This window comes from Nelumbo lutea, chromosome 1 (genome assembly GCF_056320005.1).
Source record: "Nelumbo lutea isolate HS-2025 chromosome 1, American lotus-T2T, whole genome shotgun sequence".
Lineage (NCBI taxonomy): Eukaryota > Viridiplantae > Streptophyta > Magnoliopsida > Proteales > Nelumbonaceae > Nelumbo > Nelumbo lutea.
In genome coordinates, this window is record NC_142684.1 from 195,794,082 (window position 1) to 196,082,439 (window position 288,358).

At 39.4% G+C, this 288,358-nt stretch overlaps 2 protein-coding genes, 1 long non-coding RNA gene and 2 other non-coding genes across 10 annotated transcripts in view; 2 read left to right on the forward strand and 3 right to left on the reverse strand.

Moving 5' to 3' along the window:
* The first annotated feature begins 3,331 nt into the window (after positions 1-3,331).
* LOC148880168 (small nucleolar RNA R71) lies at positions 3,332-3,438 on the forward strand. The gene has a single exon (XR_016106155.1). It is a non-coding gene; the product is annotated as a small nucleolar RNA R71 (small nucleolar RNA).
* A 22,889-nt stretch (positions 3,439-26,327) lies between these two features.
* LOC148880169 (small nucleolar RNA R71) lies at positions 26,328-26,434 on the reverse strand. Its single transcript, XR_016106156.1, has one exon. It is a non-coding gene; the product is annotated as a small nucleolar RNA R71 (small nucleolar RNA).
* Positions 26,435-67,277: 40,843 nt separating this feature from the next.
* Positions 67,278-70,172, reverse strand: LOC148880170 (cytochrome P450 76T24-like). The gene is made up of 2 exons (XM_088961985.1): positions 69,111-70,172; positions 67,278-68,028 (listed from the first exon to the last, which is right to left on the reverse strand). The coding sequence occupies exons 1-2, from the start codon at positions 70,017-70,019 to the stop codon at positions 67,423-67,425; spliced, it is 1,515 nt and encodes a 504-aa protein (XP_088818111.1). The 5' UTR covers positions 70,020-70,172; the 3' UTR covers positions 67,278-67,422.
* A 13,859-nt stretch (positions 70,173-84,031) lies between these two features.
* LOC148880171 (BEACH domain-containing protein C2-like) lies at positions 84,032-233,587 on the reverse strand. 5 transcript variants are annotated; one of them, XR_016104484.1, is made up of 33 exons: positions 229,196-233,587; positions 224,535-225,322; positions 222,086-222,796; positions 217,840-217,974; positions 216,079-216,183; positions 203,092-203,205; positions 202,202-202,278; positions 173,104-173,185; positions 168,184-168,516; positions 143,969-144,507; positions 142,852-142,936; positions 131,132-131,326; positions 130,195-130,740; positions 129,970-130,113; positions 129,341-129,820; positions 127,805-127,953; positions 101,178-101,247; positions 100,953-101,036; positions 100,810-100,866; positions 100,614-100,682; positions 100,440-100,526; positions 100,224-100,340; positions 95,406-95,555; positions 95,173-95,257; positions 94,951-95,071; positions 94,769-94,865; positions 94,575-94,688; positions 90,142-90,511; positions 88,461-89,248; positions 88,244-88,366; positions 87,875-88,148; positions 84,364-84,448; positions 84,032-84,263 (listed from the first exon to the last, which is right to left on the reverse strand). XR_016104484.1 is itself a non-coding variant. In XM_088961987.1 (32 exons), the coding sequence occupies exons 2-32, from the start codon at positions 231,267-231,269 to the stop codon at positions 88,074-88,076; spliced, it is 8,964 nt and encodes a 2,987-aa protein (XP_088818113.1). In that variant the 5' UTR covers positions 231,270-231,325; positions 232,777-233,587; the 3' UTR covers positions 87,787-88,073. The 5 variants fall into 5 exon arrangements, 3 of the variants coding, with proteins under 3 accessions (XP_088818113.1, XP_088818112.1, XP_088818114.1); XR_016104483.1 differs by having other exon boundaries at positions 84,032-84,448; XM_088961987.1 differs by lacking the exons at positions 84,032-84,263; positions 84,364-84,448 and having other exon boundaries at positions 87,787-88,148; positions 229,196-231,325; positions 232,777-233,587.
* Positions 233,588-286,954: 53,367 nt separating this feature from the next.
* LOC148880172 (uncharacterized) overlaps positions 286,955-288,358 on the forward strand; it is a 3,367-nt gene continuing 1,963 nt past the window's right edge. Inside the window, exons 1-3 of one of the 2 annotated variants that reach the window (XR_016105916.1) lie at positions 286,955-287,046; positions 287,129-287,190; positions 287,431-287,535. This is a non-coding gene — a long non-coding RNA (uncharacterized LOC148880172). The other variant, XR_016105915.1, reaches the window with a different exon arrangement.

Consider the following 288,358-nt stretch of genomic DNA (forward strand, 5'->3'; position numbering starts at 1 on the left):
AAATTCTTCTCGAATGTTGCTGGTTATCTCCTCTTTTGAGCTTACCGTGTCCAACCGGGAGAGATGGTCAGCAGCCAGGTTTGCAGCACCCTTCAGGTCTCTAATCTCAATGTCAAACTCTTGCAATAAAAGGATCCACCTGATCAGTCTTGGTTTTGAGTTTTGCTTGGTAAGCAAGTGCCTTAATGCTGAGTGATCTGTGTGGACAACAACCTTGGATAATATCAGATATGAACGAAACTTATCAAGTGCAAATATTACTGCTAACAGCTCCTTTTCTGTGGTGGTGTAATTGAGTTGGGGTCCAGTCAAGGTTCTGCTAGCATAGTAAATTGGCTGAAAATGTTTGTTCATTCTTTGTCCTAAAACAACTCCTATAGCAAAATCACTCGCATCACACATCAATTCAAATGGGAGGGTCCAATTTGGTGCTACCATGATAGGTGCATGGATCAATTTGTCTTTCAAGATGTTGAAAGCATGAAGACATTCAGTTGAAAATTCAAAAGGTACTTCTTTCTGAAGCAAGGTAGATAATGGCTTGGAAATTTTTGAGAAATCTTTAATAAACCTTCTATAGAATCCGACATGTCCTAAGAAACTTCTCAAAGAACGAACAAATGTTGGGGTTGGCAATTTTTCAATTGCCTCCACCTTGGCCTTGTCGACTTCTATACCTCTTTGAGAGATCTTGTGTCCAAGCACTATGCCTTCTTGCACCATAAAATGACATTTCTCCCAATTCAACACAAGATGTGTTTCTTTACATCTAGTAAGCACCTGTTCCAGATTATTCAAACATGCATCAAACGAAGAGCCAAAAACTGAAAAATCATCCATGAAGATCTCAATAAATTTTTCAACCATATCAGAAAATATAGACATCATACATCGCTGAAAGGTTGCTGGGGCATTGCATAACCCAAAGGGCATCCTTCGGTATGCAAAGCTTCCATATGGGCAAGTAAAAGTGGTCTTTTCTTGATCTTCTGGTGCAATTGGTATCTGGTTATACCCTGAATATCCATCCAAGAAACAATAATACTCATGCCCGGCTAGCCTCTCCAACATTTGATCCATAAATGGGAGAGGGAAATGGTCCTTCCGGGTGGCTTCATTTAATTTTCTATAGTCAATACACACACGCCATCCGGTAATGGTTCTAGTAGGGATGAGTTCATTTTTCTCATTTGGAACAACAGTCGTACCCCCTTTTTTGGGCACAACTTGCACAGGGCTTACCCAAGAACTATCAGAAATAGGATAAATGATCCCAGCATCTAACAACTTAATTATTTCAACCTTTACCACTTCTTTCATGTTGGGATTCAGGCGCCTTTGGGGCTGAACGGAAGGCTTGCTGTCCTCTTCCATCAAAATTCTGTGAGTGCAGATTGATGGATTAATGCCTTTGATATCTTCTACCTTCCAAGCTATAGCATTCTTGTGTTCCCGCAGCACTCTTAATAATTTTTCTCTTTGTAAGGGATTCAGTGCTGCGGAAATTATCACGGGGAGATCTGATGGTTCCTCAAGGAAAGCATACTCTAAATGGGATGGTAATTGCTTCAGTTCAAGGGTGGGGGGTTCTTGGGGTGATGGCTTACCTGATGGTCCGGGCAATTTGCCTAAGTTCTCTAATTTAAGAAACCCCTTTCCCTTGAATTGAGGCTTATCGTTCAGGTATGCTATCATGAGGTTTATTTTTTCATTTTCTGCTTCTTCAAGTTCTCCCTGCTGGAGGCAGAGTTCAAGAGGATCAGTTATTCTACTTACCTGGAAGCATTCATCAATTGTCAATTCAATGGCATCAATCATAAAACAAGAATCATCACTAGAGGGTGCATGTTTCATAGCATCAGACATTTTAAAAATTATCTCCTCATCTTGTATCCTAAGGCTGAGTTGTCTTTGTTGGACATCAATCATTGCTTTCCCGGTAGCCAGGAAAGGTCTCCCTAGGATAAGCGGGACCTCCACATCTTCTTGCATGTCTAACACAATGAAATCAACTGGAAAAATGAACTTGTCAACTTTAACTAACACATCTTCTATGATCCCCCTAGGATGTCTAATGGATCTATCAGCCAATTGTAATGCCACTCTAGTGGGTTGGGGTTCATTCAACCTCAATTTCTTGAAGATAGAATATGGCATTAAATTGATGCTAGCTCCCAGGTCACATAAAGCTTTTTCAATTTTTAAACTGCCAATGGTACAAGGAATAGTGAAACTCCCTGGATCTTTGAGTTTCTGAGGCAGCTTGTTCAGAAGGATAGCAGAACATTCCTCATTTAATGCAACTGTAGCCACATCTCCCAGTTTCCTTTTGTTTGCCAATAATTCCTTCAAAAACCTTGCATAGTGTGGCATCTGGGCTAAAGCATCAGCAAAAGGAATATTAATATGTAAACTTTTAAATATTTCAAGAAACTTACCAAATTCCTTCTCCAATTTTTGTTGCTTCAGCCTGTTAGGGAATGGAACTTGTGGTTGTTGGTGCATCCCTTGTTGTGCTTCTGGTTGTTCCGTCTTCTGTTGTCTGGTTCCAAGGCTTGTTTCTGCCTTGGGTTCAGCCCAATTCTTCTTTTCTACCTCAGGCAACTCTTTTCCACTTCTTAAGGTAATAGTTTGCACCTGCTCTCGTGGATTCACTTCAGTGTTGCTTGGAAGAGTTCCCGGCAGTCTGGAAGAGATTAATTGTGCCAATTGCCCCACTTGGTTTTCCAAGTTTTTGATTGAGGCTTCCTGGTTCTGGAACCTAGTTTCTGCACCTGCTATAAATTTTGTCATCAGTTCCTCCAAATTGGATTTCGGTTCAGGCTGATGATAAGTCTGGTGGAACGGCTTGGAAATATGTTGATTTGGCCAGGACTGGTTTGAATGTCCCCTCCATCCTGGATGAAAAGTATGGTGACTCTGGTAACCCTGCTGTCTTGACGAATTGCTGACATAGTCAACTTGTTCAGTAGATGGTCTGAACTGATTGCCAACTTGGCAGTCTGTACTGATGTGGCCTCCCCCACACAATTCACAATTAAGAGGCTGCATATGCATGGCAGCTATTTGCATTTCATCTACTTTTTTACTGAGTGCTCCTATTTGTGCAGCTAGTGCTGTATAAGTGTCAACATTATGCAAGCCTTGCTGCTTCCTAGTTTGAGTCCTTTCCGAATGCCATTGATAATTGTTGGCTGCCATTTCCTCAATAAGTGCATGGGCAACCTCAGGAGTTTTATTATTTATGGATCCTCTGGCTGCAGCATCTAATATGGTCTTATTTGAGTCAATAAGACCATTATAGAAAGTCTGCACTTGCAGCCAAATGGGGAGGCCATGGTGAGGAACTCTCCTTAACAGCTCCTTGTATCGTTCCCATGACTCATATAAAGATTCCCCCTCTTGCTGGAAAAAAGTAGTGATGTCATTCCTCATTTTAGCAGTTTTAGAAGGGGGAAAATATTTAGAGAGAAAACGGCTGGCCATTTCGTCCCATGTGGCTATAGATCCTGCCGGTAATGAGTTCAACCAAGCTTTGGCTTTATCCTTCAAAGAAAATGGGAATAACCTCAGCCGGATGGCATCATCACTTACCCCATTGTGTTTGAAGGTGTCACAGATTTCCAAGAAGTTAGCAATATGGGCATTCGGATCCTCATGGGCCATACCACAAAACTGAACCGTATTTTGTATCATTTGGATTATGGCCGGTTTAATTTCGAAGTTATTGGCAGCAATAGTTGGCTTGATAATGCTGGAGACAGTCCCGGTGAGGGTGGGCTTGGCATAATCCATCATAGTTCTTTGTTCAGCCATTTCTTGTGCTTCTTGTCTGACTTGCTTAGCAGCTCTCAAACGGACACGGAGAGTCCGTTCAATTTCCGGGTCGTAAAGTATCTCTTCCAGTTCAGGTCTGCTTGTCATAAACTGTTAAAGTCAAAGCAATAAAAATGCCAATATTCACAAAAGAAAATAAATAACTAATCCTATCACACTGAAAATGTAAAGTGAATTATTGGAATACAAAACCTACATCCTATCATGAATAAATGAAGCCGATTATACTAAAAGCAGATTTAAACCAATCATCTTATTCAAGGTTCCTTTATCTACATCCATCGATTGCAACATCTGAATTCAGACCCAATTTAGATCTGAGTTCAGATCTACAAGTCTTTGGTATTGTTAGTCTAGAGAAATTAATAAATAATAATTCAGATCTGAGCTGGATATCTCATACACACTCATTGGTATACACTACAATATACATCCATTAAGGTTGGAATCAATTCTGTGATGCTTTAGGGCTGAAATCAGATCTGATCTGAAAAAAAAAAAAATTTAAAAGGATCTGAAATAAACTAAAACCAGTCCTGAGTTAGGCTTGGGTTAAAGATTTTAAACTCTACAATTGAAGCTCAAACCTGTATAGCTGATGCATATCAAACACTTGCTAAGACCTGAAAATTGGGTCTGCAATGTTTGGTATTGCAAGCTATTCGGCCCATACAACTTTTGTAGAAATCTGAAATCAGGTCTGCTAACTGTTGCACTATAGCAGCCCTGCTACAGATCTGAATGCTAAAAGAAATACTTGGAAAGTGCTAATTTTTCTTAAATATCTGAGGCATAACAATTATTCAATCCAAACATACACCTCCTTAGCTAATGTAGCTCGGTTACAAGTGGGTAAAGCCAAGAATTCAGTCCACCTAGAATTCATAGTATGCTCTGTATCAGTTCAGTCCTCACATCATATCAACTGCATTTCAGATTTGAATTTCTCTCATTCCTTGCTATCCATTCACCCTTGAGGCAGGTTGGATGTATCATAGGGTGGATTGGGGTAGTGATGGCACCCAATTCACCTCAAACTTGCATCGGTTCAGATCTGAGTTCAGAGGAATTCAGATCTGAACTGAGCAGATCTGTAACAGCAGAATTCAGATCTGAACTCAAGTCTGAGTTTGGATCTGAATTCTCAATTGCCTTACCTCCAGTTATTGCTACCAAATTGTTTTTGGGGAATAGCAGAAGTGCCCTAGGGTGAATTGGGGTGGTGATGACACCCAATTCCCCTCAAAATTTCATCAGTTCAGGTCTGAGTTCAGAGGAACTCAGATCTGAACTGTTGCAGATCTGCAATAGCAGAATTCAGATCTGAACTCAGATCTGAGTTCTGATCCGAATTCTCAATTGCTCCTCTTGTTGTTCAAAAGATCTCCCCTTTTTTTTTTTTTAATTTGTTTTTTTCTTTTTGTAATGAAAGAAAGAAAAAAAAAATAAATAAAGTCGGAAACACAAGCAACTCTTTTCGGCTGAGTGCTGCAGATCTGAAATCTGCTGATCTGAGTGCCGAATGCAACTCAGATCTGCAACACTCATGTTTATGTGAATTTTTTCTTTTTTTTTTTTTCTTTTTTTGAAGGGAACAACACCAAGATTGAATAGAAATCAATTATGCCTTTATTAAAATGAAACTGAAACCAAAAAAAAGAAAGTAATCTACTTAAGAAGGAAGAAACATAACTACAGTAGTACAGCAGTTGCAGTCCAAGCTGAAATGAAAAAGTTAGCAAATTAACCCAACTATGAATGCAATGCTGAATGAGATCAGATTAAGAATGCTCAATGTTTCCTAATATTGCTTCTCTAAATCCCCGGCAACGGCGCCAAAAACTTGATGTGTGGCTCATTGTGACACTAGCAAGTGCACTAGCCGTTCAAGTAATAAAGTAATGAGTGAAGTATCGTTCCCACGAGGATTTAGGAAACAATTACCAATACTAAATTGAACACTTCTTATCTGATCAACAAATAAATCAAAACTCTAATGAAAGCTAAGAAATCCTAAATTAAAATCTATCTAAATCATTGGTCCAATTGCCTTCAATTCAGGTTAGAAGAGTAAGCAGTAAATGTCAATCTCAGAATTCAGCAATCTATCAATTTGGATCATTCGAATAAATCATGATTGAGCCTTGGTTTGGTGAAACCCCAAGGTCATGAACAGCCTCTCTCAAGCGCATGTTCATCCTATGCATGAGTGACGGTTCTTCTATCTCTAGCAAGAATCTAATCCCCATGCATGCATTTCTTCAAACACTTCTAAGGCATCAATTCAAATCTGAATTGATCACCAACTGAATTGTGCAAGTTATCTCTAACCTTGCACTCAATTCAGTTCTTGAATAGTAGATCTGAATTCCTAGAGTCTCTCTCAAGCACTCTAGGAATTCCAAGCTATAGATTAATTCGCCCAATCTGAAAATTGCAGATCTGAATTCTCTTTCAAGCAATTCAGATCTTGCAATCTCAGATCTGAGAATTCAGATCTGAGTTTTGAAGGTTAGTTGGCCGAATTAATCTACAATCACACCCTTATTCAAGAAACTTCAAATACAATGCATGACCATTTGAATGAATAAAAAAGAATTAGATTGCTGAACTGAAATTTTACAAGCTGAAATACATCAAGGAAGAAGGAAACAAGGAGAAAGAACAAAGAACATATAACTAAGAAACTGAATTCAAATCAAAAGAGAATAAAACTACAAATGATTTATTACAGAAGATCTTTGAATCACAAACTCTCAATTCGAACTCACCTTCTTCTTCTAGCTTGCTTGTCTTGAACTTCCTTCAGCCCTTCTTCTTCTTCTTCCTTGCGCCTAGCCTTCTTCTCTTCTCTTCTCTCAAGGTGGCCGAACCTCTAAGAGTGGGAGAGCCTTCCTCTCAAGCAATTGAACACCTTCTCCCCTCCTACAGGCCTCCTTATATAGTTTTTCAAGGGGGCTCTTGCCCCTTCTTGAAGCCTCTAGAATGGGGTGTATTACACCCCTCATGAACCTTCTAGAGTGCTCCCTCCTTCTCTTCAAGAAACTCCTAGAAGTTGCCGCCCCTAGCTCCCTTTGGGCTGCTATTTGGGCTACAACTTAGCTTGCTTTTGAACTCATGTGGGCTACACTCTAGGCTGTTATTTGGGCTAAAAATGGGCCTTCCTTGCTGGGCCGAATTCTCCTCATAGCTAGGCTTTATTTTCTTGGGTTTTCTCAAGGAATTCACTTGCTCTTTTTGGGCCGAAGTTTTCTCTCTTGCTTCCACGACCGAGCTGGACTGAAATTGGTCTTTTTGAACCTTCTTTTCTTGCCTTTTTCCTTCCTTTTCTTGGATTGATTATCCTTGAACCTATTCTTAGCATTAAGCTAAATTAAGGCAAAAATTAATAAAACCGGCATAAAAATCCATGCTAAAGTCCTCAAAAATTATAGATAAATTGTAAGTTCATCATCTTGTCTTCAGAGCTGAAATCACAAAAGAGAGAATTCTGCTCCCTACAAATACTCTCTAGCCGTCTCCTTCCTGTAGCTGCCGCCTACAGCAGTTCGATCTTCATTCCTTGGGAGAAATCAAGATTGGATCTTGATTCCAATCTTTTGGAGAAAAGATTGGTGGGAGTTGTATTCACAAGCCGTCTAGGTGATTCTTGAGAAGGATCAATTTCTTTTGGAAGAACACTGCTGATTCTGCTCCACCCTGCACTGCGCCATCTTCAGTGGGAGCAGATTTTAGACTACCTTGGGCGTGAACACCTCCATTGAAAGATTTTATTTCTCTGTATCAGGTATTATCTCTCCCTACTCCTTTTGGTTCAGATCTGGTTCAGTTTATGGTTCTAGAATGATCATTGAAAATATGATTTTCTAAATAGGGAATTCGATTCCCAGTTGAAGGGAGAGAAAAATTTTTGAAATTTGCCCCCTTTCTTCCGCAATCTTTGGGCATCCATATGATGGATTTCCTATCCCTTCAGTGGTATTAGAGCTATGGTTCAAATCTTGAACCATTTTGTTTCAGATTTGAACCTGCGCAAATAGGGAGAAGGCATTCTAACCAATTTGCACAGATATGGGTTTTGGAAAATTTGTTCCCAAAACTGATGGGGCAAATAATGTAAAATTAATTTTATATAAATTTGATTATTATTTAGAATAGTTCTTTATAATTTTCTTGATTTATGGGCTGTTCGTACAAGAGGAGATCGAATTCTTGGTTAGCATAGGGAGAACTGCAAGATTTGAGGTTTATTGAATTTATTTATTACATTTGGTCTGTAAATAATTTTTTTATTTTTAGACTCAATGTATAGGCATTCGATCTGATGTAATAATTAATAGAAATAGGATTTCTATTTATTTTTATTTCTGGATCGAAGATGGCGGCACAGAGAAGGAGATTTTGCAGATGGAACATTCGCTATCCGCAATTTGCAGTTTGTGAAACTGCAATATGTGATCTAACCTCTGTTTTGCAGGATGGAGTGGGCAAACAACCCTGATTAACTGATTCTTGATTTTCTTTTATCAGTTATTTAATTTCAGATTATTTTCTTGAATTAAGGATTTAATTAAAGATCAAACCCTAGACCCATACAAACCAAGATTGGTTCAAATTGTTTGGACCAAATCTAGGGTTTAATCAAGAATGAAAGTCAGCCCTAATTTTCCCACTAATGGGCCTGGGGATTGATATTTAATTAAATGGTTAATTCGGCCCAACCTGTAAAGGCCCAGTTTTAAATAGTTAAAACTGCTAAAAGCCCACTTCAAAGGATAAAGCGATATGGGCCGAACTGGGTAACCCTAATTCAGTGCATATACCTAGATAATATTAATGGTTAATATTATGGATTTTTTAACGGGCTTCCAATGGGCCTTACAGATAATTAATTGTTTGGATCAATTTATCCCTGCATGAGATGTATGGATGTGTGATGTGTTGCGTACATGGGCCATAAGTGCTTGGCCCATGCTCATTTGACAGTGGCTCTTACGTACACCATGGCTGAATGCACATCATTGCCATGGTGTCCCTTTTGGTCATTGGATGACCTCCCTCAGTGGTGAGCCCCACACCTCATCAAGAGCTAACGTGTGGAACCCTAGCCGATTTAAGGCCCACCAAAATCTGACTTTATGAAAGTCAGTGGGAGCCACTTTGGTTTGACCTAAATCAAACTAGGGCATAATTAACTGTTCCCTCCAACTAATATGAGTGCAAGTGATAGGGAGATTCATATGATAAAATCTCTAAAGGCCTTCCATCATTAGCATGAGGATGGGTCCTTCAGTAATGAGGAAACACACCAGAAAATGGGCTATCCATTTGCTGTTGGGCTTGTCTAAGTGTTTCATAAGATGATAGGGGCGTCATAGACCGATGTGGGAGGGGCTTCACTAGAAAATATGAACTCTCATGGTACCTTGACGTTCACGAATGTGATGGGTAAGCACTCACTGGACAGAAAGGTTTACCTAAAAATGGCTTTGAACCTTGTCTAACAGAGGCCAAAGGGAAAACTCGTATGATGAGTGGATATGATTCTTCACAGAAAGGTGGTGGGGTTATGCAGCTGAAACAGTTGGCTCCATGCACCCTATGTGATTTCCCACATTTCTAGAGACAACCTGTAGTCTCCATCACTGAGAAATGAGGGAAATCTCAGAGATGAATAAATGGAAATGGATCATAGATTAAAATCCATATCTATGAAATGAACATGAATCAAATTAGGTTGTGGACTGATGTTTGCTCTTTTATCAGAAAATGGAAAATGGATCTTTTGCAAAGCTTCTTGATGACAACAAGCTTAAGGGACCAAACTACGCCGACTAGTACAGGAACCTTATGCTGGTCCTAGCTTCTGAAAAGCTGGACAAAGTGGCAAAGAATCTTGTTCTGGAGCTTCTGGGTGACAGGGCTTCTGAGGTCCGAAGGAAAGACTATCAGGAATGGGAGAAGAAAAACTCCCTAGCCTGGTGTTACATCATTGCCTCCTTGGACAACCCAATAAAGAGGTAGTTCGATCAGATCAAACTTGCCAAGGACATATTGGATAGCCTAAGGATGATGTATGAAGAGCAGAATCGTTCTACTCGACAAAAGGTCTTGAAACAGTTGATGACCACTCAAATGTCTAAGGGCCAACAAGTTCACGACCATTGTCTTCGGATGATGGGTTACATCAATGAATTGGAGGCTCTTGGATCTGGGCTGGACCTTGCAACCCAGATAGATGCTATCCTTAATTCTTTGCCTCCTTCCTTTAATCCGTTCATCATGAACTATAACAAGAACAAGCTGAATGTCAGCTTGCAAGAGCTCAGCAATATGTTGCAAAGAGCTGAAGAACTGATTAGAAAGGATGAGCCTGTAGCTATGCTTATTGAAGCTAGCAAAATGGGTAAGAGAAGAGGAAGGCAAAGAAGCCTAAGAAAAAAGCCATTAAGGGTAAGAAGTAGAAGAAAGACAAAGCATCGAATGCCTGCCACTTCTGTGAGAAGACCGGCCATTGGAAAAGGAATTGTCCTGCCTACTTGGAATCCAAGAAAGGTAATTTCAAAACTTGTGTTATAGAAACCAATTTATTGGTAGCTTCTGCATCCTGGTGTATTGACTCCGGGACTTCAACTCATGCATGTAACTCACTATAGGGGTTCAAGGTAAGCAGAAGGCTGAGTGAAGGAGAAGTCACTCTCTACTTGGGGACTACTGCAACTGTTGCAGCAGCGGCAATAGGAACCGTGGAGTTAATTTTTAGAGAAGGAAAAATTGTACTGAATGATTGTCTTTATGTACAAAATTTAAGAAGAAATTTGATTTCTGTTTCAAAACTATGTGTAGATGGTTATTCTGTCTTCTTTAGCAATATGATTACTATTAAAAGAAATAACAGATTCATCGCATATGGGGAACTGGAGAATGGTCTCTATGTTCTACATCCATCTCTAGAAACTAACATAACCGAAACTATGTCGGATGAAATCCCCAAGAAGAGAGCCCGTTATACAGTTAATCCCACGTGTCTATGGCATTACCGACTTGGCCACATCGGTGTTGAATGAAGCACAAGGTTGGTAAAGGATGGTCCTTTGGATTTTCTAACTGTAGAAGATCTTCCCACCTATGAGCCTTGCCTACAAGGCAAGATGACAAAATGGCCATTTAACGGTAAGCCTGAAAGATGTACAGGCACACTTGACCTAATACATACTGATGTATGTGGTCCCCTGAGTGTTAGGACACAGAATCAACATGTGTATTTCATCACCTTCACAGATGATTTCTCACGATATGGTTACGTGTACCTAATGAGACACAAGTCTAAATCCTTTGAAAAGTTCAAAGAGTTTAGACAAGAGGTTGAGAAATAGTTGGGGAGAGAAATTAAATCCCTTCGATCTGATCGAAGAGGCGAGTATCTCTCTGACGAATTCAGGGACTACTTAAAGGACAATGGGACAGTATCACAATTATCTCCTCCTGCTATACCACAACTTAACGGTGTTTCAGAGAGGAGGAATAGGACCTTATTGGATATGGTCCGGTCACTTCTCATACACTCAGAGTTACCCACATCCTTTTGGGGTTACGCATTAGAGACTGCGATTTACATGCTGAATCGGGTTCCAACCAAATCGGTTCCGAACACTCCATATGAACTTTGGACCGTAAAGAAACCAAGTGTCAGACACTTGAAGATTTGGGGTTGTCCAGCACACATTAAAAAAATGAGTGTAGACAAGTTGGAATACTAGACCATCCATTGCCTATTTGTAGGCTACCCAAAAGGCTTTGTAGGTTATATTTTCTATGACCCAAGTGAGCAGAATGTGTTCTGCTGTCAAAATGCCCAATTTTTGGAGACCGATTACATCCTGAACACCCATCGTCAGGAAATTATTCTTGATGAGGAGAGCTCAGGAGTAGTGGGAGATGTCCCACAAGTTCCAGGTAATGACCAACCTAGAAGATCCACATGGGTATCTAGGCCACCAGTCCGTTATGGTTATGACCAGGATAGTTAACTGGTGGAAACCTTGACTAGTAAGGAGGATCCCGTGACTTATGCAGAAGCTATATAGGACATAGATTCCCAGAAGTGGGTGGAGGCCATGAGAGTAGAGATGGATTCAATGGAGACCAATGGAGTTTGGACTCTAGTAGATCCACCCTCCGGGGTAAAAGAAATCGGTTGCAAATGGATTTACAAGAGGAAGAAGGGCCCCGATGGTAGGGTTAAGACCCTCAAAGCTTGTCTAGTGGCGAAAGGGTACACTCAGAAAAAGGGCATCGATTATGAGGAAACCTTTTCGCCTGTGGCCATGCTTAAATCCAGTAGGATCCTGCTAGCTGTAGCAGCATACCATGATTATGAGATTTGGCAAATGGATGTCAAAATTGCATTCCTGAATGGAGATCTTACTGAAGATATCTATATGTAGTAGCCACAAGGCTTCATAGCTGCGGATCAGGAAAACATGGTATGTAAACTCAGTAGATCCATTTATGGACTTAAGCAAGCTTTTAGAAGTTGGAACATCCATTTTGACTCTGCCATCAAATCGTTTGACTTTGAGCAGAATCCGGATGAGCCCTGTGTTTATAGGAAGTATAGTGGAGATAAGGTTACCTTCTTGGTTCTGTATGTAGATGACATTCTACTCATTGGGAGTTATGTAGGAATGTTGACTACGGTGAAAGTATGGCTTTCACAGCAATTCTCCATGAAAGATCTTGGAGAAGCCTCCTATATACTGGGACTTCGATTCTATAGAGATAGATCGAAGCGGATAATAGGATTATCCCAATCTGCCTACATTGACAAAATAATCAAAAGACACAACATGGAAAACTGCAAGAAAGGAAATGTTCCTTTTAGGCACAGAGTCACTCTCTCCAAGAAGATGTCTCCCAAGACTTCTGAGGAGATTGATGGCATGAAAGACGTTCCCTATGCCTCTTCCATGGGGAGCATCATGTATGCCATGCTGTGCACTCGTCTTGACATTGCTCCGGCATTGAGTGTAGTAAGCAAATTCTGATTAGTCACTTAAGGGGCGAATTCTGAGATAAGATCAGCTGATAGGAATTGGGCCCACACCCTATCCACTCAGAGAGTCCAAGATCTAAATGAGATTTAGATCTAGAACTTCCTAATTAGATTAGGAGATGGCTGATCTAATTTGTAGATAAGATAAGGATTATCCCTTATCTTAAAGGGAGTTCTAATACAGATATGATTTGGGTTAGCAACTCCTAATGGGATTAGGTGCTGATCCCTTTAAGTCTACAAAAGGAAGAGGGGGTGGCAGCCTTTAGACACAACAGAAGCACAAGCAACAGATAGTCTTGTCTTCAGAGCTGAAATCACAGAAGAGAGAATTCTGCTCCCTGCAAATACTCTCTAGACACCTCCTTCCTACAGCCGCCGCCTACAGCAGTTCGATCTCCATTCCTTGGGAGAAATCAAGATTGGATCTTGATTCCAATCTTTTGGAGAAAAGATTGGTGGGAATTGTATTCACAAGCCGTCCAGGTGATTTTTTGACAAGGATCAAGTTCTTTTGGAAGAACACTGCTGATTCTGCTCCACCCTACACTGCGCCATCTTCAGTTGGAGCAGATTTTGGATCCTACCTTGGGTGTGAACACCTCCATTGAGATATATTATTTCTCTGTATCATGTATTATCTCTTCCTACTCCTTTTGGTTCAGATCTGGTTCAGTTTATGGTTCAAGAATGATCCTTGAAAATATGATTTTCTAAATAGGGAATTCGATTCCCAGTTGAAGGGAGAGAAAAATTTTTGAAATTCGCCCCCTTTATTCTGCAATCTTTGGGCCTCCATTTAATGGATTTCTTATCCCTTCAAGCACCTAGAGATACAACTGAATAAGAGAAAGAAAAGGAGACACTATCACCCCAAAAAGATCCAAGTAGAAAGCAACCCCAGGCCATAGTCATCGCTCCACCTTTTCCTAGCCAATTTGCAAAATCCAAGGGGCAGCAAGACAAGGATATTCTTGAGACTTTCTGCAAGGTTAATGTAAACATTCCCCTCCTCGATGCAATCAAGGATCCACTACTAAGAAAAAGCTAAAAGGTAATGAGAAAGTCCATATAGGGGAGAATGTTTCAGCAATCCTCCAAAAGAAATTACCTCCTAAATGCAAGGATCTAGGTATGTTTTCTAACCCTTGTAAGATAGGAAACGTTAAAATCGAAAGAGCAATGCTAGATCTAGGAGCTTCGATAAATGTCATGCCCCATTCTATTTAAACTACTTTGAACCTTGGACCATTGAAAGAATTAGGTGTGATTCTACAGCTTGTTGATCGATCCACTACATACCCGAAGGGGGTTTTGGAGGACGTGTTGGTTCAAGTCAATGATTTGGTCTTTCCTGCTGATTTTTATGTAATTGATATGGAAGAAGATAATTCTTCCAATTCAACTCCAATTTTGTTGGGAAGATCATTTATTAAGACATCTAAGACTAAAACCGATGTGCATGAGGGGACACTTACCACGGAATTTGATGGTAAGATTGTTAAGTTTAAAATTTATGATGCCATTAAATATCCTGCTAATGATAATCCTGCTTATTCTGTTGATATGATTGATTCTTTAGCACATAAAGTTTTTGAACTTGGTGGGAAGGAGGGACTCGGAATTTCCATTACTAAGCATCCTGAGAAAGAGGAGTCAACCTTGAGTTCTAAATTGCAAGAAATTGTTGCAGCATTGAGTGATTCTCCGGAGTTACAACAGTCTAGTAACATTCCTTATATTACGTTACCAATTTGTAATGAGAGACCTTTACCCTTTATTTTGCAGGCCCCTATTCCAGATTTGAACCCACCCATGATGGATGAAAGGGGAGAACACTGGAAGTTGCAACTACAAAAGGTATAGGATCCAGTTTATGATGATTAGAAACAAGGAAGCTTGTTTTTCTTTTTTTCTTGCTTTTACATTTATAGTTTAGTTATTTGCACCTTTTCTTTGCATTTCACCTTACATTAAGGACAATGTATGTTTTAATTGTGTGTGTGTGGGTGGGGGGGGGGGAGAAGTATAGGATTTGATTCAGGATTTTAGATAAGTTGTATTTATTTCAGTTCAAAAAAAAAAACTCAACTCTTTTGGAATCAATTGAAATAGTGTTATGGGAAGATTCTTATGAACTGAGTAAAGAAATATGATTAGGGAGTACACCATTCATCTGAAGCCATCCCTTTTAAGCTATTCCTAAATTCATGTTTAAGTAAGTGGGGTAAATATTTTACCATTACTACAATTGGTAGGACGGAGCATAAGATGCACCTACCAGCCATGGAAATCAATAGTAGGTGACGAGTTGTCGAAGCCCTCAAAATTAGTACTAGTCCAACAATAAAGTAATTATAGTAAAAGTGGTACTAGGTCGAATCCCAAATGGTGCTAACAGTAATCTCTCAGCCGAATGAATATTATCACTGAGTCGGAAAATTAAATAACTAAAATTAAAAGAGAGTAATAGTAACCTAAACAAAAAAGAGAAATCAGTCTTACCGAATTTTGGTTCAAGGGTTCGAGTTAGTCAAGTAGTCTTGCAATTCAAGCATTTAACCTTAGATTTATTAGGATAGCCATAATAAACCCTTATGTTTTCCTAATTCAGATGACCAAACCCAGCATTCAATCAACACTTATCACTACTTAACTGGGTACAATAGCGTTCCATATTAACCAGTGATAGCATTAAGCTTTGTGAAAATAGTTAAACCAAAACAACAAGAATTGAGATAGCTGCAATTATCAAATCTTGTTCCGTCGATTCCCTGATGAGAGTAGAATTTATCATATTTTTATCCCCAATTATTCTGTCTTTTATAATCAATTAGTACCTAATTGGACTCATATTTCTTGTATTTCGGTTCAGGGCTGAAAGAATGGTAGGATTCATCTAATGGATGCCATAAAGATTGTGGAATGGGTGTTAGACAGTTTTGTATGCCCTTAGCTTCAATCCGATTTGATGTACTTTGGACATTTAGTGTAAATAAATAAAGTGCATGTTTGATTCATGTTGATTGGTATAATTCTATGTAAGACCCTAAAACTGGACACAATAGAGACTCGTGTTAGTTTTAAATGTTCACAGCCATTGGATAAGTCTGGGGAGATTTTTCCTGCCAAGGCTGATACTGGTGTGCCACCAAGTGTTGGGATGGCCTATCTCCGTCACTAGGGTAAGACCCAAGGCACATGCAGTATGGGATTACTTGAATCATTGAACCGGACTAGTTTTCCAGTATTGCCCTGGACCTTGGAGATAGATGGGCAAAACTGGAAAGATACACCTGACCCCTAGACTCGATTATGACACTTCACTAGGTGTCGGATCGGGCTACCTTTGATATGCCAATCAGTAAGATCCTTAGATGGGGATCAAAACTTGGGTATGTTGGGACAGTTTGAGAATTCATCTGAGTGGGTGATCGTAGTGACAGGATCAGCCCCTTTATCGAACAAAGGGTAATGGTCGGGAATGCACTCTCTTTGATGGAAACCAAACTACCGGCAGTTGATTTCAATTGTTGGAATTTTTGTTTTTGCAAAATTAATATATACATATATATATTTGTACGGTTTCAAAATGTTTGCAAATGGTTTTAATTCCCGGGATCCATGTGAGTGGAGAGTGCAGCACTGTTCCTTGCAGCTGAGGGAGAGGTCCTCTCTTATTGGGTAATGCTCGATCATTAAGGGCTGAGAGGTTAAGTGTTAGGCCATTTAGGATATTACCTGATGGGCTATTCTAAATAATAATCAGATTTATTAAAAATTAATTTCAAATATTTGCCCATCTGTTTTGGGAACAAATTTCCCAAAACCCATATCTACGCAAATTGGGTAGAACACCTTCTCCCTATTTGCGCAGGTTCAGATCTGAAGCAGAATGGTTCAAGATTTGAACGATGGCTTTGATACCACTGAAGGGATAGGAAATCCATAATATGGATGCCCAAAGATTACGGAATAGTGGGGGCGAATTTCAAAAATTTTTCTCTCCCTTCAATTGGGAATCGAATTCCCTATTTAGAAAATCATATTTTCAAGGATCATTCTTGAACCATAAACTAAACCAGATCTGAACCAAAAGGAGTAGGGAGAGATAATACCTGATACAGAGAAACAATATCTCTCAATGGAGGTGTTCACGCCCAAGGTACGATCCAAAATCTGCTGCCACTAAAGATGGCGCAGTGTAGGGTGGAGTGGAATCAGTAGTGTTCTTCCTAAGAACTTGATCCTTCCCAAGAATCACCTGGACGACTTGTGAATACAACTCCTACAAATCTTTTCTCCAAAAGATTGGAATCATGATCCAATCTTGATTTCTCTCAAGCAATGGAGATCGAAATGCTATAGGCGGCGGCTACAGGAAGGAGGCGGCTAGAGAGTATTTGTAGGGTGCATAATTCTCTCTTCTGTGATCTCAGCTCTGAAGACAAGACTGTTGCTGGTGATTGTGTGTCTAAAGGCTGCCGCCCCCTCTTCCTTTTATAGACTTAAAGGGATCAGCTCGTAATCCCATTAGGAGTTGCTAACCCAAATCATATCTGAATTAGAAGTCCCTTTAAGATAAGGGGTAATCCTTATATTATCTGCAGATTAGATCAGCCAGCTCCTAATCTAATTAGGAAGTTTCCAAATCTAAATCTCATTTAGATCTTGGACTCTCTGAGTGGGTAGGGTGTGGGCCCAATCCTGTCAGCTGATCTTATCTCAGAATTCGCTCCTTAAAGACTAATCAAATTAGCCCAGTTTGAAATGGGCTTAAGGCCCATTTAGGGTTATGTATTTATTTAGCCTTCCAAATTGCTGCCCAGTTGGGCTTCCGTGTATGGCGTGGGATGCAAACATTGATCTACACATCAGCCACATGGGTTCAGCCGAGCCTTTGTTACAAGGCCTGGCCGAATACACTGTTATGGACAGTGCACCCCCTGAAACCCATCAGATGGGCTCTATGGGCCCAATACTTATCCTAAGTGGTCCCTTGGCCAAGCCACCTTGTAACACTCAGGGACTGTGGGCAGATGCAAGATTAGCCCATCAGGTATTATCCTCAATGGTCTTACACTTAACCTCTCAGCCCATAATGATCATACACTGCCCGACCAGAGAGGACCTCTCCCTCGGCTGTAAGGAATAGTGTTGCACTCTCTCAACTATGTATCTTGGGAATTAAAACCTATTTGCTAACATTTTGAAACCATAATATATATACTTTTATATCTCATATAAAATATATTTTGCAAAACAAATCTCAACGATTGAAATCGGCTGCCAGCAGTCTTGGTTTCCATCAGTGAGAGTGCATCCCCGATCACTACCTTTGTCTGACAAAGGGGCTGATCCTGTCACTATGATCACCCACTCAAATGAATTCTTAGGCTGTCCCAACATACCCAGGTTTTGACCCCCGCTAAGGATCTCACTGATTGGTACATTAAAGATAACCCAATTTGACACCTAGTGCAGTATCATAATCGAGTCTAGGGGTCGGGTGTAACTTTCCAGTTTTGCCCATCAATCTCCAAGGTCCAGGGCAAGACTAAAAATCTGGTCTAGTTCAAAGATTTAATTAATCCCACACTGTATGTGCCTAGGGTTTCACCCTGGTAGCTGAGACAAGCCACCCCAACCGACTTGGTGGCATCATAGTGTCAGCCTTGTCAGGATAGGTGTCCCCAGACCGACCCACTGGCTGTGAACATTCTAAACTAACATGAGTCTCATTAAGTGTCCAGTTTAAGGGTATTACACACAAACATACCAAGGGAACATGAATCAAATATGCACTTTTATTCATTTACAATAAACTCATAAAGTACATCATTTTGATTGAAGCTAAGGGCATACAAAACTATCTAACAAAATTGGAATTCACGAATATGATGGGTAAGCACTCACTGGACAGAAAGGTTTACCTGAAAACGGCTTTGAACCTTGTCTGACAGAGGTCAAAGGGAAAACTCATATGATGAGTGGATGTTATCCTTCACAGAAAGGTGGTGGGGTTATGCAGCTGAAACAGTTGGCTTCATACACCCTATGTGATTTTCCACATTTCCAGAGACAATCTGTAGTCTCCGTCACTAAGAAAGGAGGGAAATCTTAGAGATGAATAAAAGAAAATGGAACGGAGATTAAAATCCATATCTATGTAATGAACATGAATCAAATTAGGTTGTGGACTGATGTTTGCTCTTTTATCAGAAAATGACAAACGGATCTTTTGCAAAGCTTCTTGACGACAACAAGCTTAAGGGCCCAAACTATGTCGACTAGTACAGGAATCTTATGTTGGTCTTAACCTCTGAAAAATTGGATAAGGTAGCCAAGAATCCTGCCCCGGATCATCTGGGAGGTAGGGCTTCTGAGGCCCAAAGAAGAGAATACCAAGAATGGGAGGAGAAAAACTCCCTTGCCCGCTGCTATATCATTGCCTCTTTGGACAATCCAATTCAGAGGCAGTTCGATCAGATCGACCTTGCCAAGGATGTATTGGATAGTCTCAAGACAATGTATGAAGAGAAAAATCGTTCTACTCGGCAGAAGGTCTTGAAGCAATTCATGACCGCGCAGATATCCAAGAACCAACAAGTTCACGACCATTGTCTCTAGATGATGGGTTATATCAACGAACTAGAGGCTCTTGGATCTGGGCTGGATCTGGTAACACAGATCGAAGCTATTCTCAACTCTGCCTCCATCCTTTAAGGCATTCATCATGAACTACAACATGAACAAGCTGAATGTCAGCTTGTAGGAACTCAACAATATGTTGCAGAGGGCCGAAGAATTGATTAAAAAGGATGAGCCCATTGCCATGCTTGTTGAAACTGGCAAATCGGGCAAGAAAAATGAAGGCAAAGAGAAAGCCTGAGAAGAAGGCTGCCAAACCCAAGAGGTAGAAGAAAGACAACGCATCGGATGCCTATCACTTTTGCAAGAAGACCAGCCACTGGAAAAGGAACTGTCCTACCTACCTAGAATCCAAGAAAGTTAATTTCAAAACTTGTGTTATAGAAACCAATTTATTGGTAGCTTCTGCGTTGTAGTGTATTGACTCCGGGGCTTCAACTCATGCATGTAACTCACTACAGGGGTTTAAGGTAACCAGAAGGCTAAGTGAAGGAGAAGTCACTCTCTACTTGGGGACTACTGCAACTGTTGCAGCCGCGGCCATAGGAACTGTGAAGTTATTTTTTAGAGAAGGAACTATTGTAGTGAAAGGTTGTCTTTATGTACAAAATTTTAGGAGAAATTTGATTTTTGTCTCAAAACTGTGTGCAGATGGTTATTCTGTCTTCTTTAGTAATACAATTACTATTAAAAGAAATAACAGATTCATCGAATATGGGGAACTGGAGAAAGGTCTCTATGTTCTACATCCTTACCTAGAAACTAACATAACCAAAACTAGATCGACTAAAATCCCCAAGAAGAGAGCCCGTGATACAGTTAATCCCACGTGTCTGTGGCATTACCGACTTGGCCACATCGGTGTTGACCGAATCACAAGGTTGGTAAATGATGGTCCTTTGGATTTTCTAACTGTAGAAGTTCTTCCCACCTATGAACCTTGCCTACAAGGCAAGATGACGAAACAGCCATTTAATGGTAAGCCTGAAAGATGTATAGGCACACTTGACCTAATACATACTGATGTATGTGGTCCCCTTAGTGTTAGACACGAAATCAACACGTGTATTTCATCACCTTCACAGATGATTTCTCACGATATGGTTACGTGTACCTAATGAGACACAAGTTTGAATCCTTTGAAAAGTTCAAAGAGTTTAGACAAGAGGTCGAGAAATAGTTAGGGAGAGAAATTAAGGCCCTTCGATCAGATCAAAGTGGCGAGTATCTCTCTGACGAATTCAGGGACTACTTAAAGGACAATGGGATAGTATCACTATTAGCTCCTCTTGCTACACCACAACTTAACGGTGTTTCAGAGAGGAGGAATAGGACCTTATTGGATATGGTCCGGTTGCTTCTCATACACTCAGATTTACCCACATCCTTTTGGGGTTACACATTAGAGACTGTGATTTATGTGCTGAATCGGGTTCCAACCAAATCGGTTCTGAACACTCCATATGAACTTTGGACCGGAAAAAAACCAAGTGTCAGACACTTGAAGATTTGGGGTTGTCCAGCACACATTAAAAGAATGAGTGTGGACAAGTTGGAATCCAAGACCAGCTGTTGCCTATTTGTAGGCTACCCAAAAGGCTCTGTAGGTTACCTATTCTATGACCCAAGTGAGCAGAAAGTGTTCTGCCGTCAAAATGCACAATTCTTGGAAACTGATTTCATCCTGGACACCCATCGTTAGGAAGTTGTTCTTGATGAGGAGAGCTCAGGAGCTGTGGGAGAGGTCCCACAAGTTCCAGGTAGTGACCAACCTAGAAGATCCACTTGTGTATCCAGGCCACCAGTCCGTTATGGTTATGACCAGGATAGTTACCTGGTGGAAACCTTGACTAGTGAGGAGGATCCCGTGACTTACGCAGAAGCTATGTTGGACATAGATTCCCAGAATTGGTGGAGGCCATGAGAGCAAAGATGGACTCAATGGAGACCAATGGAGTCTGGACTCTAGTAGATCAACCCTCTACGGTAAAATCAATCGGTTGCAAATGGATTTACAAGAGGAAGAAGGGCCCTGATGGTAGGGTTGAGACCTTCAAAGCTCGTCTGGTGGTGAAAGGGTACACTCAGAAAGAGGGCATTGATTATGAGGAAACCTTTTCGCTTGTGGCCATGCTTAAATCCATTAGGATCCTGCTAGCTATAGTAGCATACCATGATTATGAGATTTAGCAGATGGATGTCAAAATTGCATTCCTGAATGGAGATCTTACTAAAGATATCTATATGCAGCAACCGCATGGCTTCATTGTTGTAGGTCAGGAAAATATGGTATGTAAACTTAATAGATCCATTTATGGACTTAAGCAAGCTTCTAGAAGTTGGACCATCCGTTTTGACTCTGCTGTCAAATCGTTTGACATCGAGCAGAATCCGGATGAACCCTGTGTCTACAGGAAGTTCAGTGGAGATATGGTTTCATTCTTGGTTCTGTATGTATCTGACATTCTACTCATTGGGAATGATGTAGGAATGTTGACTACGGTGAAATTATGGCTATCACAGCAATTCTCCATGAAAGATCTTGAAGAAACCTCCTATATACTGGGTCTTCGACTCTATAGAGATAGATCAAAGCAGATAATTGGATTATCCCAATCTGCTTATATTGACAAAATAGTCAAAAGATACAGTATGGAAAACTCCAAGAAAGGAAATGTTCATTTCAGGCATGGAGTCACTCTCTCCAAGAAGATGTCTCCCAAGACTTCTGAGGAGATTGATGGCATGAAAGATGTTCCCTATGCCTCTACCGTAGGGAGCATCATGTATGCCATATTGTCCACGTGCATTGACATTGCTCAGGCAGTGAGTGTAGTAAGCAGATTTCAGGCCAACCCAGGAAAGGAGCACTGGACTGTTGTGAAAAACATACTTAAGTACCTTTAAAGGACAAAAGAGTTTTGTCTAGTATTCGATGGTAGCTTGATGAACCTACAATTTATCTATATTTTATGAGGTTTTTGCATGAAATTTTATGCTAGTTTAATTAGATTTTGCCCTATTTTAGCTTGATTGCAAGAAAGATTTCAGGGGGAGCCAAATCAACAAAAAGAAGGCAAAAACAAGGAAAGAAAGCCCAAAATTTATCAAGTTCAGTCCGGCCCAGCCATGAGAGCAAGGGAGTTTCATTCGGCCCAAGTAGTGCAAGCTAACTCTTTGGAAAACCCAAGGGAAGAAGCCTAGCAAGAAGGAAATTTCGGCCCAGCCCATTTTTATCCCAAATAACAGCCTAGAGTGTAGCCCACATGAGCTCAAAAGCAAGCTAAGTTGTAGCCCAAATAGCAGCCCAAAGGGAGCTAGGGGCGGCAACTCCTAGATGTTTCTTGAAGAGAAGGAGGGAGCACTCTAGAAGGTTCATGAGGGGTGTAATACACCAAATTCTAGAGACTTCAAGAAGGGGCAAGAGCCCCCTTGAAAAACTATATAAGGAGGCCTCTAGGAGGGGAGAGAGTTGTTCAATTGCTGGAGAGGAAGGCTCTCCCACTCTTAGAGGTTCGGCCACCTTGAGAGAAGAGAAGAGAAGAAGGCTAGGCGCAAGGAAGAAGAAGAAGAAGGGCTGAAGGAAGTTCAAGACAAGCAAGCTAGAAGAAGAAGGTGAGTTCGAATTGAGGGTTTGTGATTCAAAGATCTTTTGTAATAAATCATTTGTAGTTTCATTCTCTTTTGATTTGAATTCAGTTTCTTTGTTATATTTTCTTTGTTCTTTCTCCTTGTTTCCATTCTTCCTTGATGTATTTCAGCTTGTAAAATTTTAGTTCAGCAATCTAATTCTTTTTGATTCATTCAAATGGTCATGAATTGTACTTGAAGTTTCTTGAATAAGGGTGTTATTGTAGAGTAATTCGGCCAACTAACCTTCAAAACTCAGATCTGAACTCTCAGATCTGAGATTGCAAGATCTGAATTGCTTGAAAGAGAATTCAGATCTGCAATTTTCAGATTGGCCGAATTAATCTACAGTTTGGAATTCTTAGAGTGCTTGAGAGAGACTTTAGGAATTCAGATCTACTATTCAAGAACTGAATTGAGTGCAAGGTTAGAGATAACTTGCACAATTCAGTTGGTGATCAATTCAGATTTGAATTGATGCCTTAGAAGTGTTTGAAGAAATGCATGCATGGGGATTAGATTCTTGCTAGAGATAGAAGAACCGTCACTCATGCATAGGATGAACATGCGCTTGAGAGAGGCTGTTCATGACCTTGGGGTTTCACCAAACCAAGGCTCAATCATGATTTATTCGAATGATCGAAATTGATAGATTGCTGAATTCTGAGATTGATATTTACTGCTTACTCTTCTAACCTGATTTGAAGGCAATTGGGCCAATGATTTAGATAGATTTTAATTTAGGATTTCTTAGATTTCATTAGAGTTTTGATTTATTTGTTGATCAGATAAGAAGTGCTCAATTTAGTATTGGTAATTGTTTCCTAAATCCTCGAGGGAATGATACTTCACTCACTACTTTATTACTTGAACGGCTAGTGCACTTGCTAGTGTCACAATGAGCCACACATCAAGTTTTTGGCGCCGTTGCCGGGGATTTATAGAAGCAATATTAGGAAACATTGAGCATTCTTAATTTGATCTCATTCAGCATTGCATTCATAGTTGGGTTAATTTGCTAACTTTTTCATTTCAGCTTGGACTGCAACTGCTGTACTACTGTAGTTATGTTTCTTCTTTCTTAAGTAGATTACTTTCTTTTTCTGGTTTCAGTTTCATTTTAATAAAGACATATTTGATTACTATTCAATCTTGGTGTTGTTCCCTTCAAAAAGAAAAAAAAAAGAAAAAAAAAATTCACATAAACATGAGTGTTCCAGATCTGAGTTGCATTCGGCACTCAGATCAGCAGATTTCAGATCTGCAGCACTCAGCCGAAAAGAATTGCTTGTGTTTCAGAATTTTATTTTCTTTTTCCATTACAAATATATATATATATATATATATATAAAATGAAAAAAAAAGGAGATCTTTTGAACAACCAGAGGAGCAATTGAGAATTCGGATCAAAATTCAGATCTGAGTTCAGATCTGAATTCTGCTACAGCAGATTTGCAACAGTTCAGATCTGAGTTCCTCTGAACTCAGACCTGAACTGATGCAATTTTGAGGGGAATTGGGTGTCATAACCACCCCAATTCACCCTAGGGCACTTCTGCTATTCTCCAAAAACAATTTGGTAGAAATAACTGAAGGTAAGGCAATTGAGATTTCAGATCCGAACTCAGACTTGAGTTCAGACCTGAATTCTGCTATTGCAGAACTGCTCAGTTCAGATCTGAGTTCCTCTGAACTCAGACCTGAACTGATACAAGTTTAAGGTGAATTGGGTGCCATCATCACCCCAATTCACCCTATGATAAATCCGACATACCCCAAAGGTAATTGGATAGCAAAGAATGAAAAAGAAAATTCAGATCTGAACTGATATAGATCTGAACTATAGTTGAGGACTGAACTGATACAGAGCACATTTTGGATTTTGGGTGACTTGAACATTTGCTTTATCCACTTGTAACCGAGCTACATTAGCTAAGGAGGTGTATGTTTGGATTGAATAATTGTTATGCTTCAGATATTTAAGAAAAAATTAGCACTTTCCAAGTATTTCTATTAGCATTCAGATCTGTAGCAGGGCTGCTATAGTGCAACAGTTAGCAGACCTGATTTCAGATTTCTACAAAAGTTGTATGGACCGAATAGCTTGCAATACCAAACATTGCAGACCCAATTTTCAGGTCTTAGCAAGTGTTTGATATGCATCAGCAATACAGGTTTGAGCTTCAATTGTAGAGCTTAAAATCCTTAACCCAAGCCTAACTCAGGACTGGTTTTAGTTTATTTCAGATCCTTTTAAATTATTTTTCAGATCAGATCTGATTTCAGCCCTAAAGCATCACAGACTTGATTCCAACCTCAATGGATGTATATTGTAATGTATACAAATGAGTGTGTATGAGATATACAGCTCAGATCTGAATTATTATTTGTTAATTTCTCTGGACTAACAATACCAAAGACTTGTAGATCTGAAATCAACTAAATTGGGTCTGAATTCAGATGTTGCAATCGATGGATGTAGATAAAGGAACCTTGAATAAGATGATTGGTTTAAATCTGCTTTTAGTATAATCGGCTTCATTTATTCATGATAGGATGTAGGTTTTTGTATTCCAATAATTCACTTTACATTTTCAATGTGATAGGATTAGTTATTTATTTTCTTTTGTGAATATTGGCATTTTTATTGCTTTGACTTTAACAGTTTATGACAAGCAGACCTGAACTGGAAGAGATCCTTTACGACCCGGAGATTGAACGGACTCTCCGTGTCCGTTTGAGAGCTGCTAGGCAAGTCAGACAAGAAGCACAAGAAATGGCTGAACAAAGAACTATGATGGATTATGCCAAGCCCACCCTCACCGGGACTGTCTCCAGCATTATCAGGCCAACTATTGCTGCCAATAACTTCGAAATTAAACCGGCCATAATCCAAATGATACAAAATACGGTGCAGTTTTGTGGTATGGCCCATGAGGATCCGAATGCCCATATTGCTAACTTCTTGGAAATCTGTGACACCTTCAAACACAATGGGGTAAGTGATGATGCCATCCGGCTGAGGTTATTCCCATTTTCTTTGAAGGATAAAGCCAAAGCTTGGTTGAACTCATTACCGGCAGGATCTATAGCCACATGGGACGAAATGGCCAGCCGTTTTCTCTCTAAATATTTTCCCCCTTCTAAAACTGCTAAAATGAGGAATGACATCACTACTTTTTTCCAGCAAGAGGGGGAATCTTTATATGAGTCATGGGAACGATACAAGGAGCTGTTAAGGAGAGTTCCTCACCATGGCCTCCCCATTTGGCTGCAAGTGCAAACTTTCTATAATGGTCTTACTGACTCAAATAAGACCATATTAGATGCTGCAGCCGGAGGATCCATAAATAATAAAACTCCTGAGGTTGCCCATGCACTTATTGAGGAAATGGCAGCCAACAACTATCAATGGCATTCGGAAAGAACTCAAACTAGGAAGCAGCAAGGCTTGCATAATGTTGACACTTATACAACACTATCTGCATAAATAGGAGCACTCAGTAAGAAAATAGATGAAATGTAGATAGCTGCCATGCATGTGCAGCCTCTTAATTGTGAATTGTGTGGGGGAGGCCACATCAGTACAAACTGCCAAGTTGGCAATCAGTTCAGACCATCTACTGAACAAGTTGACTATGTCAGCAATTCATCAAGACAGCAGGGTTACCAGAGTCACCATACTTTTCATCCAGGATGGAGGGGACATTCAAACCAGTCCTGGCCAAATCAGCATATTTCCAAGCCGTTCCACCAGACTTATCATCAGCCTGAACCAAAATCCAATTTGGAGGAACTGATGACAAAATTTATAGCAGGTGCAGAAACTAGGTTCTAGAACCAGGAAGCCTCAATCAAAAACCTGGAAAACCAAGTGGGGAAATTGGCACAATTAATCTCTTCCAGACTGCCGAGAACTCTTCCACGCAACACTGAAGTGAATCCATGAGAGCAGGTGCAAGCTATTACCTTAAGAAGTGGAAAAGAGTTGCCTGAGGTAGAAAAGAAGAATTGGGCTGAACCCAAGGCAGAAACAAGCCTTGGGACCAGACAACAGAAGACGGAACAACCAGAAGCACAACAAGGGATGCACCAACAACCACAAGTTCCATTCCCTAACAGGCTGAAGCAACAAAAATTGGAGAAGGAATTTTGTAAGTTTCTTGAAATATTTAAAAGTTTACATATTAATATTCCTTTTGCTGATGCTTTAGCCCAGATGCCACACTATGCAAGGTTTTTGAAGGAATTATTGGCAAACAAAAGGAAACTGGGAGATGTGGCTACAGTTGCATTAAATGAGGAATGTTCTGCTATCCTTCTGAACAAGCTGCCTCAGAAACTCAAAGATCCAGGGAGTTTCACTATTCCTTGTACCATTGGCAGTTTAAAAATTGAAAAGGCTTTATGTGACCTGGGAGCTAGCATCAATTTAATGCCATATTCTATCTTCAAGAAATTGGGGATGAATGAACCCCAACCCACTAGAGTGGCATTACAATTGGCTGATAGATCCATTAGACATCCTAGGGGGATCATAGAAGATGTGTTAGTTAAAGTTGACAAATTCATTTTTCCAGTTGATTTCATTGTGTTAGACATGCAAGAAGATGTGGAGGTCCCGCTTATCCTAGGGAGACCTTTCCTGGCTACCGGGAAATCAATGATTGATGTCCAACAAGGACAACACAGCCTTAGGATACAAGATGAGGAGATAATTTTTAAAATGTCTGATGCTATGAAACATGCACCCTCTAGTGATGATTCTTGTTTTATGATTGATGCCATTGAATTGACAATTGATGAATGCTTCCAGGTAAGTAGAATAACTGATCCTCTTGAACTCTGCCTCCAGCAGGGAGAACTTGAAGAGGGAGAAAATGAAAAAATAAACCTCATGATAGCATACCTGAACGATAAGCCTCAATTCAAGGGAAAGGGGTTTCTTAAATTAGAGAACTTAGGAAAATTGCCTGGACCATCAGGTAAGCCATCACCCCAAGAACCCCCCACCCTTGAACTGAAGCAATTACCATCCCATTTAGAGTATGCTTTCCTTGAGGAACCATCAGATCTCCCCGTGATAATTTCCGCAGCGCTGAATCCCATACAAAGAGAAAAATTATTAAGAGTGCTGCGGGAACACAAAAATGCTATAGCTTGGAAGGTAGAAGATATCAAAGGCATTAATCCATCAATCTGCACTCACAGAATTTTGATGGAAGAGGACAGCAAGCCTTTCCGTTCAACCCCAAAGGCGCCTGAACCCCAACATGAAAGAAGTAGTAAAGGCTGAAATAATTAAGTTGTTAGATGCTGGGATCATTTATCCTATTTCTGATAGTTCTTGGGTAAGCCCTGTGCAAGTTGTGCCCAAAAAAGGGGGTACGACTGTTGTTCCAAATGAGAAAAATGAACTCATCCCTACTAGAACCGTTACCGGATGGCGTGTGTGTATTGACTATAGAAAATTAAATGAAGCCACCCGGAAGGACCATTTCCCTCTCCCATTTATGGATCAAATGTTGGAGAGGCTAGCCGGGCATGAGTATTATTGTTTCTTGGATGGATATTCAGGGTATAACCAGATACCAATTGCACCAGAAGATCAAGAAAAGACCACTTTTACTTGCCCATATGGAACCTTTGCATACCGAAGGATGCCCTTTGGGTTATGCAATGCCCCAGCAACCTTTCAGCGATGTATGATGTCTATATTTTCTGATATGGTTGAAAAATTTATTGAGATCTTCATGGATGATTTTTCAGTTTTTGGCTCTTCGTTTGATGCATGTTTGAATAATCTGGAATAGGTGCTTACTAGATGTAAAGAAACACATCTTGTGTTGAATTGGGAGAAATGTCATTTTATGGTGCAAGAAGGCATAGTGCTTGGACACAAGATCTCTCAAAGAGGTATAGAAGTCGACAAGGCCAAGGTGGAGGCAATTGAAAAATTGCCAACCCCAACATTTGTTCATTCTTTGAGAAGTTTCTTAGGACATGTCGGATTCTATAGAAGGTTTATTAAAGATTTCTCAAAAATTTCCAAGCCATTATCTACCTTGCTTCAGAAAGAAGTACCTTTTGAATTTTCAACTGAATGCCTTCATGCTTTCAACATCTTGAAAGACAAATTTATCCATCCACCTATCATGGTAGCACCAGATTGGACCCTCCCATTTGAATTAATGTGTGATGCGAGTGATTTTGCTATAGGAGCTATTTTAGGACAAAGAATGAACAAACATTTTCAGCCAATTTACTATGCTAGCAGAACCTTGACTGGACCCCAACTCAATTACACCACCACAGAAAAGGAGCTGTTAGCAGTAATATTTGCACTTGATAAGTTTCGTTCATATCTGATATTATCCAAGGTTATTGTTCACACAGATCACTCGGCATTAAGGCACTTGCTTACCAAGCAAAACTCAAAACCAAGACTGATCAGGTGGATCCTTTTATTGCAAGAGTTTGACATTGAGATTAGAGACCTGAAGGGTGCTGCAAACCTGGCTGCTGACCATCTCTCCCGGTTGGACACGGTAAGCTCAAAAGAGGAGATAACCAGCAACATTCGAGAAGAATTTCCGGATGAGCAATTGTACTCAATACAGAAATACTCATATCCTTGGTATGCTGATTTTGCTAATTATCTAGCTACACAAGTCCTTCCTCCTAACCTTTCATATCAACAGAAAAAGAAATTCCTTTCTGATGTAAAATACTATCTGTGGGAGGAACCCTTTTTGTATAAATTGTGTGTAGATCAGATCATAAGGAGATGTGTCCCCGAGGAGGAGATGGAGTCGGTACTCCAATTTTGCCATGATAAAGAAGCAGGAGGTCATTTTGGAGCTAGTCGCACTGCAGCCAAGGTTTTGCAATCAGGTTTTTATTGGCCCACACTTTTCAAAGATGCCCATCGATATGTGTCCACATGTGACAAATGCCAAAGATCGGGAAACATTTCCCGACGGAATGAAATGCCCCTTTCTAATATTTTAATCTGTGAAATCTTTGATGTTTGGGGTATAGATTTCATGGGACCTTTCCCGAATTCTTTTGGGAATAAGTACATCCTCGTTGCAGTTGACTATGTATCCAAATGGGTAGAAGCCATGGCTTTACCCACAAATGACTCAAGAAGGGTGGTACACTTCCTAAAGAAGCTATTCTCCCGATTTGGCACTCCGCGAGCTATAATTAGTGATAGGGGAACTCACTTCTGCAATAGCCAATTTGAGAGGTTAATGCAGAAATATGAAATTACACATAAATTAGCTACCCCTTATCATCGTCAAACCAGTGGCCAAGTGGAGTTGGCTAACAGGGAACTCAAAAGAATTCTGGAAAAGACCGTAGCATCCGCCAGAAAAGATTGGTCCATCAAATTAGATGATGCATTATGGGCATACAAAACTGCATTTAAGACACCCATTGGCATGTCCCCCTACAGATTGGTCTTTGGTAAAGCATGCCATTTACCAGTTGAATTGGAACACAAGGCCTATTGGGCTCTTAAATTCTTAAATTTTGACATTCAGGCCACAGGGGCTAAAAGGCGGTTGCAATTGAATGAATTGGATGAATTCAGACTTACCACCTATGAGAATGCCAAAGTTTATAAAGAAAGAATAAAAAACTGGCATGATAAGAACTTGCTGAGACGGGATTTTTATGTAGGCCAACAGGTATTGTTATATAATTCCCGTCTCCGCTTGTTTCCAGGTAAGCTGAGATCCAGGTGGTCTGGACCCTTTACCATTTCACAGGTTTTTCCCCATGGGGTTATAGAACTCACCCACCCGGTTCAGGGCACGTTTAAAGTAAATGGTCAGCGCCTGAAACCATATTTAATGGGCGGTACTGTACCCCCTCCATCCACTGTTTATCTTGATAACCAATAATCTCTTATGCTTGCTCATGAACAAGTTAAGGAATCTTTTTGTCATTTATCTTTTTAGAATATAAGTTAGTAAAATAAAGATCTTTTTCTCAAAATTCCAATTCTTTAAGGACTCAGTTCATCATTTTCTTTTCTTCAGTTTGCTCTAGCAAGTGTGATCCCCTAACACTACGAACATTGAGGACAATGTTCATCTTAAGTGTGGGGGAGTGAGCCCGAGGCTAGGGTATGGGGGCTGAAACCATGCACCTCATTCACCCCAACACACATATGCAGGCAATGACATAACCAAAAAAGACTGGAACCCCTCAAGTTCATTACTATTTATTTGATGATTTTTTTTTAAGAAGGAATTCAATGAGTTGAGGGAGACTGATGTACTTATTAAGTTTTTATTCTTGTGAATGACCCAATTTGATATATGCATGAGAAAATGGGAGCTGAATATGCTTTTCAGCATGACTAGCCCTAACTATCTTCATGTGTATGGAAGCCCTTGATTTTATGGTTAATGGTCAAGAGAGCTAGTGCACATCTGAAGTGCTGATTCTTGAGGTTCAAAAGCCCAAATTGACTCCGCTATTTTGAGCTGAATAGTAAAACTAGCAGCTCAGAACATGAGTCCTACCTCAAGTAAGTGACCAGTGTGAGATGGAGCATAAGATGCACTCACACCAAAAAAAAAAAAAAAAAAGAAAAAGAAAAGGGTGAGATGGAGCATAAGATGCACTCACCCTTAGAAATAAGTAATTGTGGTGACAACCGAGGTTCAAAGGGGCACTCTAAAGTTGAACTCTCATTGAGATTTAGTTACAGATGTGAAACTTAGTGAAATTTGATTATTAACCTTGACAATTAAGGAGCTGATTTATATATGAATTAGGAGTGAAGGCTAGACTATGATGAAATTCATATTCTCCTTTCCTTGGATCTGATACATATCTTAAATGGTAATTTACAAGAATAAGAGTTGAGCACTTACAAAAGTTCCCCGACTACTCAATGCATTTCTATCTTAAAAAGTTCACCAAGTAAATGGTGAGAACAGAACGGGGGAATGTTAAGTTTATGGCTGATGTCTTTGCTTGAGGACAAGCAAAAGCTTAAGTGTGGGGGTATTTGATGAACCTACAATTTATCTATATTTTATGAGGTTTTTGCATGAAATTTTATGCTAGTTTAATTAGATTTTGCCCTATTTTAGCTTGATTGCAAGAAAGATTTCAGGGGGAGCCAAATCAACAAAAATAAGGCAAAAGCAAGAAAAGAAAGCCCAAAATTTATCAAGTTCAGTCCGGCCCAGCCATGAGAGCAAGGGAGTTTCATTCGGCCCAAGTAGTGCAAGCTAACTCTTTGGAAAACCCAAGGGAAGAAGCCTAGAAAGAAGGAAATTTCGGCCCAACCCATTTTTAGCCAAAATAACAGCCTAGAGTGTAAGCCCACATGAGCTCAAAAGCAAGCTAAGTTGTAGCCCAAATAGCAGCCCAAAGGGAGCTAGGGGCGGCAACTCCTAGATGTTTCTTGAAGAGAAGGAGGGAGCACTCTAGAAGGTTCGGCCACCTTGAGAGAAGAGAAGAGAAGAAGGCTAGGCGCAAGGAAGAAGAAGAAGAAGGGCTGAAGGAAGTTCAAGACAAGCAAGCTAGAAGAAGAAGGTGAGTTCGAATTGAGGGTTTGTGATTCAAAGATCTTTTGTAATAAATCATTTGTAGTTTCATTCTCTTTTGATTTGAATTCAGTTTCTTTGTTATATTTTCTTTGTTCTTTCTCCTTGTTTCCATTCTTCATTGATGTATTTCAGCTTGTAAAATTTTAGTTCAGCAATCTAATTCTTTTTGATTCATTCAAATGGTCATGAATTGTACTTGAAGTTTCTTGAATAAGGGTGTTATTGTAGAGTAATTTGGCCAACTAACCTTCAAAACTCAGATCTGAACTCTCAGATCTGAGATTGCAAGATCTGAATTGCTTGAAAGAGAATTCAGATCTGCAATTTTCAGATTGGCCGAATTAATCTACAGTTTGGAATTCTTAGAGTGCTTGAGAGAGACTTTAGGAATTCAGATCTACTATTCAAGAACTGAATTGAGTGCAAGGTTAGAGATAACTTGCACAATTCAGTTGGTGATCAATTCATATTTGAATTGATGCCTTAGAAGTGTTTGAAGAAATGCATGCATGGGGATTAGATTCTTGCTAGAGATAGAAGAACCGTCACTCATGCATAGGATGAACATGCGCTTGAGAGAGGCTGTTCATGACCTTGGGGTTTCACCAAACCAAGGCTTAATCATGATTTATTCGAATGATCCAAATTGATAGATTGCTGAATTCTGAGATTGACATTTACTGCTTACTCTTCTAACCTGATTTGTAGGCAATTGGGCCAATGATTTAGATAGATTTTAATTTAGGATTTCTTAGCTTTCATTAGAATTTTGATTTATTTGTTGATCAGATAAGAAGTGCTCAATTTAGTATTGGTAATTGTTTCCTAAATCCTCGTGGGAACGATACTTCACTCACTACTTTATTACTTGAACGGCTAGTGCACTTGCTAGTGTCACAATGAGCCACACATCATAGCTCACTACAGATCCAAGGGTATACAGATGTCGATTTTCAGTCGGATCCAGATGATAGAAAGTCTACATCTGCATATGTTTTCAGAATAGGATCATGTGCTGTTTGCTGGACAAATAGCAAACAGGGGTCCACTGCTGACTCCACGACTGAGGCCGAGTACATTGCCCCTAGTGTGGCTACCAAAGAAACTTTGTGGATAAAGAAATTCGTTCACGAGTTGGGAGTAGTTCTGTCCAGCACATCATGCATCCCATTGTTGTGTGACAACAATTGAGCTATTGCTCAGCCTAAGGAGCCACGAGCCCACTCGAAGTCGAAGCACATCGAGAGGAAGTACCATGTACTAAGGGATTTTGTTGGTAGAGGGGACATCCTGATTCAGAAGGTAGCGTCAGTGAAAAATGTAGTAGACCCATTGACGAAGCCACTATCACAGAAAGTGTTTGAAAAACACGTGGAAAGTATGGGACTCCGGCTAGTACCTGATTGGACCTAAGTCCAAGTGGGAGCTGTTAGACAGTTTTGTATGCCCTTAGCTTCAATCAAGATGATGTACTTTTTTAGTTTATTGTAAATGAATAAAAGTTCATATTTGATTCATGTTCCCTTGGTATGTTTCTGTGTAATACCCTTAAACTAGACACTTAATGAGACTTGTGTTAGTTTAGAATGTTCACAGCCAGTGGGTCGGTCTGGGGAGACCTATCCTGACAAGGCTGACACTGTGGTGCCACCAAGTCGGTTGGGGTGGCCTGTCTCAGCTGCCAGGGTCAGAACCTAGGCACATATAGTGTAGGATTAATTAAATCTTTGAACTGGACCAGATTTCCAATATTGCCCTGGACCTTGGAGATTGATGGGCAAAACTGGAAAGTTACACCTGACCCCTTGACTCGATTACTGCACTAGGTGTCGGATTGGGCTGTCTTTGATGTACCAATAAGTGAGATCCTTAGCGGGGATCAAACCCTGGGTATGTTGGGACAGTTTGAGAATTCATCTGAGTGGATGATCATAATGATAGGATCAGCCTCTTTGTCAGACAAAGGTAATGATCGCGGATGCACTCTCACTAATGGAAACCAAGACTACCGATAGCCGATTTCAATCATTGAGATTTTTTTTGCAAAATATATTTTATATGAAATATAAAAGTATATATATTATGGTTTCAAAATGATTTGCAAAAAGGTTTTAATTCCCGGGATCCATACATGTAGAGAGTGCAACACTGTTCCTTGCAGTCGAGGGAGAGGTCCTCTATTGTCGGGTAATGTATGATCATTATGGGCTGTGAGGTTAAGTGGAAGACTATTGAGGATAATACCTAATGGGCTAATCTTGCATCTGCCCACAGTCCCTGGGTGTTACAAGGTGGCTTGGCCCAGGGACCACTTAGGGTAAGTTTTGGGCCCATAGGGCCCATAAGATGGGTTTCAGGGGGTGCACTATTCATAACAGTGTATTCGGCCAGGCCTTGTAACAAAGGATGGGCCGAACCCATGTGGCTGATGTGTAGATCAATGTTTGGGTCCCACGCCATACAAGGAAGCCCAACTAGGTAGCAGTTTGGAAGGCTAAGTGAATAGATACCCTTAAATGGGCCTTAAGCCCATTCGAACTAGGCTAATTTGATTAGTCACTTAAAGGGGCGAATTCTGAGTTGGATCAGCTTATAGGATTGGGCCCATACCCTATCCACTTAGAGAGTCCAAGATCTAAATAAGATTTAGATCTGGAAGTCTCTTAATTAGATTAGGAGATGGCTGATCTGATCTACAGATAAGATAAGGGTTATCCCTTATCACTTAAAGGGACTTTTTATCCAAATATGATTTGGATTAGCAACTCCTAATGGGATTAGGAGCTGATCCCTTTAAGATTATAAAAGGAGGAGGGGGTGGCAGCCTTTAGACATGCAACCAACACACTCTTGTCTTCAGAGCTGAGATCACAAGAAGAGAGAATTCTACACCCTGCGAATATTCTCTTGTCGCTTCCTTCCTGTAGCCACCGCCTCCAGCAGTTCAATCTCCAGTTCTTGGGAGAAATAAAGATTTGATCTTGATACTAATCTTTTGGGGAAAATATTGGTTGGAGTTGTATTCACAGGCCATCCAGTTGATTCTTGCGCCGGGTCAAGTTCTTTTGGAAGAACACTGTTGATTCTGCTCCACCCTTCACTGCACCATCTTCAGTGGGAGCAGATTTTGATCCTTCCTTCGGCATGAACACCTCCATTAGGAGACACTGCTTCTCTGTATTAGGTATAATCCCTCCCTACTTTTTTTGGTTCAGATCTGGTTCAGTTTATGGTTCAAGAATGATCCTTAAAATATGATTTTCTAAATAGGGAATTCGATTCCCAGTTGAAGGGAGAGAAAAATTTTTGAAATTCGCCCCCTTATTCCGCAATCTTTGGGCGTCCATGTGATGGATATCCTATCCCTTCAAGGCGGGATGGTTCGGTACCACTTGCTCTATCCGATTTGGGTTGTTCAGTCCAACCAGCATTCACACAACTCTACTTAACCCGGTACAAGCCGATCTAGGGCGACCCGAATCCAAAACAATTTCATGCAGGATGGTTTGGTATCCGTATTCTTTGCCCAGTCTGGACCATTTGGTCAACCAATATCCACACAATCTGACCCAAATCTAGACTGACCTAGTTTACTTACGTCCATTTGCTTCAGGTCAATCGGTTCGGTCTCAAACCTGTGCACAAACCTGATATGGTCCGGCCCAAGTCAAACCACCATTGACTAAGCCAGTCCAGCCCAACCGGACTGATCTAGATCTAAATGGTTCAACCACCCTTAATATGATTAGCTCAAAGATAATCCAATTATATAGTTCTACTTGGTCTGTTTGGTTTGAACTTAAGTGGTCCGGTCAAACCCGAAATCCGAACATAGTCAAATGGCTTTGCCGCTAATGTCAAAATAACATGCATGAAATGTGATTAGAACCTTCACCACTTATATAAATAGTAACTACAATTACCACCAAGCTATGACCAACTTATTTGTTAAGAGAGAGTTTATTTTTTAAGTCCATAAATATAAGATTAATGGGTTTGGGCGGATTGAATTTGGTTAAAGCAGGTTTGGGTTAAAACCAAGATATTTATGAAAGAATGGTAGGATCCATCTAATGGACACCAAGAAGGGTGCGGAATGGGGAGCGAATTTCAAAAAAAATTTCCAACCTTCTTCCAACTGGGAATCATATACCCTTAATTTAGAATACATTATTCAAGGATCCTACTTGAACCATAAACAAATCAGATCTGAACCAAAAGGAAACAGGAAGGATTATACCTGATCCGGAGAAATAATATCTCCCAAAGTTGGTGTTCATGCCCAAAGAAGTAACCAAGATCCACTCCTGCTGAAGATGACATAGCTGTGGATGGAACGGAACCAGCAGGGTGCGTCCTACACACTGGATTCTTCACAAGAACCCTCTGGAAACCATGAACACTAAATCCTTTTGTCTTTCTTGCAAGACTATTGTCAAGAACTACTTTCTTGACTTCCTGTTGCTGCAAAGATCCAATCTTCCAACAGGTAGTGGCGGCGGCTGAAGGAGGAGAAGTCCAAGGACGAAGAGGGCAGAACTGTCTCTTCTCTCTGGAGTGTGTGAGAGATCAAATCTCAGATTGCAAGATGTGTTTCTTGCTTGCACAAACCCCTTAGGTCAAAATCTGATATTTCTGCTAGGGTTTTTCTCCTCTTTCTTCTTGATTAAGAAACCTCCCAATATTTTGGGAGTTATCCCAATCCAAATCAGTATTTGGATAGAGGTTAATCTTAATCCTATCTGCAGATTAAGTTAGTTAACTCCTGATCTTATTAGGAGGTTACCAGATTCAAATCTAATTTGAATTTGGTCTCTTAGAGTGGATAAGGTTAAAGGCCCAATCCTTTTATTAACACTAATTTCAGATTCGCCCCATGAACTGGTGATCATATCAGCCCAGTTCAAAATGGGCTTTTGGCCCATTAAGTGTTCAGTGTTTAACCAGTTTCCAACCTGCTGCCCAGTTGCGCTTCTTTGTATGGCGTGGGACCCAAGCATTGATCTACACACCAGCCACACGGGTTCGGCCCAGCCTTTATTACAAGGCTCATCCGAATTCACTGAAAGACTTAGTGACCCCCTTGAGCCCACCACATGGACCCTATGGGCCCAACACTTACATTAAGTGGTCCCTGGGCCAAGCCATCTTATAAAAACCCAGGGACTGTGGGCAGGTGCAAGATTAGCCCACCAGGTATTATCCTAAATGGTCTTACACTTAACCTCTCAGCCCTTAATGATCAAGCACTGCCCGACAAGAGAAGACCTCTCCCTCGGCTGCAAGGAACAGTGTCGCACTCTCTACTCACATGGATCCCGGGAATTAAAACCTTTTGCAAATCTTTTGAAACCGTACATATACATATATATATCTTCTTTTTGCAAAACAAAATTCCAACAATTGAAATCAACTGCTGGTAGTTTGGTTTCCATCAGAGAGAGTGCATTCCCGATCATTACCATTGTCCGACAAAGGGGCTGATCCTGTCACTATGACCACTCACTCAGATGAATTCTCAGACTGCCCCAACATGTCCAGGTTTTGACCCCCACTAAGGATCTCATTGATTGACACATCAAAAACAGCCCGATCCGACACCTAGTGATGTGTCATAATCGAGTCTAGGGGTCAGGTGTAACTTTCCAGTTTTGCCCATCTATCTCCAAGGTCTAGGGCAATATTGGAAATTTGGTTCGGTTCAAGGTTTCAAGCAATTCCATACTGCATGTGCCTTGGGTCTTACCTTGATGGCCTAAACAAGCCATCCCAACACTTGGTGGCACATCAGTATCAGCCTTGGCAGGATAAATCTCCCCAGACTTATCCAATGGCTGTGAACATTTAAAACTAACACAAGTTTCTATAAGTATCCAGTTTTAGGGTATTACACAGAATTACACCAAACAAAATGAATCAAACATGCACTTTAATTTATTTTCACTAAATAACAAAAGTACATCAAATTCGATTGAAGCTAAGGGCATACAAGACTATCTAACAGCTCCCACTTGCACTTAGGTCCAATCTGGTACAAGCCGGAGTCCCATACTTTCCATGTATTTCTCAAACACCTTCTGTGTCAGTGGCTTAGTTAATGGGTCTGCCACATTATCCGTTGATGCTACCTTCTGAATTAGGACGTCCCCTCTACCAATGATCTCCTGCAGTACATGGTACTTTCTCTCGATGTGCTTTGACTTCGAGTGGGCCCGAGGCTCTTTAGCTTGGGTGATCGCTCCATTGTTGTCACACAACAACGGGATGGGTGATGTGCTAGACGGAATCACTCCCAATTCATGTATGAATTTATTCATCCACACGGCTTCCTTGGCAGCTTCACTTGCGGCAATGTACTCAACCTCGGTTGTGGAGTCTATAGTGGACCCCTGTTTGCTATTTTTCCAGCAAAAAGTACATGATCCTATCGTGAAAACATACCCAGATGTAGACTTTCTATCATCTGGATCTGACTGGAAATCGGCATCGGTATACCCCAGAACTTGTAGTGAATTACCATCGAATACCAGAAAAAACTCTTTTGTCCTTCGAAGGTATTTAAGTATGTTCTTCACAGCAGTCCAATGCTCCTGCCCTAGGTTAGCTTGGAATCTTCTTACCACACTCACCGCCTGAGCTATGTTCGGGCGAGTGCACAGCATGGCATACATGATGCTCCCTACAGCTGAGGCATAAGGAACGTATCTCATGCCCTCAATCTCCTTAGAAGTCTTGGGAGACATCTTCTTGGAGAGAGTTACTCCATGTTTGAAAGGAACATTTCCTTTCTTGGAGTTTTCCATGCTGTACCTTTTGACAATTTTGTCAATGTAATCAGCCTAGGATAATCCAATTATTTGCTTCGATCTATCTCTATAGAGTCAAAGACCCAATATGTATGAAGCTTCTCCAAGATCTTTCATTGATAACTACTATGATAGCCATACCTTGACTGAAGTCGACATTCCTACATCATTCCCTATGAGTAGGATATCATCCACATACAATACTAAAAAAGTAATCTTAAACCCACTGGACTACCTGTAAACACAGGGCTCATCCAGATTCTGCTCAAAGTCAAATGTTTTGATGGCAGAATCAAAACGGATGTTCCAACTCCTAGAAGCCTACTTAAGTCCATATATGGATCTGTTAAGTTTACATACCATATGTTCCTGACCAGCAGCAATGAAGCCTTGCGGCTGCTGCATGTAGATATCTTCACTAAGATCTCCATTCAGGAACGCGTTTTTGACATCCATTTGCTAAATCTCATAGTTATGGTATGCTGCTACAACTAGCAGGATCCTAATGGATTTAAGCATGGCCACGGGCGAAAAGGTTTCCTCATAATTGATGCCTTCTTTTTGAGTATACCCTTTTGCCACCAAGCGAGCTTTGTAGGTCTCAATCCTGCCATCGGGGCCCTTCTTCCTCTTGTAGATCCATTTGCAACCAATTGCTTTTACCCCGGAGGGCGGATCTACTAGAGTCCAGACTCCATTGGTCTCCATCGAGTCCATCTCAGCTCTCATGGCCTCCACCAACTTCTGGGAATCTATGTCTAACATAGCTTCTGCGTAAGTCACGAGATCCTCTTCACTAGTCAAGGCTTCCACCAGGTAGGTATCCTAGTCATAACCATATCGAACTTGTGGTCTGGATACCCGGGTGGACCTTCTAGGTTGGTCACTACCTGGAACGTGTGGGGCATCTCCCACTGCTCCTGAGCTCTCCTCATCAAGAACTATTTCCTGACGGTGAGTGTCCATGATATATTCGGATTCTAAGAATTGGGCGTTTCGACTATAGAACACTTTCTGCTCACTTAGGTCATAGAATAGATAACCCACTGAATCCTTTGGGTAGCCTATAAATAGGCAACGACTGGTTTCGGATTCCAACTTGTCTGCACTTGTTCTTTTAACGTGTGTAGGACAACCCCAAATCTTCAAGTGTCTTACACTTGGCTTCCTTCTGGTCCATAGTTCATATGGAGTTTTCAGAACTGATTTGGTTGGAACCCGATTCAGCACGTAGATAGCAGTCTCTAATGCATATCCCCAAAAGGATGTGGGTAATTCTGAGCATACGAGAAGTGACCGGACCATGTCCAACAAGGTCCTATTCCTCCTCTCTAAAACGCCGTTGAGTTGTGGTGTAGCAGGAGGAGCTAGTTGTGACACTATCCAATTGTCCTTTAAGTAGTCCCTAAATTCGTCAGAGAGACACTCGCCACCTCGATCCGATCGAAGGGCCTTAACTTCTCTCCCTAACTGTTTATCGACTTCCTGTCTGATGTCTCATTACCAGTCTTGTGATTCGGTCAATACCGATATGGCCAAGTCGGTAATGCCAGAGGCACGTGGGATTAACTATATCATGATTCCTTTTCTTGGGATTTTCGACCAACGTAGTTTCGGTTAGGTTAGTATTTAGAGAAGGATGTAGAACATAGAAACCATTCTCCAATTCCCTGCATGTGATGAATTTATTATTCCGTTTAACAGTAATCATTTTACTAAAATAAACAGTATATCCATTAGCACACAGTTTAGAAACAGAAATTAAATTTCTTCTCAAGTTCTGTACATAAAGACAATCTTTAAGTACAAGGACTCCTTCTCTAAAAACTAATTCTACAGTTCCTATCGTTGCAGCTGCAACACTTGCAGTCGTTCCCAAGAATAGTGTCACCTCGCCATCACTCAATCTTCTGCTAACTTTGAACCCCTGTAGTAAGTTACACGCATGAGTTGAAGCCCCGGAGTCAACACACCAGGACACAAAAGTAACTAACATATTAGTTTCTATGACACAAGTTTCAATGTTACCTTTCTTAGATTCCAGGTAGGCAGGACAATTCCTCTTCCTGTGGCTGGTCTGTTTGCAGAAGTGATTTTCAATGTTACCTTTCGAATCTCAGATTCAGTCCAAACAGTTTTGGTCCAATCTAGTCCAAAATTGTCCAAAACTGATTTTCAATTCAAGAATTAATTCATGAGAGATCTGAAATTAATAATTTTTTGATTTTAGAAAATCACAAATAAAAAATATGGACTGTTTGTACCACCTGCAAAACAGAGGTTAATCACAAAAGTTACAGTTTCATAAACTGTAAATCACAGTTTGCGATTTCTCCATCTGCAAATCTCCAGCACCGCCATCTTCTTCCTTCTTCTTTAATCAAGAAAAAAAATAAAAAATAGAAATCCTATTCCTATTAATTAATTACATTCTTGATCAAATCCTATACATTCAGTCTAGAAAAATAAAAAAATTATTTACAGACCGGATAATAATAAAAGGAAGAAAAAGGGTGTGCAGACTATCTGCGCCAAATCTGCACTGCAATCTCCAGGTTTGAACAGTCCATTAAATCAAAAATAAATAAAGAACAATTCTAAATAAATTTTTGGATTTAACAAAATTAATTTCAAATCAAACCCCTTAACAAGAAACCATTTTATGAAAAAAAAAAGAAAGCAATCTGCGCAGATCTTGGCAGAACATTTTCTATTCATCGGCGCAGGGTCAGATCTGATTTTCCTTTGGTTCAAGATTCGAACCTGTGGCTCTGATACCACTGAAAGAATGGTAGGATCAATCTAATGGACGCCAAGAAGGGTGCGGAATGGGGGGCGAATTTTAAAAAAAAATTCCTACATTCTTCCAACTGGTAATCATATTCCCTAAATTTAGAATACATTATTCAAGGATCCTACTTGAACCATAAACAAATCAGATCTGAACCAAAAGGAAACAGGAAGGATTATACCTGATTCGGAGAAATAATATCTCCCAAAGTTGGTGTTTACGCCCAAAAAAGTAACCAAGATCCGCTCCTGCTGAAGATGACACAGCTGTGGATGGAATGGAACCAGCAGGGTGCATCCTACACACTGGATTCTTCACAAGAACCCTCTAGAAACCTTGAACACTGAATCCTTTTGTCTTTCTTGCAAGACTATTGTCAAGAACTGCTTTCTTGACTTCCTGTTGCTGCAAAGATCCAATCTTCCAACAGTTAGTGGCGGCAGCTGAAGGAGGAGAAGTCGAGGGACGAAGAGGGCAGAACTGTCTCATCTCTCTGGAGTGTGTGAGAGATCAAATCTCAGATTGCAGGATGTGTTTCTTGCTTGCTCAAACCCCTTAGGTCAAAATCTGATATTTCTGCTAGGGTTTTTCTCCTCTTTCTTCTTGATTAAGAAACCTCCCAATATTTTGGGAGTTATCCCAATCCAAATCAGTATTTGGATAGAGGTTAATCTTAATCCTATCTACAGATTAAGTTAGTTAACTCCTGATCTTATCAGGAGGTTACCAGATTCAAATCTAATTTGAATTTGGTCTCTTAGAGTGGATAAGGTTAAAGGCCCAATCCTTTTATTAACACTAATTTCAGATTCGCCCCATGAACTGGTGATCATATCAGCCCAGTTCAAAATGGGCTTTTGGCCCATTAAGTGTTCAGTGTTTAACCAGTTTCCAACCTGCTGCCCAGTTGCGCTTCTTTGTATGGCATGGGACCCAAGCATTGATCTACACACCAGCCACATGGGTTCGGCCCAGCCTTTATTACAAGGCCCATCCGAATTCACTGAAAGACTCAATGACCCCCTTGAACCCATCACATGGACCCTATGGGCCCCACACTTACATTAAGTGGTCCCTGGACCAAGCCATCTTATAAAAACCCAGGGACTGTGGGCAGGTGCAAGATTATCCCATCAGGTATTATCCTAAATGGTCTTACACTTAACCTCTCAGCCCATAATGATCAAGCACTGCCCGACAAGAGAAGACCTCTCCCTCGGTTGCAAGGAACATTGCCGTACTCTCTACTCACATGGATCCCGGAAATTAAAACCTTTTGCAAATCTTTTGAAACCGTACATATACATATATATATATATATATATATATATATATATATATATATCTTATTTTTGCAAAACAAAATTCCAATGGTTGAAATCAACTGCCGGCAGTTTGGTTTCCATCAGAGAGAGTGCATTCCCGATCATTACCACTGTCTGACAAAGGGGCTGATCCTGTCACTATGACCACTCACTCAGATGAATTCTCAGACTGTCCCAACATGTCCAGGTTTTGACCCCCACTAAGGATCTCACTGATTGACACATCAAAGACAGCCCGATCCGACACCTAGTGATGTGTCATAATCGAGTCTAGGGGTCAGGTGTAACTTTCCAGTTTTGCCCATCTGTCTCCAAGGTCTAGGGCAATATTGGAAATCTGGTCCGGTTCAAGGGTTCAAGCAATCCCATACTGCATGTGCCTTGGGTCTTACCCTAATGGCCGAAACAAGCCATCCCAACACTTGGTGGCACATCAGTATCAGCCTTGGCAGGATAAATCTCCCCAGACTTATCCAATGGCTGTGAACATTTGAAACTTACACAAGTTTCTATAAGTGTCCAGTTTTAGGGTCTTACATAGAATTACACCAAACAACATGAATCAAACATGCACTTTAATTTATTTCCACTAAATAACAGAAGTACATCAAATCCGATTGAAGCTAAGGGCATACAAGACTGTCTAGCAATTTAATTTTATATAACTTGGTCATTAATGGGTTTGCAGGTTAGATGGCTCAACCCAACGTGCCCAATTGCCACCACTACCTATTGACAACCAGAAACGAGAACCAAATTTTTTTCTAAGAGATAACGTTTATGTGGTGGTGGTTTAGGCAACTTTTTCAAGCCCATTGTGGGTCTTGTTATTGGTGGTAGTATTGTAGTAATATGATGCATGTGAGACCCACCTATATAATGCAAAGAACCAGCCCTTACGGGTAATGCCAAGAAATCAAGTCAACTATTAGATCATTGTGTATAATGAACTTACTATCTTGTTTGCATGTTTGTCTATAACTAAAGAGAGATGGGTTCTTTTTGGGCTGTATGATTTCATGAATCTACTAGGGCCTTTTTAGGGTTGTATGATTTCATGAATCTACCTAACTCCATCTAATGACCCTTTAATGGGTCAAGTCGATCCATAGCGATATATTCAGTTTGGATCAGGTAGGCATAAGGTTTTAAGCACGTTTAATCAGTACTTAAAAATTTTTTGTCACCTCTCTCTTAATATACCCCCAACCTACCCTTGAAAAAAAGATTAAAATCCATTTTTGACACTTGCTAGAATATTTATCACATGCTCACATGGAACGTACTTAATAAAATGTCGGTAGCATAAAATCTAATTAACTGAACCAAATATGTAAGTTGTGATTTTGTCATGATTAATAATTGGGTTGGGATTGATTCTTGATGCTTCCAACATTTTCAAACTGATAGAGACCCGAGTGTTAGACAGTGTTTGCCCTTATCTCCAATCAGAATGATGTACATTATGACATTTAATGTAAATGAATAAAGTACATATTTGATTCATGTTATTATGGTGTGTTTCTGTGTAATACCCTTAAACTGGACACATATGAGACTCGTGTTAGTTTAAAATCTTCATAGCCAATGGATAGATCTGGGGAGATTTATCCTGCCAAGGCTGACACTGATGTGCTGCCAAGTTGGTTGGGGTGACTTGTCTCAGCTGCTAGAGTGAGACCTAAGGTACATGTAGTGTGGGTTTTCTTGAAACCCTGAACCGGACTAGAATTCTAGTATTGCCCTGGACCTTTGAGATTGATGGGAAAAACTGGAATGTTACACCTGACCCCTAGACTCAATTATGATACTGCACTAAGTGTCGGATTGAGATGTCTTTGATATGCCAATCAGTGAGATCCTTAGAGGGGGTCAAAACCTGGGTATGTTAAGACAGTCCAAGAATTCATTTGAGTGGGTGATCATAGTGATAGGATCAGCTCCTTTGTCGGATAAAGTGAACGATCGGGGATGCACTCTCTCTGATGGAAACCAAAACTACCGACAGTTGATTTCAATCGCTGAAATTTGTTATGCAAAATATATTTATATAGAGATATACATATATATACATATATATATATATATATATATATATATATATATATATATATATATTATGGTTTCAAAATGTTTGCAAAAGGTTTTAATTCTCGGGATCCATGTGAGTAGAGAGTGCAACACTGTTCCTTGCAGCCGAGGGAGAGGTCCTCTCTTGTCGGGCAGTGTTTGATCATTATGGGCTGAGAGGTTATGTGTAAGCCCATTGAGGGTAATACCTGATGGGCTAATCTTGCAACTGCCCATAGTCCTTGGGTTTTTATAAGGTGGCTTGACCCAAGGACCACTTAGTGTAAGTGTTGGGCCCATTAAGAGCCCTTGGTGATGGGCTCAGGGGTTCACTGTCTTTTACAATGAATTCGGCCAAGCCTTGTAACAGAGGCTGGGCTGAACCCATGTGGCTGATGTGTAGATCAATGTTTAGGTTCCACACCATACAAGGATACCCAACTAGGTAGCACTTTGGAGAATGAATGAGCACATGGACTTAATGGGCCTAAAGCTCAATTCAAACTGGTTTAATATGATTAATTAAAGAGGGGCAGTTCTGGGATTTAGATCAGAAGATAGGATAAGGGATTATCCCTATCCACTAATGAGATTATGAGGGCTGATCTTTATCTACAGATAAGATAAGGGATTATCCTTATCTCTTAAAGAGAGTCCAGATCCAAATACAAGATTTGGATTAGGAAACTCCTAATAAGATTAGGAAAAGCTCTCTTTAAGGCTATAAATAGAGGAGGAGGGTGAACCCCAGTTCATCCTCAGTCTTACAAATACAAGAGAGAAGATAGTTGTAGTTGGACTGACGCCATCTTCTACTCTTGCCTCCTTCTATTGCAGCCACCATTGCCAGTTCGATCTCCACCTGTAGGAGCGATCAAGAAAGGGTGCATGGAACCAACTATTTCAGTTGCAAAACCCCACCACCTTTTGTGAAGGATCTCATCCACTCATCTTATAAGTTTTCCCTTTGGCCTCTGTAGTGGGTGTTGAATCCAACCAAAGATAAATAGTCTTGCTCCAATTAAATAATTTGTAGATAGTGATAAGCAAGGTCGTCTCCACTGGGATTGGGTGGATTTATTTCCAAGTAAATGAAATAATGAAAGAATGGTAGGATCCATCGTATGGATGCCAAAAAGGTTGTGGAATGGGTGGGCGAATTTCAAAAATTTTCCTACCTTCTTCCAACTGGGAATTATATTCTCTAAATTTAGAAGGCAATATTCAAGGATCCTACTTGAACCATAATCGAACCAGATCTGAACCAAAAGACGAGGGAGGAATTATACATGATCTAGAGATGCAGTATCTCCCAAAGTTGGTGTTCATGCCCAAAGAGGACACCAAGATCCACTCCTGCTGAAGATGACACAGCAATGTGTGGAACGGAACCAGCAGAGTGCATCCTACACACTGAATCCTTCACAAGAATCCTTTGGAAACACTGAGCACCGAATCTTTTCAGTTCCTTCTGCAAAACTGATATCAAGAACTGATTTCTTGATTTATTTTCTTCAAAGATGGTGGCGGTTGGAGGAGAGCTCCTAAGATGAAGATCGTGAACATTGCTTCTCTTCTCTCTGGAGTGTATGAGATCCTATTTCAATTCGCAGTAAGTTTTCTTGCTCAAAATCCTAGGTTCAAATTCTGTTAATCTTCTTAGGATTTCTCCTCTTTCTTCTTGATTAAGAAATCTCCTAATACTATTAGGAGTTATCCCAATCCAAATTAGCATTGGGATAGGGAATGATCTTAATCCTATCTGTACATTAGGTTAGCTTACTCCTGATCTCATCAGGAGATTACCATATTCAAATATGATTCAAATTTGGTCTCCTATAGTGGATTAGGTTAAAGGCCCAATCTTTTGCTAACCTTAATCTCAGATCCGCCCCATAAGTGGGTGATCATATCAGCCCAGTCCGAAATGGGCTTTTGGCCCATTAAGCAATCAATGCTCAATTGGTTTCCAATCTGTTGCCTAGTTGGGCTTCTTTGTATGGCGTGGAACCCAAGCATTGATCTACACACTAGCCACATGGGTTCGGCCCAGCCTTTATTATAAGGCCTAGCCGAATTCACTGAGAAGCCCAGTGAACCCCTGAGCCCATCACATGGACCCTATGGGCCCAACACTTACACTAAGTGGTCCCTAGGCCAAGCCATATTATAAAAGCCCAGGGACTGTGGGCAGGTGCAAGATTAGCTCATCAGGTATTATCCTAAATGGCCTTACACTTAACCTCTCAGCCCATAATGATCAAGCACTGCCCGACAAAAGAGGACCTCTCCCTCGGCTGCAAGGAACAATGCTGCACTCTCTACTCACATGGATCCCAGGATTTAAAATCATTTGCAAACATTTTGAAACCATACTTAAATATAAATCATATATATAAATTTTGCAAAAACAAAATTCCAACGATTGAAATCAACTGCCGGTAGTTTGGTTTCCATCAGAGAGAGTGCATTCCCGATCATTACCTAAGGGGCTGATCCTGTCACTATGATCACCCACTCAAATGAATTCTCAGACTGCCCCAACATGCCCAGGTATTGAACCCCGCTAAGGATCTCATTTATTGGCATATCAAAGACATCCCAATCCGACACCTAGTGAAGTATCATAACCGAGTCTAGGGGTCAGGTGTAACTTTCTAGTTTTTCCCATCTATCTCTAAGGTCCAGGGCAATACTAGAAATCCGGTTCGGTTCAAGGATTCAGGTAATCCCAAACTACATGAGCCATGGGTCTTACCCTGGGCCGAGACCGGCCATCCCAACTCTTGGCGGCACACTAGTATCAGCCTTGGTAGGATAAATCTCCCTAGACTTATCCAATGGTTGTGAACATTTAAAACTAATACAAGTCTCATTAAGTGTCCAGATTTAGGGTCTTACATAGAATCATACCATATAACATGAATCAAGCATGCACTTTATTTATTTACACTAAATGTCAAAAGTACATCAAATCAGATTGAAGCTAAGGGCATACAAAACTATCTAACAGCTCCCACTTGCATTTAGGTCCAATCTGGTACAAATCGGAGCCCCATACTTTCCACGTGTTTCTCAAACACCTTCTGTGTCATTGGCTTAGTCAATGGGTCTGCCACATTATCCGCTAATGCTACCTTCTGAATTAGGACATCCCCTCTACCAACGATCTCCTGCAGTACGTGGTACTTCCTCTCGATGTGCTTTGATTTCGAGTGGGCCGGAGGCTCTTTAGCCTGGGCAATCACTCCATTGTTGTCACACAACAACGGGATGGGTGATGTGCTCGACGGAATCACTCCCAATTTGTGAACGAATTTCTTCATCCACACGGCTTCCTTGGCAGCTTCACTTGCGGCAATGTACTCAGCCTCGGTTGTGGAATCTGTAATGGACCCCTGTTTGCTACTTTTCCAGCAAACAACACACGATCCTATCGTGAAAACATACCCAGATGTAGACTTTCTATCATTTGGATCTGACTGGAAATCGGCATCAATTTACCCTAGAACTTGTAGTGAACTACCATCGAATACTAGACAAAACTATTTTGTCCTTCGAAGGTATTTGAGTATGTTCTTCACAACAGTCCAATGTTCATTCCCTGGGTTGGCCTGGAATCTACTTACCACACTCACCGCCTGAGCAATGTCAGGGTGAGTGCACAGCATGGAATACATGATGCTCCCCACGGCTGAGGCATAGGGAACATCTTTTATGCCCTCAATCTCCTTAGAAGTCTTGGGAGACATTTTCTTGGAGTGACTCCATGCCTAAAAGGAACATTTCCTTTCTTGGAGTTCTCCATGCTATATCTTTTGACAATTTTGTCAATGTAAGCAGCCTGGGATAATCCAATTATCCGCTTCGATCTATCTCTATAGAGTCAAAAACCAGTATATAGGAAGCTTCTCTAAGATCTTTCATGGAGAACTACTACGAAAGCCATACCTTAACCAAAGTCAACATTCCTACATGATTCCCAATGAGTAAGATATCGTCCATGTACAACACCAAAAAGGTGATCTTATCCCCACTGGACTTTCTGTAAACACAAGGATCATCCGGATTCTGCTCAAAGTCAAACGTTTTGACGGAAGAATCAAAACAGATGTTCCAACTCCTAGAAGCCTGCTTAAGTGTTGCACTCTCTACTCACATGGATCCCGAGAATTAAAACCATTTGCAAACATTCTGAAACCATACTTAAATATATATCATATATACAAATTTTGCAAAAACAAATTTCCAATGATTGAAATCAACTACTGACAGTTTGGTTTCCATCAGAGAGAGTGCATTCCTAATCATTACCTTTGTCCGACAAAGGGGCTGATCCTGTCACTATGATCACCCACTCAAATGAATTCTCAGACTGCCCCAACATGCCCAGGTTTTGACCTCCGCTAAGGATCTCACTGATTGGCATATCAAAGATAGCCCAATCCGACACCTAGTGAAGTATCATAATCGAGTCTAGGGGTCATGTGTAACTTTTCAGTTTTGCCCATCTATATCTAAGGTCTAGGGCAATACTAGAAATCTAGTCCGGTTCAAAGATTCGAGTAATCTCATACTACACGTGCCTTGGGTCTTACCCTGGTGGCCAAGACAGGCCATCCCAAATCTTGGCGGCACACTAGTATCAGCCTTGGCAGGATAAATCTTCCCAGACTTATCCAATGGTTGTGAACATTTAAAACTAACATGAGTCTCATTAAGTGTTCAGTTTTAGGGTCTTACATAGAATCATACCATATAACATGAATCAAACTTGCACTTTATTTATTTACACTAAATGTCAGAAGTACATAAAATCACATTGAAGCTAAGGGCATACAAAACTGTCTAACAAGTAAGGGGGTTGTAAAGCTTAGGAAAACAAGAAAATAATAGAAAATAACAGAAAGCAAAAGATTAAATCGATGGGAGATAGCTTATGGCTGAAGGGACAAGTTCAGCTTTGATTCTTACCATTGATCCTCGATGCAAAGATAGATTCGTATGTTTATGAATAAATTGATTATAGCCATTAACAAGCTCTAACGGCCAGCCTCTACTCGTATTATTCGATAACCAAAACAAGCTCTTTGATTGCTTCTCTTATTAATAGACAGTCTGAAACAAACTCTTAGGATTTAATATATTAATAGCATTAAGAGGGGAGATACCCAATTTTGGACAGCGATCTCACAAGCTCGGACCGTTTAAACCAAATCATACATTTTTCGAACATAGATCGAAAACTTTTTTGCAATCAATTTCTGTTAGCTTCCACCATGATTGAACCTACTAATCATATACGAAACTAGAGGTTCAATCGGCCATAGATTATTTTCATTGAATGAGCAAGGGTTCCTTCTTGCTTAATCAATAAAAATAATCCTCACAGCTAATCACAGAAAACATATGAATACCCATAAACAATGAACTGAAATAAAAATCAATTAGATCTTACAATGTTTATAGAATCAAAGCTTTCCTAACCCTTCAACCAAAAAATAAAATCTTACAGACACTTCATGATGAAATCGCAGCTTCCATATGAGAGGGGGCGAACTATACTTCTTCCTCCTTGGTTGTCGATTGCTCTCTTTCAAGGCTGAAGCTCTCTTGGAGGATTTTATGATGGCCCTAGGTGCTAGTCCACCCCCCTTTATATAGAATTAGGAGGGAGTTGTCTCCTTCTCCTCCAAGGAGTTCTTTCTCCATTGGGAGATCAGTTCTCTAATAGATAATGCTTAGATTAGATCTAATCTACTCCTATCTTTTAACCGGTAATCCTAATCTCTTTTATCTTTCTAAAAATACAACAAAAAATTGAATTTGATAGGACTCTTTGATGTTTCTTATTCTTGCATTCGTATTGGGCTTTCTTAACGAATTGGGCTGCTGCAAGGCTTCTCTGCGAACTGGGCTTCAGCTGTGAACTAGGCTTCTCTATGAATTTTCTTAGATTTCGAGCCAGATTTTGACCTCGATTCAGTCCGAATTATCTTTCCAATGAATCTTAAATCTTCTCAATCAGAGTCCGGATGGGAGAGTTATGCCCAAATTATCTTTCGGTGCCGAAACTATGTAAAATTACCCGATTAGCCTTGTTTTTCCCATAACGCCTTCTTTCGTGCCCTAAATTGAAATACAAAAATAGTGAGTCAAATTAGGTGCTAATTTAATTATAAAAGTCTAAATATTGAGGGATAAAAATATGATAATTTTAATTTTCATCAGTCAGACAAGGTTCATAGCCATTTTAGGTTAAACATTTCTATCCAGTAAGTGCTCAGCCATCATGTTTGTGGATGCCAAGGTACCATGAGAGAGTCTTCCATTTTAGAATAGGCCCCTCCCACATCGGTCTATGATGCCCCTATCATCTCATGAAGTAATCTAGTTAATTGCATTAGCAGATGGATAGCCCAATTTTATAGTGCATCCCCACCCACCAATACAATTAACCTTCATACTAATGATGAAAGGCCTTCAGAGAATTTATCATATGAAATTCCCTATCACATGCACTTATGTTTAATGGAGGAATCGAAAAACTCCCTAGATCTGATTTAGGTCAAACCAAAGTGGCTCCCACTGGGGAGGAAGCTGGTGTAGGGCCCACCACGTAGGGAGATCATGCAATGATCTTAAGAACACCATGACAATGATATGCATTCAGCCATGGTGTGCGTAAGAGCCACTATCAAATCAACATGGGCCAAGTGTTGATGACCCATGAACGTAGCACATCGCACATCCATGGATCAATTATGAAATCCATAATTGATCCAATCAATTAAATAACTTTAAAATCCATATATAAAGCCTATAATATTACCAATTAATATTATCTAGGTATATGGGCTGAACTGCAAAGAGCAGTTCGGCCCATATAGCATTTATGCTGAATTAGGCTAAAGCAGCTTTAACAAATTAAAACTAGGTTTTATAGATGTGGGCCGAATTGCATCTTGCAATTAGCCATCAATCCTAAAGGAATGAGAGATCCATCATATGGATGGCCGAACCCTGTAGGTAGGTTGGGCGAAATTTTAAAAATTTTTCTCTCCCATATGGGAATCACATTCCCTGTTTTAGAAAACTACACTTTCAATGATCAATCTTGAATCCTAAACCAGACCAGAGCTGAAACCAAAAGGTAGGAGAGCGATATACCTGATACGGAGTAGCAGTAACTCCCAACGAATGTGTTCACGCCCAAGGAAAATGCCAAAGACTGTTCCCACTGAAGATGACACAGCTTAGGGTGGAGTAGAATTGGGCTTATCTGCAGTTTAAGATCTGGACTCTTTAAGTGATAAGGATAACCCCTTATCTTATCTATAGTTTAAGATCAACTTAATCCAAATTAAATTAGGAACTTCCTGATTCAAATCATTGGATCTAGACTCTTTAAGTGGATAAGACTTATCCTCCTATCCTTATAAGCTGATCCAAACCCAGATTTGCCCCTATTTATTTAATCTAATTAACCTAGTTCGAAATTGGGCTTTAGGCCCATTAAATTTATGTGCTCACTTAACCCCTTAACCTACTGCCCAGTTGGCTTTCCTTATATGGCATGGGACCCAAACATTGATCTATACATCAGCCAAATGGGTTCAGCCTAGCCTTTGTTACAACTATTAGACAGTTTTGTATGCCCTTAGCTTCAATTAGTTTTGATGTACTTTTGATATTTAATATAAATAAATAAAGTACACGTTTGATTCATGTAGTGTGGTGTGCTTCTCTGTAAGACCCTAAAACTAGACACTTAATGAGACTTGTGTTAGTTTTAAATCAGTCGTTGGATAAGTCTGGGGAGATGTATCCTACCAAGGCTGACACTGGTGTGTTGCTAACTGTTGGGGTGGCTTGTCTCAGCCGCTAGGGTGAGACCCAAGGTACACGCAGTGTAGGATTACTTGAACCCTTGAACCAGACCAGATTTCCAGTATTGCCCTAGACCTTGGAGATTGATGGGCAAAACTTGAAAGTTACACCTGACCCCTAGACCTGATTATGGTATTGCACTAGGTGTTGGATTGGGATGTCTTTGATGTGCCAATCAGTGAGATCCTTAGCGGGGGTCAAAACTTGGGTATGTTGGGACAGTCTGAGAATTCATCTGAGTGGGTGATCAAAGTGATGGGATCAGCCCCTTTCTCGAACAAAGGTAATGATCAGGGATGCACTCTCTCTGATGGAAAGCCAAACTGCCAACAGTTGATTTCAACCGTTGGAATTTTGTTTTGCAAAATTCATATATATATGTATATATATATATATATATGTTATATACTTATATATGGTTTCAAAATATTTGCAAATGGTTTTAATTCCTGGGATCCATGTGAGCAGAGAGTACAATACTGTTCCTTGCAACCAAGAGAGAGGTCCTCTCTTGTCGGGCAATGCTTGATCATTATGGGTTGAGAGGTTAAGTGTAAGGCCATGTAGGATAATACTTGATGGGCTAATCTTGCATCTGCCCATAGTCCTTGGGTTTTTATAAGATGGCTTGGCCCAGGGACCACTTAGTGTAAGTGTTGGGCCCATAGGCTCCATGTGATGGGCTCAGGGTGTTCACTGGGCTTTCTAGTGAATTCGGCTAGGCCTTATAACAGAGGCTGGGCCGAACCCATGTGATTGATGTGTAGATCAATGCTTGGGTCCCACGCCATACAAAGAAGCCCAACTGGGCAGCAGTTTGGAAGATTATTGAGCACTTAACACATATTGGGCCTAAAGCTCATTTCGATCTAGGCTGATTTGATCAGTCACTTAAGGGGGCGGATCTGAGATTAGGTTAAGCCCAAAAGCTTATCTAATCTGCAAATAAGATTAAGAGGAGTCCTAATCCAAATACAGGTTTGGATAAGGGCAACTCCTAATATGATTAGGAGGTTTTCTTAATCATTAAAAAGGAGGAGGAAAACCCTAATTTGAATTACTTGAATTCGAGCCCTAAGGGTTTTTAGCAGAACACTCTACATTCTTGAGATAAGATCTCAGATAACCCTAGAGAAGAAAAGAGCAGTTTGCCAAGTTCTTCTCTAGCATTCTCCTCCAGCAGCCGCCGCCACCTTTTCTACCAATTCGAGTTCTCAATTAGAGAAAATCAAGAAAGGTTCTTGATTGTTCGTGTGGTACTCACACTCTTCCATCAAGTTCTTCAGAAGAACCTGCTTCGTGGGACGAACACTACTAGTTCGGCTCCATCATCACTGTGTCATCTTCAGTGGGAGCTGATATTGGGATCTTCTTTGGGAGTGAACACCAACGTTGGGAGATACTACTTCTCTAGATCAGGTATAATCCCTCCCTTCTCTTTTGGTTCAAATGTGGTTTGGTTTGGTTCAAGAAGGATCCTTGAATTTTGATTCTAAAATCAGGAAATGTGATTCCCAGTTGGAAGAAAGGTAAGAAATTTTTGAAATTCGCCCACCCATTCCGCAATAGTTTTGGTGTCCATATGATGGATCCTACCATTCCTTTCAGTGGTATCAGAGCCACAGGTTCGAATCTTGAACCAAAAGATCAGATCTGAACCTGCGCAATTCTGTAGAAGCTGTTCTATCCGGATATTGCGCAAATTGTAGTTTTGCTTCAAGAAATTGTTTCCTCTTTTGGGAGATTGATCTGAAATTAATTTTGTTAAATCAAAAATTAATTTAGAACTGTTCTTAATTTATTTCTTGATTTAATGGACTATTCATACCTGGAGATCGAAGTGCAGAATTGGCACAGATTGTCTACGCAATCTTTATTTGCAGTTTCTATTCTATTCGATCTGTAAAATAATTTTATTTTTATTTTTCTAGACTGAATGTATAGGATTCAATCAAGAATGTAATTATTTAATAGAAATTGGATTTTTGTTTTTATTTTCTAGATTAGAGAAGGCGGCGGCGCTAGAGATTCACAAATGAAGAGTTTGCTATATGCGTTTTGCAGTTTGGGAAACTGCAACCCTGATTTCTAACCTCTGTTTTGCAGGTTGTACGAACAGTCCAGATCTGTTTGTGTTTGTCAAAATTTAGTTTTTTAATTTCAGATCTTTCATTGAATTGTTTCTTGAATTGAGTATTGGTTTTGGACCAGATTGGGCCAAAGCTATTTGGACCAAATCTAGGGTTTGAAAGGGGCTGTATTCAGTCCTGTTATTTCCCACTTTTATGGTTGAAATCAATTTTTAATTGGAAGAACCAATTCGGCCCAACCTGTAAAGCCCAATTTTAAGGGGTTAAAATTGCAAAAGCCTAGTTTTACATAAAAGCTACATGGGTCGAACTGCTAACTGCAATTCAGCCCATATACCTAGATAATATTAATGGTTAATGTTATAGACTTTAAACAGGCTGATTAATGGGCTTTACAGTAGTTAATTGATTGGATCAATTCTTCATTTCATGTGATGTGTGGATGTTTGATGTATTGCATTCATGGGCCATAAGCACTTGGCCATGATGATTCGTTACTAGCTCTTGCGCACACCATGGCTGAATGCACATCATTGCCATGGTGTCCCTTATGGTCATTGGATGACCCCTTCCTGTCATGGTGGGCCCCACAACCCTGAAAAGGGACGCGTGCAAAAACCCTAGCTGATTTGGGCCACTTTAAATCTGACTTTATGAAAGTCAGTGGGAGCCACTCTGGTTTGACCTAAATTAACTAGGGTGTAGTAGAAAAGAGGCTGAAGAGGAAAAGTATAAAAAGAAAAGAAAATGAGAGAATTAGGGTTCGGACCCTTGAAGACAAAATAGAAGAAGAAGGAAAACTGCTAGAGAGGAAGAAGGCTGTTGAATGCAAACTAAAGAGAAGATTGAAGACTGATGCAGAATTGTTAGGTCGTCTTCTTCTTTGATTCTGCAATTTGGTAACCTAGATTCAATTAGGGTTTCTTGATGTTTCTTTATTGAATCTTTCTTCTTTCTTTCTTTTATGCGAACCATGATGAATTTTAATTCTAATTTGTAATTAATTTTAAGCAGATCCGACTGATGGTGAATTATTCTTGAGATTCTTGATTAGGATTTTTTATTTATAGAATAATCTTGGCCGAATTGTTCTTGCATTTTGGATTCGACCTCCACCTGTGGAAGCGAGTTCTTGATATCCTTTTGGCAGAAAAGGTAATATGAAATCATGCTAACTATCCCTCCATCAAATTCTTGCTGAAGAATTCAGTTCTTGCCGAAAAACAATCCTGTTGATTCTGCTTCATCTTGCACCGTGTCATCTTCGGTGGAAGCAGTCTTTGGATCTTTCCTTGGGCGTGAACACCTCCATTGGAGGTTATTACTACTTCGTATCAGGTATAACCCTCCACTCCCTTTTGATTTCAGATCTAGTTTGGTTTGGGTTCAAGATTGATCATTGAAAATACAGTTTTCTAAAATAGGGAATGTGATTCCCACATGGGGGAAAGAAAAATTTTTGAAACTTTGCCCAACCTTCCTGTTGGGTTCGGCCATTCATATGATGGATCTCTCATCCCTTCATCTCTCTCTCAATGGTAAGACATAGAGGTGGTAAAAAGTAAAAGAGATAATATCATCGATCCCAACATTAAAATTACAAATTCCTCCTATAGGTTATATAGCCAAACATGCAAACAAGATAGTAGTTCATTATAGGCAATGCCCAAATAGTTGAGTTTGTTTCTTGGCATTGCTCGCAAGGGCTGTTTCTTTGCATTAAACAAGTGGGTCTCACATGCATCATCTTACTACAGTACTGTTAGACAGTTTTGTATGCCCTTAGCTTCAATCAAAAATTGATGTACTTTATGAGTTTATTGTAAATGATCAAAAGTACATATTCGATTCATGTTCCCTTGGTATGTTTCTATGTATTACCCTTAAACTGGACACTTATTGAGACTCGTGTTAGTTTTGAATGTTCATAGCTAGTGGGTCGGTCTGGGGAGACCTATCCTGACAAAGCTGACACTGTGGTGCCACCAAGTCAGTTGGGGTGGCTTGTCTCAGCTACCGGGGTGAGACCCTAGGCACATATAGTGTGGGATTAATTGAATCTTTGAACTGGACCAGATTTCCAGTATTGCCCTGGACCTTGGAGATTGATGGGCAAAACTGGAAAGTTACACCCGACCCCTAGACTCAATTATGATACTGCACTAGGTGTCGGATCGGGCTGTCTTTGATTTACCAATCAGTGAGATCCTTAGCGGGGGTCAAAACCTGAGTATGTTGGGACAATCCGAGAATTCATCTGAGTGGGTGATCATAGTGACAGGATCAGCCCCTTTGTCGGACAAAGGTAATGATCGGGGATGCACTCTCACTGTTGGAAACCAAGACTGCCGGCAGCCGATTTCAACCGTTGAAATTTGTTTTGCAAAATATATTTTATATGAGATATAAAAGTATATACATTATGGTTTCTAAAATATTTGCAAAAGGGTTTTAATTCCCGGGATCCATATAAGTGGAGAGTGCAACACTGTTCCTTGCAGCCGAGGGAGAGGTCCTCTCTTGTCGGGCAGTGTAAGATCATTATGGGCTGAGAGGTTAAGTGTAAGACCATTGAGGATAATACCTGATGGGCTAATCTTGCATCTTCCCATAGTCCCTGGGTGTTACAAGGTGGCTTGGCCCAGGGACCACTTAGGGTAAGTGTTGGGCCCATAGAGCCCATTTGATGGGTTTCAGGGGGTGCACTGTCTTTAACAGTGTACTCGACCAGGCCTTGTAACAAAGGCTGGGCCGAACCCATGTGGCTGATGTGTAGATCAATGCTTGGGTCCCACGCCATACAAGGAAGCCCAACTGGGCAGCAGTTAGGAAGGTTAAGTGAGCACATAAGCTTAATGGGCCTAAAGCCCATTTCGAACTGGGCTATTAATTTAGTTAATTAAAGGGGCGAATTCTGAGATAGATTAGCAGTTAGGATAGGGTCTTAATCCTATCCACTCAGAGAGTCCAGATTTGAATGTGATTCAGATCTAGAAACCTCCTAATAAGATTAGGATAAAGCTAATCTAATCTGCAGATAAGATAAGGGTTTATCCTTATCATTAGAAGAGAAGGTTGATCCAAATATGATTTGGTTAAGCACCTCCTAATGGGATTAGGAGCTGATCTTTTCAAGTTAACAAAAGAAGGAATGGGGCGGCAGCCTTGAGAGAGACCAAGAAACACATCAAATCCTCTTTAGTGCTGAAATCAAGAAGAGAGAATTCTGCACCCCGCAAATACTCTCTTGTCGCCTCCCTACTCTTGCCGCCCTGTTTTCCAGTTCGATCTCTAGTTGTGGGAGAAGTCAAGATTGGATCTTGACATCAATTCTTTGAGAAAGGATTGAAAAGGAAGCTGTGCTCACGTTCCATCCTGCTGTTTCTTGCGAAGGACAAGGTTCTTGGGGAAGAACACTACTGATTCTGCTCCATCCTGCACTGCGCCATCTTCAGTGGGAGCAGTCTTTGGATCCTTCCTTGGGCATGAACACCTTCGTTGGGAGATATTGCTTCTCCGTATCAGGTATCATTCTCTCCCATTCCTTTTGGTTCAAATCTAGTTCAGTTTAAGGTTCAAGATTTATCCTTGAAAATATGATTTTCTAAATAGGGAATGTGATTCACAGTTGAAGGGAGAGAAAAATTTTTGAAATTCGCCCCTTATTCCACAATCTTTGGGCGTCCATATGATGGATCTCTCATCCCCTTCAGTGGTATCAGAGCCATGGTTCAAATCTTGAACCATTCTGTTTCAGATCTGAACCTGCGCAATTAGGGAGAACGCGTTCTACCCAATTTGCGCAGATTTGGTTTTGGGAAATTTGCTCCCAAATCAGATGGGAAAATAATCTGAAATTAATTTTAAATAAATCTGATTATTATTTAGAATTATTCTTTATATTTTTCTTGGTTTATGGGTTGTTCGTACAAGAGGAGATCGAATTCTTGGTTTGCGCAGGGAATCTGCGATTTTGCAGTTCTTGACTTATTTTGGGTCTGTAAATAATTTTTTTTTATTTTCTAGACTCAATGTATAGGTATTCGATCTGATGTAATTATTAATAGAAATAGGATTTCTATTTATTTTATTTTGGATCGAAGATGGCGGCGCAAAGAAGGAGATTTCGCAGATAAGAGAAATGCTATCTGCGATTTGCAGTTTGTGAAACTGCATTCTGTGATCTAACCTCTGTTTTGTAGGAAGGATTGTGCGAACAGCCCTGTTTGACTGATTCTTGTTTTTCCTTTTATCAGTATTTTATTTCAGATTATTTTCTTGAATTAAGGATTTAATTAAAAATCAAACACTAGACCCATTCGAACCAAGATTGGTTCAAAACTGTTTGGACCAATTCTAGGGTTTAATCAAGGCTGAATGTCAGTCCTAATTTCCCACTAATGGGCCTAAGGATTGATATTTAATTAAATGGTTAATTCGGCCCAGCCTGTAAAGGCCCAGTTTTAAATAGTTAAAACTGCAAAAGCCCATTTCAAAGGATAAAGCTATATGGGCCGAACTGGGTAACCCTAATTCAGCCCATATACCTAGATAATATTAATGGTTAATATTATGGAATTTTAACGGGCTTCCAACGGGCCTTACAGATAATTAATTGATTGGATCAATTTATCCCTGCATGTGATGTATGGATGTGTGATGTGTTGCGTACATGGGCCATAAGTACTTGGCCCATGCTCATTCGACAGTGGCTCTTGCGCACACCATGGCTGAATGCACATCATTGCCATGGTGTCCCTTTTGGTCATTGGATGACTTCCCACAGTGGTGGGCCCCACACCTCATCAACAGGTTGCATGCGGAACCCTAGCCGATTTAAGGCCCACCGAAATCTGGCTTTATGAAAGTCAGAGGGAGCCACTTTGGTTTGACCTAAATCAAACTAGGGCGTAATTTTGTTCCCTCTAGCTAATATGAGTGTGTGTGATAGGGAGATTCATATGATGAACTCTCTAAAGGCCTTCCATCATTAGCATGAGGATGGGTCCTTCAGTAATGAGGAAACACACCAGAAAATGGGCTATCCATTTGCTGTTGGGCTTGTCTGAGTGTTTCATAAGATGATAGGGGCGTCATAGACCGATGTGGGAGGGGCTTCACCAGAAAATGGGAACTCTCTCACGGTACCTTGGCGTTCACGAATATGATGGGTAAGCACTCACTGGACAGAAAGGTTTACCTAAAAACGGCTCTAAACCTTGTCTGACAGAGGCCAAAGGGAAAACTCATATGATGAGTGGATATGATCATTCACAGAAAGGTGGTGGGGTTATGCAACTGAAACAGTTGGCTCCATGCACCCTATGTGATTTCCCACATTTCCAGAGACAACCCGTAGTCTCCGTCACTGAGAGAGGAGGGAAATCTCAGAGACGAATAAATGGAAATGGATCATAGATTAAAATCCATATCTATGAAATGAACATGAATCAAATTAGGTTGTGGACTGATGTTTGCTCTTTTATCAGAAAATGGCAAACGGATCTTTTGCAAAACTACTTGATGACAACAAGTTGAAGGGCCCAAACTATGCTGATTGGTACAGGAACCTTATGCTGGTCCTAGCTTCTGAAAAGCTGGACAAAGTGGCAAAGAATCCTGCCCCGGAGCGTCCGGGTGATAGGGCTTCTGAGGCCCGAAGGAGAGACTATCAAGAATGGGAGGAGAAAAAATCCCTAGCCCGGTGTTACATCATTGCCTCCTTAGACAACCCGATACAGAGGCAGTTCAATCAGATCGAACTTGCCAAAGACATATTGGACAGTCTCAGGACAATGTATGAAAAGCAGAATCGTTCTACTCGACAAAAGGTCTTGAAATAGTTCATGACCGCACAAATGTCCAAGGGTCAACAAGTTCATGACCATTGTCTTCGGATGATGGGATACATCAACGAACTGGAGGCTCTTGGATCCGGGCTGGACCTTGCTACCCAGATAGATGCTATCCTTAACTCTTTGCCTCCTTCCTTTAATCCGTTCATCATGAACTATAACATGAACAAGTTGAATGTCAGCTTACAAGATCTCAGCAATATGTTGCAAAGAGCTGAAGATCTGATTAGAAAGGATGAGCCTGTAGCCATGCTTGTTGAAGCTGGCAAAACAGGCAAGAGAAAGAGGAAGGCAAAGAAGCCTCAGAAGAAAGCCGCTAAGAGCAAGAAGCAGAAGAAAGACAAAGCATCGGATGCCTGTCACTTCTGCAAAAAGACCAGCCACTGGAAAAGGAATTGTCCTGCCTACCTGGAATCCAAGAAAGGTAACTTCGAAACTTATGTTATAGAAACCAATTTGTTGGTAGCTTCTGCTTCCTGGTGTATTGACTCTGGGGCTTCGACTCATGCTTGTAACTCACTGCAGGGGTTCAAGGTAAGCAGAAAGTTGAGTGAAGGAGAAGTCACAATCTTCTTGGGGACTACTGCAACTGTTGCAGCCGCAGCCATAGGAACCGTGGAATTAATTTTTAGAGAAGGAATAATTGTACTGAAAGACTGTCTTTATGTACAAAATTTAAGGAGAAATTTGATTTCTGTCTCAAACTGTGTGCAGATGGTTATACTGTCTTCTTTATTAATACGATTACTGTTAAAAGAAACAACAGATTCATCGCATACGGGGAACTGGAGAACGGTCTCTATGTTCTATATCCTTCTCTAGAAACTAACATAACCGAAACTACGTCGGCTGAAATCCATAAGAAGAGAGCTCGTGATACAGTTAATCCCACGTGTCTGTGGCATTATCGACTTGGCCACATCGGTGTTGACCGAATCACAAGGTTGGTAAAAGATGGTCCTTTGGATTTTCTAACTGTAGAAGATCTTCCCACTTGTGAGCCTTGCCTACAAGGCAAGATGACGAAATGGCCATTTAACGGTAAGCCTGAAAGATGTAAGGGCACACTTGACCTAATACATACTGATGTATGTGGTCCCCTGAGTGTTAGGACGCGAAATCAACACGTGTATTTCATCACCTTCACAGATGATTTTTCACGATACGGTTACGTGTACCTAATGAGACACAAGTTTGAATCCTTTGAAAAGTTCAAAGTGTTTAGACAAGAGGTCGAGAAACAGTTAGGGAGAGAAATTAAGGCCCTTCGATCAGATCGAGGTGGCGAGTATCTCTCTGAAAAATTCAGGGACTACTTAAAGGACAATGGGATAGTATCACAATTAGCTCCTCATACTACACCACAACTTAATGGTGTTTCGGAGAGGAGGAATAGGACCTTATTGGATATGGTCCGATCGCTTCTCATACACCCAGAGTTACCCACATCCTTTTGGGGTTATGCATTAGAGACTGCGATTTATGTGCTGAATCGGGTTCCAACCAAATCGATTCCGAATACTCCATATGAACTTTGGACCGGAAAGAAACCAAGTGTCGGACACTTGAAGATTTGGGGTTGTCCAGCACATGTTAAGAGAACGAGTGCAGACAAGTTGGAATCCAAGACCAGTCGTTGCCTATTTGTAGGCTACCCAAAAGGCTCTGTAGGTTACCTATTCTATGACCCAAGTGAGCAGAAAGTGTTCCGCAGTCGTAATGCGCAATTCTTGGAAACCGACTATATCCTGGACACCCATCGTCAGGAAGTTGTTCTTGATGAGGAGAGCTCAGGAGCAGTGGGAGATGTCCCACAAGTTCCAGGTAGTGACCAACCTAGAAGATCCACTCGGGTATCCAGGCCACCAGTCCGTTATGGTTATGACCAGGATAGTTACCTGGTGGAAACCTCGACTAGTGAGGAGGATCTCGTGACTTACACAACAGCTATGTTGGACATAGATTCCCAGAAGTGGGTGGAGGCCATGAGAGCAGAGATGGACTCAATGGAGACCAATGGAGTCTGGACTCTAATAGATCCGCCCTCCGGGGTAAAAGCAATCGGTTGCAAATGGATTTACAAGAGGAAAAAGGGCCCCGATGGTAAGGTTGAGACCTTCAAGGCTCGTCTGGTGGCGAAAGGGTACACTCAGAAAGAGGGCATCGATTATGAGGAAACCTTTTCGCCTGTGGCCATGCTTAAATCCATTAGGATCCTGCTAGCTGTAGCAGCATACCATGATTATGAGATTTGGCAAATGGATGTCAAAACTGCATTCCTGAATGGAGATCTTACTGAAGATATCTATATGCAGCAGCCGCAAGGCTTCATTGCTGCAGGTCAGGAAAACATGGTATGTAAACTTAATAGATCCATTTATGGACTTAAGCAAGCTTCTAGATGTTGGAACATCCGTTTTGACTCTGCCGTCAAATCGTTTGACTTCGAGCAGAATCCGGATGAAACCTGTGTCTACAGGAAGTACAGTGGAGATAAGGTTACATTCTTGGTTCTGTATGTAGATGACATTCTACTCATTGGGAATGACGTAGGTATGTTAACTACAGTGAAATTATGGTTATCACAACAATTCTCCATGAAAGATCTTGGAGAAGCCTCCTATATACTGGGTCTTCGACTCTATAGAGATAGATCGAAGCGGATAATAGGATTATCCCAATCTGCCTACATTGACAAAATAGTCGAAAGATACAGCATGGAAAACTCCAAGAAAGGAAATGTTCCTTTCAGGCACGGAGTCACCCTCTCCAAGAAGATGTCTCCCCAGACTTCTGAGGAGATTGATGGCATGAAAGACGTTCCCTATGCCTCTGCCGTAGGGAGCATCATGTATGCCATGCTGTGCACTCGTCCTGACATAGCTCAGGCAGTGAGTGTAGTAAGCAGATTTCAGGCCAACCCAGGGCAGGAGTATTGGACTGCTGTGAAAAACATACTTAAGTACCTTCGAAGGACAAAAGAGTTTTGTCTACTATTCGACGGTAGCTCACTACAGATCCAAGGGTATACAGATGTCGATTTCCAGTCAGACCCAGATAATAGAAATTCTACATCTGGATATGTTTTCACGATAGGATCGTGTGCTGTTTGCTGGAAAAGCAGCAAACAGGGGTCCACTGCAGACTCCACGACCGAGGCCGAGTACATTGCCACAAGTGAGGGTGCCAAAGAAGCCGTATGGATGAAGAAGTTCATTCATGAGTTGGGAGTAGTTCCGTCCGACACATCACCCATCCCATTGTTGTGTGACAACAATGGAGCCATTGCTCAGGCTAAGGAGCCACGAACCCACTCGAAGTTGAAGCACATCGAGAGGAAGTACCACGTACTGCGGGAGATTGTTGGTAGAGGGGATGTCCTGATTCAGAAGGTAGCGTCAGCGGATAATGTAGCAGACCCATTGACAAAGCCACTATCACAGAAATTGTTTGAGAAACACATGGAAAGCATGGGACTCCGGCTAGTACCTGATTGGACCTAAGTGCAAGCGGGAGCTGTTAGACAGTTTTGTATTTCCTTAGCTTCAATCAAAAATTGATGTACTTTATGAGTTTATTGTAAATGATCAAAAGTACATATTTGATTCATGTTCCCTTAGTATGTTTTTGTGTATTACCCTTAAACTGGACACTTATTGAGACTCGTGTTAGTTTTGAATGTTCACAGCCAGTGGGTCGGTCTGGGGAGACCTATCCTAACAAGGTTGACACTGTGGTGCCACCAAGTCAGTTGGGGTGGCTTGTCTCAGCTACCGGGGTGAGACCCTAGGCACATAGAGTGTGGGATTAATTGAATTTTTGAACTGGATCAGATTTTCAGTATTGCCCTGGACCTTGGAGATTGATGGGCAAAACTGAAAAGTTACACCCGACCCCTAGACTCGATTATGATACTGCACTAGGTGTCGGATTGGGCTGTCTTTGATGTACCAATCAGTGAGATCCTTAGCGGGGGTCAAAACCTGGGTATGTTGGGACAATCCGAGAATTCATCTGAGTGGGTGATCATAGTGACAGGATCAGCCCCTTTGTCGGACAAAGGTAATGATCGGGGATGCACTCTCACTGTTGGAAACCAAGACTGCCGACAGCCGATTTCAACCGTTGAAATTTGTTTTGCAAAATATATTTTATATGAGATATAAAAGTATATATATTATGGTTTCTAAAATGTTTGCAAAAGGGTTTTAATTCCCGGGATCCATATAAGTGGAGAGTGCAACACTGTTCCTTGCAGCCGAGGGAGAGGTCCTCTCTTGTCGGGCAGTGTAAGATCATTATGGGCTGAGAGGTTAAGTGTAAGACCATTGAGGATAATACCTGATGGGCTAATCTTGCATCTGCCCACAGTCCCTGGGTGTTACAAGGTGGTTTGGCCCAGGGACCACTTGGGGTAAGTGTTGGGCCCATAGAGCCCATTTGATGGGTTTTAGGGGGTGCACTGTCTTTAACAGTGTATTCGACCAGGCCTTGTAACAAAGGTTGGGCCGAACCCATGTGGCTTATGTGTAGATCAATGCTTGGGTCACATGCCATACAAGGAAGCCTAACTGGGCAGCAGTTAGGAAGGTTAAGTGAGCACATAAGCTTAATGGGCCTAAAGCCCATTTCGAACTGGGCTATTAATTTAGTTAATTAAAGGGGCGAATTCTGAGATGGATTAGCAGTTAGGATAGGGTCTTAATCCTATCCACTCAGAGAGTCCCGATCTGAATGTGATTTAGATCTAGAAACCTCCTAATAAGATTAGGATAAAGCTAATCTAATCTGCAGATAAGATAAGGGTTTATCCTTATCATTAGAAGAGAAGGTTGATCCAAATATGATTTGGATAAGCACCTCCTAATGGGATTAGGAGCTGATTTTTTTAAGTTAACAAAAGAAGGAATGGGGCGGTAGCCTTGAGAGAGACCAAGAAACACATCAGATCCTCTTTAGTGCTGAAATCAAGAAGAGAGAATTCTGCACCCTGCGAATACTCTCTTGCCGCCTCCCTGCTCTTGCCGCCCTGTTTGCCAGTTCGATCTCCAGCTGTGGGAGAAGTCAAGATTGGATCTTGACATCAATTCTTTGAGAAAGGATTGAAAAGGAAGCTGTGCTCACGTTCCATCCTGCTGTTTCTTACGAAGGACAGACTTCTTGGGGAAGAACACTGCTGATTCTGCTCCATCCTGAACTACGCCATTTTCAGTGGCAGCAGTCTTTGGATCCTTCCTTGGGCGTGAACACCTTCGTTGGGAGATATTGCTTCTCCATATCAGGTATCATTCTCTCCCATTCCTTTTGGTTCAGATCTGGTTCAGTTTAAGGTTCAAGATTTATCCTTGAAAATATGATTTTGTAAATAGGGAATGTGATTCCCAGTTGAAGGGAAAGAAAAATTTTTGAAATTTGCCCCTTATTCCGCAATATTTGGGCGTCCATCTGATGGATCTCTCATCCCCTTCAAGTACTACCACGATACCAGCTCTAACACAAGGTCCACAATGGGCTTGAAAAATATGCCTAAACCACCAACTCAAACGTTAGCTCTAGGAAAAATATTTGGTTTTCGTTTCTGGTTGTCAATAGGGGTCTCCCCTCATGACAATTAGTTCGGACAATCTCATTGTAATAGTATAGGTGCTGATGGATGACAAGTACAACAATGTGTTTCTCAGAAATCCACACCTAAGATAGGCTCACAAAAGAAAACATCTTGTTCGTTGAATTAATAATGTAAGTTTCCTTAAAAAATACACTTTTCTAATTTCTCACCAACAGGATTTCAGTACAAACAATGGTGTTTGTGTTTCTTCTTGAATTAGTTATTGATGAAAAGTGCTAAACATGAACAGGGACAGCCACAAGAGGCTCAGCCTTTTGTAAAGTGAGTCCAAAACAATCATCCATGTCCATTTGCTCTGTTGTCGTCCCGTCTTCAAGCTTCCAATCAAACGAATGAAGAAGAGAAGCCAACATCAAGTGAACCATCTTAAAAGCTAATGGCAACCCAGGACAGATCCGTCTCCCGACGCCAAACGGAATCAAATCAAAGTCCCGACCTTTGAAATCAATGGCTGAGTTGAGAAACCTGTCAGGACTAAAACAGTGAGGGTTCTCCCACTTGGTTGGGTCTCTGCCTATGGCCCACACATTCACCAGAACTTGGGCATCCTTGGGCAAGGTGAAGCCGCATATCTCTACATCAATTTCTGTTCTATGAGGGAGTAAGAGTGGAGTCGGTGGATGCAACCTAAATGTTTCCTTCACCACCGCTTGTAAGTAGGGTAGTCGAACAATATCCGATTCTTCAATCGATTTACCATTCTGTATTGTTTCTTCCAGCTCCATTCGAGCCTTTACCATTGCTTCAGGCTTTCGAAGTAACTCAGCCATTGCCCATTCCAATGTGCTTGATGTTGTGTCTGTTCCTGCAACAAATAGATCCTGATACAGAATTGAATTGTCTGCATTAGATCACAAATGAAGGATTCGCGTTTCCTTTAACTTTTCCCCTATTAATATTCAACATTATTTGTTCTAAGTTGCTCTTGTTTCTAATACGTCACAGTCGAATATTTGTTGCAATCCATTTCGCACATGGTTGCTTTCAAGTTATCAACAAAAAGAACTCCAACTGTCCTGTCAATGTCTTATTTTTCTTCGGGTTGTAATGGTCAAAGGGATCGAGTAGTGTGCGCTGAGCCCAAACCAAAGGTGAAAATTTTCTCTTCAAGAGTTAAAAGGAAAGTCATTTTCGAAGAAAACTAAGCAAGTTGGGAAATAGATTTATCAGTGGAATTCTAATTACATGGAATTTTTATACCACTACAACCAATTTCTGAAATTTGTTTTCTTCCCAACAAAATAGAGTGGAACGTGATTTTCTCCATTCCAGCAAGCTATTTGGTTTGTTAGATAAGTAGAGAATGACCCCATGTACTAAGTACGAGTGCAGTATTCTGATTTTTTTTTTTTAAATATGTTATTCATGTATCTGATAAGAGAGGAACAAAATGCTTGAGGGAATATTCTTAACAAAATTTGTGTAAGTTTTAACTTTCTCCCGATTTTCTGTTTCTATCTTATTTTATTTCAAACTACATAATTAATGTTTAGAGAGAAAACTTTATATTCTCTGAAGGTCAGTGAATTGTCACAAGGATTGTGCACATAACTAAATGGCGACCACAAAACAAACATGAAGAAATTAAATTGGAATACTGTAAAAGGGTTGCCCAAAAATGTCTGTCAGCATCAGTAAAATATTAAATATGCATATTAAGCAGCAAAATCCCAAGTCAATACAAGAAAAAAGAGAAGAAGAAGAATTCTTATCGCACTGGAGTATGTATTGGATTATCACATAACGAGAAAAATGTTTAATCTCACCATCACATACTATCTATTATTACTATTATTATTTCTTTAAAAGCACAACTATCTATTATTACACAATGGCTCTGATACTGTAAGACATCCTCTTTACATGAAGACAAGGAATAAATAAAAGAAAGTTAGTTACCTACCAAAATAAAATGCCTGAGTTCATTCCGCCCGAACTGGGAGGCATTATCTTTGGTGTGGTTGAGGAGAACATCCAATACATCACTGTTGTCATTGTGCGTGGGAGAAGCAAGCAAAGCTCTCAACTGTAACCTTTGGTCGATCATTTCATCAAAAATTTCGAGTAACCTCTGAAAATGGCTAGACAAGCGACGCCTTACACCTTGTGGGTCTATCCATCTGAGAATTGGGAAATTGTCTGCCAAGTTGGGTCTTCCTCCATCTTCCATTACTGCCCAGATTAGTTCCTTGAAATCTTGGGCAGAATCAGAGCCGAGATGGACCAAGTCCACAGAGAAGAAGGTGTTTGATAACAAATTAAGAGAGGTGACAAATGCTGCTTGGCCAATATTGACTGCACGACCAGCCCGGCTATTGTCGCAAACATAAGCAACAAGCTTCTCAACCTTTTGGCATCGGAGACCTTGCATAGCGTCAAGCTTCTGACTGGAAAATATTTCAGTACTGCAGATCTTCCGCATGTTTCGCCATTGAGGGGAAGGTGGTGACCATACCATTGATATTTGATGGTGATTACATGCCCGGACCGAATCTGGAATAATTCGAGCTGATAAGGCCTGATTGTTCTTTCGCAAGACCTCTTTGGCCATGCTAGACGAAGAAATGATGACCGTCGTCAGGCAGCCGAGCTTCAGAGTCATAATTGGACCATAAGCCTTGGCTAGCTCTGTGAGTGCTTCATGGGGTTTGTTACCGAGTTTCAAGAGGTTGCCGACAAGGGGAAGAGGGATGGGGCCTGGTGGGAGTTTGGGTGAGTCAGACTTACTTCCCCTTCTACCAGAAGCGAGGAAATAAATGAAGGTGCAAATGAAACAAAACAACAATAGAAAGCTCGAATTCGAGTTTTCCATCTTCTAATAATCCTCTCTCTATATGTCTCGGAGTCTCAATTCTTAAATATATATAAAAGGAAAGATCTAGCTCAGACCAACAAGCGTGTCCACACTGACTCACCTAAAACATATTCATGTGGTGCTGTAATCCTCACTAATCTTCTATGTATTGCTGTAGTCGGACCTTGTCGTCATTTGGTTGGTAAAATAGTAACATGCAGCCAAATTACATCAGCATTTAAAATAAAAAGGGGGAGACTGACGGTTCAGCCCAGTTTGAGATAACATCTCCGCCCCACAACGCCTCACAGTACATTCTCGCCGTGTATTAGGAATTCCGATGATGATGATGATATCATCTGGAAATGTTTACAATACACGGTGGGAATGCACTGTGGGGTGACTCTTTGTGAGGCGGAAATGTGAATTCCAAAAATTTTAAGCATCACCGTGTATTAGGAATTCCGATGATGATGATGATATCATCGGAAAATGTTCACAATACACGGTGGGAATGCACTGTGGAGTGACTCTTTGTGGGGGCGGAAATATGAACTCCAGAAATTTTAGGCGTACTAGGTGGATGAATTGATGCCAATTTACGGGGGGGCATTGATTTATAAAGTGAAGGTTTTTAACATTTTGAATATTTATAGCTCTGAGTACAAATACATTGGCCTGTCCCTATTTCTCCCGATAAAAAGAAGGGTAAAAGATTCCACTACTATATTCAACTGAAGTATTCAAAAATCAAAAGTCTTTTTTGCCACCGCTAATTCTTCCAATTTTCAAAACGAATCTGTCTTATCAAAAATAAAAATCGTATTGGGCATTTATGTGACTTTTCCTCTTAACCAAAATGTGGCAGCTCTAAATACTATTAATACACAATTTATGTTGCTGGATAAGGCAAATCAAACTCCAGAATAAAAACTGAGAGTCTGATCTCTTTTTATTGTTGTCTGGAACTCGAATTCCAGTGGTTACTGTGAAATCCATGACTTGTCTGAGCTCTCTCAGCCACGAGCAAGATTTGTAATGTCCTTGATTCATTATCGGAACCCTTTTCTTTTTTTCTACTATGGATGATTATCCACGATTTCATCATATGGAGAAATATGAAAAGAATCAAAGACCGGGAAAACAAAGAAATGGAGATACATAGAAAAAACAATCCAATAAAGCCCGTTACAAGGAAAAAAGTGTTTACATATGTTTTGAAGAACAAAGAAATTAGAAAAAGGCTCAAAAGAAAATATCTTTTGATAAATTCTTTTCTGAATCTAATTAAGATAAAAAGATGTTTAAGATTTCAACTTTCTGTGCAACTACTCTGAAGAAAGTTCAATCAACCAACGCTCCCCCCTTTTTTATTGTTTTTCTTTTTATTCATCTTCCTAATATCAACCAACTGTCGGGTGTGTCTTCGTTTTTTTTTTTTTCCCTCCACATTTTTACCATTCTTTGTTCTGCATCGTGTTGTGGATGTTTTCCTTTTAAGAAGAAATTTTCCCGCTCATTGTTTTTGCAATTAGCTTCGAAAGGTAAATGAATTTGTCAATAAACAAAACTTTATCATTTAATATGCAAACAAAACGCTTACTATTTAGGGTTTACGATTTCGACTTTATGGTTTTTATATAAAAATGAAGAGTTGCTGGATGAAAGCGTCTGCTACAGACATCAAAAGAGAGGGTCCATATCCTTCTAAAATTATTTGTCTTTGTCTTGAGTGTAGATTGGGTTAGATGAACACTATGAATGTGCAGTGGGTTGTGGGGCATGATTATTAACTGCACAGTCTCTACTCAGCCGATGTGTTCAGCTAATCTAGTTTCATTAGTTTTCGGGAAATCCATCGCACCCGATGAGAAAATGCAAAAAGAAAACAAAGAAATAAAAATCAACAAAGATATTCATATCTAACTATTCTAAATTCAGCTTCAGTCCTCACATAACGTGTTATTAGTCATTTATAGCTGTGCATTGGAAAAATCTCTCTATTAATAAAAATAGGGATGACAATTTTTCCCATATAGGGATTCAATTTCCTCAACTCGATGGGATTGGAGATAGCAATTGTTTAGGTGGGGTGGGGACAGGGATGGGGATTAATAAGAATCCCCAATTGAGGTTAGGGTCGGGGATGGGGATTGAGGTCCCCGCCCTGATCCCGTTTATATATATATACAAAACATATTTAAAACATTATTTATTATATATAAATTTATTTTTCAAAAAAATACTGTTATCTAAAAAAATTCCAGGGATTTGGATCCTTATCGGGAACCCATCCCTGTCGATGATCGGGGATAGAGTAAATTTTATCCCTGACAGGGATCAGGAAGTGGCATGGTGGTTAATTTTAGAATCGAGGGTAGGGATGAAGAACATGATCCCCGCCTTATTATCATTCCTAAATAAAAACATACAAATGCTAAGATAATCCCACATCTCAAAAAAAGTTAAGATTGATACTAAATCTATGGGCGAGATGCAGTTTATAGGAAGGATTACTAATAGGTTATAAGGAACTGTAATTCAGAATTCTGCATTGGACTGGACTGCGGTGCACTTTTCCCAAAAAGTTATGAACACGATGTATGGACCATTCTGTGAGGACAAATTCACCAACATGCCTTTGCTAGAAATGAAAAAGCATAACAGAAAGGGACGGGAGACCTACATTCAACAAAGTTATTTAGCATAGTTGAGGAACCACACCTTATACATCCGGGGCAACATTGCCACGATCTAGAATTTTTCAGAAAAAAAAAAAATCTGGGCAAAAATAGATACCGTACATAATTACATATGATGTTGATTTTGGGCCGGGTGTTGCATTCTAGGCCCAATTAGCGGATTAGTGGTGGTAAAATACATATGTGGGCCGGCTGGCATGATCATGAGAGTCTGTCCTTCCAGAAGTTTGTATCTGGGATGCTGAGTGACCAATTGGACTACGGGGCATTTTGTCTATAAACACATCTATATAGAGATGAATTAAGTGGTTAATTGTACGGAAAATGGGCAATTACGGCTGCAACTTATGCATGTTCTATTTAGGCTGTGTTTGTTTACGATGCAAATCCTGGTTTGATGTAAATATTTACTCTGATTGTTTATGGTGTAAATATGTTGCCAAAATCAATGTAAATTTGTGGATATGTCAGAATTTCCATTGATATAAGCATAAAAGCTTGCTTCGATTTTATTGAAGTAAACTTTTACACTCTTTCTTATCGATGTAAACAAGCTATGTCATTCGTATACTTTGAAGACCACCTCGAAGAACTCTACCGGAAAAGCAACTACAATGGTAAAATCTGGTTTCAATTATTTTCCATCGATGACCTCTGAACCCGCAAATCCAACCAACGATCTAAGACAGCGATGACTTCTTACTACACCGGTGGCTTTTACATCAATTTCCTAGAAGGTAAGGAATTTCATAGTCGATTGCTTTGATTTTTTTAAAGAAATCAAGATCATAAATATTAGGAGCTCCAACAAGTGAACGATTGAACTCTCTTCCTCTACAATTGAACTCTACTTGTGGAGAGAGAAAATGCAAGAGAAAGGAGAATGAAATCTAGTGGCTGCAGTTGGAAGGTGATAACTCTGTATTTTGATGCCTTAAGGACATCATTTTATGGGTATTTTAGACCTTAGATTGACTATTTTGTACCATTTTTTTTCGATTAAATTCATTGTTGTGACCTTTGAGGGTCCTTGTGCAAATTCTAAGTAAAACTAGGAAATTTTTTACAGATTTTGGAAAGCTGGTGAGAATTCCAATTGAGAGAGGGGTGTTTCTGTAAAAAACTGAACACAGGAGGGGACCTCCTATCTACTAAACCTAGAAAGGCACCCTTCCTACTATATTAGCATACTCCCCTTTCCCTAGCAAACCCTAGGGTGCCTCTCCACTCATTCTTTTCACGTCTAACAAACCTTAATCGCCCTTAACTGCTAAATTTTCACCTTCCACTCCTTCCTAACATCTAATCTCAACCATCTAAGCCTTAGCAACCTCTTATACCCTTAGATCTTCACCTTGCAATCTCCACCCTCCATTTTAAAGTGCCATCTCTTTAGCATTCTAACCCTAAGGCGCCACCTAACCCCTAATCTCCACCATTCAATCCTAGGAGCTTAAATCACAGTCCTCCATACTTATAGGCATCCTCTCCTTTTCACACTAACCATAAGATCCCTCTAATTTAATCCTAACCCTTCATTCCTAAATCCTAGGGGTGCCCATTTTCTACATAAACCAAACCCACTATCCACCCCTCTCTTTCTCTCTAATCCTAGTTTTGTCCACCCTTCTCTATAAAAAGGACCCCAAGGGCCCTGGAGAAGGGGTTGGTTAGCCCAGTTCACAAGGCCAAGGCTTCTTGAGGGGTTCAAGGGTTATATGAAAGAGGACGCTCAATTCTTGTTAGGAGGGGTTCCTACAAGTAGTTCGTCCAACCTACAACTGCTGTCACTGGAGCTGATTAACCATTTTTATTTAGTTTTATTTTCTTTCTTTTTGTTATTCAGTTTTTCTAGCAATTTAATTTCTACAATTTTCAATTTTGGTTTGATTTAATTTATGTTTTTCTTTGTCTTTTGCATATCTGAATTCACCCAGTTCAAGGCTAAGGTTTCTCGAAAGGTTCGAGGGTTGAACAGAGAAGGAACGACTTGCAGTTTGTCTTCTCAGAAAGCTACTGCCACTGGATCCGAATTTCAGCATATATTTATTTATTTTCTTGTTAATTTTAGTTTTGTTTAATTTCTAAATTTTATTTCTTGTCTTTTTCAATTCTGAATATTTAATCTCAGCTTTAATAAATTTTATTTTCTTATTTTCTAAAAATCCCAAATTTATTTTATTTTTCTTATTTGTCCGGAACATTGATGCGTATTTGCTACACTAGCAAGTGCACTATCCGCTCAAGTAATAAAGTGATGAATAGAGTATTGTTTCCCACGAGGACTTATGTAGCAATTACTAGTAGTATATCAGCCTACTATTATCTGAGAATCCGAAATGTATATTGATGAGAATAAAAATTATCATATTTTTATCCCTAAATATTCACTCTTTTACACTTAATTGGACTCATTACTCTTGTATTTCGATTTAGGGCAAGCAAGAAGGCGACAGGAGGGAAACAAGGCTAATCGGATGATTTTGCATAGTTTCGGCACCATTCAGTAATCTGAGCATAACTCTCACATCCGGACTCTGATTTGGATGGTTACAGATGCACCGGAAAGATAGGGGAGAACTCCACAACTTTCATGTTCTGGGTTTTGATTCTAGAGTTTTTATTTAATGTGAGAGCTGAAGAATTTGCAAAAATCAGAGAAAATTTCGTGTGGGGAATTGAAAGATATGACTAAAAATTTTTCAAAGAAGGTTGGGGAAGGGGGTTTTGGAGGAGAGAGAGAGAGAGAGAGAGAATCAGAGGGAAATTAAAGGAGAAAGGTTGGAGGGGGAGTGCACTGCCATTCTACCATTGTGCGTTGTGAGGAAGAAGATGAATAGTGTTAGAGCAAATTATGGAGTTGTTGAGATAGGGCTATTTTAGTAAAACCATATGCATATTAATTTGTAAAAGGATAAAATAGGCATTTTGAAAAAAATGATAATCTCTTTAACATTTTCTGTCTTGGTCATTAACGGAAGGGAGGTATTTGTTGAATTTTTCAAAAATAGATGGGAGGTTTTTGCTAAAGTTAAACTATAGGGGAGGTTTTTATGATTGTCAGAAACTTCAGGGAGGTTTTTATATTTTACCCTATATATTATATTCTTGATGTCTTGAGATCTATCTATATACTTAAACCACTGGGAGGGTGTACGTTGGGTGACACTTACATGTTCTTAGTTCTCTAAATTATTGAGACATGTCTCTCTCTCCCTTCTCTTATTTATTCTCTTTTCCCCTACCTCTCTTTTTTTTTGAAAAATTACAAGAATGCCACATATAAGACAAATCTCTGTGTATAATTGACTTAATGGCATTCGAAAATTGCAATAGTGCCATATATAATTATTTGTGATTGTGACATCCAATAAATAAAATGACATTCCTCTTCTTTCTCATATTCTCTATCTCAACTTGTATTTATTCATTTATTTATTTTATTGTTATTATCTAAACATTTATTTATTTTATAAAATTAAATAAATTACTTATTTTAATAAAATAATTTGGTAGAATAAAAGAGATGTGACATTAAGAGATAGATTTCAATAGACATTTATTTATTTATTTAGAAATAATTTACTAACAAATTATTCTCTCCCATTGAGCCCAATATTTAGTGTTGTCTTGAGTCTGTTTCAAGATAGCCTATACTAGTCCCATCCCAATAGACTTTTATTTATTTATTTAATTTATTTAAGAAAAACTAAGATTGAACCAATGGGTTGGATCTATACTAATGGAGCTAAATTGACCAAACATGATTATAACGGTTTTGATTCCATGATTTGGTCTTGATTAATTATTGGATTGATTATCATTATTACTTGTCCAGAATTGATTTAGGTCTATAACCAAACATTTTTTGAAATATATAATTTTGTTATCTTGTATTTTTTTTTATCATGTTCCATATTTGAAATAGTAAATTTGATAAATAATAAATAAGATTATATTAGTTAAAAATGTTTAACTTATTAACATAAAAATAAATTAGTATTATTTTGACTATGGTTTTCAATATAATGAGGTCAATGATTTGATCCCAATTAAATAATCAGTTCAAGAATGATTCTATGTGATTGTTTATTATTTATAATAATATAGTTATAGTTATTTTATATAAAAAAATATAACCTAATTTATTATTATATCTTTAAATGGCATTTTTAAACTTTGCCCCTACGAATCCTCGTCAGTAATCTTATGTATAAAGAGTTCCAATGCTTTGGGTTCTCTGGGAATTGATTGGGAAGAAAATCCTCGTTTTTTTAACTCAAAATCCAAACTTGGTATCGTTTAGAGTGGTTGGAATCCACTAGCTTTGTATCATTAACAACAGCTACAAATGCAAGTTGAGCCAGGTAGGGTCAGGTCAACGTCAACTCTAACCCAACCTGAATTGTTGAATCTCCAACCTAATCCTAATCTAATCTAGTAACTCAAGGGTTGAAAGATCCATCACATGGACGCCCAAAGATTGCGGAATAAGGGGCGAATTTCAAAAATTTTTCTCTCCCTTCAGTTGGGAATCACATTCCCTATTTAGAAAATCATATTTTCAAAGATCAATCTTGAACCTTAAACTGAACCAAATCTAAATCAAAAGGAATGGGAGAGAATAATACCTGATACGGAGACGTAATATCTCCCAACGAAGGTGTTCACGCCCAAGGAAGGATCCAAAGACTGCTCCCACTGAATATGGCATAGTGCAGGATGGAGCAGAATCAGCAGTGTTCTTCCCAAGAACTCTGTCCTTCACAAGAAACAGTAGGATGGAACATGAGCACAGCTTCCCTTTTCAATCCTTTCTCAAAGAACTGATGTCAAGATCCAATCTTGACTTCTCCCACATCTGGAGATCGAACTGGCAAACAGGGCGGCAAGAGCAGGGAGGCGGCAAGAGAGTTTTCGCAGGGTGCAGAATTCTCTCTTCTTGATTTCAGCACTAAAGAGGATCTGATGTATTTCTTGGTCTCTCTCAAGGCTGCCGCCCCCTCCTTCCTTTTGTTAACTTGAAAAGATCAGCTCCTAATCCCATTAGGAGGTGCTTATCCAAATCATATTTGGATCAGCCTTCTCTTCTAATGATAAGGATAAACCCTTATCTTATCTGCAGATTAGATTAACTTTATCCTAATCTTATTAGGAGGTTTCTAGATCTGAATCACATTCAGATCGGGACTCTCTGAGTGGATAGGATTAAGACCCTATCCTAACTACTAATCCATCTCAGAATTCGCCCCTTTAATTAACTAAATTAATAGCCCAGTTCGAAATGGGCTTTAGGCCCATTAAGCTTATGTGCTCACTTAACCTTCCTAACTGCTGCCTAGTTGGGCTTCCTTGTATGGCGTGGGACCCAAGCATTGATCTACACATCAGCTACATGGGTTCGGCCCAACCTTTGTTACAAGGCCTGGTCGAATACACTGTTAAAGACAGTGCACCCCCTGAAACCCATCAAATGGGCTCTATGGGCCCAACACTTACCCTAAGTGGTCCCTGGGCCAAACCACCTTGTAACACCCAGGGACTGTGGGCAGATGCAAGATTAGCCCATCAGGTATTATCTTCAATGGTCTTACACTTAACCTCTCAGCCCATAATGATCTTACACTGTCCGACAAGAGAGGACCTCTCCCTTGGCTGCAAGGAACAGTGTTGCACTCTCCATTTATATGGATCCCGGGAATTAAAACCCTTTTGCAAATATTTTAGAAACCATAATGTATATACTTTTATATCTCATATAAAATATATTTTGCAAAACAAATTTCAACGGTTGAAATCGGCTGCCGGCAGTCTTGGTTTCCAACAGTGAGAGCGCATCCCCGATCATTACCTTTGTCCGACAAAGGGGCTGATCCTGTCACTATGATAACCCACTCAGATGAATTCTCGGATTGTCCCAACATACCCAGGTTTTGACCCCCGCTAAGGATCTCACTGATTGGTACATCAAAGACAGCCCGATCCGACACCTAGTGCAGCATCATAATCGAGTCTAGGGGTCGGGTGTAACTTTCCAGTTTTTGCCCATCAATCTCCAAGGTCCAGGGCAATACTGGAAATGTGGTCCAGTTCAAAGATTCAATTAATCCCACACTGTATGTGCCTAAGGTCTCTAACTCTTGAGTCCTGCACCTTGTCTTCTTCCTGCCCTTTATCCACCTTCCTTGGTGATGTAGATTCTAGTTGTAGTTCCTTCCCGCTTCTTAGCACCACTGCACTTACACTCTCCTTGGGGTTGACTACCATTTGTGATGGTAGTTTCCCGGAGCTCTACACCTCCAACTTGCTAACGGCAATGGCAAGTTGGCTGATTTGGTTCCCCAAATTCTGAATGCTGGCTCTTGTTTCCTGTTGAAATTGCTGCGTATTAGTAGCTAGAGCCTTAACTATATCTTCTAATGACATACCTGAATTCGAGGGTTGGCTTTGCGCTGTGATGGATGTTGAAAACTGGGGCTGTCGACTGAAAAAATGGGGCTGGTATTGCTGCTGTCCTCCTTGGTTCCTGTAGCTTAGGTTTGGGTGATCTCTCCACCCCGGATTGTAATAATTGGAGTAGGGATCATACTTTCATTGGGGCTGGCCCGGGAATCCTCCTACGGCATTGACTTGCTGCATCGAACCATCTTGCAATGATTGACACATGTCCATAGGATGGCCAGGAATCGAACAGATACCACACACCCTGGCAGTTTGTACTTGTCCTGCAGTGAGTTGTCTTACCAAAGCAGTTAGTTCAGAAATCTGATTTTCTAAATTTACATGGCTTACCTCATTTACCCGTCTAATGGTACCGTCTGTCCTAGCACCGAACTGTTGTGAATTTTCGGCCATGTTGGAGATTAACTCCCTGGCCGCTTCAGGTGTCTTGTTCACCAAGGCTCCTCCACTGGCTGCATCGACCATACTTCTATCCATGGGCTGAAGCCCTTCATAGAAGTATTGGATTAACAATTGTTCAGGAATTTGGTGGTGGGGACAACTAGCAACAAGTTGCTTAAACCTTTCCCAATATTCATATAATGTCTCACCACCAAACTGCCGAACTCCACATATTTCTTTTCTTATATTCGCAGCCCGGGATGCAGGAAAATATTTATCTAAAAATATCCTATTCATTTCATCCCATGTGCATACAGAACCGGGAGGGAGAATATAAAACCAATCCTTTGCTTTATCTCTTAAAGTAAATGGAAAGGCTATGAGTTTTACCTGGTCCTCGGTCATACCATGAGGTTTCATGCTTGAACAGACGACATGAAATTCCTTTAGATGTTTGTGAGGGTCCTCACTTGGGAAACCATGAAACAGAGGTAATAATTGAATCAAACCAGATTTGAGTTCAAAGGCTACCTCAAGAGTGGGGTACGTGATGCATAAAGGTTGTTGGTTCATAATTGGTGCAGCCAACTCCCTTAATGTCCTCTCTTTGTCAGCCATTCTTTCTACTTCTTCGAAAATGGGAAGATCACAATCTGAATTCACCTTCTTTGGTGAATGATCCTTCCTTTGCTTCGCCTCCTTTCTTAAACAACGGGTGGTCCTCTCAATTTCGGGATTGTACTCGAGTTCACCTCGTTGAGAAGCACGAGTCATAAAACAAAAGAGGTTAACAAGAGGAAGGTAATAGCTAAGAAATTAAAGTTGCTCCCCGGCAACGGCGCCAAAATTTTGACGGGTTTGTCGAAGCCCTCAAAATTAGTACTAGTCCCACAATAAAATATTTGCAATAAAAATGGTTCTAGGTCGAATCCCACAGGGAGCAAATCAGTAATCTCTTAGCCGAATGGATAAAGTAATTATGTGGGAATATTAAATAACTAAAATTAAAAGAATAACAAACTAAACAAACAAGAGAAAATCAGTTTTACCGAATTCTGGTTCAAGGGTTTGGGTTGAATCGATTGGCCATCGATCCTAGGTACAATTCAGCATTCTTGCAATTCAAGCATTTAACCTTAGATTTATTAGGATAGCCATAATAAACCTTATGTTTTCCTAATTCAGTTGACCAAACCCAGCATTCGATCAACACTTATCACCACTCAACTGGGTACGATAGCGTTCCATGTTAAACAATGATAGCATTAAGATTTGTGAAAACAGTTAAACCAAAATAACAATAATTGAGATAGGTGCAATTACTGAATTTTGTTCCATCAATTCTTTTAGGTTGAACCATGTTAAAACATTGGTCAAAGGCTGTCACGAACAATTGACCCAAAAAGATATCAACCTAATTGCTACTTGTACCATTATTCGTGACAATTACGGATCACCAAAATCATGGATAGCAGTAGGAAAATCAACATTAATTCATTTTGTCAGACTAATTAACATTAATATCCAATAAAAAATGTGCAAAAGAACCAATGAATACTTGAATTAAAAAGAAAGAAAAGAAAATAACTACAGAACCTCACAATGACACAATTGAACCTCCCCCTTGAACCAGAAAAAGAAGCTTAGCTGCTTTTGCTTCTTGGTCTTCTTGATGATCTCTTGGATCTTGGAATGAGTGATTCCTAGAGCTGGTTTGCCCCCCTCTTTATATAGCCAAAGGAGATGGCAATTTTCCAACTCCTTCTAGGAAATCATCTTATCCTTAGGGAGTTTTGATCTTATCTTGAACTAATCCTATCCTATCTCTTATCTAATGCTCTACTCTCAATCTTCTTATCTCTTTAGGATTACATTCAAGAATTTAGATCTGATAAAACTCTCTCCTTGGAGATTACATTCGAAATTCGGACTCTTAACTCTTGAATTCGACTTGGGCTTAAGTTGTGAAATGGGCCTGGCTGCGAACTTGCTCCGACTTTGGGCTCGTTTTCGTACTCGATGCGGGCCGAATCTGTCAAAACCCAAAACATAAAAGTTGTGGGCCTTTCTTTCTTCTTTCTAATGCTTCTTGAATTGTCTAATTCGGTGTCTGGAATTGAGAGTTAGGCCCAGATTACTGACTGTCGCCAAAACTGTGCAAAATCACCCGATTTGTCCTGTTTTCTTCCAATTGCCTTCTTTATTGCCCTAAATCGAAATACAAGAGTAATGAGTCCATTTAAGTGCTAAATAAATGTAAAAGAATGAATATTAGGGGATAAAATTAGGGTTCGTTTTGGTCTCATCAGCTCACAAGTGGGAAGATCTTCTATATTTAGAAAATCCAAAGGACCATCCTTTACCAACCTTGTGATTCGGTCAACACCGATGTGGCCATGTACATAATGCCACAGACACGTGGGATTAACTGTATCACGAGCTCTCATCTTAGTGATTTCAGCCGACGTAGTTTCGGTTATGTTAGTTTCTAGAGAATGATGTAGAACATAGAGACCGTTCTCTAGTTCCCCGTATGCGATGAATCTGTTGTTTCTTTTAACAGTAATCGTATTACTAAAAAAGACAGAATAACCATCTGCACCCAGTTTTGAGACAGAAATCAAAATTCTCCTTAAATTTTGTACATAAAGACAGTCTTTCAGTACAATTATTCCTTCTCTAAAAATTAATTCCACGGTTCCTATGGCCGCGGTTGCAACAGTTGCAGTAGTCCCCAAGAAGAATGTGACTTCTCCTTCACTCAGCCTTCTGCTTACCTTGAACCCCTACAGTGAGTTACAAGCATGAGTCGAAACCCCGGATTCAATACACCAGGAAGCAGAAGCTACCAACAAATTGATTTCTATAACATAAGTCGAAGACCTTTTAGCCTTCCAGGTAGGCAAGACAATTCTTTTTCCAGTGGCCGGTCTTCCTGCAGAAGTGACAGGCATCCGATGCTTTGTATTTCTTCTGCTTCTTGCTCTTAGTGGTTTTTTTCTGAGGCTTCTTTGCCTTCCTCTTTCTCTTGCCTGTCTTGCCAGCTTCAACAAGCATGGCTACAGGCTCATCCTTTCTAATCAGTTCCTCTGTTCTTTGCAACATATTGCTGAGTTCTTGTAAGCTGACATTCAGCTTGTTCATGTTATAGTTCATGATGAACGGATTAAAGGAAGGAGGCAAAGAGTTAAGGATAGCATCTATCTGGGTAGCAAGGTCCAGCCCGAATCCAAGAGCCTCCAGTTCGTTGATGTATCCCATCATCCGAAGACAATGGTCGTGAACTTGTTGACCCTTGGACATTTGTGCAGTCATGAACTGTTTCAAGACCTTTTGTCGAGTAGAACGATTCTACTCTTCATACATTGTCCTGAGACTGTCCAATATGTCTTTGGCAAGTTCGATCTGATCGAACTGCCTCTATATCGGGTTGTCTAAGGAGGCAATGATGTAACACCGGACAAGGGAGTTTTTCTCCTCCCATTCTTGATAGTCTCTCCTTCGGGCCTCAGAAGCCCTATCACCCGGACACTCCAGGGAAGGATTCTTTGCCACTTTGTCCAGCTTTTCAGAAGCTAAGACCAGCATAAGGTTCCTGTACCAATCAGCATAGTTTGGGCCCTTCAACTTATTGTCATCAAGTAGTTTTGTAAAAGATCCGTTTGCCATTTTCTGATAAAAGAGTAAACATCAGTCCACAACCTAATTTGATTCATGTTCATTTAATAGATATGGATTTTAACCTATGATCCATTTCCATTTATTCATCTCTGAGATTTCCCTCCTCTCTCAGTGACGGATACTACATGTTGTATCTGGAAATGTGGGAAATCACATAGGATGCATGGAGCCAACTGTTTCAGCTGCATAACCCCATCACCTTTCTGTGAAGGATCAATCCACTCATCATATGAGTTTTCCCTTTGGCCTCTGTCAGACAAGGTTCAGAGCCGTTTTCAGTTAAACCTTTCTGTCCAGTGAGTGCTTACCCATCATATTCGTGAACGCCAAGGTACCGTGAGAGAGTTCCCATTTTCTGGTGAAGCTTCTCCCACATCGGTCTATGACGCCCCTATCATCTTATGAAACACTCAGACAATCCCAACAGCAAATGGATAGCCCATTTTCTGGTGCGTTTCCTCATTACTGAATGACCCATCATCATGCTAATGACGGAAGGTCTTTAGAGAGTTCATCATATGAATCTCCCTATCACACGCACTCATATTAGCTAGAGGGAACAAAATTACGCCCTATTTTGATTTAGATCAAACCAAAGTGGCTCCCACTGACTTGTGGATAGAGTTTTAGGTGGATAGAATTTTTTTTTTTTTTGTGAAGTAAAAATATTTATTCATATTTATTAACTTGTGAATGAAACGAAATTTCCATACCTCCATGCTCATATATTTATTCATATTTATTAACATCAATAACCACAAACCAGAATTAGGTTCATTAATTGCATGGAAAGGAATTATATAAACAGGCCGACAATTATACCAGCTGGACATCGAAGTGGAGTCTGCTCCCAACAAAAATACTTCCGACATGCTTCCAACACGATTTATGGCCACACATCTCAAACATGATAATTGTTTAACTTGTTTCAAAAGTATAACTCCATTAATGTATACCAGACATATTTAAAATGTTCAGATGTAGATCATGTTTTTGTTAGGAACAGATCTCCGATTCATCAAAGTGAAGAAGAATCCTGCACCAAATGCATCAAAATTCACATCTCATGGACCCAAAAAGATGGATAAGATGGAAGATTAGTGAATGCCTACTGGTTTTAAGAGTTGAATTGATACCTGGGTCGAATTTTCTAACCAAGCCAAATCATAAATCTGTCACCTGTCAACTTCGTCGAGTCATAAAGAAACTTGCCTGGTGTCGCTGAATCACAGGTCAGGTCACCATATAAAAAGTGACTTAGCTCAGCCACTCGAAGCAGATACAATTATCACAACAAAGTACGCGTGGACTGGTGGTAAATATGTCTTACAACCTATTATATTAATATTGGAAACTCAAAGTATCTAGTTGTATGGGTCTTATCCTGAGACCGAATCTACTCCTCACACCTGGCGCCTCACAGGCGCCTCACACACATATCCTATCATATATTGGAAATATCTTCCATACTTATTTATTATTATTAACGGAAGATAAACTAAAATCATGTCTACTAATTTACTGATTAAAATTGTACCTATATAAGGTGATATTGTTGATACAGGTGGAATAAAGTTACCTTCGACCTTCCACCTGTGCAGTGTATATTAACACCAAATTACAGTTTTGTTAATGTATTTTTGTAAAGTTTTTATAAATTGATTTTTAATTTTACTAGTAACAATAATATTGTTTGTCACTTTGTCACCCTCACCCATGTAGGACATGGTTTAACTTGCACCTGTACCATATACTGCATGGATTACTAGAAAATGGGTTAATGAATTAATTAATTACATGGACATCCGTACAGGATGGTTTAGCTTGCATCTACATAGTATATAGATAAGCTAATACCATATAACATGGTTCAAATCATGGTTTTTAAAAATGAACGGTGACCAAACCCGTCAGGGGTCCGATTACCTGTTCGAATGGTTTGACTGTTCAACCCGAATGGCTGGCCCATTCTGACAATAAATAAAAAAATTTAAAAAATTAAAAAACAGTCAAAATCGTTCAAACGGTTAACCGGCCGATTCAGCAGTTAACTGACCAAAATCAATAGTTTTGGGCGAAAAAGCGGTTTTAGAGGAAAACAGAACCGGTCAAGTGACCAATTCCTAGTTTTTCCCGGTCCAACCATCCGGTCCACTCCGGTCCGGTTTTGAAAACAGTGGTTCAAAGTATCTATATCTATGATATGCAAATGTTTACTTTTCTTAATATTTATGTATCGAGAGTTTCGGCTCACAAAATTTATTTATTTATTTTTTATATTTTATTTTGACAATTTGACGGCAGACGTTTTAAATCAACTATTAAATTATTAAAAAATTAAAATATTAAAGTGTTTTATATTATACGTATCCATGGCCCTGAGATACGATACTATATCATACTGATACTTTCAAGCTTGCCATATACTATACGGGTGATTCGTAACTCAAAAACAGATTTTTTTCTTTATTCTTTTTTTTTTTTTCTGAAGCCTAACTCAAACAGATTTAAAATCAACAATTAAACTCATATTGAATATGAATATGCATGGCTACACATGGAACTCAAAAATTCTAAACGTTACATTAATTACAGTAAATCTAGGTGCAATTTGGCCGGGCCCAACTTTAGCCTGGACTGAACCAGCCCACAATTTTCCATGGGCTGGGCTTGGATTTTCAGTCCCTGGGATGGGCCTGGGAACAAAAATTCAAACATCTTTATTTTTTGGATCAGGCCCGGGTCTAGCCCTTAGGTAGCCTGAATTTAGCCTTAGCTTGACCCTACTTCATCCTAACTCAAGCCTGGCCCAATTATGTACATATATGCATCTACAAACTCATATTTGTAAAGGATACATGCATATTTGCATTCTTGTTTTCGTAAATCATAAATATATTCAAACATTTATATTGAATTTTAGTAGGTTAATTGACCAACTTGAGACTGGAAAGGGCCCAAGCCCAACTCGAGTGCATTAAATTTCAGTTGGGGCTTGGCCTGAGTTGGACGGTTGAGGCTTGACCTCGGGCTTCGGCCTTAGGCCCACTTAGGATTGGGCCTTGGTTGAGCTTAAGCCGGGCCCAGTTGAGAAACTGTTTAGAAATGCATGCAGGCTTTCATAAAAGCTAAGATATGGATGCATTTCTTAATTCCTAGTAAACCAATATAATTATTACTATATTTGCAAATATATATATATTTTAATAATCCTTCGTAAAATTTGTTGATAGATATGCATGCAAAGAAAAAAAATATAAGGTAAAATATAGAGCTTCTATAAATATAATAGTTAGCATGGTGTGGTGGTAGATTTGTTAACTCTTTAACTTAGATACTTGGATTTTTGCAGCAAGAAAAAAAAAAAAAACAGAAAGAAATAAAAAAACCCTTAGATGCTTGGGTTCAAGTCTCTTTGTTTGCATTTTTCGTAATTATAAGATATAAGATTTATTATATATAGCTCTATGATAGAGCTAAGGGAATTTAATAGAATAATTGAAATGAAGGAGAATTAATGGAATTTATTTTGTTAAAGAGAATTAATAGAATGAGTTATTGGAAAAGAAAAGGATAATTGCGTGATTAATGAGGAGATATAATGAGAGGAATTAATGTTGAAGGGCAGATTTAGTGGCATGTTAACGATGAGATATTTATGTCTTAAAAGTGATGTGCTTGAGTTATTTTGTTCATTTAAAAAAAATAATAATAAAAATAGAAAATATAGAAAGGATTTGAGAGGAAGTAGAGTGCTGATGAGTGATGACATCCTTGTAATAGGGTATTAGATTAGGGGTAATCTTTGTAAGATCCTAGTTATACAAGGTCCTTTCAGGCTGGACACTTCAGGCCAAACCCGCCCCTCACATTTATGTGTACATTATTTATGCACATGCATATATGTTATTTTATTTTATATTATTTATATAGAAATAAAATAATATGACATCAATAGTACATAAGAAAATAAATTTATACAAATTATTTGACATATAATATAAAATATTATACATATTTAATATTTTATACATAAAAGTCATAGGCCTGAACAAGGCAGGGCCCAGCCCCAAACTATCCTTACCACAGGTGCTAAACCTGGCCCACACCCGCCCCATGATCACCTCTATTCACAACAACCAAAACTGATTCCCACTCAATTATAATCGGACACATAATGCAAACTTGGACCCTATATAATTGGGCCAGTTTGGTTCAGGTCTGTTGGGTCTGCCCAATCCATTAACAGCCCGAATAGAAGCATTTTTCATCATTTAAGGAAAAGGGTTTTCTTGTCATCACTTGTTTATGTTTTAATAGATGTTTCTAATAGGGGATGTTTAACATGTTTAAGAAGCAGCAGCCCATTTTAAAATAGTAAGGGAAAGTTTAAGTAATTTTCCTATGTACAATAGAGCAACTAATAGCAGTTGATTATATGAGGTATTATGGGAGTTGAGTATTCTTAAGATCAATTAGTATGAGAACAAGATCAAGCTCCATATTTAATTTTTAATTCTTCATGTTTTTGAGGGGTCCTAATGAAGCTGCTATTTCGGTTGAAATGTATAAAATATAACAGAAATTGGATTACTTTCATTTCAAATTTACAAAGAGAGGACAATTGGAGGATACAACAGAAAATACCTGACTGGCAAACAACTAGAGTGAAGCAACCTTGTTTTTTACAAACATCATCTGTGGTGCTAGTAGGCTGCCGCTCCATTGGTAGATACACATGTACATCCTCAACGTCAAAGCCTTGTATAATTGCAGCTCTGTGTGCCCTAGAAGACTGCCGCCAATGACAAATCTTATATACAACCAAAATTTGATGGCTTGAGAGTCACTTTATTAGAGGACTAAGCCCATCACCTTCCCATCCAAGCTTAAGCATTTGATCCACCACCTTCAAGCTCAACTGTAAGACGTGAAGCAGAAAACTCATTGTGATCCCTCTCAAATGGAACTCTATACCAGAATGATAAACATAATGTTTTGAACTATTTAACTTACAGATGGATCAGTAAAAACTACCAACTTCTTGTCCGATGTTGACACTAAAAGATTAGTATTGTCCTTGTTCAAAGCGAAAGCAGTTATGTTTTGCCCTTCTCCCAGCTTTAGTGTATGAAATACCTGTTAACAATATAGGATTCTTTGCTTGTTAAAAGAGTAGATCCCTAAAAAGTCTAACATAGGCTCATTTTTATTTTTACATTGTTTTCTATACCTTCAGAGTATAAAGATCCATGAATAGAATTGAAGGCACCGGAACTGTCAACTTGTTTAGGTTCTCACCACTCGATCCAAGAGCAAGATCTTTGGCCTCAGAGTTACTTGATTGTAAATTTCGATTGTTAGTGCAAATATTCTCACTTTCTGAAGATGAATTCACCCCAATTATGACATTCTCTCCATCAACAGAAACCTCCATGCACCTAACATTGCCACATAAAGTGGAAAGTTGTGTTGTCGCAATTGGAATCCCATTGATGGTGAAAGTCCTAAGCATACACTCTGTTTTGTTCCAGGTCATTATAACCCCTAGACATGAAAGGCAAATAGCATGTGCTTCCACCCCAACTAATCTCCTGATCAACTGACCCCTTCTTATGGAATGAATCAATACATCTGAAAAATGGGAACACGATGCAACAATTCCAACATCAGAACTGACACTGCAACAAATTATTTCCCTGAAATGGCCTCTCAATACATGCATGGGGCCCTCAATTCGACGTCTCCGGTTATTCTCTACCATCACATTTGTTAGGTTACCATTACTTGTAGTGGGCGTGTCAGATGTAGTGGAAGGCTCTGAAATATTGCTTGAGTGTGATGCAAATGCCCGATGCACCCTCCATAGTATGATTGTTGCATCACGAGATCCAGTCACAAGGTAGTTGCTATCAGATGACAAAGCAATACAAGTAATTGGAGCACAATGCCCTCTGGCTGTTTCAATGGTTTTTGCTCCATCAGATGATATCAACTTCACACTGTTGTCGGCATGCCCACCTAAACACAAATGCAAGGATATTATGTTGTGACACAATAGCCAACTGATTTTTCACACAAACCTCCAAGTCTCTAGATGGTACAAGTCATCAAAACAAACCTAGTGACATTCCTGGGGTATAAAGATTTTATTCAGAAAAGGTTTGACTAAAGGTTTGACTATTAAACCACACAAACAGTTCTGCTAATCAGGGGACTACATATGCTAATCAAATTATTTAGGTTAAGTCTAAATGACTTAGGAATCTTGCATTTTTTATTAATTATATATACGAGTTTAATGTTACATGTCAAGTTTTTTATTAACTAAAAAATATATAATATTTAATCAACATTTAATTATATATCTGAGTTTAATATTACATGTAAAACTGTTAATTAATAAAAAAATATATACAATATCTAATTAATGTTTAATTATATATATGAGTTTATAATATTACATATAAAATCTTTTATTAATGAACAAATATTTATAATATTTAATCAATGTTTAATTATATATACAAGTTTAATACTTCATGTAATTTTTTATTAATTCATCAATGTTTAATTATATATACGAGTTTAGTATTACATGTAATTTTTTTTAATTAAAAAAAAAATATATATATATATATATATATATATATATAATATTTAATCAACGTCTAATTATGTATACGAGTTTCATGTTACATATAAATTTTTTTATTAATTAAAAATATATATAACGTTTAATTAAAGTTTAACTATATATTCAATTTAGCAACTTAAAACATATCTAGGACAAACCCTAGCTACGTATCCAAGGCAAGCCCTTTTTTCTGGAATGTTTCAAATTAAAAATTGAAAACATGGACAGATGTTATTATCTAATGGAAACAAAGTAAGAAGACAAACAGAAAGGGTACCGGTGATGATTTCTTTGTCACATGTGATGACAACCAAATCTGAGGTTCTTGTTCCAGATGTTGCAAATGCTAGTGCCTGTGGAAACTGCCATTCTTCAGAATTAAACCCAACTGGCCCTTTAAACATGCGCATGAATGCTCCACCAGTTGAACTTGATAAGGCTTTCCCATGTTGAAAAAGGAATGGCGTGCCTTGGCCATCAGGTGTATTAGGCTGCCACTTGTGCACTGCAACATGGACAGCTGGAGCATTTACATCAACAACTATGACAGAATCTGATGACACATAAATGGAAGCAGCAGGAACATTGCAACGTTCAGGATTTGGGATCACATATGGTCTGACCTCATTTGGGTTTCGAAATATAGTCTAGCATGCAACAAAAGAGAAAATAGATCAAAATCAGTCTTTTCTAACATACCATATAAAATAAAATAGAAAAGCTACCAGAGAAATATAATCTTTAAGAATCAACAGAACCTTAAAGACAATACCAAAAGAATAAAAAGCAGAACCTAAAAGACTTGTTGACAAGTATAGTATTTGCCCCAACAGAAAAATCAATGGTCATATATACTAAACATGATTTTGATTACTAGAAAGATCCCAGAAGAATATCAATTTCACTGCCTTGAACTTATGATAAGATATATAGTGACTAGGGAGAATATTCTAAAAAGATGATAAACTCCATAAATAGCAGCTTACCCTTCAAGGAGCACATACCATAGTTTCATTGTATATCAGTTAATTAGCATCTATTCATTGATATGCATCATTGGACTTTCATGAGTTGTTACCTTTTCAATTGTCTGATTTTCAACTGAAATTTGCAAGGTCTTACCATGTTCTAAAATCTAGAAAATACCTATACTTATAGTGCATGCACTATCATATTCTTATGAAGAATATCAATTTGATACCTCAATGTTTGCAGTATTTTGTATTTAAATGGTCTTCGACAACTCAAGAGGCATATATACTATATTCTGAAAGTATGTACATATTTAGGTCTGCATGTTTGTTTGTATTTATGAGATTTTACATACAAGCATATATGCATCAATGTTTTAAAAAATGACTTGGAAACAGAACCGCTTTTCCCTTCGGTTGGCGGGTCACTGGTTAAACCATTCGGGTCAAACGGGTCAACCCATAATGCCATAAATCACATAATAAAAACATGTAAATAGATAAAATGCAGAAAATTAAAGAAATTTTGCATTAAAAATCTGGCATGTTTCTAATATCATTAGTAAGTATGCACGTGCTTTGCACGTGGCAATTTTTTATGATGATGGTGAATGGTGATAGTAAATTTTTTCTGTATTTTTATATTTCTATATCTATAAAAATTATTATTATTCTGTGACATTGATTTTTGTTTAACATGATGAATATACAATATTATAAATGTGCTCAAATGTTTTTTATAGATTTTTTTCTACCTTTATACTTTTGTATGTTTTCATCATTTTTTTAATTATTATTATTATTTAATTATGACATCAAGGATTAGCACATTTCACCCAAAAGGCTGAATTGTTGACTCACCACCAAATAGGAAAGCAATTCCATTTTTGGGTTGGTTTAAATTCGTATTTTATTTCTATCATAAAAAACAATTATTGTTTGTGACACTTATTTTTTTGTTAACGTGGTTAATTAATATAAAATATTAGTGTGCCCAAATGTTTACATACATACATATTATGTTTTTATCTTTTTTTTATTTATTATTTAATTATGACTTCTCATGTAAAAACATTTGACTTGAAAGGTTGAATTATTGATCTATCACACCAAATAGGAAAACAATTTCACTTCTAGGTTAGTTTTAAATTTTGTATTTTATTTTCATTATCAATAAACGTTTAAAAAATTCTTATTTATCGTGTTTGATTTTTAATATGATTAGTATAAAATATTTGAGATATGTCCAAATGATTTTTTAGAGTTTTATATATTTTTCATAATTTTTGTATATTTATTTATTTTTAACTTTTATTATTTAATTAGGAGATCAAGGGTTAATACATATAATCCAAAAGGTTAAACCATTGACTTGCCACAAGGAAATGATTTCATTTCTGGGTCAGTTTTAAATTTTATATTTTATTTCGAACATCAATAAAAACAATTATTATCTATCACGCTTGTTTTTCTTTAATATAATTCATATACAATATTAGATAAGTGCCTAAATGATTTTTTTTTGTGTTTTTTTATTTTTCTTCATTTTTTACCTAATCATGAGACAAGGGTTGACATATTTAACTTAAAAAGTTGAATCAATGGCCTGTTACCACGAAAATCCAATTCCAATATATTGTTTGGATATTGTTTTCAATATTGTGGTCAAATCAATTGATTAGATTGACCAATCCACCATCAAATTCATGATTATAGATCCATTTACCACCAAACCACTTGTCTATAGTGACCTAGCTAATTAAATCATTGAACCATTTGACATGGTTAGTGGGGTCATGTGTACATTAATGCTCTTTTTCTTCTCTTAATTTTTATCTCATTTCCATCATTAATGAAAATAATTATCATTTATCACACTTTTTTCTACGATAAGTATAGAATGTGCCTAAATTTATCTACGAATTTCTACATTTTTTAGAATTTTATGTATTTTAATATTTAATTATAACATGTTTTGATCCATTTGACATGGAAAGTTGAACCACTAACTCACCACATGTATGGAAATACCATTTTGCTTTTTTTGGTTGATTTTAAAGCATATATTCAATTTTCATCATTAATAAAATTAATTCTTATTTTCACATTTATTTGTGTTTAAAATGATGAATATATAACGTTAGATATGTATCAAAATGCTTTATATAAAGTTTATATTTTTCTTTGAGTTTCTATATATATATATATTTAATATTTATTACTTAGTTATGACATCATAGATTGGCCCATTTGACTTAGAAGGTCAGATTGGTTTTAAATTTTGCATTTCATTTATATTATTAATAAAATAATTATTGTTTATCACACTTATTTTTTATTAAATGATTAATATATAATATTATAGATGTGCCCAAAATTGTTACATTTTTTTGTATTATTCTATTTTAAAATTTTTATTTTTTAATTATACATCATGGCTTAACCCATTTGGCCTAAAAGGTTGAACCACTAACCCACCCTCTAGATAGGAAAATGGTTTCGTTTTCCATCAGTTTTAGTTGTATATTCCAAGTCCATCATTAATAAAATTATGTCTATTTTGTCATATATATCTTTCTTTATTATTACAAGTATATAATAATAGTAATGTGTTCAGTTTTTTCAAAATTTCTTTATGTTTTATAATTTTTGTATTTTTATGTCTAAATTTATATTATTTATTTATAACATCATGGAATTATCCATTTGACCCAAATGGTTGAACTAATTACCCACCACCTAGATGGAAAATATGGTTTCAGTTTTAGTTTTATTTTAAAATATAAAATGCCATTCTATTAATAATTATTGTGCATAAATTTATTAGTGGTATTTAATGACGAGAAACAAAAGTATAAATGTTGGATTCAATGAGATAGAGAATGAGATTTATTTAGTGCCTTAAATGTGAAACTTAATAAGAGGTAATTGAATATACTTAATAATAGTATTATTTTAAATACATTTTTTGCCCTTTCAATGAAGATGGACTAAATTCAAGAGGAGGGGTATTTTAGTGAAAAAAATTCCAGAAGCCCAATGCCTCGTTCACACTTTTATAGGCAGTATAGATTGATATATTTGTCATATTATACAAAACTATGTGTGATAAAGGAGAGTTCATGTTATTAATGATGGAAATAATTAAGAAATACAGAAAAAGAGAATTAATGTCTGACTTGTGACTTGGTGATTGGGACAAATTGTTCAACACTTTAACTGCATGGGTCACTAGGTCATTGACCAACTTTTTTTTTTTTTTTTTTTGCAAGTAAGCAGTTTGGGGGCTAAATGGGACCTGCCGGATGATGGATCATCCAGTCTGACCACTAGTTCAACAGTGGGTTGAAAATGTGTGAGAAGGAAGGCATACAACACACATTGATGATAAATTTGTCTACTTGTTACATATTATTGTATTAGGAGTTTTTTTAATTGTTTTCGAACAGGATATGAGTAAAAAGGATGGATGGTCCACCTTTAGTGGTCTACATATATGATATTATTATAATGGATTTAGTTGAATCCCAAACACAGATACAAGCATAGTTATCCCACAAGTAATCTTACCTAGTTTTGGAAGCTAATGCCATTTTTCTTGATTTATGTCTTGTCAAGAGATACATGTTTTTTATAGTATGATTTGTTAAAACACCTAGAATATTTTCTCAGAGATAACGTTTAGAAAACAGTATTGCATAAATGCTAGGTTATGTGTCAAAATAAAATCATGACATACCTGCAAGTGAAGAACATCTGCCAATGGTCGCTTTTTCATGTGAGGCACAGTAAGAAGCTGAGAAGGAGTTTGTCCAAAGTACGCTATTTGATCTTGTGTAGCACGTTGTTGTACCTTTTACAATATAACCAGATTTAAAATAAGTAACTAAACTAAAAGATAAAGATCAATGAAGAAAAAGCAAGTAAGCTCACTGGATCTGAAATTTTATCAATATCAACAGTGCCTTCATAGGTTATATAAAAAAACACGTTGTTGGCCAATACAGCTTCCTTTCCCCGCTGTTTATATCTGAAAGTTTCAATTCATTCATGTAAATATTAGGTTAAGAAAGAAACCCCATAAAAATAAAATTTTCAAGAACAAGTAGACATACCCAAATATGAGGTCAATCCATTCATGCAAATGAGCAGAAACATGCTCACTCTCAAGAGCCTTCCGATGCTTATGAATGAAATCAATAGGGTTTTCAGCCCATGGTGGAAGTCTCACAGAATCTGTGACATTGAATGCGAAATCAGCATATCAAATTCAGACACTTTCAAGAAAAATGCAACTGATCGGTGCTCATTCATTCCAAGTACCTAGATATACATACCAAGCTTTCCCCCTAGTTGTGTTGTGCCAAAATCAATTGAGTTTCCATTCATTAGAACCTCAGGGAGGTAAAAGAGCTCTGGAACCTAAAACCAAATAGAGAAACAAATATAAGAGTATGCCTTCTGCAAGTGATACAGTAAAAGGAAGATGAGAAAAAAAGAAATGCACATAAAAACTCTAATCACGACTGTAAGGGGGCGCTCATTGGGTATTGATGAAATAAATTCTTACCAACTCCTTGACATCACTCATGTCCTCAAGAACACCATTCCAAGTAGAAGCTATGTCAGAAAACATCCGATCTGCATGATCAAATTTGCCACCTTGTAGCTGGATTGAGAGAGTGGTAAATGGCTCCACTCTAACAAGGTAATACAAAACCTATGGAAGAACAGGAAAAAGTCATATTTAAATAAATAGAACATATTCTTTTTCCTACATGATCAACGCCATTATAAAAGTTATGCATTGAATCCCATAGTAGTACAGGGGGACAATAAGCATACCTAAAGTTGTCTAGTAGGACTGCATCAGTCCTAGTTGTAATGTACAATAAACAAGAATGAAGATTTGAGAATAAGAGAAGAAGAACAAAGAGGAGAAGAGAATGAGAAGATGAAGAGAAGAAAGTCAAAAAGAGTGTGGGTCACTTAGATTGTCGCCCCACTCAGCTATTTATATTAATAGTTTAAATAGGGTAAAAACCAGAATTACCCCTACTGCTTACATAAGCAAAGAAATAAGAAATAATAGAAAACAAAAAATAACTACCAACTACCACTAACATAAATAGACAAACAGTAGTAAGGACCACATTAATGTTCTACATCTCTACACTCCCCCTCAAGTTGGGAATAGATATTAGTCATTCCCAACTTGCATAGATTTGCCTCTAACTTTGTCTTTGAAACTGCCTTAGTGAAGAGATCTGCAAGTTGCATGTTGGAGGTGATATATGGAAGACACACTTCTTGGGAAGCAACTCTCTCTCTGATAAAGTATTGATCCACTTATGCTTAGTTCTGTCATGTTGTACAGGATTATGGGCAATGTTAATAGCAGCCTGATTATCACAATACAACATTAGGGGCTTCTCATAAGCAATACCCAACTCCTCAAATAGAGATTTCAACCATAACACTTCAGCCACACCATTCGTCATGGACCTATATTCAGCTTCAGCACTGGAGCGAGCAACAACATTTTGTTTCTTACTCCTCCAAGAAACAAGATTTCCTCCTACAAAAGCACAATACCCAGAAGTAGACCTCCTATCATCAACATATCCAGCCCAATCAGCATTTGTGTAAACTTCTATTTTCATGTGACCATTATCTTTGATGAGTATATCTCTACTTGGACATCTCTTCAAATACACCAGTATCCTCTCAACTGCAAGTAGGTGTGGTTCTAGGAGAATGCATATACTAGCTAATAACACTAACTGCATAAGAGATGTCTGGTCGTGTGAGACAAAGATAGAGAAGTTTTCCAACAAACCGTTGGAACATAACTTTATCTTTAAGGGGCTCTCCACCTTCTGCACTGATCTTGTGATTTTGTTCAATAGGTGTGTTAGCAGGCTTAACACCTAGCCAACAGATCAAGAACATACCTCCTTTGGGAAACAAAAATCCCATGTTTAGACCGTGCTACCTCAATACCCAAGAAATACTATAGCTCTCCCAAGTCTTTGACCTCAAATTCTTAGTGAAGGAGTTGCTTAAGAGAGTCAATCTCATGGATATCACTCCCTGTCACCACAATATCATCCACATATACAACAAGTGTTAAAGAGGGATTCACTTTCTTAATAAAAAGAGTGTGATCTGACTAGTATTGCACATAGCCAAATTTTTCAAGAGCTTGTCTAAATCTATAAAACCAGAAATTAGGAGATTGTTTCAATCCATATAAGACCTTATTAAGCCGACAAGCCTTCTTTCCTGCTTTTGCACTATAAAATCTAGGAGGTAACTGCATGTGCACCTCTTCTTGCAAGACATCGTTGAGGAAGGCATTTTTAACATCCACCTGGAGTAAATTTTGGGGTTTAAAAAATATCCATTACGTTACAATTACATGAAATAGACAACCCACCTCCATACCAATGTTATGTAGATGTGGCAAGGACAAGGCTGGATGTGATTTTTTTACTTAAACCCCAAACTTTATTCCAAGTCAAGGGATGGCTACCATAAATTTTATTAATAATAAACGTATCCAACATGATACAACATCCTTGTATAGCTTCATACTTCTTACCCCTCTACAAAACCTAGTTACAAAGAGATCATCCAAAATAATCATATGAACAAAATATAAGCAGACTCAATGATCTCTTGAACCCCAAAAACAAAAACAAAAACATAAATTATCTAAAAAATAAGAAAGGAATTCTGTATGCATCATCCTAACTGAGCCTAATGGACATTGATGGGTTCAGACGGATTCTTTGTATAGTGATAGAAAGATAGAAAGTTAGAAACTTACCTTTGTAATTCCTGTGTGCCTCTCACATTTTCTCTGATGTACATCTTCTCATCTACCTTCTATTTATTTAATGAAATTTCTGTTATCTTTTCTCAAAACGAAAAAAATAAATTGGTAACTCTTCCAAAGAATTGAAAATCCCACTTCTCTTGATGCAAGCTAAATCTGCAGAAGCATTTAAAACTTTTTTACCTTCCCTAAGAGAATAAAAAATTATCACCATTCTATCAAACAATTCTGACACTCTCCTCTACTAGTAAAAAGCTAGCATGGTACTTCACAAGCATTTTTCACTATATCACAAACAATCTATGAATCTATTACCACCTCCACATTTTCAATTCAAGTACAACACGCCAACTGGAGCCCATCAAGTAAAGCCCTTGCTTTGGTAATTAAATTGGTCTTGCCACCATAAAAGTTAGAGAAAGCTACTACCACCACTTTGTTTCTTCCATCCTCAATAATACCACCTCCTCCAGGCTCCAGTAATACCCATAAGGAATTTTGAAGCTCCACCAATATTCAGCTTGTAGAAACCCATCACAGGATGATTTACAAATACAATCCTTGTCCTCATACTCATAACATGGTCAGTATTAACACCCAAAATATCCAAAGAAAGATGCTGTTAGGTACAGCCTAACTCAGGAGCTTGCTTTGAGGGAAGCTCAGCTTCTTATTGAGAGAAGAGGGTAAGAAAATTGGAACACAGCCAAAAAGTATTTTCCACTCAACAGAATGCCTATTTATAGGTAATAAAACCACATAACAAGCAGGTCAGATCTGATCAAAGTTCAAAGTACCAATACACTTGATATACATGAAGGCGTATCGGGTGTTTTGATACTTTATATCTTTTTTTTGTAGTTTTTCTTTTTCAAAAATGTTTCAGGGGGTCGTTTTTAGGCTTTCCTACCCCCTGAAAGTGCCCAAATTACAAAACCCCCCTTATTTGTGAATTTGGAAAGCTACCGATATGATACGATACACCTGATACAGGGTGCATCGTACTAAAATTTTGAACATTGGATCTGATATTTTGCAGTTATAACAACCTTCTGACATGGCATTCTAGAATAAACATGCTTGCATGGAGGAACAACATATTTGGGTGTGGGTTTCAGTGGAACCACAGAAGGTACTGTTGCAGGTATAGGCCTGCCTGGCACCTAGGCTTGTGAAGGCATCACTTTTCAACCAACTGAACTGTTCAAACTCTCAAAATCAGGAAGAACTGGAGTGAGGGGAAGAGTCCTAGTCAGGTTGGACTCTTTATTTTTGACTTGTGTTGGGGGCTCAAGTTTTTTTTGGATACCTTGGAGCTTTTTATAGTGGGTGGTTCAACTTTTGGCAATTTCTGGGCTTCCTAAAGAGGTTGACACCCTGTTCTCCTTTTAGTTCTCAAGAATGGAGAATTCTCTCCAAGTAGAGTTTTCTTCTTCCAGAAAAGTCCCCCCTTTCTTGGTGAGATCAATCTGATCTTGGAGTGTTTGTATCTGATTTTCTTGCTGATTTAAGTTGATTGAATTGATATGGAGGGATGTAGTGCTGAACATAAATCAACCAATAGCCAAGGCTTGGGTGTAGGAAGTGCCAATGATCCGTTTGGATCTGGTATTATTACTACAATTAAAATTGGATGGTACAAACTATGTAGAATGGGCACAATCAGCCAAGATGGCTATTTGTGCACGTGGAAAACTAGGATATATTACTGGAGAGGAGATGTAACCTATTACAAATTCTTCTCAGTGGGTGCAGGAGAATTACATGGTGATGTCTTGGCCATGTAATTCTCTTCTCTCACAAATTCTTCCTTTCTTTCCTCTATTTCTATAATTTTTTATATTTCTACTGATTTCTACTACCTTATCCACCAATAGGTCAACTGAAGTTACAAGATGTAATTTAATGAACCAGAATTGATGAACCAACAAAAAACACCATCAGTAAACAAGGGAAGGAAAGAAAAAATATGAAACAAAAGTAGTAGCATTGAATGAATTAATCACATCAAGATCCACTCTAAGAAACACTCAATGCTATCAATTAATGTCAGTTTATATAATTCTGCAACTCTGGAGTCTAGAAAACGCTAGATATTTGTATCAAGAAATTTCTTTTTTATCAGCATCTATATCAAGAAGAGTCGATAGTTTATATCAGCATTCCAAGCTGTCACTTATGAAGTTAGTTAACATATGACCACATCAACAGAGGAGGGACCATCTGACAGATACTTCTGTTACCAATAGGCAAAGAAAATGATAAAAAATGCTAAATAATGGCAATGCAATACTATTACATTTGCCCTAGCATACTTTAAAAAGTGATCTTTTCAACAAACTAGAGATCACTGTTAAATCCAACCCTGTTTCATATCTTGGTCGCTATTTCTATTTAACAAAATATTAGAAGAGGTAAGCAGGCTACAGATATCAACATGTTTGCAAGAGTGGGGCAACAGAGCCCGAAATGCATTCTCTTGCAGCATTTACATTAAAAAGAAAAAACACCAACCATTCTAAAAGATAATATCACAACAGAACTTACTGTTCCGGCACTTGAGTAATGTGAACCATAATGAAACTTTGGGATGATTGGATCATCAAAGCTGGAGTATCTTTCTTGGAATTTTTTTAGCCTATCAACATTTAATGCACCAACAGGCTGCAAAGAGTATATACTTTACACTTAAATAAACAAACCAATTAAAACAGTGGAAATTTACAGTAATTAAGAACAGAAGATTGGATTAAATTGTGCAACCTGTGAAAGATCTCGGTATGAAGATGGATCAGTGAGATCCAAATTCTTTGAAGTGTAATCAGCAAGAATCCATGGAAAAACAGGATACTGCAATGAAGAAAAAGGATATTCAATAACAAAAATACAGGATCCTACTTCTTCAAATTATTGACATAAAATATTTAGAAAATCAACCTGTGTGATGTCATTATAACTACGGCCAGCCAGGGTATTGAGCTGCATAAGATATTCAAAATTGCTGATCTGCGAATAGGTAGTGTTCTAGTGGTTAATAATATAGATTCAGTAACTAAAACAAAACGAAATTGCTGAAATTAAAACAACAGGTTTAAATAATGATGTATCTACAAGTCAATCATCAATTTCGTACCTCCCATCTAGCCCAACGCTCCATAAGCTGAGTTCTCTTAAGAAGTTGTTCAGGTCTCTAAAGCAAATAATACAGGACCTTAGTTTTAAGAATAGAATGTCTTAGATTCAAATAATACATTTAGAGCATTAAGAGATAGATACTTGTGTGGCTAGATAAATGTTGCTCAAATGAGGAGGCCGTGCTTGAACTATAGCTTTATATGCATTCTTCCGCCCTTCAATATTCTAGACCAAATACAAACCAAGAAAAAATAAAGACAAAAAGTGGTTTAGTGGCGATTTATGAGGAATGGATGTTATTAACAGACTTTGTGTTGACATAGATACAATGAAATTAGATGCATATAGATACTTATAACATTATACCCCAAAGTCAAAGAAGAAGTTTGATCTGTCAACCATAAATAATTCCAGTGCACTTCTCCGTAGAAGATATCTGTAGAATGGAATGCCATAAATAGGAGCAACAAAAAATCAATACGATGAATAAACATCAGCGTTTTAACAAGCAACAAAAAGTTGATTTTAGTATGTTAGATAATAAATACTTTGTCAAACCAAAAAGAAGTGTTACAAGGACATAGATTAGGGAGTTCAGAATCTGATGCCAGTCTAGGAGTCCAACCCAACAAGAAGGAAAACCATGGATTCAGGGAAGCATTCTAAAAAAAAAATTATTTCTATTAAAATGTCTAACATCATGAGAATTCTAAAAATTAAGGAACAATTAATTATGTATATTTGATGTTCATCTGTGACAAACAAGCAAAAAGAGAAAAGAAACTAAGGGTCCGTTTGGTTCGTGATCGGAATCAGAATGGGAATCCCTTGGAACTGGAATCGGAATGGTCTATTACCCCTACCTGTTTGTTTCAAACAGGAATCGGAATCGGATTCCGGTTGATGCTGTTTGGTTCATCAGGCTGGAATCGGAATCAGCCATGATTTCCAATTTTGCCCCTAATAAAAATAAAAAAGCAGAAAATGCATGAAAATACCAAAAAAAATGCAGAAATTGCAGAAAATTTGCAGGAAATGCAGAAATTATAATAATTTTGTAGAAAATTCATAAAAATGCATGAAAGTTTTGTAGCAAATTCAGAAATCATGCTTGTAGCTATCCACCGCTTCTTCAAACGTCTCCTCCGTCTCATTGTTAATCCACCCATACTCGCTCATGAACGGACTGACTAGGGTTTTTGGAGGGTAATTAGCAATAAAATCCTTCCACACGTTATCACCCTCCAAATCCCTAACAACCTCCAGAAGGCAGCTGTTGCACTTGAAACCTCCCCCGAAGCTGATCATCATCACACTGTCACCTCTTCTCAACCTCTTCTTGGCCTCCTTGCTGGCTCCAAGTCGTACTCCAGCCCCAAACTCTTTCCCACCCCGCCGCTCTTGCCGGCGGACACGCTGTCCTTCTTGGGACGAGGAAGGAGGCGTGTTACTATAACATATCGAAGCAGCTCCCTTAGTGGTAGCACCTTGGGTGCTAATACTCTGAGGTTCTCGACGAAGGCACGAATGGCAGATTTGGGGAGGTTCTTGCCAAGGTGAAACCCTGGTCTACTCGCGGCATCTTCCTTCTGAATTGCACATCCAAAAAGAAAAAAAGGAAACTAATAGCAGAATGGGAATCACGTTCCGGGGGAGGGGGTCGGGAATGGCCATTCCCCCATATGGGGGAATGGCATTCCACCTACTCATTCCCATTCTGGTCGACCAAACATCCAGAAACGGAATGACCCATTCCGATTCTGATTCCAGGGTCCTATTCCCTCGAACCAAACAGACCCTAAAAATTGTTGGAGGTTGTAGGGATGTAACCGAAGTATTGTTACTCATCTGGGGACTATTTAGCATTTCTAGGAGTATAAGGGAGTATGTACAATTTTAGGGTCGTTGGCATTCCACCTACTCATTCCCATTCCGGTCGACCAAACATCCAGAAACGGAATGACCCATTTCGATTCTGATTCCAGGGTCCTATTCCCTCGAACCAAACAGACCCTAAAAATTGTTGGAGGTTGTAGGGATGTAACCAAAGTATTGTTACTCATCTGGGGACTATTTAGCATTTCTAGGAGTATAAGGGAGTATGTACAATTTTAGGGTCGTTGGCATTCCACCTACTCATTCCCATTCCGGTCGACCAAACATCCAGAAACGGAATGACCCATTTCGATTCTGATTCCAGGGTCCTATTCCCTCGAACCAAACAGACCCTAAAAATTGTTGGAGGTTGTAGGGATGTAACCAAAGTATTGTTACTCATCTGGGGACTATTTAGCATTTCTAGGAGTATAAGGGAGTATGTACAATTTTAGGGTCATTGAGTGTTTGATTTGTTAAGCCATCATATGGTCTGGATTAGGATTTGAATAAGTGAGACTGTGAGAGAAGGTGGGCAGTGTTTATCTATTTCTTTTATTTTCTGGCATTATTCTTTCAATCTCTATAGATCAGTATGGTACTGGAGCTGTTGGGAGGGAAGTATTTTATGGCACACAGGAAAAAACTTTTTAGAGGTTTCTTAATTTTTGGACATAACAAGGGAAAAGGAAATTTCAATTGGGCTGATTTACTGCAGGGAGTTCTTACACAATTCAATGAAAAGAAATTTTCAGGTTAGGATACAATTTTTCATAATTTTCAGAGACTTTAGGATAAGGGCTGTTACGATCAGTCCTCAACTTTGTCCCGATGTGGAAATGCTTCATCTAAATTTCTAATTAGAACAACTAATCACATATATGCTGGGACTTGAGCTACCCTTGCTATGTTTTCAGGCTTGTAAAAGGTGCATAAATTGATCTAAGCCTTACCTCATATCATCTTCGTTGAGAGACTTATTCTGGTGACATATCAATTGCACCCATATTGGTTGATTGGGAGAATGACATATCAATTGCACCCATATTTGTGTAGGTACTCTTTGCATCCCTTAATAAAGGGAATTTAAAGGAGGTTAAAGGAGGTTAGGTCTCCCTTGAGGAGACCTGTGTAGGAAGCTCTCTCTGTGCCTGAAAGGAAAGATACAATGAAGGAGGAAACAAATGCACTAATTAAAAATGAGACAGGGGAGCTGGTGGATCAACTTGAAGGAAAGAAACCAACTGAGTGCAGATGGGTGTTCACTGTGAAGCATAATGCAGATGGATCACTTGAAAGATACAAAGCCCACCTAGTTCCAAAGGAGTACACACAAACCTATGGTATTGATTACTTTGAGACCTTTGCACCAATTTCTAAGATGAATACTATTTGTGTTCGGTTATCTCTGGCTACAAACTTTTCATGGCACATGTTCAAAATGGATGTCAAGAACGCTTTCCTCAATGGTGATTTATAGGATGAAGTGTATATGGAATTGCCCCTTGGTTTCTATGATGCAGGTGCAGGCAAGAAAGTTTGTAGACTCAAGAAGGCATTGTATGGTTCAAAGCAATCTCCAAGGGCTTGGTTTGATAGGTTTAGACTTGCTTTGGAGAAATTTAGGTATATGCAGGCTCACTCAGACCACACACTTTTCATCAAGAGAGGTGGTTCCTCTCTAACACTCCTTGTTGTATATGTAGATGATATTGTGGTAACAGGCAAGTGATGTTGATGAGATTAATTCCCTCAAGCAATTGCTTCACAAAGAGTTTGGGGTTAATGATTTGGGTCATCTCCGATATTTTCTAAGAATTGAGGCGGCTAAATCTAAACATGGTATTTTCATTTCTTAGAAGAAATATGTACTTGACCTTTTGGAGGAAACAGAAAATTGGGAGTTAAACCTGTTGTTTTTACTGTAGCTATAGTAGTCCGAACCAGTAAGGAGAAGAAGAAAGAGAAGAGAAGAAGAAGGAGACGAAAGAACTGTCGAACTTGATAGCTAAACCCTATCAGTCGACCTCTTAATAGTGATTAGGCTTCTAATTAAATGTACAAGGACTAAACTGCCCCTACTTAAGTATGGGACAGAGAACCTCTAATAAGACTGCCACATAGGCTCATAACTTAACCGAGGTGAAATGACTAATCTACCCTTATTCAGCTAACTCTAACACTCCCCCTCAAGCTGGAGAATATATATCATATAATCCCAGCTTGTTACAAATATAGTTCACTCTCCCTGAGCTTAAGGCTTTTGTAAACAAATCTGCCCACTGATCACCTGAGCTTACATGTTCAGTGCTTATCTCTCCAGTAAGAACCTTCTCCCTCACAAAGTGGCAATCAATCTCTATGTGCTTTGTTCTCTCATGAAAAACAGGGTTGGATGAGATATGGAGCGCAGCTTGATTGTCACAGTACAACTTCATAAGTTTATCCATGTGGAATCCGATTTCTTGTAGGAGATTCCTCAACCACACTAATTCACATGTAGTGTGTGCCATGGCTCTGTACTCGACTTCAACACTGCTTCTAACCACAACCGTCTACTTTTTACTCTTCCACGTCACAAGATTTCCTCCAAGAAATGTGCAGTAACCTTTAGTAGATCTTCTATCAAACACAGAGCCCGCCCAATCTGCATCCGTGTACCCAACTACTTCAATTTTTCCTCTTGGTTTATACAATAGCCCACGGCCTGGAGCTCCCTTCAAATATCTTACAATTCTAAGAACTGCATCCCAGTGAGATATACGAGGGTTCTACATAAATTGGCTCACCACACTGACTGCAAAGGAGATGTCTAGTCTCGTGATAGTCAAATAGTTCAGCTTCCCCACTAGTCGTCTATACCTTCCAGGATCATCAAATATTTCCCCTGTATCACCGCTCAACTTAACATTTGGTTCCATAGGAGTCTCAGCTGGTTTTGCACCTAACAGTCGTGTTTTGTCCAATAGATCGACACATATTTTCTTTGGCACAGGTTTACACATTGTCTTGATCTAGCAACTTCTATACCCAAGAAATACTTCAATGTCCCAAGGTCTTTTGTCTGAAAATGATTTTGCAGAAAGACCTTGAGTTTGTCGATCCCCAATTTGTCACTGCCAGTTATGACAATATCATCCACATAGACCACTAATAAAAACTTTCCAGCTTCTGAGTCATAGCTGAACACTGAGTGATCAACCTGACATTGTTTCATTCCAAAATTCCTCACCACTTCACTAAACTTCTCGAACCAAGCATGAGGCGATTGTTTCAACCCATAAATTGCCTTTTTCAGTCTGCACACCTTACCAGCCTCCCCCTGAGCAACAAACCCAGGTGGTTGCTCCATATATACTTCCTCTATAAGGTCACCATGAAGGAAGGCATTTTTTTATGTCAAGTTGAAATAAGGGCCAATCATACATAACTGCCAGGGAAATTAACACACAAACAGAGCTAATCTTAGCCACTGGAGAGAAGGTCTCCATATAGTCCACTCCATACAACTGTGAATAACCTTTAGTAACAAGGCTGGCTTTCAGATGCTCTACACTACCATCTGGCAAGTATTTAACAGTATACACCCATTTACAACCCACAACATGCTTACCAGGGGGAAGAGTAGTGAGCTCCCACGTGTGAGTATGCTGAAGAGCAGAGAGTTCCTCCTCCATTGCCTGCCTCCACCCAGGTGAACTAAGAGCCTCTTGGACATTGTTAGGTATGAAAATAGATGACAATAGTGAAACAAACTAGCGATGTGAGGCGGAAAGGCGAGATACTGAAACAAAATTGGAATTGGGATGGAGAGTAGAACTACGTTTACCTTTCCATAAGGCAATGGGTAGGTCAAGTCCTGAAGGTTCAGCAACAGGAGCAACGACAGGATCCGCGGACAAGGTAGAAGCTGGAGGAGGGGCCGGTGTCGTTCAACATGTATACACTTGCCGAATTGGTGGTCATTCAGTAGGGATCTGCACTGGATGAGATGACGAGTCAACTCCAACAGGAACACCCAGAACTGGATCACTGACCGGAAGAGCAAGAGGAAGTAAATGTGGAGACGAAGATGCTTCAGTTCTTGAGAAGAAGGGAACAGACTCAGAAAATGTGACATCAGGACAGACATTGCACTTCAGAGTAATGGGATTGTAACACTTGTACCATTTTTGAGTTCGAGAGTAGCCAAGAAAGACACACTTAATGGAGCGTGCATCCAACTTGTCTATTCCAGGACTCAGATTGTGAACAAAGCACACAGCCAAAGATACGAGGTGTTAATGGAAAGGAAGACAAGGTGGGAAACAAGATAGAGAAGGGAGACCGACCATGAAGAATAAAGGAGGGCATCCGATTAATGAGGAAACACGCAGTAAGTACAACATCACTCCAAAACCGTTTAGGAACACTCATATGATGAAGAATAGACCGAGCTATTTCAAGGAGATGACGATTCTTCCGTTCAGCCACCCCATTTTGTTGAGGAGTGGATGCACAAGAAGTTTGATGAATGATGCCATGTTGTTCTAAATACTGTTGAAAGGAAGTTAGAAAATATTCACGACCATTATCTGAACGAAGAACTTTGATTGGAACACCAAATTATGTACATATTTCAGCATGGAATTTTTGAAAAATGGAAAATAATTCACTCCTTTCTTTCATTAAATAAATCCATGTCATTCTTGAACAATCATCAATAAAAGTGACAAAATGCTTGTAACCATTATAAGACTCTATTTTGATCAGGCCCCAAACATCTAAATGAACCAAAGCAAAAGGACTCAACATACGACTTTCAACTCTAGGACTGAAGGAAACAAGATGATGTTTCCCAAACTGACACGACTCACACTGTAACACTGACAAATGACTCAAAGACGGAACTAGTATCTTGAGTGCCTTGAGAGAAGGATGTCCCAGTCGACAATGCCACTGTAGAGGAGTGAGTGAAGTCTGAAGTGCAACTGACGATCCACCACCGTCAAGGTAATACAATCCACCAGCTTTATGCCCCCCACCAATCTTCTTCCCCGTCCTGAGATCCTAAAAAACACAAGAGGAAGGGAAAAAAGTAACAGAGCAATTAAGAATCTTGGTTAATTTACTAACAGACATAAGATTGAATGGAAACTTAGGGACATATAGAACAGATGATAAAGAAAGAGAAGCCATGTCAACATTGCCAACACCACAGATGGGAGAGGAGGAACCATTGGCAAGGGTAACAGTTTGAGATGTGGAAGTTTCAGAGAGAGAAGAGAACACACCTGGAGTCCCAGTCATGTGATCAGAGGCTCCAGAGTCAATAATCCAAGGAGAGGTTTTAGATGACAGGCAAGCTATACCTGAGTGGGCAAGAGTAGCAGTAGTGTGCTGTGAAGTGGATTGAAGGAACCGCTCATACTCATCACGTGGTACCCTGAGTGGGCAAGAGTAGCAGTAGTGTGCTGTGAGTGGGCAAGAGTAGCAGTAGTGTGTTGTGAAGTGGACTACCGTAGCTACAGTAGTCCGAACCAGTAAGGAGAAGAAGAAAGAGAAGAGAAGAAGAAGAAGATGAAAGAACTGTCGAACTTGATAGCTAAACCCTATCAGTCGACCTCTTAATAGTGATTAGGCTTCTAATTAAATGTATAAGGACTAAACTGCCCCTACTTAAGTATGGGACAGAGAACCTCTAATAAGACTGCCACATAAGCTCATAACTTAACCAAGGTGAGATGACTAATCTACCCTTATTCAGCTAACTCTAATACCTGCAAATACTCCCATTGAATTACATCATTAGATAAGTGCAGAAGAAGGTGAACCTCTTGATGACAAGACCATGTATCAATGGCTGGTTGGGAAACTTTTTATCTTTGTCTGACTCGGCCTAACATTTCTTATGTTGTCAGTGTTGTTAGTCAGTACATGCACTCTCCAAGAACCATTCATTTGTTGGCCGTTGAGCGGATCCTAGCATATCTCAAGAAGTGTCTAGGTCGTGGAATACTCTTCAAGAATAATGGTCATATGAAAATTGATGTGTAGATGACAGTAGGTCTACCTTTGTGATGGGATATTGCCCACCGCAAAGGTCTCCTCAAGGGAGACCTAACCTCCTACTAAGAAAAGAAGAAGAGAAATGGATTAAGCCAGATCTGCCCAACTCGTTTATTCTCAGATATTTGTAGAGTGTACAAGGAAATCACGACATGTGCATGGGACTGTTCATGGCTGATGTGTCTTCCTTGTGTACATGTAGCGAATGGGTGGGCACTTGGCTTCTTTCAACATGTTGTGCTCTTCGTGGGCCTTTATAGGCACTGTGGGCTGGTCCCCGTGCTGGTTAGGGGTATGGGCCTTCGGTCTCACATGGGCTGGGGCCCCAACAACTCGCCCCTCCTTCAGAACAACCTTGTCCTCAAGGTTGAATCCTGGAAACATCTTCTTGAGATTGTCAGTCTTTCCAAGATGCATCCTCCTCGGGCAGGTGTTTCCAAACCACTAAGGCCTCCTTGTGCACTGTCTTTCCCCTTTTAACCCACCTTAGATCTCGAACCACCATAGGCTTCGGCTGCAGGCGCCCCTCCTCATTGAACGCAGGCAACGTGGGGCTAGCATTCGAGTGAGATCCTGTACTCTTCTTTAGTAGGGAAACACGGAAGACTGGGTGGATGCGAGAAGATGGCGGAAGATCCAATCTATAGGCCACCTCTCCTACTCAGCCCACTATACGGAAGGGCCCAAAAAACAGAGGTGCAAGTTTAGGCCACTTCTGCTGGGCGACTGATACTTGGCGGTAGGACTGAAGCTTCAAGAACACAAACTCTCCCTCCTGGTAGGTTACCAGCCTATGCTTCTTGTCATACTGGGCCTTCATTTGCTGGGCCCGGTTCAGATGTTCCTTCATGGACCTCAAAACCTCATCCCTCTGCTGTAGCTTTTCTTCAACTTCTGCCACTGCAGTTGACCCCACTTCATAGGGAAGTATAAGAGGTGGTTCCCTCCCATACAATGCCTTAAATGGGTTCATTCCCAATGAGGAGTGATAGGTGGTATTGTACCACAACTCGGCCCATGGCAGCCAATTTATCCACTATTTGGGCCTCTCCCCCGTAAAGCATCTCAAATAAGTCTCCAAGCACCTGTTAACCACTTCGGACTGTCCGTCGGCTTGTGGGTGGTAGCCGGTGGTGTGGTTCAATTGAGTCCCCTGGGCTTTAAAATATGCAGTCCAGAAGCGACTCATGAAAGCCGGGTTCCTATCCGTCACAATGGATCGTGGGGTGCCATGCAGTCTGGTCACCTCTTTGACAAAAGTGTGTGCCACTTGGGCCGCTATGTATGGGTGCTTCAGCCCAATAAAATGACTGTATTTGGTTAGCCTATCCACCACTACCATAATTATTGATTTACCCATGGAAGTTGGGAGTCCCATGATGAAATCCATGGTAATATCCTCCCATTGGGAAGCTAGTGTAAAGACCAGTTGAGAGAGGGGGTGTTTTTGTAAAGAACTAAGAACAGGAGGGCGCCTCCTATCTGCTAAACCCAGTTGGCGCCTATCCTACTATATTACCATGCTCCCCTCTCCTTAGCAAACCCTAGGGAGCCTTTTTAACCCATTCTTTTCCTCCTTAGCTAACCCTAGCCGCCCCAACTGTGTAATCTCCACCATCCACTCCTATCTCCACCATCCATTTTAGGGCTCTCCTTTGTAGCTTTTAAACCCTAGGGCGCCACCTATTCTGCTAATCCTCACCATTTAGCTCCCCTACCAATAAATCTCAGCCACTCCCTCCATCTTATATCCCAACCATTCAATCTAGGGCACTACCTATTCTTTTAATCTTAACCCTTCAACCCTAGATGTTCTAATCTACACCATCCATTTCTGGGCGCCCAAATCTCAGCCCTACATAATACTGGGCTCCCTCTCCTTCCATTCTCAGTCATAGGATCCCCCCAAAACCATCTTAGCCATCCATTAGAAACCCTAGGGCATCCCTAACTTTGCTAAATCCTAGTTGCCGCCCCCAATCTTTCTCCCTATTTCTAGTTGTCCACCCTTCTCTATAAAAAGGGTCCCAGGGGACCTATAGAAGGGGTTGGTCAATTCACCTAGGTATAAAAGAAGGCTGATCTTGAGAAGTTCAAGGGTGAGGAAGAGGAGGACGCCAAGGCAAGAGGAGGGGTTCCTACTTGCAGTTCGCCAACACCACTACTGCCACCTCTGGATTTGAATCCCAACCATTTTTTCTTCAGTTTTAGAATTACTTTTTGTTCTTTAATTTCCAATTCATTTTTCCTTCCTGCAAATTTAACTTTTATAAGATTTAATTTGTACTTCATTTCTTTTCTGCAGATCTGAAATTGGACCAGGTAAGACGGAAGGCCTAGCTTAAGAAGTTCGAGGGTCGAAGGAGAGATCCGAAGACTGCTACCTCTGATCGGATTCTTAGACATTTTTATTTCGTTCCTTTTATTTATTTGTTTCTGTTATTTATTTATTTTTATGCACTTGTTAATCTTAGTACTATTCGAATTTGGTTTTAATGAATTCCTTTTTTTTAATTAATTAATTTTAATTAATTAAACGGCTAATGAGGAGAGCTCAGGGGTAGTGGGAGGTGTCCCACAAGCTCTGGGTAATGACCAACCTAGAAGATCTACCCGGGTTTCCAGGCCTCCAGTTCGTTTCGGCTATGACCAGGATAGTTACTAGGTGGAAGCCACGATCAGTGAGGAGGATCCCGTGACTTATACGGAAGCTATGTTGAACATAGATTCCTTGAAGTGGGTAGATGCCATGAGAGCTGAGATGGACTCAATGGACACCAATGGAGTCTGGACTCTGGTAGATCCGCCCCCTGGGGTAAAAGCAATCGGTTGCAAATGGATCTATAAGAGGAAAAAGGGCCCCGATGGTAAGGTTGAGACCTACAAGGCTCGTCTTGTGGCGAAAGGGTATACTCAGAAAGAGGGAATCGATTATGAGGAAACCTTTTCGCCAGTGGCCATGCTTAAACCAATTAGGATCCGGCTAGCTATAGCAGCATGATTACGAGATTTGGCAAATGGATGTCAAAACTGCGTTCCTGAATGGAGATCTTACTGAAGATATCTACATGCAAGAACCGCAAGGTTTCATAGCTGCGGGTCAGGAACACATTGTATGAAAATTAAATAGATCCATATATGGACTTAAGCAAGCTTGTAGGAGTTGGAACATCCGGTTTGACTCTACTGTCAAAAGGTTTGACTTTAAGAAAAACCCGAATGAGCCTTGTGTTTGCAAGAAATCCAGTGGGGATAAGGTTACGTTCTTGGTTCTGAATGTAGATGAGATTCTACTCATTGGGAATGATGTAGGAATGTTGACTACGGTGAAAATATGGCTTTCACAACAATTCTCCATGAAAGATCTTGGAGAAGCCTCCTATATACTAGGTCTTCGACTCTATAGAGATAGATCGAAGAGGATAATAGGATTATCCCAATCTGCTTATATTGACAAGATAGTCAAAAGATACAGCATGAAGAACTCCAAAAAAGGAAATGTTCCTTTCAGGCATGGAGTCACTCTCTCCAATGGCATGTTTCCCAAGACACCCGAGGAGATTGAGGGCATAAAGGATGTTCCCTATGCCTTAGCCGTGGGGAGCATCATGTATGCCATGCTATGCGCTCGTCCTGACATCGCTCAGGCAATGAGTGTAGTAAGCAGATTTCAAGCCAACCCAGGACAAGAGCATTGGACTGCTGTGAGAAACATACTCAAGTACCTTCGAAGGACAAAAGAGTTTTGTCTAGTATTCGAAGGTTGTTCACTACAGATCTAGGTTAGATCCAAATGTAGAAAGTCTACATCTGGGTATGTTTTCACAATAGGATCGTGTGCTGTTTGCTGGAAAAACAGCAAATAGGGGTCCACAACGGATTCCACAACCGAAGCTGAATACATTGCCGCAAGTGAAGCTGCCAAAGAAGCCATATGGATGAAGAAATCCATTCATGAATTAGGAGTAGTTCCATCCAGCACATCACCCATTCCACAATTGTGTGACAACACTGGATCTATCGCTTAGGCTAAGGAGCCACGAGCCTATTCGAAGTCGAAGCACATCGAGAGGAAGTACAACGTACTACGGAAGATAGTTGGAAGAGGAGACGTCCTAATCCAAAAGGTAGCATCAGTGGAAAATGTAGCAGACCCATTGACGAAGCCACTAACACAGAAAGTGTTTGAAAAATACGTGGAAAGTATGGGACTCCGGCTTATACCAGATTGGACCTAAGTGCAAGTGGGAGATGTTAGACAGTGTATGCCCTTAGCTCCAATCAGATTGATGTACCTTATGACATTTTTTGTAAATGAATAAAGTACATAATTGATTCATGTCATTGTGGTATGTTTCTGTGTAATACCCTTAAACTGGACACTTATGAGACTCGTGTTAGTTTAGAATATTCACAGTCGTTAGATAGATCTGGGGAGATTTGTCCTACCAAGGCTGACACTGATGTGCCGCCAAGTTGGGTGGAGTGGCTTGTCTCAGCTGCCAGGGTGAGACTTGAGGTACATGCAGTGTGGGTTTTCTTGAAACCCTGAACCGGACCAAAATTCCAGTGTTGCCCTGGACCTTGGAGATAGATGGGCAAAACTGGAATGTTACACCTGACCCCTAGACTCGATTATGATACTGCACTAGGTGTCAGATTGAGCCATCTTTGATATGCCAATCAGTGAGATCCTTAGAGGGGGTCAAAACCTGGGTATGTTGGGACAGTTCGAGAATTCATCTGAGTGGGTGATCATAGTGACAGGATCAACCCCTTTGTCGAACAAAGTGAATGATCAGGGATGCACTCTCTCTGATGAAAACCAAAGCTTCCGACAATCGATTTCAACCGTTGAAATTTGTTTTGCAAAATATATTTATATAGAGATATACATATATATATATTATTGGTTTCAAAATGTTTGCAAAAGGTTTTAATTCCCGGGATCCATGTCAGTAGAGAGTGCAGCACTGTCCCTTGCAGTCGGGCAGTGTTTGATCATTATGGGCTGAGAGGTTAAGTGTAAGATCATTGAGGGTAATACCTAATGGGCTAATCTTGCATCTACCCACAGTCCTTGGGTTTTTATAAGGTGGCATAACCCAAGGACCACTTAGTGTAAGTGTTGGGTCCATTAAGAGCCCATGGTGATGAGCTCAGGGGTTCACTGTCTCTAACAGTGAATTCGGCCAGGCCTTGTAACAGAGGCTAGGCTCCATCCATGTGGCTGATGTGTAGATCAATGTTTGGGTCCCATGCCATACAAGGATACCCAACTAACAGCAGTTTGGAAGATAAGTGAGCACATGGACTTAATGGGCCTAAAGCCTAATTCGAAATGGCTTAATTTGATTAATTAAAGAGGGGCAGTTCTGGGATTTAGATCAACAAATAGGATAAAGAGTTGTCCCTATCCACTCGGAGAGTCCGGATCCAAATAAAGATTTGGATTAGGAAAATCTTAATAAGATTAGGAGGGCTAATCTTTATCTGCAGATAAGATAAGGGATTATCCTTATCTCTTAAAGAGAGTCCACACCCAAATACAAGATTTGGATTAGGAAACTTCTAATGGGATTAGGAGAACCTCTCTTTAAGGCTATAAATAGAGGAGGAGGGCAGACCCCAAATCATCCAATCAGATTACTAATACAAGAGAGAAGACAACTGTAGTTGGACTGACGCCATCTTCTGCTCTTGCCTCCTCCTGTTGCTGTCGCCATTGCCAGTTTGATCTCCACCTGTATGAACGATCAAGAAAGGTTCTTGATATTAGTTTTTGGTGGAAAACTGATCTGAACTCGTGCTCACTCACCCTCCATCGAATTCTTGCTGAAGAGTTCGGTTCTTACTGAAGAACCACCTGCTGATTCTACACCACCCTACGTTGTGTCAACTTCAGTGGGAGTAGTCTTCAGCGTTTTCCTTGGGCATGAACACCTTCGTTGGGAGTTACTGCTACTCGTATCAGGTATTTCCCTCTCCTACCTTTTGGTTTCAAATCTGGTCTGGTTTAGGGTTCAAGACTAATCCATTCTTTTCCTCCCAAGCTAACCCTAGCTGCCCCAGCTATGTTATCTCCACCATCCACTCCTAATCTCCACCATCCATTTTAGGGCTCTCCTTGGTAGCATTTAAACCCTAGGGCACCACCTACTCTGCTAATCTTCACCATTAAATCTCACCCACTCCCTCCATCTTATATCCCAACCATTCAATCTAGGGCGCCACCTATTCTTTTAATCTTAACCCTTCAACCCTAGATGTTCTAATCTACACCCTACATTTCTGGGAACCCAAATCTTAGCCCTACATAATATTGGGTGCCCTCTCCTTCCATTCTCATCCATAAGATCACCCCAAAACCATCTTAGCCATCCATTAGAAACCCTAGGGCATCCCTAACTTTGTTAAATCCTAGTTGTCGCCCCCCATCTTTCTCCTTATTTCTAGTTGTCCACCCTTCTCTATAAAAAGGGTCCCGGGGGCCCTGTAGAAGGGGTTGGTCAATTCACCCAGGTAAGAAAGAAGGCTGATCTTGAGAAATTCAAGGGTAGAGGAAGAAGAGGACGCCCAAGAAAGAGGAGGGGTTCCTACTTGCAGTTCGCCAACACCACTACTACCACCTCTTGATTTGAATCCCAACCATTTTTTCTTCGGTTTTAGAATTACTTTCTGTTCTTTAATTTCCAATTCATTTTTCCTTCTTGCAAATTTTTCTTTTATTAGATTTAATTTGTACTTCATTTCATTTCTGCATATCTGAAATTTGGCCAGGTAAGACGGAAGGCCGACCTCCAGAAGTTCAAGGGTCGAAGGAGAGATCCGGAGACTGCTACCTCTAATCGGATTCTCAGACATTTTTATTTCGTTCCTTTTATTTATTTATTTTTATGCATTTGTTATTCTCAATACTGTTCAAATTTGATTTTAATGAATTCCATTTTTTTAATTAATCAATTTTATATTTCTGCAAGCCCCCTTTGTGTTCTCTCTCCCGGATCTAAGTACGTAATTATCTTTCCCCTGCTTCCCTATGGATACGGCCCGTTCTCATCACTTTATGTTAGTAGTTGTTTGAGAATCAAAATAAAATTATAAATGTTTAAACTGGTGTTCTGAAGTGTTTAACAACACGCTTCCGGCGACACTAGTGGAGAAAGCCTATTTGAGGTCCTGGAATGCAGCTTGGGCTTGGTCATTCCAATTAAAGGCATTCTTTTTGAGCAGTTGGGTCAAGGGGCCAGCTATTAGGCCATAATTTTTAATGAACTGTCTATAGTAACCGGTTAGGCCCAAGAACCCCCTAAGGGACCATATGGAGTCTGGAATGGGCCAATTAACCACGACTGCAATTTTCTTAGGATCAGCTCTAACCTGGCCTTGAGAGACAATATGGCCGAGGTAGTGCACCTCTGTCTGGCCGAATAGACATTTGTCTTTCTTGGCGTGGAGCCGATGTTGCCTCAGGATCTCCAAGGTAGTTTTTAGATGCTGTAGATGGGCATCCCAACTGTCACTATAAACCAGTATGTCATCGAAAAATAGCAGAATGAACTGTCTGAGGTAGGGCTGAAATATATCATTCATCAAAGCTTGAAAAGTGGATGGAGCATTGGTCAGCCCAAAGGGCATAACCAGGAATTCATAGTGCCCATCGTGAGTCCGGAATGTCGTCTTTGGCACATCCTCCGGGTGGACCCGGATCTGGTGGTATCCAGCCCTCAAGTTTAGTTTGGAAAACACCGTTGCAGCTCCTAACTCATCCAACAGCTTGTTAATCACTGGTATGGGAAATTTGTCTTTTACTGTGTTATGGTTCAAGGCTCGGTAATCAACACAAAATCTCCATGTGCCATCTTTCTTTTTTACCAACAGGACAGGTGAAGAGAATGGGTTGGAACTAGGCTGTATCAGTCCCCTCTTCTTCAGATCAGCTACAATATTTTCAAGTCCAGACTTCTGGAAATGTGGATAATTGTATGGCTTCACATTGGCTGGTCCCGCCCCTGGCAATATGGGAATCTTATGGTCTTGATCCCATTTCGGGGGAAGCTCCATGGGTTCTTCAAAGACATTCTAGTAAGCTTGCAGTAATTTGGATAATTCCATGAGATCTCTTCCTGGGCCTACAGACCCAGAGGGGTAGTCAAGTGTGGGCCCCATTGGGCCTCCTCCCAAATAAAGAATGACCGGTGGGGAGAAATGGGGGCTCGGCTTGATTGTAAGGTCGAATTCTTCTTGCAATGGGGGTCCTGGGTCGAGGGCTCGAAGAGTGCATTTCTGCCCTTCTATGGTGAAAGTCATGGTCAGTTGGACACAATCACAGGTTACTGAGCCCAATTGTCATAGCCACTGGATGCCCAGAATCACATCGGGACCCCTTAACTCCAACGGGTGGAGATCAGCTTGGAGTAAGTGCCCTTGCACCTTGATTTTCATGGTTTTACAAACCCCATCACAACTGAGCCTGTGTCTGTTAGCTACATGGACTAAGAAAACTGGTATAGGTTCCACCGCTAAATGGAGTTGGTCAACTAGCTGCTCTAAAACAAAGTTTAGAGAGCTCCTGCTATCCACCAATATTGCCACTGGGCTGCCCCCGATCACTGCTCTTAGCCTCATGGTTCGAGGTGATGACGAGCCAGTCAGGGCATGGAGGGAAATCTCTGTCCCCTGCTCTGTAGATTCTTCTTCATTTTTTGGGGTCCCTTCTTCAATTGTGGGGCCCTCCTCGTCGGGATCCTCCGGTTCTAATAGAAACAGTTGGGGTCTCTTGCAACGATGTCCGAGCCCGAACTTTTCATTACAGTTATAGCACAGTCAACGCTTGCGACATGACTGCATCTCCGCTCAGGAGAGACGCTTGAGGGGTAAACCATTCGGTCTAACCAGTTTGGTAGGGCCCAGTTCAGTTTTGGTCTGGGAAGCCTTGATGATTGGCCCGATCAGAGCTGGTTTATTCACCCGTCTGAGTTTATTCAGCCTCTCTTCATGCAGGCAGGCCAAGTGAGCCACCGCATTTACAGTGACCGGTTGCAAAGTTTTCACCTCATACCGGATTTAATCCCTCAATCCCCCTAAGAAAGCTCCCACCAACGCCGACCGAAGCCATCGATATACTCGAGAAGCCAGCCTCTCAAATTCATTTTGGTACTCCCTCACCGTCCCCAATTGTTTAAGTCTCGATAGAGCTTCATCAAAGTTTTCAGACCCAAATGGTCCGAAATGGTGATAGAGGTCCTCTGTAAATTCTGTCCACCCAATCTGGGGGTTGGAGCGTCGATACCATTGGAGCCACTGGATGGCCTCCCCCTCTAAATGGATCGAAGCCATCGACACATGCTGATGCCTAGGAATCTCATTAATCTCAAAAAATCTTTCGGCTCTAAATATCCAAGAGATGGGATCCTCACCTGAGAACGAGGGAAATACCAACTTGGCCATCCTCCCGAATCCAGAACCAGCATGTGGGTGGCCGAAGTAACTAGAGCCTTCGTTATCTCCTTCTCGTAGGTTGGAATGGGATGATCATTAGAACTGGCTAGATACCCCTCGACATGGAGTCCTTCAAATCTTTCAGCTCCCCGAACACCTTGTGAAGCTCTTCGATCTTATCGATTTATCCCTCCATTGCAGAGGATCTCGTGTTCGTCATCCTTCACCGCCGGCAGCTCTGATACCAACTTGATGGGATTCTGCCCACCGCAGAGGTCTCTTCAAGGGAGACCTAACCTCCTACTAAGAAAAGAAGAAGAGAAATGGATTAAGCCAGGTCTGCCCTACTCGTTTATTCTCAGATATTTATAGTGTACAAGGAAATCACAACATGTGCATGGGACTGTTCATGGCTGACGTGTCTTCCTTGTGTACATGTAGCGAATGGGCAGGCATTTGGCTTCTTTCAGCATATTGTGCTCCTCGTGGGCCTTTATAGGCACAGTGGGCTGGTCCCCGTGCTGGTTAGGGGTATGGACCTTCGGTCTCACATGGGCTGGGGCTCCAACACTTTGGGTACTGTATCTTTGTTGGAGGAAATTTGATTTAATGGAAAAGTAAGAAACAAAATGTAGTAGCTCGTTCAAGTGCTGAAGCAGAACACAAATCTATGACTCAGGGAGTGGCAGAAGTTCAATGGCTGAGATCCTTATTTGAAGTGACAATCAAGCTGCTATTAATATTGCAAGACAGCAGGATAGGACGAAACACATTAGGGTGGATCAACACTTTACTAGGGAGAGAGTAGCCTCCCAAGAAGTGTGCTTGCCATATATTGCCTCTGATATGCAGCTTGTTGATCTCTTCACCAAGGCAGTCCTTAAAGTCAAGATGGAAACAGATTTATGCAAGTTGGGAATACTCAATATCTATTCCCAAGTTGAGGGGGAGTGTAGAGATGTAGACAGGGATACCTAGTTGGTTCTATATGTTTGTTAGCTGCAGAAATATGCTCTCCATCCTTATTTGTTTTGTTTCAGACTGCTGTAGTTATTTTTTCTCTGTCATAGTCGATAGGGGTATTTTTGTCATTGTATCTTCTTCTCAAGTAATATAAAAGCCAATGAAGGGAGCAGCAGAACCAATTCATTCTGCTCTCTCTTTCTCTCATTCCTTCTTCTCCTCTCCCTCTCTTCTTCTTGTCTTCTTCTTTCTTCTTTCTTCTTTTCTTCTCTTGAACAGATCTCGAACTAACTTGGGACTGCTGCATCTGTGTTTCAAGTATATCAGCTTGGTACACTAAAGGCCATTACCAATATTGGTCCCAACTATCTGGGGTCTTGGGAGGAGCGGACTGGGTAGACCTGAACTCTGGCATTATAAATTGGTCACTCTCGGATCTGAACCTGTATATGATGCTTTGTCAGCCCATAGTTTTACCACTACACCAAACAATGTCCCTTAATCTGCTTGCTTACACTCATAGAGGTGTTTTCAGCTCTTACCCATGGAAAGACAAGCCTTTAACTATTAGATGGTACTCACAGGCTCACGAATCTTTCCTAAGACATGATCCAATCATCAAATCCACCTCTTGGCAAATTTCCCAGCCACAAAGGTACACTACCAATTTAACAATGACTAAACCACAACTATGAAAATATGAGGGACACTCAACCAAAGATTTTGACATATTAAATAACACAATGGAACATAAAAACAACTAAAAATAAATGGCCCTTATACGTTATGAAAACTCACCCTAATAAAACCTGTAGCCTTTCAAGAATTTCATTGAACATGTGCAAGGTGCAATGAATCTTGATGCTGGACACACTTGAAAAATTCAAAAAACGTGCATCAACCAGTATCTTTAAGCAAAACAAATGTAATCACGATAAAAAAACCATTTCCCCTGTCCTTTAATTTTCAGGTTGCAATTAGACACTCAAACTCTTCTAAATAACTCTTGAAAAAATATTGTAATCAAAACTTTGTTTGGAATATCCATCAGATTGAATAAATATTTTAAATAACTCTTGAAAAAATATTGTAATCATAAATTCCAATTTTTCTTATGAATTTAATTAACAGTTATTGCAGGCAAGTAAGATCAAATAATAACTTAAGTTTGGGACTGTTAAAGGATATATTTAAGTGCCAAGTGAGAAATTTCAGAAGTTTCCAATTTTTCTTTTGAGTTTTCTCCATCTTATCTCTCTAAAATCTTAGTTGTTCTCCTAGGAACTTATTCCTAGACCATTTAGATCCTTAATCTAACTAAACCTTCATATAACTGCAATACAAATAGGACTACAAAATTAATGCCCAAAGTTTCCACTATAACTCATGTTTTTCAAGTTTCTTTTTTTTTTTTCTCTTGTTAAAATATCAAATTTTTAACATTTCAAGCCAAATCCCTCGATATATTTTTTTTTCTAGAACAGAAAGCTACCTAACTGAATTTTCAATTTGAAATTTCAGTTCAGGGCCGTTTTCTCTATTCAGTCCTACATTAGGTTGCCTATGTTAGATGGACTTGTATTCTTCTGTTTCTCTAATAGTGAATTAATATCTCACATGATTTTTTTTCCTTTCATCATTGTTCTTTTAATTTCTAGAAGTTACTGAAAGTGTCTCTGAAGAATCCATAAAGTTCCAAAATTGGAGACACATCCGAAAAAGATACTTCATCCATTTAGGAGATTTTATAAAACTCTGACTGAGATACCGAGTTTTAACAATTATAAGATTTTCTAGGACCACAGTAGGAACTTTCTTTGATAAGAAACCCATAGGAATCGGTATACAAATGATTTAGTGGGCTGAAAGTAGTACAGTAATGATAGAGAAAACAATAACATACATGAAGCACAGTTTACAACATAAAACATGGAGTCCATAGGTCCTTTAAGTCCATATATTCAATTTGCAGCCATTAAGCTAATGGAAAGTGGCTCTTTGAGGAGAAATTCAAAACTGGTTATATAAATCCTACTTAGAGGTTCTATGTTATGTGCCACGTCACCCACGTTTAAGATGCATGAAATAGGTTAGCTGATTTTTAGGTTTTGGGATTTTCATTTCCTTGTTGTACCTGTAATCTTGTATTCTCATATAGGTTCTATGCATCCACATGAATAATTGAACCGGAAATTCTATTGTAGTGGTCCCATTTTTTGTTGATAACAAAAAATAAATAAATTTCATGAATGAAACAAAAAATGTTACAAAGAGAGGCAGTGTAGTTAATATCCCAATATCAACCACCACATACATAAAAAGCAAACCAAAAGCAGAACAATGTAAACATCCTCTATTACAACATCAGGTATAGTCGAAAAATACTAGCCAAAGGAGGATGTATAAACATTTTCACCATCAATAATACTATTCTCCCACTTTTTTCCATCAAATATCCTTTTTCTTTATCTCCAAAAGGTGGTATCTGTAGAGATAAAGAGATTTAGCCAAGAAGGCTATTTTTTGTAGCTTTACTCTTTGTTGTACTCTAGTTTCTCATGGATACTACCTTCGTGTATACTGAGTTTAGTCCTGTTACATTTTAATATAAATATCTTTTCCTTGGGTGTCGACCTCACTTTTGACACACCCACAAATCTTCTGTATTTTCTCTCTGTTTTACTGTTTCAGATCTGTCTCTGACATGGTATTAAAGCAGGTCACGATCTGATCTACTGAGTGGCACTTATGTTCTCTGTTTCTCTTGGCTCTAGGGGTCTTCCCATCAGTACTTGTGAACCCTTTTTATGCCCCTGAATATTTCTTCTCAAGGCTGTTTCGATCAGCCCTTTGACAGACCTGAAACCTGGAAGTTTGCACTTGGAGACATCAGATTCATTCTTTTTCTAGATCTGCACTTGGAGACATCAGATCCACTTGAAATTCCAGATCTAGTATCGCCCAGAGGAGCTCTTGTGATCTCTTTCAGCCTGGTTGGGTTCAGTTTGGTTTAAAAAGGGTTTTCATCTCACTCTTGGTTCGATCTACTGTTACAGTTTCCTTTTTGGACACTCGAGTAAAAGGTACTCCATTCTCTTCCTCTCTGATTTGAATCCTGATATTTTTATTTGAAAATCAGCACTTTTGTTTCACTATTAATGGCTTTGAAAAGTATGAATGTCCTTCCCATCAAATTTAATGGATCGAACTATGCCTTGTGGAAGTTCAACTTTCAGTTTCATCTATGATTGGTAGTGCATGAGGCTCACTTGTTGTAAGGGAACCAACCTGCTCATTCATGGATCTTTGCCTTTGATACACCTTGGGATTGTGGGTAGGACAAGGAGGTAAAGAGATAGGAGCACTAGGACAAGGAGAATGCAGTGACTGATCCTCCCTTGATTCATTTGGTGAGGACACAGGCTCATCAAGAGACTCAACTGGGAGAGGGAGAGGAAGAGCAAACACTTGTGACAAACTCTCCCCCTGTAGACAATGTCCTTCCTGAGAGGAACCATAAAAAGGAGAAAGATCATCAAAGGTAACATCCATTGAGACATATCGTGTACCAGTCTTTGAATCAAAACAACAGTAACCCTTCTGTGTGGGGGAATAACCAAGGAAGATACACTTGTGGGCTTTTGGTTCAAACTTATGTCTTTCGGCACTTGGAATGTGTACATAACAGGTGAAGCCAAACACACGAAGAGGAATAGGGAAGAGATCCTTGTCTGGATGCAGAAGACTGAAGGGGGATTTAAACCATAAAACCCTGGATGGCATACGGTTTATGAGATAGGTAGTAGTGAGAACAACGTCACCCCAAAATCTTGTGGGAACATGTGAGGCAAACAAAAGGCTCCTTGCAACTTCAACAATATGCCTATTTTTCCTTTCAGCAACTCCATTCTGTTTAGGGGTTCTAACACAAGAGCTTTGATGAATAACCCCCATGTCAGAGAGATACAAGGATAAACTCTTCTCAAAATACTCTTTTGCATTGTCAGATCTGAAAATCTTAATCCTGGTATCAAACTGAGTCAAGACAAATTCATGAAATTGCCTCACAAGTCTGGGAACTTCATCACAAGATTTCATTAGGAATATCCAAGTGAATCGAGAAAAATCATCAATAAACAGGATGAAGTATCTGTAGCCCCCCATAGAAGATAAGTGGTAAGGCCCCCACACATCAGAGTGCACAATATTAAAAAGAAAAGAAGATCTTTTATTGCTCAAAGGGTAAATGTTCTACAATGCTTTGATAACTGACACAATTACAATTAAGACTGGACACACTGATTCCCTTAAACAATTCAAGGAATAGATGACTTAAAGCAGAAAAAGGCAAATGACCCAAACGACAATGACTCAACATAATTCGACTGACAGGCTCTGAAGAGGTAGAACCAAAGGCAACATTCTTAGGATGATCAAGGCATTGTCCAGGAGTGTCGAGCAAGTATATCCCATTTGCTTCATGGCCACTCCCAATCACCCTCCGAGACTCCAAATCCTGAAAAACATAGTGGGAAGGAAAGAAGGTTACACATGACTTGGTTAAGCTACTTACAGATAACAAATTGGTATTTAATCTAGGTACATGAAGAGTGGAAGATAGGAGTAAGGAGTTTGTAGCCTTGATAGTTCCCTTGCTAGAAATAGAGGCAAGAGAGCCATCAGCTAAGGTGATTTTGTCACAACCAGGAAGTAAATCATATGAAACAAAGAAAGTGGAAAGGTTGGTCAAGTGATCAGAAGCACCTGAGTCTATGATCCAAGGGGTCTTAGGATTACCTGAAGTGGTTGCATGGTTAGCAGAAGCTCTTATACCTGAGTGAGAAAATGCAGAGGACTTCCTGAAGGGTTGGATGATGAAGTTACACATTCAAGATGACTGATCATTTTCCCAAACTTTTCATACTCAACTTTCATGGCCGCCAACTGTGCACAGGCAGGCTCAACTTCAGCATCTGTACCCGTGCCTGCATTTGCACTTCCTGTCTTTCTACTATCATTTTTCTTCTGGAATCGAGCAGGAACAAGACCAGGATGTAATTTCCAACCCGTGCCTGCATCTGAAAATCTTCATATTCAGCAACACTCTTACTCTCAACATTTGAGAAGTCCATCATGTAAAGGCTTCAATTAAGGTTTTGGTAAGCTTCCACTAGTGTACTGATTGTTGATGAACTCAGATTGAGTTAAATCAGCAACAAACACAGCTACCCACAAGGCCAGTTCAGACCTGACAGCCGTGAGAATCAAGTTCGGTGGCAGCTCTTTCAAGAAGAAGAAGGCCTGATTCAGCCTTCAAGAGACAACCAACAGACCTCCAAACACTATGTACCTGATTGGAGTCCCTTTCTAGTTAGGGATTCTAGGTTTCCAACAATAAGTGCCCTCAAGAGAGCAAAAACACAGTCCACGGTACTTAAGAGGCCTTTTTACAAACACTATGTATGCAGTAGTGAACACCCCACTGTTAACAAGTAAGAACCACTTCAAGAGCAGTCCGTATAGGTCCAAGAAGCAACTAAACTGAAGTAGAAGCTCGTACCACTTATTCCAAACAAGTTTCGGCCACTTGGCAGTCCAACAAGATGAGAAACTAACCCAGAAATCTGAGTTAAATCAGGCCAACAACAGCCAAACAACAAAGCATATTTAGAGGGGTTTCGAGCACTTTAACAGTCCCCACAAATCAGAAAAACAACCCAGTAATAACTGAAGCAACTTACAGTTGTATAAATCTCTGATTTGAGCTTCAAATCAGGGCAAACATTCCTTCTCTCTGATTCTTCCTGGTCACCGAACTATTCTCCAAGCGAATAGAGCCTTGGGCACCCTCCAATGACCTCCAAGAATCAGGCGAATGAATCTAAACTTCCAGCCTTAGATCACCCTCATGCAGTTGGTTGAACTATACCCACATGAGGGCCACGCCAAGCTCAGGCCTGCTCTGATACCAAGTTGAAAACAGCCCTTTGAAGTATGGGACTGTGTAAGATTAGATGAAAACCAGAAAAAAACAAACAAATGAGAAGATAAGAGAGAGAGAGAGCTGGCGGCAAGGAGTGCTAGAGGATGAGAGTTTCGAACTAACTCTCCCTCTAACACTCTAATACAATTTTATTAAGTTGATTCTTGAATAATTACAAGAGAGGCCCTTGGTTGGGCAAGAAATTACAAAAAACACAGCATAGAAGAGTATGGGCCCAGAATAAGGCCCATTATAGAGAACATAAATATAACATAGAATAACAGCCTATGGGCCATTCGGCCCATCTTCTCTACAGAGACCTTTGCTCCTGTGGCAAAAATGACTACTGTTAGACTTCTTCTAGCCATCTCTACAGCTAAAAACTAGACAATTCATCAGATGGATATCAAGAATGCATTCCTACATGGAGAATTGAAGGAAATTGTTTACATGAAACCTCCTCCTAGATATTGTAGAGATCCACATCTTTCCTGCCCTCTCAAGAAGTCTTTGTATGGCCTGAAACAAGCACTTAGGGCTTGGATTTAAAGATTCCGATCTGTCATCACTGATGCTGGATTTGTCCAAAGCCCCTTAGATCATTCACTAATTACCTTGCATCGGGATCAGGGTGTGACAATTCTTCTCCTCTATGTTGATGATATAATCACTATAAGAAATGATGTAGAAGTGGTTGATTTGAAACGGCTTCTCAATGAATCATTTAAGATGAAGGATTTGGGTCCCTTAACCTACTTTTTGGGACTAGAGATGAGCCGTTGTTCTCATGGTTACTTTGTTAACCAACATAAATATGCAATGGACCTTGTCAAAATGGCTAACTCAGTGACTCCAAGACTGTTGATACTCCCTTGGAGATTAATCTACAACTCAGTAAAGGTGATGGTTCTTATTTTGAGGATCCTACTCTCTATCGACAGTTGGTGTGTAGTCTAATATATCTCACTATGACTCGGCTGAACATATCTTATGTAGTGCAAATTGTGAGCCGGTTTGTGTCCTTTCTGCAACAACCACATTTATCTGCACCTCATCAGATTATTAGATATCTACAGGGAACTTTATCTCATGACCTGTTCTTCTCCTCCTCATCTTCTATGAGCCTCACGGCTTATGTAGATGCTGATTGGGCTGGTTGCCCAGACACTCGACGATTCACTACAGGCCCGTGTGTCTTCCTAGGCAACTCTCTCATTTCTTGGAAATGCGAGAAACAATCTATAGTATCAAAGTCCTCCACTGAAGCTGAATACAAAGCTGCGTCCTCGGTGTGTAGTGAAATTATATGGCTCCAAGCTCTTCCACATGACATACTACATGAGCCACCACCCTCTGTTCCCCTCTTGGCAGATAATGTCAGTGCAATAAAAATTGCACCCAACCCTGTCTTCCATGAGCCCATAAAGCACACCGAAGTTGATTTCCACTTCATTCATGATCTTCTTCATGTTGGTAGTATTTCTCTTCCCCACATGTTGTCCTCTAGCCTCCAACTTGTTGATCTATTGACCAAGGCGATGACTCGGGCATGAAATTTATTTCTCATTGACAAACTGATGCTTATTTCTAGGCATCAGTTTGAAGGGGTGTGTAGAGATAAAGAGAGTTAGCTAAGAGGGCTATCTTTGTAACTTTACTCTTTATTGTACTCTAGTTTCTCATGTATACTACCTATGTGCATACTAAGGACAGTTTGGTCCTTTTACCTTTTAATATAAATATCTTTTCCTTGGGTGTCAACCTCACTTTTGACACACCCACAAATCTGCTGTATTTTCTGTCTGTTTTACTTTCAAATCTGTCTTTGACAATATCAAGAATAGACGAAAAATCCAAGACAAAAGATGATCTATCAATATTTTCAAATTCGGGATGAATTATCAGACAATCCAAAATAACAATCCAATATCAGCATTCTATTATCCTGACTTTTCTCCTTTAAATTGCCTGATTTCTCTCTTCGAATTCCCAATAGACCTCAAATGAGATAGTGCTCCAAAAAACTCCAAAAATTGTATCATTTTACTTCCAACAATGACAGCAGAAAATTTCTTCATTTAGTTCATGTGTCAGCTGAAGTAGGAAAGTTATTCCTTTTCCCACAAAAATGCTCCTAACTATTCCTATCTCCAAGATAATCATAACCATTATTCAGAACTAAAAAGTAACAAAATGGTCTTGTTTCCAAGCAACTGATGGAACTAAACCTGAACCAGATATAAGTGGTAATCATGCACATCCACATGTATCTACATTCAAGATATGCAGAATTGACCCCTTTGTGCACATCAAACACATCGAAAATAAGGAATTGGTGTAGGAAAGAAATGCCATCTTCTCTCCTTTTTTCTTTTGATTAGTAAAACAAACATTCTTTTGTGTTTGTGTGTGTCTGGACTATTGGAATATAGACTTTAATGGAAAATGGATTAATACCATATTACCAATATAATATTTTGTTTCCCCCAAAATTGGAACTAGTGAAAAATGAAAGAAATAGGCTCTGCCAAAAGTTTTCAAATGTCAGCAGGTGGGAAGAGGATGCTCACATCTCTATAATCCCAAGTGAATAGAGAATGAAAATTCAATTATTGTGAACACGGTAAAATGCAATAGAAAGGAAAATAACCAGATAACTGAAAGAAACTCACTACTAACTTACCTTCTGCTAAACACTTGATGAATAGAAGACATCAACCAGCTTCGATCTTTTTCTTGATATCTATCTTCAAGACTGGAATCAGACCCACCCTCCACAGCACTGTTGTCAATGTGATCATCAACCATAAAATTTATTCTTTTCGTCGTTATCTGAAAGAGGCACAATTGAAAATTTACCATGTATCTGAAAGAAATTTTATATCCCTTTTTGTACCATATTTGTAGATATGAAATTAGCAACAAAGGTGTCATTGAAATTGAAACTTTTTGTTAGTTCCCTTCCATCTAATCCCATGTGGTATAATAATATACTCAAATACCAAGAAATTTTATATCCCTTTTTGTACCACATGTGAAACACAAAAAAGAATGCATCCTCATCTGGTAAAGAAAATCCTTTTTTTTTTCTAAAATCCAGCTATATTAGACAGTGGCTCATATAAATTCCAGACACATGCTAACATTTCTGCGAAAACAAACTTTAATTTTTCCATACCATCTATTTTGACTTTACTTATCAACACCTTTTTCATTGTACTATTATAATATATCACTTATGTTTTTCAAATCAATTTAGTATCACTTATTTTTATGTACATAAGTATATTTGAGTATATTATTTTCTATGCTTTACTTCAAGAACCAAACTATCTCGGAAGTATATATATTATTAAAAGTGTGAAAACGAGAGTGTAGAACTTTTGTTTTACTAAAATACCCTAATTTTTTCACTTGGTCCCTCAATAATTGTATAAACAGAAATGTACAGTTTTCCCCTCATTCAAATCCCTCTCATTAAGTCTTATATTTAAGGTATTAATACCCATTAATATTTCTTTAATCTTTTTATTGACTCGAATACTCCTGTTTTAAATATGGTCACTCTCTAATTGTGAGGGCACAATGTGTAACTGAACTATTTACATTTCTCCTCATTCAATTCCTTCTCATTAAGTCTTATGTTTAGGGTATTAACTCTTATTCTTTCATTGAATCCTATATTAGTTAACCATATTAAAGAAAAACAAGTGTGACAAAGAATAATTGTTTTTACTGATGATAAAAATAAAATACAAATTTAAGACCAACCCAAAAATGGAGTTGTTTTCCTGTTTGGTGGCAGGTCAACAATTCAACCTTTTGGGTTAAATGTGTCAACCATTGATTTCATAATTAAATAATAATAAAAACTAAAAAACAAATGAAAACATTTTGGGAACAAATCTAATATTGTATACTATGAAATTAAAAAAAATAAGTGTGACAAATAAGAATAATTCTTATAGATATACAAATGTAAAATTTATAGAAATTTTGGAAACACATTATTTACTATCATCATCATCAAAAATTGCCACATACAAAGCACGTGCACAGTTACTAGTGTGGGTGTGTGTGTGTGATGTGTTCCTTAAGTTTGTTAACTGGATGGTGTATCAGACAACAAAATATTTATCCATATCTATGACTCTTGAATGAGATAGACTCATGCATGAAAATAAATGTTAATTCAGCCCGAATGATATACCAAACTTACTTGAAAAGTTCCTTGGATGACTCTCAGTGGATTGACCATTGATGACGGAAGTTCAAGAATGATTCTTTCATCAAGTTCACTAGGAACATACCCAAGTGCAATTGCAGATGGATGTTGGACTAAATGCTCATTGTTAGAAACTTGAGCATCACTAGAATCAGTTTTTTCCTGCATAGGTTGCTCCGTTGGTGTGGACAGCCTTTGTTGACTATCTCCACCCTCCTCCATATCATGTGTTCTACCATCCAAGTTATCAGTGCCTATCTGTTCATCATCTTCGTTTACATCCTCCATTGAAATTGCTGCTGCAACTACTATAGAACTAGTAGAAGGGCATATTACATTTTCCCTATTTTGCAGAGTTTGCATATTGTCTTCATAATTAGCAGCAGCACCCAAATGATCAGACCCCTTGTAATTCCTTCTCAGGCATCTTCTCATCCTTGAAGAACTTTCCATACTGTCTAACTTCCAGAATATCTGCACAGCAATAGTTTTGACAAAAAAATACCAATAAATCTAAGACGATGATGCTTAAGAGAGATCAGTTAGAGATAAATAAATAAATGCAACAAAATGTAGAATAGTTCTTGGAAAATGTGTTAGAGAATGAGTTATTGACAACATACACGCTCAGGCTTAGATAGATGTTCTCCCAGTGGCCCAAAAAGGCCATTCATCTCCATCAAGCAGCGAATCAATTTGCGCCAAGCACGAATTCCAGTGGACAAACGGTGTCGATCTATAACAGCAACTTGGTTGCGTCTGTCAACCTGCCAAAAGGATAAAATACCTAGCTGTTATATTAATTATTAAAGACATCTCCAGTGCAAGAAGCATTAGAGTAAGCATACCTCAGATCGTTCAATATTTCTTGCAAGAGCAAAACTTGTAACAAGGACTGCAACATATTTGTAACATAGAGCATTAAGATCTTTTCCTGAGACAGATTTTGTATCAACTGACTGCAAGCATTCCATCCAGGCAGTTCCCATGGCTTCAGAGATATTCCATCTCTTCACACGCTCCATATCACTTGCACTCCTACGTTGAGCAGATGTAGCCATAGCTACAGCACTCAGACCTCTTCCGGTACCAACCTTTGCAAACCTCTCAAGATCACGTGCAGCTGCCAATGCAGCAGCTTTTGCAGCAGCCTTGTCCTTAGGAGCTGATGTTGACCTGTCAGGTGTCTCCAGAGGCTTCTGAAAGCTTGAGAATGTGTGAAGCTTGGTAGACTTCCGCTCAAGCAATGACGAATCACGTCTAAGCTGTGTAGGTGGTGGAGGTGCTATAGTTTCACCACCACCAGCACCTGCAGCAATCATTGCCAATGCCATTGCAGCAGGAGGAGATGCAAAAGCTGCAGCCCAACCTGGTGATATCATGGCAAGAGAAGCCTAAAACAATTTTGACCAGAATATGTCAAAAAAATGCAGTAGGAAGCAAAATAAACTGAATGTTAATATAACCATAAAAACTCCAGAAATCTATGGATGGTCCACTAAAAAAAGGATAATGAAAGGTGATTCTTAATAGGGGATCCATCTATAGATTTCTGGAGTTTTTTTGGTTATATAATAATCAATTATATTTTCATTATATCATCACAACAGTGACATACTAGAATTATAGTTTAAGAACTAAAATTGGCAAGTGAAAACTGTCACGAAAATATCATCCAAAAGAAGTGGTAGAACAGGTAACAAAATCTCATAAATGAGCGCATAAAAAGAAAAGATTTACATGCACTGGAGAAATGCCTATTTAGGAGATTTTATGTTCAATCACCTCAATAGGCAGTGCATCTGCAGCCAAGGCACGATTATCAACAACGAGAGGATTTAGAACATCTGAGGAAGTAAGCTCATGAATTCCAGCTAGTAGTGGGCGCCACCGCCTCAAAATGGCAACAAATGGGGGTAAAATGGCCTCCAGGTATTGTTTACGAAGAGGTTTCCTATCCCTACTAATAGCATGCCAAACCTGCATCATACAAATCAATCATTAGAAAAAATTTTATCTCAAACAAATTACCTGAAACAGAAGTCAAATATCCAATTTTCACAATAAGGTTTAAGGGCCAATCAAGGGTGACAACACTAAAAAACTAGGGCAAAAAATGTAATAACTTCAGAATAACACCAAACTAATACAATCTATGAGAAAATGAAGCTCAAAAATGGTTTTTGACAATGGAAAAGACAACCAATTATCAAGCTTTGATTATTTAATTATTCCGAAATCAGAAGCATCTTAGAGATGTCAGATTCAGATACAACCATGGTTCATAATATTAATATCAACGAACACTTCACCACGTAAAGTTGGAGAAATTTTGGAGATATTTTTCTAATTTCACTAAGATATTTGGAAAATCTAAAAATTCAGGAAAATTTTCTAGAAACATTGAATTAGTTAGTAAAACTTCAAGAGATCATTACAAGAAATATAATTGCACATTCAAGGCTAAAAAACCAAAACAAAAAACTATATAGCAAATAGGAAAAAGTTAAGCAATTGTAATAGGTATGCTTCTCTTTGTCTCCCTTTTGGTCTGTATCCATCTTCTCTTCTTTATATATGTCAATTGCTTGCCATTTTAACTTTCGTCTTAATTTTTATTATATGTTTTTTATTAAATTGATGTTGAGTTTTGGGCTGATATCACTTGTTTTTATTTACATAGCATGGTTAAGGATTTATTGGGCCCAAGGCCCATTAGTTTATGTTTAAGTTAAGAGTATTTACCTAGATTTTATAAGAAGCCGACTTACTAAGGGCATACTGGTCTTTGTATTCAGTTTATTATTTATGAGTATATAAGCTAATGAAAGGGGTGTCCAGACCTAATTTTGGCTTCCCCCATTGTCTTCAATTTCTCTCCTCTTTTATTCTCTGCATAAACCTTCTTTTCTTCTTTCTAAACTTTTCTACTTGGTATCAAAGCCAATTTATAGATTGTTTAAGCTGTTCCATCATGCAGCCCTAGATCAGCCAATTGCATGATGAGGTAAAGGGCTGATCGAGAATTTCAGGTAAGCCTAGTTTTTGGATTTTTTGGTGGATTTGCAATCCCTTGTATCTGGTCTAAGGTTTAGCGCCAAAATCAGGAAGAACTAGAGAAAGGGAAAGAGTCCTAATTTAGTAGGACTCTTCAATTTTGACCTAGGAAGTGGCACTCTAGCTTTTTAGGGTTTCTTGAGTTTTTCTAAAGAGGGCGGTTCAAGACCCAACCTTTCTAGAGGCCTCTAGAGGAAGCGGCAACCTCTTTTCTTTCTTCTACTCCCACAGAAAAGGGAATCTTTGGAGGGAAGGGCTCCTAAGGTACCAAGAAAGTGTTTGAGGTTTCTAAAGGAGACAAATCTCTTTCTTCTCATCTCAAATTGATTTCCTTATCTGTTTTGGGAGTTATGGAGGGTTGTGGAGTTAAAAACAAATTTGCGGGTGAAATGGAACCAGGGGAGGAAGTACTAGAGATCTCTTTGGGGTTGAGACCACTACAGTCAAGTTGGATGGTACAAACTACTTAGAATGGTCACAATCTACAAAAATGGCCATTAGAGCTCGTGGGAAATTGGGGTATGTCACCAGTTAAGAAAAGAAACTTGAGAGAACTACACCCGGTGGGTACAAGAAACTATATGGTGATGACTTGGTTGTGCAATTCCATGTTACCCCATATAAGTAAGAACTTTTTATGGGCTAACACAACTAAGGAGATTTGGGATAGAGCAACAAAAACTTATTCAAAGAATGAGAATGTTGCTAGAGCCTACTAGTTGAGGAACCGGGTGATTGCTACTAGGCAGGGAGATAAGTCTATTCCCATTTATTTTTCAACCCTCAAAACCTTATGGTAGGAGATAGATCATTTGGAGACTGTGGTTTGGGAAAGTAGCAAAGATGTAGCAACTTAACAGAAGTTAAATGAGAATAATAGGGCTTTTGAGTTTCTAGCAGAACTTAACCCTGAATATGACATTGCACGATAACATATTCTTTCCCAGCACAGTGTAACTCTCTCTCTAGCATATGCCTTTATTGTTAGACAGTGTATGCCCTTAGCTCCAATCAACATGATGTACATTATGCCATTTATTGTAAATGAATATAGTACATATTTGATTCATGTTATTATGGTGTGTTTCTGTGTAATACCCTTAAACTGGACACATATGAGACTCGTGTTAGTTTAGAATCTTCACAGCCGTTGGATAAATCTAGGGATATTTATCCTGCCAAGGCTAACACTGATGTACCACCAAATTGGTTGGGGTCGCTTGTCTCAACTGCTAGGGTGAGACCTGAGGTACATGCAGTGTGGGTTTTCTTGAAATCCTAAACCGGACCAAAATTCCAGTATTGCCCTGGACATTGGAGATAAATGGGCAAAACTGGAATGTTACACCTGACCCCTAGACTCGATTATGATACTGCACTAGGTGTCAGATTGGGCTGTCTTTGATATTCCAATCAGTGAGATCCTTAGAGGGGGTCAAAACCTAGGTATGTTGGGACAATCCGAGAATTCATCTGAGTGGGTGAGCATAGTGACAGGATTAGCCCCTTTGTCGGACAAAGGGAATGATCGGGGATGCACTCTCTCTGATGGAAACCTAAACTGCCGGCAGTTGATTTCAACCATTGAAATTTGGTTTTGCAAAATATATTTATATAGAGATATACTGATATATATTATGGTTTCAAAATGTTTGCAAAAGGTTTTAATTCCCGGAATCCATGTGTGTAGAGAGTGCAGCACTGTACCTTGTAGCCGAGGGAGAGGTCCTCTCTTGTCAGGCAATGTTTGATCATTAAGGGCTGAGAGGTTAAGTGTAAGACCATTGAGGGTTATACCTGATGGTCTAATCTTGCATCTACCCACAGTCCTTGGGCCTTCATAAGATGGCTGGACCCAAGGACCACTTAGTGTAAATGTTGGGCCCATTAAGAGCCCATGGTGATAGACTCAGGGGTTCACTATATTCAATAGTGAATTCGGCCAGGCCTTGTAACAGAGGCTAGGTTGAACCCATGTGGCTGATGTGTAGATCAATGTTAGGATCCCGCCCATACAAAGAGAGCCAAGCTATCCAGCATTAAATAGGAAGTGAGCCTGAAAGCTTAATGGGCCTAAAAGCCCATTTCGAACTGGGTTAATTAGATTAATTAAATAGGGGCGGATCTGGGATTTGGATCAGTAGATAAGATAAGGGATTATCCTTATCCACTTAAAGAGTCCAGATCTAATTAAAGATTTGGATCAAGGAACTCCTAATTTGATTAGGAAGGCTGATTTTTATCTGTAGATAAGATAAGGGATTATCCTTATCATTTAAAGAGTCCAAATCCAAATAAAGATTTGGATCAAGAAACTCTTAATGAGATTAGGAAGTTGTCTCTTTAAGGCTATAAATAAAAGAGTAGGGTGAACCTTGAAGACACACTCACGCAATACAGAGAGAATACAACTCAGTTAGACTGATCTTGCCTTCAACTCTTTTCCTTCCTATTCTTGACACCCTACCCTGTTCGATCTCCAGTTTTGGATTTGATCAAGATTCGATCTTGATATTGTTTCTTGCCAGAAGAAACAATTTAGAAGTTGTGCTCACTATCCCATTCGATTCTTACTGAAGAATCACTAGATCTTGGTGAAGAACTACCTGCTGATCCTACCTCATCCCAAGCTGTGTCATCTTCAGTGGAGGGAGGATTTGGTACACTCTTTGGGCGTGAACACCTACGATGGGAGGAGCATTCTTGCGTGGATTCCGTATCAGGTATATCCCTCCCTAATTTTGGTTTCAAATTTGGTCCGGTTTGGTTACAAGAACGCACCTTGAAAATGTAGTTTTCTAAATTGGGAATAGGATTCCCAGATGGGAGTAAGGAAACTTTTGAAATTTCACCCAACCTTCTTGCAGGGTTCGGCCATCGATATAATGGATCTCCCATCCCTTCATTTATGTCTGGAGAGGAGAGTAAGAGGAATGTGATGATGAGGAATGCAAGCCTTGAGCAATCAGCTATGGTTAGCACAGTGAAGCCTAAGCCGAGTGGAGATAAGGGTGGAGCTGAACCTAGGAATGAGGATAGGAAGGATCTGATTTGTAACTACTGTAAGAAACCTAAACATACTAGAGATACCTATTGGAAGCTTTACCCACACCTTATACCGAACCAGCTCAAAAACAAGAAGGGAAATGTGAATATGGTAGTGATTAGTGATTTATTAGGACCACCTACCAGAACTTCTCTAGAGTCTATTGCAACAACTGTAGTGAGGGCCAAATTGGAGAGATATGGGGCAGTTTCTGAATCAAAGGGATACATACACTCCACAATAGAATAGTGTAGTAGAAAGGAAGAACAGACATATTGTGGAAGTAGCAAGAAGCATGATGTTGAGCTCTACAGTTCCAGTCTATTTTTGGAGTGATGTAGTTCTTACAGTAGTTTTATTGATTAATCAAGTGCCTTCTCGTGTTCTTGGATATAGCACTCCGTTCAGCCTTCTTTTTCCTGAGGAGATGTCCCATATTCCTCTAAGGCGTTTTGGACGTGTATGCTTTGTCCATGCTCTTGGTCCTCACCGCTTAAAACTAGACCCTAAGGCAAAGAAGTGTGTCTTCCTTGGGTATGCAGGAAATCAGAAGGGGTATTGTTGTTATGATCCAGTCTTTAGGAGTTGGTATGTTACTATTGATGTCACCTTTTTTGAGTCCACACCTTTTTTTCTTGGGAGGTTCTTCTCAGGGGGAGCATTTTGGGGAAGGAAGTAAGCAATCTATACACTTCTTGTTCTAATTCCTTTGTCCACTCTAGTGTCTGACCCACCTATTCCACCCACTTTGCCACCTCCATTACATCCTACCTCTCAACATTTTACACGACAACGCCTACGAAAGCACAAGGAGGTTGATTCCATAGTAGAGGAACCCACACCACTCCCTATCGGCTAATTAGAGATTCCATGTTCGACTGACACAAATCCAGGTATGCCTCTTGTTTCCTTTGTTAGTTTAGTTCCTATTGATACTATTATCCCTACTCCTAATACCATTGAAGAGGAAGTGGACTACTCATTGCATCTCACACTAGGAGGTTCTCTCCAAACCTGAGTGGAAGATAGATACGTAGGAGGAAATGAAAACATTGATTAAAAATCAGACATGGGAGATTGTGGATTTACCTGATGGCAAGAAGACAATTAGATGTAGATTAGTTTATACAGTAAAGTACAAGGTTGGTGGAAGTATAGAAAGGTACAAAGCAAGGCTGGTTGCAAAAGGGTACACACTTAAGGCATAGATTACTTGGAGACTTTGCACCAGTGGCAAAGATGAGCTCAATTTGGATTCTTCTATCATTAGCAACTACATACTCTTGGCCACTCTTCCAACTTGATGTGAAGAATGCTTTTCTTAATGGGGACTTGCAAGAGGAGGTGTACATGGATCTTCCAGTTGGCCTTTATAATGACGTGGATAAAGGAAAAGTATGTAGGAAGAAGTCTCTATATGGTTTAAAGCAATCACCCAGAGCTTGGTTTGACAGGTTTAGAAGTGCATTGGTTGTATTTAGCCATACTCAAACTCAATTTGATCATACTCTTTTTGTGAAAAAGAGGGGGTCACTTGTGTCAGTTTTGATAGTGTATGTGGATGACATTATAGTCACAGGAAATGATCTGAGATTGATACCTTGAAGAAGAACTTACATTGAAGTGGCAAGGTCTAAGCATGGGATCTTCATTTCACTGAGGAAGTATGTTTTGGATCTACTACAAGAGACAAGAAAACTTGGGGCAAGTGCAGTTGATACACCTATTGATTAGAACCACAGGATGAATGCATCTAAAGGTGAACTAGTGAAGGATGTTGGAAGGTATCAGAGATTAGTGGGTCGGTTGCTATATTTATGTATGACATGACCAGACATCTCTTATGTAGTGAGTGTGGTGAGTCAATACATGCATGCCCCATGAGTTCAGCATTGAGAGGCTATTGATAGGATACTTTCCTACTTGAAGGGGCACCTAGGTAGAGACATACTCTTTGCTAACCATGGACAGTTGAAGTTAGAGGCTTACACAGATGTTGATTTGGCAGGGTGCCTAAATGACAAGAGATCTACATTAGGAGTTTGCACTCTTGTTGGAGGTAATTTAGTTTCATGGAAGAGTAAACAAACAGTTGTGGCAAGGTCAAGTGCAGAAACTGAATATAGAGCCATGGTACATAGTGTTTCAAAGCTCCTCTAGGTCCGTTCTTTGTTAGGGGAGACTAGAGTTGAGGGCAAAGAACCTATGATGCTATACTGTGACAATCAAGCAGCAATTAACATAGCCCACAACCCAATTCAGCATGATAGGACAAAACATATAGAAGGGGATAGACACTTTATAAGGGAAAGAGTGACATCCAATGAAATTTGCTTACCATATGTTGCATCTGACTGCAGCTTGCTGATGCTCTTACAAAATGTGTGGCAAGAAACAAACTGGAGCATGATATACACAAGTTGGAAATGTGTGACATCTATTCCCAACTTGAGGGGGAGTGTTGAGTTTTGGGCTGATATCACTTGTTTTTATTTACATAGCATAGTTAAGGAGTCATTGGGCCTAAAGCTCATTAGTTCATGTTTAAGTTAAGAGTGTTTATTTAGATTTTTCAAGTAGCTGACTTACTAAGGGCATGCTTGTCTTTGTATTCAGTTTTTTATTTGTGAGTATATAAGCTAAAGAAAGGGGTGTCCAGACCTAATTTTGGCTTCTCCCATTCTCTTCAATTTCTCTCCTCTTTTCTTCTCTGCATAAACCTTCTCTTCTCTTTCTTTTCTTCTTTCTTACACAGGTTTTATATCAAAACAAATCTTCTAAACTTTTCTTCTGAATACCTTTTGTAGTTATTTACATTTTTCTTTTTCTTTCAAATTACGGTGACTCAGTGAGTGAATCATATCTATTAAAGTCTAGTCAGTGGGGTTATTTTAGTATTTTTCTCTAGTTATATATTTCGTTTGTCCATTGTTATTTATAGGGGCAGAAGTGTAATTTACAATTATTTATAAGGTTAACATTGCCAGCACCACAAATAGGAGTAGAACCATTATCTAGGGTAACTGTTTGGGAAGTAGAAGACTGAGAGAAAGAAGAAAACACATTTGGAGTCCCAACCATATGATTAGAAGGTCTAGAATTGATAATCCAACAGGAAGGTTTGGATGCCAAACAAATCACACCTGAGTGGGCAGGAGTAGTTGTGTTCTATTGAGAGGAGGCCTAGAGAAATCTTCCATACTCATCACATGGAACACTCACCATCTCTTTCCTAGATGCACTTGTAGATGTAGAAGGTGTCTGGTTAGCTTGTTGATCCTTGCTTATTTCACCACCGGTACTTGTCACAGCATGATTAGCCATTGTAAAGGGATTAATAGTAAGTCTCAACAGTATGTTCACTTCCTAGGACCATTACTACATCCTTTACCACGACCTCCCCCTGAATTTCGACCTCCAACATGTCCACCACCATGATTAAACACAAGACTACCTCAGCCTCCCTAGACTCCACGACCTCTCCTTGCCACTACAAAAGCAAACCTATCAGAGATAGTAGGACTCTCTAAAGATCCAATAGAAATTTTACGGAGTCGGGCAAACACCTACTCAAGTAAGTAGACCCACCTAATATTTGTGCTCTGATTGGCTCATATTCTGCTTTCAAACCCACTAGAAATCTGATCACATCAAGCTGTTCCCTTTGTTGTTGAAATTTGACATCTGATATTCTGATGTTAAGGGATGATAAACATTGAGCTCATTACGGATATTTCTCATATTAGCATAATACTCCTCAAGACTTTGATTTCCTTGTTGTAGATTAAAGTACTCCTGATAAAGATGACATACCCTTGTACTGTTGTCTTGCCCAGAATAGAGTTTCTTAGCATGGTCCCAAATCTCCTTCGCCGTATTTAAATACATAAAGTTCATACTGATCTTTTTTTTGGTACTACATTTACACACATTGATCTTAGGCTCCACACCATTCCACAACCATGTCATAATCTATGCAACTTCTTGTTCCCACTCACTAGACCCTTGGGATTCAGTCAAGGGTTTTTCTTCTTTCACATGCTTCACCTTCTTGGCTCTAAGAAAAACCTCCACTGACTTGGCCCATGGCTGAGGAGATCATAACAATTGATCTTTTATCACTATTCTCTCCTATAGTTTCCATTATATAATAATTTTTTTTCTTTTGATATAAAGTCCCAACCAACAACACCACACCACACTAGGATAACACCCACACCACCACACAGTCAATGATCAATGTTTCTGAAACACCCACTGTCACACAGTTTCAGCAACAAACATCACTGAAATCAGCCCTCTCACCAACTGAAACCATAAAAAAAAAAAACTTCTCACACACATACCTCACCAGAATGAACCAACAAATCATCACAAGAACACAGAGACACAAACCTGTCCATTGACAGACCCTCTTTGAGTATCAAGTAGAGGGTTTCTAGAAACCCACAAAAACCACAACTGCAGCAACCACTGAGACATGGTTGTCTCCTACACAGAAAAATGACTAGCCCTTTGTGTTTTCTCACTGATCTTTCAACCAATTGATGATTTCTATACAAAACAAGAAGCTGAAAGCTATGGAGAAATTCTGGGTTGATTACAGGTGCTTTGATACCGTATTAACAGTCCTGTTCCACTGGTTTCAGCCCTTGGTTCAAAGAAAAAGAGAAGCAAGAGAGAAAGAAGTAGAGAAAGAGAAGAAGGGCAGGAGGAGAAGCACAAATGAAAAAAAAAGGTCTAATCTTGGGGGTTGGAAAAAGCACCCCTCTTAGTCAACCAGATTTATTTATATGTTTGTGGGTGTAATACAAAGACTGTTATACCCCTACTTAAGAATGGGACACCCTACTCAAACTGAAATAAAAGAGACAAAACACCTTTTAATAGACCAGTTTACAATGACTAAAATATCCCCCTGCCAACTCTAACAATGGGCATTCCTAGTAAAAGAGTATTGCATTCATGCTAATAATAGGTATCTATAGGTTGAAACTATAATGCAAATTTGGCTTGTTCAGTTGGTAGCTTGGAGGAGCTATCAACAATCTATTGTGGCTTATTCAAGTACTGAGACTAAACATAAGGCTATGGCACATACTGTCAGAGTTGGGTTAAAGATCCTCATTGATGACCTAGGGGTCAGATTTGGAGCCTCTATGTGGTTATATTGCAACAACCAGGCTGCCAGCAGTATTACTCATAATCCCATTCAACATGACAGGACAAAACATGTTGACACGATCAACATAACAAAGAAGAAAGTTACTATTGATGAAGTTTTCCCACCCTTAATAAAATCTAAGAACCAACTTCTTAAAAAAGGGAATGTTAAAACCAAAACTAACAATATTCTTAGCAACCTTGGCATGATAAATATCTAAGCTCAGCAGAAGGGGGTGATTTGATTATTTCATTGTACTTTGAAATAAGGGTATTTTTGTCCTTTTGTTCTTTATTAATATAACTTAATGAAAGAGGGCATTCTTGGCTCAAATGTTTTCTCTTTTCTCTTTTGTTTCTCTTCTCTCCTCTTCACTTCCTTTTCTTCACATATTTTACATAGGTAAATACCTACATTTTTCTGTATTAAATAATTGTAATGTAGTTAACCTCAACCCTTTAAGAAGGACAATAGTCCAGCCTGAGTGGAGGTTGTCAGTGCCTTGCTCTCACATATTTTAAATACAAGACCTATATTTTTGTCTTAAATAATAGTAATGTAGTCAATCTCATCCCTTTAAGGACAATAGTTCAACACGAGTGAAGTTGTCAATGCCTATAGGACTAGTGTACATCACCAAGACTTCACTTGCAAAGTTTCTAAAAGCCTACCTATACCTAATGTCCTCATATTAGGGGTGCAAATGGAGATCCGATCCTGTTTGCTCGAATTCAGATCACCCCCTATCCGATCTGATGTGTTATATATTTATAAACATATATAATACATATATATGTTATTTATTTATTTATAAATAAATTATTTATATTGTATTTTTATTAATTTATTATATTATTTATTTTTTATAAAAACATGTATATATGTGATGAAAATAATTATAATATACTTGTATTTTTTGTTTTTTCTTTATTTAAATTGGTATATTTTATTTTTCTTTTAATAATTTATTATTTTTTAAAGAAAACAAGTTGAATCAAATCAGGTCCGAAGATCCAAAGAACCAATAGGATTCGAATTCAGATCGAGTCCTATCAGATCTGATCAGATCTTCGGATTGGATCAAATCTGACATGAGCAATGTTGGAACAGATTCGAATATACCCTGATTCGAATTCGATCCAATCCGTTTGCGTCCCTGCCTCAGATTGCCAAGATTACAGCTTTAGAACATAATGTTGTCCTCTTGAAGGGACGAAGGGACGTATCCATAGATAAGTAATGTCTTTTGTAGTTCATCAATATGGTTCTTATATGTAAAGCTCAAGAAAAACAAACAAAATGAAAGGCTAAATGTTGGAAAGATAAAGAAAAGAATTTGACATTTTCAACATCAAAGTGTATTTATTGATAGGCATTCTTGTACACAGATATCAAAAATCTATATCCAATATGCAAAAGAAGAAAAAGTAATTTATTGGTCAATAGTCAAACCAATTAACCTGCAAACCAATAAGGTTTCCAATTTTTTCATATACCAGATTTTTAATTTTTGAAAACTTGGTAGAACCATTACTGACTCAGATGGTTTTGTGAAAACCAGAGAATTTTCAACGAACCACCCATGCCAGTTGTGTTTACCTTTATTGCTAAAAAGTCGTTGTGGGGATCATGCACCATCTCAATGAAAGTTAAGACACAAGCAATTGAGCCATGTGCAAGTTTGCATATGTCGAGCTACTATTTTATTCATAGTAAGACAATAAAATGTATAGAAGAGAGATAAAGGCCAAATTCAGATAAGTTAATCGATCAACAAATGGTTTTCCTGAGATCCTAGCCAAACAAACGATATAAAAGGATCAACTATTTTGGGTCTCTCTTATGTGTGATGTGGTCAAGGGGACTGGCTATTGTGGGAACTAAGAACTGTAAAGAATGTTCTATTAGATTTTGTACAATTAATATGTTATTACAATTACTAATAAAAATACTATGAAATGCATATTACATGCTTAAGTATGATGTCACAAGTCATTGGGTCAACCTAGTGGTTCGAACACTCAGTCTATGACCTAGTAACAAAACAACTTTACATCCTGTCTGAATCTAGCAACATTGAGTTCAATTATTGACTTGTGACCCACAGAGCCAATAATATTTTCTTGTCAGTAACAGAAAAAGAGAGATATATACATGCACGGAGGAGAGAAAAGATACTCTCCTATACAGAAAATGTTTGGAAATATGTTGAATCTTAAAACCATAAGTGAAACTAACCTCAGAATAAAGAACACAAGATGCAACCAACACCCTCTGTCTCTTGGACTCTGAAATAGGCATGTTCAAAATAGGTGAAAGGACACTGCACAGCATAAGCTCAAAATTAGTTTCATTTCTCCATGATGAAGTATGGGATTGAAAGCAATAAGGAGATCTAAAACTAATGCACTACTACAACCACATACCAATAGTGAATAAATAACTTCAACTGTATCTACTAAACACAAGCACATTGGGGACACTTGGCAACCTGCCCACCTAGTATGGTGAGCCCAAATTCTCTAGACCTTTGACATGAGTTACTTCTATATATGTAGTCCCATAACCTCTTCATGACCACAACAATTATTATTAAGAAAATGTCTTGAGGATCAGAGCAGTGTTAATCACTTAATTGTAGACAAACATGCATATGAGCTTAAAATTATATGTAATTTTTTTATTAATTAATATATATATATATATAATATGTAATTAACATTTCATTATATATATGAGTTTAATATTACATGTAAAAATTTTTCATTCATTAAAGCATATATATAATACTTAATTAACATTTAATTATATATACCAGTTCAATATTACATGTAAACTTTTCTACTTAAAAAATATAGAATATTTAATCAACATTTATTTATATATACAAGTTCAATATTACATATAAAATTTTTTATTCATTAAAAAATAGATAATATTTAATTATATATACTAGTTTAATATTACATGTAAAATTTTTTATTAATTAAATATATATAATATTAAACCAATGTTTAATAATATATACAAGTTTAATATTACATGTAAAAATTTCATTGATTAAAAAATATATAATATTTAATTAACATTTAATTATATATATAAGTTTAATATTATATAGAAATTTTTTATTAATTAATATATATATATATATAATACTTCATCAATGTTTAGTTATATATACATGTTTAATATTACATGTAAAACTTTTTATTCATTAAAGTATATAATATAATATTTAATTAATGTTTAATTATATATATATATATATAAGTTTAATATTACATGTAAGTTTTTTTATTAATTAAAAAAAATATATATATATATATATAATATTTAATCAACATTTAATTACCTCCAGAGTAATGTTGATCCTGGCTTAATTGTAGATCTTGTAGACATGCCATCTTCTCCATTGTCCTCCTCCCTCATTGAAATAAGTACCATTCGAAGCATACATAAGAATGGTTGGTCACTATCTAGTAGCTGATAGAGTGCTGTCATTCCTCCCATTCCAGTACCAGATCCTCCTCCAATACCAAGACCACCACCGAGTCCAGACTCATCTAACAACAATGCTCGGAGCATGGTGACTGATTTCTTTATCAGAGGAAGTTCAACCCAATTCCCATTTGCGTCCTTTTCCAAAGCAGATGTCCAAGATTCCCAACCACTGCCACCACCACCAAAAATCGTGGTTTTCAAGGAAAGACCAACCCCATACCACATCCAGCTCCTATACCTCCAACCTTTAGCTAAGTCTAACGCACAGCTCCCATATGACATAAATGCACACCTAACAGAATCATAAGGTTCTGCTGCTGCAGCTGCGGTAAGACGTTCCATCACTGTTGCAGAAATTTGCCCATTTGCATCAGCCATAGAAGCAAGAACCTGATCATAAGCAATGGAACGGAAAGAGAATAAAGAGGGTATCAATATCAACATAGATAACTGAAAGAAGATTAGTTAAACAAGATTTATTGAAATGAAGAATATTTAGCTAATAAAAAGGATTCATTTACTATAAGTTTCAAGAAAAGAATGAAGATAATTTCCAAAAGTAGAAAAGAGATGAAAATAATATGGTCTTATTTAATTATTTCTCATTACAAAAGATGCATGAATTTATAAATGATTCCTACTGGGTATTATCAAAATAATGGGAATCAAAGTCAACATTAAACCACTTATTTGACATTAATATATAGGGAATCTAGTGTTGGCAAATCAACAACACTAAGTCCCAATGAATGATTATAGTGTTCAAGAAAGCAAAAAAGTACTGCCTTTGCTATTCCTGGAACATCAAAATTTTGCCACAGGAAATGATTCTTATTAAGTATTTTACCATAATAATGGGCTGAATGGTCAGCTCTACACTAGGAAACAAAATGGTTTTTCATTCTCATATCTAAAACATTATTAATTGTTGAATAACCATAAACTTATAAAATTCTGGTACAACTACAATCTCCATGAAACATAGATATTATGTAGCTAGAAACAGAAGTGCTAATCTGGGCTAGCAAATGGGCCCCAGAGCAATTTCAGTACTTCATAGAATCTAGATTGCTTTCATGGACGTTTTCTTCATTTCAAGGCTCAAGAGTTTGCCCAATATTAAATATGTCCAAATTTGAAGGTGGTTTCCAAGAAAGTTTCTTTATTTTGAAGCTCAAAGTATAACAAAATCCCAGTATTTCTCATGGATTAAAAGATCTGTCAACTACTCAGCTGATGTTCTACCCATATAAAAAACCAACTGAACCTAACCATATTGGGGGTTTGTTTCTAGGGAGAACAGCCATACCCTGCAAACCATAAGAATAAAAGGAAAAGAAAGTTAGAATATTTGGAAATGAAGAGCAATAGGTAAATGAGTTCCAAAAGGGATTCAATCCTTCATTTCTCAAAAAAGCCAGCAAACAGTGCAAGTTTGGGCTGTTTCTAGAATGGGATATAAATAAGAGCTTATCAATTGAACTTTGATGGTTGTTGCCATGGAAACCCAAAGCTATCAGGAATTAGTGGTGTGGCAAGAGATGAAGGAAAACTTGCCAAGTTTTTCAAGATCAATGGAGAAGGGAACTTACTGAGGATAGAAGCATTTGCACTATTGCAAGGACTCAAGCTGGCAAACTCATCCTACTATACAATTTGATTGTGGTTTGAAGGCTGTCAACTCCTGGTTAATATCATCCGATTCAAGCCCTTGGACTCTCAGACACCTCAGAAGCAAAGCAATGTGCAGCCAATATAAAAGATATTCAATTTATTCCTAGGTTTGCTAGAAGGATGGAAGATTCTTTGGCTTGGGTGTGTGCAACTAGAATCGATCCATTGTCGGGGGTGGGGGGAGGGAATCAAGCATGAGGATGGAAAACCTATCAAATCTGATAAATTACATATATGTCACGGGTCATTGTCAGCCATATGGTCTATATTATTCACCTCATCCCTGCTCTATGGAGATTTGTTTTTCACTCTACAATCAATAAAAACTCGAGCATGTCACTGGCAAAAAAAAAAGTAAAGATTGGACATATCCATTGATGCAACTACCTTCCAAGTTCTAGCTCTTCACTGTTTATATCCCTTCAAGTTTCATTGACATCATATCTCTTAAAGATTGTTTTAAGTACCAAACTATGAGACTATTCATGGCATGGTATACTACTCTGAAATCATATTGTTTGCAATCTGCAAATAAAATGGAGACAAAGAGAAGAGAAGAAGAAAAGAGAAGAAAAGAGAAGAAGAGAATGAATGGGCAGGTCACCCTCCCAGCTGGCCCTAAAGTGATATTTATGTTAATCATATAAAGTTACATGACTGTACAAAAATACCCCTGTTTAGTAATGACTTAAGAGAGCTAATAACATAAACTGATGAAGGCCAAATAACTTAAGGCCCACTAACACTCTTAACTTAAAACATAAACAACACAATAGGACCACACGTCTGATCACTTATCACAATTCTTCCCCTCAAGATGAGCATAGATATCCATTATGCCAAACTTGCCAAGTGATCCATGGAACTATGTTGAAAGTAAACTTTTGGTAAATACATCAGCCAGTTGCATCTTTGATGGCATGTAGGGAAACAATGTTCACCAAAGATAATACTCTCATGTACAAAGTTCACCAAAGTAAACCTTTGGTAAATACATCAGCCAGTTGCATCTTTGAGAGGACAAGTTACTTTTTACCCCCAGTTCAGTAAGAAGTGTTTAACTCATAATTTCCCCAACAAAGGTACAATACCCCAATGTAGACATTTTGTCTCCAGTAAACCAACCCTATCTGCGTTTGTCAATGCCTCAATTTCAAGTCTACTATGCCTCTTGAACAGGATTCTCATTCCAGGACATGACTTCAAATATTGAAAATCCTTTCAACAGTCTTCATATGAGGAATTTTGGGAGCATGCATAAACTGACTCATAACATGTACCACATAGGTTGTATTTGGTTTAGTAAGAGATGAGTATATCAATCTTCCCCCTAGCCTTTGATGCCTTTTCTTGTCTAGGTAGTCTCCACCATCCAACTCCTACAACCCATGGTTCAGCTCCATTGGGGTGTCAACAGGTCTACTCCCCATCATACCTATCTCCTTTATAGATCTGGGACATAATTTCTCTGGAAAATTTATATTCCTTCTTTTGACCTTGCAACCTCAAATCCTAGAAAGCATCTACGGTGTCCTAAATTCTTGATCTCAAATTCAAAGGCTGAAAAATTCTTCGGTTTAATTCCCAGTAATGAGCATATCACCAGCATATACTATGAGAGCTATAAGGTTTTCATCCTATCTTCTTATAAATAAAGTATGGTCAGCACCACTGCACTCTGAGTGTACGCAACATTCTTCATGGCTCCACATGGCCTTCCAAACCATGCACGAGGAGACTGCTTCCCCTATACAAAGCTTTCTTTAACAAGTACACCTTTCCATGCAAGTCATAGTCAAGAGGAGGCTTCATAAACACTTCTTCATGCAAGTCCCCATTTAGAAAAGCATTCTTTACATCCAACTGGTGTATTTCCTACAAATAATTAGCTGCTAAGGATAGTAGAACACAAATGGTATTGAGCCTGGCAATTGGGGCAAATATCTCCTTGTAATATACTACTTCCCTCTAACTAAACCCTTTTGCTACAAGTCATGCCTTGTACTTTTCCACTATGCCATTTGCCTTATGCTTCATAGTAAACACCCACTTGTTCCCCTCTAGTAGATCCACTAATCACATTTTGGCTTTCAACAAAGCTCTCATCTCCTTATTCATTGCCTCCCGACATCTACGTTTTGTTACAGCTTCAAAGTGCCTGGAAGCAATATGGACAAAAGAAAGAATAATGACAAAAGAGTGGTAGCAAGGAAGCAAGCTAGATTAAAAAGACACATATTTAGCAATAGGATGGTGTGTGGTACATGAACAAACAGTTTTTTGAAGAGCAATTGAAAGGTCCAAGTAAAAATAGGAGAAACAATGGGAAAAGAGTTACCTTTATCAACAGGATTAAACCAATCGGAGCGAATGCCTTTTTCTTTTCTTGTAGGTAATCAGCTCCAAAGAATTTCAAGACTTGCATTAGTACCACCATTACTTGCACCAGTGGTTGATTCAACTGAAGTCTCACTAGGTCCACCTAAGTGCCAAAACAGGAGGGATCAACTGAAGAAGGTGGAGGACTAGGAAAGGGACAAAAGGAAAAGGTGAGGAATGTTAGGTTGAAGGGTTTTATGCATTGATGGCTCGGCTGATAAGTGTTCTTATTAGCCTTTATTGGTGTTTAAGTTGTTATGTACTGGGCCTGTGTTAATGGGCCTAAGTTTATTTGGTGTTTTAAGTAGTCTGGGTGTCCCATCACTAATCAGGGGCATTCCAGACATTTCCTATAACATTGTACTGTAATCTAACATAAATGATAGTACTGTCAACTGGGTTATGCAGTTCGACATTATCAGCACCTCTTGGTCTCCTCCTCTCTTCTACTACTTCGGCTACAACATTTCAGCTTACATGGTATCAGAGCATTAAGCAATTTCCTGGTTACAGCCAATGCCATCTCCTCTCTCTTGCTGTCTTTCTTTCTTTTTTTTTTTATCTTGGTTGCTGCGGTGAAACCCTAGGGTTGCAGGAGAACAATACAAGGTTCGAACCTAGGGTTTCCCTTGGTTGTAGGGCGCAAGGGAAGTAAGACCCAGAAGTTGATGTCCTACTAGACTGTTTCTAGTAGTGAGTAGCCATTCGGCTGCTAAGAGAGGTCTGTATAGGACAGACCTACATTGAGGACTGATTTCAGCAGTCCTAGTATTGGCCGTAGGGGGGAACACTCTCTATAGTTGCAGTAATCGAAGCCCAAGAGAAGTCTGCATAGTGCAGTGGTGGAGATCTCTCAGCTTCAGGTCGGTTACCAGCTCACAGAACACCTTATTTGCTGCTGTAACTGAACTACTTCAGAACTGTGACAGTCTCGGCAAGTCTGAACCAGTGTTGCGAGCTGTCAGAACCTTCTTCAATACTGCAACTAGTCTTTTTTTCAGCACTGTGAACACTTCGGCTAGTCTGAAACAGTGTTATCTACACAGAGTCTACAGCCAAGATGCCTTCAATATCCGGAGAGGTCTCTTCTAGGGATATCAGACCTGGTGGGAGGTCTTCAAATCTGGAAAACCCGAATCTGCACAGCTTGCAGATTACAAGTGTACTGCTGGATGAATACAATTTCAAGGAGTGGTCCGTTTCTGCAATGCTTTTTATTACTTCCCGTGATCTCACAGGCTACTTAGATGGGAGTAAGAAGGAACTTGAAGTTGGCAGTGTGGAGTATGCAGTGTGGCGCAAGGAGAATGCCACAGTTATGTCCTGGCTGCTTGCCTCTATGACTCCATGAGTTGCTAGGACTGTTCAACACTTTCCCACAACAGCCAAGATTTGGGAAAAAGTGTCTAAAACCTATGGACAGAAGAAAAATAATGCTAGAATCTACAGATTGAATCAAGACATTGCTGCTTTAAGGCAAGGGGATATGACAGTTGTAACATATTTTGCAACTCTGGAAGGACTTTGGGAAGAACTTGACCATCACTTGATTTTGGACGGGGAAAATGCCAGGGACAAGGAGAGACATGATAAGCAGATTGAAGAGAGTAGAGCCTTTAAGTTCTTGGCTGCCTGGACCCAGTGTATGAGGGCATAAGGTCACAAATTCTAGGAAGAGATGAACTGCCCGAGTTACAACATGTTTATTATCTGGTAAGGAATGAAGAAGTCAGGAGAAAGGAGATGCAAGTTGACTCTCAGATTCAACCAACTGATCAATTTGGTGAACATTCAGCCCTGATTTCCACTAAGGGAAACAGACATCCAGACAAGAAGCATCTTAAGTGCACTCATTGTGGGGGTGAGAGACATGTAAAAGAAAAGTGTTGGGTCTTGTATCCTCACCTGAAGCCAGTTGCATTGAGAAAGGACAAGAAGCAACAGAAGGGTCATGCGGCAAGTTGGAACCTTGTCACTAGTAACAATGGTGACAACTCACAAAGTATACCAACAGTGGCTTCTTCTCCCATGGGGCAGGTTGTTGATTCCTCTGGAGCCGGTGCCTTGGGCTTCACTGCTAGTGAGGTAGAGGTCCTTAGCTGGGCTTTAGCCCGTCTAAGGAGTAATTCTTTTGCTTCCACCTCACTTGCCAGATCAGGTATAGTCTCTGCCTTTAGTGCAACTAGTTCTATTGACTCTACTTCTTGGGTTATTGATTCCGGTGCAACTGACCACATGACACATATGTCCTCCTTATTCTCTTCATATCAATTGTTGTCTGGTCAGGATAAGATGAGAGTTGCTGACGGGTCTTTCTCCACCATCTCTGGAAAAGGGGTGGTTGACCTAAGCAAGGACCTCTCTCTTAAATCAGTTCTACATATTCCTAGTCTCACCTCAAATCTTTTGTCTATTTCAAAACTTACCAAAAATTTCAACTGTAGTATAACCTTTTTTTCTACTCATTGTGTCTTTAAGGACAGATTGACGAAGAGAACAATTGGGAGTGGTCATGAGTATGGAGGCCTCTACCATTTTTATGCAGACATCGGTTCAGCCTTACAATCATCTGCTGCTAGTAGTCCGGAGAGTGTGGAGTCAATAGCTAGGTTGCATCTGTGGCATGCTAGGCTAAGTCATTTACCTTTCTCTTCATTAGAAATGTTGTTTCTCGAATTGTTTAAGGGCATTTCAAGTCAGAGTTTAGACTGTGAAGTATGTCAAATGTCAAAACAATGTAGAACTATTTATCCAATTTCCAGTAATGAAATTCGAGCTCCTTTTGATTTGGTTCATTCTGACGTTTGGGGCCCTTCACCTATTGTTTCTATTGATGGCTTTCATTACGTTATCAGTTTTATTGACCACTACTCTCGATGCACATGGATCTACCTGTTAAAAGGAAGAGATGAAGTGCCACGGATAACTATGGCATTTTGCAAAATGATTGAAACACAATTTGATAAGAGGATTAAGCAATTCCGGTCAGATAACGCTGCGGAATATTTTGAAAAATCCTTGAACTTATTCATGGAAGATGCTGGCATGTCACATAAATCATCCTGTGCTAATACCCCTCAGCAGAATAGGGTTGTTGAGCGCAAGAATAGACATCTATTGGAGACAGCTCGAGCCTTACTATTACAGCACAAGGTTTCCAAGCAATACTGGTCTCAAGCTGTGCTTACTGCATCATATCTGATAAATCGGATGCCATCTAAGGTGTTGGGTATGAAAACCCCTTTCTCTGTTTTGTGTCCTACTCTTCCAAACTTTCCTCTTCCTCCACGGATCTTTGGCTATATATGTTTTATACATGTGAAGGATCCAAAGAAGACCAAGTTGGATCCTAGGGCTACGAAAGGAATATTTTTGGGGTATCCTCCTACACAAAAGAGTTACAAGTGTTATGATCTTGTCTCCAAGAGAAAGTATGTCACCAGAGATGTGGTCTTTTTTGAGTCTCAACCCTATTTCCAGTCTTCTCAGAATCCTCTTCAGGGGGAGACTAGTGGGATGGAAGTGGATTCTCATTCTCCCTCCTTTTTTGTTCCCCTATCTGCCTCGGGCCTTCCATCCTCTTCTTCTACTCCTATTTGTGGCATCCCGGGTCAACCTAGTGAGGCTCCCACTGTGCCAGTTACCTCTCCTAATACTGTAGATATCCCTAAAGGCTCCAGTAGAGAACAAAAAGAGATACGAATCACCTACAACAGAAGGAAAAAGGGCCCTCAAACTCATGACAGCAACCAGTTGGACTCGGATCAATCTATCTCTGCAATCCAAGGTAATTCCAACACACATACTTCTGATTTGGATCTTCCTATTGCTCTCCATAAGCCTATCCGTTCTTCCACCACTCAGCATCCCATTGCTGATTTTGTTTCTTACTCACATTTATCTCCAGCCTATCACTCATTTGTCTTGCTCTTTCCTCTGTACATGTTCCTTCTAGGTACTCAGAGGCCGTGTCTGATCCAAGGTGGAAAGAAGCTATGAATGAAGAGATGAAAGCCCTAATGAAAGCAAGAACTTGGGAATTAGTGGATCTGCCAGAGGGAAAGAGCACTGTCGGGTGCAAGTGGGTGTTTACTGTAAAGCATAGGGAGGACGGGTCCATTGAGAGGTACAAGGCCAGGCTTATGGCAAAGGGGTTTACTCAAAAAGAAGGGATTGACTACAAAGAAACCTTTGCCCCAGTAGCAAAGCTCAAAACAATTTGGGTTCTATTGTCATTGGCAGCAAATTTTTCATGGGAACTTCATCAACTGGATGTGAAGAACGCCTTCCTAAATGGTGACCTTCATGAAGAGGTATTTATGGAACCTCCACCAGGCTATGACTTTGATAGAAAGGTGTGTAAACTGAGGAAAGCATTATATGGTTTAAAGCAGTCTCCTCGTGCATGGTTTGAGAGGCTTTGTGGGGCCATGAAGAAAGTGGAGTACACTCAGAGTGATGAAGACCATACCTTGTTCATAAGGAGACAGGATAGCAAACTTACAGTACTCATTGTTTATGTGGATGATATGGTGATTACCGGGAATGACATGGAAGAGATCAAAAGACTGAAGGAGTTTTTAGCTTCTGAATTTGAGATCAAAGACTTGGGTCATTTGAGATATTTTCTTGGGATTGAAGTTGCTAGGTCAAGAGAGGGGATCTACATATGTTAGCGGAAGTATGTTCTTGACCTCCTAGAAGAGACAGGCATGATAGGGTATAGACCAAGAGATACTCCAATAGAATAGAATCATGGCCTACAGGAATCAATAGGGGAGGACTAGTGTGATAGAGAGAGATACCAAAAATTGGTAGGGAAGCTGATATATTTATCTCTCACTCGACTAGATATTGCTTATGTTGTGCATGTTGTCAGTCAGTTCATGCACCCTCCAAAGATCCCTCATATGAAAGCAGTTGAAAGGACTCTCAGGTACTTGAAGACTTGCCCAAGAAAGGGAATTCTATTCAGAAAAAAATAATAAAATTGAAATTGAAGCTTATACTGATGCAGATTGGGCCGGTTTTGTTGGGAACAAAAAATCAACTTCAAGATATTGTACATTTGTGGGAGGGAACCTGGTTACATGGCGCAGTAAGAAGCAGAATGTAGTTGCTAGATCAAGTGTCGAAGCTGAATATCGAGCTATGGCTCACGGGGTTGCTGAACTCCTATGGCTCAGGACTCTTCTTAATGAGCTTGGCATTAAAGCTGAGGGCCATCTCAAACTATATTGTGACAACAAGGCTGCCATCAACATTGCAGATAACCCTGTGCAACATGACAGGACAAAACATATTGAGATCGATCGACATTTTGTTAGAGAGAGAATAGTCCTGGAGAACTCTGCATTCCTTATACTCCATCTGAGATGCAAATTGCAAATGTACTAACTAAAGGGTTCGCTGCAACAAAATTCGTGGACCTTCTTGGCAAGCTAAACATGATTGACATCCATGCTTAGTTTGAGGGGGAGTGTTAGGTTGAAGGGTTTTATGTATTGATGGTTCGGCTGATAAGTGTTCTTATTAGCCTGTATTTGTGTTTAAGTTGTTATGTACTGGTCCTGTGTTAATGGGCCTAAGTTTATTTGGTGTTTTAAGTAGTCTGGGTGTCCCATCACTAATCAGGGGCATTCCCGACATTTCCTGTAACATTGTACTGTAATCTAATATAAATGATAGTACTGTCGACTGGGTTATGCAGTTCGACATTCTCAACACCTCTTGCTCTCCTCCTCTCTTCTACTACTTCGGCTACAACATTTCAGCTTACAAGGAAGAATCCTCTTCCACCACCTGGATAGTCTCCCTTGAAGAGGATTCTATGGAAGGTTGAAAGAAAGATTGAGACTCAAAGAAGACAACATCATCCTTGGTGACAAACTTTTTTCTAGACATAGAATCATAACACTTGTATCCTTTCTATGTAGGAGAATACCCAAGGAAAATGCCACGAATAGCCCTAGGACCTAGGATCCATCTTAGTTTGTTTAGGATCCTTAGCATGAATGAAGTAAACACATCCAAAGACTTTGGATGGTAGGGGAAAGTTAGTTTGTGTAGGACAATACTCTCAATGGCATCTGATTTTTTCAAAAAGAAGGTTGTAAGAACTACCTATGACTAATAAGTCTTGGGCACATAATGCTGAAATAACAATACCTAAGTAGTCTCCAACAAATGCCTATTCTTTTGCTCAACAACATCATTTAGTTGAGGAGTACGAGCACAAGAAGATTGATGTAGGTTGTGTTTGGTACCATTTCCACTTCTACTTGCAACATTTTAGGTTGGTCAATACAAATTTTATAAGGATATTGTTTTCCTACTACAAATGCTTTGAGTTATCAATAAAAAATTGGGTACCATTGTTGCTTCTTCACGAGATGTCAAATCTGATGTTTCTACTATAAATGCCAACACCTAATCCAATGCCTACATTTTTTTAGTGAAAATGGTTATTTGATGTGATATGACAAGACAATTTCTCAAAAATTCGTATTGACCAACACAAAAAATTGCAAGTAGAAGTGGCAATCATACCAAACATAACTGTAGAGTATCATCATCTTCCAAGAACATATTCAATGAATTCTAAGTATTCTACTGCATTATCCAAGAGAAATTGTTTTATTTTCATGCAAAATTAAGTTTCAATCATTTTATAGAATGTCATTGTTGTTCTTGATACTTCTGTAAAACTTTTTAGCAAGTATATCCATGTGTAATTGGAATAATGATCAATAAAGCTAATAGAATACTGATAGCCATCAATAGAAACAAGGGGTGAATGGTCACAAACACAAGAAGGGTCCAAATCACAAGGAGCACACATTTCATTATTTGAAATGAGATAAGTGGTTCTACATTGATTGAACATTTGACAAACTTTGCAAACTAAACTCTCTGTAAACAACACTTTTAACAAAGAATAAGACATATGGCCTAGTCTAGCATGCCATAGATGCACCCTAGTTATTGAATCTTTATCCCCACAACTATTGGAAAGTGATGGCTGCAGAGTTAAACCGATATCTTCCTCAAAGTAATAAAGGCCCCCAGTTTCATGACCATTCCTGATTGTTCTCCTTCTCAATCTATCCTGAAAGACATAATGAGTGGGAAAAAAGGTTATACTACAATTCAAGTTCTTAGTAAGCTTGGAAAAAGATAAAAGATTAGAAACAAATGTAGGAACATGAAGCACAGATTTAAGGGAGAGATCCTTGCTGAGGTGAACCTCCCCCTTACTAGAAATGATGGAGAGGGAACCATCAGCTACTCTCACCTTGTCTTGACTGGACACGAGCTGATAAGAAGAAAACAAAGAAGACAAATGAGTTATATGGTTAGTGGCCCCCAAATCAATAATCTAGGAGTTGGAATGCAAATGATTAGTAACACTATGTTAGAGGCATTTCCTACTTTAGCAAAGGACGAGAAAGCAAGGGGGTACTCCTTAATCATGCCATAGCTAAGCTAAGAATCTCTACCTCAATACATGTAAAGTCCAGTAAGGTCCCTGAGGTGGACGAATTAATGGTTTCTTCTTCTAGCCATCTACACTGTTTGATATAACAACATTCCCACCTAAAGTCTACCCTCTCAAAGGCTTCCTTTCCTTCCTAAGGGCAACTAGTTGCAAATGAGGGTACAGAGCCCAACTTGTCTACTACATATGTCTTTCGCCCCCAAAGTTAGAGCATTTCAAGTCCTTCTACAGTTTTATACATTTCAACTGTATAACACTGGTGGTCCACCTGCATTTCTTTCCTCCACATCTCTTCATTCTGGACAAGGTAGAAAACATGCTATATATCTAGGAGATCATTTGTTCCCAATGTCTGAGACAGTAAGCCATCATAAATAGGGATCTAACACATCATCTATTCCCAATATCTGAGACCGTAGTCCATTATACATAGGGTCTAACCTAATTAGAAATTAAGAAGTCCTTCCTCAATTTGTTATCATGTTTCCCTTTGTCAGTAGTGCTGGCCCAATCAATCAAAAGATGACGATTGAGCTCTTCCTACAACCTTTCCAACGTAGAAAAATATGTGGCCGCAACATATTTGAGAGAGTAAACAGTAAAACTCTCATAATATAAATTTCATGTATGAGAGAGTGAATAGTAACACTCTCCCCTTCATTCATTACTTTCTCTCCTCTTTCTTCTTCAATTCTTCTCTTCTTTAGAGCAACTAGAAGCTCTTGGGAGAACCTTCTTCTGCTTATCTTTGCTCAGAGGATGAACTACTGATGTCAGACCACTATTGGATGACATCAGCAATCTATACAAAATGAAGGTGGCAATGCTTGAAAATTACATAGTTTGATTCACCCAGATTTTAGATGAATTTTGGTATATGTGTCGTTACTGTTTGATACCCCAATGATTTATTGTGGAATTTTAAAGTGAAAAACCATAGAAATACCAAATCAGGTTTCAACGCTTGTTTCTCTTCTTTGATAGGTTCTTATCCTGTGAAACCTGGTTCTTTGAGATTCTTTTATATCATGGGAATGACGGGAAGTGATCCCGTATTTTTTTAACCCAAAAAGATTTTTGGAAAATTTTCTTCTCCCAATATTGTCTCCAACTATCTTTTTGGCCTTCAACCAAGTTTGACCCACTTTTTTGGGGTTGTTTGTGTTCCAGTTGGGTGTTGGGGTTATCCTTGGTTGTCAAGAAAGTTGTTCGTAAGGTATGGAACCACCAAAGGACGTAAGGATGGGTTCCAATGTGTTTCTAGGAAATTTTGATGTAGGGATGCAAACGGATTGGACCGGATTTGAATCAGGGTATAACCAAATCCAATCTGATACTATTAAGAGCAGATCCAATCCAACCTGAAGATCTAATCGGATACTATTAAGAACAGATGGGTTCTAGTGTGTTGCCAGGAAGTGTTGATGTAGGGAGCAAACAGATTGGACCAAATTTGAATCAGGGTATATCCAAATCCAATCGAATACTATTAAGAGCAGATCCAATCCGATCCAAAGATCTAATTGAATCTTACAAACATGGATTTGAATTGGAATCCGATGAGAAAGCCGGATATTTGGATCTGATCCGGTCTGATTTATTTTTTTTAAATAATAAATTATTAAAAGAAAAATAAAATATAACAATTTAAATACAGAAAAACAAAAAGTACAAGTATCTTTTCAACTATTTTCATCATATATATACGTGTTTTTTATAGAAAGATAAATAATATAACAAATTTTACAAAGATGCAAAATAAATAATATATTTATAAATAAATAAATAACATATATATATGTGTTATATATATATAAATAAATAAATAACATATATATATGTATATATCGGATTGAATAGGGGGTTATCCGAATCCAATACGAAGATACGAAATGGGGATATCCAAATCCAACAAAATAGGATCAAACTTTGGATCGGATTGGATCATGATCCGATCCATTTTCACCCCTATGTTGATGTTTCTAGTAGTATGATAACCACTAAAAACTTGATGGGACCAACTTTTTAGAGTCGTCTGATGGAACTGTTGATAATAACAGAACTGTGGATGGCCCATTTAGGCCCATTAAACTAGTGTATACCCGGGGACCTCGCAAGGTGGCCCATTGTGGCTGAAAAGGGGGTAACCGACATCTATAAATAGTCCATGAAACAATGAGAAAGGCATTGAGCCATTTCAGAATCATTTGCTCTCTCTCTCTCTCTCTATTTTCTGATTTCAGGAGGCAGAGTCTCCCTCGAAAAAAGACTCCTGTCATGAGCAGGCTCCCATCAATTCTGGTATCAAAGTCTGCCAGATTTTTCAAAACCGTTTGTAGTAGAATTGGATGCATCAGGAAAGGGCATAGGGGCAGTATTGTTACAACACGAAAAGCCCATTGCCTATTTCAGCAAGGTTCTCTCACCACTGGCCCAGGGTAAATCCACGTATGAAAAGGAGTTAATGGCGGTTGTGTTGGCTGTGCAAAAATGGAGGGGGTACTTGTTGGGTCGAGCTTTTACCATTCGCTCCGATCAAAGAAGCTTAAGATATCTAATAGAACAACCGGTTCTGAATGAGGTACAACAGAAGTGGCTATATAAGCTGTTAGGCTTTGACTTCATAATAGAGTACAAAACAGGTCCATCCAATCTGGTTGCGGATGCTTTGTCAAGGGAACATGAGTGCTGTCAGATGTAGCTTCTAAGCTCACTTATCCATTTATGAGTCAGCTGAGGGAGGAAGCCTCTAATGATGCTAGCCTCACTAAGATCAGAAACCAGATTCTGAATGCAGAACAAGCCCCACCTGGTTTCTCCCTTTGTAATGAAACTCTGATGCACAAGGGCAGAATGGTGTTGCCAGGTAACTCAACCCACACTCTGGCCCTCTTAGAGCTTTTTCACGCTTCTCCAATGGGTGGACATTCTGGCATCCTATGAACCTATCGCAGGGTATCCTCTCATTTTTATTGGGTGGGAATGAAGAGACAGATTCAGGAGTATGTTGCCATGTGTGCAATATGTCAGCGGCATAAATATGACAACCAGTCCCCGGCTGGGCTGTTACTGCTCCCAGAACAAGTATGGGATGAGGTAACTATGGTTTTCATTACTGGTCTACCTCCTTCCAGTGGAAAGACAGTCATTATTGTTTTTGTGGATCAGCTGTCTAAGTATGCGCATTTTGCACCACTATCACATCCATACACTGTAGCACAAGTGGCCAAAATTTTTGTCCAGGAGGTCTCCCGTTTACATGGCACGCCCAAGGCAATTATCTCTGGTCGGGACTCAGCTTTCATGAGACGTTTCTGGGGTGAATACTTCCGGGTGCAAGGGACGAAACTCCATCATTCCACCAGCTATCATCCACAATCCGATGGACAGACGGAGGTGGTGAATCATTCCCTTGATACCTACCTTCGGTGCTTTACTAGTGATTACCCCGGAAAGTGGGCCAAGTGGCTTCCGTGGGCGGAATACTGGTATGACACTTCTTTTCATGTTTCAATTGGCATGTCACCTTTTCATGCTCTATATGGAAGGGAACCACCCTCCCTACTACCCTATGAGAAGGGATCCACAGCTGTGGCTGAAGTAGATGCACATCTAGCAGACAGAGATGCAGTCCTTAAGGACTTAAAGGCCAACTTGCTAAAGGTGCAACAACAAATGAAGGTCCAATATGATAAGAAACATCGAGATGTTCAGTTCAAGGTAGGAGACTGGGTTTATTTGAAGCTGAGGCCCTACAGGCAGAGTAGCTTGGCTAAACGGTCCTCTCAAAAGTTGGCTCCCAGATTTTATGGTCCATTCCGTATTGTAACCAGGGTGGGGAAGGTGGCTTATAAGTTAGACCTCCCTAGCTCTTCCATGATACACCCCACATTTCATGTATCCCTATTGAAGAAACATTTAGGGCCAGTCCCTTTGGTTTCAGCTTGCTTACCAGAATTTTCTGAGGAGGGGGTTCTACAGCTGGAGATGGATCACATTGCTGACTTCAGGTGGATCCAAGATGGCAATAAGTCAGTTAAGTAATATTTATCAAAAAAAATAAGTCAGTTCAGCAAGCCTTGGTGGTATGAAACACCTTCCACCGGAAGACGCCACATGGGAATACTACTGTCAGCTGCAACAACGCTACCCCAGCATTAACCTTGAGGACAAGGTTGTTATGAAGGGGGGAGGAGTTGAACTATTGATAATAACAGAACTGTGAATGGCCCATTTAGGCCCATTAAACTAGTGTATACCCGGGGACCTCGCAAGATGGCCCATTATGGCTGAAAAGGGGGTAACCAACATCTATAAATAGTCCATGAAACAATGAGAAAGGCATCAAGCCATTTCAGAATCTTTTTCTCTCTCCCTCTCTCTCCCTCTCTCTCTCTCTCTCTCTCTCTCTCTCTCTATTTTCTGATTTCAGGAGGCAGAGTCTCCCTCGAAGAAGACTCCTGTGGTGAGCAGGCTCTCATCATGGTCCAAATAGACTAAGCTTACCATCATAGGGAGAGGTAAGTTGGGATTCATTACAAGCAAGGAGGTGAAGCTGAAAATTGACAACCCTAAGCTTGCGAAGTGGGAGTAGGATAACTCACTAGTAAGTAGTAACTACATGTTCCTTTCAACTGCCAAAGATATTTGGGACAAAGTTGTTGCCACTTAAAAGTAAACAATACTACTAGAGTACATCAGCTTTGAAGGGAAGTTTGTAGTATATGTCAAGGGGGAGAGAACAATGGTCATGTATTTCTCATATCTACAATCTCTTTAGGAAGAAATGAACCACTTGAAGGATCTAAAATGGAAGGATCCTACTAACAGCGAGCAGTATAGGAATCACATTGAGGAGATGGTTTTTTGACTTTTTATCTAGCCAAAATCCAGAGTTTGATTTCACTAGTAGCATATTCCTAATGCGAGTATTTTCTCTTTGGCTACTGCTTACTCTCTTGTGCAAGGGAAAGAAAGTAGAAGGGCAGCCATGGTGCAGCCCCCTGTGGTTGAATACTCCGCTATTATGCCATCTAAGTCTAGGCCGAGTGTAGGCATTACTGAGAAGACTAAAGATGTCATTTGTGAATATTTCAAGAAGTCAAGATATTCTAAGGAAAAGATGTTGGAAACTTAATCCTTACTTGAAACCAGAAAAAATTAAAACTAGAAAAAAGGCAATGCTTATTTGGCTACAGTTGGTTGTTAAGACAGTTATGCCCTTAGCTCCAATCAGATTGATGTATCTTTTGACATTTATTGTAAATGAATAAAGTACATAATTGATTCATGTCATTGTGGTATGTTTCTGTGTAATACCCTTAAACTGGACACTTATGAGACTCGTGTTAGTTTAGAATCTTCACAGCCAATGGATAGATCTGAGGAGATTTATCCTACCAAAGCTGACACTGATGTGCTGCCAAGTTGGTAGGGGTGGCTTGTCTCAGCTTCCAGGGTGAGACCTAAGGTACATGTAGTGTGGGTTTTCTTGAAACCCTAACCGGACCAAATTCTAGTACTGCCCTGGACCTTGGAGATAGATGGACAAAACTGGAATGTTACACCTGACCTCTAGACTCAATTATGGTATTGCACTAGGTGTCGGATTGGGCTGTCTTTGATATGCCAATCAGTGAGATCCTTAGAGGGGGTCAAAACCTGGGTATGTTGGGACAGTCCGAGAATTCATCTGAGTGGGTGATCATAGTGACAGAATCAGCCCCTTTGTTGGACAAAGTGAATGATCGAGAAATGCACTCTCTCTTATGGAAACCAAGACTATCGGCAGTTGATTTCAAACGTTGAAATTTATTTTTTGCAAAATATATTTATATAGAGATATACACACATATATATATATATATATATATATATATATATATATATATATGTCTATGTGTATATATATTATTGTTTCAAAATGTTTGCAAAAGGTTTTAATTCCCGGGATCCATGTGAGTAGATAGTGCAGCACTGTACCTTGCAGCCGAGGGAGAGGTCCTCTCTTGTCGGGTAGTGTTTGATCATTATGGGCTAAGAGGTTAAGTGTAAGACCATTGAGGGTAATACCTGATGGGCTAATCTTACATCTGCTCACAGTTCTTGGGTTTTCATAAAGTGGTTGGATCCAAGAACCATTTAGTGTAAATGTTGGGCCCATTAAGAGCCCATGGTGATGGACTCAGGGGTTCACTGTCTCCTACAGTGAATTCGGCCAGGCCTTGTAACAAAGGCTGGGCTGAACCCATGTGGCTGATGCGTAGATCGATGTAAGGGTCCCACGCCAAACAAAGAGAGCCAATTGGGCAGCAAGTTAAGGAGTAAGTGAGCACATAAACTTAATGGACATAAAGCCCAATTCGAACTAGGCTTAAGTTAATTAATTAAAATGAGGCAAGATCTGATTTATAATCTGATTAGGATTAGCTAAAAGGATAAGACAAGTCTTATCCATTTAAGAGTCCAGATCCAAATATCAGATTTGGATCAAGAAACTCTCTTAGGAGGCTGATCCAAAGAAGACTATAAAAAGGGGGCAAATTCCTCAGTTTTACACACAGCAATCTGTAGAGTTCTCCCCTGTTCTTGCCGCCCCTACTCAGTTCAATCTCCACTTGTGGAACTGATCAAGAAGTGTTCTTGATGTTGCTTCTTGGTAGAAGAAGCAATCTGAAGTCGTGTTCACCAGCCATGTTCGATTCTTGCTGAAGAATCCCAGTTCTTGTTGAAGAGTCGTCCTACTGATCCTGCTTCACCACGCACAAAGTCACCTTCAATGGAAACGGGTTTTGGTCTTCTCCTTGGGCGTGAAGACCTTCATTGGGAGTTACTGCTACTTCGTATCAGGTATATCCCTCAATTCCTATTGCTGGTTGACGTGAAGGAGAGAATTTGCACAGATAAGAAATCTGCGATCTGCAATTTGCAGAAATTGAAACTGCAAGCAGCAATTAATTTTTTTCTTGCAGGTTTGGATCCACACAAACAACCCACTGATGTGTTTGTTTGCTGATTTTGATTGTCATTTATCAGTTGTATTTAATTTTCAGATCATCTTTTTTTTTGAATTGGATCTTGAATTGAACATCAATCCCTAGACCCATTCGAACCAGATTGGACCAAATTGGTTGGACCGAATCTGTGGTTTGATGTTGGTTGTTCTCAGCCTTAAAATTTCCTTCATGGGCCGAGGGATTGATGGTTAATTGCAAGACGCAATTCGGCCGACATCTGTAAAACCCAGTTTTAATTTGTTAAAACTGCCTTAGCCCAATTCAGCATAAATGCTATATGGGCCGAACTGCTCTTTGCAGTTCAGCCCATATACCTAGATAATATTAATTGGTAATACAATGGATTTAAATGGGCTTTAATTGTGGGCTTTATAGTTATTTAATTGATTGGATCAATTATGGATTTCATGCATGTGATGTATGGATGTGTGATGTGCTACGTACATGGGCCATAAGCACTTGGCCCATGCTAATTTGATAGTGGCTCTTTCGCACACCATGGCTGAATGCACATCATTGCCATGGTGTCCATAAGATCATTGGATGATCTCCCTGCATGATGGGCCCCACATCAGCTTCCTCCCCAAGAGGGACCGTGCGGAACCCTAGCCATTTAGGGCCCATCTAAATTTGGCTTTATGAAAGTCAGTGGGAGGCACTTTGGTTTGACCTAAATAATACTAGGGCGTAATTATTCGTTCCCTCTTGTAAATATAAGTGCATGTCATAGGGAATTTCATTTGATGAATTCTCTAAAGGCCTTCCATCATTATGTTGAAGGTTGGCTGTATTGGTGGGTGGGGATGCACCATAAAATTGGACTATTCATCTGCTAATGCAGTTGATTGGATTGCTTCATAAGATGATAGGGGCGTCATAGACCGATGTGGAAGGGGCCTATCCTAAAATGGAAGACTCTCTCACGGTACCTTGGCGTTCGCAAACATGATGGGTGAGCTCTTATTAGACAGAAAGGTTTAACCTAAAATGGCTATGAACCTTGTCTGACAGAGGACAAAGGGAAAGCTCATAAGATGTGTGGATAAGATCATTCACAAAAGGTGGTGGGGTTTTGCAGCTGAAACAGTTGGCTCCATGCACCCCGTGTGGTTTCCCAATTTCCAGAGACACAACTATCTCCGTCACTAAGATTGGAGGGAATCTCAGAGATGCCCAAAATGGAAATGGAACATAGATTAAAAGCCCTTGATGACATGAATCAATTAGGTTGTGGACTTATAAATCTGCTTTGCCTTTACCAGAAATGGCAAACGGAAACTTCACCAAGTTGGTGGATGATAACAAACTCAAGGGCCCTAATTATGTTTATTGGTTCCGAAACCTTATGCTAGTTCTGATGTTCGAGAAATTGGACAAAATTGCTAAGAACCCTGCTCCGGATTGTCCGGGTGACAGGGCTTCTGAGGCCCTAAGGAGAGTATCAAAAATGGGCAAGAGAAAAATTCTCTTGCCCGAAGGAGAGAGTATCAAGAATGGGAAGAGAAACCTTATGCAGTTTTCTAAAATAGGGAATGTGATTCCCAGATGGGAGAGAGATTTTTGAAATTTCGCCCAACCTTCCTGCAAGGTTCGGCCATCCATATGATGGATCTCTCATCCCTTCATTGGTAACAATGGTTAGACTTCTTAGGTGGAAGCTTCTTTTGGTTCATCTTTTGTCTTCCAACTAAATCCCAACAAGTCTCTTTTCTGTGTCTATGTTGATGGCAATGAGTACACCATAGTCTCCTCATCACCTTCCGATATCTTATTAACATGAACCTTCTTCTTCACCACCCCACTGTTTCCACCATTATCCATCAAAACAATGTGCTCCCCCTCTACAGAATTCATAATATTCCTCCTACTCTCCTCAGATTGCTCAAGTGCATAAACATCCTCAATTGATGGCAGCTCCTTACTCCCTAGAATATGAACTCTTATGGGCTCATATGGGATTGAGACCTAATAGGAAATCAAACACCCTTTGTTAAGATACCGTGTTATAAGCCTTAGCATCAGTCTCATCCTTCTAGTCAATGCTCTGGTAATTGGAAAGTTCAGGTTGTCCACGCTGTTGTTAGACAAGGACAATGAGGATGAGATGCCCAAATCTGCTGTCTTCAGTTGACATAGTAAATAGTCAATAAATTATCAACAGAGGCAAGAAACCCCAACAACACCAACAACAGCCCTTCCAACAACAAACACAAATCTGTTACACCCCCGCACGGAAGAATAGAACTCCTTGTTCAGATAAAATAGGTCTACACAGCCTGTGATCACTGTAGAGCACCACATTGTTCTTAAAGATACTAGTGATTACACAATCACTCGCTTTTCTTGATACTTAATCACTCTACTATCATAGACAAACCATGTGATCCACTTTTTTTTACCAAAAATTATGATACAATCTACAAGGAACACCCATAATAGGGTCCACACCCTTTCAAGCATCCCCTTAGTGCTATGGCCAAGGAAAAAGAGAAAACAAAAAGATGAAAAAAGGAGATTGCAATAAGTTAAGGGTGTCAATGGACCAGGATTAGACTGGACGCCATCCGATTCAAATCTCATTTGGACGGATTGGACAGTCCAACAAAAATATATGGATATGGACCACCCAAGAATCAAATGTCCAATGAGTATTTCTAGATTGGAGTGGACATAATCCATATGTCCAATGGTCCGTCCAAATCCCACCTTACCTCTCCGTGATTCTCCAATTCCTTCAATTTTTCCTCCATCTCTCTCTCTCTCTCTCTCTCTCTCTCTCTCTCTCTCTCTCTCTCTTTCTCTCTCTCTCTCTCTCTCTCAATTCCATCTTCGTAGTGTCAAACTGGCACGACACAACTTTACGAGCCGCCCATGCTTTGGCAGGTTGTGTTTGCCTCCTCTATGATATTTCAAAGGTCAGGCCCACATTGTCCATGGCATAAGTCCAAAGTGGGCCCGAGTCGAGCTGTACCATGTCATGGGTCGAGCTGGGCCACAAGCCAAGCCTTGAGCCAAGATGGGCTAGGCCATGAGAGGCATATTTTTTAAAAAAATCAAAAAAAGAGTGAAATTTTTAAAATAAACAAAAATATTGAAAAAAAACTTAAATTTGTATTTTATATGAATTTTGATGTATAATATTGTTCATGGTTTCGAAAACTGGACCAGACCGGACGATCAGACCAGCTAACCAGAGAACCGGTAAAACAACCAGTTTAATTTCACCCTAAAACCGTTGATTTGGTAGCGACCCGTTGACCTGAGCAATCAAACCGTCGACCCGAACAACGGTTTTGGCCTTTTTATTTTAATTATTTTTTATTTTTATTTTTTAAATCAAAATGGGTCATCCATTTGAATTGGACGATCGAACCGTTTGACCTGAGAACTAGTTCCCAAAATGGTTTTATGTCCGATGTAGATTCTAAAACCTTGCAATTGTTTATATATGAAATAATAAGATGAAATTAAAAAATACGTTTTGTTCTCTAGTTGAAAGATACCATTGTTCTCTCTTCTTCATTCTACTGAAACTAAACATTGTTTCATTCTAAAAGCTTGATATAAAGTGCTAGGGTTGCTTTCAGAATAAACAACCATAGGCCCATGACCTTAAACAGTTTCCACTTGCTTTAAGTGGTCACTTTGACCATTTCCAAATTGCAATACAAACGTTTCTTAAGGGAAGGTCAATTAAGTAAATTGCTTGCAAACTATAGGGGATGTATTAGTAAAATGCAAGCTATATGATAGATTTTAGTAAATCCATGAAACTATAGGGGGTCTTTAATAAATGATCCTTTCTAAAGTTACAAAAAAAAATGGACTGTAGTGTAACATTTTTCCTATTCATTGTGTTTTCTAGGACAGATTGACAAGACAAATGGTTAGGAGTAGTTGTGAGGCTAGAGGTCTTTATTATCTAAATAAAGTCATTGGCTCTAAGCTTCAAACATCAAGCTGTGTTATAAGTGTGAACAAGAGGTCAATCACTAGGGTGCTTCTTTTGCATGCTAGGTTAGGACATCTTGTTTTTCCTTTATTAAAAGTTATGTTTCTAGGATTTTTTCACAAGTTGTTAATTGAAAGTCAATTTTGTGATGTAAGTCAAGTGTCCAAGCATTGTAAGACAAGTTACCCATAATCTATGAACGAAATTACTGCTCCATTTGATCTTGTCCATTCTGATGTTTAGGGACCTTCTACTGTTATCTCTACAGATGGCAATCACTATTTCATTAGCGTTAGTGACCATTACTCAAGATGTACTTGGATTCATTTAATGAGAAGTTGCAATGAAGTTCTGATAATTATCATGGGTGTTCCACAAAATGACTGAAACACAATTTAGAAAGAAAATAAACAACTCCATTTAGATAATGCAACAAAATACATTACAAGTTGATTAAATATTTTTCTTTAAGATACAGGTGCCCTACATCAGTTATCATGTGCATATACTGCATAATAAAATGGGGTGCTAAGAGGAATAATTGACACCTTCTAAAAACTATCAAGGCCTTACTCTTCTAGCACAAAGTTCCAAGAAACTATTCTTCCCATGTAGTTTTTACAAACTTATATCTAATAAATAGAATGCCATTCAAGGTGTTGGGTATGCAAACTCCTGTCTCCATTCTCTGACCCAACCAACCTATCTTTTCTCTTCTTCCCAAAGTATTTGTGCATGTCCATTTTATTCATGTCAAAGATTCCCAACTATTCACCTACTCAAAAGGGTTACAAATGTTTTGATTCACAAACAGGGAAAATTGTCACCAAGGATGTTACTTTTCGTGTCACAATCATTCTTTAAGTCTCCTCAAAATCCTCTTCTAGGGGACACCAGTAGAGTGGAAGAGTCCCTCGAAAGTTAATCCTTTTTCTTTTGTTCCTACTCCTTTGGCCCATCTACCATCTTCTTCGCCTGATCTGTCCTGATATGACTGTAGCTATGCATGATCATAAGGCAAGTGAGGAAGATCTAAGTATCTATCAAACGAAGAAAAGAATAAGGAAACTTCAGCTTATGACTGCAACCAATTGGATGTCTTGTAACCTAGTGACCAAGGTACCATTTCCCGGATTTGAATGTCTTGTTCGTTCTTCTACAATTTATCCAATAAACAAGTTGTTGTCTTATTCTCACTTATCATCTACCTATCACTCTTTTGTGTCTACATTGTCCTCTATTGTTACTCCTTCCAAATTTTCCAAGAATGTAACTAACCTAAAATGGAGGGTATAAATGGATAAAGAAATGAATGCTTTACTGTACAAAATTAAGCCATGTTACTTGAATAGTCCACATGAACCTAGAGCAGATATCAGAAACTACTTTTTAAAGGTTAAACGATAACAAAAAGATGATAAGAACACAAGCCATGTTAAAGTAAACCAATCATATGAAGGAGAATAAAACTAAAAAAGATGAAATATTAGTTCCAATGGTCAGAATCAGAATATGGTAAGCTAAATACTTAAAAATAATTTACATACATCAAGAGGAAGGCCCCCAGAATCACTGGATAACGATTTGCAGGTACCCAGAGTTTCCAACGATTCTCCAGGAGTTCTAGATAATGAATTTGACTGGCTACCAACAGGTGAAGTGATTGATGTGGGAGAATGAGGACAACCCGTTGAATGTGAAGCATTAAATAATTGGCTTTGTAGCCGCAAATGATCTTCAACTAGCATTAAAATGACAATTGCATTCTCTGCCAAAGCCACAGAAAGTTGTGCAGCATTCTCTGCTTCTGCTTTGGCATCATTAGGTGACAAACCCTCAGCAGCAACACCAGCAGCTGCGGCTGCAATAACTTGAGTCTGCTGCAAAATAAAAACTGGATGTAGACATTTCCGTAGACACTTCTCTTTATCTTATAAACTACATAGAAGGTAGAGAACATAAATTATGTTACTATAGGCAATTAAAAGCAAGCAGATTTTGTAATATATAATGAATTCACCTCACCACAATTTTTTTTGGATGCTTTTACACTTCCTTCTGCAGAGGTATAAAACAACATAAAGTTTTTGAATTTCCCACATCCAAATTGCAGTTAATAATACCATATATAGTCCAAACTACTGAATAAGCCCATCTGGGAAATGCAGGAATAGTTCATCTATATGCACATGGAAAAGCTAAGGCAATAATGTGCAACTGTGTTGTCTTCAGTCTCCATCTGTGATAGTGGCTATGGTAGCATTTCATCCAATTCCAGACAAAAGATTCAGGTGATCATGCAACCATTTACTAATAACTCCAATATATGACCATCTTTTTTTTATCAATGACTAATACCATTAAAATAAGTAGGAAAAGATGGTAGAATGTCAAGTTTCCTAAGGGAGAAACAAGGCCATATGCAAACCCATTCCATAATGACACCAATCAATAAATACATCCATAATGATGTTGTTGTAGTTGTCATCACCAGACCATATGCAAACACCATTCCATAATGAGATCAACTAATAAATACATCCATAATTATGTTTGTCATTATCATTGTTGTTGTTGAGAGTGTAAGGGCATTTTTTGTCCTTTTACATGTTTTTGTACTAGGGTGCCTAGTCATGGGCCTTTTTGTAATTTATGCATTATGCTTAAATGAAAATTTTCTGGGTATGAACAGTAACACACCTCCTTTTCTGGAGAACAAAGTTGTTCATGTAGTCTCAGTCTTTGAATCAATCGACTAAGAGTTGAGTTTTTTGTGGCACCACCGTTTGGGCCATGTCTTTTGAGTTTTTGAAGTACTTGTTTTCAAATTTGTTTAAGTTTAAGTTAGTCAGTGACTTTTAGTGCCAAGTGTGTAAACTAAGTAAACATTGTAGAACTTCGTTTCCTTTACATAAATAAAAGATCATATTTTCCTTTTATATTGTTTATTCTGATGTTTGGGACCTGTTAATATTCCAACTGATAATGGCTACAAATATTTCATCTACTTAATTGTTGACTACTCTTGATACACTTGGGTTTATCCTATGTACTCGTGGGAATAAGTCCCTAAACTTGCGAGAGAGTTTCAATATATGGTCTAACCCAATTTTAGACAGAGATCCAGACCTTCCAATCAGACAATACCAATGAATACTTTCATGGTTACCTCATAGATTTCTTTACTTCTTGTGTATCTCATTACAGGAGCTAATGTGCCAGAACCCCTCAACAAAATGGGGTTGCCGTCTCTCATCACTCCACCCCCTCCACTTGGAACCAGGTTGTCCTTAGCCGAACCATCTACATTCAGATTAAAATAACCAGGAAATACCGGTTGGACATGCACTACTTGGGGTTTTCTTCTTGCTGAATTCTGAACCTGAATACCCATATGAGCAAGCACTTGAAGTTGCCATTGATCTGAATAAGATGTAAACTTGATAAGTGGGCAAATTTCCTGCAACCATTTTCTTCTTTATAGATGATTTGTTGAGTGCATTTAAAAGAGCCTTCCATTTTTCTTCTACATCTTTCCTTCCATATTTCCCATGGGACAAAACAAGCCAAAGCTTGTAGACAAGTCGCCCATTGACTTCGTCTATTGAAGTTCATAGTTAACCACCTGTGAAGCACTACCCTGATGGGCCCATGATGAATGAACGTTATCCCCAACAAGGAGGTGAAATAACCCCAAATTTTTCTCGCCATACAGCTTAGAATAAACAAGTGGTCCATGGTTTCAATCAAGGGATCCTTACAGCAATTGCATTTGAAGCCAGCTGAATACCCAACTGTTTTTAATTCACTATCAACTCCAACTTTGGATTTCATAAGCTTCCAAATAAAGAAGGCTACCTTGGTTGGTATTGCCTTGTTCCATACTGCCTTATACCTGTCCACCCGATGGGCTAAAACTCTCAAGCGGTCCATCCATATTATTTTATCCTTTTCATCCCGTATGTGGATCTTAGCAGATTTTATTTACTCCAGCAGGTCTCCATGTAAACAAATTTCTTCAAGGTTCTGTTCCCCATTTTCATCTAGCAAATCCCTGATTCAAATATTAATATCCACATCCTCTATATTTAAACACCAATCTATTAGGAGAGCACACTCCATCCATTTATCTAGTCAAAAATTTACCATTCCTTCACTAATCAGCCAAATGGAACCTTTCACCAAGTCTTCCACCAGCTGAAAGTTAGCTTTCCACGTCCGAGTTGCTGTCAGAGGACAGTTGGAAATGTAAAATATATATAAAAGAAAAAGATCCATATTTTATTACTGGGCTCCTGCATTAGATGTGGACCCTAATACAAATATTGGTTTAGCACTCTCTAGCAAGAGAATTTATTGATCCAAGTGTTAGACTGTTTTGTATGCCCTTAGCTTCAATCCGATTTGATGTACTTTTGATATTTAGTGTAAATAAATAAACTGCATGTTTGATTCATATTGTTTGGTATAATTCTGTATAAGACCCTAAAACAGGACACTTATTGAGACTCGTGTTAGTTTTAAATGTTCACAGCCATTGGATAAGTCTGGGGAGATTTATCCTGCCAAGGCTGATACTGGTGTGCCACCAAGTGTTGGGATGGCCTGTCTCGGCCACCAGGGTAAGACCCAGGGCACATGCAATATGGGATTACTCGAATCCTTGAACCAGACCAGATTTCCAGTATTGCCCTGAACCTTGGAGACAGATGGGCAAAACTGGAAATTTACACCTGACCCCTAGACTCGATTATGATACTTCACTAGGTGTCGGATCGGGCTGTCTTTGATATGCCAATCAGTGAGATACTTAGCGGGGGTCAAAACCTGGGCATGTTGGGGCAGTCTGAGAATTCATCTGAGTGGATGATCATAGTGACAGGATCAGCCCCTTTGTCAGACAAAGGTAATGATCGGGAATGCACTCTCTCTAATGGAAACCAAACTGCCGGCAGTTGATTTCAATTGTTGGAATTTTGTTTTTGCAAAATTTATATATATTATATGTATATATATATACGGTTTCAAAAGGTTTGCAAATGGTTTTAATTCCAGGGATCCATGTGAGTGGAGAGTGCAGCACTGTTCCTTATAGCAGAGGGAGAGGTCCTCTCTTGTCGGACAGTGCTTGATCATTAAGGGCTGAGAGGTTAAGTGTAAGACCATTTAGGATAATACCTGATGGGCTAATCTTGCACCTGCCCACAGTCCCTGGGTTTTTATAAAATGGCTTGGCCCAAGGACCACTTAATGTAAGTGTTGGGCCCATAGGGTCCATGTGATGGGCTCAGGGGTTCATTGAGCTTTTCAGTGAATTCAGCTGGGCCTTATGATAAAGGCTGGGCCGAACCCATTTGGCTGGTGTGTAGATCAATGCTTGGGTCCCACGTCATACAAAGAAGCCCAATTGGGCAGCAGATTAGAAACTAGTCAAGCACTGAACACTTAATGGGCCAAAAGCCCATTTCAAACTGGGCTGATATGATCACCCACCTATGGGGCGAATCTGGGATTAAAGTTAGCAAAAGGATTGGGCCTTTAACCTTATCCACTCTGGGAGACCAAATTCAAATCAGATTTGAATCTGGTAACCTCCTGATAAGATCAGGAATAAGCTAACTTAATCTACAGATAGGATTAAGATCATCCCCTATCCAAATACTGATTTGGATTGGGATAACTCCTAATTAGGAGGTTTCTTAATCAATAAGAAAAGAGGAGAAACCCTAAGAGATCATAATCAGATTTCGAACCTAAGGTTTGGTGAAAAGAAAATCACCCTGCGAATTGGGATTGGATCTCATACACACTCCAGAGAGAAGAGAAGCAATTCAGCCATCTTCACTTTAGGAGTTCTCCTCCAGCCGCCACCATTCTTTCTTTCAAGATTCGATATTTGAAGTAGAAAGAAATCAAGAAATTGGTTCTTGACATCAGTTTTGCAAAAAAGAATGAAAAGATTTGGTGCTCAGAGTTTCTAGTGGATTATTGCAAAGGATTCAGTGTGTAGGATGCACTCTGCTGGTTCCGTTCCACATACAGTTGTGTCATCTTCAGCAGGAGCGGATCTTGGTGTCCTCTTTGGGCGTGAACAGCAATTTTGGGAGATACTGCTTCTCTGGATCAGGTATAATTCCCTCCTTATCTTTTGGTTCAGATCTGGTTCAATTATGGTTCAAGTAGGATCCTTGAATATTGTATTCTAAATTTAGAGAATATGATTCCTAGTTGGAAGAAGGTAGAAAAATTTTTGAAATTCGCCCACCCATTCCGCAACCTTTTTGGCGTCCATACGATGAATCCTACCATTCTTTCACTAAGAACTCAAACAAAAGGAGAAGATAGACCAGAAGCTAAAAGAAATATAAGATAGGAATCTTTAATGAAATGTCTATAAGTACGTTAAACAAATCCACTCAATAAAAAATACAAAATAATAATGACTAGCTTTAAGAAGCAGGAATTACCTGAACCTGCAACTCTCTGGCAGCAAAATCCAGCAAGCTACCCAAGAGTCTTCTCTTGAATATAGGCAATGATTCTTCTCGTCTTCAATCATAAAAAACAAATGCCACAAGGTAATTAATAACCAAAGAATGAATAGGGTTTCTTAACAAAAACAAAAGCAAAGATCTTTGAACACTTAAAAGAAAAACTCGACTGAAACATAGTACACGGAAACTACTTCTTTTAGAAATAAATAGAGGGAATACGATATAAAAAAGGCAACATTTTACAAGGTTTAAGGGGAATTCCTGGTTGAGCACTACATACAGTCAAGCTTCAACTTCTAATTGTAATATTTATTTGAGACGCATCAATTAATAATTAATGTCAGTTCATGTGCAATTAAGTGATAGTTGGAATTCCTGTCAGCCTACTTTAGCATTTTATATGCTCTTTTTATTATTGCCACTTGTCTAGGGGCATTGCTGTAATTCTCACAAGATTATAGTAGTTATTATAAGTTGTTAGAATGTTAGAATGATGTTCGGTTGATAAGAGTTCATATTAGCCCAGTCTTATGTTTAATGGGCCTAATCCTGTTTAGTGATTTAAGTCATCTGGGTGTCCCATCACTAATCAGGGGCATCCCAATAATTTCTTGTACCTTGTACTATATTCATCTATAAATAAAAAACTGGTCGACTACCTAGTACAGTTCGACATTCTCTTCAGTTCTGTGGTTCTCATCTCTTCCTTGCTACTTCGAGTATAGCTCTTCAGATTACATGGTATCAGAGCATTAGCTCCTTCCGGGTTTCAACAGGTGCACTCCCATCTCTTGCTGTCTTTTCATCTTCTCTCTTCCTTTTCTGGGTTGCCGCAGTAAAGACCTAGGAGTGTAAGAGAGTAAAGCAAGTTCGAACCTAGGGTTTTTCTTGGTTGTAGGACTCAAGGGAAGTAAGACCCAGAAGTAGATGTCCTACTAGGTTATTTCCAGCAAATAGTAGCTATTGGGCTACTAAGAGAGGTCTATATAGGACAGACCTGGTTGAGGGCTGATTCAGTAGTCCTAGCACTAGCCAAGAGGGGGAGAACTTCCTCTACAGTTGCAGCTTCGTGCTCCAGCAAGACTTGTGCAAAACAAGTGGTAAAGACTTAGCTTCTTCTACAGTTGCAGTTTCGGTGCATTAGCTTCTACAGTTGCAGTCTCGGTGCATCAGCAAAACTCTTACAGAACTGCGGAAACTTCAGTTACAGATTTTCTTCAGGTCAATTATCAGCCCTACTCTTGGACTGAACTGGTTCAGTTACAAACATTTACTTTTTACCAGAACTGTGGCAACTTTTGCACCACACAGTTGCAGCCTTAAACTTTTACCAGCACTCTGAACTGGTTCAGTTACAAACCTCTACTTGCTACTGTACCCAAACTGTGAACACTTCTACCAATACTCTAAACACAGTGACCACTTTGGCCAGTCCTTAACAGAACCACCTGTAGTACTATGAACAACTCTTGGACTGAAGTAAGGATGTCCTCACTATCCTGTGAAGTTTCCTCTAGAGATAACAGACCTGTCACAAGGTCGTCAAACTTGGAAAACCCTAATCTGCACAGCTTGCAAATTACAAGTATGCTACTGGAAGAGTATAACTTCAGAGAGTGGTCTGTCTCTGCAATGTTGTTCATTACCTCTTCTGAACTCACTGGCTATTTGGATGGAGACAAGAAACAACCAGAAATTGGCAGTCCTGAATACACTGTGTGGCACAAGGAAAATGCCACAGTCATGTCTTGGTTGCTGGCCTCTATGACTCCTAGGGTGGCCAGAACAGTTCATCACATCCCAACAGCTGCTAAAATTTGGGAGAAAGTATCTAAAACATATGGCCAAAAAAAGAACAATGCTAGAATCTATAGGGTGAACCAAGACATTGCAGCCCTAAGGAAAGGAGACATGTCCGTGGCAACCTACTTTGCAACACTAGAAGGCCTCTGGGAAGAGCTTGACCACCACTTGATTTTGGATTGGGATAATGCCAATGATAAAGGGAGGCATGACAAACAAATTGAGGAGGGCAGAGCCTTCAAGTTTCTGGCGGGTCTTGACCCTGTATATGAAGGTATAAGGTCACAGATTCTAGGGAGAGATGAATTACCTGAGCTTCACCATGTCTACTACTTGGTGAGGAATGAAGAAGTAAGGAGAAAGGAGATGCATGTTGACTCCCAGACACAGTCAACAGAACTACCTAGAGAACATTCAGCCTTAGTCTCCACTAAGGGGAATAGATTTTCAGACAAAAGTCCCTCAAGTGTACCCATTGTGGTGGTGAGAAACACACAAAGGATAAATGTTGGGTCTTGTACCCTCATCTGAAGCCAGCTGCTCTGAGAAAGGACAAAAGGCAACATAAGGGCCACACAGCAAGTGGGAATCTTGCCAAGAACAATAGTAGTGACAACACAGAGTACTCAGACAGTGTCCTCTTCCACCACAAGACAGGCTGCCGACTCCTTTGGACCAAGTACTTTGGGCTTCACATCTAGTGAGGTAGAGGTTCTCAGTCGGGCATTAGCCCGTCTGAAGAACAATTCTTTAGCTTCCACCTCTCTTGCCAAATCAGGTACACCCTCTGCATTTAGTGCAACTAGTTCCATTAATTCTACCTCTTGGGTGACTGATTCCGAAGCCATTGACCATATGACACATATGTCCTCCTTATTCTCTAGATATCATTTGTTGTCTGGCCAGGATAAGATCAGAGTAGCTGATGGGTCCCTCTCCACCATCTCTGGAAAGGGGGTGGTTGACCTAAGCAAGGATCTCTCTCTTAAATCAGTCCTACATGTTCCTATTCATACCACAAATCTATTGTATGTTTCAAAACTTACAAAAAATTTGAACTGCAGCATAACTTTCTTTCCTTCTCATTGTGTCTTCCAGGACAGATTGACGAGGAGAACGATTGGGAGTGGTCATGATTATGGCGGCCTCTACTATTTTGATGAAGATGTCAGCTCAGCCTTACAAGCTTCTACTACTAGTCCGGAATGTGCGAAGTCAATAGCTAGGCTGCACTTGTGGCATGCTAGGCTAGGCCATTTGTCTTTTTCTTCTTTAGCAATGTTGTTTCCCGAATTATGAAAAGGCATTCTGAGTCAGAATTTAATTTGTGATGTGTGTCAAATGTCAAAACAATGCAGATCAATGTATTCAATTTCTAGTAATGAAATTCAAGCCCCTTTTGATTTGGTTCATTCTGATGTTTGGGGTCTTCTCCCTTTGTTTCCATTGATGGCTTCCATTATTTTATTAGTTTTATTGACCATTATTCTCGGTGCACTTGGATTTATCAGTTGAAAGGACGTGATGAAGTTCCCCGGATAACTATGATGTTTTGCAAGATGGTTGAAACACAATTTGATAAAAAGATCAAGCAATTCCGTTCAGACAATGCAGCTGAATACTTTGAAAGATCCCTGAACTCATTCATGGAAGATGCAGGCATGTTACATCAATCATCATGTGCTTACACCCCTTAGCAAAATGGGGTTGCTGAGTGCAAGAACAGGCATCTATTGGAGACAGCTCGAGCGCTTCTTTTCCAGCACAATGTGCCCAAGCAATATTGGTCTCAAGCTGTTCTCACTACATCATACCTAATAAATCAGATGCCATCTAAGGTACTGGGTACGAAGACCCCTTTCTCTGTTTTGTGTCCCACTCTTACAGAATTTCCTCTTCCCCCGCGGGTTTTTGGCTATACATGCTTCATACATGTAAAGGATCCAAAGAAGACCAAGCTGGATTCTAAGGCTACAAAGGGAATATTTTTGGGATACTCTCCTACGCAAAAGGGGTATAAGTGTTATGATCCTGTCTCCAGGAAAAAAATATGTCACCAGGGATGTGGTCTTTTTTGAGTCTCAACCCTATTTCTAGTCTTCCCAGAATCCTCTTCAGGGGAAGAGTAGTGAGTAGGAAGAGGATTTTCATTCTCCCTTCTTTTTTATTCTCATTTCATCACCTTCCACTACTGCTAGCTGTAACATTCTGGGTCAACCTAGTGAGACTCCCACTGTGCCAGTTACTTCTCCAGATTCGACTGATGCTTCTGAAGGTTCCAGTAAACAAGAGGAAGAGATGCTTACATATAGTAGAAGGAAGAATGCCCCTCAACCTCATGATTGCAACCAGTTGAACTCAGATCAATCAGTCTCTGCAATCCAAGGTAATTCTGACTCACTCAATTCAAATTTGGATCTTCCTATTGCTCTCCGTAAGCCTGTTCGTTCTTGTACCACTCGGCATCCCATAGTTGATTATGTTTCTTACTCACATTTTTCCCCTGCCTATCATTCCTTTGTGTCTGCTCTTTCCTCTGTACGTGTCCCTTCCAGGTATTCAGAGGCGGCATATGATCCAAGGTGGAAAGAAGCCATGAATGAGGAGATGAAAGCCCTAATGAAAGCAAGGACATGGGAATTGGTGGACCTGCCAGAGGGGAAAGGCGTTGTTGGGTGCAAGTGGGTATTCACAGTAAAGCACAGGGAAGATGGGTCAATTGAGAGGTACAAGGCCTGACTTGTGGCAAAGGGATTTACACAAAAGGAAGGAATTGACTACAGGGAAACCTTTGCCCCAGTAGCAAAACTCAACACAATCAGGATTCTACTATCACTAGAAGCAAAATTCTCTTGGGAACTTCATCAGCTAGATGTGAAGAATGCCTTCCTAAATGGTGACCTTCATGAAGAGGTATTCATGGAACCCCCACCTAGATATGATGTTGGAAAGAAAGTACGTAAACTAAGGAAAGCATTATATGGTTTGAAGCAATCTCCCCGGGCATGCTTTGAGAGACTTTGTTTGGCCATGAAGAAAGTAGGGTACACTCAGAGTAGTGCAGATCATACATTGTTTACAAGGAGACAAAATGACAAACTTACAGCACTCATTGTATATGTGGATGATATGGTCATTACTGGAAATGATGTGAAAGAGATGAAGAGGCTGAAGGGGTTCTTAGCTTCAGAATTTGAGATCAAAGACCTGGGAAATCTGAGATACTTTCTTGGGATTGAATTTGCTAGATCAAGAGAAGGAATCTACATATGTCAAAGAAAGTATGTGCTAGATCTCCCAGAGGAAACAGGCATGATGGGGTGCAGGCCAGCAGACACTCCAATAGAACCAAGCCATGGATTACAAGAATCAATGGGTGAGGAATACTGTCATAAGGAAAGGTACCAAAAGTTGGTAGGAAAACTGATATACTTATCACTTACTCGGCCAGACATTGCCTATGTAGTGCATGTTGTCAGTCAATTCATGCACTCACTAAAGACCCCTCATATAAGAGCAGTGGAAAGAATCCTCAAATACTTGAAGTCTTGCCCAGGGAAAGGAATTCTATTCAGAAAATATAGCAGACTTGAAATTGAAGCCTACACTAATGCTGATTGGGATGGGTCTGTTGGAGACAGAAAATCAACCTCAGGTTACTACTGTACATTCTTGGGAGGAAACCTAGTCACATGGCGCAACAAGAAGCAGAATGTTGTGGCTAGATCAAGTGCGGAAGCAGAATACCGGGCTATGGCACACGAGGTTGCTGAACTCTTATGGCTCAGAACTCTCCTTAATGAGCTTGGTATCAAGACTGAGGGTCCTCTCAAGTTGTATTGTGATAATAAAATTGCTATCAACATTGCCAACAATCTCGTACAGCATGATAGGACAAAATATATTGAAATTCATCGACACTTTGTCAGAGAAAGAATTATTTCAAGTGAACTCTGTGTACCTTATACTCCATCAAAGATGCAGATTGCAGATGTATTAACAAAAGGGCTGGCATCAACAAAGTTCAGGGACATACTTGGCAAGCTAAACATGATTGATATCCATGCTTAGCTTGAGGGGGAGTGTTAGAATGTTAGAGTGATGTTCGGTTGATAAGAGTTCTTATTAGCCCAGTCTTATGTTTAACTTATCTTGTAACTGGGCCTGTGTTAATGGGCCTAATCCTGTTTAGTGATTTAAGTCATCTGGGTGTCCCATCACTAATCAGGAGCATCCCAGTAATTTCTTGTACCATGTACTATATTCATCTATAAATAAAAGACTGGTCGACTACCTAGTACAGTTCGGCATTCTCTTCGGTTCTGTGGTTCTCTTCCCCTCCTTGCTACTTCGAGTATAGCTCTTCAGATTACATGATAGTGGGGGCATGTCTGATACCCACGCTTGTCATCCATAAGATCTGAACCTGGATTAGAGAGGTTCCCATTCCCCTCCTTCTTCATATAATGGTGGCTCGATATAAATTACTTTACATTCAACCCCTAACTGCTGGTTATGTGAAATTAAATGTGGATGGAGCTTCTCGGGGTAACCCAGGAGTTAGTGGTCAAGGGGGAATAGTTAGAGTAGTGAATGGATATTTCACCGCAGCTTTTGCAAATTTTTATGGGGAGGAAAATAACTTGGTAGCTGAAACTTTTGCCTTCCGTGATGGAATCCATGTAGTTAAAGCTTTGGGTATGAACAAAGTTGATAGATTTTCGGATTCCGTAATTTTGGTTAAGTTGGGGCTTCAGGTAATCCCTTCGCCCAATTATATTTGGTATTGGGATCAAGATGTTAGAGGGTTTGGAGTTTCGGGTATATCACACTTGCCGTGAAGGAAATCATCCTACGGATTCCCTTGCAAATTATGCTTGTGACACGAGAACTTCTACGATTTTTATTCTCTTGATGTATAGATTTTCAGAGGGAAAAGGTTTTTGTCCGCCCCAGAGGCTTTTTTGCCTATTCATTAATAAAATTTCTGGGGGCACCGCTCCACCGGGAGTAAATTTTGGGGTAAAAACAAATACCCCTGATGTAATCTATTCTATATGCCACAGAGGGGCATATTTGTCTTTTCTCTTTCTTTTATTATGTGCTTGGTCACCCTACTATTTAAATTAAAAAAGCTGGCGCCGCCAGTATGAATTTTTGGCTCTCATGGTATCAGAGCAGGTCGGTACTCTGTAAATCTCCTCACTGCATCAGTGCTCAATTCTACCTGGACTGAGAATGAAGGAAGCTAACTCGTTCTGAATCTGCAAACTGTTCATTCTCTCATCTGTTCTGGGCTGAAAATAAATGTGAGTGATTCCAGAAACTGTTGATGATTGGTCGATTCTTTCTAAGAGGCCGGCTGTTCCTTTTGGTGTTCTTTCTTTCTTTGTCTTGGACTGGTGAACCCAGAATTCCCTTGAAGTGAACAGGGAGACCAGTGTTCTGCTGCTATGCTGGTCAAAGTGTGTTTCTACATGAACTGAAATTGTGTTCTGATTGTTAATCACTCAGAGTGAGGGCTGTGAATTTCTCTTTGTGGGTGTGTATCAACTGAAATCATGAATACTAAAGATTCTGCAACTTCAGGAACCACCATGAATCAAGGTGGAATGAGTAGTGGTCATGACTCCATGAATTTCCCAATGACTATTACCCCGTTGGATGGTAGGAATTACCTAGCATGGTCTAAAGAGATGCGGCTGTATATCACAGCCAGGGGTAAGGCAGGATATATTAATGGGAAAATAAAGGAACCTAGGGCTGGTACTACCAAATATGATAAGTGGGACCAAGAGAATTGCATGATTATGTCCTGGCTTTTGACATCCATGTTACCATCAGTCAAACAGAATTTTATGTGGGCCAAGACAGCAAAAGAAATATGGGACCAAGTGCAAACAACTTATTTAGAGTAGAGGCATTATGCTAAAATTTACCAGCTACAAGCAGAATCTTCAACATGTAAGCAAGGAGAAGGAGCTTATTGACCTATTATTCTGCTCTCACTTCAGTTTGGAAAGAACTAGACTATTATCAGAACATTGATTGGGAAAGTGAAAATGATGCTAAAACATATAAAATGTTAGTTTCACAGCAAAGGGTGTTTGCTTTCCTTCTGGGTTTGAATCCTGTGTATGAAGCTATTCATGTTCAGGTTTTGGGCAGCAAGGATCTTCCGTCTATCCAAGAGGTTTTGGGCAGCAAGGATCTCCTCAAACTCAAGGTGGGAAAACAAACTTGAGTTTGCAAGAAGGATGTTGAAGCAAAATCCATGGAAATAGGTTTACTATTGAAGCGGCAACCATGAACCTTGAGATGTTGAAGGGACCTCTAAAGCAAAAGTTCACCAAGGGAGCTTTGCACGTTCACCAACAATCCACCATCATAGTTTTCAAATACCACAAGAACTTCGCACACTCACCAACAAAGTTATCACCACACCACAAACCATTACCAACTCACAAACATCCACAACTTGAGGCATCACAGCCCCTTTTCCAACTCACAAATAGCCACAAATTGAGGCATCAAAACCTCTTTTCCAACTCACAAACAACCACAACTTAAGGCATCAAAGCCCTTTTTTCATCTCACAAACAACCACAACTTGAGACATCAAAGCCCCTTTTCCAACTCACAAAATCACAAATAACCATAACTTGAGGCATCAAAGCCCCTTTTCCAACTCACAAAACCACCACCAAGTCACAATCTGTAACTTGAGGCTAGTAGTCGACTACTACACAGAGATTTCGTAGTAGTTGACTACTATCAACATCTTGTTCTTGGTAGTTGACTACCACATGAAGAGATTTCGTAGTAGTCAACTACTACCTCAACTGAACATGAAACAGAAACAACCGGAACACCTTAACAGCTCACAAAATCACTTACCATACCATTATTAAACTCTTCACAACAACTGAAACACCTTCGCGGCTCACAAAATCACTTATCATCACTATTAAACTCTTCATACCAACCGGAACACCTTCAACTATGAGAGGAAACCCTACTAGACCTTCTTCACATCTCCTACACCCAAAATACAGCAGCCTTTGAGAGATTCATGAGTGAGCATGGAGCAAACACAGATTATAGTACAACCCACTAATACCATGTTAACTAACATAAAATAGAAGAGCAAATCAAGGAGAAAATTGTTAGACAGTTTTTGTATGCCCTTAGTTTCAATCTGATTTGATGTGCTTTTGTTATTTAGTGGAAATAAATAAAGTGCATGTTTGATTCATGTTGTTTGGTTTAATTTTGTGTAAAACCCTAAAACTAGACATTTTTAGAGACTCGTGTTAGTTTTAAATGTTCACAGCCGTTGGATAAGTCTGGGGAGATTTATCCTGCCAAGGCTGATGCTGGTGTGCCACCAAGTGTTGGGATGGCCTGTCTCAGCCATCAGGGTAAGACCCGAGGCACATGCAGTATGGGATTACTTGAATCCTTGAACCGGACCAGATTTCCAGTCTTGCCCTGGACCTTGGAGATAGATGGGCAAAACTGGAAAGTTACACCTGACCCCTAGACTCGATTATGACACATCACTAGGTGTTGGATCAGGCTGCCTTTGATATGCCAATCAGTGAGACCCTTAGCGGGGATCAAAACCTGGGTATGTTGGGGCAGTTTGAGAATTCATCTAAGTGGGTGATCATAGTGACAGAATCAGCCACTTTGTCGGACAAAGGGTAATGATCGGGACTGCACTCTCTCTGATGGAAACCAAACTGCCGGCAGTTGATTTCAATCGTTGGAATTTTGTTTTGCAAAGTTAATATATTTATATATATATGTACGGTTTCAAATTGTTTGCAAATGGTTTTAATTCCCGGGATCCATGTGAGAGGAGAGTGCGGCACTGTTCCTCGCAGCCGAGAGAGAGGTCCTCTCTTGTCGGGCAGTGCTTGATCATTAAGGGCTGAGAGGTTAAGTGTAAGACCATTGAGGATAATACCTGATGGGCTAATCTTGCACCTGCCCACAGTCCCTGGGTTTTTATAAGATGCTTGGCCCAGGGACCACTTAATGTAAGTGTTGGGCCCATAGGGTCCATATGATGGACTCAAGGGGTTCATTGAGTTTTTCAGTGAATTCGGCTGGGCCTTGTATTAAAGGCTGGGCCGAACCCATGTGGCTGGTGTGTAGATCAATGCTTGGGTTCCACGCCATACAAAGAAGCCCAACTGGGCAGCAGATTGGAAAGTAATTAGACACTGAACACTTAATGGGCCAGAAGCCCATTTCGAGGTGGGCTGATATGATCACCCATCCTTGGGGCGAATCTGAGATTAATGTTAGTAAAAAGATTGGGCTTTTAGCCTTATCCACTCTTGGAGACCAAATTCAAATTAGATTTGAATCTGGTAACCTCCTGATAAGATCAGGAGTAATCTAACTTTATCTGCAGATAGGATTAAGATTATCCCCTATCCAAATACTGATTTGGATTGGGATAACTCCTAATTAGGAGGATTCTTAATCAAGAAGAAAGGAGGAGAAACCCTAACCAAGAAAGAGAAATATCAGATTTCGAACCACCTTGAAGAGATATAGGATATCTCCTGCGAATTGAGATAGGATCTCATTCATACTCCAGAAAAAGAAAAAGGCAATTCAGCCTTTTCGCCTTTAGAGTTCTCCTCCTGCCGCCGCCATCTATTTTGCAAGATTAGATCTTTGCAGAAAAAGAAAGTCAAGAAATCTGTTCTTGACATTAGTCTTGCAACAAAGACTAAAAGGATTCAGTGTTTAGTGATTCCAGAGGATTCTTGTGAAGGATCCAGTGTGTAGGACGCACCCTGCTGGTTCTGTTCCATCCACAGCTGTGTCATCTTCAGTAGGAACGGATCTTGGAGCATTCTTTGGGCATAAACAACAACTTTGGGAGATACTACTTCTCCGGATCAGGTATATTCCTCCCATTTATCTTTTGGTACAGATCTGGTTTGATTATGGTTCAAGTAGGATCCTTGAATATTGTATTCTAAATTTAGGGAATATGATTCCCAGTTGGGAGAAGGTAGAAAATTTTTGAAATTCGCCCACCCATTCCGCAACCTTTATGGCGTCCATTAGATGGATCCTACCATTCTTTCAAAAATAAGAAGAAATAGAGAGAGAGAACCAAGATTTTACGTGGTTCGACTTGGTAGCATACATCCATGGGAGGAGAGGAAAAATATCAACTATGAGAACAAGAGATATATAGCTTCACTCTCACACTCTCTTCTCACTCACTCTCACTCCTCAAACCCTAATCTCACATAGCCACTAGCTTAAGCAAAAGACCTAAATATATCAGAATTGCACATAATCCCTTTGTTTGTGCTGTTCAGCGGAACTGAAAAAAGAGGAAGAAAGAAGAGAAGAAGAAGAATAGTGTTGAAGTGAGAAGATTATTCATCTAACCCTGTCGACCATGCTTAAACATTACAAAAAATAAAAGTTACAAGGACTGAAATGCCCCTTCATATAAGGAGACATACAGCTAACACCTTACTTAGGGGAAAAGACCAAAACACCCCTCTTTAGTCGACTCTAACTCTACCCCTCAAGTTGGAGAGTATATATCATATAATCCCAGCTTCTTACATATATAGCTCACTCTTCCCGAACTCAACCCTTTTGTGAACAGATCTGCCCATTGATCACCTGTTCTCACATGCTCAATACTTATCTCACCATTGATGACCTTTTCCCTTACAAAGTGGCAATCTACCTCTATGTGTTTAGTTCTCTCATGAAAAAATGGGTTGGATGAGATGTGAAATGCAGCTTGGTTGTCACAGTATAGCTTCATGGATTTGCTTATTGAAAACCCGATTTCCTACTGTGAATAAACCCTAGTTGATTCTAGGTCAAAGTAGAGAAGAATGAAGAAGAAAGAAAAGAGAAAGAAGGAAAAGAATATTCGGCCAGACTAGGAGAGAATATGGAAAAAATCACTCTCCTAGCTGACCCACTTGGATTTTATTCATAAAACTTGGAGATACAAGAAAGACAGTTTTGTCCCTCACATAAGATGGGACACATAACTTAAACTCAGATACAATAGACCTTTCACTTTCAAGAAGATAAACCAGAATGATCAAAATACCCCTGACTCGAGCACTCTAACACTCCCCCTCAAACTAGAGAGTATATATATCATATAGTCCCAGCTTGTTACAAATGTAATCTATTCTTCCCCAAGACAATCCCTTTGTGAAGAGATCTGCCCACTGATTTCCTGAGCTCACATGAGATGTAGTAATTACCCCACTTATCACTTTCTCTCTCACAAAGTGACAATCCACCTCAATATGTTTAGTTCTTTCATGGAAGATGGGATTGGATGAGATGTGAACAGCAGCTTGGTTATCATAGTATAGTTTCATGGGTTTGTCAATTGAGAACCCCATCTCCAGTAGTAAGTTCTTCAGCCATACTAGTTCACATGTGATATGGGCCATAGCCCTGTACTCTGCTTTTGCACTACTTCTTGCCACCACAGTTTGCTTCTTGCTCTTCCAAGTTACAAGATTGCCACCTAGGAAGGTACAATACCCTGTGGTTGACCTCCTATCTGATATAGAGCCAATCCAGTCAGCATCTGTGTATCCTACTATCTCAAGAGTTCCCCCCTTTGGGTATAACAAACCACGACCTGGAGCACCCTTTAGGTACCTAACAATTCTCAGAACAGCTTCCCAGTGAGGAGCCCGGGGATGTCGCATAAACTGACTCACCACACTCACAGCAAATGATATATCTGGTTGGGTAATGGTCAGATAGTTCAACTTTCCCACCAACCTTCTGTATCTTACAGGATCATCAAACTCTTCACCGGCATCCACACTTAAATTGGCATTGAGTTCCATAGGAGTCTTTGCTGGTTTAGCACCTAACAACCCTATTTCTTCAAGTAGATCAAGAACATATTTTCTCTAACATAGGTTGATCCCCTGTTTTGACCTCGCAACCTCAATCCCTAGGAAATACTTTAGCTTCCCTAGATCTTTCGTATTGAAGTGGTCCTGTAAGAATTTTTTCAGCCTATCAATGCCATTGTTGTCATTTCCAGTTATGACAATATCATCTACATACACGACTAGCAAGATTGTACCATCCTTTGAGTTATAGCTGAACACAGAATGATCAACCTGACACTGTTTCATCCCAAAGGCCTTCACCACTTCACTGAACCTGCCAAACCATGCACGTGGAGATTGTTTCAGTCCATAGATTGCCTTTTTCAGCTTGCACACCTTACCAACCTCCCCCTGAGCAACAAACCCTGGTAGTTGCTCCATATACACCTCCTCAATGTTAGAATGTTAGAGTGATGTTTGGCTGATAAGAGATCTTATTAGCCCATTCTTATGTTTAACTTATCTAGTAATTGGGCCTATGTTAATGGGCCTAATCCTGTTTAGTGATTTAAGTCATCTGGGTGTCCCATCACTAATCAGGGGCATCCCAGAAATTTCTTGTACCTTGTACTATATTCATCTATAAATAAAGGACTGGTCGACTGCCTAGTACAATTTGACATTCTCTTCAGTTCTGTGGTTCTCTTCTCTTCCTTGCTACTTCGAGTATAGCTCTTCAGATTACATGGTATCAGAGCATTAGCTCCTTCCGGATTTCAGCAGGCAGACTCTCTTCTCTTGCTGTCTTTTCATCTTCTCTCTTCCTTTTCTGGGTTGCTGCAGTAAAGACCTAGGAGTGTAAGAGAGTAAAGCAAGTTCAAACCTAGGGTTTCTCTTGGTTGTAGGACTCAAGGGAAGTAAGACCCAGAAGTAGATGCCCTACTAGATTATCTCCAGCAAGTAGTAGCTATTGGGCAACTAAGAGAGGTCTGTATAGGACAGACCTGGTTGAGGACAGATTCAACAGTCCCAGCACTAGCCGAAAGGGGGAGAGCTTCCTCTACAGTTGCAGCTTCGTGCTCTAGCAAGACTTGTGCAGAACAAGTGGTAAAGACTTAGCTTCTTGTACAGTTGCGGCTTCGGTGCATCAGCAAGACTGCACTACACAGTTACAGACCTTACTTTTACCAACACTGCACTACACAGTTACAAAACTGCACTACACAGTTGCAGCCTTAAACCATTACCAGCACTGTGAACTGGTTCAGTTACAGACCTTACTTGCTACTGTACCCGAACTGTAAATACTTCTACCAGCACTGTGAACACTGTGACCACTTCGGCCAGTCCATAACAGAACCACCTACAGTACTGTGAACAACTCTTGGACTGAAGTCAGGATGTCCTCACTATCCGGTGATATTTCCTCTAGAGATAACAGACCTGTCACAAGGTCCTCAAACCTGGAAAACCCTAATCTACACAGCTTGCAGATTACAAGTGTGCTGCTGGATGAGTATAACTTCGAAGAGTGGTCCGTCTCTACAATGCTGTTGATTACCTCTCGTGAGTTCACAGGCTATTTGGATGGAGACAAGAAACAACTAGAAATTGGTAGTCCTGAATACACCGTGTGGAGCAAGGAAAATGCCACATTCATGTCTTGGTTGCTGGCCTCTATGACTCCAAGGGTGGGCAAAACTGTTCATCACTAGCCCACGACTACTAAAATTTGGGAGAAAGTATCTAAGACATATGACCAGAAAAAGAACAATTCTAGAATCTACAGGCTGAACCAAGACATTGCAGCCCAAAGGCAAGGAGACATGTCCGTGGCAACCTACTTTGCAACACTGGAAGGCCTCTGGGAAGAGCTTGACCACCATTTGATTTTGGATTGGGAAAATGCCAATGATAAGGGGGGCATGACAAGCAGATTGAGGAGGGAAGAGCCTTCAAGTTTCTGGCGGGTCTTGACCCTGTATATGAAGGTATAAGGTCATAGATTCTAGGGAGAGATGAGTTACCTGAGCTTCACCATGTCTACTACCTGGTGAGGAATGAAGAAATAAGGAGAAAGGTGATGCAAATTGACTCCCAGACACATCAACAGAACTACCTGGAGAACATTAAGCCTTAGTCTCCACTAAGGGGAATAGATTTTCAGACAAGAAGTCTCTCAACTGTACACAATGTGGTGGTGAGAAACACACAAAGGAGAAATGTTGGGTCTTGTACCCTCATCTAAAGCCAGTTGCTCTGAGAAAGGACAAAATGTAACATAAGGACCACACAACAAGTGGGAATCTTGCCACCAACAACAGTAGTGACAACTCACAGAGTACTCAGATAGTGTCATCTTCCACCTCAAGGCAGGTTGCCGACTCCTCTAGACCAAGTACTTCGGGCTTCAAAGCTAGTGAGGTAGAGGTTCTCAGTCGGGCATTAGCCCGTCTGAAGAACAATTCTTTAGCTTCCACCTCTCTTGCCAACTCAGGTACAGCCTCTGCATTTAATGCAACTGACCATATGGGTGATTGATTCTTTAGCTTCCACCTCTCCTTAACTTCCACCACTTGGGTGAATAATTCCGGAGCCACTGACCAATTGGCACATATGTCCTCATTATTCTCTACATATCATTTGTTGTCTGGCCAGGATAAGATCAGAGTAGCTGATGGGTCCCTCTCCACCATCTCTGGAAAGGGGGTGGTTGACCTAAGCAAAGATCTCTCTCTTAAATCAGTCCTACATGTTCCTAGTCATACCTCAAATCTATTGTCTGTTTCAAAGCTTACAAAAAATTTGAACTACAATATAACTTTCTTTCCTTTTCATTGTGTCTTCCAGGACAGATTGACGATGAGAACGATTGGGAGTGGTCATGATTATGGCAGCCTCTACTATTTTGATGAAGATGTCAGCTCAGCCTTGCAAGCTTCTACTACTAGTCCGGAATGTGCGGAGTCAATAGCTAGGCTGCACTTGTGGCATGCTAGGCTAGGTCATTTGTCTTTTTCTTCTTTAGCAATGTTGTTTCCCGAATTATGTAAGGGCATTCCGAGTCAGAGTTTAATTTGTGATGTCTGTCAAATGTCAAAACAATGTAGATCAATGTATCCAATTTCTAGTAATGAAATTCAAGCCCCTTTTGATTTGGTTCATTCTGATGTTTGGGGTCCTTCACCCATTGATTCCATTGATGGCTTCCGTTACTTTATCAGTTTTATTGACCATTATTCTCGGTGCACTTGGATTTATCTGTTGAAAGGACGTGATGAAGTTCCCCGGATAACTATGATGTTTTGCAAGATGGTTGAAACACAATTTGATAAAAAGATCAAGCAATTCCGTTCAGACAATGCAGCTGAATACTTTGAAAGATCCCTGAACTCATTCATGGAAGATGCAGGCATGTTACATCAATCATCATGTGCTTACACCCCTCAGCAAAATGGGGTTGCTGAGTGCAAGAACAGGCATCTATTGGAGACAGCTCGAGCGCTTCTTTTCCAGCACAATGTGCCCAAGCAATATTGGTCTCAAGCTGTTCTCACTACATCATACCTGATAAATCGGATGTCATCGAAGGTACTGGGTATGAAGACCCCTTTCTTTGTTTTGTGTCCCACTCTTCCAGAATTTCCTCTTCCCCGGCGGGTTTTTGGCTGTACATGCTTCATACATGTGAAGGATCCAAAGAAGACCAAGATGGATTCTAAAGCTACAAAGGGAATATTTTTGGGATACTCTCCTACGCAAAAGGGGTATAAGTGTTCTGATCCTATCTCCAAGAAAAAATGTGTCACCAGGGATGTAGTCTTTTTTGAGTCTCAACCCTATTTCTAGTCTTCTCAGAATCCTCTTCAAGGGGAGAGTAGTGGGTTGGAAGAGGATTCTCATTCTCCCTTCTTTTTTGTTTTCATTTCATCACCTTGCACTACAACTAGCTGTAACATTCCGGGTCAACCTAGTGAGACTCCTACTGTGCCAATTACTTCTCCAGATTCGACTGATGCTTCTGAAGGTTCCAGTAAACAAGAGGAAGAGATGCTTACATATAGTAGAAGGAAGAATGCCCCTCAACCTCATGATTGCAACCAGTTGAACTCAGATCAATCCGTCTCTGCAATCCAAGGTAATTCTGACTCACTCAATTCAGATTTGGATCTTCCTATTGCTCTCCGTAAGCCTATTCGTTCTTGTACCACTCGGCATCCCATAGCTGATTATGTTTCTTACTCACATTTATCCACTGCCTATCATTCCTTTGTGTCTGCTCTTTCCTCTGTACGTGTCCCTTCCAGGTGTTCAGAGGCGGCATATGATCCAAGGTGGAAAAAAGCCATGAATGAGGAGATGAAAGCCCTAATGAAAGCAAGGACATGGGAATTGGTGGACCTGCCAGAGGGGAAAGGCACTGTTGGGTGTAAGTGGGTATTCACAGTAAAGCACAGGGAAGATGGGTCAATTGAGAGGTACAAGGCCCGACTTGTGGCAAAGGGATTTACACAAAAGAAAGGAATTGACTACAGGGAAACCTTTGCCCCAGTAGCAAAACTCAACACAATCAAGGTTCCATTATCACTAGAAGCAAAATTCTCTTGGGAACTTCATCAGCTAGATGTGAAGAATGCCTTCCTAAATGGTGACCTTCATGAAGAGGTATTCATGGAACCCCCACCTAGATATGATGTTGGAAAGAAAGTACGTAAACTAAGGAAAGCATTATATGGTTTGAAGCAATCTCCCCGGGCATGGTTTGAGAGACTTTGTTTGGCCATGAAGAAAGTAGGGTACACTCAGAGTAGTGCAGATCATACATTGTTTACAAGGAGACAAAATGACAAACTTACAACACTCATTCTATATGTGGATGATATGGTCATTACTGGAAATGATGTGAAAGAGATGAAGAGGCTGAAGGGGTTCTTAGCTTCAGAATTTGAGATCAAAGACCTGGGAAATCTGAGATACTTTCTTGGGATTGAATTTGCTAGATCAAGAGAAGGAATCTACATATGTCAAAGAAAGTATGTGCTAGATCTCCCAGAGGAAACAGGCATGATGGGGTGCAGGCCAGCAGACACTCCAATAGAACCAAACCATGGATTACAAGAATCAATGGGTGAGGAATACTGTCATAAGGAAAGGTACCAAAAGTTGGTAGGAAAACTGATATACTTATCCCTTACTCGGCCAGACATTGCCTATGCAGTGCATGTTGTCAGTCAATTCATGCACTCACCAAAGACCCCTCATATGAGAGCAGTGGAAAGAATCCTCAGATACTTGAAGACTTGCCCAGGGAAAGGAATTCTATTCAGAAAAAACAGCAGACTTGAAATTGAAGCCTACACTGATGCTGATTGGGCTGGGTCTGTTGGAGACAGAAAATCAACCTCAGGTTACTGTACATTCTTGGGAGGAAACCTAGTCACATGGTGCAGTAAGAAGCAAAATGTTGTGGCTAGATCAAGTTCAGAAGCAGAATACCGGGCTATGGCACATGGGGTTGCTGAACTCTTCTGGCTCAGAACTCTCCTTAATGAGCTTGGTATCAAGACTGAGGGTCCTCTCAAGCTGTATTGTGATAATAAAGTTGCTTTCAACATTGCCAACAATCTTGTGCAGCATGACAGGACAAAACATATTGAAATTGATCGACACTTTGTCAAAGAGAGGATTATTTCAGGAGAACTCTGTGTGCCTTATACTCCATCAGAGATGCAGATTGCAGATGTATTAACAAAAGGGTTGGCATCAACAAAATTCAGGGACCAACAAGATCACCATGTAGAAAGGCATTTTTTATGTCAAGTTGCAGAAGAGGCCAATCATACATAGCAGCTAATGAGATTAACACCCGAACTGAACCAATTTTAGCCACAAGAGAGAATGTCTCCATGTAGTCCACACCATATAATTGAAAATAGCCCTTGGCCACTTACCGTGCTTTCAGTCGTTCCACACTGCGATCAGGAAGATGCTTCACTGTATAGAACCATTTACACCCAACAGTGTGCTTACCATGAGGAAGGGTGGTGAGTTCCCACGTGTGATTATGTTGTAGAGCAGAGAGTTCTTCTTCCATGGCTTGCCTCCACCCTGGGGAGGTAAGAGCTTCCTGTACAGTCTTGGGAATGAGAACCGATGAGAGTAATGATATAAACTTGCAATGAGAAGCAGAAAGGTGAACAGTGGAAACATAGTCTGAAATGGGATGAGAAGTACAAGTACGTTTACCTTTCCGCAAAGCAATAGGAAGATCAAGATCTGAGGGAGGAGCAGTAGTAGAATCTGTCGACAAGTTCTGAAGTGGAGTAAGGGCCGAAGCACTTCTGCAGGTATACACTTGAGTAATTGGCGGCCTCTCTGTAGTAACAGGCATATGATGTGCATCTGCACTAGGAATGGGAGCTACGGGGAGAGGGTCCATAACCGGTACAAGAAGAGGAACCATAGAGAGAGAAGAAGAGACCCCGACATCTGAGAAAAATGGAACTGATTCAAAGAAGGTGACATCAGAGCACACAAACGAGTAGAAGGTGGTGGAGGTGTTGGCCTCTGTCGATGAGTATACACTTGACGAATTGGTGGTCTTTTAGTATGCTCTTGCATTGGGGAAGGTGTAGACTCAAGCACAATGGGAACCACTGGGATGGAATTATCGATAGGAAGAGGAAGAGGAACCTTTTTAGGAGCATAAGGGATATCAGAAGGAGAGAAGTATGGCACCGATTTGAAAAATGTAACACCAGGACATAAAGTAACAGGATTGTAGCATTTATACCCTTTCTAGGTCCTATAGTAGCCAAGGAAGATACGTTTAATGGAACGAGCATCCAAATTGTCTAGTTTAAGAAAAAGATTCTGAACAAAGAGCACACACCCGAAGATCTTGGGAGTCAGAGGATATGGAGACAAAGTGGGAAATAAGATAGATAACGGAGAACGACCATTCAGAATAAATGAGGGCATGCGATTAATGAGAAAACAAGCAGTCAGGACTGCATCACTCCAAAAACGTTTAGGAACATTCATATGATGAAGGAGAGACCGAGTTGTTTCAAGTAGATGTTGGTTCTTCCTCTTAACCACCCCATTTTGTTGAGGGGTGTGAGCACAAAATGTCTGATGAATAATACCATGTTGTTCCAAGTATTGCTGGAATGAATCAAGAAAATACTCTCTGTCATTGTCGGAACAAAGAATTTTTAGTGAAACACCAAATTGTGTACGCACTTCAGCATGAAACTTTTGGAAAATGGAAAATAATTCACTTCTTTCTTTCATTAAATAAAGTCATGTCATTCTTGAACAGTCATCAACAAAGATAACAAAATATTTGTAACCATTATAAGACTCAATTCTGATTGGACCCCACACATCTGAATGAACTAAATCAAAAGGACTCAACATACGACTATCAACTCTAGGACTAAATGAAACCCGATTATGTTTCTCATACTGACATGACTCACACTGTAAAAACGCAGATGACTCAATGACGAGACAAGAAGCTTAAGAGCTTTAATAGATGGATGGCTGAGTCTACAATGCCACTAAAGAGGAGTCAAAGAGGTTTGAAATGCAACCGTAGATCCACCACCGTCAAGATAATACAATCCGCCAGCTTCATGCCCTCCACCAATCTTCTTCCCCGTCATTAGATCCTAAAAAACACAAGAGGAAGGGCAAAATGTGATAGAACAATTGAGGGACTTGGTTAGTTAATAACAGACATAAGATTGAAAGGAAACTTGAGAATGTATAAAACAGAAGTCAAAGAAAGATATGTTGTGTTAACATTACCAACACCATAGATGGGGGAAGTAGATCCATTGGCAAGGGTCACATTATTTGATGTAGAAGTTGGAGAAAGGGAGGAAAACACACCTGGAATCTCGGTCATGTGATAAGAGGCTCCAAAGTCAATTATCCATAGTTAGTTTATTGGCATGCTCCCATGTAGAAGTCGGTTCTGCCCGTCACACACAGAAAAACAGTTCCAACCACTGCACTATAGTTCGTCAGCTACCACACAAGCACACTTGCAATCACCAAGTACTTGCCTTAGCATACATTTGGCCACTTCAACCACCACTGTACTGCTAACATGCAGATTTAAAACCACAAAGAATCCCTCTTGAAACTACCCATTAGAGGGTTCAGACCACCACGACTGCACCTACTCGACCACCACAGCTGTCACACCCATGGTGACAGAAGTCCACATGAAAAAAAAAGACCCCTTTTTTTCTGTTCGCTCGACTGTTGTCCTCTTTCCGGGTCATCAGAAGTCAAGCCTCTGAAACCCTAAAGGTTGCCGCAGGAATCTGGGTTGTGTCACAATCTTCTACCCCAGATTTCTCGCACCAGAAAAAAACGAAAAAAAAAAGAACTGAGAAATGGTAGTTGAGGAAGTGTAACTGCTGTCAATGGCGCTCTGATACTATGTTTGTGCTGTTCAGCCGAACTGAGAAAAGAGGAAACAAGAAGAGAAGAAGAAGAAGAATAGTGTCGAACTGAGAAGACTGTTCGCCTAACCCAGTTGACCATGCTTAAACATTACAAAAAATAAAAGTTACAAGGACTGAAATGCCCCAGCATATGAGGTGACATACAGCTAACACCTTACTTAGGGGATACCCTTCTTTAGTCGACTCTAACACCCTTTTTTCTCCCATAAATACATACAGATTCCCAAATACAATATATCTCTCAACAAAACTGCAATTCTCCTTAGTTGAGACAAAGACCGAAAAGAGAGAAAAAGGAAGAAAAAAGAAGATAGAAGAATTGAGGTCCAAGGTAATAGTTGATATTTTAAACTCCAAAGCAAAAGCTCCCGAGAATATTCTCCATTGGTTAGATGTAATAGTACATCTGGCAACCGACATGGCCATCACTTTTTGTGCACACCTTAAGAGAAGGCAATGAAGTAGCTGACTCCCTTTCCAAGCATGACTGGCCCAAGAAAAGACTAGGCCATGCACGTCATAGAAAAAATTAACTATATGACCTCCACAAACACAACAAGAGCACTTCTGGATTTGACCACATCCACTACCACTTCTGCCACCACCTCTTCCTTCCATGCCACCACCACGACAATCTCTGAAAGTCCAGCCATTGCCTCTAGCAACATCTCTTCCATAAACACCTCGACCACCACCACCACCACCTCAGAAATAGAGGGGAGATCACTAGTCAAAATTTGAGCTTTAACTGCCACAAATTCAAATCTCAAGCTGGACAGATATCTAGCAACATCCAAACACTCCCTCTGTTCTTGTTGCACCTCCAAATCTGTAGAGAGGTTGATAAACATTCAACTCGTTTCTTAGGATTTTTAGGGCAACATAAGATTCCTCCCCACTCTTGTTTCCCTGTTGAAGGGTAAAATAGTCTTGGTATAACTAGTAGATCCCTATGACATTATCTTATCCAGAGCATAGTTGCCTAGCATGCTCCCATATTTCTGTCATGTCCAGAACATAAGATTAACACTTGTGTGATTCTCCATACTATTCCATAATGACGTCATAATCTATGCATTTTCTTGCACCCGTTCATTATACCTGTAGAGAACATTAATGTGGGCCCCACAGCTGTGGTCCCACTCTGTCCGTAGGGTAGAATGTATCTAGTCACAGCTGTGGTTATTTTACTATTCTGTTATTTCTAGTTTCAGTTCTATATCGTTTGTTATTTGTTAGCAGTTATGATGTAAACACCAAGGGCAGATATGTCCTTTCATGTAACTAGCATAACCTATATATATTAACTTAAAGTGGCGGCGGCAGAATATTGACATTCTGTTCTTCTCCTCAAAAACTGTGTTCTATTGCTCTTTCACCACTCTTTCTTCTACTTCTTCTTCACATTCTCTTCTCATCAAACCTGAAATCTCTTAGTGGTCAAGACTGAATAGCAGCCTTGAAATCCTACATGGTATCAGAGCCAAGTTAGGGTTTTTCATGTGAGTCTAATACCAGTCGACCACATGAGAATCTCCTAGGACTGAAAGCTGAAAAGGAGGAGTTCGCAGACTGATTAGATCGCCAGAGGTGCTAGCAGCTGTTGGAAACTTGCTAGGGTTGCAGAGTGTTGGTGGTCAGGAAGGATCAAAGAAGACTAGGGTTCAGGTAACCCTAGAAGGCAGCGAACTATTTTTCCTTATAAGTTGTTTACTTTTTAAGAGAAGTTCTTTCAGAGAAGATAGGTTGGACCTATCTGGAGGGGAAGGCTGAACCATTCTAGCTCTTTCTCTCTTCGATTCACTAGGGTTTTACAGCAAACCCTGGACCGAACTGTGTTTCTCTCTACTCTAGGGTTTGAAAGTGATCTCCGGCAAGCCCTAGTGTTTGACTGAACCCTGTGATCTACCTAGAACTACTCTTAAGTTGATTGGTAGGTCCGATCAGATTCTAGGGTTTCTTATTAACCCTACTGCAAGCTCACCTATACAGTTTGGACTGTGCGACTGAATTGCTTCCTTTTAGGACTGATTAAAACCCTAACTTTCCCTAACATATCAGTTTTTTTAAAGGCTGTTCTCAGAGTTCTAAGGGGGTTAGAAATCTACAGACAGCTACTGCTGTGTTGGCTAGTTGGTTTCAGATCAGAATTATTTCGGTTTTGTGCACATAATCTGAGAATACAGATCAGGCCTATACTGTTTTGATTGTGATTGGTGCTTCAAGTGTTGTTTTGAGACTTGACAGAAATGGAGTCTAAAATTCAGGCAGAAGGCAGTCTTGGGAACACCAGTTATGGTGGTATTTCTGAGATGGGTGGTCAGATTACGACTGTAAAGTTTGATGGATCAAACTACTTGGAATGGGCCCAATCAGCCATGATGACTATTGGTGGAAGAGGTAAATTAGGGTACCTCCTGGGAGATATGAAATAACCTTCCAAGGGAGACCCGACATATACCTAGTGGATGCAAGAAAACTACTTGGTTATGACATGGCTGTGTAATTCTATGCAGCCTCATATTAGCCGAAATTATTTGTGGGCAAAGACAGCTAAGGAGATATGGGATGTTATGAAAGAAACTTACTCCCAACCCCTTAATGTTGCCAGAGCATATGAATTGAAATGTGAAGTGAACACCCTTAAACAAGAAGAGAAACCGCCGGTGTCAGTCTACTTCTCTACCTTGAAGTCCCTGTGACATGAGATTGATCACTTAGAGACTCTTGAGTGGGAGAGTCCCAAAGATGCTCAGAACCATAGAAAGCACATCGAGACAAACAGAGTGTTTGAGTTCCTGGCAGGACTGAACTCAAAATATGATATTGTGAGGTAGCAAATTTTGACTAGAGACAGTGTGACTCTCTCTCAGGCTTACACATTTGTACACGGTGAAGAGACCAGAAGGAAGGTTATGATGCAACCCACATCAGCCTTTGTAGCGGCTACACCCAAATCAGGGGGTGATTCAGAGAAGGACAGGAGGAAGGAAGACAAGAAGGATGTAGTATGTGAACATTGTAAGAAACCCAAACATACAAAAGAGACATGTTGGAAACTGCATCCCCACTTGGTTCCTGCAAAGTTAAGAAACAAGAAGGGCACTGCTCATGTAGCCATGAACACTGATTCAGCATCCTCATCTGGCACAAAAGGAACATCTTTGGAGACTTAGCTACAGTTCGAGCTGCCCTAATACAGCTAGAAAAGGAGGTTGGAAATTCAGCTCAGCCACCGTAGCCTCCATCAACCCCTGTTACATTTGCCTTCGCCCATTCAGGTACTCGAGCTTCAGCCTATCATGCCTCAGCTCCAGGTACTACTGAACCTTGTTGAGTAATAGACTCAGGTGCATCTGATCACATGACTAGCATGCCTTCATTGTTTACTACTTACCATTTGTCTTCGGTAGGGATAAGGTATCTATTGTTGATGGCTCCCTGGTTCCTATTTCTAGGAAGGGTGACATCAAGCTTTCAGATATTATCTCCCTATCATCTGTTTTGCATGTTCCTAAGCTTGATACTAACCTTCATTCAGTCAGTAGTATTACCAAGCATATGAACTGCTTAGTAACCTTCTTCCCTGACCGATGTGTTTTTTAGGACTTGGAGACGCAGAAGGTGATTGGAACTGACCGTGAGACAAATGGGATCTATCTGCTTGGAGAGCGGTTCCGTCAGGGAGAGTCGGTAGAGAAGTTGTCTTTTGTTTCTCAAAGTGTGAGTCCGGTTATGCTTTGGCATAACCGATTAGGTCATTTGTCTCTTCGATCTTACAGAGTCTATATCCTACTTTATTTGAGTCTATTGAGTTGTCTCAGCTACAGTGTGAAAGTTGTTAGTTTGCTAAGCATTGTAGAAAGCCTTATTTATTGAGTAATAAAAGGAGTGATAATTCTTTCGATATTGTGCATACCGACGTTTGGGGGCCTTATCATATCCCTTCCATGGGTGGGTATAGATACTTTTTGTTATTTGTTGATGACCATACCCGTTTTTCTTGGGTTTATCTCATGCGTTCACGAGATGAGGTACATTCCCTGACCCAAAATTTTCACCAAATGATCCTAACCCAGTTTGATGCCAAGATCAAAGTTCTCCGATCTGATCTTCTTCATCATGGGGTTATCCACCAGAGCTCTTGCCCTCATACACCTTAGCAGAATGGAGTTGCCGAGAGGAAGAATAGGCACATTTTGGAAGTGGCTAGAAGCCTCATGTTTACTTCCAATGTCCCTATTCGCTTCTGGGGGGATGCTATCCTCACGGCAGTATACCTTATTAATCGGGTCCCTTCCAGGGTCCTTGATATGCGATCTCCTTTTTCGCTTCTACACCCACGTGAGGACTTGTTTTCTATTCCCTTAAGACATTCGGTTGCACTTGCTTTGTTCAGCTTCTCGGACCCCATCCCTCCAAGTTCGAACCCAAAGCCTCCAAATGCATCTTCCTTGGTTATGCACAAACTCAAAAGGGTTATTACTGTTATGATCCTATCTCCGGGAAGAAGTTTGTCTCCATGGATGTCACTTTCTTTTAGGGGACACCCTATTATCCTCGGGTTGCCCCTCAGGGGGAGAGTAGTGAGAGTGGGGGTTTGAGTTCTTGTCTTCAGGGGGAGAGCAGTAAGAGTGGGGCAGTTCCTTTACCTATTCCATTAGGTGATGAGAGCTGCAATGGTGAGGGTGGTCAGAGGGATCAGGAGTTGAGGGTTTATCACAGGCGGTGCAGGTAGGTTGATCCTGATCATTAGCAGTCCAAACCAGCTCCAATCTCATCTGCAACTCCATGTCCAGATACTTCAGTCCCAGAGCCCACAGAGACTTCCCCTACAGATGATCTTGACCTTCCAATTGCAGTCCATAAAGGGAAACAACATTGTACCACATCCACAGCCCACTGTACTTCCCATTTTTTATCCTATGATCGCCTATCTCCTACCTACAAGTCCTACCTTAGCTCCATTTCCAATGTTCCTATTCCAAGAATAGTGCAAGAAGCCCTATCCGTCCCTAAATGGAAAGATGCAATGCAAGTTGAGATGGATGCCCTGTTGAAAAACAACACTTGGGAGGTAGTTGATTTGCCAAAAGGAAAGAAACCAGTTGGATGTAGATGGGTATTTATGGTGAAGCATAATGCAGATGGATCTATTGAGAGGTATAAAGCTCGATTAGTTGCAAGAGGGTTTACACAGGCTTATGGCATAGATTACTTGGAGACATGTGCACCGGTAGCCAAGATGACTACTATTCGAGTTCTATTGTCCCTTGCAGCAAGTCACACTTGGCCTTTATACCAAATGGACGTGAAAAATGCCTTTCTGAATGGAGATCTGCAGGAAGAAGTTTACATGCGTTTGCCTCCTGGATTCTATGATGCAGAAATAGGTAAGAAGGTCTGCCGGCTCAACAAAGCTTTGTATGGTTTGAAACAATCACCTAGGGCTTGGTTCGATAGATTCAGACTAGCACTTGTAAAATTTGGATATGTACAGGCCCAGTCAGATCATACCCTATTCATCAAGAGGGTGGAGTCATCTTTGACACTACTGGCCGTATATGCTGATGATATTGTGGTCACAGGGAATGATAGCCATGAGATTGAGTCTCTTAAACAGCTTCTTCACCAAGAACTTGAGGTGAAGGACCTTGGTGTACTCCGGTATTTTTTGGGTATTGAGGTTTCTAGATCCAAACAAGGGATCTTTATATCTCAAAGGAAATATGTCCTAGACCTGTTGGCAGAAACTGGAAAGTTAGGTGTCAAGCCTGCAGATACACCAATTGAACAGAATCACAGGATTAGTGCCGAGAGTGGGGAGCTTATTGAAGACAAAGTTATGTTCCAGCAACTGGTAGGAAAGCTCCTATATCTCTGCCTCACTCGGCCAGATATTACTTATGCTGTTAGTGTTGTCAGCCAGTACATGCATTCTCCTAGAACCACACATCTTCTTGCGGTAGAAAGAATCTTAGCCTATTTGAAGAGATGCCCAGGTAGGGATATACTTTTCAAGAACAACAATCACATGAAGGTGGAGGTCTATACTAATGCAAATTGGGCTAGGAGTGTTGATGACAGAAGGTCTACCTCAGGATATTGTGCTCTTGTGGGAGGAAACCTTGTCTCCTGGAGAAGTAAGAAACAAAGTGTTGTCTCCCGGTCAAGTGCTGAAGCAAAATACAGGTCCATGGCCAATGGAGTGGCTGAAACCCTATGGCTAAGATCTCTACTTGAGGAGTTGGGTATTGAGTATGAGAAGCCCCTGATGTTGTACTGTGATAATCAAGCCGCCATTAATATAGCACATAATCCAGTACAGCATGACAGAACCAAACACATTGAAGTTGACTGCCATTTTGTGCAAGAGAGGGTCTCATCTCAAGAAGTATGCCTCCCTTACATCACATCCAGTATGCAACTAGCAAACATCCTCACTAAAGCCATATCAAGAAAGCTAGAGGCGGATCTATCCAAGTTGAGAATGATGAACATATACTCCCAACTTGAGGGGGAGTGTAGAGAACATTGATGTGAGCCCCACAGCTGTGGTCCCACTCTATCCGTAGGGTAGAATGTATCGTGTCACAGCTGTGGTTATTTTACTATTCTGTTATTTCTAGTTTCGGTTCTATATCGTTTGTTATTTGTTAGCAGTTATGATGTAAACACCAAGGGCAGATATGTCCTTTCATGTAACTAGCATAACCTATATATATTAACTTAAAGTGGCAGCGGCAGAATATTGACATTTTGTTCTTCTCCTCAAAAACTGTGTTCTATTGCTCTTTCACCACTCTTTCTTCTACTTCTTCACATTCTCTTCTCATCGAACCTGAAATCTCTTAGTGGTCAAGACTGAATAGCAGCCTTGAAATCCTACAATACCCTTCAAGCCCACTCTTTGGTTGGTCCTCCCCAATATATTTCAGTTTGCTTCATCCAATCAAAGAAACTTCCACAAACTTGGCCCATGTAAATAGTTCGTGCCATTAAGCTTAACCGTAGTCAATGGGGTATTCATTAAATCTGATTCCACTACTATAGCTGATTTAGTGCTACTACTGGAAGAAACCATAAGGAAAGTCACAAAATGCTGAACAAATACACTAGTCACCCACAACAAGAAAATCAACTTTCTACACTAGTGTTCAGCACTGAAAAAAAAAAAAAGAAAGAAAAGCTAGAAACCACACAACTCCTACTTGGGAGACCAACAACTTCACACACTTACAATTGAGTTTTCACCACACCACAACACATTGTTCAAGCTCCATACACTGGCACAAACCTGGCACACCAGCCACACAGCATAACAGTCCCTCTTTTGGACTGTGGCAAGAGGGAACCTTAGAAGAACGCCCAAAACACCATAACAGCTACAACTGAAGGATATAAAGCCTCCTTTTATGATGTAGGACCAGTCCTTTTAGGTCCTTTTTCCTTCTTGTAGTGAACAGAGCGAGCTCTCTAATTCCTAAGGCACATGAACAGTGACAGCCGAGCCCTGGTGCTCTAATACCATGTCATAAATACCAAAAAGAAGTGAAGAAAAGTTGAAATAAATAAGAAAAGAGATGAGGAAGAGATTCAATTGAGACAAGGACAAAAGGAGAGAAAAAGGAAGAAGATAGAACAAAAGAGGTCCAGAATAGAGAGATTCAAACTGCCTTGTACCTCCTGTTGACCTTTGTTTTATTAAGCTTCTAATAACAGGCAAAATTACAAAACTCCCAGAGTTGCATATAATAAAAGACTAAGAAACAAATGGGAAAAGACACTATTGCCCCTGCAATTAGACTTTAACAACCTTCATTAATTATCAGTTCCTTAACTTTTATTATTTCTTATTGCTGAATAGAACAAGTAATACAAATTCGATACATTACCTTTTCAGAAATATAGACATACCTAATACGTTGGTCTCCCACACTAGATCCACCAATCATAGATAACCACTCAGCACAATGAATTGTAGCTTCGATGTCCTAACAAGAAAAAATATGACCAGATAGCATAAATGAGGCTGAAAATTAATAGAAATGAAGACAACATAATTACACCGGTAGTCTAGTATCGAAGCAACATGAATGATGCATATTGATTGACAAAAAGAAAGGGGAATGTCACCAAAGACAAGTTGAAACAAAAGTATGTTTGAACTTTCATGAACTGAAACCAGCCTTGCATGCAACAAAATAACGTATACACTACAGTATTTCAACACAATCAAATATCTTTATAGAAATTACAAGTCAATTTAATTAGAAAGATAGGATTTTATTTCAGGCAAGAAACCTTAAGTTGTATACCAAGAAACCTGATAAAAGAAATTTTTAAAAAGGGAAGGACACAAAAAAAAATACCTTAGCAAATTTTCATGGTTATTGGACTGTTGATGAGAGCCTACTTTTGGGTAAAATACGAAGTTCCTATTGGCTTTGGGAGCAATACAAGGACCTTTTGAGCCAGGGCTTTCTATCAGATCAAGGAAGCCCAACCGTGCTACATTACAAAGATTTCTTAGACAACATTTTAAAAATAGAAGTTCAAACTGGTAAAAATTTGGAAAAGTATCCACTGCAATAATAGCTGCTCAAACTGTCATAACAGTGATTAGCCCCAAACTTTATGAAAGGACTCAATTAAACATACAAAAAATAATCATAGCAACATTCAGGTAGCTCAATTCACCAAGCGCATAAAAGGCTAATAAACCAGAAAGGACATGTAGACCTTCCAGGGTAACTAAATGAAAAGGAAAGATAAAACAAAACCGAGAAAGAATTAAAAAGGTCAACCTTCCACCCATCTTTCTGTCGCATTGAATGCTCCAAAATGATAATCAGGAAATTGTGTATCAGATCCTCTATTTCTCCGATGCTTGCCCCATTTGAGAATTTGCTCGAACCTATCTGTAAAAGCAAGCAATCCAACTAGTAGAACAGGGATAGTAATAAAATAGCATATATTATTCACAAAAAGTAGAGGGAATAACATTGTGTATGGGCATGCAAATCTGGCTTGCAACCACTCTAAAAATTCTATCTTTGACACATTGAGGCCTTGCCGCATTCAATTGTGTCACTTCTTCTGGATGATGGTTCCAGTATTCCATTTCTTAGGCATTAACATGCTGTTTTTTATTTATCATTATGATCTTAGCTCAAAAGAATGTAATGCAAGTCTTACTGTGAAACCACGCCATTATTACAGGTAATGCAAGTTTTTAAGTAGTCATATGAGTTATGGCTATTTCTGTCTAAGTTGGTCTATCTGACGATCTAGCTACTATTGACTGTTTCTTACTTCTCTAGGAGAATATTCCCTACAACCAAGGCATAGTAACCCGATGTAGATCTCCTTTCATCAATTCTATCAGCCCAATCGGCATCTGTATAAGCCTCTAAATTCATGTTTCCATGCCTAAAGAAGAGAATAGCCTTTCTTGGAGTTGCCTTCAAGCAACATAGAACCCGTTCTGCAAAATCCATATGTGTGTCTTAAGGGGCATGCATAAGCTGACTAATCACATTGTGACAGCATGTGAGATATTTGGCCATATCATGCAAAGGGATAGTAACTTCCCCAAAAGTCTCTAGAACACTCCTCTGTCTTCCAAGAGCTCACCATCATTAACTGAAAGTTTATAGTTGGCACTAATAGGTGTAGAAGCATGTTTGGCATCAAGCTTCCTAGTCTTTGTAAGAAGATCTAACACATATTTTCGTTAGGAGATGAAGATGCCATTTTTAAACTTGGAAACTTCGACTCCCAAGAAATATCTCAACTTCACTAAATCCTTAATTTCAAATCATGAGTTAAGGAAAGTTTTGAGTGTCTGAACTTCCTCTGTATCACTCCCTATAACCACAATGTCATCAACATAAACAATAAGGAAGGTAACCTAAGTACCTCTCCTCTTAACAAATAAGGTATGGTCAGACTATGTCTATGTATAGCCAAAATCAACAAGTGTAGCTCTAAATCCGTCAAACCAAGCTCGTGGAGATATTTTGAGGCTATAAAGGGATTTCTTCAACTTGCATACTTTGCCCCACATTGCCTTACCACACATACATGGGGAAGGGACATATAAACCTCTTCAGTCAAATCTCCAATTAAGAAAGCATTCTTAACATCAAATTGATGTAATGGCCAATCATAATTCACTACCAAGGACAATAGAACTCTCATTGTGGTCATTTTTGCAACTGGTGAAAAGGTCTCCATACAATCAACTCCATATACCTGAGTATACCCCTTGGCTACAAGTCAAGCCTTATACCTCTCAATGGTGCCATCAGCATGATACTTGACGGTGAGCACCCACTTACATCCCACTGGTTCCTTTCCGTGAGGCAAATCCACAATATACTGGGTATTATTTTTGTGAAGTAATTCTAGTTTAGTTTTCATTGCCTCCCTCTATTATGTAACTAAGCCTCTATAACTGACTTGGGTATAGGCTGAGAAGAAATAGAGGCTAAGAAAGAACAATAAGATGGGGAAAACAGGCTATAAGATAAGTGTTTAGAAATACAATGTTGTTTATATTTCCTCTTATCTTTTCTCACAGCTATAAGTAGGCCCAAGTCTGGGAAGGGAGGTTTTAGAGTAGGTGATAAAGGACTTGTCCTCTTTTTAGGAGTCATGAGTGTCTAAGGCTCAACTGTAGATGGTAGAACAACCTATTCATGTCATAGCCTTTGTCTTAGGTACCACCTCTGAACAATAGGATGAGTAGTGAAAACTGGAGGACTAGCAAGTAGAGGAAGAGGAGCAGGAATGGAAGAACTAAACTGCAAATGGGACAGAAGAAACCACAAGAGATTCAACCCCAAGGTCAACAGGAGAATGACCATAAAAAGGAAGTGACTCAACAAAGGTGACATCCATAGAAACAAAACGAGTGCCACTGGTGAGATCAAAACAGCAATAATCCTTTTGTGTGGAGGCATACCCTAGAAAAATATACTTCCAAGCCTTGGGTTCAAACTTATGTCTCTAAGAGCTAGGAACATGAACATAACATGTGCAACCAAAGAGACGCAAAGGAATAGGAAACACTTCACCCTCAGGGAACAAGATGGCAAAGGGATATTTGAACCCTAAGACTTGAAAAAGGCGTGCAAATAATAAGAAAAGTAGTTGTTATAACTGCATCACCCCAAAATTTCACTAGAACATGGGAGGTAAAAAGAATGCTCCTGGCTACTTCAACAACATGTTGATTTTCTTTCTACCACTCCATTCTATTCTAGAGTATGGAGAAAAGAAATCTGACATACAACCCCAAACCTCTCAAAATATGAAACAGGATCCTTCTCAGAATATTTCTTAGCGTTGTTTGATCAGAATATCTTGATGCAGGTATCAAATTGGGTAAGCACAAATTCATGAAATTGCTTTACAAGTTGGGTACTTTAGCATGAGAATGCATAAGGTAAAATCAAGTATAACAAGAAAAGTTATCAATAAATAGAATAAAGTATTTATAACCACCCATGCAAGGCAAATGGTATGGCCCCCACACATCAAAGTGAACAATATGAAAAGGAACTATAGATTTTTTATTAATTGTAGAATAAAAGTTTCTACAATGCTTTAACAACTCACATGACTCACAATGTAGACTTGGCAACTTAGTCTCCTTAAACAAAGCTGGAAACAAAAGACTCAACAAAGAAATAGAAATATGACTCAAATGATAATGACAAAACATAATACAACTAGCTGACTCTGACATATTAGAACCAAAACCAGCTTTCTGAGTTGATACTTGACTTTGTCCAAGCATATCCAACAAGTATATCCCATTTGCCTCATGGCCACTCCCAATCACCTTCTGAGATTTCATGTCCTGAAAAACACAATAAGAAGGGAAAAATGTTACATTGCAATTCAAGGATTTTGTCAAATTACTAACTGAAAGCAAGTTAGTATTTAGTTTAAGAACATGAAGAACCGAGGATAACGTGAGGGTATCTGAAGCTCTAATGTTTCCCTTACTAGAGATAGGAGCAAGGGAGCCATCAACAAGGGAGATCTTGTCTCAGCCAGATAAAAGTTGGTAAGTAGAAAATAAATGGGACACACTAACCATATGGTCAAAGGCATTAAATTATCCAAGGGATCCTACGATTACCTGATATAGAAGCATGATTTCCAGTAACACGAATACTTGAATGGGCATATGCAGAGGGAACCATCTCCTAAAAAGGTACTAGCTATAGTAGACTCTAAGTGGTTAATGAGTCGTTCATACTTCTCACACTCTGCTCTAGTAGCTGCAAGTTGTTCTCCCACTAATTTCTCATAACTAGAACCTTTTTCAACCTCATAAGAGGTGGCTACTGTAATCTTTCTCGATAGGGAGAAATGAGAGAGAAGGGAAGGGAGAGGAGAGAAGAAAGAGAGGAGAAGAGGAGAAAGAGAGAGAGAGATTGGAATCAAAAGACTAATTGTTGGCCGGTGCCTAGCTTACTATTTATATTAACTTAATATAAAGAGAAGAGAAAACTACAATTATGCCCCTGGCCACTCCCTACTAACAAACAAATAACAAGACAATAAAAGATACTGGCTGACAGCATCTTAGGCTAACAACATGTTACCAACAACTGTAAAAGAAGCAAAATAAACAACTCTCACAACACTCCCCCTCAAGTTGGGCTAAATATGTCTATCATGCCCAGCTTGTCACATAACTCATTGTGTCATGAGTATAAAAGTCCTTTTGTGAAGATATCAGCAAGTTGTTCCTTGGAGTTGACATAAGGGATGCAAATTTCACTTTTTTCTAATTTTTCCCTTATGAAGTGTTTGTCCACTTCAATGTGCTTGGTCCTCTCATGTAGGACAGGATTGCTGGCGATGTTTATGGCTGCCTTGTTGTCACAATAGAGAGACATAGGATTATGAACAGCAACTCCAAGCTCCCCTAGAAGGTTCTTTAGCCAAAGAACTTCAACCACCCCATGTGCCATAGCTCTATATTCCGCTTCAGCACTTGACCTTGCTACCACACTTTGTTTCTTGCTCTTCCAGGTCACTAGATTTCCTCCCACAAAAGTACAATACCCACTTGCGGACTTTCTATCATCCACAGCACCTGCCCACTCAGCATCTGTAAAGACTTCCACCTTTAGGTGATTATGTTTACTGAATAGTAGACCTATCCCCGGATACATTTTTAAGTATCTAAGGACTTTTTCTGCTGCCTCCATGTGTGGTTTCTCAAGAGAGTGCATGAATTGGCTCAGGACCCCAACTGAATAGGCAATGTCTGGATGGGTCATGGACAAATAAATCAACTTTCCCACTAACCTTTGGAATTGTTTCACATCTTTCAGAGGTTCACCATCACAGTCACCAAATTTATGATCAACATCCATAGGAGTATCTACTGGCCTTGCGCCTAATTTGCTTGTGTCTTGTAACAGATCAAGGGTGTACTTCCTTTGAGAAATGAAGATGCCCTTTTTTGAGCGGACAACTTCAATTCCAAGAAAATACTTTAGAGGACATAGATCTTTTACTTCAAATTTAGATGCAATGAATTGTTTCAACTTTTGTATTTCTGAACTCCAATTTGTTGTAATGATGATATCATCCACATACACTATCAATACAACAACCTGTTCTCGACACCTCTTCGCAAAGAGTGTGATCAGACTGACATTGCTTGAACCCTACTTGTTGAACTACCATATGAAACTTACTGAACCAAGCCCTGGGAGATTGTTTTAAACCATAAAGAGACTTTCTCAGCTTGCACACCTTATTTTCACTTCCCTTGGCACAGAGTCCAAGGGGTTGAACCATGTATACTTCCTCCTCTAGGTCACCATTTAAAAAGGCATTCTTTATGTCCAGTTGATGCAATTCCCAGTCAAGGTTAGCAGCTAATGATAGAAGAACTCGAATTGAGTTCATCTTAGCTACTGAAGCAAATGTCTCATCATAGTCAACCCCGTACACTTGTTTACCCCTTGGCTACTAATCTTGCTTTGTACCTTTTAACTGTCTCGTCCATTCTGAGTTTAATTGTAAACACCCACTTACACCCCACGGGGTCTTTCCCCCTTGAAAGATTGATGAGAATAAAAATTATCATATTTTTATCCCTTAATATCCAGTCTTTTACACTTATTTAGTACCTAATTGGACTCACTATTCTTGTATTTCGATTTAGGGTGCGAAAGAAGACGTTAAGTAAAAAACAAGGCTAATCAGGTAATTTTGCACAGTTTTGGTGTCGTGCGGTAATTTGGGTATAATTCTCCCACTGAACTCCGATTGAGATAATTCAAGATGCATTGGAAAGATAAGAAAAAACTCTACAACTATCATGTTTTGAGTTTTGATAGATTCGGACTGCATCGAGGTCAAAATCGAGCCCGAAGTCTACGACAATTTGTAGAGAAGCCCTGTTCGCAGAGAAGCCATGTTCGCAGAGAAGCCCAATTCACAGAGAAGCCTTGCAGCGGCCCAATTCGTTGAGAAAGCCCAATACGAATTTAGCATGCATTTATAAGAATCATTAAAGAGTCCTATCGGATTCAATTTTCTGTTGTATTTCTAGAAAGATAAAAGAGATTAAGACCAGTTAAGAGATAGGAGTAGATTAGATCTAATCTAGGCATTATCTATTAGAGAACTAAACTCCCAATGAAGAAAGAACTCCTTAAAGGAGCAAGAGACAGCTCCCTCCTAAGTCTATATAAAGGGGGCGGATAGCACCCAAGGACACCATCAAATCCTCCAAGAGAGCTTCAACCTTCAAAGAGAGCAATCAGCAACCAAGGAGGAAGAAGCAGAGTTCGCCCCCTCTCATCTAGAAGTTGCGATTTCATCATAAAGTGTCTGTAAGGTTTTATTTTCTGGTTGAAGGGATAGGGAAGTTTTGATTCTATAAACATTGTGAGATCTAATTGATTTTTATTTTAGTTCATTGTTTATGGGTATTCATATGTTTTCTGCGATTTCCTGTAAAGATTATTTTTATTGATTAAGCAAGAAGGGCCCCTTGCTCATTCAATGAGAATAATCTATGGCCGACTGAACCTCCAATTTCGTATACGATTGGTAGGTTTAATCAGGGTGGCAACTAACATAAATTGATTACAAAAAAGTTTTCGATCTATGTTAGGAAGATATATGATCTGGTTTAAACGGTTTGAGCTTGTGAGATCACTGACCAGAATTGGGTCTCTCCCCTCTTAATGCTATTAATAGATTAAATGCTAAGAGCTTGTTTAGGACTGTCTATTAATAAGAGAAGCAATCAAAGAGCTTGTTTTGGTTGTCGAATAATACGAGTAGAGGCTGGCTGTTAGAGCTTGTTAATGGCTATAACCAATTTATTCGTAAACATATGAATTTATCCTTGCATCAAGGATCAATGATAAGAATCGAAGCTGAACTTGTCCCTTCAACTAGAAGCTATCGTCCAGCGATTTGATCTTTGCTTTCTGTTATTTTCTTTTATTTCATCTTATCTTCCTTATCTTAACAACCCCCTACTTCGTTTACTTGGAAATAAATCCACCCAATCCCTGGGGAGACGACCTTGCTCATCACTATATACAAATTATTCACTTCGAGCAAGACTTTTTATCTTTGGTTGGATTCGACACCCACCATTTAAAAAGGCATTCTTTATGTCCAGTTGATGCAATTCCCATTCAAGGTTAGCAGCTAATGATAGAAGAACTCAAATTGAGTTCATCTTAGCTACTAAAGCAAATGTCTCATCATAATCAACCCTGTACACTTGAGTGTACCCCTTGGCTACTAATCTTGCTTTGTACCTTTCAATTGTCTCGCCCGCTCTGCGTTTAATTGTAAACACCCACTTACACCCCACGGGGTCTTTCCCCCTTGGAAGATCCACCAATTCCCAAGTTTGATTTTTATGGAGGGCATTAATCTCCTCCTTCATAGCATCTGTACATTCAAGGTATTTTAAGGCCTCTACAACATTTCTGGGTACAAGGATGTAATCAACTACAATAGGACTCAAAAAAAGACACATCCATAGAGACAAAAGACTTATGACTAACGGGATCAAAGCACTGGTACCCTTTTTGAGAGGAGGGATACCCCAGTAAAATACAAGGAATGGACTGAGGGTCTAACTTACCACGAGACGGAGACAAATCATGGACAAAGGCATGACAACCAAATACTCTCATGGGAATGGAAAATAAATGGGACTAAAGGAACAACAACTGATGAGGGGCCATGTAGTTCAGCACTCTGGAGGGCATGCACCATCGGCACAAAAACAGGGCCAAGGGAAGAGCCAACACACAACTAAGAAGCAACAGTAACACCAATAACAGCTTGGACAGCAAACTATAGGAAGAAGAAAAAACCCAAAAAAAATTAGAAACACTCCATTAAAGGCATTGAAATAGCCTCAAACTAAAATCTGAATTTTTTGTTAATTTCCTTCTGGAAAAGTCATAACAAATCACAGAGGTTTCACATGAAGGTGAAACCTATACCAAAAAATCCCTAAATTCATGGTGATTTGAACCATACCAGTTTCAAGGATGGTTGCCACCACTTGTACGGGCTGCTGATGTCATCCGGTGGTGGTTTGACGTCAGCAAGTTGCCACTAGGTTAACAGTTGTAATATGTTATGTATTAGCGGAGGGGTATTTCTGGAATTTCCCTTATCTATTTGTTATAAATTGTCACCCTAAGTATAAATACCAACTTAGGTGCTGCTAGCTTCTTCTCTTCTTCTTTCTTCTTCTCTTCCTTCTCTCTCTTTACTTTGTTTTTCATCTTTCTGGATTACATGGTATAGGAGCACTGATCCGGGCCTAATCTTCTCAAACCGCGTTCTTCATCTGAAGCTTATTTTTCTATTGGAAGAAGAAGAAAACTCCTCCAGACTGACCTAAACTTATAGTCTTCCCTGTTTTTCCATTCTCTCTTGGTCATTGAACCAAGGAAAGTTTCTGTGGTGATTGTTGCGACAGCCAAATGAATGAGTAGCATTCTCTAGGGCTTGCACCTAACTTTTATGGACTGTGGGTTGTAAAATCACTACTATACTCCAGGTATGTACTGTTGCGTTCATATCTAAGTGTGTGATAGCTGTAAATGTCACAGTTTGGAGTTGTAGGGGCTGGTTGTCACCTTTCTATAAGCTAATGTCTATTTGGCTAGGGTTTGCAGACCTACAGTTCTCTGAGCTTGTTTCTTGAAGCTTTTCAAGTCTCAATTGGTGGAAGTATTGTTGTCCTCCTTGTTTGGTGTGTTGTTCTCTATTTGGGTGGTTGGTTAAACCCCTATTTGTACTATTACACCCTTTGATGGACTGAATTATCTGGAATAGTCCAAAGGAATTAAACTATAGGCCACAACTAGGGGGAAAGCTGGTTACATAAATGAAAAGGTTAAAGAGCCAAAATTTGGTACAGCTGAACAATAGATGGGACAAAGAAAACAGCATGGTTATGTCACGGCTTTTGGGTTCTATGCTGCCTCATGTAGAGAAAAACTTCATATGGGCTGATATAGCTTGTGAGATTTGGGAACAAGTCAAAGACATTATGCGAAAATTTACCAGCTCCAAGCATAATCATCTACTTGTAAGCAAGGAGACCATAGCCTATCTGCATACTACTCAGCCCTTACCTTTGTATGGAAGGAGCTAGACCATTATCAGACCACTGAATGGAAGAATGATGAGGATGATAAAGCCTAGAAAAAATGTCTCCCAACGAGTGTTTGCTTTCTTATTGAGGCTGAATCTTGTTTATCAGCCACTTCGGGTGCAGATATTGGGAAGTAGAAAACTTCCCTTAATAATAGGAGGTATATGCCTTGGTTCAATCTAAAGAGAGTACAAAAAATCTAATGAATGTTTCTGAGGGGGAGCAGCTAGTTGCCCTAACTGCAAGAAGGGATAACATTGGAATGAAAAAGGGAGAATCAAGGAAAAATCATGACAAGGATAAACTATGGTGCACACTGCCAAAGGCCTAGACACACCCAAGAGACCTATTGGGAGTTGGTGGGGAAGCCCAAGTGGGCAACCAAAAATCAAGATATATCAAATAAGCCTACTCAGAAGAAATCTACCTCCACAAACCAGGCTGCATAAGATTGTCAATCAAATAATTTGACTACTATTACTTTCCAAGAGCATTCAGTTGGTTCTGACCCTAAGGAAGACATCATAAACTCCTTTAGAGATCACTTGGAACTATATGGTAGGACCCTTGGAGAGATGGATAGGTTTGCTCCTACCCCTTCTACCTCTTTTTCTTCTACATCAGGTAAAAGTGCTTCTACATTTCATGTGTCTACATATGTTCTAGATTCCCCTTGGATCATTGACTCAGGGGCATCAAATCATATGACTAGTAAAACAAATTCATTTCAGACCTACACCCTTCTCTCCGGTAGGGACAAAGTGAGACTAGTTGATCGGTCCTCCACTATTGCTAGTCAAGGATCTGTATATCCCTTTTAGATGGACCTTTTTACCCCATGCCCTTCATGTTCCCAAACTTCCTATTAACTTGTTGCCATTAATAGTAAAGGAGATATGGTTGATGGCCTCTACATCTTGGAGAATAAAGTTGTTCCTACAGTATCAGCTCCTGTGAGTCTTATTAGTTAGTCAGTGAGTCAGTTTACTAAAAGTCAAGTGTGGTTGTGGCATAATCGCCTTGATCATTTGTCCTTTGAGTCTTTGAAAGTTATGTTTCCTGAAGTTTTTATGTTTGTTCATTACTGGATTGCAATGTTAAACAAGTCAATTAAGCAAGCATTGTAGAACAAATTTTCCTTCAAGTAATAAAAGATTTGTTTTGCCTTTCCATGTTGTGTTTTCTAATGTTTGGAGCCCAGTGAACATACCCACTGCATGGTACAAGTATTTTATCAGCTTCATTGATAATTATACCAAAACACTTGGATATATCCTATGCATTCCAGATAAGAGGTACCCAGAATTGTGATAGATTTTCACTGCATGGTTTTTAACTCAATTCTATGTTGAAGTTCAAATTTTCCAATCGAATAATGAGAAAGAATACTTTCATCATGATTTAACTGAATTTTTTACATCTCATGGATCTCTTCATAGAAGCTCTTGTGTTAAAACACTACAACAAAATGGTGTTGCCAAAAGGAAGAATCGACATCTTCTTGAAGCTGCCAATAGTATGATGCTACACATGAATGTTTCCAAACGATTCTACGTTGATGCTATGATGATTGCGGCTTATGTTATCAATAGTATGCCATCACATCTCTTACAGTACAAGGCCCCAGATCAGCTCCTTTTTCCCCAATCTCCTCTATCTTCTATGCCATTAGGTGCGTTTGGTTGTAAGTTCTTTGTTCACGACTTGTCTCCAAACTGGGGTAAGTTGGACCTCAAGTCTATTCCATGTATTTTTTTGGGGTTATCCATCTTCCCAGAAAGCAGGGGCAGAGCTAGGAAATTTTTATGAGGGGGGCCAAAACCTAAGGTAGATTGGGAGGAGGGGGGAGGGAGAATAAATATGGATGGTCATAGGGGGGGCCAACCCATTGGGGTGGGGAGTAGGGAGGGGAAATTTTATATAGAATAGTAGGGATTTTTGGGCCATGGGGGGGGGGGGGGGGGGGGGGGCATGGCTCCCCTGGGTCCCCCCTAGCTCCACCCCTGCCAAAAAGGCTAAAAATGCTTTAATCCTATCACACATAAGTACTTTGTATCGATGGATGTATCATTTTTGAGTCTGAACCTTTCTTCCAGGCATCTCCTCAGGGGGAGAATAGTGTGGAGGAGGAGAGGCAAGTCCCTCAGGTTTCTCTTCTTTTTATTCCTAACTCTTCTTCTATTCATGTTTTCCTAAGGCGTCATAAGGGAGAGTCTTGTAATGAGAGCACTCCTTCCCCTCCTCCTCCACCTCCGGTGTATCAGTCTCGATCTTAGCACAAGTTCTTCTTCCTCTCATCCTTGTAATGAGGGCATTCCTTCCCCTCCTCCTCCACCTCTTGTGTATTAGCCTTGGTCCTAGTAGCAATTCTTCATCAAGTGCAATAAGGAGAGTCTTGAATCTGAATTCCCATCACAATCTAATCCCCTGAACACATGTAATTATGAACCTCCTAGTACTTCTATTACCAATCCTAATCTTTACCTTCCTATATTGCCCTGCAAGGGAAAGAGAACATGTACCAAGTATCCTATTACTAATTATGTGTCATATGATGCTCACTCACCCTCCTATTATGCCTATATTTCTGCCATCTCCTATGTTTCTATTCCTCACAGTGTTACAGAAGCAATGCAATCTCCTCACTAGAAGGAGGCTATGAACAAAGAGATGGAAGCCTTGATAAGGTCCCTATTGGGTGTAAGTGGGTGTACAGACTTGAATAAAAAGAAACAAAAAGATTTATTTTCTGATGTAATTTCAGAGAGAAAAGAGAAGAAAGATCAATCTAGGACCAAAGAGAAGAAGAGAGAAAGAAAGGGTGCAGTTCATCCTGTCTAGCCGCCCCACTAATTCTTATTTATACTTGTAACTTAAACGATAGACAGAATTCCTCTAATACCCCTACTAACTTCATAAGAAAACAAAATAAAAAAAAAAATAATGGCCTAACTACCATAACTGCCATGAAATAACATAAGGAAATAAACAAAAATAAAGTGTGGGACCACACACTAACAACTATCTCTACATACACTATTAAGCACAAAGATTATGATTCAATTGAGAGGTATAAAGCTTGTCTTGTGGCCAAAGGATATACTCAAACCTATCGCATTGATTATCTAGAGCAACATGGGCAGCCCAAGGCCTTCAGGTGTAGGGGGAAGTATTTAGAATGATAGAGGTACTGTAATGGCAATGAACCTAGGTCCAAAGGGGAACAGGACTCATTAAGGTATGGGGTCTATATTCCAAAAGGCAATTGAATTAAAGATTAACAAGTTAATTAGAGAGGGTGATTTGAAGTTGGTAGTGGATGGTTGCTAAAGAAAGAGAAGGCTTTATCAGTTTATAGGAATGAAATTAAAAAAACCAAAGGCTTACAAGTGCAGATACAACATGTGCAAAGATTAGCCAATAGTATGCAATTATCAAAAAAAAAAAAGATTAGCCAATAGTTATGGCTGATGCATTGGCCAAACAAGGGATCAATAGGGGTAAGTTTTTTGGGGCTTTGTTGTCATCAAGGAACCATTTAACCTAAAATCTTAAGCTGCTAGGCGAGATCCCAGAATAGGTTTTTATTATCTAACATGCCTATTGGGCTTAAAGAGTAAACAAGCACAAGCCCACCCATACCTTGTGCTGAAATTTAATCAATTATAATGGGGGTGACAAGGATTGAACACTAGACCACTTAGCCAAACAGGCTCTAATACCATATCAAGGAACCATTCAACCTAGGCTTAAGCTTTTAAGTTGAACGGTTCCTTGACATGGTATCAAAGCCTGTTTAACGAAGTGGTGTACTGTTCAATCCCCATTATCCCCATTATAATTAATTAAATTTCAGGAGTTGCCCGTGCTTGTCCACACTTCAAGCTCGATGGGTTTTCATGTGAGGGGGCATGTTAGAGAATAAAATCCTATTCAGGGATATCACTTAACAGCTTAACCTTTTAGGTTAAATGATTCTTTGACAGTTGTAATACATATAAATGGGGGAGAGACTGCTGACATGCTCTCCACTGTTGTAAATTTCCTGTACACTTTGTTTATAAGAAATGAATGAATTCATGGTTATTTATCAGAAAAAAAGTTCTACCTCATAATTAGAAATAAGAACCTCCAAAATCCACTCAGGCCACTCTTCCATATTAGTAAGGCAGCTTCTATTCTCCGGATGACTACAAGCCAAAAACAAAATATCCTGAAATCACAATGAAAGAAACAGTTCAGAAACAAAGCTTATTAGAAATCTGGCAAGGTTTTTGACAAGTGAAAAGGAAAGAAAGGGTTGGAAGAGTATTAATAGAAAAACACGCATCTATATACATGGAAAACCCCTGAAACTTTTAAATGGCCATCACTTCTATATTCTGGCTATTCACTATAAAGACCCACACCATGCCATCATTGTCAATGTGGTGTTTTTCTTAGAAGAGATTATGGTCAATCAGAATTGTTGAGAGATATATTGTATTTGGGTTTCCTTTCAAGGAGAGTGTTAGAGGTTACAAGGATGTATGTATTTATGGAAGAGGGGTCTGTGTGTAATTCATAGTTTTCAAGGCACCAAGGCGAGGCTGGGCATTAGGGAGGGGCGCCTTGTCACCTAGGTGCCTAGGCGATGGACTTTTTTATATAGAAAATATAGATCCTAGGGTAGTTTCCTAGGCAATGGACTTTTTCATACTTTTCATAAGAAAAGTATAGAGTTCATGTTAAAGTATAGAAAATGTGTTGATTAGACAAAATTTTAAGTTCTTCCTTACTTATTGGTTCAGGTTTTAAAGTCTCTGAGGGTTCAATAAGAAAATAATAAAAACAAATTAGTATATAAACACATAAAATGAATATTCTAGTTTAATAGTGCCTATTTTATAATTATAATGTCAAAAATAAAGAATAAAAAAGTATTTTACAATACATAGTACAAAACTGCTTGAGGAAACATGTTCAAAGATATATTGTATTTGGTTGTATTTAGGTTTTCTTTCAAGAAGAGTGTTGGAGGTTACAGGTATATATTTGTAATGTCAATAAATTTTGGGGGCTTGTATGTCTTTAACTCTTAATGGGAGGAAGAAGGGCCTATATGTAATTATTTGGTATTTTGCTTATTTAAGCCATTAGTTGCGTGGGATCAGGGTCGAGTGAAAGTGGACATTTTGTATCTCTTATTCTCATAGTAGATGTTTTCCCTCTCCCTCTCTTCCTGTGGATGTAGGCTACCAAGCTGAACTACGTTAAATCTTGGTGCTTTCCCTCCTTTCTATTTTCTTCTTGGTTTACTATTCTTCTTTCCTGCTAGTTGACAAGAATAAAGCAGAAGAGCATTCAATCAAGTTCATATGCAGAAGAAGAGTTCAAACTTTCCCAAGTTGTTTAATGGTCTCATGTAATAAATTTACGTTTAGAAAGTCAATAATACAAATGCCATCCTTTTTCTATTCTTTTTTACATCAATCCTACATGGCACCAAGGCACAAACCCTAAAGAGAAATATTCCAAGAGAATAAATTATAGGAGTACCATAGAGATGTTGTCTACTATCATGGAAAATACACTAGAAGTTAAAGTGGATTATTATATAAAAAATCTACGACTAGCACTTTAGTTATCTGAATTACCAATCTATGTGTATTTGCATTTATCATCTCTTAGAAAATCATTAAAAAATGACAATACACATAGAAATTCATCCTGGACTATGATCAGAATCAAAAACATGTACAATAAATGTACTTTGAAGGGTCTAAAAATTCCATATAGCCATGCTATGCAAGTAATAGAAGCGCCATATACAATCACAATATTTCATAAACAAAATTTCTGCAGATTATACAAGCCAGGAAAGGAATACCCGTATGGCACGAATTTGAAATGCCCCAGATCCATATGGAAGTGAATGGAGAAGAACCAGCAAAAGCTGGAGATGTTCAAAGTGATGGCCAGAAGCATAAAGGTTTAGCCCATCATCAGTTGAAGAAGCATTTATCTGAAAAAATGTATATACATGTGATTTGAGATACCATCTTCAACGAAAAAAGATCTATAGTATTAATCAAGAGAAATAAATGATATAATCCAAGACAGTCTTCAAAAAAACAAGACACAGTTTTCGTCAATTAAGTGTTAACAAGTCATGCATTATGTGTCAAACAGTGATTTCAACCTGCAGTCAAACCAGTTATTCAGAACTGCCGACCCATCACCCAACCAGAATCCCAGGTCTGTTTCACTGCCAAATCACTTGACTGCAAAAAAAAATGTAGACTTGGTCAATAACCAGGCAATCTGGCCAGTTGAACCACTAATCTGTTTGACCTGGTCAGCGGGTCACTGTTCAAATATTCTTTTTTTGATAGATAGGGTCACAGTTCAAATATTAGTTTTCGTTTTTTTAAGCCATTTCTATCATTAATAAAAATCATTCTTATTTATTACACTTGTTTTTGCTTGATAATATGAATATATAATACTAGAGATCCATTTTTTGTACAAATTTTCTGTTTTTCTGTATTTTTGTATTTTCTCTATTTTTATATATTTATTGTTTAATTATGACATTATGGATTGACCAATTTGACCTGGACAGTTGAATTGCTGACCTGCCACCTGGACAAAAAAGAGGTTCCATTTTTGGGTCAGTTTTAAAATCATCATCATCATCTAAGCCTTATTCTATACAGGGTTGGCTACATAAATCCCGTTTTTCCATTTTGTTCTGTTTAATGCTGAAAATTCAAGCCCTAGTTTGGAGAAAAGGGAAGAGAAAGTTCTGCTGCCCATTATTACATGCATGGACAAGTATGCCCCTACTTAGGTGGCAGCAAGATACATAAGTTCCACAACATATCTTCAAAGGTCAAATGATACATATCCCCAATTCACCCAAGGACATAGTTGTCAAGCCGCATTTGCCTACAATAGGTCCAAAACCAGGAGCACCGGATACAGCCCATTTGAGGTAGTATATGGGGCCAATCCCCATAGCATCCTTGATCTTACTACTAGTACTTGGCCAGGCCAAATTCATGGCAAGGCTGATGATATGGTGCAGAAGCTTAAGAACCTCCAAAAAGAAGTTCACAACAAGTTGGAGGTAGCCAATGCTAAGTGCAAATAGCATTTTGATAGAAAGAGAAGGAGAGTAGTATTTGATGCGGGAGACTATGTTTCGGCCATTTTAACAAAGGACCGTCTACTGGTTGGGCAACGTGGAAAGCTGGCACCAAGGAAGGTTGGACCGAGTGAGATAGTTAAAGTTACCAATGAGAATGCCTACAAACTAAAGCTGCCCAGCCATATACGTACCCATGATCTCTTCAATGACAAACACTTGGTTTCATATGTTGGTAATCATTCAAATGATGATTTGAATCCAAGGACGGATTCTCTCCAACCTGGGGAGGATGTTGCGGTACAGGAGAAGGCCAATAAGTTCTATGCAAGTTGGGACCACTCCAAGACACATAAGAAGCTAGAATGACGGTATTGATCCAACCGAGTAATTAATTACCAAGGTAGCACCAGCACAGAATTTTTATCTTAGTTTGAATTTACCAAGTTAGTGTCAACGTGGATTTTCTATCTTAGTCTGTAATTACCAAGTTAGCATTAGGCCGTGATTTCCGAATTTTTGTTAAGGCTTTCTTTTTGAGGAGTTTTAGTAGGTTTCTATTAAGGAGTGTTATCATAGATTAGGAAACCTTCTTGTAGGAGCCATAAGGGTGTAAGTCTATTAAGAAGTGTTATTTTAGCTTTAGTTCTTTTCTTTGAAGCTTCTCCGAACGTGGTTTGTTTCCGTAGTACGCCACTAACTCGTCTCCTTTTGCACTCCAAACATGGTTTGTTTCCGTACTGCACCAATAAAAGGAAATTTCATTAAACTGAAAAACAAGATTACAACATAGCCCAAAATATATGATTCCTTCCCACCCCGTGTTTAGCCAGTGCATCATCAAAGCAATTAGCATCTCTTTTTACCCAAGTCAGATTAACTTCCATTCCTTGTGTCAACTACTTCAACTTTCTTTTTTCATGAGCATAGTCCTACCATCCCATCTCCTCCTCCTTTTGAAGCTAGCTTATAACGAACTTTGAATCCCCTTCAATTATCAATTTAGAGGTGTTCAATTCCTTGGCTTTTTGAATTTCTTCCATAACAGCTAAAATTTTAGCCCTCAAAGAATCTCTCACACCTATAGGACCTGAAAATAGAGTAATGATTCTGCCTTCATCATTTTTGAAAACTCCTCCTTTGCAAGCTCAAAGAGGGGTATCTTCATTTATCAAAGGAAATACATCCTAGATCTTCTTCAGGGTACAAATAAACTGGGAGTAAAACCAATTGATTCTCCTATTGATCTTAATCACAAGTTGGGTAGGTTTACTCTTCCAAAAGCATGGACATCTAAAGGTGGAAATGTATATAGATGTTGGTTGAATTGGGTCTATAGATGATAGGAAATCTACCAATGGATATTGCACTTTTGTGGGTGGAAACCTTGTCACATGGACAAGTAAGAAGCAAAATGTGGTTGCAAGATCTAGCGCAGAAGTAGAATACAAAGCTGTCCCATGGTGTTGCTGAAATTTTATGGATAAAAAATCTGTTAAATGAGTTGTGATTTTTTGTTGACAGTCCTATGTCATTGTATTGTGATAACAAGGCAGCCATCAATATTGCTAACAATCCTGTTCTACATGATAGGACCAAGAACATTGAAGTGGATAAACATTTCATCAGGAAAAGATTGTTTGACAAGTTGGGCATGATTGATATCTATGTCCCAACTTGAGGGGGAGTGTTAACAGTAGTTGTAGTATGCCACAGGTAGGGGTGCAACTTGGGCGGGCCTAGCCCAAGCCTAGACTGATCCAACCTGAAATTTTACATGACATGGGCTTGGATTTTTTGTCCTTGGGCTGGGCTCATGTCTAAGAAGTTAAGCTTTTTGATTTTTTGGGCCGGGCCCGAGCCTAGCCCTTAGGTAGCCTGAGCCCGTCCCAACTATACACATTCATACATATATATGTATATATGTAAATTTTGCATACATATTTACATATATTAACATGAACATTTGTAATGTATATACATTTTTTATTAGCTTTGTATGTATATACATTTGTATACATATTTACCTATATACGTACATATTTGCATACATGTTTACATATATACATACATATATGTATACACATTTACATAAATGCATATATGCATATATAATTTTAGAGCGGGTTCATTGGCCAACCCGAGCCCGACCCAGGCCCGAGCCCAACCCGAGTGCATCAAATTACATTGCGGGATAGGCTCAGGTTAGGAAGATCGTTCTTGACCTCAGGCTCAGACCTTAGGCCCAATTTTTAGGGTCGGGCTTGGGTTGACCAATAAACCTGGCCCAACCCGCCTCCCCTAGCCATAAGGGCATTTTTGCTTGTACTTACTTTTTTATGCCGCCCTAATATAAATAGAAGTGTTGGCACTACCAGCCTATCTTTTTTACTCCAAACCTCTCTCTTCTCTCTTCTCACTTCTCTCTTCTCTCTTCTCTCTTCTCTCTTCTCTCTACTGTTCTCTAATCTTTTTCTACAAAGAAAACAGATTACACATTGAAATACATAAATTTTAAAAAATCAAAAATCAAAAAAAGGAGAAAAAAGAGAGATGCCACATCAGACTATTCCCAACTATATGGGGTCGGCTACATGAATCTTGATTTTTCCATTCCATTCTGTTGAGCGCCATAACCACATAAAACATTTATCAGTAATTGATTAAAACAATTAAGACATATTTCCACAACCAAAGATTAGAAATGCCTATCCAAAATAATACCAACAAACAAAACTTATGACAACATTATTAAGGATTCAAGTTTCCAGAAAGTATATCTCCACAATGCATAATCCAAGTAGTTTGAAAGATAGGGTGATTAGGCTGCATGAGAAGTGGAAGCATGGTAGGAATTTTACATAAACATATGTTTTTTATCAGCATTTTAAATAAATATACGTTTCAAATGGAATTTGTATTATTATAACAATATTAATGATGATTATTAAGATAAACCAAAAAATAAGCAACAACGTAGTCATACCGATGCACCCAATAAAGCTAAGTAGGCATTGTTAGTCATAAGCCTCTTTGGTGCCGCTTGGAAAGCCTTTTGTAAAGCAAAAAGTAGAAGAGAAACTTTATCATCAAACATAGTACCTCCTCCATCATGTAGTCCATTACCCAGAAAGCTACTTGTCATATTTGTTGGAGCATGTGAAACAAATTTTAGATGCCCTGATGCCACTAATACACCCAAAAGGCTGATAATCCCAACAACTACTCCATCACCATTATCAACATTATAGACATTATTCCTCGCACTCTCAGCACTTATTGAAAAGCTTATACCACCCAAATTCTTCATGAGTTGACGCTCAGACATAGATGGCATTCTTGCAATGTTTGTGCCCATGGAAACTGCAGTGTTGCTGCCTCCACTGTCATAGGACTGTGACTCTGAACTCTTTCCATCAGAAACCTTCTCCTTTTCCCCAATAGGTTCTAGATTACCATCCTGACTTTTCTCCACAACTCTATCAGCACGTAGTTCAGATCCCTGACTCGAGATGCTTTTATCATCTTCCTTGTTAGAATCTTCTGATCGACAGTCACCGGCTTTTGCTTCTCGTTGCAGCAGAACTAGAAGTGTTTCTATCCCTCCACAAGAAATAAAAGATTCTGCAAATGTGTGCGCTCTGGATGTATTTGGCTGTACCACCAACCTGTAGATTAGATGCAACACACGTGCAACCTGGAAAACCACATTTCTTAGGAACCAATTCCAAAGAAAATTGCCATCCCAAAGCTACTAGAGAATTTCTTTCCAAAAGAATTGTGGGCATCATAATTCATGCCAAGGAATTCTGGATATGCATGACAAGAACATGGTTTCGTTTCAGATCATGAGATTATATGTGCAGGTGATCTCAAGAAAAATGTGTCAAGTAAAAATCTTTATCCTGTAAGCATAGAGTTTGAATGGTATTTCCAGATATGATGGAACTTAAAAATATGAAATTTCAATAGTTCCGATTATAAGACATTGAATTGTTTCATAAATTAAAATCTACGTATTGCAAGTTATCCAAACCTGCCCAGAGCAAGCCCCCATAGAGGCAAGTTAAGGCCATGTTTGGCTCAATTCCCATTCTTTCTCATTCTTACCCAAGATGAACTTCTAAAATGGACAAGAATGGGTAAAATTAGGCAGAATGAGAAAATATTGCTATGAACCAAACACTTTTTTCCTATGAATGAACTCTTTTCAGACTGACAAGTGTCCTATATTGCTCATTTTCATTCTTCAAAAAAAAAAAGTGTGCCAGTATTCATAAACCCCCAACCTAGGTCTCCAAAACTGTTGGCATAGATGTTTACCAGTGGATGGTTGATCATCAATGTTTACCAGTTGGTAGATGTTTTGTGAAAGTACTTTCGTAAAAGTGCTTTTATAAAAGTACTTTGGTAAAAATGCTTTCATAAAAGTGCTTTTTATAAAAGTACTTCCGTATAAGTGCTTTAGTAAAATTACTTTTATAAAAGTGCTTTCATAAAAGTGTTTTTATTAAAATGCTTTTATAAAAGTACTTCTATAAAAGTGCTTTCATAAAAGTGCTATAATGTAAAAGTACTTTTATAAAAGTGCTTTATGGAAAAGTACTTTTATAAAAGTGCTTTCATAAAAGTATTTTTGTAAAAGTGCTTTCGTAAAATTACTTTTCATAAATTTACTTTTATAAAAGTGCTTTTGTAAAAGTGCTTTCGTGTAAAAGTACTTTTATAAAAGTGCTTTCATGTAAAAGTACTTTTATAAAAGTGCTTTCATGTAAAAGTACTTTTATAAAAGTGCTTTCGTAAAAATAGTTTTGCAAAAGTGCTTTCGCAAAAGTAAACATCTATTGTAGCAGTTTTGTAGGTAGAGTTTTCTCAAAGAATGAAAATGAGCAAGGTGGGGCATGATTATTTTTCATGCTGCAGGCTACTCAATTTTGTGCTATGGGGCTGATTTTTCATTCTAAAAAGAATGTGGCCCATGGAAAGAATTTTGTAACCAAAACTCTAATGTTATTCATTCTTGCCTATAATGAGCAAGAATTAAAAGAATGAGGCCCAGAGCAATGAACCAAACATGGCCTAAGTTGCTAAGCCATATAATCAGCAACTATCTCCTAAAGCACAGAGAGGACTAAGCTGTTAGTAACCTCTTCGTTTCAGCGTGGACCCTTTCACTCTATTTTATTATGCAATTATCAAAAAGAATGTTTTTTGATACACCCAAAGCATGGGTTCTAATGTTCTAACTGAACCAATAGATTGTGACAAGTCAATTAATACTAGCAATGACTTCCTGTTTCATTACTTCATACTTTTTATATCCCTAGGAAGAGCAAACATAACAACTGACGTGACTAGATAGGAAATAAGAGCAGATTAAAGAACATTAAGAAGATTAAACAAAATATCTACCAACTCTTTCGATCCTATGGTACCTGATTAGGTTGTGGGCAATCAACCATGAAACCAATCAAACAATGAACATCATCAACAGCAAGTGACGGAGGTGCAGCTCCTACTAGGAGTTCGATAACCACCAAAAGCTCATCCACCAATGCATTAACTTCCCCAATGGGACGTGGTCCCTCATGCAGTGAAAATGTATTAACAGAGTCCTTTTCACGAATGACCCAATAGCACCTCCTGCAGCTATCAAGAAGCATCTGCATGGCATTTGCATCTCGCATTGCTGATGATTCAGTGAACACCATGTCTGCAATTGAAGATAAAAGCTTCTTCTGAATCCCATAATTGCATAGGCTCCAGATTTTCAGGTCCAACAACAATGTACTAAAAAGCTGCACTTTGAGTGCATAATTTCTTTTCTGTGATTGACATAGAGAAACAATTGCTGCAACAAGTTCCTCATCTCCAACTCCATTTTGTTTTCCAAGATCAATTAAAGACAGAGTTTGCAGCAAATAATTTAAGATTCTTGACAAAAGCTCAGGACCACTTGTGCGGCACAACTCTTCATTATTTCCTGGGTGTTGAATAGCCATGGTAATAATTCTAAAAATTGAAGCAGAAAGATAAGCTGTGGCTGAAGACAGTGGAAAGTTCCCATATTTTGGTTCCAAGCTATCCTTTTCAACATTGCTTACTGTCAAGGGAAGCAAAGACATGGGTCCTCCATAGGCTAAGGCCCACATGGACTCTACAGGACGCATTCGTGTAGCAACATAAACTTGCCCAAGAACCTCAGCAGGTCTTCGATGTGTTCCTGTCGTATTATAAGAGATCATTTCTTTTTCCATTTGACAGATAACAAATATTATTAGTTAAACTACAAGTCTATAATAAGGATGAATAAAGGAGAAACGTTTTATAATCAAATGTCCATCAAATTCATTAAATACATAACAAAATATGTATCCATCAAATTCATCTAATTAAATCTCCTAAGCTGATTTAATTAGAAGTTGGAGTTCTATAGCTGTGTCCTCTCCCTCTTCCCTTGTAGTTCAAGAGAGTTGGTCACACCACCTCAGTCCAGGATGAAATTAAATTTTGATGGAAGCTCCCGAGGTAATCCAGGTCCTTTGGCAGTTGGGGGTGTTTTCAGAAATGAGGAAGAGTTTTGGCCCTTTACTCGGGCCCGATTTGGGTGGAGATTCCTTAAGGGCAGAAGTCATGGCCTTACTCCAAGGCCTGAGATTGGCAAAACAATGGGAAATGCAGCACTTAGAAGTAGAGGTGTCAATTGGACTGGATTTGGTCCAACCCGATCCAGTCCAATGTGAGTCCACTTTCAAATGGACTGGACCCAATCAGTCCAAATCCAATACAAACCAAATCCAATCCAAACCATTAAAATATAAACGGATTGGATTGGATCCAATCCAAACTGAATGAAATATCAAAAATTATATAAAAGCACTTTTGGCATTGAAAAAGCACTTCTGTAAAAGTACTTTGATAAAAGTATTTTCATAAAAGTGCTTTTACAAAAGCACTTTATTGAAAGTACTTCGTAAAAATGTTTCTGTAAAAGCACTTTTAGAAAAGTACTTTGATAGACTTTTATAAAAGTACTTTTGTAGAAGTGCTTTTGTAAAAGTACTTTTAGAAATGTACTTTCATAAAAGTATTTCCATAAAAGTGCTTTTGTAAAAATGCTTTCGTAAAAGTAATTTTATAAAAGTACTTTCATAAAAGTGTTTTTATAAAAGTGCTTTCATAAAAGTACTTTTGTAAAAGTACTTTTGTAAAAGTGCTTTCGTAAAAGTTTTCATAAAAGTGCTTTTATAAATGTACTTTCTTAAAAGTGCTCTTATAAAAGTGCTTCCATAAAAGTGTTTTCATAAAAGAGCTGTTATAAAAGTACTTCTATAAAAGTGCTTTTATAAAAGTACTATAAAAGTGCTTTTGTAAAAGTACTATAAAAGTGCTTTTGTAAAAGTACTTTTATAAAAGTACTTCCGTAAAAGTTTTTTTGTAAATGTGATTTTATAAGTGCTTTCATGTAAATGTACTTTTATGAAAGTGCTTTCATAAAAGTACCTTTGCAAAAGTGCTTTCGTAAAAGTACATTTGTAAAAGTGCTTTTATAAAACCACTTCTGTAAAAATGCTTTCATATAAGTATTTTTGTAAAAATGCTTTCGTAAAAGTATTTTTATAAAAGTGCTTTCGTAAAAATACTTTTCATAAAATTACTTTTATGAAAGTTCTTTTGTAAAAGTATTTTCATAAAAGTGCTTTCAAAAAAATACTTTCATAAAAGTGATTTTATGCTGGCTTCTATTTTGGTTGATTTCAAATTGGACAAGGGTTTGGCCTCATGATTGGATTATTGGAAATTTGGTTTAGGTCCATTTCAAACCAATAAAAATATGGACCAATTTAATTTGGATTGACCCAATCCAATAATTATGATGGACCGTTCCGATTTGATAAGGTTTGGATTGGATTGGATCCAAACCAAAACCAGTTGATTGACACCCCTACTTAGAAGTGGAAAGAGACTCCAAGCTGGTAATAGGGTGGATGCAATCTAGAAACCTGGGAGTGGCCACTTAGACAGCCTCTGAGAGAGATCGTAAACTTAGCGAGGGAGCTTGGGGTGCAATTTAAATGGGTAAGAAGGTCAGCAAATGGAAAGGCTTGCACTTTAGCTAAGCAAGGAGTTAATTGGGAGGATTTGTTTTGGGCTTGTTTGTAAGGCTTTTTTGTTTTGGGTTTCTCCAACCATCCTGTAGGTGGTGATATTTGTACTCTTTATTTAAATTCATCAATGAAATTTACCGTTTCCTATAAAAAAAGATTTCATTTTATGAATATACTAAATATAATGAAGTTTAAATACTATGAATTTCATAAAATGAGTTTCAGACTTATTCAGCCAAAAACCACTCATAACCATGAGGCATGCATATTTCAAATCAGTGGGATCAACTTACCATGCAGATTTGTCTTTATAAACATACTAAAAGCTATGGTGTTTAAATATATAAAAAGATAGTAACTTGCTACAAACCAATTAGGATAATTTTTTGCTTTCCTTTTTGGGCCTGGTTTCAACTAGTCCTTTCACGGAAAGGTTTATTGAATCTAACATACCAAGAACAGAACAAGTTCTCAACAAGAATAGTCCTAGCCAATGGAACTAATAGTATTTTCATAACATTCTGTCCACCCAATCCAGGACCAAAGGTAGACTTTCAGTAAGGAGTAGTTTGATAACAGCTGAAGTGACTGAACCGAATGAGTTATCATATTATCTTTTAGTGAATAAGTTGCTAAGCAGGCTATGAGCTCCTTAACCACTAAATGCATTTCCAGATTTAGAAATACCTTAGGCTTCCATTGGGGGCAAGATGTATTTCCAGATCTATTTAGGACCCTGTTGTGGAGAGGTTTGATAAGAGGCTGGCTACTTGAATATCCAAGTATTTATCAAACAAAGGGTGGTAAGCTCACTCATATTAAGACTGTTCTGTCATCTTTGCCAACGTACTCTGTCACTGCTCCGTATTTCTTCTAAGGTGGATGGGTTACATGAGAAGCATATTAGGGTTTCTTGTGAAAAGGGTGGAAGGATGAGTCTAAAAAAAAATCTTGTCTATTAAAATAAGTGGAAAGAACATAATATAACACAACAGGGCCCCAAATATAACACAAGAAGGCATCATTTGTGTGTGGGATCTGCACATCCCTCATCATATTTTGGTCTGCAATCCAAACAGCAGTGTTGCATGGACATGGACATGTTAAGCAGACTTGGACACGTTTCCAGAGTTTGACTCAGCAAGACCAAGTTACCTATTGAAATGTCTACAAAAAATATAATCCGTTAAAATAGCCCATATTTCTTCTATACATACTGTTTAAAGAGTATAGAAGAAATCTCTCTCCCATTACATTAAAATTGTGCCCAAAACATTTAATTATATTTCTTCTGAATGTTTAAACGGTCCATATATCTAATGCTTTATAGAAAAAATGGTATCCATTGTATAAATTAGTTATTTATTTATGTCAAATAAGCAAGGAGAGAAAGAAAATGTTGCACAGAACTGTTCCTCAAGAATAATGGAGTGCCAAAATCTGATACATGTCAGAATCCTAGATAAACAGCGTAAATCTAATCCCATCTCAGTTTAGGACAATATCTTTCTTATCAGGGAATGGATGTTGTTCATTCCCAACAATGTATGTTCTTTCAGGGATGTCAATTTGCATGATATATAATTTTCTTAAGGTAACTTATATATGAAAGGGAAAGGGAAAATCTTAACAATAAAATACCACCATACTTTATATTTTTCAAGTTGTACCATAGATCTATCAAAGAGCAAACACCTTAGTGCTTGCTCAACAAGCAAATTGTAGAGGCATTTCAAATTAGATGAGTCAATCAAAGTTCCCATATTTTCCGGTAAGAAGGATAAAAGGCTTATAACAGTAACTTGCAAAAAATAAATTAGTGAACCAAAGCTAACAGGGGAGCAAGGCACCTAAAATTTGTAATTAACATTCTTTGCAAGCAATAAAATTCTGTTCTTACCATTCAAAAAAAATTAGTTACTTGCAAAAGAAATTAGTGACATATAATTGATTTCAAAAATGCAAGTGAACATCATTCAATAATCAACCTGCAGCACCAGAGGGAGAAGCATCTGGACAGAAACGCCCACTGAGCAAACTGGGGTGATAAAGAAGGTGCAAGCTTCCTCCAATTTCTGCATCCAAAACTGAGCTTTCTTCTGCCAAACTTTGTAACTGGTTATTTGCTGCCATCCATGGTAACCCTGCCCCATTGCCAAAAGAGGGCAGCGCATCACCTCCCCTAGAAGCTAAACGGCCCATCCTCTCTGGGCCAATAGGCTCCTTAAATATATATATAGGACCCATCTCAGCAAAAAGTGGACATTGACGGCGCCGCCTTTGCAAGCCAGCCATGGTTGGAGGAGGATTTGTCCCAATGCAGCAAAATGCAAGAGGCTTGGAAATCCGGGGAAACTCGAATGGACGACTTTCATACAAGGAACCATCAATATACAGCCTTAACTCACTCTCTGCCTTCCCAATTAGCCCCTGCCTGCAAGTATGCTCTAGCCCAATAAAATACCAGCACTGTGGCTTGAATGCATGAGTAAAATGCAGGGAAGCTTTCTTTCCCTTGCCACTACCAGTTTCAACAACCAAAAACTGAGCATGAAAATATGCTTCCACCCCCTGATTATCAGCGGATAAGAAACTAAACAACCTTGGCATGTGTGCTGTACCTTCACCAGCAAGTGCACTTGCAGCAGCTGCAGCTGACATGGCTGAGGATTTTCCAGATTTTGCTGCAGCAGCTGCAGCAATTGCTGCAGCAGCCGTTGCAGTATTTAGAGTGTCTGCAAATGACTCTATGTAGATCCATGTTGCAAACGCATAACCATTGGTGAATGGCCAACGGCTCTCTCCCGGACCAAGTAAACCAGAGCTTTCACCATCAAACTCAAATGTACATGCTGGACCTCCTGTTTCCTTCCCACCCACAGCTTTTTCCAATGCAAGAATCAAATGGATTGCCCAGCCTGTGGATAGTGTCTTTGTGATTACCTGAAGCCACCTACGCAGATCAATTACACTAAGGGAATGTGCTGCTAGGTAATAGATGCAGCGGCACAGAGGTGTACCATCCCAGTGAAACTGCCCCGTTGAGCCAACATCCTGAAGAAATATGTTCTCTGCTGATCCCAGAAGAACTCCTAACAGACTAGCTGTGGAGCACATAGATCTGTTTCTCGTGCAAGCTCTCAATATTGCCAGCAGTCCTTTAACCATACGTGTTCTTGGAGACATTAGACTGTCCCCGTCACCTTCCCAGGGAAGCCAAGGAATCAGCTCACCTGCTACAATGGCAGCCCTTGAGTTCAGCATCACACTAGGAGGATTGCTATCTTCACCCTCTTCAAAAGATTCAACACCGCCCATCGTTGCAAGAAGTGAATCCACTACCAATACAGCTATGCTCTCAACTTCCTCTCCCCTCCCAAAACTCTCCTTGCCACATACAACACCCTTAAGTTTCTCCATGGCTTCAGGTTTCCCCATAATAGCTGAATCCACTAAATGCAACAGTTCTGGTGACACATTGGGCATAACAGGTTTTGGCCTAAGTTTTGTAGGGGAGTCAACAGGTGAATAGTATACAGGTGAAGTGTATCCAGCCTCTCCATAGAAACCCGAGGAGTCAAAACTAGCTGAAGAAAGAGACTTTTTGATAGCCAACTCAGATTGTCTCTCGGACATGGGACTCGAACTATGTTGGTCCTGCATCTCACCACTAATAGCAACGTCTAACTGTGCCACAGGTTTCCCAGTAGAAGACTCTAAGGCCTCCTCGTTGCAAGATAATCTGTTCATGCTATCCAAGTTAGAAGACAAAATTGTATCCACATTGCCCTGACAGTCCGACATATTCCTCTCTTTATCTTTCAAGGACGCATGCTCAAACCGGTCTTCTTCATCACGTTGTTCGCCTCCATCTCCAGAAGTTATCCCTGAATTCACAGAAATCAATCCTCGCAAGCCCCGATTAATTTCCGGTTCAACCCTATCACTGTGCATGTCGTAATATGCTCTTCCATTTTCCCCTCCGCCAGTTTCATGGACCTCCATGCCCATCTCAGAGTCTTTCCCAGAAACTTCTCCTGATTCCTGTCTATCTTCCTCCATCCTATTGTTCTTGACCTGGTAATCTTTCTTTTTTTGGTAAAGAAGAAATTCTTGACCTGGAAATACTCATTCGGATTATTCTCAGCAACTGAAGGAACAAAACGACAAATATACACTTTTAAACTATACAAGGTTGGCCTGAAATGGTACAATAATTCTGAAAAATAAGCGAAGGTATAACCAGAGCTATGACTAATGCAAACCTCCACTCCTCAACTAAAATTCGAACAGCTGCTAATTTGAAAAAAGCTAATCTCCTCTACCGGCTACCGGAAATGACAATTTGGCAAATGAGGTAAACAGAGAAACAATATTCATATGCAAATTAATCCAAAAGAGACGGAAACAACTGGAGCAAATCAATGGAGATCGACATTCATGTGGGTTGTCATCAAATGCCAGAAAATCAGAGGTAAAAAAGAACTATCAAGCTGATTCAGTTTTGACTCAAAAACAGTAAAAGGCATAAGAAATTTGCATCATAAAACAGGGTCTATCTTCATAGAATCACACAAAGAAGAATCTACTCACTAATCCCCTTGAAGACCAAACAAATGCAGTAGACCAATAAACAAACTTCAAAGAAACAACGAAAACAAGAAATGAGATGAAACCAAATGGTGGGCATTGATTTGAACCTAGTTGAAGACGAAATAACAGATCCAATGAAGAAGACAGAGATTAGATAAATAATACCTTAAAAAGGATCCTGAAATTCGACTCTGGTTTCCTTTATTATTATTTTTAAGTAAATGTCTTGCAGGATAACTTTGAAGAAGATGTTTTGTCTGAAGTTTTTGGAAAAAAAATTGTTAGTGAAAATATTGAAGGAATAGAAAAATCGATCAAATCGGTGGATGCGAGATTTTCCAGAGTAAGAAGAGCATCAGAAGGGTCGAAATAAGAGGCGAAATGAGCGCGAGAGGGAAGGCTCGCCTTCCTTCTATATCCGCACAAGTGCGAGTGTTTTGTTCTCAGAAGCCCTAAACAAATTCCAGGTCATAACTTGGCAACAGATGGCCAACGATGAGAGCATCAGTCAAAACGACAGGGAAAAATTTTATGCTTGTTCCAGCTTTTTTATCTTCTCTTCCAATCACGCGGTTGGGACCTGGGAGTCGGATTTTTGCGTATTCCCGATTGGCCGATTCCAAAGAAAAGGAAAATCAAATGTGATTGGATTAAGCTTCATCGTGTCTCAAAACGCAACAATGCTCGAATCGTCTGTTTCTTCGTGAAAAAACGCTTATCTATTGGTTAATTGGTTTAGAACCTGGGAAACTGCGACAAGCATATCACGAAAAACCCAACAAAACTCATCCACCTGTCCCAGTTTCGTATGTGAAGATTTGACATGAACTACCATAAGCAATATCGATGGGATAGACTTGTTGAACTTCGACTTAATAGTCCCAAAATACTCGGAAGAGAAAAATGGAGCCAATGACAGCAGATACACCATTGTAGAAACCAGAATTCCAGCTGGGTCAAAGCTTTTGGCAATTACATATGAAGATCCTTTTGGGCTTCCCGTTGATCTGGAATCGTGGTTTGATGGCGCCGAGAGGATGCAGACATAGCCCTTACGTTCTTGTTCAGTGTCTAGACATTTTGGTTTACTTTCATTCTAGGGTTTAATCATTTCTAAGGTCCTAGGGTTCATCGTTCGGAGAACTGAGGATGATAAGTGGGCGTTGAAGTGATTGAAGGGACTGTCAAAATCGGTGAAACAACCATGGTAACTGGATCTTGGAGATGGCAGACCAGAGAAGCAAAGAGTCTGGTAACCATGATTATTCTTTCTCTTCTGTCATTTTAAAAATATATATCAAATTATATTAAACATTCAGATCAGAACTACAAAGAGTTTCTTGGCTGCCCTCAACTGTAGATATTATATTATATTTAATACATTCCCTTCGGCATTTGTTTTCCTCCAACTTTAGTCATCCACTCCCCTTCAACATGCAGACTCGCAGAGGAACGGAACAAGTCAAACTGTGTTGGGTCACGGAACAACGAGGGTTGTTGCTTCTTGGGGCGGTTGTGGTGGTTGCTTTCATGGCGTTGTACACGACCGTAAGTGAACACAGGGGAGACGAAGACAGTGGGATTAATTAAAAATTAAAAAAAAAAAAAAAAAGGCAAGGCAAGGAGTGGAACATCATATTCGAATCGGGTATAGGTAGATTCAAATTTGATGCAGAATTCTGAATTCTAGCCCCCAAGTACACGACGGGATCTACTCCTCACAAATGGGCGTACAACACCCCATAGCAATATCATGACTGTAGGAAAGTAGCAATATCACATCCCATGCCTCATCACATCTCCGCCCCACAACACCCCATAGCACATCACCGCCATGTATTGGGAACATCTCCCGATGATAGTACCAGTTTTTATTATATCATCATTGAGAGATGTTCTCAATACAGGACCGGGATGTATTATGGGGTGTTGTTGGGCGGCTCCATGTGGGGCGATGTGAACTCCCACTAGTCGTGTTCAACTTGGAAATGATTATGGAATTCTTGCCCATGCAAATTTTATCCACATAACATCGCAACTACATATCTACATATGGAGAACATCTCATCCTCCTAAATAGTATTATGCTCTACACTTTGAGAACATCTCATCATCGAGACTACTTGAAAACCGAGTTGCTTTAGAACTCTTATCTCGCTATTCTAACGATAATAAACCAACAGGGCTTAAGGTTTCTCTCATTCATTGGATGAAAACGATCATCAAATAATATTTAAAATTTATTTTTGGTACTTTATTTTTTATTTTCTAAATAATATTTAAAATATGATTTAGCTATTTATAATATTATATAGTCATTTAAATAATATTGTTATTTAAATTTTTAAAATAGTAATTATTTAGTAATTTAATAATTCATAAAATTATAACTTATGCTATTATTACTTAATTTCTTTATTAATTTTATAAAATATAAAATTATTATTAATTCAAATATTTGTGAAATTTATTTATTATTTAAATTTTATTCAACTTAAAGTTGTTATGTAGTATTAAATATTTTGTTATAAAATTATTTAAGTTTTTTAATTTGATTAAATTTGTGAGCTCCAAGAAGCTCATGCCTGATTCAAAGAAATTCACTATCCATTTTTTAGAGGAAATGAACATTCATTTTCTCCATAGAAAATTTAACTTTATTGCCTCAATAGCGACCTCATCCTCCACCAAAGAAGGCACTAAACCAAAAGACTTTGGATCCCAAGGATTAGGAGAGAGAATGTGTTAGGCACCCCTCTCTCCAAACTATTGTAGCCACCCCATACGAGAATAGTTCAGGCTCAAATTCTAAAGAAATACCAATGAAAATGGTTGCTCAAAGCTCCTAAAATCAAGCAAAAACGCTCACAGCTTTACCTATAATCGATTTTAGGTAATGTTATCGGGTCTTAAGTACTAATTTCCCTAAGACTCTTGCCTCTCTTCCTCTTTTTCTCAATCTGAATGAAATTGGGAATGCAAGTTTCACATGACTTTAGAATTTCAAACAACCCAAAACTAAACTAGAAGTAGAGATTACGAATTCACACTTAGAACAACGATGGAATGAGAGACTTACCTCCCATATGCAACCTTGAGAAGAGTTTTCCAGCAGCTAGAAAATGTTCAAATGAAACTTGGACGAGTCGTTAAGTTGGGGTAAGTGTTTCATGTTTTAAATCTTCAATCTAGAAAACAAGGGAAGTAGATTTGAGGCTTGATCTTCAAGGACTTTGGGATTTCAAGTAAAATTGAGGCATTACAAAGGTTTGGGAAATGTTCATTTTCCTCCTCTTCCAAGCTCAAGCTGGACCACTATTTATAGAGGAAAAGGGAGGGAAATGGGTATGAAACTCATCCATCTACAGTGTCTGGGATTCAATAGAGCTCTTTCACCAAAATAGACAAAGTTTTGAGAGGAAATGGAATGCAGTTGACCATTCCTTCTTTATGCAATACTTTTCCTTGAGTTTGGATAGTTTTCTAAGAACTTTGTGCATCGAATGAGAGCTTGGGGGCGTGCTAGACATTGCAGTCCCGTATTTGGGCCTAACAATGGCAAAAAAACGTAAGTTTGAGTGATCTACACATGTGGCTGTCTTTTCTTAGTGTTAAGTGGGGGTTTCTTTGGTATTTTGGACTTTTCAAGCATATTATCTCAAATTCATTGGTCGAGGTGTTCTAATGGGGTCAAGTAAGAAGTTGACATCATTCCTCACCCTCTTAATGTCCTAGGTTGGGATAGGTGATGTGGCAATTTAATCTAGCGTATCGAAATAGTATCTTCCTAGTTTAACAATCAAACAGATTAATTGAGTCATGAAATTTGATGTTTCGGGGTTTTTTGGGTCTTTGAACATGATGATGAGGTTAGATTGATCAAATAAGTCTTGGATGGTGGAGATTCATGATAGTTAAGCTCTTGATCAATAAGATTTGTTAAAACAAAATGAATGATTGACGATGAGTTAAATAGGGGAATTTTGGGATTACATTTGGTGGGTAGGAATGGATTGGGATTATGAGGTTGATGAGAGAGTTTGATTCTATCAGGTATGTACAGATCACATGTTTTAGGCTCAAGAAGTGTTATAGTGTCAAATGCATCGAAATGGAATCTCTGATGGATGATTAGCTAAATCAAGGAATTTAGGGCTGAAATTTTGTATGATTGATTATTTAAGGATTTTGTCTCATGTGATAGAGTTTGATCGAAAATAAAGTATGGTGAAGTGGCATAATCAAGACCATCAAAAGGGAAATCTAATAGTGGATAGGGTATTTGGAATGAAATTCAGTTGATTGGGCATTTGGGTTATGGGAAATGGGTTACATACGGGACCAAGCAAAATTGGGTACTGACAACATTTAAATAACTTTGTTATTTAACATTTTAAAATATTATTTATTTATTAAATTTAATAATTCATAAAACTATAATTTATATTGTTATTACATAATTTCATTATGCATTTCATAAAATAAAAAATATTAATAATATGAACATTATTAAATCCATTATATTTACTTTTTGATTTAATAAATATTCGAAGACTATTTTTCTCCTAAATTAGAGATAATGAATGACATAAATAGGAACTAGAGATAATTAGAGATTATTTAAGAGAAAGTGGGGGATAGTGGTGCCACGTGGTTAGTGGGGGATATCAGCAAATTGCACCCCTTAGCTTCTAGTATTGCTCGGTTGGGGTAATGGAGCAAGGAGAGACCATCTTATTTGATGAGGTCCATATCTCATAAGTACTTGTATTTTTTGTCAAAATGACATTTATAGCCTTAATATAGCTATACATTGCATAAATAAAAAGATAAATAAAAAATAAATAAATGGTTATCCTATATAACTGAACGTATTTCCAGCTCACTAAAGCAGTCAAGTAAGGAACAAAGGAAGGAAAGAGAGAAATGAAGGATAAAAGAAATAAAGAAGAGAGGGGGGAAGAAGAAAAATGAAAAGAAATAAATAAACAAATAAATAAAAGAAGGATAGAGAGGTTGTGGTGGTGGTTTGGGAAGGGCTCGGTTACAATGATGGAGAAAGGAAAAAGAAAGAGAAGAAGAAGAAGACACACATAGAGGGGATGCGGTGGTCATGGCTTTTGGAAAGTGTTCGACCGCTCCTACTGGTTTGGAATTTCATTAGAGGATAAGGAAGTGAATAGTGATATTCTTTTGAAGATTGGGGCAGTCCCTAAAAAATGAATAAAACATTGGGAATAATATTGTCCCCCAAAAAAGGTATTTATTGAATAAGCACTTAAAAAACACCAAATTCTTGCTTAATTTTTTAGTGTTTATTTTCAAAGTAAGCACTTATTGCAGGCATCTTTGCCAAACACAAATTAGGCCAAATTTGGGAGTGCTTATTTGAAAAATAAGTGCTTAAAAACAATTGATTGTTCTAATAAGCACTTATGAGTGTTTGGTGAAAAATCACTTATTTTAAACAAGGGTAGTATAGGTGTAAACACCCCATTTTGGACATTTTGGACTTTTTTAGCACTTCAAGCTTCAAGCATGCTTTATTTGACCTCTTAGCTAACTTGGGGGCATTTTTGGAATTTTATAAAAGTTTGGGCCTCAAAGATCCAGGACCCTAGGTACATAGAACCCAAAAACCTGAATCCGATGACACAAAAATCACCCAAATCCAACACCATTTACCCCTTCATCTTAACACCCAAAGTCGGAACCTATTTCAATCATTCGATTGAAGTCAATTTGATCTTGAAACTCACTTCACATCAAATCAAAAATCCAAAACTATAGATTTGTAGAGCCCAAAAATTCAAATCCAATGACACCAAGATCACCCAAACCCGACACCGTTTACCCTTCATCATAAAACCCGAAGCTAGAATCAATTTTGATTGTCCGATTGGAGTCATTGTGATTCTGAACCACACTTCACACCAAATGAGAAATCCAAAACCATAGGTACATAGATCCCATAAATCCAAATCCAACAACACCAACATCACCCAAACCCAACACTACTTATACCTTCATTTTAAGACCCAAAGCCGAAATCGGTTCTAATCATCCAATTAGATTCATTTTGATACTGAACCTCAATTCATGTCAAATCAGAAACCCAAAACCATAGATATATATCACCCCAAAATCCAAATCTAATGGCACCAAGATCACTTGAATCCGAACCATTTACCCCTTTATCTTAAGACACGAAGCCAGAATCAATTTCGATCGTCCGATCGGGATCACTTTTGATCTTGAAACCTATGCCATATGAAATCTGAAATCCAATCTTGTAGATGGATGGAACTCAAAATTCCAATGATACTATGATCATCCAATTCCGACACCGTGAACCCTCCATCTTGAGACCCAAAGTTAGACTTAATCCAAACATTCCGTTTGGAATCCTCTTCACAATAACTTCGAACTTAGAGCATCCCATGACCAAATCTTTCTTTCAGACTCTAGAACCATCTTAAAATTTAAAATTTGACCACCTAAAGAGCCTCCAATCAATCAATCCAATCACCTAAATTTGGAATGTCCAATTACGTAAATTGGTGGAATTTTCCACTTATTGTCTTGATTGATTGAGAAGATCTCTCTCGATGCTGTCTTGACAGCCCCTTCCCTCAATTAATCTCCCTCTAAAAAACCCTTTAAACCTGAACCGTTAATCTCCCTTAGCTCCCTATCTCATCCCTCCATTCTCTTCTAAAAAATCTATATCCCTCCTCTTACACAAAAATACACAATCTAGTCTAAGAAGAGAACTCTACCCCCATTAGCCTAGAGAATACCCCTTCATATTCCAAGTAGTTCCAAGTTTCCCTATCCCACCTCCAAATTAATGAGGAAACCTCCATCATGTCAAAAGAAACCCCAAGTCATGCTTACGTCCATGGTATGTGAAGTATGAAGCATTATTGAAAGTAATGACACTGCAAGAAAAATCGCAATCATCAAGCAATGTTACACTACTTGTGCTACATTCCAACACTCTAACAAGACCCTACATCCTTCTCAGAAAAAGCCAAAAAGTTGATAGTAGTCATTTATTCAATCAAAGAGGGGAAAGCTTGGAGCTAGTCATCCCTATGTCATTTGGATCACATGATACGTGTATTTGGCATTTCAAAGAATCCCCATATGCAAAGGTTGCTCATGGGTTGAGAACTCAAGGTTGCAACTATATTGGTTAGAAGTTCACAAACTGTAAAGACATATTAGAGGAACAAGCCGATTTTAGCTAAAGTCTTCTCCAAGGTATGACAATTTTGTTAATTCATCTAGTTTCATGTCTCTCTTGAGTAATCCTTATCATCTTTTGTATGTCTTGATTTTCTTATAGAGCAACCAAGTAAGGTTGGCTTACTGCCAACTAATGGTGGCTCAATTGGTAGGTTCTCTGACCCGTTGGAATAGAGACCTGGGATCAAATCCTGCTGCTACTAAGTAAGGTTGGCTTACCTTACTTACATCCTTCATTATTAGCTATGATGCATCTGCCAATAGAGCAATAACGTCCAATGTTTCATGAACATCTTTCTAATACTTATGTCGAATCAATATTCAAGAAATTAAAGGTCAAAATTAATAAATAAGCTCCTAAGTTAAAGTAACAAAAAAATTATTTTATTTCCATGTCATGTAATTCATCTTGCCACATCTCCACATTTGTCTTCACAGAAGAAGCATCTATGAAGATAAGTTAAAGTAACAAAAGATGTTTCATGAACATCTTTCCGATTAAAGACTTGACTTTATTAATCGGCATTCATTTAGATTGATAATTTGACAAGCTTTCCTTTTTTCCTTTATCCTTGCACCATCACCATTAGAAGTGTAATTACATAGTCCATCTATTTACATTTACATATTCCATCCACTTTAGTTTGTCCATGATATCAACATATCATCCATCCCTTTGCTATATATTGGCTTTAGTACCTCGTCATTTGTGGTGTTACATCTTAAGACCCCCTCACATAATGTAATTCTGCATTTTATATATTTTTTAACATGTTCTTTAGCCTCATTCTCCAACCTTTACTCATTTACTTTGTTAGTTATAGCTTAGATATTCTAGTTAGTGACTATAATATTTTCTCATTGTTTAAGTGCTTTTCACAATGTTTTAAAAATTGATTTGGAAATGGAACTGTTCTGGCCATTGGTTTTCAGGTTGATGGTCCCATCGTCCAGTTCGAACAAAGGGCCATTCTGACAAACAAATTAAAAAATAAAAAAAAAAACTTAATTAAAAATAAAAAAATGATTGAACGGGTCAACGAGTCAACAGTTTGTTGACTTTTACAACTTTTTTTTTTAGCAAAACCAGGTTTTGGGTAAAATGGAACCAATTGCTTGGACGGTTCCTAGGCCAAACTGCCCAACCATTCGGGTTAATGATGATTTGAAAACCTTGGTTTTTCATCTTCTTATTCATTACATGATTAAATAGTTAGTTTTTTAGTTACCTTGGTGACACTTATTTACTTGATCAAGCCCAAAATTATTTATTCCTCTTGGAATATTGGTGAAGTAGAGGCCGGTTTAGCCAGGCGCGCGTGGGGTGTATAACACCTTCCCACACTATACCTTGGTCCCCGGACCCTAAGAATCTCATTCCCATTGGCCAACGAGTCACCAAGAAAATAAAAAATGTTTTTCTTGAAAAATCATAGGTTTTCCTAAATTCTCAATTCCCAAAAATTTAGGTGGTGACTCCAACTTCATATTTCACTGTCCCTCTTTGGGTCGAGTAGCCACAATAGGTATTTCAAAAAAGATGCAATGTGTTGTGTGATTTATGCACAGTTATTTCAAGCAAGTGTATCTTAATCAAATGTGCATATAATGATGAGAAAAGTGTCGATCCCACAAAGACTATATCACAATATCAAATCAATTTTAGACTAACCTAAGTAGAACTTGTGAATCAATTGAATGAATAAAAATTAAAAGAATTAATGCAAATCCAATAACTTAATAAAAACTGAATTGATGGATGAATGCAACTAGAGTTTAAATTTCATTAAATCAAGGTTACATAATTACCTATTTAATCCAACTCAAGACTGAAATTACCCTAAGGTATATTAGAGTTATTTGCATATGATGGTGGATTTTCCTAAATTAATTAATAAGTTTTCTCAAGTCATATTAATCATTTATTAATCCAATTCTACCATCAAATTTCTAAGTGGTTGTCAAAAGGAAAAATAAGCATTAAATTCTTTGGAAACCTCTAATCGTAGAAAGGGAATTGATTCACTAAGCTTCCTTGATTCCCACACATGGGCCAATCATCTTTCGATATCATAGTCTATCATGTGATTTTTATTGCCTATGAATTTAATTCATAATAATCATTCGGTCAATCATGCATGAATCATCAAATCATTAAAAATTGGCCAATTCTTTTAAAATATTAAGTACAACGATAAAAATTCCTCATGCAAATAATAAAGGTCTTGAATTGAATTAAACAAATAACTATATAATCTTAAAATCAAAATCCATCTAAACCCTAGCTAAGAGAATTTAGCTAGACATCGTTAAATTCAACATACTCAAGAAAATTAGAGGAAAAACACAGCAAAAACATATCAAATAATGAATAGAATAACAAGAAAACTTTAGCCTTTGAAGGTTGAAGACAAGTGCAACAACTAAGCCTTCCTTCCTTTTGGATTCGAAATCTTCTTCTCCTTCTCTAGCGTGCTGAAACTGCTTCATTTTTTCTTCTTTGATGTGCTGAGAGTGCTTCCTCTCTTCTTCTCTGCTGAATTCTCTCTAAGAATGTCCCTTTTCCTTGAGTATATGGTCATTTTTATAGTAAAGCCTCCCCTCAATTGCTTCTCAATGCAGATTCCTAATTCAACACAAATTAGGTCTCTTAGTCTTTATCTCAATTGAATTCCTATTTCTTCTGCATTTCCAACTGCTAGACCCAAAACTTGTAGCTCGAATTGCACTTAATTGGCGTCGGAATTAGGGTGAATGAACAAAAGATTATAGCTCTATCGCTTAGCTTTCATTAGCCGTTTGAATCACCTCAATCCGAATTATAGGCAGAAAGTTATGCCCAAAATATGGGAACTATATCGAAATAGGAAATTTCCCGATTTTTGTGCATACATATCAAATCCGATTTCAATGGATTCTCTCCTTCATAGCTACATCATGGAGCACCATTGCTGTATGATCCTTTCTCTATGATTATCTTGATCAATTAAATGAACTCCTCTTTAAAATCGCACAATTAAGCTCCAAATCATCTTGTAAGACAATTCCATCATAATTAGTGCAATACCATACTAATTCCAAAAACATTATTACCAAAATCATCAAGTTAGAGGTATGAAAATATGTACAAATATAGGCTTATCACAATGGATTAAGATAGGTCAGAAAGGAAATAAGCACTTATTAAATAAAAATAAGCCCAAATTTTGGACTTCTCAAATAAGTGCTTATTCGTAAACACAAATAAGCACTTATTTTGGGCTTATTTCCAAAAACGAAATAAGTGCTTATTGATGTGGCCCTAGCAGTAAGCACTTATTTTAAGCACTCCCAAACTTAACTTTAAATACTTATTCCTACTTAATATGAAGTAGTCTCATCACTTAAAATATCTACTTATTCAAATAAACACTTATTCTAAATATAATGTTCCCACTTCCCAAATAAGAACATATTTTGAGCATATTTTTAAGTGCTTATTTGCTTTCTGGCTTGTCATGGACCACCACATCATTTTGAAAACACCTATACTACTATTTTGAAATAAGTGTTTTTCACAAAGAGCACTTAGTAGGATAAGTACTTATTATATATTCAAACAATCACTACCAAACATGTTCTATATCCATTTCACCATGCCTCTCCTATTCAGCATGCAGACATGCAGAGAAATAGAACAAGTCAAAGGGTGTTTGGTCACAAAACAATGAGGGCTGCTTGGCGGGGCAGTTGTGGTGGTTGCTTTCATAGGGTTGTACGCGATCGTGAGAGAAGAGAGATAGGGGAGACGAAAACAGGAGTAACTAGAAAGAGTGGAATATCATATTCGAATTGAATCGAATTGGGTATAGATAGATCTAAATTTAATTTTTGTATTCGAATTCAATTTGATATTTATCACATGTACGGGTTAATTTATAAGCTACTTGCCACTAATTATTCAAATAAGCAATTATTTTTGAGTCAAGACAAGTTACTTGTTTAGGAAATAAATGGTTAGGAAAATAAGTACTTTTCTTTAATTAGTCATTGCCTAGGGCTATGTTTGGTTTGAAGGAAAATGTAGGGGAAGGCTTTCCTTGCCTTTCCCTTCCTTTCCCTACTTTTTCCTTCAAACCAAACACAATGCAAGTATTATTTTTTAAGTATTTATTTCAATAATTATTTATTAGTCCTGAGAGTTTTTTTTATAAAACCTCTTATACTTAATATAAATATAAGTACTTACAAGTGGGATTCACACAAACTTTGTTAAGTGAAAGTTAAACAATAGAAAGGGAAAATTCTCAATAAGTACCTTGTACTTTGTGTGATAATCTAATACCCGAACTTTCAAAATGTAATAATTCATTCTTTTTACTTTCCATTCATTCTTCATTCGGCATATGTTTTGGTGTATTCAAATCATTTTTCTTCCTGAACTACTTCTCCTTGAATGGAGAATCTATTTCATGTTGAGAAAAGTGATCCGGACATTTTATGTGTCAATTTAATTTTTTAGTATTAAAGTTTTAATAAATGTTATATTTTTTGTGTTAAAGTTGTAGGAACTAAACAATATACATCAACTCCATTGATCGTTTAGGGAGAAACTAAAAAATATACTATCAAGTGAGTTGAGTGTGACTTTTAAACAATTGTTTGTTCTCATGTTTCGTTTTTTTTTTTTTTAGATTTGAAGTTTTGAGAATTTTCATTCTATTTTATGAAGTTGCAGTAACATAACACTGAATATACAGCGAAGTTTTTAGCTTCATGAGTTTTTTAAGATTTGATTTCATCTCATCAGTCCCTTGCTTCAATTCTCATTGTGAATCTATTAGGATTCGAGTTTCTTGACATTGCAATTTGCAAGTTGGTCCTTGCAAATTTCTACCAATTCAAGTTAGTCATTACAAACCCCTTTGTGAAATACTTTCTTTTTGTTGCGGAAATAAGTCGTTTGGAGCCTGTAAGTGGAAGTCACAAGCATCCTCAATCCAGGTACATTGCTTCAACTTTCCATTTTTTGTACTTGGTGCAACATTTTTCCATGAAAATTTGAAAATAAATAAGAAAGAATTCAATATTGGGATGATTCTAGATGGTCCCTACCATTTATTAGAAATCCATGGTAAAAAAAACGGATTCTAAATGTCACGGGTACCGTGTGACTCGTTTTTAACAAGTGGGCAAAGAAGGCGAACAAAACGGGTCATTATGGATCTGACTTTGAAATTACCCGCCAAAAAGTTCTCTATCCTGAACATTTATCAAAAGGAGAAAATCTATTGTGATTTTAGTTTATTGGTTTTGTTGTTTTGTACCGACCAAACCTCTAAAATCTGGAATTTTTAATGTGAAGGTCCCGTAAAAGTGCCTTGTAGCTTTTTGGCTTATTCCAAGCTTTTATTCCTTCTTTTTTTTTTTTTTCTTTTTGTTGTTTCTCTCCATCTGGGTATCTCTCGTAAGTCAGTATTAGTCTATTAGACTATTGATATTATCTCTGCTTCCTCTTGATGCTTGCCTTCTTCACCAGGTAATTTACTATGGTATTCTTGAACTAGATTTAATATTTTTGCCTTTTTTGTTTGGTTTGTTCTCAATTAACAATGGCATATTCTCTTATTTTGCTTTCTTTTCACTTTTGGGCAATTGTTTTAGCTTGATTGTAGCCCCGTACCCAAAAAAGTTGTTTATGTAATTATAAAATGTAATGGTCAAAAGGAAGCATCTTATCATAACTAGCTATATTATAGATTTCAAGGTAGAAATTGCTTTTTCTACCATCTATTATTTTGTTCACCTAGTTTCTTAGGAGAAATTGAAAAATCAAAGAGTGCCTAGATGCAAAACATTCACTACATACAAATAAAATGAGAGCTAATGTATAAACATTATAAACCCATATGTCTCCTTTCTATTATATTTTCTCAATAAATTTTAAATTTGTGTCCACTATTGTCCCTCCAGTGTTAGCTTGGTGCTTTAAGTAGGTTTTGATTGATCTCAAATTGGGATTTTCTTTTGGTTAGTCTATAAAACTAAAGTAGTAGTAATTGGAGTCTAACATTGGCTAGTTATGATTTATGGGGCCAAGACATAGATAACATATACCTCAGTATAGTAGGAGCCTTGAATTCTTCTTTTTGTGTGTATGAGATGCTCCCCATTTCATGCAAGAGTAAGATTATTTTTTTTCTTACTTTTTATGTTTAATTCAATTTGTATTAGAGCTTTCTTATTTTCTTATCCATGATTTTTGTTGCAGATTTTTTATTGAAAGGCCAAGAACTTCACAAAAAAGCTATTAGTACCATGTTTGACCATGCTTGCAATTTTTTTGTATGTACTTTGTGACCATAGAGTTGATAATAAAATAAATTTCTTTGATATTTCTATTTAGTATTTTATATATAGACATTTATTTTCTTAATAAATTAATGAGTTGGCCTATGTTAACCGGTCTAATTCAATGTCTAGACCATCCAAACTGATCAAATTTGTTTTAATTTAGATTAATTCTAACCCAAACCTAGTCCATTGACACCTATATTCTTATCTTCTATCAATGGACTAGATATTTGCTCAGTCCAACCCAATCCAATATAAATTCATTATGGATGGACCAGGTCCAATCCAATCCAATAAATGCTTTGGACCATTAAGTCCAGATTGATCCAATTCAATATTTCTTGTTGGTCCGTCCAATCCATCCAAATTTATTTTGGTTTGGATGGGGTCCAATCCAAAACCGATAAATTGGAACCCCTATCTACAATATGAGCATAGCTAAGATGTTTGTGCAAAAATAAATATCAATGCATCATTAAAAGGTGAATCTACTGAATATAGTCTTTAATGCAAGATCCAACATGTGAAAGATATAAGAGGAGAAAAGTTTGCAATCGTGTTGTTGAACCCAATACTTCACATCCAATTGAACAAGCAACCATAACAATATTGGATGAAGGAATTCCAGTGATAGAGCATCCACTCCACCTTTTTAGCAATTCATGCATAAAACAACATGGACTTAGGAGCAAACCCAAGAAGACAAATGAATGGACCTCTAAATGAATTTTTGAAATGCAAGCTATTGAGAGTAGCTTAGGAAATTTGAGCTCTCATACAAGATATCCATGTTGAATTTTCTATTGAATTGGATGGGTCAACTTTACCAATAGATCCTTCTATAAATTTTGAAACTACAAGCTATGAAGAGTAGCTCAAAGAATAGCTTAATGGATGCTTAGTAGGAAATATGGTCTCTCATATAATTATCCAAGTTCAATTTTCTATTGAATTAAATGTATAGTATTAGTGCAATCTATTAAAAATATGCAAACTCTAATGTATTGGAGAATGGATTGTATACCTAACCCCTTGACAATCTATAATATTTTTGAAATGTGTATGTTAGATTTTACTCTATTTTATAAAAATGATACTCACAGTTTTATTATGTTAGTTGTCAATAAAAATGCATTTATACTAGATGCCATTGATTCTCTAAAGGGTACAATAACACTCAAGTGATAGATGTTAACAACTCAATTGTATGGACATGTAAGAAACCATCCAATTTGTTTTATACCGGATGACACATACTCTTGACACTTTTTTGGTAATCATAAGGAACCATGTAGTTTGGTAGTTATTAAGTTTAGTGATAGATATTAACCATTCTAACTAGTAATTTAGAAGTGCAAGAGTCTATTCAATCTATTTAATCTCATATACCTATAAGTTTACTATAAATCATTTGGTCTGTCTAATACTGGATGGTGTATATATTTGAGAATCAGATAGAATCATATGATCGGTTGTTAGATGCATTTAAAATTGCAAGAGTCAATCCAATCTATTTAATCTCATATACCTATAAGTTTACTAGAAATCATTTGGTCTATCTAATACTGGGTGGTGTATATATTTGAGAATAAAATAGAATCATATGATCTATTGGTTGTTAGATTGATGTGTGGCTCATTGTGACACTAGCAAGTGCACTAGCCACTCAAGTAATAGAGTAGTGAGTAGAGTATAGTTCTCACGGGGACTTATGTAGCAATTATTAGTAATAAATCAGTCTATTGTTATCTAATCAGTCAAAATGTAAAACTAATAAAAATATGAAATTATAACTATAAAGTTATTTCTAACACATTGGACCAAACACCTTGTATGCAAGTGAGGAGACAAGCTAAAGATGCATAGAAAAATAAATTCAGCAACTAGTTTTCTAGGCAATTCGAGTAGAATATGATTCAGCCTTGGTTTGGTGAAATCCCAAAGCAATGAACAGCCTCTCTCGAGCGCATGTTCAATCTATGCATGAGTGATGGTCCTTATATCTCTATCAAGGATCTAATCACCATGCATGCATTCAGATTTAACAATTCTAGGGCTTCATTTCAGCTGGATGATCATCAACTTAGCTGAATGAACACCAACCGAATTGTGCAAGTTATCTCTAACCTTGCACTCAATTCGGCTCTTGATTGGCAGATCTGAATTCTTAGAGCATTTCTCAAGCACTCTAGGAATTCCAAGAAAGATGAATAATTTGGCTAGACTGAATTAAAGCTACCTGAATTCTTTCTCAAGTAATTCAAGTATTACAAGTTCATGATCTGAATTCACAGATCTGATTTTAAAGAAAAGTAGTTTGGATATCACTATTTCATGATCTGAATTTACAGATTTGAGATTGGAAAATAGCAATTTAGACCTTGTAAATTCATGATCTGAAATTTCAGAAATGAGATTTCAGAATAGCAGTTTGGCCAACAATCCACAGTTGATATTCCAAACAAGAAACTTCAAGATTGAATCTACTTTACTCGAATGAACTTAGAAAACAAATTACAGAATTAAATTTGCATAATACATGCTTTGATTACAGCAAGAAAGGAAAATTTGATGGAGAAATTACATAAATCTTAGCTGAATTCGATTACCAATTTGTGCAGAAATCAAGTGAGGATGAAACATTGATCTCCAACTGCTTTTTCCCCCTTCGAATTCAGCTTCCTCTTCTCTTGAAGATGCTTGTTCCTCCTCTCTTCTCCTCTCTTGCGCCTATCTCTCTCTTCTTCTCTCTAAGAACAAGAGCTCAAGGAGAATTTGAAATCAGGTGTTGGACCCTTTTTCCCTTGGCTCTCTTCCCCTTTTATAGCCTTTTCCTCAGCCCTTTCCTCCTCTAGAAAGTTCTCCCATCTAGAAAGTTCTCTCATCTAGAAAGTTCTACAATGCGGTTATAGATAATTCAGGCTCGATTTTGACCCCGATTTATTCTGTATCTATCAAAACTCAAAACATGAAAATTCTAGAACTTTTCTTTATCTTTCCAACTCATCTTGAATCATCTCAATCAGAGTCTGGATGAGAGAATTATGCCCAAATTACTATTCAGTGCCGAAATTGTCCAGAATTACCCAATTAACCTTGTTTTTCACTTAACGCCTCATTTTTTTCTTCTATAAAGTTTCCCACCTTTAGGCTCATTGGATTGCACTTTGGGCTGCTCTTGATCTGCAAATGGACCTCCTCATTGCTGGGCCGAATAGGCTCCATTGGAGAGCTTTGGTTGTGCTCTCTCTTTGGGCTTTCTCAAAGAGTGCAGCATGGGCTGCATGGGCCCAATGGCCCTCCTTTGACCTCTCGACTGGGCTTTGCTCCTAGCTGGGCTGTATCACCTTCTATTTGGCCCCTTTAGCATGATTTTATGCTCTTTTTCCCTAGACTTGTCCCCTTTGAAAATTTCCTAAAATCAAGCTAAATTGGGGTAATAATTCTCACAAATCAGCATCAAAACCATGCATAAACACCATAATTTATATGTAAATTGTGTACACATCATAGATGCATTTAAAATTGTAAATACCATCTAATCACTTGACTGATAGATATTAACAACTCTAATTGACAATTTAAAATTATAAAAAATCATTCAATTTATTTAGTGTTGAATATCTATAAGTTTGTAAAAACCATCTAGTCCATTTAATACAAGATGGTAGTGTTACATGTGCCACTGTCAAAGTGGTTGTTATTCTAGTTGTAGAAGGAACAAAATAGTTGGGTTTGGGAATATTTTGACAAATGACGTATTCATTTTAATCCAAGAATCTAAATTATATCTATATAGTATTTTACAAAATTATAGATATATACATTCAATAGAAAAGATGGTGTTTAACAGATTTAGACACCATCCGACAATAAACAGATTGGATGGTGTTTTACAAATTTAGATACCATTTGACATTGAACATACTAGAGTGTCTTTTTCAAAATTTCAATTATCAAATAGCAAACATTTATCAACCAGGTAATCTAGTAGTATTTACACCTTCAAATGCATTTAAAAATCATTAGACCACAAAGTTGTATATGATTTTCATAGGTGTTTAACATATTTAAGGATCATCCAATAACAAATAGACTAGATGGTGTTTCATAGACTTGAATCATCAATTACGGTTGCAAAATATCTATCACTTGGGTGATAAAATAATATTACACATTTAAATTCATTTAAAATTCAATAGAGCACAAAGTTGTATATAATTTTCACAAGTGTACAGACCATCCAATATAGTGGAGACTGGGTGGTGTTTCATAAACTTAGAAACCATCTGACATTTCACAAGCAGGATGATTGCTTGCAATTTTGAGTCATCAATTATAATTGCAATTATCTATTATGCATGTGATCCAACACCGTTAAATTCATATAAAACCCAACAGATCGCAATGTTGTATATGATTATCACAAGTGTACAAATTGAGGTTCAAAATATCGATACGGCTGATATGCTGGTAGGCGAGTATAGGCTTGTATTGAAGTTGAGTTCTCCTTTTTTACAGTTTTTTAAAACCTGGTTCAAAGGGGTCAGTTTAAGGGCTGTCTACCTCTTGAACTAGATTAAACCTCGAAACACCCCCTATAGGGGTGTATCAGGAAACTTTGATACGATATGTATCAGCTGATACAATCCGATACGTATAAAAATTTTGAACCTTGGTGCAAACCATCTGTTATAGTGAAGAATGGATGATGTTTTACACACTTAGAAACCATCTTACATTAAAGAGACTAGATCATTGCTTGAAATTTCGAAACATTAACTAAAGCTGCAAACATCTATCCCCCAGTGATCTAGTTGTAGTTACACCATCATAGCTCCAAAAAAGAACACAATTTATTATGAAGCAATAACGTCCAATGTTTTGAATGTTTTATCTTCATAGAAGAAGTAGCTATCAAATGGGAGATTCTTCTCCTACAAATGTGATAGTTGGTCATTTGACCCTTTCAAATGATTCAATTTTCACTGACTCATCTTTATTTCATAGAGTGGTAAAGGGTTCAATTAGGGGGAAGAGAAATTGAAAATATGAAAGAATCAAGTATCTAGAGAATGATTATGCATTAGAAGTGGCCCTAGGCCAAGGATATGATTTAGAATTAGATGATGTTAAAAACACATATGATGAGCCTTCATTTGGAAAATCTAAACCCTTGGTTATGGATTCCAAATTAATTAAAAATGGCTCATGAAGTGTTTATACATTAAAAAAAGCAGAGAATATGGGGTTTTCCTTTCAATTGAAGAAGGTAAGATAGTAGATCAACATGGAGGCAAGGTTTCAAAGTTCAATAAGATATGCCCAATACGGGGCATATTGTATCATATCTTTTAATATTTGATACAAGATACAGGATAAAATCGAAAGTATCATATTTTTTTCTATCATATTGGACCTGTATAAGGTCGTATCAGAGGTGTATCAGTAGCATATCAAGAAAAAGATACATAAAAAATGAAAAAAAAGGTGAAAAGCTTTTTCCCCTAAAATAAGCCTTTTTTCACCCTAAAACAAATTTAAAACTCCAAACCTCATTCCTAGAATGCTAGATATGCAAAAAAAAAAAAAGCAAAAAAACAAGTGTTAATCATCAATATTTTTGAAAATTTTTCAAGATAATATCTTGTGATTTTTTTGCTTGAATGATTGAAAATGTTTAAATATATGTTGATGTACATTTCTTATGTTTAAAATCACAATTTTTTTGTGTTATGAGTAGATCCCTGAAATTTTTATGAAAAGATTTGGAAAAATATAAAATAATAAAAATTTGAAAATATATTATTTTATTTGCCTATAAAGACTTAATATGTTTTAGATCTATGCATTATCTATCATATCCATTAAGCAATTAAAATTTCTTATTTAAAATTTTTAATTTTTTATATTTTAGAATTAAAAAATAAATAATAGTTAATCATATTTTATGATCTAATCACAATTATCGAATATATTATAGATCTATGGATGATCTACCATATCCATAGAGTAATTGAAATTTCTTCTTCAATAGTTTTTTTTTTTGGATATATTCTATAGTGTTTTCTTATTTTTTGTATTTTTTTTGAAAACAAAAAATAAATTTTAATTATTTAAATAAAAATAATTATTCATTATATTTATACTTAAAAGTTGTGCCAATGCATGTTTTATGATTAGATAGTGATGTAGGGTGATTTTGCCCGACCTAATGATAGGGGGACACGTGGACGCGACCTAACTAGTAGGACAACAACTCAGCTTGACACGCCAAGTCCACAACGGATTGAGCTCGGATAACCAGACCACCTCGAGACAAGTCTACCTCGGGACAAGACTACCTCAGCACGAGTCTACCTCGGTGCAAGGTCACATCTGGACCACCTTGGTCCCAAGGCACTTCAGCATTCACATCAAGTCGGATCTAAAGAGCACGAGCTCAGGCAATGCTGACCGACCACTGCATGGCAACCCTGGGGGTCTCGTCACCATACTCCGCGCCTTACGGGTTCATACCTTGTAACAGCTAGTATTATCTCCCCACTCCTCGATTCAGGCGGAAATGGGCAACCTTACCGATTGGTAGCGTTATTCCCAACTAACACGAAAACGGATCCCCTCGCAGCGAGAATCCCGGAACTACTTCATCGAACCCGCAAGGACTCCAGTATATAAAGGCTCCACCCCCCAGGGAGAGGGGTACACGTAATCTCTACTCTCTAGATCTCTTACAATCTAAGATTATTTTCAGCTCGCAACTAAGTGCTAACTTAAGCATCAGAGCGACCTCGCCAGGTAAATCACCCGGGTTCTCTGGTTCATCTCTTGTAGATTCATCAAGCCCGTCGTTGTTGGAAGCCAAATCACCTCCAGTAGGGAGCATCCGGATTGTGCTACATCAGATAGGATAGTCGGGTTTTCTCCATCCTTTAAAACTTAAGAATTATATTTTTATAAATTATAGTTAAAATAGGGTTTTTAATGAAATTATAATTGACTACAATGTATTTCTTCATAAAACCATTAAAATATATTAATTTAATATAAGTACACCTCATTGAAGTCTCATATTTAGTGTTATTATTGTATTTTTATATTTTATTGAAGTATTTATAATGTTTTCATGTGTATCTTAATTTTTCTCTAATATATATGCATATCCAAGGTGTATCCTGATACGTCTCTTAAAACTGCATTTTAGATATATGTAGTGTTTCCGATACTTTGAACCTTGCCTAGAGGTCTTTATGATGAAGAAAATGGTGTTTAGCATTCTCACAATATTCTCTCCATAAGATAAAATAAATAGAAAAAAAATTGATCATCGACTTTATAAGCATCCTAAGTTCATCTTTCTAAAGCAAAATACCACTTTGAATGAGACCAAATCTCTACAAATGAAACTAGCAATGAGATATGAAGGACCAACAAGCAATAACATATCATCCAAAAGCAAATACCTTTTCCAAAACATGGTGTCAAAAAGGCCCCATTTTTCTGTATTAAAAGGTAACTAATTTTGAAAACAAACCTCTTCATTGTCTAAAACAACATACCATTTTTCAAATATTCCCTATTTTTCCTTTTTTTTTTTTTTGTTTTGTGTTTGAGACAAGCTTGTTTTATCTAAAATATGATGTTTTAAACCCTTTTGGAAATATATTGCATCAAACATTGCAATCATATAAAAACTTTAAAGTCAACTTAAATAGTATTTTGCTCCCAAATAGAAGCTTGGTAAAAGCAACCCTAGAAAAGATTATAGAAACAAGAATTAATGCACTATCCTACAATAGTCTAACTTCTCTGCATAAGATAAAATAAATAAATTCCAGTTCTCCTCTTCTTTTGTATTGAATCATCTAAATAATCGGTAGCATCCAAACTTTCAGTCATCCAAAATCTCAAAAAAAAAAAAAAAAAAAAAACAAAAGATAGGTGCATAATAATCCAAATAAATGTAACAAAAGATAGATACATAATAATCAAAATAAATGTAAATTCAGATCAAATTCCAAAATTTCTAAACACCTACAAAATTCTTTACTATCCTCCACAGTCGACTTTAATGGACCAATAGCCTTCCAAGAAAATTCCATTTCAACATTCCCTCCATATACTAGAAAACTCCATAGTTTAACCTCACTTTCCAATTACAATCAACCCTTCTCACCCCCAAGCTCATCACCATAATAAATATCACAAAATATCGAAACATAATTCCCCTAATGCCAAATTCCCAATAACATACCAAACACTTTAAATCATTACCCTTCACCAAGGATGGCAATTTTGACCCCAACCCATTTGGTCCACCCATTTTTATTTGTGTGTGGATTGAATGACCCATTAGGGTTGGAGAAAAAAAGGTCAGAGTGGGGTTGAGTTAAGGGTACCCAATGGATCAAGGTGGGGTTGAGCCACAGTGAGGATAAACATCATGTGAATCCGTGGGTTCACACAACGCGATCTCAACATTTTTTGGATTTGAATTTCAAAGGTTTGTTTGCAACATTTCACTTCTCATTTGCGTTAGGGGTAGGAGTCTATCCGCAAGCAAGAAGTCCAGTCGCATTCAGGTATGCACCTCCATTCTGTAATAAACGTGATCTCTCTTTCTAGATCTTTTCTTCTTCTTCTTCAGGTTTCTCAAAAAACAGGGGCTCTCCCTCCTTCCAATGTCGATTGTTTATCCAATTTTTTGTTCGGAAAATCAGTAGAATCTCTTCCAAAATGTAGAGAATTTATCCAATTTTTACATCTAGAAAATCAGTAGAATCTCTTAAAGTTTCTTAAAAAACGGGGATTCTCCCTCCATCCAGAATGTCGACTGTTTGTCTAGTTTTTTGTTTGGAAAATCATTAGAACTTTTGTCTACTATCTCTCTCTCTCTCTCTCATTCACTTGATTAAGATTTTCGTCTGAAAAAAAGCATCGTATTTATTATTTTAATGATTTTTATCAATTTTTCTACTTATCTAATTTTTCTGAAATATATAATTGGTGCCATTTTATGTAGTTTTCTGTAATTCTTATTTTTCGAAAATATATATTTCATACAATTTTTTTTTACATTTATTTGCCGCGAATATATATTATTATCAATTTATGTATTTTCTTCAAAATTTTCTTCTGTTTCGTATTTACTGAAATATATAATTTTTGAAATTTTCTATCAAATTCGGTTTTTTTACAAATATATTATATGTAATATAATACAATATGAAAGTTTCTTCATTTTTATTCAAAATTTAATGTTTTTATGTATTTTCTATATTTTTTCAAAAATTTGCAAGTTTTACAGTTGTGCATTTTTCTACAAGATTTTGCATTTTCTAAATTTTCCTACATTTTTTTTTGCAATTTCCTTTATTTTGTCTGCAATTTCTAATGTTTTACATGAAATGCATATTATTTTTTTACTTTTTTTTTGTGTTTTATACATTTTTTGTTTAAAAAATTTGAACATTTTATTTTATTTTAGTTGAAATATATAATTCTTTGTATTTATGTAATTAGAATAGAGAAAAAAAGCAAAAAAGTCTGTTTTGAATTAGAGGGTCAAATGGGTGGGTTAGGGTGGGTAAGGGTTGGACTGGGTTGTGACCCAATTGTGACCCACTCTCACCCACTAATATGGGTGGCAAATGGGTTAGTGGGTCAATATGTGTGGGTTGGTACTCAACCCACACCCAACTGAACCCAATCCACCCATTTGCCACCCTTACACTTCACACCCAAATTTGATTAGAAACCACAAACCAAAAAGAATAGGAAATCCATTGGACAACTAGCAAAAATGAGAAAAAAAACAAATAAAGAAAACTCACTAGTAGATCTAAGCATTTCGGTATTCGCCTTCTCCGAATCACGACACCTCAATCTCATTAGTTTTTCATAAACCTGGTTGTTAGTTTGAATCCAAACTCAGCCTTAGAAGCCAATACATAAAAAGAAAGAAAAAGAGCACCCAAGCAATAGCTTAGCCAGAGAAAGAGAGAGATGCTTACATGTACAAAGATAAGAGAGGATAATGAATCTCACTGATGAAGACAATGAAAAAAGGGGGAGGGGAGACTAAGGCCATGTTTAAGAGTGTTTATGTTAAAAATAAGTGTTTAAAACAAGTGTTTATTTACATTTGGCACCCAACTTTTTCAAGTGCTTATTTTAAAAAATGAGCACTTATTTTATATTGGGTGTTTGGTGGTCTTTTTCTCCAATAAGCACTTAAATAAGTGATGGAGCACGATCCGGCCGGTCTTACCTGTCCGCTGCCTTGCTTCCAAATGGGGTAGCAGGGAACCTGAAACGGAGGAGATGGGAAAGCTCCGGGGGGAACCCGGTGTAGAGGCTCCGAAGCTCAAGTTAGAATCTTTCAAAAGCAAGGTAATACCAGATAGCGCAAAGTTTGCATACCTCCGTTGTCGGGGGGCAGGGGGCTCTTATAGTCACTTTGTGTACTCGTCCCGAGGCCCTTGTCAGATCGGGTATGATTACCCTTGCGCTTGTCAACTCGGCCGTCGTCCCTTCTGCTAAGACAGAACCGTCACTACCTAACCGTCTAACAGGAGATGGCGGCGTCAGTGGCGGTGGCAGGTGGCCGTTTAGAGTGCTGCTGCCAAACGTCAGATCCCAAGTCAGTCAGGTGTGGCGCCCCCGGGCACGGACTTCCCTGGTGTCAGGCATGGTACGACTTGTTTGGCTTTGGTGCCTAGAAGATGATGCGAAGTGCAGAGCGAGGCGGTCTTGAGGTCGGAGGTATCCCGAACTATTACAAGGTGGGTCAATTCGGCGAAGTGTATCCTGAGCTGTTACAAGGTGGGTCAGTTCGGCGAAGCGTATCCCGAGCTGTTACAAGGTGGATCAGTTCGGCGAAGTCTATCCCGAGCTGTTACAAGGTGGGTCAATTCGGCGAAGTGTATCCCGAGCTGTTACAAGGTGGGTCAGTTCGGCGAAGTGTATCTCGAGCTGTTACAAGGTGGGTCAGTTCGGCGAAGTGTATCCTGAGCTGTTACAAGGTGGTAGTTCGGCGAAGTGTATCCCGAGCTGTTACAAGGTGGGTCAGTTCGGCGAAGTGTATCCCGAGCTGTTACAAGGTGGCACTTCGGCGAAGTGTATCCCGAGCTGTTACAAGGTGGGTCAGTTCGGCGAAGTCTATTCCGAGCTGTTACAAGGTGGGTTAGTTCGGCGGTGTGTCCCCTTGTCCCCGCCTAGGCTTGGCCCCTTTTGCCGAGCTGTCGTTTCTGCCACGTGTCACATAATGAAGAGGTCGGGCCAAATCTTCCTTCATCAATTGCCCCCCACTCCTTGCGCCGAGGGTCTTGCCATGGTGCGGGGAGTTTTCGCGAGGTAGCTGGTGGATTTGTCCCGTCCTTCAAACCTTCATTGTACGAGACACTTTTGTTAGGGTTCTTTCGGTTTCCGAGGAGGCTGGGAACGTGCTTACTCAAGAACGCTGGTGGCTGTGACCGCGCGTTTTAAATTTCAAACCAACTCGTGCCGCTGGGACGTGACAGCGAGTCATTTCAAAAAGGCACGCCACTGCTGTACGTGCGCGGTCGACTATCAGGGAGACGTGCGGCGCGTCAATTTCGAAAAGATGCGTGTCGAAGCGACGTCGGTTTCAAAAAGACGCACTGACGTTTCGCTTACCGGTTGTGCGGCCGGTAAGAACGTGGGCCGTCGGATCGTCTTCAGTCTGCACGGTCGATTCTTGGTTACTGTAGCTATAAATAGTGGGGGACCCCGGTTGTTTGTCACTTCTGCGGTTTGTCTACTGAGCTCGCGTCCAACCTTTCAGTTCGCGTCCAAGTCTTTTTCAGCTCGCGTCAAGGCTGTTTATACAGTTCACAGTTCTTTAGTTTTTCTTCAAACTTTCCGGTGAGTACTTTCTTGAATTCGTCTTTTCCCCAATGTCTAGCTTTGATAGCTCAGACGACTCTTCGAGTAGGGCCAATGTAGGTTCCACCAACCAAGCCGTGTCCCCAGACTGCCTCAGTGATCCTGAGGTAGAGTTTGAGGACTACGAACCAGTAGGTCGAGTCCCTTCGAGCAGTTTGGCGTCTACCTCCCGCCAAGGTCGGATGCTAGACCGGTTTGGCCCTTCGACCATGACGCCTGAGGGGTTTCAATCCATACTTCTGTCTTATAATCTTCCTGGGGGGTACACATATTTTATTCCTTCGGGTAGCTTTCCTTGGGAACACGGTCCCGACGAGATCGTGATTTTTCGAGAGCAGCTTGCTGCAGGGTTGCGACTTCCTTTCCATCCCCTTCTCATCGAAGTCATAAACCACTTCGGTGTCACCATTGGCCAGCTTCATCCGAACTCTATCCGGAACCTGGTGGGGACAATTTCCCTTTTTTGCGAGCAGAACTTTCCCTTAGACTTAGAGATATTCTCCTCTATCTTGATGCTCAAGAGACAGGTGGGTTCTCTTCCTGGGGGGAGACGGGCGTATTACCTTACTCCTCGCCAGGGTTTCAAGCTTCTGCACGATCTTCCTAATAAGGTCCTGGCTTGGAAGCGGGACTACTTCGGCGTGCGAAGTGCACAAGGATGGCCCTTTCAGACCGGGTGGGGTGAGGCCGCTCCCGATTTGGGCGTAACTCTTGATAAAGAGACGGTGAAGGGTCTCCGGCAGTGGGCACGGCAAGGCTTAAAGTGCCACCACTACTTAACGGAGGCTAAGCTTTTTGCAGCCGGCCTGAGTTCGGGTAGGTTTTTGGCTATGCGGTTTTTTTTTTGATGTCGAACTCATTTCTGTAGGTGTGATGGATGCGGAGAGAACTCGTGGGGGGCGTTTGTTCCAAGGTATGAAGAGGAGGAAGCGGGTCACCAAGCGAACTCGTAACGAGCTGCCCCTGGATGAGGAGCCCCAAGCCCCAGACCATACGCCAGAGGATCTGCCCAGGGAGCCCGAAGTGACTCCACCGGTGCACGAGACTGCCGGGGCGCCTTTCGCTGAAACCACTCATACGGGAGCTCCTACGTACTCAAGTGCTCCTGCTCACTCCGGGTCTGCTCATACGCGGGCTGGGCCCTCAGGCTCGGGAGCTCAAGGGGAGTTTAAGAGCGTGTTGATGCCGAACTACGCTCTTCAGAAGAGTAGGGACGCTACTTTCCCAGAGGAGGTCGTGGCATGGACCGATCTTCCCTTGAATCAGGTCGCTTGCCACGCCGTAACGCATGCCATGGTGGTAAATTAGATTCTGTCTTCCTTTTTTATTCTGTTGCTTCTGCTGTCATTTTGCTCACTTGTTTCTTTTGGTAGGTGAATTCTTCGATTCATGCCTTGGCGGCCCAAGTGGAGAGGAGCTCGCGACAGGCACGAGCTGTTGAGGCTGCCGCTCATGCTGTTGAAGAAGCCTTCCGTGCTGCAGAGGCAAATACCCGGGCTGCTGAGGCAGCTGCTTATGCTGCTGAAAAGGCTGCTCGCGTCGCGATGGCCAGACAGGCGAGGTCTCAGCGTGACGCCGAGGCCATGGGGGTAGTTGTCAAGCATATGGCGGACTTGAAGTTGGATTTGCAGCATCAAGTCGAGTATCTTCAGGAGGACATTAGGGAGAGAACACAGATTTTTTCCCAAGGCATTGAAGACGCCAAGAAGAAGGCAGTTGAAGACTACATTGCCTCCCCGCGTTTTGACGATCTGATGGTGGACTCTTACAGGAGGGGGTTCAAGTTGAGCCGGTGGATGATCCGGAATACATACCCCGACCTCGATGTAAGTGCCATAACCACTTCGCGTATAACTCAGGAGATGGCCAATGCTGCCGATGGCGAGCCGGACTCTGAAGGAGAGGCAGGGCCTTCGGGTGTTGTTGAAGTGCCTTCCGATGGCGAAGAAGTGGCTCCGGACATGTAAATTTTTTTTTTTGCCAGTGTACTGTTTCTTGCATTGGAGTGTCTTTTTCCCCTTGCTCATCTTCCCCGAGCTGTTTCTTTGCCGGGTTTTTAAATTTCCATGGCCTTTTATGCCGCGAACTGATTTTTGCCGAACTGATAATGTGCTGAAGTTCCTCGGCTTGCCTTGTGGCACATGGCCTGATTTTGTCCACTTCGCTGGGAGATTTATAGGTAGTATCGCCTCAAGTTCACGATGTTCCACGTTCGGGGTACTCGTTTGCCTTCCAAGGTTTCGAGTTCGTATGCGCCCTTGAGCGCTGTTTTTACTTTGTAGGGCCCTTCCCAGTTAGGTCCAAGCTTGCCGATGCCGGGTTCGGGCACCATAATCTTACGGAGGACCAGGTCGCCGACTAAGAAGCTTCATTGCTTTACTCTGTTATTGTAGTAGCGAGCTACCTTCTGCTGGTATGCCGCTGTTCGGATGTGCGCGAGGTCCCTTACCTCGTCCAGTGGGTCGAGGTTGGTGCGTAACTCATCTCCGTTCGTCCGTTCGTCCGATCGTCGTATGTTTCTAATCGCAACATTGGTATTTCGATTTCCGTCGGGATCACCATTTCAGTGCCGTAGGTGAGGTTGAAGGGGGTTTCTCCCGTGGCTGCTTTTTCGGTCGTTCGGTGAGCCCATAAGACACTTGGTAGCTCTTCGGCCCACAATCCCTTAGCACGATCCAGACGTGCTTTCAGTCCGCGCAGGATGGCTCTGTTCATTATTTCCGTCTGGCCGTTTGCCTGTGGGTGCGCGACTGACGTGAAATTTTGCCGAATCCCCATGTCCTGACACCACTCTTGGAACTTGATATCCTCGAACTGTTTGCCGTTGTCGGAGATTAGAACCCGAGGTAATCCGAATTGACATACTATGTTCTTCCAAAAGAAGTTCTGTATGTTTCAGGCCGTAACAGTTGCCAGAGGTTCGGCTTCTATCCACTTCGTAAAGTAATCTACTGCAACAACTAAGAATTTTCTTCCGCCTGTTGCTGGTGGGAATGGCCCTAGGAGGTCGATGCCCCATTATGCAAAGGGCCACGGGCTGGCGAGGTATTTGAGGTCGGAGGCAGGTTGGTGGTGGATGTTAGCGTGCTTTTGACACTTGTCGCATTTTCTGACGAGCTCGACATCTTCTACCTTCATCGTTGGCCAGTAGTATCCTTGTCGAAGTGCCTTTTGGGCGAGTGCTCTGCCCCCCAAGTGTCCGCCTTACAGGCCTTCATGAGTGTCGCGGAGTACAAACTCGGCTTCGGTAGGTCGCAGGCACCGCAAATAGGGGAGCGTGTACGACCGTCGGTATAACCGTTCGTCTATTATGACATATTTGGCCGCCTAGCGCTGCACCCTCTTGGTCGCATTGCGTTCTGCAGGGAGGGTTCCGTCTATCAGGAAGCTCGCGAGTGGATCGATCCAGCTCGACTCTGCTTCTAAGACGGGAGCGACCTCCTCTGTCCCTCCGAGAATACTAGGCCGAGGTAAGTCCTCTATGTACACAGTTCTCATATTGTTGTGACTCGTACTGGCTAACCGGGACAGGGCGTCGGCCTCAGTGTTTTCTAACCTCGGGATTTGCCTGATGATGTGTGACCGGAAGTTGAGCAGGGCTTCTTTTACTTTGGCCAAATATGCGATCATGGAGAGATCGCGTGCTTCGTATTCGCCGGTAACTTGGTTTACCACGAGCTGAGAATCGCTGCAGATGACCAAGTGTTTTGCCTTAACCTTTCGCGCTAGGTCCAGCCCGGCGATCAGTGCTTCATACTCTGCCTCGTTGTTGGATGCCGTGAACTCAAAGCATAGTGCATACTCTACTTTTGTGCCGCTTGGGCCGCACAAGACTATTCCAGCTCCGCTGCCCTGCCGGTTCGAGGAACCATCCACGTGAAGGATCCAGGGTTTCTCATCCCAATTCGCTCTTCGCCTGATCAAGAGAGATGCCACACTGGGTGCTACTTCACGGGGTTTGAACTCTATGGGCTTAGGAGCTCCGGGTTCGCCGCAAATGGGGACCTCAAGCTCGACCTGTGGGGCTTCGTGGCTGAAAGTGCACTCGGCGATAAAATCTGCCAAAGCTTGGGCCTTGATAGCGGTTCTCGGTTTGTACTGGAGGTCATACTCGCTGAGTTCGATGGCCCATTTCGTCAGTCGACCGGAGACTTCGGTTCTGAGTAAAACTTGTCTAAGAGGTTTGTCAGTTAAGACGATGACGGTGTGAGCCTGGAAGTACGGGCGGAGTTTCCGAGCTGCTATTACTAGGGCGTATGCTAGTTTATCTATCTCCGGGTACCCTGCCTCTGCTCCCTGCAAAATTTTACTAACATAATATATGAGTTGTTGGACCCGGTCTGTTTCCTTTATTAGTACCGAACTGACCGCCTCGTCACTGGCCGAGAGGTACAGTTGTAAGACCTCGCCCACCTCGGGCCGGGCTAAGGTTGGCACACTAGCGAGGTAACCTTTTATTTCGTCGAACGCGAACTGGCAGTCCTGGGTCCACTCGAACCCTTTGCCTTTGACTGCCTTGAAGAAGGGTAGGCAGCGGTCTGCTGACTTAGACAAGAAGCGGCTTAGAGTGGCTATGCGGTCGTTTAGCCTCTGAACCTCTTTTACTTTCCGAGGTGGTTTCATATCTAGAATGGCTTTTATTTTGTCCGGGTTCGCCTCAATACCGCGTCGATTGACAATGTAGCCTAGGAACTTGCCCAAGGTGACGCCGAAGACACACTTGTTGGGATTCAACGTCATGCTAAACTGACGCAGGATTTGGAAAATAGAATCTAAGTCTTGTATTAACTCTTGTGAAAACTGAGTCTTGACGACCATGTCGTCTACATAGCACTCTATCTTCGTACCAATCAGGGGCCGAAATAGCTTATTTACAAGTCTTTGGAAAGTTGCCCCGGCATTTTTTAGTCCGAAGGGCATGACTTTGTAGCAATACAGGCCGAACTCGGTTATGAACCTGGTTTTTTCCTCATCGGATGGGTCCATCCTAACTTGGTTGTAGCCCGAGTAGGCGCCCAGGAAGCTTAGCAACTCGTTTCCCGAGGTCGCGTCCACTAGGCGGTCAATTCTAGGGAGGGGGAAGCAATCTTTCGGGCAAGCTCGGTTCAGGTCGGTATAGTCGACGCACATGCGCCACTTGCTGCTTGCCTTTTTTACTAGCACCGGGTTGGCCACCCAGCTCGGGTAGTGGACTTCCCTTATGAAGTTTGCTGCGAGGAGCTTCTCAACCTCCTCGTCGACCGCTCTCCTGCGTTTTGGGGCTAAGTTGCGTTTCTTCTGTCTAACGGGTCTGACTACAGGGTCAGTATTAAGTTTGTGAGTTATCAGTCCGGGGCTAATGCCGGGCATGTCGGCCGCGGACCAGGCAAAAATATCTAAATTTTGAAGTAAAAAACTCACCAGTTCGGCTCGTAGGGGGTCTTCGATGGAAGCTCCAATGCTTAGTGTGCGAGTTGGGTCCGTAGCTGAAGTCGGGATTGCGACTATTTCCTCCGTGGGCGAAGCTCGCTCCTCACCTTGCTCCGCCGGCCGCTCCAGTTCGAGGTTGTCAGCCGCCTTGGTTTTTCCCTTTAGGGCGGCAACATAGCACTTGCGGAACTCGAGCTGGTCGCCCCGCGCTACCCCTATACCGAAGTCCGTAGGGAACTTCATGGCCAAATAGTAGGTGGAGACCGCCGCCCGTAGGATATGCGTGATCGGCCGCCCTATTATGGCATTGTATGGGGAGGGGGTCGCGACCACCAGGAAATCATGGTTGAGTCTGACCGCACAAGGCCATGTGCCGACTTCCACAGGGACAGTTACTTTTCCGAGGGGCCTGACTTCCTCTCCGCTGAAACCTACCAGGGGAGTGTTCGCGGGCTTCAGCTCGCTCCTCTTTAACTGCAGCTGGTCAAATGCTGATTTAAAGAGGATGTCCGCTGAGCTGCCCGAATCTACGAGTACGCGCCTGACCTCGAAGTCGCTGATCCTTAGCTTAATGATAAGCGCGTCATCATGGGGGGAGTGGACTCCTCGCGCGTCGTCCTCCGTGAAAAAGATTGGTTCTTCGGTCTTTGGTCTTTTTGGGGGGTTCCGTTCTTCAAGGGCCACTTCGCGAACTGAAGTCCGGGTTGCTGCCGAGGTACACCCCGCTACCACCGAACCTCCCACTATTACATGGATGGTTCCCCGAACTGGCCTCTCTTCCGGAGGCTGCTTCTGCAACGGTTCGGCAGGTCTGTTGCTAGACTCGGGGGCATCCTTTTCCTGCTCCCTTTGCCGACATGATTTATTGTTATTGCTGTGCTGTACAAAGTTTCTCAAGTATCCGCGATGGATGAGTCCCTCTATCTCATCCCGGAGGTTACTACATTGTTCGGTGCTATGACCATGGTCTCTATGGAAACTACAATACAAATTTTTGTTTCTCTCGTTCGGATTTCCTTTTAGGCGAGGTGGCCACTTAACGTACGGAGCGTCTTTGATCGTCATTAAGATCTCTGTCCGCCTCGTGTTTAACGGCGTGTAGTCCGTTCGAACTGCTAGGGGTGCCCGGAAGGACTGGCTCGGCTTCGGCTCCCGGGTCGGGTTTTTTCTATTCACTGGGTTGGAGAGCTCACCTTCTCTCTTTCTTTTCTCGTTCCCACCTTCGGTTCGTTGGTTGATTTCTTCCTCTGTCTTCATGAACTTATCCGCGAGTTTGAGGAATTCGGCCACGGTCGCGGGTTGGTTGGCCACCATGTGCCATTTGAACTCTTTGTGCGTCACCCCTCTTTTGGCCGCCGCGAGCTGCACTGCGGGGTCCAACCGCGGTATTTGCAAGCATGCTTCGTTGAACCGCTTAATGTAGCCCCGAATGGATTCTCCTTCTCTTTGGACCACTCCGAAGATGCTTTCCTCTGTTCTGGGGCACCGTCGGCTGGTGACGAAGTGTGTGGTGAAGACTTGCACGAACTGGGCCCAGCACTTTATCGACCCGGGGGCCAGGTTCCTGTACCAAGTGCGGGCTACCCCCCTGAGGGTGGTGGTAAAGGCCACGCACATGCACGATTCGCTAGCCCTGGCGAGGTGCATTTGCGACTGAAAGGCGTCAACGTGGTCGTTGGGGTCGAAGGACCCATCGTACTTGTCCAGAGGTGGGAGCTTGAAGTCTTTGGGTAAGGGGACCGCCAGGAGTTCCGATGCGAGGGGGGAAGGAACGGAGAGAGCCGGGGCAGCCCCTACCTTGTACGAGCTCGTGTCTTTGCCTCTGAATTCCGACAAGGCGCAGGTGGCGGTTTGGCGACTTCGTCGTTGAGCGGGCCTTGTGCTGGCGCTGCTGGCCTCCGTGTTACCGAGCTCGATGGGCCCGGAGTGCTGGTGGTTTGCCGCCAGGGCGCTGAATCAATTTTCGGTGGGCGGGAGCTCGGGCTGGGAGCGCCGGGGTGCCGACCTCGCGGGCGAGGTTCCCGACCCACCTGTGGGTTGCGAGGCAAGGATGACATTTTTCTCTCTTCGGCCTGGGGACGAGGCCTGGCTGTTGGGGTGGTTCTGGGGCCGGGAGGCCTTCGCCTGGCGGGGGCGCCCATCCTGCGGGGAGGCCTTGACCGGCCTCGGAGCGGGGTGGCGAGGTGGAAGTAGTGGTTGGTTCAGTGGCAGTTGGGGGAACTGCTGTTGATAGTGATACTGGGAGATGTTGTGCAGCACTTGGTGCTGGTGAAACTGGTGTTGCTGGAACTGTTGCATTTGGGCTTGCATTGCCCGCATGCACTGCATCAGGTCCTCCAATCAGTTTTGGCTAGCTGCCAGGGGGACGACAGTTGGTTCAGTGAAAGTTGTCTCAATGGGGAGAGGAAAGGGGACGTTTGTGGTAGGAGGGTTTACGGGTGCCACTGCTTGTGGCGTGTTCAGGATGGGGATCCCATCCGCCGAAAGGGGGATGGTGAACTGTCCAACGCACACTACGGGGACCTGAAGTTGCTCCCCGGTGGCGTTTGTCTCTGTGCCACGTCCGGTGTTGTTGGAGGAGGCCATGAGTGTTGGGTTTTTTGAAGAAAAAAGGGGGTATCGAAGTTTGGAGGGAGGCTTTTTGAAGCGTTTTCCCACAGACGGCGCCAATTGATGGAGCGCAATCCGGCCCTTCTTAGCTGTCCGTTGCCTTGCTTCCGAACGGGGTAGCAGGGAACTTGAAACGGAGGAGATGGGAAAGCTCCGGGGGGAACCCGGTGTAGAGGCTCCGAAGCTCAAGTTAGAATCTTTCAAAAGAAAGGTAATACCAGATAGCGCAAAGTTTGCATACCTCCGTTGTCGGGGGGCAGGGGGCTCTTATAGTCACTTCGTGTACTCATCCCGAGGCCCTTGTCAGATCGGGTATGATTACCCTTGCGCTTGTCAACTCGGCCGTCGTCCCTTCTGCTGAGACAGAACCGTCACTGCCTAACCGTCTAACAGGAGATGGCGGCGTCAGTGGCGGTGGCAGGTGGCCGTTTAGAGTGCTGCTGCCAAACGTCAGATCCTAAGTCAGTCAGGCATGGCGCCCTCGGGCACGGACTTCCCTGGTGTCAAGCATGGTACGACTTGTTTGGCTTTGGTGCCTAGAAGATGATGCGAAGTGCTGAGCGAGGCGGTCTTGAGCTCAGAGGTATCCCGAACTGTTACAAGGTGGGTCAATTCGGCGAAGTCTATCCCGAGCTGTTACAAGGTGGGTCAGTTCGGCGAAGTCTATCCCGAGCTGTTACAAGGTGGGTCAGTTCGGCGAAGTGTATCCCGAGCTGTTACAAGGTGGGTCAGTTCGGCGAAGTGTATCCCGAGCTGTTACAAGGTGGGTCAGTTCGGCGAAGTGTATCCCGAGCTGTTACAAGGTGGCAGTTCGGCGAAGTGTATCCCGAGCTGTTACAAGGTGGGTCAGTTCGGCGAAGTGTATCCCGAGCTGTTACAAGGTGGCAGTTTGGCGAAGTGTATCCCGAGCTATTACAAGGTGGGTCAGTTCGGCGAAGTTTATCCCGAGATGTTACAAGGTGGGTCAGTTCGGCGAATTCTATCCCGAGCTGTTACAAGGTGGGTCAGTTCGACGAAGTCTATCCCGAGCTGTTACAAGGTGGGTCAGTTCGGCGGTGTGTCCCCTTGTCCCCGCCTAGGCTTGGCCCCTTCTACCGAGCTGTCGTTTCTGCCACGTGTCACATAATGAAGAGGTCGGGCCAAATCTTCCTTCATCAATAAGCAATTGTGATTCTTTTGCCCTTCATTTTCTTTAATTTCAAAACATCCGATCCACAGTGAATGAATAAAAGTACTTTCATAGAAGTGCTTTTATAAATGTACTTTTACAAAAGTGCTTTCATAAAAGTACTTTGATAAAATCACTTCCTAAAAACACTTCTATAAAAGTGTTTTTATAAAATCACTTTGTAAAAAGTGTTTTCATAAAACTGCTTTTATAGAAGTGCTTTTGTAAAACTACTTTTGTAAAAAGCGCATTTGTAAAAGTACTTTGATAAAAGTGCTTCCGTAAAAGAACTATGATAAAAGTGCTTTGAAAGCACTTTTATCATAGTTCTTTCACAAAAGTGCTTTCGTAAAAATACTTTCATAAAATTGCTTTCATAAAAGTACTTCTATAAAAGTACTTTTATAGTACTTTTATAAAAGTGCGTTCATAAAAATATATTAATAAAAGCACATTAATAAAAGTGCTTTTGTAAAAATACTTTACTTTCGTAAAAGTAATTTTATGAAAATTACTTTTATAGAAGTGCCTTTGTAAAATTGTTTTTTGTAAAAGGGCAATAGTTGGAATTCTAAAAAATCACTAGGGACAATTATGGGAGAAAAATATTGAATAAGTGCTTATTGTATCAGCAATTGAAAAAAGCTGAAAATTTGGACTTAAAAAATAAGCCCCTATTTTTAAAATAAGCACTTATTTCAGGCCTATTTCTCAAACACTAATAAGTGCTTAATGGTGTGATCCCCGCCCAAATAAGCACTTACTTCCAATAAGCACTCCCAAACATGGCCTAAGATTGAAAAAAGAAAGGAAATTTGGGTTTCATTGGGCCACTCTGTTTATTAAGATCAATTTGGTCAGAAAAAAATAAAAAACTCTTCCACTCACTCTTTTTGCAATTAGTTTGAAAACATACCTGATTTTGTTAAACTAGCAAACTTTTTTTTTTTTAGTTTTCTTGCAAACAGCCCTTTTTTTAACAATGTTTTTTTTTTCCATTATAAAGGCCACGTCATTATCTACTCTATAGAAGTACTTTTCTTCAAAAGTTTATTTCATCATATCTTACTTCAAGTGTATATATATATTTAATAGATTCAGCATTATGCCATGCAATATAGGAATTAGGATTGATATTTAACTATTAATTCCGTTTATTACTGTCAAATATCTGAAACTTTTTCGGTAATATTACTTATTGCTGCTATGCTATTAACTATATTGTTAATTAACGATAATTATATTAAATCATATTAACAGAAATCCATAATACTTCAGATCTTCAATAAGCTCCTATAAAATATGGAGGGGGAAGCTAAGAAACATGGGTAAATGGGTCAAAATATAAGTGGAATTTAAATGGATTTTATGGAAATTTTGAAGGCATTGATGGGTCATGACTCCCCTCTGCCACCCCCTGCCTCCGCGACTAGCAGAATTACTATAAATTAATTAATTAGTAGACACTAGACTTGAATTTGTGGTTTACACCTTTAAGACTGATGGACCTTGATTTACCTTCAACCTGACCCAAGTTACCCAGGGTAAAATATAGGGCCCATGTAGGAGGGTTAACTAAAGATTCAGCTACTTAAAAGCACTCCCAATAAGCAGGTTAAAGAAAATAATTTGGACAATCCTTCAAATGTCTGATCGATGGACAAAAGCTTTAGGTTCTTTGGGTTTTTCACCAAACATAGCTTATAAGCTGTAAATTGAGGCTCATCTCAGAAATTCAAAAGTCGCACTTTAGCCCTCCAAAAAGAGCATTAAAACTCTCACTTAACAAAACCCTTGCATTGTACTCCCATGTTAATTGTAAATTCTCAAAAACTATTAGAGATTAATATGAATTTAAAAAAAAAATAAAAAATTAACCAGATTTCACTAGAACTAACCAGGGATTATCAAAATTTATCTGAAATTATCTATAGTTATAATAATTAATTATTAATAAATAATCAAACTATACCAAAAGTTGCCATAATTAGCAATAATTTTTTATAATTTCCAAAATCTTTTCAACAAGTTTTGAATTGATATGAACTGAGCTCAATTGAGAATGTAATTCAGTTCATTCCAATTCAATTTTGATTGACAAGTCAGTACATTGCACGGGTCCCGATTAGTTACCCATTAAACCAATAACAACATGGGCTAAATTATCTCCAACAACCAATATATAAACAAAGAGGGGTTTGCTTTTCTAATATTTAGCCAAGTGGCACCACTCTCTAATTCCTATTTATTCTCTCCCCCACTTTTTATCTATATTGATCTAAAGAAAGTTTGAATTAAAAAATTTAAGAATTATTTACATATTATAATGAAATTATATAATAACTTTAAAATATTTATTAAAAACACAAAAAAATAATTATATTAGATTTAATAATATTCATATTATTAATAATTTTATATTTATTTACAAAATTCATCATGAAATTATGTATTAAAAATATAAATTATAGTTTTATGGATTATACAATTTAGAATGTTACTCAAATAAAAAATTTAACATTAAAAAAATGAAGTACTATTTAAATATTTCAATAACTAAATATGTTAAATAACAAAAAATTAAAAATAGCTAAATAATTATATAAAAAAATATTTAATATCACATAATAACTTTAAAGTAAAAAAATAAAAATAACAAACAATTAAATATTTTACATATTATTTGCATATTTAAATAACTAAATATTTTAAATAAAAATATTTAACTTAATTAAATTTTAAACACTTAAAATAAGGAAATTATGTAAAAAAATTAATATTTTTCGTAAAAGTAGAAAAATAATTATAATAGATTTCATAATATTCAAATTAATAATAATTTATATTTTACAAAATTAACATTGAAATTATGTAATAATAGTATAAATTATAATTCTATGGATTATTAAATTCAATAAAAATTAATATTTTAAAATTTTGAATAACTGTATTATTTAAATAAATAAATAATATTGTAAATAACTAATTTCACTTATATCGATTAATAATTATCGTAAATAACTTAAAAAATTAACATTTATTAATAATAATTTAAGATCTTAACCTTTATTTATTACATATTTATATATACTAAATTTAATATTTATTGTATCTATTGATAAATATATTTTCAATTATTATATATAAATATACATTGATTTTGTTATTTAACAAAAAAAATCAATAACTATTGGAGATTAAGCTACTATTATTTAACATTTAAATTTAATTAATTGAACTTATTGTATTTATTGTATTTTTGTTATAAATTTGTTTTTAGTGGTTATGTATTTTTGTTATAATTTATTGATTAACATTTATTAGAGATTAAACTACTATTTGGGGTTACACTATTTATTAACTAATTTAATATATTTTTATTATTTATTGTATTTTTGTAATTATTATATCTATTGTACTTTTATTAGTTATTTGTTGTATTTCCATTATAAACTTATTTTTAACAATTATGTATTTTCTATATAAATTTTCAATAATTGTTGGATATTAAACTATTGTTATTTATTAGAAATTAGACTAATAATTTAGTTGAAATTAGGAGTGTTCATAGGTCGATTAGGTTCGGTTAGAGGTTGTTTGGCCAACCAAATCGACTTGGTTAGCTGACCCAAAACCGACTAGCCATTAGTGAAAACTAGCCAACTCAGGTATAAGTTTGGGTCAATTTTTGGTTTGTTTGGTTAGTTCAAAAGATTTAACTTAAAAATTTATATTTAAATTTAAAAATGATAGAAGTATTATTTTAAAAATAAATATATGATATAAAATATTTTAGACTAAGAAATATAAGAATTTCCTCACCTTCCCATATTAAAAATTATATTTAAAATAATCTCTCTCTCTATATATATATATATATATATATTAGGTTGGGGAGTTGGTTAGCTGACCCAAAACCGACTAGCCATTAGTGAAAACTAGCCAACTCAGGTATAAGTTTGGGTCAATTTTTGGTTTGTTTGGTTAGTTCAAAAGATTTAACTTAAAAATTTATATTTAAATTTAAAAATGATAGAAGTATTATTTTAAAAATAAATATATGATATAAAATATTTTAGACTAAGAAATATAAGAATTTCCTCACCTTCCCATATTAAAAATTATATTTAAAATAATATATATATATATATGATCGGGTCAGTTCAGTTTTGGTTGATTTACAAATGGCCAAACCAAAACTGACCCAATTTGATCAAGTTGGAAAATTGCTGAATCAAAACCAATTAGAGTCTGGATCTAAAGCAATGAATCAAGGCTCTAATGCTAAATGTGATGCAAATGTGGATAGCACGGGCTTGGGATGTTCCCTATCCATTGACTTTCTTCCGGGATTGTAAAAAATCCTAAAAGGCTCACCAACTTCTATGACGTAGTGGTAGCAAAACCTTCCTCTAAAGGTTTGCGTAGCTCAAGAAGCAAGGGCAGAAATGCTAGAGGCAGGCCGTCAGCCCATGCTTAGGTAGCATTTGACAAATCTGAAATTTCAGATGTGAAAAGTTAAAAAGCTATTAAAAACGTCTGAAATCTGAAAAGTGGCATAGATGCTTTTATACTTTTTAGAGGATATGAATAGATAATGTTATTTGGGTTTTGTTTGTACTTGGGTTGTTCTTGGAGCTAGCTAGGGTCTTTGAGTGCCCCTTTCATGTGGGCTTTGTTGGGGGCCGGGCTTAAAGTGAGGTTTTTATCTACTTTCGATTTTTGACCTGGTCTAGGCTATTTCTAGGGCCTATAGAGGCTCTCTATTTTATTTACCAACTTCAAAAATAAATAAATATATAACTGCATACCTTATTATATACTTATATGAACTATAAAACATTTTATTTGGTTTTCGACGACGTATAAATGAAACGTCACAAAAAAGTCAACTTTCAGCAACGGTTATTAAACACTGTTCGTTTAAAGCAAACGCCACAAAAATTGATTTTCAGCCAGTCTCCCCATTTCCCATTAGACACTTTTTATTGTGACATTTATGTTAACGACGCAAAAAATATTATTTAATGGCGTTAACAAAATGTAGCCATTGGAAAGCACCTTTGGTGGCGTTTCTCATAAACGCCATTAAAAGGTAACAAATGCCGCAAAAGGTAAACTTTAGTGACATTTAGTATAAACGTCACCAAAAGTCTTTAAATGAAAAATTTTAACTTTATTATTGCAAAGGAACTTATAATTTTTATTAAGTGAAATTTTTAATTTTTAATAGTTATTTTAAAATTTTATTAGTTTATTTATCAATATTCAATAGTTCCACTCAAATATTAATTATACTTATTTTTAATTAAATTTATTTTGAATATTTATAGGAAATTTAAGTTTATTCATATTATAATTAATCATAACTATAATTATAATTGTAATCATAATACAACTATTTATATTCTATTGTTATTTAGTTTAGTTTTTTTTAAAAGTTATGGTAATGATAAATATATAAATGGGTGGAAAATTTTCACATTATAGTCTTTTGCTGCAAAGAGAAAATAGTGGGTAAATAAGCCCCAATAACAATTATAATTAATTTAATACTGTTTTAATTAATTAAATAGTTAATTAATTAATGTTAACAATTAGTTATTTAATTATTAATTGATAATTTGATTTTTATTAATTAATATTTTATTTGATGATTACTTATTATTAATTAACTAAGAGCTTTTCATATGAGAAAGTTTGAATGCCTTGCCCAACCTTGCTTGCACCCAACACAATCCTTTGAATTTAGAGTGTATAAGTGTTGTCATGCATCCTTTGATTTGCTTCTCTTCTAGCCAATCCTAACCCTAGACCCCCTTCAACTTCTAAATTATATATGTTAAGAATTGTAAAATTTAAGATCTTGAATGACTAGTTGTAAGGTGTTCAAATTCCGTTGATAAATCAAAAATTGAATTGAACCAAATCAAATAAGTTAGTTTGATTTGATTAATTTGGGTATTTATTTGGTTTGGTTTTTGTTTTTTAATCGGTTTTCAGTTTTGGTTCGATTTGGCTAATATTTTCAACTAACCAACCTGGAAGTCAAATTAATGCTCTGATTCAATTAAGTATATTACATATTTAATACTCTATTAATACTATATTCTAATTAAGTATTAAATTTCCCAATGACCAATTTGGCAATTCCCCATTGGGATGTAGGCCCATTTATACACACACACATACACTGAAAGAAGGAAGTTTAGGAGTTTTTTCCTCTTTTTTTTGAATTTTTTATTTTTATTCCATGTCATTTTTGAAACGACCAATGGGAATATCTCCTTCCCCATAAAAATTTACCAAACTCTCTCTCTCTCTCTCTCTCTCTCTCTCTCTCTCTCTCTCTCCCACACACATTCCCAATAACCTAAATAATCTCCTCCCCCTACCTAAACCTTCCTAGAAAAACATCTCCTAATCTGTCTCACAATAAATCATCTAATTACAACACCTCTTTCCCACCCCATATGTATCTATCTACTATTCTTTCTATCTCTCTTTACATATTATTCAATTTAAAAACTGGATAATATTTTAAAATTTTAAATAACAAAATTATCTAATGTTATGTAAATAATAAAGATTAAAATATTATTTAAATATTTTAATAAAAAAATATTAAAAATAGACAAATAATTATATAACAAAATATTTAGTATAAAGTAATAACTTAAAAATAAATAAAATGTAATTATTTTAATATTATTTATTATTATAACTAAATTTTAAATAATTAAAATAACGAAATTGTGTTATAAATTTTAAAATTTCTTAAAAGTAGAAAAATTAGTATAATAGGTTTCATAATATTCAAAGAATAAAAATAAATAATAAATAATAATGAAATTATGTAATAATATCATAAATTAGAATTTTATGGATTATTAAATTAAAAATTAATTAATATTTATAAAAATCAAATAACAGTATTACATAAATAAGTAAATAATATTGTAAATAAATAATTTATAAATAAATTAAATATAAAAAAAATTAATACCTAAATCATAAATAACGAAATTATGTAATAGCTTTAAGAAATTTAACAACAATACAAAAATAAATATAATAGATTTAATAATATTTGACAATAAGAATATACAATATAAGTAATTTAAAAACATTAAGTATTATTAAAATAATGAAAAATAGATTGAGTAATTTAGAGGTATTGAAGCTTCCAAATAACAAAACTATGTAATAACTTTCAAAAAAATTAATATAGTAATAAAAATTTTAAAATCTTAATCTCTATTTATTATATATTTATATATACTAAAATTATTATTTATTGTATTTTCAATAATAATTTTTTGTACTTTCATGATAAATATGCATTCAATAGTTACGTACAAATCTATTTTTGTTTTGTTATTTAACAAAAAATTGTCAACAATCATTAGGGATTAACTACTATTATTTAACTTTTAAAATATAATTTATTATACTTATTGTATTTTTCTTATGAATTTATTTTAGTAATTATATATTTCTATTATAATTTATTGATAAATTTTTATTACAGATTAAACCATTATTTGAGATTATATATTTATTGACTAATTTGATATGTTTTTAGAACTTATTATATTTTTGTAATTATTGTATTTTGATTATTTATTTATTATGTTTTCATTATAAATTTATTTTCAATAATTGTGTATTTTTGCTATAATTTTTCAATAACTATTGGAGATTAAACTATTGTTATTTATTAGAGATTACACTATTAATTTAGCTAGAATTATGAATGTTCATGGGTTGGTCCAGTTTGGTTGCTGATTGTTTGGCCAACCAAATTGACTTGGTTAGGTTAGAGAGTTGGTCACCCGAAACCAATTGACCATTAGTGAAAATCGGCCAAATCGGGGTGGTATTACTTTGGGTTGATTTTTTATTTGGTTAATCGGTTCAATAGATTTAAACTTAAAAAATAAATTTAAATTCAAAAATTATAGTGGTATTACTATAAAATAAATTAAAAATTTTTAATTTACTATATATATATATATTGTCAGGTCATTTCAGTTTCCGTTAGTTTATAAAGAAACTAATCCAACTTGGTTGGGTTGAAAATTTGTTGAACCAAAGTTGACCGGAAATACTAGAAAATTGACCAACTAAGGTCGAGTTGGTCCATTTCAAAGGTTTGATGGATAACCCTAACTGAAATTAATTATTGTTATTAAAACCTAGACTAATTATTAATTGTTCATTACTCATTATTTATTTGTGAATAATGACCGATTTGACAATTCCCCATTGGCAGAGGGCTTTGGGCCTATTCTAAGTTTTAACTAATAATAGTTAATTAAATCTTAGACTAATTATTAATTATTCATTAATCAGTAATTGTTTTTAAATAGTGGCTAATTCACTAATTCCCCATTTGCAAAGGGCTATGGGCCTATTATACTTTTTAATTAATAATAGCTAATTAATTAAAACAATTTAGCTTTGGGTCATTCTAACTTGGATAAATTTCTTAAACTACCCTTATGGTTTAGCTAATTGATTAAGTGTACCCTTACTGTTCTAAAATTGACTAATGCTACCCCTAATGTTTTTGACAATTGACTAAGTCTGACCTTACCGTTAACATCCGTTAACTTTGTATTACATATGATATCATGTGACTAATATACTTATCAAAAATTCCAAAAATACCCTTCCCACCTTCTCATTTCTAAAAAAACCCTTTAACCTCTGTCTACACCAGTTCACCCCAATGCCGCTTATCTTTCTCTCTTATCTTCAGGTGAAGCAAGAAAAAAAAAAACAAAAAATGATTAAAAAAAGATGATAAAAAATGAAAGAGCGAACTGAGCCTCAAAGAAATAAAGGGAGGAAAAAAAAGGGGTCCAGGCATCTTGCTCAGCGACGAGTAGCTTCAGAGGGTCCAAGCATCTTGCTTGGTGGCGAGTAGTTTCAGAGGTCAACGGGTAAGGCTCCGTAGGGATCCAGATCAAGTAATGAACTCCTAGGATTGACAATACCACCTACGCGCTTTCTCTTGGGAATTCGGAAGAGCCCTTCATTGTTCTTCCATGTCTTCAGTGTTCAGCCTTCCTAACTTCAAGAACTCTTATCAGCCGAGGTTCCAAATGGAGTTCAAGCTACCGATGAGTGTACAAACTGATTCATGTCTGCAATTCACCAAGTACTCCACCTTAAACAAGGCCAACAACTCCAATTTTGTCTTCTCTCCCTTTTATATCTACCTTGGTTTTTGCTAGCCTTGTAGGTTGCGGATCCAGCAGTCGAACATTGGCACAGATATTATCATTCCTCAAGTCCCAGAGCATCAATCATCTCCAACAGGTTGGTCATCAACTCGTTGATTCCGTCAAAGGACCTCTCACCAATGGAGGCCCCCATCTCTCTCTCATCAATGGGATTTGGGTTGAAAAATTTGTTAATCTAAAACCTACATTCAAAAATATTGTTAATTCGGTATATAAAGCAAAAGCCGAGGCCGTCGATTTCGTGAATAAGGTTGAACTCTCTCTCTCTCTCTCTCTCTTTCAGTTTTCTTTTAGAAATTTTAATCCTTTCTTCTTAACCTTAGAACAAAAACTAAAGTTTCATTTTGAAAATTTAAAGAAAAATGATGGGTAAAATAGTCTTTTTCATCTTTCCATTAACAAACATTGACAATAAAGGAAGTATTAGTCAATTGTCAGAAACAGTAGGGATAGCATTAGTCAATTTTCATCTTTCCCCTTCTAACTTTTAATTAGTAATAGCTAATTAACTAAAACCATTAGATTTTGGGGCCGATGTTGCGCAATCCGAACACTCCTAGCTGGTTGCTGATTGGCTCCCATCTAGCAATGGACGGTACCTGAGAAGAAAGATGGTGAAGAATTCCCGGGCGACTTGCTCGGTGGGAATGCTCCGATGCTTAAGTTAGAACGCTGAGAAAAATAATGAAGAGTGTAAAGAGGCTAAGAGTGTAGGTCGCGCTAGATCACTGAGTTAGCTCGAGAGAGAGTTCGAGTAAGTTCAAGATAAGATCTCAGATGCTCGAGAGAGAGAGAAAGAGAGAGCCCTTCCCTTCGACTAGGGGGCTCTTATATATGCATTCTTGTCAAATCGGGCATAACCGCCACTGGGATTCTTTCGCAGCCGTTATCTGCCAGGGCTGCACAGGTAACCGTTGCAAGGAACTACCCAATCGGGTGAGTGACACATCCCGGGAGGACAGGCATGCTACCATCTGTCGAGAGACGTGGGTGCAGTCTGTTTGAATTGGCAGGGACTGCGCCGTCAGCCAAGAGACGTGGCGCAGTCTGACGGGTACGGTCTTGTCAAATAGAAGCTTCCTGAAAACATCGCATCACTTGGTAGTGAGATATCTTGTTGCAAACTAGTTTGTAGTGAGTTCCTTGGGGTACTTCGAGGTGACCCCTCTCAAGGTTGCCTTTGAGGCAGTTTTTCTGCCTAAGTGTCGGAGCGAGCTGGTTAACCTAGCTCGTGAGCTGGGATAGACCTATCTTAGAGTATTCCCTTTTAGTAGCTCGAGGGACCTCGAGCTTGTGTAGTAGCGAGCTCCCCTTATGGCGAGTTATGGTGTAGTGAGCTGCCCTATGGGCTAGTTACTTAGTCATGGTCAGGCTGTGGTGCTGAGCTGTTGCTCGTGCTGAGTCATGTCCACGTGTCATCGTCTCAAGGGGTCGGGTCAAATCACCCTCCATCAATTGCCTCCACTCCTCGGGCTAAGAGTGTTACCTTAGCGTGAGGAGTTCATGAAGTGTGACGGGTGGATTTGACAGAAGTTCAAACTCGATTGACTGCTCGCATTAAATGCGTGCATAGAAGTCAGGGGATTTCCGACTTTTCAAATGTAGAGAAACGCGCCAAAGCGGCTTTTGACTCCGGATGTCGTGCAGCCGTCATTACCTCAATCATGGGAGACGTGCAGCCAGTCACATTTCGATTTCAGAAGACATGCGGTCAGCTTGACTGCGAACCATCAAATCCGTCTCAATCGGGGCTGTTGATCTGAGGGCACAATGGCTATAAATAGGAGGGCCGCCAGGCCTTATTTTCTTTCACGCTAACTTGGTTTGTCTTCGGATTCTGAGATCGCGCATCCATCTTTTCTGCCCCAGCTCTTCTCCTGTTCACACTGTTTCATATTTTCCGGTGAGTCTAATCATTTTGTCAATCATGTCTGGGTATTCGTACCACATTTATCCCCGGGGCGGTAACTAGGACGACGTCCCCTCGAGCTCAGGGAGAGCTTGGGAGCAGGATTTGGAGGCTCGGGAAGCCTCTATCGAGGTGGCTTCTACTCCTCGGGGCAGAGAGCCTGACACCTTTGGTCCCTCCTCTATGACGATGGAGAGACTTAGATGTCTAGTTCACTACTTTAACCTTTTCGGGGACCTCATCTACAGTCTCCCCTCGAGTAACTTTCCATGGGAGCATGGTCCCAATGACATAGTGATTTTCCAAGAACAACTTGAGGCTGGCCTGTATCTTCCTCTGCACCCTCTAATAGTGGAGGTGTTGAATCATTTCAACATCATCATTAACCAGCTCCATCCCAATGCCATTCGGAATGTAGTTGGGACTATTTCTCTGTGCTATGAGTATTGTCTTCCCCTTGATCTTGATATCTTTTCTTCCATTCTCTGCATCAAGAATGCTACTCCCGGAGCACCTCCGGAAAGGCGTTCCTATTACCTTTCTCCTTGTCGCGGCTTCAAGCTCTTGCACGAGCTACCGAACAGGATTTCGGCCTGGAAGCAGGACTATTTTGTGGTCCGTAACCCTGAGGGGTGGCCCTTCCCAACTTCTTGGAGGGCTACCATCTAGGATTTTGGGGTTGAGTTGGACCCTAAAACTCGGAAAACGCTGTTGTCCTATGCAGCGGTAGGCCTTCTTTGTTCAGACTACTTGACCGAGGAAAAGCTCGCGCAGGCTGGCCTGAGTTTGGGTAGGTTGCCTTTTAGGTCGTGCAGCACATTGTAAAAAAATACACACACACACACACACACGAATATATATATATATATTGACTAATACCTTGTGGTTTTTTGACAGCCATCATGCCTACTGTTGACTTATGCTGCCTTCTTTCCAGCAACCAGAAGCGTAAGGCGAAGAGGTCACGTCCTGACCGAACTTCCACTTCTGGGAGCACTGAGTTTGAGCCTATTGAGCTAGACTTTGTTTCTCCACCGCCTGAGGCTCCACCGGTCCCATCTGAAGGAGTTGCCGGGGAAGGTGGCCCTGAGGAGGGCGAGCTCCCAAGGCCGGGGCGGTTTTCTCCTAGGCCATTCCATCCATTCCCCTACCCGCAGTTCCCGGTAGGGAACAAGGAGGGTGTCAGTGACTACATCGTGGCTGGGCAGAAGAGCCGAAGGGCAATCTGCCACGAGGAGGTCGCTAAGTGGGGGAGATGGAGCTCAAGGAGCTTGTCGCGTTTGCCGCTTCTCACTGTATGGTGGTAAGTGGTCTTTTCTCTTTCTTCTCGTTTTTTCCTTTCTTTTCCTTTTTTTCTGACCTTAGTTTCTTGTTGGCAAGTGAACTCCGCCATCCATGCCATGGCCCTCCAGACCAACATCCACTCCGACAATGCTCGCAATCAGAGGGTTAACGTCTAGAAGCTCCAAGGCAAGCTCGACCAGGCCCGAGGTGAAATCCTTCAGGCTCGCAAGGGGAGCGAGGCCCAGGAGCTGCTCGTCCGTGACCAGGAGGCACAGATCACCAGGCTTTCTGAGGAGAGCGCGTGCTACAGGGAGGAGTTGTCGAGGGTGGCAGCAGAGAGGGAGCTCCTTCGCTAGCAGGTTCGAGACTTGGAGTCTACACTTCTAGATCGAACTCAAAACTTCGACACCATGGTGGAGGCCGAGCGGGCTAATGCAGTTTGGGACTTTAAGGACTCCCTGGAGTACCACGACTTCCAAGTGGAGTATGGCTCAAGCTCGTACTGCTCCGAATTCAAGCTCTGCCGCTGGTTGGTCCGAAAGAAGTTCTCTGGGCTCAACCTTGATGGCATCACAATGAAGGACCTGGCTCCTGAGACGGTGGACCAGGCAGAGGAGGAGGAGCCTAACTCCCCGGAGGACGAGGACGAGGTGGAGGAGGTGGGCCCTTGAGGCTGGCAGCTCTTCTGATTTTCTATTCTTCTGATTGACTTCTGGTGGTTCCTGTGTGCCAAAACCTAGTTTTCAAAAATCTTCTTCTCGGGCAATTGTGCCCTTTTTTACTTCTTGTTGAACTTTCCCGAGCTTTTTAGCTCGGTTTTCATTTATGAAATAGTAATGAAATTTTTCCTTTTTCTGCTAAGTATGGTGTATTCTTTTATTTTTTGCCAAAGCGATCTCATCACTCGAGCTATTAGAGATACATACCCGAAATAGGATTTTTTGGTAATTATTACCCCGAGCTATCCCTTAGCATTTTGAGGCATTTTTATAGTATACCGTGAAGTAGTTACCGTGTATGCCCAAACTGTATGTTTGTAGGTTGTTCCTTATTTGGTTTAATCGATGTACTGTGACGAGCTATGCTTCGTAGGGTTCAGACCCGAGCTGCTTACATCTCTGGTACTTCATACTTCGCTTTCACCAACAAAGTAGATAAGCCTTTCATGGTGTCAAGGTCTTAGTTAGTTCGGTGTTTTAGCCCTTAGGCTGAGGGGGTGAGTTATAGTCTGCCCTTGGATTTTTCCCACGCCATGGAGGCGACTGGGTCTTATTGCACCGAGGTCATGTTAGCTCGACATTTTGGCCCTTAGGCTCTGAGAGTGACTCATGGTCTACTTAGTAGTTCGCCCATGCCATAGAGGCGACTAGGTCTTATTGCACCGAGGTCGTGTTAGTTCAGCATTTTGGCCCTTAGGCTCTGAGAGTGACTCGTGGTCTACTCAATAGTTACAGGTAATACTGCCTTAAGTTGACAATATTCCATGCCCAAAGTACATGTTTCCCTTTAAGGGTTTCGAGCTCGTATGTTCCTTTCCCAAGCACCTATTTCACTCGGTAGGGTCCTTCCCAATTCAGTCCGAGCTTGCCAATGCCAAGCTCAAGTACCATAACCTTACGAAGGACCAGGTCGCCGATGTGGAGGTTTCGCTTCTTAACCCTGGTGTTATAGTACCGAGCTACTCTTTGCTGGTTAGCTGCGGTCCTGATATATGCGAGGTCCCTTACTTCATCGAGTAGGTCAAGGTTGGTACGTAGCTCGTCTTTATTTGCCTTGTCATCATATGCTTCCAGTTGTAGCAAGAGAACCTCAATCTCAGCTGGGATGACTACTTCGGTGCCGTAGGTGAGGTTGAAGGGAGTCTCTCCTGTGGCAGTCTTCTCAGTGGTTCGGTAATCCCATAGAACACTGGGTAGCTTGTCTGCCCATAGTCCTTTAGCTCGGTCTAACCATGCCTTTAGTCCACAGAGGATAGCTCTGTTCGTGACTTCTGCTTGACCGCTTGCTTGAGGGTGTGCGACTGAAGTGAAATTCTGTCGGATCCCCATGTCTTGGCACCAATTCAGGAATTTAGTGTCCTCGAACTGCTTACCATTATCAGAAATCAGTACCCAAGGTAACCCAAAGCGGCACACTATGTTCTTCCAAAATAAGTACTGGACGTTTCGAGCTGTGATCGTCATGAGAGGTTCAACATCTACCCACTTGGTGAAATAATCCATTGCCACCACTAGGAACTTCCTCTGGCATGACACTGGTGGAAACGGTCTGAGTATATCGATACCCCATTGTGGGAAAGGCCACGGGCTGATGAGATACTTGAGGTCAGCAGTGGGCTGATGGTGGATATTGGCATGCTTCTAGCACTTGTCACACTTTCTAAGGAGCTCAATAGCGTATGTTTTCATTGTTGGCCAGTAGTATCCCTATCATAGTGCTTTTTGGGCAAGGGTCCTACCCCTCAAGTGTCCGCTGCATGGGCCCTCATGAGTGTCGCGGAGTACGAGCTCGGCTTCGGAAGGTCCCAAGCAGTACAGGTAGGGGACATGTAGGATCTTCGGTATAGCCGTCCGTCTATCATGACGTATTTGGCCGCCTGATGCTCTACCCTTCTGGCAGCATTGAGATTTGCAGGGAAGGTCCCGTGTAGCAGGAAGATCATGAGCGGGTCAATCCAGCTCGACTCTGCTTGAATGACAGGAGCAACCTCCTCTGCCCCCCCTGAGAATGCTAGGTCGAGGCATGTTTTCTATGTACACGGTTCTCATGGTGTTATCACTGGAGTTGGCTAACCGGGATAGGGCGTCGGCCTCGATGTTCTCCAACCTCGTGACTTGCCTGATGAAGTGTGACTGGAAATCAAGCAAAGCCTCTCTTACTTTGGCTAAGTAGGCAATCATAGTCGGTTCACGAGCTTCATATTTTCCCGTGACCTGATTAACCACGAGCTGGGAATCGCGGCAGATGATAATATGCTTGGCCTTCATTTTTTCGCTAGAGCTACCCTGGCTATCAACGCTTCATATTCTGCTTCATTGTTGGATGCCGCGAACTCGAAGCATAGTGCGTACTCCAGTTTCGTGCCACTCGGGCCGTGCAGAACTATTCCGGCTCCGCTGCCCTACTAGTTCGAGGAGCCATCTACGTGAAGTATCTAGAGCTCCTCATCCCAGTTCGCACTTGGCCTAACTAGGAGCTTCGAGCTCGCCCGAACTGGGGACCTCGTGCTCAACCATCCTGGGGACTTCAGAGTTGAAAGTGCACTCTACAACGAAGTCTGCTAAGTCTTGGGCCTTAATAGCAGTTTGTGGCTTGTATTGGAGATCGTATTCGCTTAGCGCAATGGCCCACTTCGTCAATCGGCCAGAGACCTTGGGCTTGAGTAGGACTTGCCTCAGAGGTTTGTTGGTGAGGACGATAATAGTATGAGCCTGAAAGTACGGACGAAGCTTTCGAGCTGCAATAACCAGTGCATAGGCCAACGTTTCTATCTCCGGATAACTTGTCTCTACTCCTTGCAACACTTTACTAACATTGTAGATAGGTCGTTGGACCCAATCTACTTCTTTTATTAGTACTGAGCTGACCACTTCATCACTTGCCGAATGGTACAACTCTAAAACATCGCCCTCTTCAGGGCGGGTTAAGATCGGTATGCTAGCAAGGTACTTTTTGAGCCCATCAAGCACGAGCTGGTAGTCTTAGGTCCATTCAAACCCTTTGCTTTTATTTGCCTTAAAGAAAGGTAGGTAGCGGTCTGCCGACTTGGACATGAAGCGGCTTAGAACGGCTATTCTGCCATTCAACCTCTGAACCAACTTCATTTTTCGGGGTGGTCTCATATATAGGATGACATTTATTTTGTCCGGGTTGGCTTCAATGCCGCACCGATTAACAATGTATCCCAGGAATTTACCCGAGATGACGCCAAAGACACACTTATTCGGGTTCAACTTCATATTAAATCTACATAGAATTTCAAAGACTAAATGCAAGTCTTGTATAAAGTCGCATGAAAACTAGGTTCAACCGACCGCGTTGGCTTCCCCGACATTTTTTAGCCCAAAGGGCATGACCTTATAGCAATACAAGCCAAGCTCAGTTATGAAGGCAGTCTTTTCTTCATTTGACGGGTCCATCCTGATTTGGTTGTAGCCTGAGTAGGCGTCTAGAGATCATAGCAACTCATGCCCCGAGATCGCGTCCATCAGACGATCAATCCTGGGAAGTGGGAAGCAGTCCTTTGGGCAAGCTCGGTGTAGTCGACGCACATGCGCCATTTACCGTTAGCCTTTTTCACCAGAACGGGGTTGGCCACCTAGCTCGGGTAATGGACTTCCCTGATAAAATTGGCTACAAGGAGCTTCCTAACCTCCTCGTCGACTGCCCTCCATCGCTCTGGGGATAGGTTGCGTTTCTTCTGTCTAACGGGCCTAACTACAAGATCAGTATTAAGCTTATGAGTTATGATGCTAGGGTCTATGCCGGGCATTTCTGCCGCTGACCATGCAAAAACATCTAAACTTTCAAGTAAAAAGCGTACCAGTTTAGATCGTAGAGACTCCTTAAGGGAAGCACCAATCTGAAGCATTCAGGCTGGGTCCTCCGTCGAGGCTGGGATGGAGACAGTCTTTTCAATGGGTGTAGCTCTTTCTTTACTCTGCTCTATTGGTTGCTCCAGCTCGAGGTCATCGGCCACCTTGGATTTCCCTTTGAGGGCGGCAACGTAACACTTGCGAGACTTAAGCTTATCACCTCGTGCTATCTCGATTCCGAAGTCCATGGGGAACTTCATGGCCAAGTAGTAAGTGGACACCAAAGCCCGTAAGGCATGGGTAATCGGCCGATCTACTATGGTGTTATACAAGGAGGGGGTTGCGACCACCAAGAAGTCGTGGTTGAGCCTCACTATGCTAGGCCAAGTGCCGAATTTCACAGGTACTATAATCCTTCCTAGGGGCCTGACTTCCTCTCCGTTGAAACCTACCAGAGGAGTGTTCACGGGCTTTAGGTCGCTCTCCTGGAGCTATAGTTGGTCGAAGGCTGCTTTGAAGAGGATGTCCACTGAGCTGCCTGAGTCAACGAGGACGCGCCTGACTTCGAAGTCGTTGATCTTCACCTTTATGACGAGCGCATCATCATGGGGGTAGTGGACCCTGCACGCATCATCTTCTATGAAGAAGATGGGGTCTTCCATCCTTGGCCACTTTGGGGGGTTTTGCTCTTCCCTGGCGGCCTCGCAAGCTGATGTGTGAGCTGCAGTTGAGGTGCAGCCTGCCACAATCGAACCTCCAACTATGATGTGGATGGTCCCCCGAAACCGATCTCTCTTCGGGGGGCTGCTTCAGCGGCTGTTCTGCTTGCCTGCTGGACTCGGAAGCGTCTCTACTATGCTCCCCTTACCGACCTGCTTTATTATTATTATTACTTTGTACAAAATTTCTCAGATATCCACGACGGATGAGTTCTTCTATCTCATCATGGAGGTTTTTACAACTTTCGGTGCTATGATCATGATCTTTATGAAAGCTACAATATAGATTTTTATTTCTAACATTAGGGTCCGCCTTCAGCCGAGGTGGCCACTTCACGTACGGGGCGTCCTTGGTCGCCATGAGGATCTTGGCTCGCTTTGTGTTGAGGGGCGTGTAGTCCCTTTCTACTGCTAGAGCTCGGAAAGGCTGATTTGGCTTTGCCCCCTGAGCTTCGTCCTTCTTCTTCCTGTTGTCGCCCTGAGCTGGGGGCTCTGGTTCCCTCTTCCTTTTTTCAAGGGCCTGCTCACCCTTCTGGTTGATTTCTTCCTCCATCCCTATGAACCGATCTGCGAGCTTGAGGAGCTCGGTCACGGTTTTGGGCTGATTGACAACTACATGCCACTTGAACTCTTTGTGGGTAATACCTTGCTTGGCTGCGGTGAGGCGAACTGCTAGGTCCAGATTGGGTATCTGTAGACAAACGTCATTAAACCGCTTGATGTAACTCCGAAGGGACTCCCCTTCCTTTTGTACTATACCGAGGAGTCTTTCTTGAGTTCTCGGGCACCTCTTGCTGGTGACGAAGTGGGAGGTGAAAACTTGTACGAACTGCGCCCAGCTTCTTATCAAACCAGGCACGAGGTTACAGTACTAGGTGCGGGCTACCCCTTTGAAGGTGGTGGAAAAGGCCATGCACATGTAGGATTCGTTGGCCCTTGCCATGTGCATCTGGGACTGAAAGGCGTCCACATGATCATTCGGATCAAAGGATCCATCATACTTGTCCAGTGGTGGGAGCTTGAAGTCTCTTGGCATGGGAACAACAGGGAGCTTTGGAGATAGCGGGGAAGAAACTGAGAGGAGAGGGGCAGCTTTCACTTAACCTGAGCATACCTCCTCTTTTCCTTTGAGCTCGAGAGAGACTCGGGTAGTAGTTCGGTGAGCTCGCCGGCGTCTTCGTTGCTACTTTACTAGCTCAGCATTGGTGCTTGATGCTTCAGTGTTGCCGACCTTGATGGGCTCAGATTGCTGGCGGTGGCTCTGAACCGAAGGGCCATGCCTATAGTCTACGGCTAGGACCTCGAACGGTTTCTCTACGAGCGGGAGCTCGAACTACGGATGCTGGAGCGATGCGGGCTTGGTTGGTTGGGAGGCCCCCAACCTACCCACAGGCTGCGAGGTGGGGGTGTCTGGCCTCTACTTCCTACCAAGGGAAGAGACTTGGCTCTTGGCGGGATCCTAGGCCTAGGAGGCCTCTCCCCGGTTAGGTCGTTCGCTCTGGCGGGAGGTGTTGATCTGCTTCGTGGCTAGGTGCTGAGGGGGAAACGGCGGCTGGGCCTGAGGCAAGGAGGGAAACTGCTGCTAGTACTGGTATTGGGAGACCTGATGCAACACTTGTTGTTGGTAGAGTTGGAACTGCTGAAATTGTTGCATTTGAGCTTGCATGGCTCGCATGCATTGCATTAAGTCTTCCAACTGGTTCGGATTGGCCACTAGGGGCACAACCGGAGGTTCAACAGAGGTTGCTCCAACTGTGGAAGGGAGTGGAGCGATCACGAGTGCCATTGTGAGAGGCACGTTCAAACTGGGAACTCCATCCACGGAGAGGGGGACGGTGAACTGTCCAATACAGACAGTGGGGAGTTGGGGTTGCTCCCTAGAACCGTTATGGCTGGCACCACGCTCGGCATTGATGGAGGAGGCCACGAATGCTGAGTTTTCAAAAGGAAACTATAAAAGCTCAGACGAAGGTTTTTTGAAGCGATTCCCATAGACAACGCCAAATGATGTTGCGCAATCCGAGCACTCCTAGCTGGCAACGAACGACACCTAAGAAGAAGACAGTGAAGAATTCCCGGGGGACTTGCCCGGTGGGAATACTCTAATGCTTAAGTTAGAATGTTGGGAAAAATAATGAAGAGTGTAAAGAGGCTAAGAGTGTAGGTCGCGCTAGATCAATGAGTTAGCTCGAGAGAGAGTTCGAGTAAGTTCAAGATAAGATCTCAGATGTTCGAGAGAGAGAGAGAGAGAGAGAGAGGCTATTTACTTATACGCGGTCAGACTGTGGTGCTGAGCTATTGCTCATGCTAAATCATGTCCACGTGTCATTATCTCAAAGGGTCGGGTCAAATCACCCTCCATCAGGGGTCATTTTAACTTTTAATTAATAACACATGACTCTATGAGATGTTAATGTGTTCTGTTAAATAGTAAAAAAGTTTGACCATTTTGGTGAATGACAAAATTGCTTGTGGTTCAATTAGACATACCCCACCAATCGTATGTTAATATTATTTTGCTATTTTGTTAATATTATTTACAATATTTTATTTATAATCAATGTAAGTATTAATAATGTCACTTTTATTAATTAATATTTTATTTTATTATTACTTATTAATAATTAATTAATTAAAGGCTTTTAATATGGACCAAACCCAAATGCCTTGTTCAACTCAAGCTAAAGCTAGATTGGGCCCAAGCAACAATACCATGTCAAATGCAAGTCCAGGCGCCACTTTATCAAATTAAATGAAAAAAGAAAGGAGAGATGCGTGGTTTATTTGAACCATTGAAATCAAATGAAAAACGAGCGGGGCCTAAATTTTAAGTCTGTTGAAGGATTAAACTAAAGATGAAGGATGCGCAGGTACCAATTTCTTCTTCCCGCGTTCTCCTTCCAATCTCTATCAATCTTAACATTATCCTTTCTATGCTGTTTCATGAATGAGGTTTTGAGCTTCTCAGTAGATGAATAACTAAAGGCACCAAATCATGTTCGGAGAGAACAAAGGTAAATCTATCCTTTTGTGTTTCAGTTGGCCTTAATTAGCTTTTCTTCATGCAAGACACCACTTGATTTTCTTCTTGCCTAGGGATTTCCTTTCATTTGTTATTTCTACATTTATTCCTTTGAGCTCTATTTAGTAAATAGACGCTTTATAGTTCTCTTTTTTCTAATTCATTTGATCTCTGTGTACTAAAGGGTTAGGGTTTCAATTTTTTAATGTTCACTTCTTATTCCTTTTCATAGAAGGTTGACATCCTTTGGTTATCATCTTCAAAATATATACAAAATGGCAAATTTGGGGCATTGAAGTAAAGTCGTAGTTCAAGTGGGAGCCTCAGCCAAATGGGGGTGTGCAATTTCCTTTGATACCTTATTTTTCTTTGAATATATACATTTTTAATTTTCCCACAAAAATTCTTCATTTTTGTTGTACATATTTAATCAACTTTAGTTTGTTTAGTTTGTTGCTTGAACATGTTGGCTTCTCTTTTTATTATTGTTTCAATTCATCGCCTACTGATGGGCTAGAGGAATTTCCAATATTTGTTGAGGTTTCATAATATGTCAATGCTCAGATGGGCTTTGTTCAGTGTAGAACAGCTAATACATATTTATTTTGAGATGGACTATGATAGCTTTCTTTTATTACTGTTGAGGAATTGTTTTAATACTCTGTAGATGGATTCTCTTTTTTCTTTATTATTTCAATTTTGGTATCAAATTTATGTTGTTTTAGCTAAAACTTATAAGAAATGATAGTTTTATATTAAAAATCAGCTTTACATATTTTATAAATATTCGATTTCTATTTGGGCCGTTTTTCATTTCTCTCTTTTCTTTGCTTAACAGTTGTGAATTTTTTATTGTTTAGCTTTCCATGTCTCATCTTTTTTGGTTGTCTTAGTATTGAGTTAACTAGTGATCCTATCAGAGTTCTATGGAATTTCTAATTATTTTTTCTATTTAGAAAATATTTCAATAATATTTTATTGGCTGGGTTTGAATGGATGAACTTCTAGATGTAGCAATATCTTCAACAAGATGACAACTATCTTTCCATTTTGGTCTCCTCCACCTTACAACTCTAATAAATTGAGTTTTAATAGCAGTAGTATTGGCAATTCTAGCCATTTAAGTGTTTGTAGAGCGATAATTATTTATCTAGGAGATA

Bases quoted from the DNA above. Each gene is read 5' to 3' on its own strand.
- LOC148880170 (XM_088961985.1), bottom strand. From the start codon at position 70,019: ATGGAAAACTCGAATTCGAGCTTTCTATTGTTGTTTTGTTTCATTTGC. The intron at 68,029-69,110 runs GTAGGTAACTAA...ATTCTGTATCAG, and splicing joins AACTCAGGCATTTTATTTTG to GATCTATTTGTTGCAGGAAC.
- LOC148880171 (XM_088961987.1), bottom strand. From the start codon at position 231,269: ATGGAGGAAGATAGACAGGAATCAGGAGAAGTTTCTGGGAAAGACTCT. The intron at 127,954-129,340 runs GTAAGTTTGGTA...TGCCTCTTTCAG, and splicing joins TCATCCAAGGAACTTTTCAA to ATAACGACGAAAAGAATAAA. The intron at 89,249-90,141 runs GTACCCTTTCTG...ATTTGTGTTTAG, and splicing joins TGACAAAGAAATCATCACCG to GTGGGCATGCCGACAACAGT.